Source organism: Acipenser ruthenus, chromosome 3 (assembly GCF_902713425.1).
Source record: "Acipenser ruthenus chromosome 3, fAciRut3.2 maternal haplotype, whole genome shotgun sequence".
NCBI classification, from domain to species: Eukaryota; Metazoa; Chordata; class Actinopteri; order Acipenseriformes; family Acipenseridae; genus Acipenser; species Acipenser ruthenus.
In genome coordinates this window covers 96,121,513-96,355,760 of record NC_081191.1, presented here as the reverse complement: position 1 = coordinate 96,355,760, position 234,248 = coordinate 96,121,513, and the positions used below count along the sequence as shown (strand labels likewise).

The 234,248-nt window shown below is 38.0% G+C and overlaps 2 protein-coding genes across 12 annotated transcripts; one reads left to right on the top strand and one right to left on the bottom strand.

Annotated features, from left to right (window-relative positions):
• Nucleotides 1–24,745: 24,745 nt before the first annotated feature.
• On the top strand, nt 24,746–224,027 carry LOC117394241 (disco-interacting protein 2 homolog C-like). 11 transcript variants are annotated; one of them, XM_033992336.3, is made up of 40 exons: nt 24,747–25,144; nt 138,789–138,860; nt 141,041–141,151; nt 143,840–143,965; nt 145,279–145,488; nt 146,468–146,590; nt 155,883–156,014; nt 158,139–158,258; nt 159,707–159,904; nt 164,401–164,492; nt 171,454–171,564; nt 174,287–174,322; nt 177,693–177,816; nt 178,344–178,453; nt 181,069–181,171; nt 181,589–181,653; nt 182,088–182,181; nt 182,857–182,976; nt 184,111–184,225; nt 184,606–184,745; nt 185,504–185,640; nt 186,285–186,493; nt 187,394–187,508; nt 187,830–188,031; nt 188,489–188,589; nt 194,937–195,017; nt 195,845–195,968; nt 197,344–197,465; nt 198,228–198,339; nt 198,920–199,029; nt 202,453–202,583; nt 203,824–203,992; nt 205,044–205,214; nt 209,439–209,468; nt 214,336–214,397; nt 217,477–217,534; nt 220,079–220,153; nt 221,317–221,491; nt 222,739–222,862; nt 223,520–224,027. In XM_033992336.3, the coding sequence occupies exons 1-40, from the start codon at nt 25,066–25,068 to the stop codon at nt 223,770–223,772; spliced, it is 4,842 nt and encodes a 1,613-aa protein (XP_033848227.2). In that variant the 5' UTR covers nt 24,747–25,065; the 3' UTR covers nt 223,773–224,027. The 11 variants fall into 11 exon arrangements, with proteins under 11 accessions (XP_033848236.2, XP_033848227.2, XP_033848226.2 ...); XM_033992335.3 differs by having other exon boundaries at nt 188,489–188,598; XM_033992345.3 differs by lacking the exon at nt 146,468–146,590 and having other exon boundaries at nt 24,746–25,144; nt 188,489–188,598.
• Nucleotides 54,914–58,647, bottom strand: LOC131728105 (uncharacterized). Its single transcript, XM_059019289.1, has 3 exons — nt 58,228–58,647; nt 57,355–57,561; nt 54,914–56,836 (listed from the first exon to the last, which is right to left on the bottom strand). Exons 1-3 carry the CDS (start codon nt 58,645–58,647, stop codon nt 54,914–54,916), a joined length of 2,550 nt encoding a protein of 849 aa, XP_058875272.1.
• Nucleotides 224,028–234,248: the final 10,221 nt, after the last annotated feature.

The following is a 234,248-nucleotide window of genomic DNA, read 5'->3' as shown; positions in this document are numbered from 1 at the left end:
GGATTCTAATAAGATGAATGTTACCTATAGCTTACAACATTTAAAAAAACGTGTGGTACCCAGAATGCATCTACCTATTTCTTGAATTGCTTCCTTTTTTCTACATTTTTAAACTACACAGTTCAGTCGGTCCAGTGCATTGCACTGTTAAAAGTACATCCCATGACTGCTTTATTTCTAAATCTAAATTACACACACAGGATAGTCAATGTACACACCTCCAGACTAACTGATAAAAACACTGAAATCTCATTTGCAAGCTGAACTGTCTTTGAAGTTCAATTAATAGTCATCTCTAAGCATGTAGCATCGAAGTACTGCCCTTTTAATAAAGTAGGGACAGCCTTTCTAACATTGTTTTGAGTTAAGAATTGGAAATATTTTACCAGACGTGAAAGTCATATTACAGTTAAATAAGAATACCATAATGGTTGGATTGGCTGAGTGAGGAGGGGTAGCCATAAAACGAAACATTAATATAGTATGTATTTAAAAAATAAACTTCAATGAAGTATGCTTCTTGGTAAAATGACATGAAGTTTGTTGTAAACCCATGTCATAATAAAAAAGGCCCGGGTTAAGTGTGTTTAAGTATAATTACTTTTTATATTATGCATTGGATGACCTCTAAAAGAGACTTTATCCATGGTGGCTATTTTCAAGGGCTGTGTGCATCTTTAATGACAGAATGATGTTCATATACATTAAGATGGCAAATACAGCACACTAATGTGCAAATGACAAACTGCTAGTCCAAACCCACGATTATATGTCGCAAATGAAAGAGCTCCTTGTGATATGTGAGAAATATATATATATATATATATATATATATATATATATATATATATATATATATATATATATATATATATATATATATGCACATACAGAATCAACACAGCAGCTCTTGTGTCTCTAAGGGTCGATTGCAGCGTACCAGTGACTTAGTCAGCATCAAGTGGACTAAAAAGCAGTGTAGCATGTCCTGCAGATCTGTACTAAGTTAGTTCTGTTTGCAGTGTACCAAACAGCAAGTGGTTTAGCTAGTCTGAACAAGTGGAACAAGTTAACCAGACAATGAGGACAAACCCATAAGCCTCTACAAGTGCGGATGGAAGTTCACAATTTATGGTGTAAAGACAAACTCAGATCTATTGTACATCGGCATTAGGAACATTTGATTAAAACATTGAGGATATTGAAAGCACTGGAAAAAAAGTCAGAAATCTGAAAAAAGCAAATACAGTAATACATATAGGCCTATTAATGATAAGTGTTTTTATTAGGCTACATTAGGCATGATTTGGACAAACATTTAAAATACATATACATAATCTATATCGATAGGCCTAATTGTACTTGTCTTTTTTGTGCACATTCCACACTAGCGGATCATACTTGCATTTTAACTTGCCGGTACCCTAGTGCTGCATTGACACTGAACGTTAAGTTCTACATTTGTTGTTTATATAATACTAATTATACATGTGACGTTAGTCGGTTAAACTGAATACATAAAACGTGCATTTTTTTTAATTATTATTTAAATATAGGAGTATCTTATTGTGTGGCACTATTACAATTTTTGCAACATTTTTATGAATAAAACAAAACCAGTTTCTTCAGAATATTTTGTTCCTCAAAAAGTATGACTAAAGTTAAGGTTTACAATTTTAGAAAAGCAAACTATGAAGGTATGAAAAAGAGTAACAGAAGTAGATTGGAGTAAAATAGAGAAAACAGACACAGAAAAAGGATGGCTGTTTTTTAAAAATGTAGTGCTAGAGGAGCAAAGCAATTACATCCCAAAAGTAGACCAATCTAAATCTAAAACAAAATGGTTTAACAGATCAATTAAAAAAAAAAAAAATCAGAGAAAAATGGCGCTTTACAGAGCGTTTTAAAAGGGACCAAAAACAAAGTACACAGAAAGAATACTTAGCAAGTCAAAAAGGAAGTTAGAAAGGCAAGAGAGAGATAGAAATGAATATTGTTAAGGGGGCTAAAACCAATTCCAAAATGTTTTTTCCAATATTATAACAGCAAGAGAACATTCAAAGAAGAGGTAAAAATCAAAGATGAAGAAAAAAAAATAGCAAATATATTAAATGATTACTTTTCATAAGTTTTTACAAAGGAGGATATGGACAACATGCCCCACCTGTTCCTGTCCAGTTTTATATAACTAGCAATAACCAAGGCAGAAGTGTTAAAGGGACTAGGAGCTCTTAAAATAAACAAATCCCCTGGGCCGGATGAGATCCTCCCAATAGTACTCAATGAAATGAAAGAAGTTATTTACAAACCGCTAAGCCTGACTTCTATTATATGTAAACTTATGGAAACTATAATAAGATCCAAAATGGAAAATTACCTATATGGTAACAATATCCTGGGAGACAGTCAGCATGGTTTTAGGAAAGGGAGATCGTGTCTAACTAACCTGCTTGATTATTTTGAGGATGCAACATCAACAATGGATAATTGCAAAGCATATGACATGGTTTATTTAGATTTCCAGAAAGCTTTTGACAAAGTCCTGCATAAAGGATTAATTCTCAAACTGAACGCAGTAGGGATTCAAGGACACGGATTAGGGAGTGGTTAACATGTAGAAAACAGAAAGTACTGATTAGAGGAGAAACCTCAAAATGGACTGAGGTAACCAGGGGAGTACCACAGGGATCAGTATTAGGTCATCTGCTATTCCTAATCTACATTAATGATTTAGATTCTGGTATAGTAAGCAAACTTGTTAAATTTGCAGATGACACAAAAATAGGAGAAGTGGCAAACACTGTTGCAGCAGCAAAGGTCATTCAAAATGATCTAGACAGCATTCAGAACAGGACAGACACATTGCAAATTACATTTAATAGAGAAAAGTGTAAGGTACTGCACGCAGGCAATAAAAATGTGCATTATAAATATCATATGGGAGATACTGAAATTGAAGAAGGAATCTATGAAAAAGACCTAGGAGTAATGTTGTTGAAGCTGACACCCTGGGATCCTTCAAGAAGCTGCTTGATGAGATTCTGGGATCAATAAACTACTAACAACCAAACAAGCAAGATGGGCCGAATGGCCTCCTTTCGTTTGTAAGCTTTTTTATGTTCATAATAAATGAGAAGAAAGGAAAAAGGTTCCACATATTTAAATTATACTATAGGCTACATTTTCAGACTACCTAGAAAATGTGTAATTGCTTAATATTGTTTATCAACGATACAAGGTAATGATATAATATATGACGTGCAATTGTCAATTTTATATAATAATTTAAAATATTGTATATAGTTCTGTATTCTGTTACATTGTGGTGATGTCTTTCACTTGAGACACTGGGTTATGCGGGTCTACTGTACCGTGCACTGAGCATGAAGTGCTTCATGAGACTGCATCAGCGAGCAAACCTTAATGAACAAAATGCTTCAAAAGGCGTAACTTTTCATTTTAATAATTTTCAGACGTCATTTCAGAGAATAATGGAGCTGTCTTTGTTTTAAAATGTGCTGTATAAACGTAGGACGACCAAGCGTTAGTCTTATACTTCATAGTACTAAATTAGTCCACCTGAACAGGATCATCTCACATCGGATTAGGTATGCTGCTGCAGTCGGGTTCTTGTGTTTAGTCTGATTTAGCGGATGATCCACCTGTGGTGATTATCATCTGGTACACTGCAATCGGGATTAACAAGTGTACTAACTTTAGTCCAAGCAAGTGGACTAAACCTGATAATCCACTAGTTAGATGCATCAAGTGACTAATTTTGGTACGCTACAATCGACCCAGATGTTTGACAGCAAAAAGTAAACCAAACAGATTATGCGCGTGCGCACACAGTGATGTCTACGGAAAGCCGTCTTGGACAGAAATGCGTTGTTCTGCTTTAGAGCGAGCCAGAATCTCATGGGAAATTTTGAAATGCCTCGCTTAAACAGTGCCCAACTTTCTGAAAATGTTGCGTCGTGATTTTTATATAGACTGTATATATTATATATATATTTTGTTGCGACTTTCTGTTACGTGTAATGTAATAAACGTGAGGTTTTTCCCCTTTCACTTTACATCGCGTTCCCTGGCTCTGCACTTTCAGTTGTCATCCAAGGGAGGGATACATTTATCCACCAATAAAAGATTTGAATGAACAACTATTTCTTCAGGAAATTTTAAACATATTTAAAATTATAAATGTATGCTGCATCATTTTTACGCAAACTGACTTCAAAAAAATCAGTAGCACATTGTATTAACGTGATTTAAAAAAAGAAAAGAAAAAAGAAAAAAAGGGGTGGAGTTTAGTTTCACTGGAGCCGGGATCATAAAGTTTGGCTGTATAACGTGGATCAGGCTCGGATTCCACTCCCCCGTCATTGTCTTCCAACAGTAGTGCTGTATGCACAGTAGCAAGGCAAATTAACCAATAAAAATCAACTACGTCAACAGCAGTGGGTGTCTTTGTTTTTATTATCATCGGAAGTGCATACTATACTACTTGTCATGAGTGTGTTTTAACATTGTTTTAGTTGCTGTAACGTAGGTAGTTTATGTTATTGCCTTTTGATACCGTTATCTTATCCATAAAAAAATAACTGCATTTATCCTGAATGATGGCAGATTTGGCAAATGTGTGATTCCTAAAGATTTTTTAGCAGTTGATTCGGTATAATAAATAAGTAGCTTAGTGATTCTCTTAACTGTTTAAATTGTGTACTACAGATGGATCAAGGTTTGCCATGATATTTTGTTTGTGTATTTTATCCCCCACCCACTGGAAGTTTGACTATCGCACCCTGCTGTAAGGTCTTGCTGTAAAGGCACACACAGGGCCATGGCCACGCCCCTGTCCTACTGCTATGCCATCTCTGCCTGCGTACAGAGCAAATAATGGCAAAAAAATGGGATTTTCACATATTTCAAACCTAAAATGTTATTACATCTTAATCCAAGTCCTAATAATAAACAAAGATAACCTGATACTTTTTCAACATTTATTTATCCACAAATGAGTCAACATTCAATATCCATGTGTGAAAAAGTATGTGAACCTTTAGATTCAGTAACTGGTGGCACCCCCTTGAGCAGCAATGACTTCAACTAAGCGTTTCCTGTAACTGTTGGTCAGTCTCTCACATCGGTTTTTGAGGAATTTTGGCCCATTCCTCCTTACAGAACTGCTTCAACTCAGTGACATTTGAGGGCTTCCTTGCATGGACAGCTTGCTTCAGGTCCTGCCACAACATTTTGATGGGGTTTAGGTCCAGACTGACTAGGCCACTCTAAAACGCAGAATTTCTTCTTCAGCAGCCATTCTTTTGTAGATCTGCTTGTATGTTTAGGATCATTGTCTTGCTGCATGACCCACTTTCGGTTCAGCTTCAGCTCAGTGACGGATGGTCTGACATTCTCCTCTAGAATCTTCTGATACAATGCAGAATTCATGGTTGTGTCAATGATGGCAAGCCATCCAGGTCCTGAGGCAGCAAAGCAGCCCCAAACCATCACACTCCCACCACCATGCTTGACGGTTGGGATGAGGTTCTTCTGGTCAAACGCAGTGTTTGGTTTTCCCCAACGTTTTTCATTGAGGCCAAAAAGTTCTACCTTTGACCTGTCTGTCCAGAGAACATTCTTCCAGAAGTCTTGTGGATCATCTATGTGCTTTTTGGCGAACTTCAGAAGGGCAGCAATGTTCTTTTTAGAGAGCAGTGGTTTCATCCTGGATATCGTTCCATGAACACCATTCTTGTTCAGTCTTTTTCTGATAGTTGAGTCGTGAACACTCGCATTAGCCAAGGCAATAGTGGCCTGCAGATCCTTGGATGTTACTCTGGGGTTCTTTGTGACTTCCATGACGATTTTCTGGTTTGTTCTTGGAGAGATTTTGGTAGGACGACCGCTCCTGGGTAGAGTGACTGTGAGCATCAATAACTGTTTTTCTGATGTCCTCAGAGATTTCTATTATTATTATTATTATTATTATTATTATTATTATTATTATTTGTTTATTTAGCAGACGCCTTTATCCAAGGCGACTTACAGAGACTAGGGGGTGTGAACTATGCATCAGCTCCAGAGTCACTTACAACTATGTCTCACCCGAAAGACGGAGCACAAGGAGGTTAAGTGATTTGTAACCTCCTGGTTACAAGCCCTTTTCTTTAACCACTGGACTACACAGCCTCCACACTTGTATGGTGAAGACCAAACTCACAAGGTTTCTGATCTTTATATAGGGTGGGGCCTCCCAAACTCACCCCTGAAGATCTACCTAATTATTTAAACACCTGATTCTAATGATCCCCTTAATTAAAGTATTTTTCCTTTATCCTTTTATTCGACTGTGGCCAGGACCACGATCCATGAATACGCACCGCTTATTAAATAACTGTCAAATGTTTATAACAAACACGATTCACAGAAATACTGTATCGCATTTTAGAACTCGAGTGTCGTTCTCCGTTGCCAAGGTGCCCGTATGAATGACAGGTTACTTCTATTGATTCAGGTGAGCAGGTAAATCCGGATTCCTTTAGTTTCCAGACACATGCAATCTCTCTCAGGTACTTCGGAAATCAAGACAGGATTAGCACTTGGATGGCTGAAATTTTATTTCCAGTATTTTTTTTTTTTTTTTTTTAACAATCAAAAATACACAAAAGATTTGCTCAGTAAAGGAGGTGGGTTTCTTCAAAATGGGAAAACAAGAGAACAGCACAAAACTTTCAGGTAAGGTAGAATTATTTATAATTGCAAAAGCTGGATGTGCAACAGTGAATGTTAAACTGTGATACTGGATCTTTAAACTAAATCTCAAGTATGCCTTTTAATTCACCTGTCCTAGGATGCAGGTATATGTACAACAATGAAATTAATTGAAATTAAAATGACAAGATAATATGGATTTAATAATAATTATCACGACTGAACTTTATTTACAATGCTAACCTGCCAGCTGTACACTAACATTCAGTTCGTCTAACAGGCTTTAAAATAAAGTGCCAGTTAAAATGATTGCACCACACTTAGTATAATTACTGTGTATTTTGTAGGGGAAAACCTGCAGGTCATTGTTTTATTAACCACGGTCAAATAAATCAGTTCTTTAAAATTACTATTTTATTTATTTACCAAACCATGAGGAAATGAATGTGCCTTTTGTACTTTATGACTCACACTCGCCCCCTGGTGGTTTTCTGTAAATGTTGTCGCAATTTACAAGTAATTGATTGCACTTTAGATTATGTTTGTAGTTTTTACATACCTTTTGTCCAGCGTTGACTATCCTGACTATTTTTATTTAAACAAGGACCAGGAGTCACACATGGGGATTTGATAAAGGGGCATTCAGAACAGAAAATAGGAGACACTTTTTTACACAGAGAATTGTGAGGGTCTGGAACCAACTCCCCTGTAATGTTGTTGAAGCTGACACCCTGGGATCCTTCAAGAACCTGCTTGATGAGATTCTGGGATCAATAATCGTAACTCTTTAAGGACACAGACGTGAGAAAGGGCTTGTGTATCTCTCTGGAGGCAGCACCCTGATGGAAGGAGGTGTTTCTCACTTTTCCACATGTGGGAGCATCTTGAACCCTGCAGAGACATGCAACTTACTGGAGAAGCAGTGTTTGAAGTCTCCTGTCCCACCCATGTATAGCAGGCACTTCAGATCATAAATACCTGTCGGGATTCAAATCCACACTAGAGTGTTGCTCCTTCCATTTGAATGTGAACTGGGAGTCATTGTAGTCACTCCAGCCAAGTTAGTATAAAAGTATGGAGGAAACCTTACTGTGACGACCTACGGCACGATCTATGGAAAATCTCCCCAGCACCGCTGTAGGTGCGGTAACGGATACCTCAGTTGAAATCCTGCGTCAACAAATATTTGTGACAAATCCCCCAAATAACCACCAGGTGGCGCAGTTTTCTTTAAAAAAAAAAAAAATAAAAATAAAAAAAAAATCCCTGGCTGGACACCAGAGGGCATCGTTTCAAATGATGTAGCACTGTATCATGTTCACAGTAAGAACCTAACTCTTCAATCCAATCCAATATATTGTCCAAAAGTCATGTTCTTCTTGATCTCCTTTGGTGAAACTTTGTTTTATTTCTGTTGATACTAGTCCCTGGTAATAAGTTGGAGGGGGTGAGAAAGTGCCCCAACTGTGTATTGTTTAATATTACATTTATCCCCTTTATGCTAACCTTTACACCCAGGAACTCGAGCGCGGATGTCAGCGAGCTACCAGCCTCTGGAGGATAAAGGCCAGCCTTGTAGGAGTGTCTGAGTTCACAGGGTGCCTGGCCAGTAGGGTCCGCTGTAGCGCGATGAGAAGCAGTCCCTGCTGGTTTTCCCTCCCTGATCCGCAGGAGCGCCAGACCCAATGTGACGCTCCCTCCCGAATCCCCAGTAGAAAAGCGATTTCGCACAGCCAGGACACAAACCTGTGCTGCCCTGACTGTATGACTCACACGGCACATCACAAAGGGGAGCCACTCGGAGACCTACCTCCTTTGTACTAACTTGACCACAACAGTACCATCATAGATGCCCAAGGTAAGCAAGTTGTGCTTCAAGAAATAACAAATGGATACAATGCATTCCCTAATTCAACCCAATTCCCTACAAGAGTTTCATGAACAAACAGTACATCTTCATTTACTACAGTATGTTCCCTTCGGTCACAATTTTAGTATTTTAATTTTTAGAAAATTTAAAAACAGTTTGTGTGAACTCTATGGAGTTAGAGAAGTTGCCCAGCCAAAACTTTGAAAAAAAAACATTTTGCATTATAAAATAGATACACAGATAGGAAACTTATCATGGTGCAATTATACATGCAGTCACAGAAGGATATACGTTTGACAAGAAGAGGATTTCTTCCACTCTACACTGCCGATCTCTCTCAGTTATTCCACACATATTAAAATCAAGTTTTGTTTGTGATGTTAGAGTGTTCAGAGCTGTCTAGAAACCCAACTGAAGCAGAACAAGTGGGAGAGCCCTGACAATACCCTAGATTTGCTTCTGTTCTGTAAAGGCAGCCACAGTAGTTTTCCTACATCCTTTTTTTCTAACTTTGCTGGCATGACTACTGTAGCTCCCAAAACCTGGTTCATGAATGATGCATCATTTTATTTATTTTATGGGGGGACAATAAAACAGTAGGTTTCAGGTGTGTAGGTGTTATGCACGGCCTGTTATCGCTTTCTAAAAGGTTGCTATTGATTTTCCTTTGGTACCAGTGTCTGGTAACCAAATGAGCTCATGGCTTTTCCTCCCAACAATGACAGGTGCAGGACTGTTTCCTGCACCAAACAGCATTTATACTTCTGTCAGGGTTTTTTATAGGGGAATGTTTTGATATATCTTGCAAGTCATACGTTTCCCATTATTTTAAGGAACTACCAAAGCCAATATTCTCACTGAGCACTATTAGGATTGGATGCTGTCCTTTTGCGGTGGTGTGGCAAAGTGGTTAAGTGGATACAGGTGCTGGAGTTATGCAGTGCGTTAATGAAGCAGACAGATGTTTAGAATCCAGTTTGGAAAAGGTTTTATTGTTGTTTTCTTTTATATCCAGGTCTGGTGACCAAACAATAATCCCCCGGCAATACACAACAATGTGTGCTGCACGGGGTAAATAACAATGGGGTTGCAGTCCCAAATAATAAACACAATATATAGCCGCCCCACAATATACCAACATGGTCACCAGTCCTGGGTGCGTGCAGTAGTGCTCGTGGTGGGTGATTATGCAATGGAGTTCCTCTCCCTTTCAAGCTGGCCGACTTCCCTTGAATCCTGGGAAAGAACTGTCAGCCCAGCCCGTCCAGTGAACTCTGTTCTCGCTGCTTAACACCCTCACAGGTCAGGAGGGAGATTTACTACCAGGAATCATTGTATTTCTGTCACAGGTGGACAGAGTAAGAAAAGGTGAAACTCAAGCATCAGTTTCAAAAGACATAAATGTTGCAGAATCTACATTGCGTGGATGGCTAAAAGATGACAAAAAAAGAGGTTTTCTTGATAAGATTTCCATTGCTTATATATCTTCTCATGACATATGTTACAGTCAAACACACATCAAAATGCATCATCTCTGAGATTCGTACATCAATTCATTATGCAACTATAGCACATAACACTCTCTGCTAGGGAAGGCTAGGGATATAGGCCTGTCTGGTAAGGAACTGTTACTGCTTGCTGTTTATATCATCAAATCAAATCTGCCTGAGACAAATAGAGCGAATACAATTTAGTGAATTGCCTTTTTTATCACCTGACATTGATATGTGTAAGTTATTGAGAGCCAGCAATAAGCTGATGAAAATCAAGCTTGTGTAACAGGCAGTGTTGTGTGAAACACTGCTAAGATTCTGTCCCCTGTCGGTGAGATGAGGTTAAAAGCTCTAAAAAAAGACCCCACAGATGCAGACAAGCCTGGCTCTTCTGCACTCGTGCAAGGGCTCCTCTCGGTTACACTTGTTCAAGCAGCTAGTGTGTGACGAAGAGAAATCTGAAAGGCATATTGTTCTTTATTTTCCAGTATGGGTCTGTAACGCTCCACAGACACAGCTGCTGATTCGTCCACTGTCTATGTAGGGTTAACATAAAACACTCAAACACACTTATAAAGGTTTAACACACTGGGTAAAATTAGCACTGGGTAATTCTGCAGTTTTCCCTTACTTTCCCCATGGTTATAATATGCATTTACCACAATTTACTATGGTGTGCCATGTACAATGCTTACCTATGCTTCACCGTGCTTTCACTGTGTTTTATTACACTCTGCTGTGTTTATACTGTGATAAACGTTTATAAAGCGATGGTTACACGTGGCCCCCTCCACACCCCCCACTGCACTCTGGAGTAAGAAACAAAACATTTCCCTATATTTATACAGGCTTTGGAGTTTGTAAATACCAGCCTGTATTTGACTTGCTATGAAGGCGTCATTTTAAGTGTTGTCAGTTTAGATTAGTGCACTTCTGTCTGTGCCAGAAGGTCCTGAGTTCAGATCCTGTTTGGGAGTGAGCGGGATGTGTGTCATCTGATGTTGTTGAAGTGTCTCTCTGATAAAGTATTGACTGGTTTGGGAAAGTCCACAACCCTGTAACTCTTAGAGACTGATCCTTGTGCCTCTGCCAAGGTATCCACTTTACCATTCTCATATAGAGCCGTGGCCTCCTATTAGACAAGGCTTCCCAGCTTTGATATATTAAAACTCTGCGGCTGCAAAGGGAGGTTCCCTTTCATGCTCTAACTCTGCAAGCACACAGCAGGTTTTATGTGCAGTAAGTATTTCCAAATATAGTCACGTTAGCTACCCTGTGTCGGAGTGACTCGGCCCGAGTTAATAAGAATGGAGAGAAGCTACTGTGACTCGATTAGTGGAAAAAGGATTTTCTGGCAAATCTTGGGTGCTGCCACAGCTTTGCCAAATGTTGGACTGACATTTTTCTTGTGTATTGAATACATCTGAACAATCTGACATTATTTTAATACATTAAAGAAAGTAAATTGAAATGGATATTCCTAAAACTGCCCTGCATATCGAAGCATGAGAAGCCAGAACGCCTTTCAGTGAGTGCATAGACCCCAAGCTTCATCAGCTGGAATGCTGGTCCAGACTATTTGTGAGGGGAGGGGAGGGGAGGGGAGGGGTATGCCCCCTTCCTCAAGAAAACGCTGAACAATCTGACATCAATTATTAAATCAATAAAAGAAAAAGAAAGCAACAACATTGGTTAATTTAAAATGATATAATTTTCAACTTGAATTAAGAACCCATCAATGAATGGAGTGTACATAAAATCAGATGCTGATACTGACAAACTTCAGTTACATCACCCAAACAGTTTAATTTACTTTCTGCATTCACATGCATCGGATGTTCCCTATTTGTTTGATTTTGAGGGCTGTGTTTAATGTCGATTTGTGGATCAGACACATGAAATGTGGGTCACTTGGGTGGCCTTAATTGCAAAAAAATAAAACAAATTGAAGTTACTCTCTATTAGCTGCAGATGATGCATTTTAATGAATCATAGTGACACTGTAGATAACCAAATAATTCCACTCATCTTCCCAATTGTGCACATAGGTCTAAAATGTGCAGTTTTGAAATAAGCATGTGTTATATCAAACATGTATTTTAATTTAAAAACAGACATCTGGTACTACACTAAGTTCTCAGTTTGCTTGTCTTGCCTACCAGGAAGTCAGTTACTGCTTTATTTCCTAAGTCCTTTCACCCCAGCAGTGTCTTGAGTGTGTGTTAATGGCTGAAAGCATGTCAGTCAATAGGGAAAGCACATGATTGATTATTGCTAGGAAAGAAGCCAGTGAAGGGGTGGGGACAGTTTCACCCTATAGGTAAAATTATCCAGGAAGGGTAACACCGTCTAAAAACGTCCCTGTCTTTCAAATAGATTTCTTGAAGGTAGTGTCATACCAGATATCATGTTTAATAAATCTGTTTGATAAAACTTGTGCTTCTTCCAAAACTGCACATGTGGGACCTAAACAATGAATAGACCAATATAATGAAATGCTGTTAGCTACTATTACTTTAAAGACCAAAAAACAAGCATGCAATCACAATATCTGAGAAATTCTCTTTCTCCTTACAAATGTAACAAGGCAGAGGCTGGGCATGAACCAGCAACCCTGCGCACCGCAAGCGAGCATCTTAACCACAATGCAAAAAAGCAAAGCTCGTCTGCATTCATGATGTTAGAGCTTTTAACATCATCTCATCTCACCGACAGGGGACAGGACAGACTCAGTAACGGCAGCGTATCACACAACACTGCCTGTTACACAAACGCTCCTGGTTGAAAAACTAAGAAATATATTTCCAGGTGATTGCCATGGAGTGAATACAGATATGTTTAAAATGTATTGCAAGATTTAGTGACCCTGACTGTGCTGTTCACACTCCAACCCCCTGGGAGCAGTACCTAATCACATTGTATTTAAACATGAAAACCCCTAATAAGAACTACTGTCAGTTGCAGTTTAGTGATTGGGTGGTTCTTCAACGTGCTATAGCCTGGATATAGGCTGCATTGTCTGCATGCTGAGGAACCATAACCTGCAGGCGTAGCTGATTGAACCGTTACATTGTTTCTGTACGAAGCACAGGTTCCCATTATGCACCTTGAAAACAAGAAGCCATGGGTAAAAGCGGACCCTGAATGTAATACGAGTACCATGGCTGTTATTAAAAAAAAAAAAAAAAAACTGTGACTGTATCCTTTTCCACATTCATGATTTAGCAGAACAGAACACTTTTTTTATGCACGCTATTGAAAAAGCAACAGGCTTATGAATAGTGCCATGTGGAGTAGATCTGGTTACTCGGTTTTCTGCTGCATCGATGCAGCAGATGGTCTAGCATTTTTTCTTGCATCACAGACATATGGGTGTTGAACCAAGCACCCAAGACACAGTATACAGTACAGGGCTGGCATTAAGTAACCTGGGGTATATCCACACATGCTGTGGCTTATCTAGGCGATGTAGAGTGCCATGTGAAGAGCCCTGTGCTGCTCCTTCCCAGAATGCTTTGTTGCAGTGCAGTCGAGAGTTCACCTCTAATTATGTACACCGGAACTGACCAATGGCTGAAGTTAATAGAGGGATATTAAACAAAATGAAACGAGTTGGATTGACCTCTGTTTGAGAGCCCCTGCTGTTGCCCCATGAGGTAAAATTGCCCATTTGAAAATATTCGATATACACATAGTCACATCAGAAATATATTAAACAAACCTTATTTGGGGCTTGGCAAATGTCATGAGAAAGGAATTGAGAGAGGTGAAACAAGGTTGATCACAGTTCAAGCTCCACACAGAAAAATGCATGGTGATGTTTATACAGTACCGCAATAACATTACTACATGCACCCTAAACACATCTTATTGCTCACTAATATTAATATACTCCTTGTCACCTTCTGTGTTAAAAACGCAACACATTACAGCTCTACTGTCTTAAAGGACCAGTGAGGAATTCCATTCTATATTAAACCCAGGATTGATACATTACTAATGCCTTCTAACTGCCCTTCTTTTACTAAGTACTCTAAGCTCTACAAGTCTGCAAAGTCTAAAAGTGGCTCCTCTTATTGAGGTTTGTATGGGTCCTACAAGTTTTAAATATAAGCCTCTTCTGTGTTCCAGGGCCAGCTATACGAGGGATGGATAAAACCCTTGTATTACAAATATACTTTTGGTAATAATGATAATAAATAAACAATAAAGGCAATTCTTCCAGCAAAGCTTTGAGAGCTTGTTGTCCCTACTAAGTTTATCACTTCTGATCCCAGAGCCTCTGTGAAAGCCATCCGTCATTGACAGCTTTGCTTGGTTAAGTGCACATATTCTCAGCTTGGAAAGGAAATGAGCCATGTAATACTATAATGCACACCGTGAATGCCAGTTCTAATGTCTAAATGATGCTAAATGTCATTACACAGGATGTAGCCCATTTAAAAGGCTCAGGACAACATGAAGAGGCCAGATCCTTAGTACATGGAAAATCCACACTGCCCCTGTGCACAACCTTCTCACAGCCTGTATTCAGTGCAGGAAAATGCATTTTTCTTTCAGCCAATCAGACCACATGTTTTGTGGTCTGTACGCAACAACACATTGCAACAAACACTATTCTCATGACTTGAACTGTTCCATAATGCGGTTCTGTCATAAATATCGGTACGGCTGACGTCACCTGCTTGGAAAAAACCTCTTGGAACGCTCTTCAATGCAAAACCAATTCAAAACAATGATATCCGATAGCATACCTCATGCACTAACAGTACCATCAATACCTAAGTGGTTTGAAAACTGAGTAAAGTGAGTGTGAGTTGGTGCTTTTTCCCATATACATTTACAGGCAATAGGATTTTAATCCATGTTGTTACAATACTCTCAGGATAGAATTTCCACCCTCAACACTTAAACAATTGAATCTACTTAATGAAGCAGTTCACACTATTCACATTCACTTTACATAGTGATTAACATTAACATGAATTCATTTGTGGTTTAGAGGTGAGTTAAAAAAACCTGACCTGTTCTGGAATTAAGGGACCAGGTGGCAACCCTAGTTACAGGTCCCCAAGAAGTTTCAAATTCTTATTTTAATTAGATGCAATGAGTGATGTATTTTTTCATTACAGGGAAGCTTGCACAGGTGTTAACGGTGAGACTAATAAGCAAATTAGTCTCCTACGTTTAGTCTCAGATTGATGATGCCAAAAGCCCTGGTGGGAAACAAAAATGAATTGTTTACACCCTGTTTAGTCATTTTAACCTTTAACATAGGAAGGCAAGCATCTGTGTGTGGGTTATAGTGACACTCGCTCACGTTGTCTTCTGTTATTTTCCTATACCCCATAGCTGTCTTTGATCACAGGGCATACACTGTCTGAGCATGTGAAGTACTTGGTTAGCTCAGGCACAGGAACATTATTACCAGTAATGCTAACAATGGTTTCGGAACAAAGTATTGCATAGTCTTCCTGACACAGTAGCACATTGGTACCATGTGGTACTGTCGTGGATTACCTGTGTGAATTGGATTGGTTTATACACTACAGTGTGATACCTTTGGTATATCAAAACATGAAAGTGTTAGCACTGCTTTAAGATTATATTAATGGCTCATGTCATTGTGACTACTCCTGTACCACCACTACCCTAGAAGGGTCATTGCAAGGGTGCTCTGAAACAGTGGGGGGTTCCCATTGATGAACATTGTGAATGCAGCCAGATACAGACGATGGGACACCTACTACAGTGCCCGCTGATGCCTACGCCTTGCTCAAGGACAGACCTGGTAGAATCCTCTGACACTGGCCAATGATGTGTCCAACATTAGGCTGCAAAAATCTGTGAAGACTCAAAGAAGACGACTACCCTAGAAGCATGAAATTGGGTGCCCATCTTATGTCAGCGTGCACGATATCCCAGGCTGCATGTAACAGGATGAAGGCTAGTTGCGGACCAGTAACCCTGCACACCACAAGCAAGCGTCTTAATCATCAGGCTCATCTGCATTCGTGGTGATGGAGCTTTTAACCTCATCTCATCTCACTGACAGGACAGAACCCATAACAGCAGTGGATCACAAGTTACATACAGCTGCAAACCAAGGAGTCTGCTACTGATTAGATTAACAACTCAGTTGCATGTAGGAGTAGCTTAATAACTGTTTTAAGTATTGTTAGTTTCACAGACCTTATCTAAGATAACATTAGGCAGTCCAAGACTGGTGCTGTGAATCAACCGGTTAATTTGATTTCATTCCTTTGAGAGAAAATAGAGCAAACTTTGTACTTCAGATGTGGATCTACTTCCTCTTATCTGAAACATAATATTAAAAAAGTATTACAATGGAGGTTAACAGGATTCCACCTTTAATTTCCAGTTTAATATTTCAAAACCAAAGTTTCCCTTAAGGTCACTACACGGTGCTAATTACTATAGCAATTTTACCAGTCCTTTTTTTTTAATAATTTTTGAAACCTACAATATATCAGGTAACTTCAAAGTATCCTTTCTTTTAGTGAACTTCTTTTGCAAAGAATGACCCTGTTTAATCCTCCACATGCCATCGGAAATCACGTTGGAACCTCATGGGACTCCTAGGTCCCGGTCTGAGGCAGTGTAGAAATATATGTAAAAATGTTACTAATATTTTTGTCTTGTTCTCATGTATACTCAATAAAGTAGTTTATTCTTCAGTTCAGGACTGAACGGGTTAAAACAACAATAATGTATCATGTGTTATATGAACCCAGTCCATTTTCTATCACAATTTTGCAAAGCCATGTGTTCTGTTAAGCCGCTCCAGAGTGCCCCTTTTATATAAATATATAAAACCTAATTGTTAAACTTTATTAAATAATGGGGGGAAGACCCATCCTCCCTGACTGTATTACTGGCTTCATACATATCACTGTAAAAATAGACTTTACAAGGACTACATTCAATGAAATGATTCAACCCTGCTTCAAGAAGCAAGTTATTTCTGAGCTTTGTGGCGTATTTCAAGGAAATTTCCAGACAAAGAAGATCATGCCCCTGTAGTAGCAGTCGAGAAGTCCTTAATTGACAACACTGACATTTTGTCTGAATTATGTTAAAGAATATCTAGCTTCAAATGTATTTTAATTGATTCGTTTATATTTGTATTACCTTTGTTGGGCGAATGCAAGGATTCTGAGCGGTTTGGAGTTCTGATGCTCCTGTGTTGACTTCTCATGATGTTTCTCTATATCTGTCTATATCTGGCTCTGAACTTGCTTTTAGCTTACCTGGAAAACCCAAACTGCCAGCACTTTCTCATTCCATTCAAGTAAATATATGTCTCTCCCTTGTCTTATGTGAACAAATATATAATCTACAGCTATGGCCAAAAAGTTTTGTATCATCCTATAGAATTAACAAATTTACCTGTATAAAGTTGAATGATACCTGCTGAATAATGTTACGTTAACATATTGAATTACATACTGATTTGTAGTTTTTCATATACTTAACAAAAAACAGACACAAAGGTGATCAGTGATAATCAGATCAGGGCAGACTAGCTCTGAAGCTGGAGGGCTTGTCAGAGTGTGTCTGTTCCAGGGGAAGCTGCCTCTGCACTAAAGAATGCAACATGTTGGTTCATTAGGTATCGGCAAACAATAAAGGTGTGCAAAAGTGCTTAGTGCATCTCCTGCCTGTGTGATATCAGGCAGCAGTGTGGAGTAGTGGTTAGGGCTCTGGACTCTTGACTGGAGGGGTGTGGGTTCAAACCCAGGTGGGGGACACTACTGCTGTACCCTTGAGCAAGGTACTTTACCTAGATTGCTCCAGTAAAAACTCAACTGTATAAATGAGTAATTGTATGTAAAAATAATGTGATTTCTTGTAACAATTGTAAGTCGTCCTGGATAAGGGCGTCTGCTGAGAAATAAATAATAAAATAATAATAATATCTACTTGCCTGTGCGATATCTACTTGCCTGTGTGATATCTACTTGCCTGTGTAACAGCCCATCTCCTGTAGGCTCGGAACAGCCCATCTGCTTCTCATTTTTCTACCAAGTTTGTGATCATCTCAGGAAATTACAATGGGGTCCATTTTAATGATTTAAACTGGATTTTAAAACCACCTAAAATGTACATCGTACTTAGTAAATCCATGTGTAAATCCATTACAATGTTATTATGCATAGTTACCCCTAATACTATGCATATAACCCTAATCTGATACAATTGTGTACTTATATAGTGTGCAAAAAGATTCACATATTAAGTACATTGTACCTATGCATAATAACATTGTAATTATGTGTAAATACACGTGTATTTGCTAAGTAACTATTAACACAGTAATTACACAACAGCCATTTATTATGTATTATTCAATAATGTTAACGTATTGCAGCCCTAGTAGAAAAACACCAGCAGGGTTAGGTGTTACAAGGCAGCAGTATTTAAATCTGCTACTGTAATTAAAATAGATCCCTTCTCTTATCTGTGTGTGCTGAAAAAATCTCATAAGAAGGGTAATAAAAGCAATATTCAAGTGTGACGGAGTACGCGTTACCAAGGAGACCAGAAACGCTACAGTTCAAGCTCTCACGCGCATTTATTTACATTTACAAATACCAACAACATAAAAACAACAAACCGCAAAACCAGCACCGTTCCTTCACCATGACTATTCTATTAACACCCGTGATCACCCTTTAAATACACCTGTGGCTGGAGCATGAATGAATCATTTCATTATTTATTCAATTGACCGCTCCAGCCACATCCCCACATGTTTTTGCAGGGAGGATTTTAACCCCCTCCCTGCCACCCAATATCCCCTCCCCTCCCCTCCCCTCCCCCCTGCACCCACCTCCCTCCACCTCCCCCTACACACACTCTGTCACATCAAGTAAAATAAATACCAGCTATGTTCATAATAATTGGATTTTTTTGTTATGTGAAATCGTTTGGTGTTTATTCAAAACATCTCGACCACTTATCATCCCTTACGGTGTCTGAAGGGGCTTGTCTTCTTTGATGGGTGCATCCTCCTCACAAAGTATCTCTCGGGGCAGAGTGATCTCTGGGGTGCCAGCAATGTGGTTTCTGATCTCCTCGGTCCTGCTGTCAGCCTTGTATGCCACAAGAATCAAACACTGAACAAGGAACTGACATGTTAGATTTGAATTCTTGTTTTTGATGGATCACTGTTTGTATACATGCTTGCTGTAAGGGTGCTGTTAAATATGACAGCTGCTTGAGTATTGCAGGGTTTATGCACAGTGGGTTTCCATAGCAGTTCATTCTTTACAGAGTGTAACATTGTCCTCACTCATGGTATCTAGAGCCAGGTGATGGTTTGAATACAACCCAGTGCTATTCGTATTGTATTACTGGAAACGGCTATGAACACACTTGTATGTTATTCATTTTAATACAATATTAATATACTACAGTATAGTATGCTGTACTGTTGATATAAATAAGGTCATGAACTATTTATACTCAAGAGTAATTAACATGGTGATCCTGGACTCAGTAAGCTAATAGGATTAATATGTTGTTGTAGTTCAACACGTATGATTCTAAAAACTTGAATGCTTATTTGTATCATGTACAACAGTATGTCATTAACACCTACAAATGAGAAAGAAAAGAGCTTCTAAATGTAAAATGTACCACTATGGGAAGTCTGTGCAGGATTCCAGATTTTATATTTTAGGAGATATGAAAGGCCATTCAGAATGCCCTTAATTTAATTGTATACTACAAATTGATTACACAAGCTTGGAAAATGCAGTGAACTATTGAGATGTTTTCAGTATTTACAGCTGCAGATGGATTCATTATGATAATATTATCACGCCTGTAACTGTTTTCCATCTGTTATTAAAACATGATGTGACTTGCGTCTCTCTTGATAGTATCCGTCTCATCCTGCAGTCTTCTGTTGTCAGTTCTACTGCATGGACATGTCATGTGAATTTGTGCAAGTCGGATTCCTAATACATATGCAGGGGTTCATTTTGTAAGCAAAAAGGTACTGAATCTTATAATTAAGGAAGAGGGACCTTGATTTGCATGCTGACTTCTATTATATGTAAACTTATGGAAACTATAATAAGATCCAAAATGGAAAATTACCTATATGGTAACAGTATCCTGGGAGACAGTCAGCATGGCTTTAGGAAATGCAGATCGTGTCTAACTAACCTGCTTGGTTTTTTTGAGGATGCAACATCGACAATGGATAATTGCAAAGCATATGACATGGTTTATTTAGATTTCCAGAAAGCTTTTGGAGAGTCCTGCATAAAAGATTAATTCTCAAACTGAGCGCAGTAGGAATTCAAGGAAATGCATGCACATGGATTAGGGAGTGGTTAACATGTAGAAAACAGAAAGTACTGATTAGAGGAGAAACCTCAAAATGGAGCGAGGTAACCAGTGGAGTACCACAGGGATCAGTATTAGATCCTCTGCTCTTCCTATTCTATATGAATGACTTAGATTCTGGTATAGTAAGCAAACTTGTTACATATGCAGATTACACAAAAATAGGAGGAGTGGCAAACACTGTTGCAGCAGCAAAGGTTATTCAAAATGATCAAGACAGCATTCAGAACTGGGCAGACACATGACAAATGACATTTAATAGAGAAAAGTGTATGATACTGCACGCAGGCAATAAAAATGCACATTATAAATACCATATGAGAGATACTGCAATTGAAGAAGGAACCTATGAAAAACATCTAGCAGTTTATGTTGACTCAGAAATGTCTTCATTTAGACAATGTGGGGAAGCTATAAAAAAGGCCAATAAAATGCTCGGATATATAGTTAAAAGTGTTGAATTTAAATCACGGGAAGTAATGTTAAAACTGTACAATGCATTAGTAAAACCTCATCTAGAATATTGTGTTCAGTTCTGGTCACCTCACTACAAAAAGGATATTGCTGCTCTAGAAAGAGTGCAAAGAAGAGCAACCAGAATTATCATGGGTTTAAAAGGCATGTCATATGCAGACAGGCTAAATAATTGAATCTATTCAATCTTGAACAAAGAAGACTACGCAGCAATCTGATTCAAGCATTCAAAATCCTAAAAGGTATTTGCAGCAAAAAAAATTGTTTTCATACGGTTCATCATTTGCAAACTTGTATAATTCTCGCCTGTCAGACACAAATGTACTGGATCTGGGATCCAGGGCAATCTGGCTCACATTAACCCATGTAAATATCTATTAGGGGTGTGCAACTACTCATATTTTCCGAGTAATTCCCTGTAAGAGGTTTTAAGTTGCTTTAATTAAATGGTATTTCATTTATTGTATTAAATTAACGTTGCAATAAGCATTTTACAGAAATTTAAAAATATATATTTTAAATTATGTCTAAAAGTAGAAAAACACACCAATAGGCTATTGAGTTCATCCCAGAAGACACTGCTGCATGTGACACCAGGCAGACCGTATCCTAGCAACCTGAGAAGCCACTGTCTGTAAATGTTAGCTTGGAGGAATGCTCTAGTGAGAATAATAGGTGCATCTACTGACTTTTATTGGGGTGCACTGCTACTACCTGACCAGAAAGAATAAAGATGCTAATTCCGGGACTGAAGCCAAAAATGTAAACACACCACCAAGCTTTGGAGTTACCTGTAGCAGTTTATAATGAAAGTATTATTTCAAGTGATCTGTGAAGATATGAAACAGTACAGCAAGCTTCAGTACATCTTACAGGTATTGTCATTAATTACGGAATATGGATGTGATACTGGCTGTTTAATAGACGAACCATGATATATGTGGCGTAACAGGGAGTGACAGGGTACTCCCCGTCCCTGTGCGTACTCTATGTTTTGTGTTATTTTGTATCTGTATTTGTTGTATTATTATTATTTAAAGGTACGGTCTTGTGTTTGAACGTTGTTTTGTTGTTAATTATTTTACAGCATGGATGGGGTTAAAATTCCCCATCCATGCTAAACTCATGCAGAATGTGACCGTCTCCAGATTGATCCATTTATTAGTAATCTGGAGATGGTCACATGTATAAAAAGCTGCAGCTTTGGCTGAACGCGGTTAGTTTCAGAGACGAGAGACGAGAGACGAGAGACGAGAGATAAAAAGAATAAATCTAGGAAACAATTGCTACCCATGCTGTTTGTTCCGTGTCTGTATTGTTTGTCTGTTTTGGCCACCGTGCCGTTTTGTTTTGTTTAAGTGTCCTGCATTTCCTGGTCTGACGTCACCCGCAAGCCATCTTGCCACACAGAGTTACAACATTGTTAACATCCTGACAACTTTTTACACTTACAACTTTAAAGTCTGTTTCAAATCTCTTTTCAAAACGGCTGCTCTAGTGCACTGATAGTGTATGGATTATTGACCACATTGTCAAACAGGTAACACAGCAAGAACAATCCATGATGTGGTATGGAACTGAAAAGCCACAGCACTTGTTAAGTGTTTTTTTTTTTTGTAATTGCTCTTCCTGTAGTGATTTGAGGGCAGATCTCAAACCCCAGTGCACAAGAGCATTTTGAAAAGAGCTTTGAAACAGAATTTAAAGTTATATGTGTAAAAAGTTGTCAGGATGTTAACAATGAAAATTTCCAGAAACGTAAATAGAATTTTAATAAAAAGCTAAATTGTTTGGGGATGAAAGTGTTCCATTTAATTAGAAAGAAAGTCCTCAGAGTCCCCCCATTGAATTCATATTTTATTTTACTTGAACACATTAACAATCTTGGTTTCGGGTGTGGTTTGTGCAAATGATACCAGATAACACAGATTTAGAAAACTGAACCGCACACAAAAGACACCCCACATACTGTAACTGCGATCTAGGGTCAAATTCGCACTTGCCCCCCTTTTTCTAATAAATACACCCTGGTTTTGTATGAACCCTGTCTTTGTAATAATTCAGGTTACATGCAAAAATACAATTAGCAGCACTGACAGACTTGAGCACTCCGAACATGACAGCTAGACACAGGGGTGCTGGAACTAGGGGGTGCTGGGGGTGTGGGCAGCACCCCCTGGCTTTACATGGCTTCCATCATATACAAGGGTTACAGTTTTGTTCAATGGCTTTCAGCACCCCCACTTTAAAAATTGTTCCAGTGCCAGTGGCTAGACAAGCAAATGACTACTGGATCACATCACTTTGCCAGGCAGTAGTTATAAAAGGATTTAGAGATAGCTTGTAATTGCCTTATTTTTCTGGCAAGGGAGTTCAGGCTGCAGGGCACTGAATAGTTATTTCAAATCCTCACCATAAAAAATGTTTTTGGGAACTGTAGTGTAGACAATACGGAGTGGCAGAGGTGCTGCGGGTTAATTCACACAATACAAGGGGTGATTCCGGAATCTTGGGAAGGAAGGGGGAATTCCAGAGAAAAGAACTGCATTGGGAGTGGGAGCCGGGCTATTGCCGACCTGTACACGAAGCGTAGTCATGCTTTAAATAATCCTTTACATAAATGTTGCCAGTTTAGATTTGAATGCTGTCTGCTGAATCCACTGCACCATCAGGGCTGCTACAGGCAGCACAAAAGGCAAGACACTGGATATCTGTTGAGAAGGGGTTCATCTTAAACATGTTATTATCTCTTCTCGTAAGGTCCTGCAGACCCATGCAGGCGTCTGCAGGGGAGAGGGTGCTGAAAGCTTGCTGCTTGAGGAGTCTTGGTAGACAGTTCAGTCGCTCCACAGCAATCAGAACAGGAGGTTCAGGGGTCAAGGGAACTTTCACAAAGAGGTTAACCCTAAAATGGCACATCTTTTTTTTATGATTCATTTTTATATCATAGGTTAATAAAGGTTACAGCAAAAATTATGTCTGAAAAAAAAAAAAGATAACAGTCATTGTTTTGACGGCTTAACCTTTTCTTCCTTAAAACCAGTGTCAACAAGTTCTCCCTTTAAAAACAACAGCGATTCATAATTGAATTACACTGAAGACTTTTTTTCTGCCACAGTTGCATACTGCAGATGGGACGGGACGGGATAAATTTGGACAGGACACGATGGGACAGGATTGGAAATGATTACTCTTTCATGGGATGGCATGGGACAGTAACATTTTTGACAGGACAGGATGGGACAGGACTGAAGTTTCATTCCTGTGTCACTCTCTACCCGACAGCTGCTCCCCCTATTAACTGACCCGCTTTCCGCCAGTAACATGCTTTGACCCAGACACTGCGGAGGTGAAATGACAGGGGAAGTGCAAGTGTAAAAGATTTCATGTCGTGTAAACTGAAAGCTTTCTGATGTAGTGCCAGTACAAGAGATCATGTTTTACAATGGAAATTAAACCTAGCTAATAGAAGTACAAAACAGGATTTTGTCCGCCTCAGTTTAAAGTGTCGGGGCACAGCTGTTTCTGTATTGCTTGAGATCACAACCCCTAAAAAATCATTGGAAAAACGGTCTGTAGCAGATCAGTAATACAAAATAATTGGTCCCACAATTCTAGGATCTAATCCTCAATATTCACGTTCCCAGTCATTGAAAAATAATGATCCTTTACTAAATCATAAGTACAGTCAATAATTAATACTAAAAAGAAACAATGGTATATACTAGCATAAATTGCGTTTGTAAACAAAATTAAATAAATACTGTACATTCATACCGGTATATTATACTGCAGGACAGAGGTTACGGATAATTAGCGCCCTCTTCTGGCTCTAACCGGTGCTTTTTTTCCCATTGGGATCACGTGAGTCTGACAGAGGCAGAAGCAGCAACAGCGAGTCTCTCCTCCGCACTGACAGCCAGATTTACACTCGCATTCAGATACCGTTTATACCGAGCCACACAGTCATGGCGGGGCTTTATTGAGGGAGAACTCAACAGCAACACCGTTCATACCAGCTGCGTTCTGCTGCTTCGTCCGCTAGCGTATGCGTTGCTGCTTCGCTGCGGAAAGAGGACTGAATTAAGACTTGGATAAAAAAAAAAGCAATAGAGGCTTAGCAAAGCAGAAAGAATGGCCGACCGTGATACCCTGCCCCTTCCTTTGGAGGTGAGAGCCAGACTCGCCGAGCTGGAGCTGGAGTTATCCGAAGGTAAACGATTTTATCTGGAATTATCTTCTCTTGCTCTTTTCTATCCCCGTTATTTAATTGTCACCCCGCACGGCTCTTGAAACCAATCTAGCAATCTTCATGTTTTTTTTTTTTTTCCTGTGTATGAAAGAATGTAGCAACTAAACACGAAAGGAATTAACGATGTGTCCAATTCGGGTACATCATGTTTGCTACATTACTGCATCTGAGAGGGCACCCTATAGACTACTGTTATTAACAAGACTGTGTGTTTTTTTATTTGACCTTGGAAGTGCAGTATTAAGACGTTTTGATTCCCTATTGGAATTCACTTAGACCAACTGCTTCATGCAATCGCGAATTGATGATGGCATTAACAGGATAATGTTACAATTTGCATTTGTGAGCCCTAATAGGTCATTTTGTGACCCAATCTATTTAGTTTTATGCTTGTGTGTGTGTATATATATATATATATATATGTGTGTATATATATATATATATATATATATATATATATATATATATATATATATATATATATATAATTTGAATGCCAGATTGACCGCGCTTATCCTTGGAAGGTCTTATTATGGAAAAACGCAGCAGTGTGAATTTGATATAGAGAGAAAATAAAAAAAAAAGAGCCTGCCTTTTCTCTACAGTGTTGCTATTGCTTATTTGAATACAATCTTAACAAATATACCACCGCAAAGTGGGTGTTTAGTTTGACGGGCATGTCATTATTTTTTGTTGGTAGTGTCTTTTATCATATGTGGGGGCGTGAGGAATTATCCGCTGCTTGTGGGCTGAATGAAATGAGCCATTTATGGAAAAAGGGTACATTTGTTGCTCTCAGTTATTCAAATCCATTTGGAATATGGCATTGTCAGTATGTTAGTGATACCGTTCTTTCGCGTTTCTATACATTACAGTGAAACGATTGTGCCTTTTAAAAAACAAAACAAAAAAAACATTATTATGCACTCTGGAATGAAAATACATTAGTTCTCCGGGCTGGAGAATATTTAAATATAAGGAAGATTCTGTTTAATAAATGGGTTTCATATTGTATCTGACATTTGATTAAAACATACACATATGCTTGTGTTTTGTACGTTTAAGTGCATAATGTTTTTGTACGTTTTTAAGACGTGTCATTGATTTATATCGTGTATCTATTTGCTTTTTTGTTTTTGTTTTTGGAAAAACAGTTGCGTTTTCAAATGTCGTTTGTGATAGTATGAAAGCGCTGGCTCGTGACGGTTTTTTCTTTTCTTTTTGGGGGGGGGGGGGGTTATGGTATCTATGTACAACTTGTTGCAATATAAACTGCTGAGAGGGACTGTGATATTTGACAGTTGTTTATGGTTATCGTCATATTGAAATGCTGTTTAAAACACTCTATTAAACATTTCCAAGCAATAAATCACGCGCCCTTCTGATGAAAATCGGAACCTTGATAAACAGCACATTATTTAGGACTGCTTGCTTTCTTTGGTAACGGTCTCCGAGGTTGTTTGTCTTGTAATTCGAGATTGTATTGGGTGTTAAAATCAATCAGTATGTAACTTACTCCGAAACTAATACGTTTAACCATATTTTAAGGAACGGCTAGAGACAGGTGCTGTTGAAAGTACAGTTTCCTGATTCTCCATTGGATAAACATTCAGATCAACAATACATGTATAGCTGAGCAGGCTTCTACCAGGTCTTATAGTATGGTTGCTAAGCACCTGGTAGTCTCATGAGTGAGAAAGTGGAAGCCTCCCTGAATCAAAAGTACAGTTCATTTGGTGCTAGGCAAGATATTACTTCATTTGTTGATTCTTCAGACAGTTCTGCTTTCTTCTAGCCACTGTAAATGACATGAGGGTTTACCAGGGGGTTTCTGTTGTATGGATGAGTAGCAACACACAATGAGAGACATCAGCCAAGCATACTTGTTTGACAAAGGCTTGCAAAAAACTGCTTCCTTTTATTGTGTGCTTTTTAAAAAATGCTAACACTCACACATCAGCCCTACACAGTAGCACAGAGATGGAAATAAGACTGCCATTGCATAGCAGTCACTCAGCCATTAATATTTGACTTTGTCTAAATAAGATCAGGAGAGGTTATTTCCATTCCTGCTAGAAGACCCCTAGAAAAAAAATCTTGCCTTGTTCAAACAGACAAAACACAGATTTAAAAAATAAAGAATAAAATGTAAAGGCTTGGTGGTCCAATGGCTAAAGAAAAGGGCTTGATAACAGGAGGTTCCCAGTTCAAATCCTGGTTCGGCCAATGACTCCCTGTGTGTGACCCTGAGCAAGTCACTTAACCTCCTTGTGCTCCGTCTTTCAGATGAGACGTAAAACCGAGGTCCTATTGTAAGTGACTGCAGCCGTTGATGATGCATAGTTCACCCCTAGTCTCTGTAAGTATCTGTTAAATGACTAATGAATGATGGTCAGTACTTTGAGTGTAAAGTTCAGAACTGTCTTACTGAACTACTTTACCAGATCACTAAAGACTGGCGAAAGACTGACCTGTTGAACATTGTTGCTTCAGTACATCGCTCTTGTACTGTTGTTTAAATATTCAACTTAAATGAAACTCGTCTAGCTGCATTTTAAAATCTATACCAATGTGAGAACATGAATTCACTAAACAGATTTCCTGATTCCATATTTCCAGATCTAGTCGATTTACCGTTTAAGTCATGCATCCTTCCTTTCTTTATTATCAGTCATTAGCAAGGAAATTAAAAATTAAACAAATTGGCACTGATCTTCTAGCCAGCTGTGTTCTTTTTTAAATTTTAGCGATAGACAGAATCTTGTAGACGTTGGTGTTCCCCCCCCTGCTATTATAAGAAAAGGAAATGAAATTAAATAAATCCCTGCTAGCTGTGCTGGCAGCTCCCCTGTAAGTCAGATGTAGCTTACTGTGACTAAGCCTGTCTCTGTCCATACTATTAAGTCTTTAATGAATTCCATCAGTGACATTTCTCAAAGTGTGTGTCCCCATTGCAGATGAAATTCATTAAAATAATCTCAAGTTAGTGGGTGTTCTAATATGGGCTGCTGCTGCTGCTGTGCCTGACTGTACAGTTTAATGATATCTTTCCCTTTTTTTCACAATACCCTAATTGCCTGTGTTATTAACACATAATCACAGATGCGTCTGGCTTTGGTGCTCAGTTTATTGGTAATGCTGGGGTAGATTCTAAGGATTGGGTTAACGTTTTAAAAGTGATCACAAACCTAGCCCAGTATTTTTCATCTTGATTTTTAAAGGCTAAATCTTCAAAACCATTTATTTTCATTGTGGTCATTAGAAACAGCTTTTACTTGTCAACTTGAAAAAATAAGTACTTGTTGCTTATGCAGTTCCATCTCCAATTTTAAAACTGCTGCCATTATGCAGCATTTTTTTATTTTCTCTGGCGGGCTACAACTGATATGCAGCCGTGCCTGATCAAGGCACTCAGACTTGGCTCTTGTTAGGATTCTGGGCAGACTGGCAGTGCACTGAATCCAACTTGGTCACAAGATACAGAGGTTTCAGATCAATTGGATGTTGAGACTCTGCAATGTATTTTTTTTTTTAAATTTAATCGTTACCAATTATTTTTATTATTTTCTCCCCAATTTGGAAATGGCCAATTATTTTTAGGCTCAGCTCACCGCTACCACCCCTGCGCTGACTCGGGAGGGCAAAGACGAACACACGCTTTCCTCCGAAGTGTGCCGTCAGCCGACCACTTTTTTTCACACTACAGACTCATCATGCAGCCACCCAAGAACTACAGCGTCGGAGGACAACGCAGCTCATGGGCAGCTTACAGGCAAGCCTGCAGGCGCCCGGCCAGACTACAGGGGTCACTGGTGTGCGGTGAGCCGAGTACACCCTAGCCGACCTAGCCCTTCCTCCCCTCGGGCGGCGCTCGGCCAATTGAGCGCCGCCCCCTGGAAGCTCCCGTCCTCGGTCAGCAAAGGAATAGCCTTGACTCGAACTCACGACGTCCAGACTATAGAGCGCATTCTGCACTCCACGTGGAGCGCCTTTATTGGATGCGCCACTCGGGAGTCCCCTGCAATGTATTTGTTATTGTCTGAATGATAATGGCATGTCCCATTGTCATCATCCTATAGTGGATGCCCCCTCTAAGCTAACAGGTCTTTTGAATCTTGAATGTTTCACTGTAATAATTTCTTCATTTCTAGCATACTAAAGCAATCCAGTGCACCCACACCCTGCTCTAAAAACTCTTTACCTAGACTGTACTCTGCACTGCATTGCATATCGATGCTTGATGCACATGAGAGTCACTCTATATATAATAGAAATTGCACAGGGACAAACATTCGAATAGCCAAACAAACACTGCTTAAACTGGATTCAGTGACAAAACTGTAGCCCACCAACTCTACAATAAACATATTTGTGTAACAGAATTTCTAAATGGCTGTATTAAAAAGACATTATGCAAAGGACACCATAAATTAGGTGTGAAATCAAAAACACACATTGTGAGACTGTGTAGACAGGAGTTTCTCTCCTGTCTTTTAATAGGTAGTTTGTTGGGGTAACCCAGCAGATGCTGGGCTTTCAGTGCAGATACTGGAAATAAGAACATAAGAAAGGTTACAAACAAGAGGAGGCCATTCGGCCCATCTTGTTCGTTTGGTTGTTAGTAGCTTATTGATCCTACAATCTCATCAATCAGCTTCGTGAAGGATCCCAGCTGTGTCAGCTTCAACAACATTACTGGGGAGTTGGTTCCAGACTCCCACAATTCTCTGTGTAAATAAGTGCCTCCTATTTTCTCTTCTGAATGCCCCTTTATCTAATCTCCATTTGTGACCCTTGGTCCTTGTTTCTTTTTTCAGGTCAAAAAAGTCCCCTGAGTCGACATTAGGCCACGTTACTTTTTTGGCTTTTCTCGAGACATCTGTTTCTTGTGAAATAAACGTGGACATGGTGCCTTTTTGTGTTTACATGTAAAGCCTCATTTCCTTTGGAATGCCTACTTTTCCCCGAACACTATGCAAATGAAGGAGAGGGGGAGGGGTCAGATTTAAATTAGCCATGCTGACGGCCCACTTAGATTCGCGTGCTGTTAACCGTGAAAGTCCCCAAAATACTAGAATGTCATCGTGTGTGATGTAAATGGTTATTAAAGATCTGGTTTGCTGATGGATAGTGCCTGCTTTTTTCATACTATGTTTTAGTGTTGTCGCCCACACTGCTTTTCACATATCATCTCTGTGTGTGTGTGTGTGTGTGTGTGGCCAGTTTATTAATAATAAACTGGGCCAAATCAAAGTGGTCATTTAACAGGCGTTTGAGCTATTGCAAAGGAGGGGGCGGATACTACTGAAGTGTACTGAAGTGAACCACGAGTTTGTTCCCCAAATTATTACAGCCTGCTGTGTCCTGCACAGTCTGTGCCAGGATCATAAGGAGGTGTTCAGGCAAGCAGAGGAGGAACAGCTACCTCAGCCTCCAGCAAGAATTGTAAAACAGTGATATGAAGAGGGTCCTGCTATTAGAGAGGCACGGCTATCTTTATTTTTGTAACCCGACAGTGTACTTTTATTTTGTATCACATTTTTGTTTCATTTGCGTATTTTGTATCTCTTTATACCAAATATAGCATCCTCGTTTGCTCTGTACTTGTATGACTGTTTCTGCTTAATAAAGAATTGGAATATTGAGTAGTATTGTTGATTCCCAAGAAATAAGTCGTGAAAGTTCCACAGCACATTTTATTTTGAGAGGGGGTAAACAACGTTCACGTTGTGCATTTTATCAAGCTGCTTCATCATATCCTCTTCCCATATCGATATTAACACCTGAGCCTCTTCATCGCTCCAATGGACATAAGTGGAGGATGGACACAGGGTTAGCGCAGACATAAGTAACTAGGAGAAATTGCATGGGAGTATAGTTATACACATTTAAACCTAGTACTTAGTAGTACTTTACAATAAAGACGTTTTGACAGTTGTTTGGAAAGCTGTTTGCAAGTGTATTCTGAAGTACTGTACAGTAGCTGTAACCACCTGAATTCACAAGCCAACGATGCAGTTTATTAAACATTTTTAGTAATAGTTTTAAACAAAAATACTGCATCTGTATGATACTTTACAAACACATTTAGATCCGTGTATGATTGGCATTATGTAAAGTTCTAGGGAAGACAGGTAAAATACTGACAATACTGAGACTGTTTGTTTTTTGGGACACTTTAACAAGCTTTCCCTGCCAAGTTTCACGTGTATTGTTGATTCACATGAAATAATCACACATATAAACTGGCTTATTGTCAATTACCTTTTAGAATTTTGAATGCTTGAATCAGATCGCAGCATAGTCTCTTTGTTCAAGACTGAATAGATTCAATTATTTTAGCCTCTCTGCATATGACATGCCTTTTAAACCAGGAATAATTCTGGTTGCTCTTCTTTGCACTCTTTCTAGAGCAGCAATATCCTTTTTGTAGCAAGATGACCAGAACTGAACACAATATTCTAGTCTTACTAATGCATTGTAAAAGTTTTAACATTGCTTCTCTTGATTTAAATTCAACACTTTTAACTAGTCAGCCAGGCTGCACAGGTGTGGTTTAGAGTTCTTTTGAGAGCATTCAAGTTCTTGTAATTGTCTAACAGTAATTATTGGTGTATTGATGGAGCCGTGAATGAGTTGCAGTGAGGGGTAGGCCTAAGTGACGTTGTATGAATCCACAGGGGGGACCTTTGAAAACAACTGTCTGCCATTGATTATTTTACAGTTGACTCTGGGATTTGGTTAAAATGAACGTAAATCATTTAAAACCAAAAGGTTGTAAAGAACAGAGCTTCCATTTAATGATTGTTTTCAGTTTTGAATGCAACCCCCATGTCAGTTATCACCTTGTTTAGCGCTTTTAATTGGGTGGATTGATTGATTGATTGATTCATTCATTCATTCACCAGTAGACCCTCCAGAAGGCTTCTCCATTCTAGTAAAACTAATGTCATGTTTATTTGCTATTACTAGGCATGATAACCTTGCAGTGTTTGTTTAAACTGGGCAATGTGCACTTATTGTATTTACAGTTACTGTGTACGCAATGCTATGTGAATTACTGATATATGTTGATTATGCAAGGATTTTTAATTGCTGTATATTTTTGCCCATAATGCATACCTCCACCTATCTAAAATCTGGAAGTTTGCAAATGAATGAGGATTGCTATCAGAATAACATTATCTTCATATCTCAAAGTGAATGCCCCTGACATTGGAACCTAAAGTGTCATCCTTTAAGTCAGCCCTGATGACTCTCAAAGCAGCCCCACTGAGATGGTTTCTGTCATCTTTAAACTGTTCAACTGCAGTCAGCTAATGCTTTTATCATGTAGCAGTTTCTAAAGCAGACGATGGCTAGGAGAGCTGTAAACTTATGTTGTAGAGCATCATTTAGAAACCTCAAAAATGTTTGGGCTACACAGTCCTGCCTTGCATTAGTTTAAGCTTTCCTCCATGGAGACCAAAAAACCCTGGTCTTTATATAACAGGATTCAAATTACTAATTTGTTTATTAACCTGCCGTGACATACTGTAGTTTCTGTACAAGCTTGTCCTTCATTTCTTTCCAATGGAATGCAAAGGCCTGTTATAAACAAGCTGGAGGTCTGTTCATTTCCTTGAGGTTATTTTGTTAAAATCATTGCGGTTAGTTCTACCATTGTGATGTCCACATTTGTACTGGAAAAATAAATATTCTTTCATCTTTTAGTGCTTTTGACCAAATGCCATTACATCGTTCCTAAATACAGGATGCACTTGCCTATGCGAACCACATTCTATAACACGATGAAGACAGTTGGGAAGCGATGTGTGAATTTGTTTAGCTTTTGCATACACCTATCGCCCCAAACACAAAGCTAGCTCTCATCTGTAGCAGTCAATACATAAGAGAGGCGTAGGTCAAACAAGTCATAAATATAATGTGTTAGTGCCTACTGTACCAACATATGGTAGCATTTATGACAAGTTTTAAATCTTTTTTTGGGAATATGCACACATTCCTTTTGTAACAGATCTGTTTTATAGTTTATAAGAACTGAATTGGAATCCCAATGTATTTAGATAACTGTAGGGAGAAGCTGTGAAACTTAACTGCTAAAAATACAAGATTTTATTTAAAAACAATTAATCTTTGAATATAACAATATTTATATATTTTCGGTCTGTTTATTTTCCCATAGTGTATTTTGTCTTTTATATTCACACCCTGTAATAAAAACATGACTGTCGTTCTTGTGGAAGTACTCTGATGAATCATTTCCCCTTCTGCGTCTTGCTGAAGTCAGAGTCCAAGCCCACATTCATATGGTCAGCAACAAAAGCCGAGTGAGGCACTTCACGTTGATTCTAAACACAAGCCAAGCATTCTAGAGTTGTACCTTTCACCAAGGAGAGCGTGATGCCATCCGGTCATCTGTAATCATTATCCCCCAATCTGTTCAGGACCTGCATGTGAATGTTAGTGCTGCCAAAGCCTCATAGGGAGGTGTGTTATTTATGGGCTGGTCAGCATAGCTAGGACAGCAACATTGTATTTCTATATTGCACCTCCACTTCTCGTTCTTCGGTGCATGTTGTATGGGGTAGGAACTGTGGAATGAAATCACTATGTGGTGTTTTGCAACACTCTGCTACATTGACAACAGCTCCACTGTACAACTGGCACACCAAAATATGTTTATTGCAGAGTTGGTGGGCTACAGTTTTTATTAACAGAGCCATGCATGTGTAAATACAGCCATTCTTAAATACACATCTGCACCAATAAAACCCACTTTAATTGGTGAAGGAACAGTAAATAAAACCATTCTTGCCAACTTCTGGAGCAATTGCTTGTTTCAGCTGTTTCTGCTCTTATTCAAGGAAGAATACATGTGTGTGAACTAGGGGTTTGCTTCTTATCTATTTATCAGAGCTCTTAAACTATTGCTATATTTACAGTGTGTGTTTTCTACAGAACATTTAAATTGCATGAGGTAATACCGAGCATTTAAATTGCATGAGGTAATGCAGTTTTGAATATAGCTAAAATAATGAATTATGTAGGTGCTTCCTTTGCAGTGTTTTTCTTTATGATCAGTAACAGAACAAATCATGGCACTCGCAAACCAGTGGGCAATGTAAACAAGCTGGCCCATCAGCAAGGCTGTCAAATAGGTATCCACTAAAGAACCGGAAGAATTGTGATGGTGACAAACAAAAGGTTAATAATAATAATTTAAAAACAAATCTGAATTTGTTGTGGTCAGTTGAAATGTGACAGTGGGTTGGTAGGCACTGGAATTCTTCTTTGTGTGGTTGTGGGGGTGTGTGTTTGTGTATCTGCTTTTAACAAGGGGATCCAGGAAACCCACCCCAGGTGGAGTTACTTAACACAAAGATCAGAAGGAAGTGATTCTGGGACTCGAAAATGATTTGATGTTTTAGGATTCCCTGGTTGTTTGACGTCTGATCTCCACACAGGCTAGTTGAGATTTGATTCATTAAGAAGCTGTTAAGGATGTTTATAATATGTGGAGAACTAATATCAGGAAGGTCTTAAAATGCAGAGGCCATCCTTGGTGTTCTAAATCCTGAAAATGCTTTGGCATTTCTTTCCCGGCATTCTGCTTTTAGCTTCAGTAATAGAAAGGTAAACTACTGTGGAGCTTGCAAGATTTATTATACTGTGAACTAAACATCAAGAGACAGAACTATAGGCATAGTGTCTGTATATTACAAATACATCTGTAATTCTTCATGATAAAATAATCATACATAATGGTGGTGTTCAAACTCTATTTGGGAAAGAGATACTGGTCAGCTTCTTAAAGGTCATGTGACAGTGACTTCATCTTGTTAATTCGTTCCATATGTCCTGTCATGTGTCCTGTAGGGTTTTTTAAATCGCATTGCTTCCAAAACTGCTTCCATGACCTAAGACTCATGAATAGAACTGATTCTACTTGACTTTAATACAGAACTTGATGGAAGTCCTGTGAATGGACTAATAACCTAATTACTACATAGCTAACCTTAAAAATCAAGCATACAATGAGTAAGTGTGTTGCATTCAGATACTGTAGTTTAGTGCTACTGCTTATTGTAGTACAATTTAGTACGTGGTGTTGGGGCTATCAGTATTCATGAGATACGCCTCCTTTTTTTTCCCGACTTCTCTCGGCTCCTATCGGTCTCACTCGGCCATTGAGTGGTTTTCTCGGCTTTTTCCGGAGAAAAAGCGACTATAGACCTGTTTTGCTGATGTTTCACGAGCAACGGTGTCTAAGGTGATGTCGGCTTGGAACTCGGAGGGAAAGACATCATCAGCAAAAGGCAACAGTGGGCGGAAGCGCATACTCCAGGTTTGTGATATCCGTGCATTAATTCAAAGTTCAAGGCAAAACAGGCGAGCAACTGCAGATCAATTGACTGCAAATTTCAAACTGGGGCGCGAGCAGCCAGTTTCAAACGCCTTGGGTCACTGGGGTAAAGTAAGGCCTACACAACGTATTCTTTACTTCTGGGATATTTTTCTACTGTAATGTGTTACACATTGTAACGTCTTGCTGTAAAATAAAGGCGCGTGCACACAGGGGCCACGCCCCCCTGCCCCTGCTGCTATGCTGTCTCTGCCTGCATTCTGATCAATATAATGGCTTGTATTACTTTTTGAAAACGAACGAATATTTAAATTATGAAAATGCTGTGTTCTTCCTAGCACTAGTATATAGTAGGGGTGTGCCGATACCCATATTTTCTGAGTAATTACCTTTGAAAAATTAGAAGTTGTTGGGTATTAATTCAATAGAATAAAATGTGTTAATTACTCAACACTAAACAATGCAGTCCCTTGATTTCCCTTGTTTGCACAATTATTGAGTACCAATCAATACCAATCTGGCAGTGTGTGACAGGGCCTTACGTCACGTGCGTCGATAGCCGCTGTTTACAAAACAGAGAGACAACTGGGGGTGGAGTTGAAACGCCGGCACAGGCGCGCAGGATTTATTAATGCAAACAGAAATGAAAGTAAAGGTGGTCATGTGACGTTACCAGCCATGGTAACGCACAGAGGACACATACAGCAAGCTGTACAAAAGGCAAAATAAAATACAGTACAAAAAGAGGGCGAGCGCTAGCCTTTAAAACGAGGCGTCCCGCTCCAGGAACCGGCTACACTACGTAACCCTCGCTATACATCACATGGGATCACAATCCCCTAACTAACCTACTCATGAGCCGGTATTCATACAACGACTCGTGCTGCTTCATACGGCCTTGGCTGGTTATTGCCTTCACAAGCACCGCTTGCAGTCTCAGGGTTGCGTAGCTGTCGTTCCTGCAGCGCGGACCCTCTCCTCCCGAGTATACGCCGCTCCCCTCTGGCATGGCATTGCAGTCGCCTCGAACCATCTCCCGCGGATGCTTTTGAACTGACGGACACTCGATCAAGACCCGCCCAACTGCTGATTGAGGTCCAGCACAGCCAATCACTTACTGCCCTTCCCCTCAACCAAGCCTAGCAGGCAGCAAGTCTCAATCGAGCGCCCGTCTGTAAAACAATAATTCAATTAAACAAATCAACTCCACAACAACACACAACAAACCCATTTCCCCATACAAATTGTACCAACTCTAAACACACGTTCAGGGCAATCGCCCTGCTACATAGTGTTATTCAATATAGAACCTGTCCTGATCTAACGAACTAAAATTAATTTATATTTCCTGAGAGTATTTGTCTTACCTTTTATTTTATACTTTTGATATAAATTTGTTTGTATTGTACTTTTCTTTAGAAAGGTGTCATCTCTGCTGTGAATTGTGGGATTGTAGTCCTGCACAAGATATCATCTCTGATTTAAATATGCCAAAAAAAATACAGAACCCCAATTTCACAGCAGTAGCTCTTGAGTTCAGTTTAAGGAAAGGTTGCATTTACATGATGAATCATTTGTATTTGCTGGTTTTGCAACATATTTTCACTAGTTTTACTGCCTCGGTACGACAGTACAGCAGCAAAAATGTCAGCGCCCAGGATGAGAGGAACATTGGCTTCCAATCGGCTTAAAACACTCAATACAGAAGTTAATTGCCATTGATTGGTACTCAGTTGTAAATGTGGTGGAAGGTCCGTTTTTCTTGTTTTGAAATCATTACGTTAATGAATGGATTGATTTAATTTGCCGATAAATACCCCTTAAAGTAGTTTCTCGGAAAACACAAGTATTGGCACACCCTTAGTATAGGGTTTCCAATGCCGCAGAACATTCAAATGCTACATTCTAGTAATGACAGCTGCTATGAAGGACTGACTTTTTAATACTGATGGTACAAAAAAGAAACTAGACCTTAAAAAGAAATCGAAAAGCATTAAAGATGTAATGAGCAGCAAAAGAAAGAAAGAGAAAGAAATAAAAAGGTGGAACTCCTGCCCTTGCAGCAAGGGAGACATCTTTTGTTTCAATTGAATGTGTAAAAAAATAAATTAAAAAAAAATCTGTATGTACACGAAATATAAGATGTGTAAATAAATACAAATATATGGCATGTCTCCAATTTACTAAGCATAAGATAAGCTTATGACAAACCTTTTTGTTTTTGTGAAGAGTTTGCCCTACTGCCCATGTAACCGTAGCAAGAACAAAGCCAACTTGTCAGTTTTGTTATATTAAGGCCACTGTACATTGTTAGACAGCTGGCTAATAAAACCACACAGAGCTGCAGTTTACTTTTTGAATTCAAATCTATAGAATGTTCACTGAACAGCCGTGCCCTGTCTGTGGATGATCAGGCCAACCGCCAAGTGGAAGGATCCTCTGCTCTGTGTGTACAGTGTGCCAGATGGTAGCTTTACATATGTAAATAGTACTGACTGCAGAAAATAAAAGCTTGACTGTTGAACACAGTACCTTGAAAGGCACAGGTTCTGTTAAACCCTTTGTGTTTAGGCTGTCCTTGTTAAGATTTAGGTGCAAGGATTATAATGGGTTGTCCTGAAACAGTGTAATGGTGCCAGTGTACCATATTATTTTTGCATTTCTGTTTGTTGTGTGAATCATTCAAATAAAAATAAATGCTTTTTTTTTTGCTTTCAGAATTTGATGGCGCTGTCTGGTCTGTTCTGAAATTAAAAAATCTGTCTGGGTTAAATTGTCTTTCTAGTTTAAATGTGGTTAAAGTGGGATTCTTGGAAACGACTCTAAAATATAAATTCATAATAGGGGCATTCCACATTATTTGTATGTCTGCAACACTGTTCTGCTCTACCATCATTTTAAAAGTTTACCACAGTAATTTTGCAGTTTTCCCAAAGCTGTTGCCATAGTTCTTTAATATGCTTTACCATACTGTGCCTCTCGGGGCTTTACAATTGTATGCTTTTACTATTGTAAACTTTGATAAGGGATTTAACACAAAATATATACTCACGTTTGCTCTAAATCACACAGTATGAACATCCGCTGAAGTGCATTTCTCTGCGTCCGGGAATATTCCAATACCAAGACATTCAAAGAATACAGACTTGTACAAAGTGCTCTGCTTTGCACGCAGACATGTACTCTAAAAGTACTTCAAAACATTAAAACCGTGACAGTTAAATGTGGAAATTAAAAAAGCAGTCCAAGTCTTCACATTCAACCACCTCTTCACATTCAACCATCTCAGCTCTTGTACAGAAAATATAAATATTGAAATAGTTACCAGAACTGAAGTGCAGTAAAACTCAAAACCATATTGACACCTAAATGTTAAAACCTGAAATCTAAGCTATTCAAAGGTGACGGGTGTTGGCTTCACTTTTTAAATGAAAACAGTTGTTGCAGGGGACCACCCTGCTATTTAGCAGTAGCACAGTCACGAAAGGGACTAATACCCCTTCTCCACTGGCACGTCCGAACCATGAGGGCTCGGTACAGTACAGGTGCTTCTCCACTGGCACATCCGACTGGTGAGGGCTCGGTACGGTACGGGTACAGGTGCTTCTCCACTGGCACATCCGACCCTTGAGGGCTCGGTACGGTACGGGTACGGGTGCTTCTCCACTGGCACATCCGGCCCTTGAGGGCTCGGTACGGTACGGGTACAGGTGCTTCTCCACTGGCACATCCGACTGGTGAGGGCTCGGTACGGTACGGGTACAGGTGCTTCTCCACTGGCACATCCGACCCTTGAGGGCTCGGTACGGTACGGGTACGGGTGCTTCTCCACTGGCACATCCGACCCTTGAGGGCTCGGTACGGTACGGGTACAGGTGCTTCTCCACTGGCACATCCGACCCGTGAGGGCTCGGTACGGTACGGGTACGGGTGCTTCTCCACTGGCACATCCGACCCGTGAGGGCTCGGTACGGTACGGGTACAGGTGCTTCTTCACTGGCACATCCGACCCTTGAGGGCTCGGTATGGTACGGGTACGGGTGCTTCTCCACTGGCACATCCGACCCGTGAGGGCTCGGTACGGTACAGGTGCTTCTCCACTGGCACATCCGACCCGTGAGGGCTCGGTACGGTACGAGTGCTTCTCCACTGGCACATCCGACCCGTGAGGGCTCGGTACGGTACGAGTGCTTCTCCACTGGCACATCTGACCCGCGAGGGCTCGGTACAGTACGGGTGCTTCTCCACTGGCACATCCGACCCGCGAGGGCTCGGTACGGTACGGGTGCTTCTCCACTGGCACAGCCGACCCGCGAGGGCTCGGTATGGTACGGGTGCTTCTCCACTGGCACATCTGACCCGTGAGGGCTCGGTATGGTACGGGTGCTTCTCCACTGGCACATCCGAACCATGAAACTCCAGCCTCACAAGACATCTAAATCTGGCTGCAAGCCGAGCCAGAGGTGGGGTTAAGGATTTTTGTCATTACGTTGCATCAGTCAGTACAGAAAGAAAGTACAGAAAGAAAAATCAACAAACATGGCGGGCAGTGAGTGGTACGAGAGAAAAGTATATCCTTGGGACACTGAGGAAGTGCAGGCTCTAGTTTCTCTGTGGACAGATAGAGGTGTCCACAGAGAAATTCTGATGATTTGAAGCAAATGGACATAAACCACAGGTACGGTACACTTAACTCACACACTCAAAATCACAATTCTACCAGATTTGTTATCCTTGACCTTTATTGTATTCATATAAAGAAAAAAGAAAAGAAAAAAGAAAACAATTCTAAACTTATTTTACAAAAATATAGTCAAACAAAATACCGTACAGCTGTACCATACATAAAACTACGGCTCTCGTTGCACTCGTGCAGCTTTTTTTTAAGCACCCAAACAAAAAACAACTAGAAAAAAAACAACAGCTATACTTAAACGAGATATCTTTGGCAAATCATATTTTTAAAACATTTTTTTCCTCCTTCAACAGAACAAATTGAACTTTAGTAAGTCGATGTAATCAGTACAATGTGTGGATTATAAAGACATTCCTAAATATATTTACAAAATATAGCGATACAAGATACAGCTGTACCGTTGGTCTATTATTTTTGAACACCATTTGTTTGCGCATCTTTTGGCAAACCTGAGTTCATTAATAAAAATACTTAATATCAACTGTCTTTCGTTGCGTGTGATGTCAGTAGCATGGTGCGACTATGCAGTGGAAAACCCAGGCTCCACTTAACCGCACCGTGAGTGCTCGGTACGGCCCCGGCGCGGCTCGGTTGCACAGTGGAAAAGAGGCGTAAGTCTGGGAAACCATTTCAGAAATGTTTGATGGGCCCGACCTGCTGCCAGGTTCACCTAGACACCATGCCTTGTTTTCCTCTTGTTTTCTGAGAGTCCTTTGAAAGCAGTGATGGTAAAGCATGAAAGCACAATCCCCTTGGGTCTTTTTAAACTCTCCGAGTGTGATCACGGTGTGCTTAAAAGCAAAGTAAGAACACATCATAGGCTCGTAAACAATGGATTCTTTAAATCTGTCATTTGAGTCAATATCAACCACTGTGTGGAGCCCCTAGAGTTTTGGTGAAGCACAATGAAAGTGTATTTTTCAACTGCTGTTTATGTGATTTGGCCAATCATTGTGTGATAACATTGATTCATTACTGGGTGTGTGCCAAGCTTTACGATTAAAGTAATCATCCGCGCATCCTTTCTCGGCCCATTGTATACCGGCTGTAATTTATTTAAATTGATGTTTAACTTGTTGTGACCTAGCTGACAAAACATACAGTTGTGTTTTTTTTTTTTAAGTAAGAAGCCTGCACAAAAATAAACCTGTCTAATTAAATAAAATTAAATTATAAACACACCTTCTGTTAATGTTTAAAATAATGATCCAAAATCTAATTTTATACTCTGCACGTCTATATTTAGTGTAACAAATAGCAGCTGAAGCCGTTTCAGACTTTACTATGTCCTCAGTTAGCTACTCCTAGGCCTATGGCTTGTGTACTGATCTTCAGAAATGAATAAATAAGTAGAAACCAGAAAATAAAAAATAAAATCTTTACTGTATTGTGTGAAACAGAAATCTCTGTATTTAGATGTATTTTCAGGGTTATGTGAATGTGAGCTGCTGTGTCTACTGTACATTAATGGATGAACTGGGTCTTTCTTGCTTAGTTGTTGTATTCATATTATTTAATCAAAGCAAACAGTTGAAATCAATCAAATCGGAATGAGCAGCTCTTGTATAAAGAGCCTCAGGATCCCAGATACCCACCCTGATCATTATCTGCTTGCAGTCTTAATGTAGTCATTGGCGTGATCAATAGATTTGAATCTCTCTCTGTTTACACACTTTCTATATATAGCCTTTAGCAGCTGCAAGCAATAGGAAGTTAAGTAAGGTGTACAATGTGTGATGAGAAATCGTCTTTGATAGGCTTATGACAAAATAGAAAATAAGGGCCTGCTTGTTTTTATGGCCAATTTGGCCGCAGCAGTTTAATGAAATGCAGGGCGGAGATTAGCTTTCAGTCAAGTTCTGCTTATTAATGAGAAATGCAGCCAGTGTTCCTGACAGCAATGTGGAGATCAACAGGGCAAGACTACCCAATGCACAGATGGAGGCTGGGGTATAAACCTGGGACCTTGCACCAGACAGCCCAGCATCTGAAGAACGATAAAAAAAAACAAAAAAAAAAACAACCTCCAGATTCATTTGGATGAGCTGAAGTATTGCCTTGTGTGCTTCCTTCATTTTCACCATAGGGGTCAGTGTTATGCGAAAGCTTACAGCATCTCTTTATCATCATACCCTCATCCCTGCTTCCCACATCAGGTGACAGGTTGGGGTGTCCATGTCCGTTTCTGACACCAATTAAGCAGACACCTGTCTTAAGCAGCCACAAATATTGGGTGTCTTTGGCGACAGCTTAATCTAGATTTCTGTCTTCTAACTGCACTTATTTCTCCACAGGAGTGATGTCCTGGCATATAAGCCTAGACTCAAAATGGTACATACTGTCGGTCTTCACAAAGTACTAGTTTGATTAAGACTAATGTTTAAACAATCTTTTTAATGTTTGAGTTTCGTCTTGAAACCCTGAAATGGCTCAGGGCTGCCCTGATGTTTCCATGTAGCAGCCGGCTAATGATTGGTTACAGTAAATTCTGCATGTCTGCAGGGAGAGTCTGCTTATACCCTAAGTGCTCACAAGGACAGAACCACGCAAAAGTACAGCTGACCTACATTAACCCTTTGACTATAAAAACGTGGCAGTTAAATCTGTATATTCCTTTTAAATCTGTTTTCTGAGGGGTTACTTTAAATGTCACCAGAAAAAAAAATGTCTGCCATATTAATTTCAAGTTTTAATGTAAATATTTAGGAAAAGCTGCATATTAATTGTGGAGTGTTGCATTGCTCTGAATTACAGTACAAAGAAGCCTTTTTTGTGGTCTTGAGAATTGATAATGGTAAATAAGGGATGTTGACATTACCTTCAGTTCAGTATAGTTACATTAATCAACTAATTTTGACAGTTGATGTTTATTCTGTGAAACCTGTTTTCTGCATGTGTTGTTTTTTTTTATTATCAAAGTATATATAAAAAAGAATCACCCCTCGTATCATGGATTTATTAAACTTTCAATGTTACTGTACTAAAAGTTGAAGTCCTTAGAGAAATGTTTAAGTGAATTATTTTTTTTTTTGTACTCTCTCATTGAGAATTTGTTGTGGTACATCATTCACAGAATATGGCACGTCTCTATTTTGGTCAAAGGATTTTACAAGAAACATATATATATATATATATATATATATATATATATACAGTATATAGTGTGTGTGTGTGTGTGTGTGTATGTGTGTGTATATATATATATATATAAATAAATATAAATATAAATATAAATATAAATAATCTTTCTTATTTGTAGCCATTCCTGGGTCGAAACACGCTAGATTGTGAGCGAGTGCCCGGTTAAATTTATTTGGCAGTTTCTCGAGATGGCTTTTGAGCTACTACAAAGCCAGCACGCATTGAGACCTCCTGAATGTCTTTATCTGTCGTGACAGTGCAGGTAGCTTGTAATAATAAATAAATAATAATAGGAATTACTGCCGACTCCAATCACACCTGTGCCTCCAGTCACAGTGCAGCACTGGCTGCAAGTCACACCTGTGCCTCCAGTCACAGTGCAGCACTGGCTGCAAGTCACAGCTGTGCCTCCAGTCACAGTGCAGCACTGGCTGCAAGTCACAGCTGTGCCTCCAGTCACAGTGCAGCACTGGCTGCAAGTCACAGCTGTGCCTCCAGTCACAGTGCAGCACTGGCTGCAAGTCACAGCTGTGCCTCCAGTCACAGTGCAGCACTGGCTGCAAGTCACACCTGTGCCTCCAGTCACAGTGCAGCACTGGCTGCAAGTCACAGCTGTGCCTCCAGTCACAGTGCAGCACTGGCTGCAAGTCACAGCTGTGCCTCCAGTCACAGTGCAGCACTGGCTGCAAGTCACACCTGTGCCTCCAGTCACAGTGCAGCACTGGCTGCAAGTCACACCTGCCCCTCCAACCCAGAAGAACACGTACTATACGCTGCATGTCTATTGATAGTGTTGCCCGTTAGTATTTCTAAGGGCTCCCACAAGGATTGAGTGCTTAAGGAGAGTCATTAAACTGGTAAGTGGGATATGAAGCTCAAACTGAATGGAAACAGTGGGTGTGGAGAGAAAAGAAAATGGACCACCAGGGATCTGATCAAAATGTTTTATTCATCTTATGAGTGAAACCTGAAAATCCTTGTTATTTTGAGTTTCCGGGTTTCTTGCAGTACTTGTAAGCAACAACATCGTTTAGCATCAAATCGATTTTAGATGAAAGCTAAACATAGATTACTGTCTTTTTATTTGCATGTATATATTGTTTTGAGCTACAGTACTGATATGCAAACTTTTAGACGGTACTGGGGAAGCATTGCTTTAACATCAGTTTACAACCAGGAGAAAGCGTTTCATATTCTGACTGTACAATTAGAACAGGCCGCAAGTATAAGGTACCATACTGACCAGGTACCATAAATACTGTGATACACTGACACACCCTAGCAGTGTCAGTGCTGTGCTATTTAAGATGCTTGTTTTCAAGACTTAACATGTGATGAAATGGACTTGGACTCATGGCTTTCTTTGTTAATGTCTTTTTTTTCATTATAAAGACATTTGAATTATGCTAAACAGCATAGCATGAATGATCTTCGTTCAGGGTTTGACATATCATTTTACAAAGGAGTAGTGTTGAAAAAATCTGATATTTGTTTTGTCTGCACCCCCCCCGATGAATAACCTCAGCGCTTTGCTTTGCATGGCTTTCCTGCCTTCAGTTAGAATCTCTTGAAGACCAGTTGCAGTGTTGTTCAGAAAAACCAGAGTGACCTTTACCATGGCAGCGAACGGCATGTAAAAATAAATAAATAAAAGTGAGCGGGAGGGAGGGTGAAGAGACTTTTTGTAACTCATTTTACTGATCTTGCTTTGCACACAGTACTTGTTTTGATTTGCAATTGCAAGTAAAGTATTATTTCTACTAGAGTATGTGGACCATCATATCCCCTAACCAGAAGCTGTTCGTTTGCAATGCAGCAGAGGCACTACTTTGACTGGAGGGTTCTCCTGTACTAACAGGGCTTAAATCTGGGAGCTGTGGGTCGCCAAAATTGGTCAAATATTAATTTGCATTCGCCATTGACGACTGTGGGAGTGGGCAGGTCAGATACAAAGTAAGTTAGTTTAATATTATTAGTTTAGTTTAATTTAATTTTTTTTCCCCCTGCATAATATTATTAAGCACTATATATATATATATTTTTTTTTTTCTCAAAATGTTTACCTCAATATTCCACGTGTTTTTTATTTGAATACCATGCGAGGTTAGACCTAAGGGTGTTCAATTCCAAAGTTTTTGGAGTAGATTCCAGAATCTTTTCTTAATTTGAGAATTGATAGGAATCGATTACCAAAGCCATTCCTGTTGATTCCGATTCCAATAAATAAAAAGATAAAGAAACTCCCACATACTGCTGTGTAAACAAGCATATTTATTGCATCACAAAACTATTTACAATTTGGTCTGCTTTTTTAATTTAAAACAAATAAATGAAACAAAACAAAATTGGAAAAAAACCCAACAGAAATAAAACAACCAAAAAAGCTGTCACTTTGGCAGGTTATGGTGTAAAAACATTGAAAAATAAATAAATCCAAGTCCTTTCTAATACTGTATACACAGACTTTACCTGACAGCTGAGAGCCAGCAGATGTTCTAAAGGAAATATCACTGTGACATCACTTCCTCTAAGCAGCAAACTAATCCCAGGTACCTCCAACCATAGAAATGTAAACTTCAATTAAACCAAAAGCGATGGGGAGTAATAGAGCACTCCACTCAAGTGTTCGTTGAGAATTGTTATGCATGCATTTCATGCAGGAGTTACTGCTGTGACTGTGAAAGTGCTTTTCATATATTTTATAAAGGCTTTGCTGTGTTTGTTTGCACAGATGTACCTTTTACAACAGCATGCACAGGCATTTTAAAAGATTGCTGTCCACTGTGTTGTCATATGACTTGCATGGCCTCAAAGTACCAGTACAATCTGCTTCATTACAGTATGCCAGCCTGAATTAAACTCTTAAAGGAAAAAATCCAACCCAAAATCCAAACTTCACCCATCAGTAAATGCAAGCTGAGAACATGCTTTCTTCAGTAACAGTGATTCGGCACAAAAATAAAAGTGAGCTCTTTATCTTTAACTGCTTGAATGACATTGACCTTAATTGGTGCTTTTTTCCTGATGTGTCTCCCTGTACACAGATAAAAAAAAAAATGGCAGCTAGTTTTTCCGCGTTAAAATTGTTTGTTAACTAGACAGTTTTCATAAGCTTATACAAATCATGCTAGGCCATACCTAAAATCCATGTAATCACTATATAATTATGTGACAGGGCACTGGAAGTTAACAGCATTCTGATTGCTCTATTGCTGACAGTATAAAGACCTCTTGAAAATGTACACAATAACAATGATGTTGCTAGTTGGATTACTTATTTACAACCCGTGAAAGTGCTGTGTTCATAACACTGGAAGGGCATGCTGCGTATCAGAAAACACATCTCAGATTGGATGCTCTGATAAGGATTAACTGGAATTGCACAATGACCCCAATTGCTGATGTCGCGGTCTATGGAAAGGAAGCAGGACCAATGTCTTAAAGATGAGGAAGTAATACAGTAACCCTCAGAAAATGATTGTGCTTTCCTGCTGCAGTGCAGTTGTTAATGCAGAGCCCAGGTTAAGTAATAGGAAAGAGAGACACCTGGTTTCCTGACTCAGGAAGTCTTTGCGGTTTCATGATTAGTGCAGTAAAATTTGTATGTGGTAGGTTTAAAAAAAAATAAGGGGTGGGGGGCAGTCACATATTCCTCCAGAATATTTAAACACCTTGCAGATCGTTGCATATTGACAAGCCCTGTATAGCTGATAATGTGTTTCATCAGATTAAACCAAGGAAAGGTAGTGTAGATGCTCAAAGTTATTGTTATTGTAGTTATAGATCTTAAAAACAAGCCTTTAGCTTGTCATCCCTAAATCAACTGTCCTTTTCATGTCCAGATAGCAACAGTTTTCCAGTGCCATTTGTCTCCTTGTATTATATTTCTTTAAAGGAATGCAGTCATGTGACCGTTCTTCCGTTGGCTAAGGATTGTATAATTACAACCATGAACAGTATAGCCTGTGTACTGTGCTTACTTGACCATGGCATATATTATTCATGATGGCATTTTATCATGCCACATTTCATTCCATTAGCATTAATGGAAAGGTGACCTTTTGAAGATGATCTTTCTCCATTTTATTTATTTATTTTTTATTTCCATTTAAGATTCACAAAGTAGTGAAGTAGTTGGCCTTGACCTATTTACAAAATTTACATTCCATTTACTCTAGTGTTTGGAAGCCTGGGTAAACAAAAAAGTAAATACAAATAAAAACATGTTGGGATAGAAAAATGTATTTGGACAACAGAATAAAGAAACACAAGAGCTACGTCGACATAGGGTAAAAGGGCTTAACCCATTGAGTGCCATTGCCCTCATTTGAGGACAGGCTACTTTGACATTTGTCTGAGCTTTTTAAACTGCCATCTACCTGTTATTTTAATTTGACTTTGCTGAGCAAGTTATTTGAAATGCTAGCCAAGGGAATGCTACAATGGGGTTGTTAGCTATTTTAAAAAAAAACAAAAAAAACATAATGGATCTTGTATTTGTATTTGAGGAATAACCTTATGTTCCTCAAATGCAAATGTTTAATAAATATAGAAACTGCATATATAAGGGTAACTGGCATATATAAGAGCTCTGCTAGAAGCTACACAGCTCATTTAATTATTGAGTTATGCTGGCCTGAAGCACATGCAAAGCATCTTGGGTGCATTGGTGTAGATGACAATGCAGCCTATTCACAGTCGATTTAATGGGAGTATTCGTCAAAAGACAAAAGATGGAAAATCCATATTCTTCAGATTATGAGCGTTTTCAATTTATTTCCAGTGCCTTGCAGGGCCTCCATTTTGAAATAAAAACAAATGTTGGACTACAGTATAATGTTGATATACAGTTACAGTATGTGTTTGCTTTAAAAAGAAAAGGCTGTTCTAATTGTATTGCTGCAGCATCTTATATTTACATTATCATTTCATCTCAAATACAAGAAGTATAATTTCTTAAAAACAAAAGAAAAAAATAAGAAAATACTTGACCTCATTTTTTTTTTTGATAATTGGGCAGTACTATGTTAGTATGTTATGTACATAAATACCATTTCAGTAGTACTGTTTTATATTGTTTGGTTGTGTATTTGTGAGCTTGCTTGAGTGCATTTCCTTTCTCAGTGTATCTCAGCAGAATAAAGCGAAGGAGCTAGTTTTTTTTATAAGCATCCAATAAACTTCCTTTAAGAATAGGGTAAGCCCTGCTGATATTATTAGAAGTACCTAGCATGGTTAACATAGGGAGTCAGTCAGGAAATGGAAAATCCTGCTCTATGTACTGTAATGTTCAGATAAAAGAATATATTTATGATTTTAAATTAGATGAGCAGCACTGCCTCCCCCTTAAGCAATATCACCTACATGTTGCCTTTCTTGTGCAGCAGAAGTCAGGAGTAATTTGGGTAATGCTGTTGTCTTCATGTTGCTTTGTGACATGTGTCACCAGGACTGTCAAATATGGCATGCTCTCTGTGGTTAGGAGTGCATTCATTATTTATGGTGGCCCCTTTTTTATACGTGTTGCAGATATATACATTACCCCCCCCCCCCCCCCCCCCCCCCAAGTCTTTATCGCTTTTAGTTATTGAGGTATATACCAGCATGGTTAGCACCCTCCCTCAATATCTTCCAAGCAGTTACACTGGAGAGCTAATCTTATGAAGAATCTTTAGATTTTTTTAAAAACAATTCTGCAATGTATTCCCTTATCCTCAATACAATACTTATGTGGCTAAATTGCCGATAGACGGACCAGCCTTATTTCCATTGGGAAGATGCAGTGTATTTGCAGCTCTGGAAAACAGAGTCACAAAGGGTTACACTATAACATTGAGATTGAAGAAAAGGGATTATGCACAAAAATGTATGTAGCACAGTCAGTCAATTTTCTCTTGTTACATTGTAATCAGAGAGAGAGAGAGAGGGGGGGGGGGGGGGGGGCTGGTTTGTGATAAAATAATCTATCTGTAAAATGTCAATTTTCCCTTGGCTCGGATGCAATATTGTCAGCGTCCTGTGGCTGAATAGTGTAAAATCAAGGTGAACAGCTTTGTGTGACTGCAGAACAAAAAGAGATGAAGGTCCCACAGTTTTTCAAAGCTTGATAATGTACATGAACATGAATGACCATTCTCTCAAAATGTTTAGGGGTTGGATCAATTAGTTTCCAGCCTAATGGTCTTCTAATACATGGCTGGACAGTTAAACATTTAAAGCAATTTTTGGGAGTGCCTCGAGACCAGAGTCATTGATTTAGTGTTAATTTATTTTTTCAACCAGAGATACATTTCAAATGATATGAGCTGCAGTTCTGTTCATTACAGCAAGCCTGAAGCATGGGCATATCAGAGCATGTAGCCACGGGGTGATGCACAGTCCATAGAGGAACTGTGACAGAGCCTCATCAGTTGCACACAGTTCAGCCTTTGTTTTAGCATGGTGGTAAAAGCTTGCGCAAAGCCTTGGAGTCACCCAGTTTAGCCTGACTTTCGCCAGGTCTGCCAATCTGGAGAACATCGATTCACTGGGCTGACAGCCTTGATTAGCTGAACTGAACAGTATAATCAAGAAATGGGAGGCAGTGAGAGGCAGACAAAAAGAAAACTGCCTTTATCGATTACCACAGTATAATAAGTCATCTGTGTGTTGTAGAAGAATGTTGTATTATGAAGAACAAATTAAAAAAAACAAAATGAAAGCCCTGACCATTTATTATTAATGAAATAATGTCAGTACTGGGGACTGGTTTAGCCCAGGGGGATTGTCCAAAGCACAGTGACGTCAATACATTAGGTACTTGCAACACCTTTATACCCAAGAATAAGACTACACCTGGACAAACTGACACTGCCTGCTCTCATGAGAAAAACAGGGACTGCGCTGAGCATTGCTGGACTTAAAAATGCACTCTATTTTTTTATCATTTATAGCAACGTTTTCTGTTTGAATACTCTGTATGTAGACATTACGATAACAGTGAACCTGGTTCCCATGGTAACATGCCTGTATTAGAGCAAATGCCACAGAGAATGCCCAGTAAAAGATCCGTGGTGCCCAGCTGTCACTGGGATTGTTTTGTGTTGGCAAAAAAAAAACCCTTGACAGAAGCTAGCATTTTACATTTCCCACTATGAGGTCCTATTTAGCAGTGGTGGTCCGTTTCCAAACCAGTGAATCATAAAACACTCTTTGCAGATCTGAACCTTAAGTAATCCTCTCTTTATCAATTAACCATAGGAGCTCAAGTTCCTAAGCATGCTGATCACTGTCAGGACCATTTCCTCAAACAAATTCTTCTCTTATGAGCTTCATTGTGTGGGACAATGTCTGCACTCTCTGTGTAAGGGCCTTTGAAACGCATGTTAAACGCACCATGCTGATGGCTTTAACAGTGATTTATGAACATTTCTCCAGGAAGCCCATGACTATCTGTGAAAATGGATTAGCTGCTACAAAAAAATGTGTGTGTGTGATTATTTATATATATATATATATATATATATATATATATATATATATATATATATATATATATAATCACACACACACACACATTTTTTGAAGGCTGTATTTGCATCCTGAGCCATTCGAGAAAAAAGGCATAATACCACAGTAGTGACGTCAAAAAGTGATAATTCCTCTACAGGAAAATATTGGAAACGGGTTTGTTTTGTGTGCTTTTTGCTGCCTGCCTGTCTTCTGTATGTGCCCTCTGTGCGTTACCATCGTTGGTAGCGTCACATGACTCGTTTTGTTTACTTTGTTTTGTCTTTCATCTCCAACTCCCATGTTCTCTGTCTTGCAATGCGACAAGTCCCTTGTCGCAAAACCGTTTAAATGTTGATCAATGTGAAGGAATCTTCATATTGATGTTCAATTCAAATTTGCTGTTTTGTCATTATTCTAATACAGAAAAATGCTAAACCCTATTATAGTGAACACCCTGATATAACGAACATTTCTCCAGGTCCCAGGGGGGTTCGTTATAGTGAAGTTAGCACATACATACTGTAAGGCAGCGGGATGTGTGAGACAGCAGTGAGGGAGTTAAAACCTCCCGGAAGAGTAAAACACGCTTTTTTGTTTATTGTTTAATTTAGTTTTGTTAATTGTTTTATTGTGTATTATCCCCTGCACCCAGGGGTGATTAAAAATTAGAACCGGGTGCAGGGTATTTAAGACGTGCAGCCAGTCTGCACAGGGCTGCTGTGTGGAAAGCCCACTTGGAAGTGTGTGCAAGCGTACGAGAGAGAAAAGTATTGCTGGTAAACCTGTTGGTGGTGTGAAACCTGTGTTTATTTTGTTTTCTTGTTTGTCAGGTAAACGGCTTAGCCGTCCTGCGAGTCAGCCAGGGACCTGCCGTTTAGTTAGTGCTCGAAGAGGAGCTCGGTGTTTATTTTGTGTTTGTTTTGTTTTGTGTTTTATTAAAAAATTAGCGCAACCGTGCTTGAAATTCCATTTCTGTGTTCTGGGTCGTGTTTTTAAAGGGGCAACGAACCCGAGTGGGTTTGATCATTTCACAATACATACAAACAAACAAACAAACAAACAATTGGGAGTTATTGTTAATCAGTTTTCATGCAAGTTGTTTTTTCCTTAACTGCTACAGAACATCCCTGTATTCAAAAGGGGATTTCAAAGGTTGTTGAATTCTAGATTCTGATAATACCATCACTTGTAAATGTGTTTGTATTTTTATATAGAAGTATTGATCTGTTTTTACACACAGAGAACACAGTACTGGTCTGAAGTGTTCACTTGCAGATCGCTGCACTTCGAAATCTCCACTGCTTGTCAATCCAGTGCCCTGTGACACCCAAGAAATTAGCAACAGGAGTCCAAAAATCACCATGTCAAGCTCACAAACTGCTTTTTCAAGTTTGTTTTCAATTCTCATTCTCTCTTCACAGAACAGCTGTTTAATATGCAGTGTTACTGTATTTCTCATGGGAAGTCTGTATTCATTTGAACCAAAAGCGATTTGAAGTTCTTTATCTAACCCATCATCTTCAACTATGTTGATTGGTCGACTACTGGATGCAATCCACATTGCAAGAGAATTTGTTAAGGATTTTTGTTTTGACGTACTCACTGTTTTCTCAGTGAAGCACACGATAGGGACACTTGTTGGAAACAGAACAAGTTCAAGGCAGCTTTTCCACAGTGGCTTTTCATTTGCCTGGTTTGTTTTAAAAAGAAATTCAGACCAATTCTGGGAAGTCTTCTACCAGTCAGCGTAATATGTGACTTGCCTTGCTGCCAAAGCCACGTCTGCTCACACATTCCAGCCATGACAATTGCTGCATAGGCATTTGTGCTCTCGCTCTGTGTGTGAAGGTCACACATTTTGTGCATTGAATGGTCAGAATTTAAATTTAAATATGCATGCCACTTTTGTCATTTGGAATAGTGCTTTTAAATTCTTCTTCACCCCCAGCCTCCCCTGAGTCAGACCAGGAGCTCACAGACTAACCACACCACTACAGTATTGGAACAATGTAGTCTGCAACCCAGCCATTTTATTGCATTGTGTTTTCAGCAGTTTACAGTGACTGTACTAGTTTTAAATATGTTCAAATACTTCTTTCTTTTTCTTTGTCTTTGTGTGTGTGTGTGTGTGTGTGTGTGTGTGTGTGTGTGTGTGATATATAAATGTATGTATATATGCTTTTATTTATTTATTTATTTATTTATTTACTTATTTACTGTGCTTGTAAAAGTTCCTTTGCCCTATTATGTTCATTTGAAATGGACTGATTATCCCTTTTATAACGTGAGCTGTCTTGGCATGGCTGTACACTCGCTGGTGCAGAAACAGAGGATGGCTTTTCGGACTAGATATAATCATCATGCCCAAAGTTAGAGGCAGATCTTACTTGTTTTTTATTTTTTTGTACCACCCTAATGGGTATGTTACAGCAAGCATATTACACAAGGCTGGACAACTTTAAGAACACGTGTCATAACAATGTCAATAGGGTGTGTGAAAGTCCTCTATGTGTTGTCAGGTCAACACTCATTCAAAGTGCCTACAGGGTGTTTTGAAGAAATATTTCACCATGGTTACAACCTGTATGCTGGGTTGGAAATTGCAGTAAATTCTGGTCTGTGAAATAACCAGCAAAGCATAACTTTTCCATGAGACACATCAGTGATTTTTTGCAGCCTAGGACATGGAAGCCGCTCACTGCACTACCAAAAGTGATTTCTTGAGATTCTTGTAAGAAGAAGAATTCTCTTGTAACAAGAAAAAATGCTGAGTTATACCAGCTGCACAATAAAAAAAATCTTAATTTCTCTTGGTGTAAGAATTCTACTAAAAGTGATTTCTTGAGATTCTTATAAGAAGAAGAATTCTCTTGTAACAAGAAAAAATGCTGAGTTATACCAACTGCACAATAAAAAAAATCTTGATTTCTCTTGGTGTAAGAATTCTACCAAAAGTGATTTCTTGAGATTCTTGTAAGAAGAAGAATTCTCTTGTAACAAGAAAAAAATACCTATTTTTGCCAGTTAACACATTTTTTTCTTGTTGTAAGAAACTGAACTTAATTACAGCAGTCATTTCTTACAACAAGAAACATTTAACTTAACATTAAATAAAGCTGGAAAACAGTACCTTCATTTCCAGGTTATACATCAAACTGAATAATTTTATGTGCAAATGTCGAGGCGTTAAAAATTAAAGGAATGCATTTTAGTTAAGTTAGTGAGTTAGTTAAGTGAAACAGAAAAAAACAGATAAACACTGGTTCAAAAACCATTTATTTTTAACTTTTAAAACACAACAAATAGCCATGTGCACAGAGCAAAACATACAAATAAGAAGTTTAAAGGTACATAAATGTGAGAAATCCCCCTAAAGCAGACAAATGTTTAAAGCAAAACAAATCAGATCAATGTTTTAACAGAGTCTACGGCCATTGTCCTTGCCCCCTCCCTGGCACCATGGATCTGGAGAGCTCCACATGTATAAGAAAGGCACCTATCCAATGAGGCCAGGGAAAGGAATATGGAGGCTACCAACAGAGCGCCACCATTCATTTGGCCGCCGTGAGACCTGCCGAACAAATCCGTTTCTTTTGTATAGATGAGTCATCATCTAACAATAACACTGAGAGAGAAAGGGATTTCTCTATCAAGAATAGTAGAAAAAGTAGCAGAAACCTGCTCCAAAATATAGCCTCAGGACACTCCCATAACACATGTAGAAAGGTGCCCATGAAACCCTAGGGACACAGCTCACACAAAGGGGAATGGGTAAATGTTATTGTAATAGAACGCAGAGATGGCCAGATGCTACCCCCAAGCACTTCAACTGTTTGACGATCGGTACATTTAAAGGTATATCGTACTCTATCATTGGATTATATAAAGACATTTTATAGTTTTATAGTTTTTTGAAACAGAGTGTTTGCATCGTCTTGCATGGAAGAAATAAACGTATGTAAATTAAAAAATACATAAAAATGTCTGATATACTGTAGTACCAACACATGCTAATGGAACATAATGGAACACAGTTTTACTTTAACGCCCATTCAGTTATTTTGCCTATCAAATCGTAATGTATGGGAATTAGCATTTCATTTTTAACACAGCATATGTTGTACACACTGTGGTCCAATAACTGATTTGCAGAAACAACCTCAAACGCACTTGGAAGGTCAGGATTCTCTACAACATAGCATTGCCTTTCTTCATCAAATGAAACTGTGTCATACAACTGTAATGCAAAATATATATGTGAATTTGTAATCCAAATATACCTTATCTTTCCAAACAAAGGTAGAAAATTACATTCTGGTGACGTGCCACTAGTTACAATAGCCTTTTCACAACAATACTTAACCCCATTAATTTTAACCCAATTAGCAGTATAAATTGTGTCACTGTTTTCAATGTTAAATGCTGTCATTCTTTCTTCTGCCAAATTTCTTTCTTCGCCATTTACCACTTTGCAACTACCAACTTCTCTTTCATTTGAAAATAAGGGGTGCTGTTTTGAAAGACTTTCACGCAGCTCTTTCTTCTGGTTACGTTCTGCCAAAGATTTACATATATTAATATGATTTTGTTGTTTTGCAAGACGTTTAAAGTAAGAATGTTTGCCTTCAAATCGCATACACCAAACATGAACTAGAGGACCAAATTCAGATATCAGCTTTGGAATATGAAGAAGATAATGTTGTTTTGGTATAATACTTAGATGAGGGAACAGCTGTTTAAAATGTTTAAGATGCTCTTTAATTAACACACGAAGACATGCTAATGTTGTGACACACACACATGGACTGAAAGCAATATGGGTTATTTCCACAAGTTCCTTTATGAATGTATAGTGTGGATCATCAGAAATACAAAGCTCGTTTAATATAAGTAATAAATGTTTCAGTAAAGTCCACATTTCATCTGCATTTTGTTTAAGCTTGTTATCCTCACTGTCTAAGCAATTTGATTGAAGCATTTGTGGTTTGCTTTTCATGCATGCGTAACCATAATCAAAATGTTTAACTTTTAAATTAAACTCATCTAACCTAAATTTTGCAGCATTATGTATCCAAAACTTTAAACATTCTTTTACTTCATATTGTGCAACACCCTCAAGAATAACATGCATGATATCTTCAGGAAGCATTGATGTAACATTAAAATAAGGGAAATTTGTTAATTCACTTCTTCGATTGATGCCATATACTGTACGCAAAACATTTCTCAGATCATCTGTTGCTGCACGTTCTATCTCAGCTATTCTAACTTCATGCATTTCACGGCAATATGTAACAAAATCAGAATCTATAAAGTGGTTTTGCATCCTATCAAAAGTACATTCACAGTGCCTGCATTTCTGAAATGCAAAGCCAACTCCTTCCTTAAATCCACCCACTTCATGAGCAGCCAACGTATCTCCACTAAAGGAAATAGCTGCACCATGGACAACTCTACCATGCATTTCAACTCCATTTGAAAGTTCTGTCAGATTTGCTTGGATTTCTTTTAAAACTCTGTCAATGCCATATTTCTTTTTATCTTGTGATTTTATAATAGCCAATAATCGTATTGCCTCCAATTTAGATCTGTATCTTACATTAATGTTTCCTAGAGTGTAATAAAACATTCCGAGCTTGTGCTTACCAGCTTTATTTCCAATTGGATTGTCAACTTCAGCTTCATCATAATATAGCAATATTTGTAAACCTGTTTGATGTTCCACAAAAAGGGGATGAGATCTGAATATATGCCCATCACACATATTACTAAGCACAGACGGATCAGCATATAGTGGAGGGGACAAAATCATGTCGCAGATTGGCTTACTAGATAAAAGTTGTTTTAAACTGTCCAACAGTGAAATGTAAATGAATGTGTCATCCACCATGGTCATCTGCCTTTTGTGGTTTTTCTTCTTATGTCCAATTCTGTGCCCTAGAACTACTTCTTTGGGTTCCTTCAAATGCAAAATACAAAGAAACCAAATCACTATTGTATTATATGTATATGTATATATGTGTGTGTGTGTGTGTGTGTGTGTGACTGCATTTGTATGGGGTGCCATGTGTAAAAAAAAAAAAAAAAAAGTTCATATTTTAACTTTTTTCCAGATTTAACCTTAAATATTTAACTAAATGTTACATATTTGTAGAGAATTCACAATTAGTTAAATATTTATTTGTAAATGGTTACTGGTAAATAAAAATACCATACTTTTTGCCAGCTGTTACAACATTATGTAAGTAACACAAGTTTTAATTGTATTTGAAATAATAACAGACTAACATTGCATTTAAAATATACTTTATTAGTGTTAAAGAACACAAATACATTTTTTTTAAAGAATAAACTTTCAAATGTGGAAAATAAATATTTTAGATAAATAAATATTTTTGTTGTACTAAAATGCACTACCAATTGATTAAACTTTTAAAATGATGCATGCATTTTAAGAAAGATCTGTACTTTACTTACAACATAACTGAAGTGGTTTCTAGCATATCTGTCAAGCTTAAATCGTGTATTAATGCCATCAAAAACGTCTTCCTTCATTAGATCGTCACCAATGAAACTGGGATCTATGTCCTGCTCCTGAAGTTGATTGCGTACACCTTCTAAAATTCTTCTACGGTAGTTTTCCATCAGCCCTTCTGTTGCATGGACAACGGAATCCACAGTTTTCTAAATAACACAAGCGTTACATTGTATAATTACAGTTTATTTAACCAGGTACTGTATTACATTTCCACAACTTTCGCTCAGCTTCACACTCTAAATTAGATAATTTGGGGTGTATATCGAATTCGACAATAAACATAAACTCTACAATTACCTTTTGTTATATAATTCCCTCTACAATGCATAATAATAATAATAATAATAATAATAATAATAATAATAATAATAATAATATGCAGTTTTAACTAGCTCTGCTTTATAAATTGGCCAGAAAAAAAAGCATTCAAAATATAATCTTCTGATGGATATCATTCATGAGTTTTGCCAAACAAAGAATGCATAGGCCTACATTAAATAATAATAATAATAATAATAATAATAATAATAATAATAATAATAATAATACGGTTAAACTACAAACAGATCTTCCAAGTACCACAAAGCATAAGGGTGATACACTACATTAGACAGTGTATCAGTAGGTGTAACATTTACCGACATCAGATCAGTAATCGGCTAGTATGTAACTTTTTTAAAAACTTTGGCAAAGGGTTCACTGATATTACAGCTGACGCAATATATCATTGCAAGGAAATGCATTTCATTCATAAGTTTGTGTAAGTAGCTAACAGTCAAAACAAACAAAACAATAACAATGAAAAGTCTTACCTGTGTTAGTAAATTCTGTTCCTTTAACGAGAGCACATACAAAGCTGCAGACTCCTTTCTTCGTCCATTTCTTGTCGTGGGATCATCGACTACGACTGGACCACTAATAGTAGCATTGATATTAACGTACTCATCGGCCGTGGTCGTAATTTCCCTATCTCCCTCTGTACTTGTGCCTTGGCAATCAGTAGTCGGTGGTGGTCCCCCTGTTCGGTACAACTGGGCATGACATTTAGTTACATGCCTGTAAAAGCTGTCATACTTATCGTACGTTTTGGGGCATTGGTTTATATTACAGGTAATATGAAAATTTGGTTCATTTGAGTGTATATTATTTATATGACCCAATAGCACTTTCAGTGTCAAAGCAATGAAAATATGACAAATTAAACATCGCCAAGTCAGTCGATGGTTTTCCATTTTGCCTCTTGAAGAAGTGTCGTGAGGGATGCTCGGGACAGGTTCACGCGCATACTTCTAAGCGCGCCAAGCACGAGCAAGAATTCTGAAGAGGAGACGTTTAGTTTTTTTTGACAAAAGCAAAGGTAACCAACGAAGATGGTTGACCCACGATCAGCGGTTAAGAGAATGTCGACTGATACTCTTCAAAACTGGGTTACTCAAACTGCTGTCAATATTTCTCTCCCAAAAAACGAAGACGACCCTAGGGTAATTGCAGACCTTATTGGGGGTAAGTAACTTCCAACGCATGCTTGAATTAGCTTTCGAAAAATTTACTGCACACAGATAATTAACGTTAGCACATACACTTGAAGATCACCCTTAGGCATAGTTGGGTTTAGATATTATGTTATTTATGTTATTTAAGCGTTAATGAGAAGGGGTAAGGGCATCTGCAAAGAAAATAAATACTATTACTACTACTAAATAATAATAATAATAATAATAATAATAATGAGAAGCGGGGAGATCCTTACTGACAAGAAGCCTGTATGTGACAGGCATAAGCTATCTGAGGGCATTTGGACTGACACATTAACACTATAATAAACCTATTTCGTGAAAACAGTACGAGCGTTATTATTGTTGTGAGTTAACTAAATATACTTACAAATAGTGTATTTGGGTGCTGTGTCATTACACAGGGTACATATTGGAACATCCAGTTCAAACTCAGAATTCCATAACGACATGTAAGGTCTACACAGTACTCTTTACAATACTTAATACTTAAACTTATTACTTTACAACACTTACTGAAACTTAATACTTTACAACTGACATATATGTGGTAGGCATACATTTTAGGATTAATATGCATCTTAAGCTTTGTTTAGTACTGTACTCAAGTTTAAAAATAATGATTGTTTATTTTATAATGCATTGAAATCCTTTGTTTCAGCTGCTGAGATTGATGGGTCAGATTTTGTATCACTAAATGAACCTGAAATAGCAGATTTAATTCCAGTTAAAACTCCAAGATTCTTCCACCTCAGAAAATATCTGCGTACACTACTGAATTACTTGGTAAGATATATTTGTAAAAATGCTAATTTATGCAACATGATATTATGTTTTAAAATATAATAAATTAAAGGTATGTTTATTGAATATAAGTGTTTTTTTGTTTGTTTGTTTTTGTTTTTTAAGAATCCCACTCAAAATAACACACCTTTAGGATCAACATCAAAGAAACAAGAAATAACCAAAGATGGGCCCTGCTTATCATCAGCTGCGTACACCTTGACTGAAATCACAGTGGCTGAAAAAGTTAAGAAGCCACAGTGTTTTGCACAGACTGCAGTTCAACCTTATTATCCCGTTCTATGGTTACCTGCACTGGAAGAAAAGCAAAGGGAACTAATAAGAGAAAAAGACATTGTTTATGGGTGTGTGCAACAAGTTGCAAACATGTTTCACATTGCAAGAGCCATCAATCTGAAGAATACCCCATCAAACTATTATTAAAATTATTGCATAATTTATATAGAGTAGTTTGTACTGATATTGATGTGTTTTAACTCTTCATATACTGTTGTTGCATGTTAATATTATTGATTATATTTTGTTTGCAACTGTATTTGTCTTACCAGTAACACAAACAACCGCAGCACAGCTTCAGAAAAAGCTTAAAGATGAGCTGTTAAGGAAAAGTCCCCGTTATGAGGTTGTTAAGCAACTTCTTGACCTTGACTTTCCTGAATGGAAACACTTTATAAAGACTGTCAAAGGAGATGTTAGGCTCATATTGGAAAAGTATAGCTGCTTTCATCAACAAGATTGCATTTTAAAAGATACATAGTATATATATATATATATATATATATATATATATATATATATATATATATATATATATATATATAATCTACTCCTACTCTGACTGTGTATCGTGTGCTGGATTTTGCACTTGATTTTAGTTAAATTTGCTCTTATAGGACTAAAGGTATTGTATATTGTACTTGCTTTTATTGTACTATGCTTATTGTAATATATATCTTGTGACTGTAACAGTAAGGTGCCCTAGATAGGGACATAACAATATTTAGGCAATAATGCTTTTTTAAGAGTTACTTGGAAATGTATAACAGCTGGTTAACTTAATAAATGGTTAGAATATGTAATAACATCAATATGCATTCTTCCAGTTGCAGGATGAGATGAGCAGACATCTGCAAAAATCATTGGAAGGGTTAAAAGCAAAATGGGAACTTGAGGTCAACATTATCTTGAAGTACGGAGAAGAGAAAAAGCTTTTGAACATTAGCCTTGCATGGTCACTTGGTGAGTGCAGTAAGCACTTTACTATACTATACATTACTATATACATTACTATACATTCTTGGAGAAAAATTAATACCACATTTAAAACGTATTGTTATTAGTCCTATTATAGATTCAATAGTATTAAGGATATAGATAATATGTTGCGTCTCTTATTGCATAAAATAAGCCTTAAGATGATTTAACTTTGCGGTCTGCTCACACAAACTGCATGAGAAGACATATCTTATACTGTACACCCCAAATATAAAATATTAACTTAGGTTATTTCAATAAAGATATTTTTGTTCTTTACTTTAGAGAAGAAGACAAGTGAGGCTCTACAAATCCTGCCAGATCTCTTTGCTGCAGGAAAATCTGCACCAACTGGCTTAAAAAAGAGTGAGATGCTACTGCAGTTTGTGGACGTATGTACATACAGGTTCCTTATATTACACGTGGAAGAAAGTATTGTGTCATAATGCAGAATAATTGTTTATCCAATTAAACCACTTCCAAAAAGTAAACTACAAAAGTAATTTGAAAAGTTTTGAGTCTTATATAGAAGAAATCACCAGAGACCATCAGCACCTGTTAGTGCTTCACAGAATGGAAGACTGGTCCCTAAGGTTCTTAGAGCAATACTAAAATTTTAGGACCCACATCCTATACAGAGTATAGATTTAGGCTGAAATTAGTTTAAAACACGTCACTTTCCAACTTGTGTTTTGTTGTTGTTTTAATATGGTGAATTATTATTTATTTATTTAGGACCTGGAAAAAAAGGAAGAGGCCATGCAGAAAAGCAAAAAGAGGGAAGTCTGGCTGTTGGGTGTGCCATCACACAGAAAATGTTTTGTTTTAATTAAAGGGCAGCCCCTTTGTGAACTAAATTCAATGGTAGAGGCATTTTTCACTTTGCTTAGTGCCAGCTACACATTTTCAGTCTGCTACCATGAGTGTGTAGGACCAGCAATGATGTGGTTGGAGTCAGCATTCCTTGGAGATGAGAGGGTAAACACCAAGGACATGACCTCATGCAAGAAGTCAATTCAAAGTTATTTAGATTTCAAGGAAAAGCTCACAAGTCCATGTTGCAGTTTCTGGTAAGGGGGGTTATACAGTATCATTTATAATTATACTTAAGCGATACAGCCCTCTGACGCAGTCTTTAACGTTTGATAGGTGACCACGACTGGAGTTATGCGTCCTGATCCAAAGGCGAGGGCGCTAACGAAAGACAAGGCCATCTGTCAAATGTAAGAGCCCGCATAGAGAGATTTTCAGACAATGGCTAATGGACATCACAAAAACATATCTGTCCAACATAATTGCATGTTTCACTGCATGTTTTTTACTGTATGTTCAAATGTATTATTTTTATATTGGGTTTAAAAGAGTAGAAAAATATGTTAAATCAGTTTGATTATAATATATTAGCATGTAGATTGTAGTATTTTTACAAATGAGGTTTTAATTTAATTGTATGTAAGGTACAAAATATTTATGCAGGTTTTGCATATTGCATGATTTGTTTGTATTTATTAAAGCTATTAAAACAAAATGTGTATTTTAAATTAGTAAAAAATAGTTATGTTTATATTTATTAAAAACATCGAAAATGTTTATTTTGATGGATCAATAAATGGAAACTTAAATTTAATACAATACCCCATTGTTGTTATTTTTGGTTTATTTTGTTTTGCTTTTATCCATATTAATAAATATCTTACTTTGATTTTAGTCTTTTCCATTTAGTTAAGAAAGTCTTTTAAAAATAAGAATACATTCTTGAGTTAAGAGGGCATTCTTTTTCAGAAAAAAACCCTTTTTTCAAGAAATTGTTCTCTTGAGAGAAGAAAACAAATCTCTTGTTTCAAGAAATCAGGTAATGTGTTTCATTAGAACAATTACTTAACACAAGAAATAACTTCTTGTTTCAAGAAATTGTTCTCTTGAGAGAAGAAAACAATCTCTTGTTTCAAGAAATCAGGTATTTTGTTTCATTAGAACAATTACTTAACACAAGAAATAACTTCTTGTTTCAAGAAATTGTTCTCTTGAGAGAAGAAAACAATCTCTTGTTTCAAGAAATCAGGTATTTTGTTTCATTAGAACAATTACTTAACACAAGAAATAACTTCTTGTTTCAAGAAATTGTTCTCTTGAGAGAAGAAAACAATCTCTTGTTTCAAGAAATCAGGTAATTTGTTTCATTAGAACAATTACTTAACACAAGAAATAACTTCTTGTTTCAAGAAATTGTTCTCTTGAGAGAAGAAAACAATCTCTTGTTTCAAGAAATCAGGTAATTTGTTTCATTAGAACAATTACTTAACACAAGAAATAACTTCTTGTTTCAAGTAAATTTTGTCTTGAATTGACATAACCATGGGATGTGAATACATTTCTTGAGGCAAGAGAAATTCACCAAGAAAAAATTTCTTGGCCCACGGATCTTCAGGGAAGAAATTTTGTCTTAACAGAAGAAAAAAACCTCTTGTGATAAGAAATGACTTTTGGCAGTGTGTAAGCAGGTTTTCAGGTCTGCTTCCTTGTTCATTGTGACTAAGGCTGACTTGCAGCAGGGAAATGTACAAAGTATGTGTTTGGGAGGCCTCTTGCACGTGGCTGGTTTTTCTAATTTAGTGTCCAACCCGACCTCTGTGGTTTATTGGGCAGTGATGACATCACTGCTCAATAAAACTGAAAGCACAATTTCACATTATTCAGAAGTCTGCTCGGCAGGAGAATGAATCAACACCTTCAGTTCTGGTTGTGAAACTGAGTAAAATGTGCTTCTGCAATAAAATGTTATTACTGTGTGCAATGCTATACAAAACACTTCCAGCAATGAGGAATTCTGCCTATTGTATACAGACTTCCCTTTTTTAATAATCCGGCTTATAAATAGAGTTTACTGGATCTGAGCATGAGCAGTGTGATTGGTGATGGGATAAAGAATGGTTTTGGTTTCATCCTTTTCATCTGGGTTGTCTGCTGATAGTCTGCTCTTTGTGTTCTGCATCGTGACTGCCACTAAGGTTAACATTTCACATGTTAATGTGTTTGTAGCACTTTAGATTGAATGTGCGTGTTGTGATATACATGTAGCGACATAATAAAAAGCTTATACAGTGCCTTGCATAAGAATTCACCCCCCTTGGACTTTTCCACATTTTGTAGTGCTACAACCAGGAATTAAAATGGATTTAATTGGGATTTTGACCATTTGATTTACACAACATACTTAACACTTTGAAGGTGCAAAGTATTTTTTATTGTGACACAAAAGTTAATTAAACAAAAAAAGAAGACATTTGTTGGTTGCATAAGTATTCACCCCCCCCGAGTCAATACTTGGTAGAAGCACCTTTGGCAGCAATTACAGCTGTGAGTCTTTTTGGGTAAGTCTCTACCAGCTTTGCACATCTGGATCCTGCAATTTTTGCCCATTCTTCTTGGAAAAATTGCTCAAGCTCTGTCAAGTTGGATGGGGACCGTTGGTGAACAGCAATTTTCAAGTCTTGCCACAGATTCTCAATCAGATTGAGGTCTGGGCTTTGACTGGGCCATTCTAAGACATTCAGGTTCTTGTTTTTAAACCACTCCAGTGTAGCTTTGGCTGTGTGTTTAGGGTCATTGTCCTGCTGGAAGGTGAACCTCCGCCCCAGTCCCAGGTCTCTTGCAGACTGAAACAGGTTTTCCTCTAGAATTTCCCTGTATTTGGCTCCATCCATCTTGCCCTCAATCCTGACCAGTTTCCCAGTCCCTGCCGATGAAAAGCATCCCCATAACATGATGCTGCCACCACCATGCTTCACCGTGGGGATGGTGTTCTCAGGTTGATGAGCAGTGTTGGCTTTGCGCCACACATAGAGTTTTGCGCTAAGGCCAAAAAGTTCAGTTTTGGTCTCATCAGACCAGAGAACCTTTTTCCACATGTTTGCTGTGTCTCCCACATGCCTTTTGGCAAAATCCAAACGGGATTTGATATGGGTTTTTTTCAGCAATGGCTTTCTTCTCGCCACTCTTCCATAAAGCCCAGCTTTGTGGCGCGTCCAGGTTATAGTTGTCCCATGGACGGTTTCTCCCATCTCAGCTGTGGATCTCTCCAGCTCCTTCAGAGTTACCATTGGCCTCTTGGTTGCTTCTCTGACTAATGCCCTCCTTACCTGGTTTTTGGTGGACGGCCTTCTCTAGGCAGAGTCGCGGTTGTGCCATATTCTTTCCATTTTTTAGTAATGGATTTAACAATGCTCCGGGGGATGTTCAAAATTTGGGATATTTTTTTATAACCCAACCCTGATTGGTGCTTCTCCAGAACTTTATCCCGGACTTGTTTTGATAGCTCCTTGGTCTTCATGATGCTGTTTGTTTAGATATGCTCTCTAACAAACTCTGGGGCCTTCCAGAAACAGGTGTATTTAATCTGAGATCATGTGACACTTTAATTGCACACAGGTGGACTCCATTCAACTAATTATGTGACTTCTGAAGGCAATTGGTTGCACCAGAGCTTATTTAGGGGTGTCACAGCAAAGGGGGTGAATACTTATGCAATCAAGACTTTTCCGTTTTTTATTTGTAAATAATTTTGAAAAATATGTAGATTTTTTTCCCCACTTCGACATTATGGACTATTTTGTGTAGATCAGTGACAAAAAATCCTAATTAAATCCATTTTAATTCCAGGTTGTAACACTACAAAATGTGGAAAAGTCCAAGGGGGGTGAATACTTATGCAAGGCACTGAATTTGTGTGGTAGTGTATACAATTACTATTGTTGTGAATATTTGTAAGGCTTGATAAAGTATGGATTTCAAGAAGAATTTAATTTTAAAGTCATTCAGATGACTATTGAAACATTTTATCAGCTTAGGGTTGAGATGATGCTTTAGCTTTGTGATAGAACGTTAAAGGTTTTTATCACAAAAAGCAGTCGCATTTTATGTGTGTGTGTTGGGGGTGGGGGCTTTGGTAATATTATTATTATTATTATTTATTTCTTAGCAGACGCCCTTATCCAGGGTGACTTACAATTGTTACAAGATACCACATTATTTGTACATACAATTACCCATTTATACAGTTGGGTTTTTACTGGAGCAATCTAGGTAAAGTACCTTGCTCAAGGATACAACAGCAGTGTCCCCACCAGGGATTGAACCCACGATCCTCCGGTCAAGAGTCCAGAGCCCTAACCACTACTCCACACTGCTGCCCTAATACATGGATAACATTTAGTGGTACCACTGGGACATTTTTTTTATTCAATTTGTTTATTTTTAGGAGGGATGATTTTATATATTCAGGAATACTAAGATATTAACTGTAAGCAAGCGATCTGAATGGGGCAAGACAGGCAACAAATGTCTCGTCCTCTAGCACCCCCAACCAGCACGGATGTTTCATTCTGTACCCTCTTTTTTTATTTATTTTTGGTTAGCTAATTGGAGTATGCAGTGCCTAAGGAAATATGGTATCATTATTACAATGACATTATTTTGACAGAAAGAAAAGTGGAATGTTTTTATATTGCTTCCTTCTGACATTGCAGACTTTTTCAGCAAACCCATATTTTTATGTAAACCCCTCATTGGACAGTTTTTGTTTAATTGAGGTATTGTCTTCTGACTAGCAAGGTTATATAAACCTTGTATGCAAAACATGTCCATTACGTTGCCATTGACCTCAGACCCAATATGCCTCCATATTGAGGTAATGTGTATCTTGTTATGTTTCTGCTGGGTAGAGACAGTACAATAGAGCTATTTCTTGATTAAGTTGTATTCTGTTATTTGTTCAGTGAAGTTCCATTGCAGGTGTTGTCAACTAACCTCTTGGTATATTATTTATTTATTTATTTTTTTACTTTTTTTAACTATGATTTTACAAAGAGCTCAGTCTGATGTGCAGCCCCCTTTTACATTTTGCCCCAAGAACTCACATTTCTAGTTTTTCATGGTCTGTCAGGAGTGTTTTTTTCACTTTGCAATTGAGGAAAATAAACCCTCTGTGACCATCACTGGAAGTTATAGAAGCATGCTATAGAACACAAAATATTGAGCAGATGATAGCTAATATATAATTAGTAACACAGTGGTTGATATGTAAAGGCTGCAAGACTGTATCATTGTCAGTAGGCTATCACACTAAAACAACCTTTCAAGACACATTTTAGATAGATTTCTCTGTAGCTTTGAAATATAAAAAAAATCCTCAACTTTGACCCTGTATGGTGTGGATGCTCGGTACTTTTAGCCTCATGTTTATATGAATCAAACTGTGTGTTATACTATACATGTTTTATATAATCTCTGGTGGTCTCTGACCAGCTGTTTTCCACTCTCAGGCAGTGCTTGGATGTATTGTATTTCATATTTTTTTGAAGAAGTCTTAAGTGTGCAAGTGGTTTTAAGTGCCTTGTTCTATTCCTTTGATATGTGTGCTTCTAAGAAGTGTATTACATTATAAGAACATTTAGTGCATTCAATTAGATTTGTATTGCAGATCTACAGTACAATTATGTTGCATCTGATGTTCTGAGCTGCAATTACAAGAATTCTTTATTTATTTTTTTCGTCATTTTAACTTTTACCATCTTTGAAAAAGCTATAATTTCATTGTGGTGCTTCCCTAGCTGGGGATATAGTGGAGAGGCTATACATCCATACAAAATAATTATATATGGAAGAATTATTTCTGTGTCCATCTGTCTGTATCACACTTTTATTTTAAATCATTTGTGACATTGTGTGTGTGTGTAATTTAGAATGTCCAATTGTGTTCCGTCACTGCAGCAATTCTCCACACAGCCCAGGAGTACTGAAGGTTCGGTGCTTTACTGAGGGAATCTGAATTTGGCAGGATAGGGAGTTATCTGTCCGACTGTCTGTGTCAGAATCACATTTTTATATGAGAATACAGTAGGTGTAGGGCACGGTGATCTTCTTTCGTGTTACAGATATTTCTAATTTTGGCGGGGACACAAACCCACTTGTTTAAAAAGCTTTTATTTTTATGTTTGCATGAAAACTATTGTAAAAGACCTTAGAGATGTTTCATCTTCTCATTTAAGCTGTCTTGGGGGACACAGCTAGTATTTAGTACCTGCAAAATAAATACGCACTTTATTCATTTATTCCATCCAGGCGTATTCCTATCTGATCAGTATTCAAGATGCCAATTACTTTGAGTGACAGTTTGATTCCAGTTTGCTCCACTGAGGGTTGCTGTTCGTCTACGGATAAGTGTTCTCCTGAATTACTTTTAAATACTGTTTTTTCTTAATTTTTTTCTAATTATTATTGGGAAGTGGCAATATTTATTATTTGTGTGCCAGTAGATCCTTCCACGAAAAACCAATATGTCAAAAAATATTTTGTAATATCTTTACTGGTACTTGCTGGAAACGGTGAAGTCTTGACTGACAGTAGCCAACCATGCGAGCAATTATTTGCAGTTTATAAATAGAAACCAATGAACCTTGCACTGTTTGTCTGTGCAGAAGGTTTGGACAACTGCTAATGTCTGTATGCTGCTTGGTAGCATAGTTCAGACAAGATTGACCCATAAAGCAAAGAAATCATCTCAAACTCTTGTTACTGCTCATCTGTGTTCACTACAGTTTTTGAATATTCTTTTTTTTTTAAACCAGATCATATGATTTAAGGCCTCTTAAGCATGCTCAGGTAGTTGGTTTCTGATTTTTGTAACATTTAATATGAGATTTTCTCTATTGAAGGAACAGTAGTGTAACAGTAAATAGACAGAACTAAATGCTGTGAAAATGTGGCCCAAGGTTTTGTACTGTTGGTTGGTGCAAAAGGGTGAGCAGATGGCGTATAAGGTTAATACCATTTACTTTAGACAAACTTGATTCCAGCCTCTATAGCACAGCGGACAGTCATATGATCTCTGAACCCCGAGACCACAGTAACGTCCTCCTATCGTATATTATAGATAATGACGTTCCTTCATGGCAGTCCCTCCCAGACAGACCCAGAACAGAAGCGGTGTACATAACGCAGTTGTTTTTGTTGTTAAATTCCAGGAAAGTCCAAAGCACTTCAGACATAATAGCTGTAAGTAGATGATGATCTCAGGTTTTTGTTCACTTGGAAGACTTATCTCTTGCACCCTTTAGTTATTGTGTCACATACCGCATAGATGTTTTTTTTTTTTTTTAATTAATTGTGCGAAAGTGACGCTGAAGGTAAAGACTTCAAAGCAAAGATATGTACAGTAGCATCTGCTTGCATAACCTTCCGTCAGACTGTTAGGCTGAGCAACAAGACACCTGACAGCATCTCTGCTGTCCTGGAATTGAAGATACCTGTCATCCATCTGCCTGCAGGGACATCTGAAAGACTGGATTGATCTCCCACAATCCCAGCGGCTGGAAAGGAACCTGCGGATTGCATAAGTGGTGGTGGCTGTATCCAGAACTGCAAGCTGGATATCGATGGTCACCATGGTAACAGCTTTGACAAATGCACACATTCCTTGTTTTAGCAAAGGTCACTTCACTCCTCTGGTACCTTAAAATCAACAGTATCTCTGACCCTGTAATCCTCTGAATTGAAAGAAGTCCTTGGCTAAACATGGTCTCTTGGAAAAAAAAAAATCCACACGCACAACTGGTGCTACAGACTTACTGTAACTAGAGAGAAAGCTTGGTTTAGGTAGGCCTCTGGTGGTGTAAACCGCTACAGTCTGTAAGGGAATGGTGGTGTTTTTGTCAGCTACAAATACGCCTTCATATTGAATTCAATTTCTCTCTCTTTGTTTTTTTTATAACAACATTGTTACATCAGTTGAAATCACATTTTTCATTTACTGGTTTGAAAAATCTCTGTCTCTGCTCTAATCACAGTGAGTGGCACATTGATGAATGTAAGCTTTAAGCACGTAGCATTTTTCATTTGTTGTCTGGTGTTTTGAGACAGTCTTAAGAAGGTTAAGAAATGTGTTTGAACAGCACATATTTAAGCACAGCAGTGAACAACCAGATCGACCATACACAGTACAGTACATACATAAGTATACTGTTTTTGCAGTTTAATTTATTATTATTATTATTATTATTATTATTATTATTATTATTATTATTATTATTAGTCTCCCAGTATCCCTGCCTTATGTTAGCGATCAGATTATTATTATTTTTTTTTGTTCCATTCCCTACAGGTAGTTTTAGATGGGGGGTGGGGGGGAGTTTTTTCCCTCTTGAAAACTGCTTGCCACTTACTGTACGTAACACTGTGAGACAGACATGCTTCACAGTGAAAGGCTTTGAAAGACATATTCAAGCTCCATTAAAGTACATCTCAGGTGGCAGACACATTTTTGTTACTGATACTGCTTTGCTGGAAATGCCCACAGTGTAATATTTGACATTTTTCTTTCTTTTTTAACATTGAATCAAGCCTAACATGTTCTATTTAAAGCAGCCCTTTTGTTTGTTTCTAGTGTTTAATACCGGGTGTAGCAATACAAATCGGATTTCATGAAGGTGGTTGCTAGGCAACTTCCCACTCTTCTCCTAGGATTATAAAGCCGCTGTTCCTCTCCAAGAAGATTGTATGTCAAGTCCTGTGCTGCTTGTGAAATGGCCTCTACCTCAAGCATGATGTACCGTTTTATTAATATTTCACTGAAGCCTTTACTTTTAGTAAGGAAGTACTTTACTCCTTGTCCCTGATGAAAGGCGGTGACTCTGCTACAGACATATACAGTACTGATGTGCGTACCAGCATGATTCTTCCAGGAACCCTGTGGTGTGTGGTGTGTTCTGTATGCACCCACTAACTCACAGGTATCGATTCTTGACTAGAACCACCTTTATTTCCAGGTCAAACTTCAAACTTCCATCATTTCCTCCTCTCTACAGACAGTATTTTTTTTTTTTTTTATTTTGGAAAAGACTAATATGGATAGATTTATAGTTCACATAAAGAGATATGCTCCACTTTTTTTTTTTTTTTTTAGATAAATAAAATATTTTTTGCAAAGCCAGCTCTAGTTGTTAGTCATTTTGGTTATGCTGGTAACTGTTGGAATAGTATGCCTTTTTTTCAAGTTCAGATGTTTGGACAGTGTTTTAATATCTAAACCCTATGCTGCCCAGTGTCCAATATATTTGATATTGAGAAAATAGGCATTAAATAAGTATGGGAACATACCCAGGGCAGGAAAGATAACTGCTTCCTCCTACATGCACATTTTTCTTGTGTTTTTCATGTATTCTTTTTTAAACAGAAGCGGTGCAAAAGTTGCTTTGGAGCTCAGCAACACCGGCTCGACATGCTTCTACTAGAAAGACATTTAAACAACATTAATTGCAAACTAATTGAAGTCATCTGCACGTACACTGTTCCTGTGTTGATGCCTGTGGTTAGCTTTCTTTAAACTCCTAATAGGAAAGTTCACTACAGGCATCTGTGCAATGCTGATAAATATCGTTGCTTTTATGTTGGTAAATCATTTCCCACTGTGAGTGATTTAAATCAAAATTTGAAAAAAAAACAAACAAAAAAAAAAAAAATCCAAAAAGTGCTTATGTTCTCAGAACAAATGCTTTCACAGTAACACTTATATATATATATATATATATATATATATATATATATATATATATATATATATATATATTAGCTCAAAAGAGCCAGCTGCCCAACGTTTCGATATGTTTTACATATCTTCCTCAAGGGAGCCTGTGTTTGAATCAAAACATTGGAGGTATTTATAGGTTTTTGACAGCATGACAACTACTTGTTATTGTTTAGATTCAAATCCATGATGTAATGATGTTCTATATATTGTGACATAATTTTTACTTCTATCTTTAAATCGGTATTTATTCTAATTAACATTATTTTATATAAACTTATATTGTTATTATCATGCAATGCTGGCTCTGAGGATCTGTCTTGATTTGGCCTCCCCAGCGCATCAGCATGCACAACTTTTGAATGAATTTATTTTATTTAATTATTTATTTATTTAGATGTTATATATTTATTGGAGTTAATTAGTTCATTCTTTTCTGTTGAGTCCTGCTGGCCAAATCATGTTCAGTCTATTTATCCATTACATTTTTTTTTATTCTTCTACATGTCGCATTTGTCTAATTGTAGCTGTTCTAATACTACAAACTTTACATCATTTATGTCATGTCCTTGACTGGTGAAGTGCTGTATTATTGGTTCATTTATATATTTTATTCAAAATAAAATAAATAAATAAATAAATAAATATATATATATACAGTACTGTGCAAAAGTTTTAGGCAGGTGTGAAAAAATGCTGTAAAGTAAGAATGCTTTCAAAAATAGACATGTTAATAGATTATATTTATCAATTAACTAAATGCAAAGTGAGTGAACAGAAGAAAAATCTACATCAAATCCATATTTGGTGTGACCACCCTTTGCCTTCAAAACAGCATCAATTCTTCTAGGTACACTTGCACAAAGTCAGGGATTTTGTAGGCATATAGTCAGGTGTATGATTAAACAATTATACCAAACAGGTGCTAATGATCATCAATTCAATATCTAGGTTGAAACACAATCACTAACTGAAACAGAAACAGCTGTGTAGGAGGAATAAAACTGGGTGAGGAACAGCCAAACTCAGCTAACAAGGTGAGGTTGCTGAAGACAGTTTACTGTCAAAAGTCATACACCAAGGCAAGACTGAGCACAGCAACAAGACACAAGGTAGTTATACTGCATCAGCAAGGTCTCTCCCAGGCAGAAATTTCAAGGCAGACAGGGGTTTCCAGATGTGCTGTCCAAGCTCTTTTGAAGAAGCACAAAGAAACGGGCAACGTTGAGGACCGTAGACGCAGTGGTTGGCCAAGGAAACTTACTGCAGCAGATGAAAGACACATCATGCTTACTTCCCTTCACAATCGGAAGATGTCCACCAGTGCCATCAGCTCAGAATTGGCAGAAAACAGTGGGACCCTGGTACACCCATCTACTGTCCGGAGAAGTCTGGTCAGAATTGGCCTTCATGGAAGACTTGCGGCCAAAAAGCCATACCTCCGACGTGGAAACAAGGCCAAGCGACTCAACTATGCACGAAAACACAGGAACTGGGGTGCAGAAAAATGGCAGCAGGTGCTCTGGACTGATGAGTCAAAATGTGAAATATTTGGCTGTAGCAGAAGGCAATTTGTTCGCCGAAGGGCTGGAGAGCGGTACACGAATGAGTGTCTGCAGGCAACAGTGAAGCATGGTGGAGGTTCCTTGCAAGTTTGGGGCTGCATTTCTGCAAATGGAGTTGGGGATTTGGTCAGAATGGTCTCCTCAATGCTGAGAATGCTTATCCATCATGCAATACCATCAGGGAGGCATCTGATTGGCCCCAAATTTATTCTGCAGCATGACAACGACCCGAAACATACAGCGAAAGTCATTAAGAACTATCTTCAGCGTAAAGAAGAACAAGGAGTCCTGGAAGTGATGGTATGGCCCCCACAGAGCCCTGATCTCAACATCATCGAGTCTGCCTGGGATTACATGAAGAGAGAGAAGCAACTGAGGCTGCCTAAATCCACAGAAGAACTGTGGTTAGTTCTCCAAGATGTTTGGGCCAACCTACCTGCCGAGTTCCTTCAAAAACTGTGTGCAAGTGTACCTAGAAGAATTGATGCTGTTTTGAAGGCAAAGGGTAGTCACACCAAATATTGATTTGATGTAGATTTTTCTTCTGTTCACTCACTTTGCATTTTGTTAATTGATAAATATAAACTAATAACATGTCTATTTTTGAAAGCATTCTTACTTTACAGCATTTTTTCACACCTGCCTAAAACTTTTGCACAGTACTGTGTGTGTGTATATATATATATATATATATATATATATATATATATATATATATATATATATATATATATATATATTATATATATAGTCATTAGCAAGTAGTTATTATAATAATAATAATAATATATTTATTTTTATATAGTGCCTTTCATAGTGGACCACGGTCACAAAGCGCTTTACAGAGGTAGGCTGTGAACTGTGCATTATATGCAGATGGAGCACAATGAGGTTAAGTGACTTGCTCAGGGTCACACAGTGAGTCAGTCCATGGCAGAGGTGGGATTTGAACCGATGAACTTCTGGTTACAAGCCCTGATCTTTAACCACTGGACCACACTGCCTCCTTATGAAATGTGAAGTGGCTTTTTAAAGGCCATTCCAGCTATAGTGGATGTGCCCATACCTTATATGTCACACTTATTTACAGATATGTGATAAAACCTGGTCTTCTTTACCACAAGTTGAGTGATGTCTTGAATATCTTTCTTATCAATTGAGCTTGCAGTATTTCTTCTTGACTGATGCACACCTCTGGTTAGGTTATCAAACAGTGAAGGACAAAAATGTCAATGAAAGCAGCTGAACAGTGTTACCTGCAGTGCTGTCATGAACCAGTTCATTGAAACAAATACATTATAAAAAGTACATACAGACAAGATATGAATGAGTTACTTTGATGTAATAGCTTCTTTTTCATTTCATTTCCTTGGACCGTGCTACTGTGTATATTTAAAGTTTTTTTTAATTATTTTTTATTACAGTGCTTGATGCTTCGTGATCAATGTGCCTGATTTATATTTATATATTTTTTTATTGTACTGTTTTATGTATGTTCAAACATTAACTCCATCTTGCTAACCTTATTTACTGGTTGTTAAGCAGTTTTCTGCATTAATCAGGCATACATTTGTTAAATATACATTAATTAAAATGTAGGGAAATGCATCTTCACCACCATTGCCATTTGATCTTACATAGCTTAAACAACAGCTGCCACAAGTCTGTCGATTTTAATATATATATTTAACCGCACAGTACTGGAAGAAAACAAAACAAAAAGCACGCCTCCAGTGATTCAGCGTGTCAGCAGTGATTCATTCAGCTTGTTTTTTTTTTCAGTTTTAGTTGCCAAGTGAATAGAATTCAAATGCAAAACGTGAATCTTGACACCTGCAATTATGGTGGTGACATTTCTGTTGGCGTGAAACTGGGCTATTAGCAGACAGAGCCATGTGTTTTCAGTGAGTTGGTTGGGTGAAGTACTCATTCTGTGAATAGGGATGTAATTATAGCACACTGATAGCATAGCCTGTGAGTTCCATCTCCAGTTAGTTACCAAGTTTATGCCACATAAAGAGGGAAATTATAGAGTTCAAACCAGATATTAAAATAAATAAATACCCTCCAAAACAAATTTGTATGACACATAAAACCCAACAACATTATACGGTATTGTACTGAGGTCACACAATCTGTTTGACAGGCTACTCGAGAACATTTGTTATAAGACTCGTCTTCAAAATCAAGCAACATAAGCTGTTTTATGTATTTGGAGTTTGTAAGTTATAAGTGGTCTCCTAACATTCTATTGTGACCCATGTGTAGGGCTGTTTTTTTTCGGGTTTTATTTTTAGTCACGCGATGTCCCTTTCAAATTATATTGAGCCGATTCTGTTTCTTCATTAAACTCTTGGAAAAGCGTTGATTGTGAAACAAGATCACTTTAGTTTTTTCTCCCATAACTTGAATGAGATGATGATTCTGTTTCATTGATAAAAAAAGGCAGCTCCTTATTTAATGCAAACTGAACACAAAAAACGAGTTCAGTTAAATGGCTTTTCCTAGATTAAAAATGTTAATGGCTCGTTGCAAAAATGTTCTAACCTGTTTTGGCAATCGGCTTCCTCTTAATTATGGTTTAATTAGATCAATTTAACTTCACTCGCTGTTTTGCGTTTGGTTTGAATTAAAAATAAGGAGCTACATTTTTTATACATTATCAATGAAACAGAATCATAGTCTCAATCAAGTTACGAGAGAAAAAAACTAAAGTGAACTTGTTGGAAAGCCCCTGCCATTGCGTTCATGTGTCTCTCTCACGATTACAGAGTGTTACACCGTAAATAATTACACTGTAAGACTTCTAACGCACAGCTGTGTGAGCTCATGTTAGGTTCCTTAGTGTGAGCTAAGACGCATTTATCGGTAATAGAAATCAAACAGACCAGTGTGTACATACCGGTAAGTGAATTATGCTGGGAGTCTCAATACGTTTCTGCGATGGGTAAACAGTGAACTGATTCTTATGTGTGATCGTAATAAAGAGGAAATGCTATATTAATCTGTCATAACACTCTTAGTATGAAAAGCAGCTGTAACTTGCTGATCAACACTGAATCATTTGAATGGGATCCATATTGACGAAACTAGGGTTGCCACCTGTCCCTGTTTTCCTGGATCGTCCCGATTTTGAGTAAGGTGTCCCGGGATTTCAATATGCCTTCCCTGGATGCTAAAAGATCCTGATTTTTAATCTTATCCCATTTTTTTAATCATACGCTTCCACATCCAAGTTAATATATCAAGATAATATTACTGCAATAGACACAATATTAACTGGTTGTCAGTATTAATAGTAATGTTATCAATGTCACCTTTCATCAATCAGAAAAACAAAACTATTATAAACAAGATTTGTTTTCTTTTTCAAGTTTATTGATCTGATCAGCAATGATACTCCACTAGTGGCTGGAGTTGGGCTATGTATGACGTTGCAGTAAAATGGTAGAGGCTGCAGTGCTGCTTCTCCCATTCTACTTCAGCCATGTCAAGGTCGAAAGCTGTGTTTATGAGAATTTACTGGATATTAAATGCTGTCTGAAGTCACTGTATTCTAGGCTTTAAATCTGAAGCTTCATTATAGACACTCCCATATGGAGAGCAGGGATTTAAGGGCTGAACTACTGACCATGGTATGGGAAAAAAAGAAGAAATCACTGTCCCGGGCTTCACATATATCAATATATATTAATATATCAGCTGGACCTTCGTTTCCATGCATTCCTCATTAGGCATGAAGAGCCATACAACTGGCTTTTGTTAGGAAAGCTAAACCAGAATCAATATTAGTAGTTTATCATACCAACTGCTATTGGATGTCATTTATTGAGCTGTTTTAAAAATTTACTGTAAGAAGACAGAATACCTTTAATGCTTCCCATTAAGGCAATAAGCACTGCGGTAAAGGTTCTGAGTTGCGTTGCGTGCATCTTAAAAATAAATTCAGTAATTACAAAAATATTCATTGGTATTATTTTTCATTCAGAATGAGGTTTATTTGGATTCAGCACAATGACCGATACAGGAAAATGTACTTGTTAACCAATTATTATTATTATTATTATTATTATTATTATTATTATTATTATTATTAAAAGTATAAAAAGGTTAAATACAGTGGGACCTTTTTATAGCAGAAAGTGCCTCTCCTTATAATCTAAAGGCAGACATTGATCACTCTTTAGGAGGGCCAAACAATTTGTACAGTGTGAAAATATTGTCTGCTGGTAAAATGAATATATTCAGGGGAACTGAGCATGTTTAATTGAGATTGTGCATGGGTTTGTATTCTACATCGTCACTGTGTGTGTCATCCATTGTTTTATTGTTGGGATTGCTTTATGCACCACTTGCAGCTCTTCTTATTGATCTGCTTTAGAAGAAAGGACTAAAATAAATGGCTTTCTAATTTCCAGGCCAGCATAATCAATGTGTACATTACAACCTTGTTTCTATTTCTCATCTGAAGCTGAAATTCCCCTAAATACCCAAGTCATATTTCCCATCTTTGGAACCCCCTTGCTCTCTCCACATGAATACACACATTGGTAGAAACACATATACTATCTCCCCCTCTTCCCAGATAGCTCAGTATAAAAGCACATACTGGATCATTTTAGTTTATTTACTGTTTATTTCACTGCAGTGATAGTCATTGATTCTTCTGTGGTTTCAAACCAGCTTAGAAATCCTTCTTTATGTGCAGCACTTTACAGTTTGTATTGTTGCTGTTCCTCCCATAATAAAGTAATTCATGCTATTTTAGATTGACAATAAAAATAATTTCCCCTCTTGTATAATATTGCTAATGTGTGGTTAAATCCATTTCTCTTCACTTCAGAAGAATGTTTGGAAAGCCAATTTGCAGTAAGCTAATCTGTCCAAAGATGGCATTTTAAAAAGACAATTAAATATTCATTTCAATAGACGCTGGTTTGTGGCATTTTTATTTGTTTGTACAGCTCTTTCCACTGGCTTGTAAAATGTGCACAGTATGTGCTTTGTGAGCAGCATTTCAATATGCACTGTTAGCTCAGGGAGGCTGAGTAAGAAGACATGTTCTGATCATGTGAGATGGCTTTGCTAGGAACTTGGAGTACAGAGCCAGCACTTTCCTTGTCTCCTGGGATACTTTAATCATGCTCTGTAATGTACATCACTCCATCTCCAAAGAGGCATTTCCACCGGCCTGCTAAAAACATTTAGAAACAAGCAAATGTGTTGGAGAGAATAACAAAAAAGTGCCTCTTCCATGAGAAAGAAACACTTGCATGACAAATCTGGGAGGCGTGCATGCTGAATAAATCAAAAGCAATCTCCAGCAATCATCCATATATATATATATATATATATATATATATATATATATATATATAATATTAAACTTAACAAAAGGATATCAAGATACAGCCATGCTGCTTTAATATAAATCAAGCTTGTGCAGTGAATATAAAAAGTACAACTATTACCTGGGAATTCTTAAGAATACTAATACTAGGGTTCAGAGTTCCAATTCCATTCCAGCAAGTTCCGAATACAATTTCATTCTGGTTCCATTTGTTGCACTGTAGCATCCAGGTACCTACCCTCCTGTTTAGCATTTGATTAGGAGAGTGACTGCCTTCTAGCATCCCTATCTAGCTGTCTGCTACTGATGAGACAGTATTCAGAGGCACAAGCTGTGTTAAAACCTGCAGCTATTTTAGCTTGCTTTTCCCAATAGGAATCGCTTGTTGAGTCAAGACGATTTCTTTGATGGCGCCAGGGGTCCTGTATTGAGGGGAAAAAACAACTAAAAAGATGAACAAAACAAAAACAGTGTAGACATGAAAGCCCCCCTATTGCATGTTGCTTGTTGTGCAGCAAAGCCTCTTGTTCATAAGCTGGGTGGTTCAAACATCAGGATTCAGGATTGTTGTAATCATTCCTCTGTGAAGTATACAGTACTATGTGTAAGACAATGGTGCCAACTCAATGATTATAAACATCTGCAAAAATATGTACACAAAGGCTGGCGATAAAATAATAAAAATTGCATTTTGCCTGCACTGTTACAGTAAGAGATGTTTACATACTCTGCACAGTTCAAAATATTGCATTGGATCTGAAACATCTGCTAGTAGTTTTGAGAGTGCGTTTCAAAATTTAAATTACATGACATTTATTCTTCTGGGTTTAACATACAATTGACTTTTAGTTAATGGGAAAATATGTATACAGCACATAAACAAATAAAGCTTAAAAGAAATGTCATGCAGCAACTGTTTCTGTGAGCTTCTAACATGTTTCATATTTGATGTCATTCTTTCCCATTAGTAAACTAGCAAGTAATCTGTTTTTAAACTTGGCTTTCTTGCAGGTTTTTATAATGTGCCCTTTTCAGAAAGTTTCAACTCCTGAGTTAGTGTTTTTTTTTTTGTAATAATAAAATGTAGTTTGTATTCATTCACAAAACTGTACTCGACTGTAGTTGATTTCTTTAATGAAAACCAAACCTTTGAAAAAAATTAATTCTGGAAGTAGTGCGTCAGTAGCAAAACCTGTATGGATAGGGACAAATGTTTCATGTTTTGAAATTTGCTTTCAAAATTCCTGTAAAATGTGTCATAGTCTAAAGAGTCAGGGCCCTAGTGTTTCTTCCTTTTATATCTAGATATTTTCATTTCATTTTAAACCTTGGCAGCACAGCTGGTGATTTTTATTTATTAAATGTTTATCATTTTGTTTGGTTCCCATACTATATATAAATCTGCACAGGAGCCTCACCTGACCTTCAGTGTAGCCTAAAGCATGTGCTTCTACTCGCTGCTTAAATCCGGGTTACAAATGATGCATTAATAAATTAACCAGAAGAGAGAATCCTTAAAACCAGCCCTTGTTTGTTTAAATCACAAACTACATACAGTACCTGGATTTACATGCTATGGAATTCAGGCAATGCTTTCGTATAAATAAAGATAATTGAGTTCTGTCAGATACTACCTTCATCGGTGGAGTTGTGATGTAAGTGTTGCAATTCTTGAAAAAAAAAAAATGTCAGCGCTAGTTTCTATGTCTCACAATTAAGTGATCAGCATGGCAGATGTGGCACAGACACAGCAATATGCATACTCGAGTGTGACGTGCTGAATGCAGCTTCTGAAAAGAAAATACTGTAGTAGTGACTTTATTCACGGCAATGATTTTTCCTTGTGTCATGTCATCTAATGTGATATTCTTAATTACATTTGTATTTTTTATTATCTGTTGTTGAGTCACAGATGTGGCCTGGGTTAACCAGTTTCTAAAACCAACTTGATGTTTGAACATAACTACAGAATACGTGCTTGTCGGCCTCTTCAGAGCTCTTATAGTCGTTTATTGAGCCGGATGAGCTTTATGTAGTGCTGGCGAGGGAAGTTCCCATTCATTCAATGCAGCTGCAGTATAATTGTCCATACATCTCTCTCTACAAGATGCATTTTTCATATGTGGACTCTTCTTGGAATGCTTGTTAAAGTATCCTAAGTTTAACCCAGATGCAGTCCTCTTACGACTGTGGCATATGTTCCCTGTAAACCCTGAGAGTATTGTTTTCATTTGCTGCTTGCTGCTTTAACCTGCACTATTGAATGTGAATTCTAGTGCCATTCTGCTGGTAGTGAGCTTGCAGGGCAGATTTATGAAGCTTTTGTTACTAGTATTGCAACATATAGACAGTGTCGCGTGGTATGGAAGTTACTTCATTAAATTATAATAAAGTATAATAAGGTCCTACCGTATGCATAAGAAAAAAGCTCTGAAATAAAGACTACATCACTTTAATACATTGAAATGAATGAAATCGCAGCAAATACTATGACACATAGGGCCCTATGTATGTAAAGTGATATTTCACTGAACATTAGAGTACTTTGACACAAGGTATAATGTACAGCATTAAAATAATGATAAATATTCCTGTCTTAACTTGTGAAATACAGCAATTATGTGTATCATTCTAACTGGTGTTATTGCCCTAAATATTGTTGAGCTTGATAGCTTTATCCTAGAATTGGAGCTTTTTCTTTAGTTAGAGGTTTATCCTGAGCACACTGAACAAATTGCATTATTTTGTGATGTAGTCATCTGCAGACCCTGGGATTACGCATGCAGGAGACGCAGGTTTGCATTATTTCGTGATGTAATCGTCTGCAGACCCTGGGATTACGCATGCAGGAGACGCAGGTTTGCATTATTTTGTAATGTAATCATCTGCAGACCCTGGGATTACGCATGCAGGAGACGCAGGTTTGCATTATTTCGTAATGTAATCATCTGCAGACCCTGGGATTACGCATGCAGGAGACGCAGGTTTGCATTATTTCGTGATGTAATCGTCTGCAGACCCTGGGATTACGCATGCAGGAGACGCAGGTTTGCATTATTTTGTGATGTAATCGTCTGCAGACCCTGGGATTACGCATGCAGGAGACGCAGGTTTGCATTATTTCGTGATGTAATCGTCTGCAGACCCTGGGATTACGCATACAGGAGACGCCGGTTTGTCAGTGGAGGGAGGCAAAGCGATGAAGACAGAATTGCTTCACTAGACTAGATCAAAACAAACTAATTACATATTGTACTGTATAGTGCTACAGGTCAGCGAAAGAAAAATCACTTCTCACCAGGCTGAGAGGGGGATGTCATCTCTACTGTAGCTGACGGACTGATTTCAATTCTAAGCACAGTTGCCACTATAATATTATTATTATTATTATTATTATTATTATTATTATTATTATTATTATTATTATTATTATTATTATTATTATTTAGTAGTAGTAGTAGTAGTAGTAGTAGTAGTAGTAGTATAATAATAATAATAATAATAAAAATAATAATAATAATAATATTTGGCAGTAATATGACTATTTCACTTTTGAGAGTTCTTATAGTGGTTACCTTGCTGTATTGAGTTGCTTGGGCAATAATGAGAACATATTAACAAAATCAAGTTGGTGATGAGCACCAGTTCAAATACACAACAGGTCAACAGGTGTTTAATACTGAAAACAGCCGCTGCTCAAATCTTTGCAGTCCCCCGTATACCTGGACATTGGACTGCTTGTTTTTACAGTGTCTGTGCTCTCCAGCTCCCATCTGTCCATAGTTACTTAAAACAGTTAATGGAAGTACTTTGTACTCATTATCTGATGCATCTGATTTAAAAAAAACCAAAGAAAACACAAAACCCTGAAAGGACTCGTTTTGATAAGGCACGAGTCTGCTTTTAATTATACAACAAAAGAACAACACTGTTCCTTCATGGGACTGACATACTGCTCACTAACAGCGAAATAGTCTCAAGCATGTGATTCACTCTGTGTTGAATTCTCAATACTGTAACAGTAGTTTACAAAACGTTACCTTTTTTACTGTAGCCCTTTTACACCTCCTTCTTTATCCACCACTTGTTTTTTATCATGGATGTATGGATGTGTATGGATGTATGTACTACTGTATAGCACACTTTTAACCATCAGATAGGATAAATATGCAACCTCTTGATGTAATAGTAAAGGCTGCCTTTACAGCAAATATTAATGCACATAAACCAGTTGCAGAATGAGAAGCTGAAGCTGCGTTTTGATATTTAATAAAGAAGTCTAAGTACTGTGAATTGAAATAGTAGTTACTTGGTAAATACATGTGTACTTACACATAATTTTTAATGTTGTTTTGCATAGTTACAATGAACTTAATGTTTAACTACACAATTGTATCAGAAAGGGTTAGGGTTCTATTGCGCAAAAAGTCACACTAAGTACATTGTAACTGCATAATAACATTGTAATTATGTAAGTACACATGTATTTACTATGTAACTACTATGTAAATACACATTAATTTAGAGGCACTTGATGTAAACTTTAGATACCTACAGTATGCACACACAAACAACCTGAATGCAGATATAGTGTTGACAGTAAGCTGCCTTTCTTTTTAGAAATTAAATGGAGGACATGATTTACTGATTTCTGATAGGTTGCTTGAGCACATAGAGATGAAGTGGGAGATGATGGCAGAGAGGGTGTTCCGTTGGGATCTTTATTGACTGTGGCTGGAAAGGGAATCACCGAGTGACCTAGATAGACTGTTTTTATTGTGGCATGTGACTGTGGAGCTCTTCCTGGCAGAGCAATACTGCACAAAGACCCTTTTCAGCTCCAGGCAAATGAAAGGGGAGGAAACAGCTGCTTTGGCTTCATCTCATTCAGGTCAGAACTTTGACTTGGTATGCAGTCATTGATGGCATAGAAAAATAACTTATTACATATGAAGGGTCTCCCACAAAAAACAAGAGCTCACAGTCATACATGCTGTATTACTTATCCCAGCCTCCTCAGTTTGTGATAGTTCAAATAAGCCTTTATATACATGGCAAGTTCAACTTCAAGTGATATTATTAGGTGGCAGTTCAGTTTGAAAAACTTTTTTTTAAAACATCATAATAAAGTTGACTGTGTATTGCACATGTTCGATTTTATAACATTATTGTTAAACCCCTGCTTGTATGTTTTGGCACAGATACCTGTAAATTGTTTTTGACCCTGGGTTGAGCTTCTCTGGGATCCTAGGTTTAGGACACTAGACTCTTTGAATGAATGTTTAAATGAACACGCCTTGGGGATGTTGTGCAAAGGAAATCAATCCTATATATGCCGTACTAACTCCACAGAACTGCTGGTTCCCTCTTGTGGCCTGCAATGTATATATTTTTTATTCTTGTAGCAAACATGAGTAGATTTGATAACATTTTACTTTGGCTTTTGCCTGCTGTCACAACACAATGCTAAATGGTTTATATTCCATATGGGTACAGAAATACTGTCTTCTCAGTAAAAGGTGTTCAGTGATTGAGTTGACTTTGGCTCCATGCTAAATCAACCATTCTCAAATCAACAAGATAGCCCTGTATCTATACAGAAAAAACTATGTTTTTTCTAGCCTTTAACACTGCAGTAAGCATTATTTAATTAGTCTGCAGAGTTCTCTTTGGTTTGATGAGACGCAACATAGAAGTTAATTAGGAGAGATTTAACCCCTTCTCTAATTAAGCCTCAGCTTGTTGTCTTGGAGACCATTACAGTGCACAGGGTTTTTGAGGAAAGCTGATTTTGATCTGCAGTGTTACATCCAGAATGTCATCCTTTGTAAAGTCTGCTGCATTATACATATAAGAAAGTAATATTTAAATATATATGAATGTCCTGCTATTTTAGCATCTAACTGTATTCCAGTAATTTACAATGATCCTGAAGTGCAACAGCAATAAATAATGTATTATGTATATACAGCAGTCACAAGCATGCAGGTTCTGGTTTTAATTAGGATTTAAATACGTTTATTCCTTTTTCCTTTTGATTTCACAGTTGAAAATCTCCCCTGACTCTTGCTGTTCAGTGAACAGCCCGGCTCCTGTAAGTGCATTGTTCAAAACGCTGTTCTCTTTCAGCTTCTTGAAAATGAACGCACAATGACCTGACTTCCCTTCACAGATTTATTAACTGAAAGCGACTGATTTCAGTTAATAAATACTGTGCTTCCGGTTTCAGCTGGAATCCTGGAAACATGCGCATGCTTCTGTCCCTTCAGTGGCTGTCCGTGTGGAGCAGGAATGTTTATAACATTGTGTAAATGTCCTCACCTTCCACTCCTTTTCATGACTGGCAGGTGATGACCTGGCCCGTCCCATAAATAGGCATTAATAAAAGGAACAGACAGTGCATCCTGTTTTTCATTATGACTGCAGGATCTGTAAGCCCAGTGTTCTTGACATAGCTCTCTTACTGATTTGCACTGTCCACTTAAAACCAACGTGTTTACAATCACAGTAATAGCTTTACTCATGCAGCTCATTTGTTTGTCTTTGTGATTTGTCTTTTAAATCTGGCTGACCCTGCTGAAATGCATCTGTCTCGCAAAGGGACACGAAATCAAGTTATTTATTTATATCAGTATTTTCCAATTTGGAGATGAAGAGCTAGATAAAGTAGTGACGTCATTAGCTGAATAGCATGTTGCTGTCAACGACTGTATGTCTATTCAATCAAGGGTTTACTGAACACTACCTATAGTGGTCAGATTCTATCATATCCTATCCAGATACAGTGAGGTGGCCCCTGTGTTGTGTTTAGGTGGGGATTGGGCAGGGGAATTTCCTATCCCTTATTTTCTTTTATTATTTTTGTTTTTAAGTGAATTGGATTTAGCAGACTACCTAGAACTGCTTTGTGAAACTAGCCCTGAGCACCCTGATTGATTGGCCAGTAACCACGTGTTCAATTAAGCAAACTAACTAACTAATTGATTCACCTATAAGACAGGAAATAATAAAAAGGCTCCAGTCAGCCCAGTGTAGGGGGAGAAATGATGACATACATGAGTAGGGTTACAATATGACTCCATGTTCACTGGGATAATTTGGGACAGTTCAGTCTTTTCAGCTCACATTGCAATGCATTCGGGTACATTTTACCTGTCTCAGGTACCTTCCACTTGTTTCTTTTCTTTGAGAAGCAGGACTACACTTACCAGAAACCATTGCGATGTGAGTTTAAAAGCCTAAACTGGACCCGTGAACATGGAGTCATATGGTTATACGACTCATGAGGCGTGTTACTGGGGCCCTGAGCTACTAAGGAACTACGCTATGTTGTTAAAAGACCTTTGATTTTTAAGCTGAATTCTACTTCTTGTTTACTACGTTTAACTGTTTGACCTCTTCAGTACTGAAATGTGTTCAAGAGCGAATGTGACACCCATTACATGGTAGCAGTACATATGTAAGATTACTGGAGATATTTAGTCCACTCTGTGACCAGTCAGGTAATTACCATAACCAAAAATACAGCTGCTGTATAATGAAAGAAAGTTGTTATAAAAAGTAACCCGATTTGAGCTAGATGTATTGTTTTAGTAGTGTTGTATTAGTTACAACCAGGAGCATTTTTATAGTGCTGTGTTTATTCAACAAATGCTGTCAGCTGCGTTTCGATTTTCTGGTTTAAAGATTGTCCCATTCTTTCATTTTCTTTTCTGGGGCGTTTTAATAATAATAAAAGATTATTGGATTTCAATTTCCAATTTGCAGCTTCTTTTTGTTGACTCACTGTATTGAGGAGTTCTTTCTGGGAAAGGCATTGGCCCTTATAATAATCGTTGCCAGCATTTTATACACTTAACAAAATAAGGGTTCAGCATTACCTTTTCCCAGGCTTGTTATATAATGTGCTTCTTTGGGGGGTGACTCTTAAATGGCACTGGCAGGAGAGACATTGCATTGATCACGCTACAGAATGCATGTACAGTACTGAGAGCCATACTGTATGCATTCTAAAATGTCAAGCGTTTCAGAAGTAGGTGTTCAAAGCCCTGCATCACCTAAACTTGCTACAGACAGGCCAGAATGTACTCATGGACAAATGCATTGGAATCATCATGCTGGGTCAATCTTGAATGTTTTGGAATTGAAAGCGTAACTGCAATTGCTTGGTAGAATTTAGGAATATAACTACGCATTCTGATTTAATCATTGATAACTACTTTGGTACTGAACACAGGGTCTGACCCACAGTCTATTGAGCTATTCTTTACCCAAGATGTTCCTGCCATGGAATAGTTCTGGCTGACTGCCATGGAGTTCTGACAGCTTAAATATGAGGCAAAGCTGTATACTCTCATCAGTCAGCACAGTATTGCACACAATTAAAGAATGGGTTTCCTTATCATCAGTCAGCACAGTATTGCACACAATTAAAGAATGGGTTTCCTTATCTCGTCAACACCAAAGCACATCTAACCCTTTCTCTCTTTATTAACGGATGTAAGCATTGCCACTGTAAGCTAGCAACACACGATGATGAACCCTGACGTGCTAGGATGAGTTTACTCATGCACTTGTACTAGCTGGGCAATACAGCCCATAAGGACTGGCTCTGGTCAGTGTTTTCTTTTAGGAAGTGTGCATACTGTACGTTACAGGGACTAAAATTTCACTCCCACAGCAAATCCGTTTTTGGCTTTCCTATGAGAGTATAGAAGTTGTCTATTTAGTTGCAGCGTCCCACAACAAATTAAACACTTTTAACGCACTTCATCAAAACACAGACCTGGTAGCATTAGCTGTAGAGACATGAGCTTCCTGCCCCTTTGAAACACTGAATAGTTGATATATTCTGATTCTAACAGCCTGAGATTTAGAATTGTATCTAGCAAGACTTGGAATGGCTTAAACTGCAGTTGATTTCTTTAGTTTTATTGCTGGACAGTTTTTTGCTCAAGGGAAGAGCATCTAAATGCCATATCAGCTTTAAGGTTACTGTAGGTCACTACATTGGGAACCAAAAAACCTGGAATGCGGTGGATCAAAACCATTCTGAAATAAAATACTTTGAATTCCTTTTATTTATTTCCGACCACACATTTTTTCTTTGTGTGGAAAGCCTCTGCCATGCAGCTCTGGATACAAGGCTTCCATTCTGTACACCCTGACTGAGTATCCTCTGGTGACCCAAGCAGCTGAAACCTGGAAGAAAGCTTTTAACTTTTCCTCCCTTGTTGTTGTTGTTGTTGTTGTTGTTGTTGTTGTTGTTGTTGTTGTTGTTGTTGTTGTTGTTGTTGTTGTTGTTGTTGTTGTTGTTGTTGTTGTTGTTGTTGTTGTTGTTGTTGTTGTTGTTGTTGTTGTTGTTGTTGTTGTTGTTGTTGTTGTTGTTGTTGTTGTTGTTGTTGTTGTTGTTGTTGTTAGCAGTGTTCCTCCTTCTCAATCTAATTCACCTGAACAGTCAAAACTGGAAACTGAAGCTTGTTAGCCCTGCCATATCCGTTTCACGTCTGACTGGCAATGCCAGGAGACAGTCAGGCTAATTTTATGATTGACAACATGCAGGTGGCAGGTACACAATTCATTTGAACTCTGTTAACTCACCCAGTGATCGGTGTTTGGTATAGCTGGCCATATTCTACAAGCATCAGTCAGTTTCGCCCTATTTCCCTATTAAACATAGAAGGCAAGATTTTGTTCAGCATTATTGCTCAGAGATTGTCAGCTTATCTATTAAAGAACTGCTTCATTGACACTTCAGTACAAAAAGCGGGCATTCCAGGTTTCCCAAGATGCTTAGAACATATCAGTGTGATCTGGCAACAAATTCAATCGGCTAAAAAGGAGAGGAAGGCGATCTATGTGACATTCCTGGATTTGGCTAATGCATATGGTTCAATGCCACATGAACTTCATTGAGCAGCATTTGATTTTTTCAGTGTACTGATGACAATAACAAATTTAGTGAAAGCCTGCTTTGGAGATTTGCAATTTAGTTTTTCAACTTCAGAATTCAGCACTACATGGCAATGCCTAGAAGTTGGAATAATGGCAGGATGCACCATTTCTCCACTGGCTTTTACCATGGCAATGGAAGTAGTTATTAGGGCATCAAATGAGAGTGCTTGGCTTCTGGAATGTGACTACCACTAATTTGAGCATACATGGATGACATGACAACCATGACTACAACAGTAGCCTGCACTAATCGGTTATTGGACAGATTAACCAATAACATTGAATGGGCACAAATGCAATTCAAGCCCACTAAATCAAGGAGCATCTCTATAATTAAAGGTAAAGTAGTAGATAAAATGTTCTACGTTAATAGTGAGGCAATACCAACAGTGTCTGAGAAGCCAGTGAAACGTCTTGGGAGATGGTATGACGGGGATCTAAAGGACACAGTTCGTATGGGAGAAATTAGACAACAAGCAGTGGAAGTGAAGAGCATAGACAGCAGCGCTTTACCAGGCAAACTAAAACTGGTGCTTTCAGTTTGGTCTACTGCCGAGGCTGCTGTGGCCACTGACTGTGTACGAGGTTTCTTTGACAACAGTAGAGAAGCTGGAATCAGTTCATATGTCAGGAAATGGTTGGGAGTTCCACGCTGCCTCAGCAGAGTGGGACTTAATGGTAAAGGAGTACTGCAGCTACCAGTCTCCGCTCTAACCGAGGAGTTTAAGTGCTCCAAGGTCCGACTGGAAATGACATTAGTAGCGTCACGTGACAAATGCGTAAGGGAGGCAGCACCTGTGTTGAAAACTGGAAGAAAGTGGGCAGCAAAGAAAGCCGTGGAAGATGCAAAGGCTGCCGTTCGAATCGGTGATATCATGGGGCAAGTTCAGCATGGAAGAGGGGGTCTTGGTCTCAGTTCAGCTCCTACATGGCACAAGGCAACCCCAGCTCAACGGAGGAAGCTGGTAGTCAACGAGGTGCAGAAGCAGGAGGAGAGGATGAGGTGCTTAACAGCCATTTCCCAGGCCAAGCAAGGAGAATGGATGAAATGGGAGAGAGGAACAACGCAAGATGAAATGGGAGAGTGTGGAACAACGCAAGATCAGCTGGCAAGATCTATGGACAATGGAACAGAGCAGGATCAGTTTCCTCATCAGGTCAACATATGATGTTGTCCCATCACCACAGAACCTAAACCTCTGGGTAGGAGAGGATCCCTCATGTCCTTTGTGTCCATCACCTGCAACATTAAGGCACATTTTGACAGGATGTAAGGTGGCTCTTAGCCAAGGACGGTTTACTTAGCGTCATGACCAGGTGCTGCGATGTTTGTCCTTGGCATTGGAAGTCAAGTGTAACATGACCAATAAGTTGCCACCAGTTCCATCAAAACATTACACACAAAAGACAACATTCCTCTGCCCAGGAGAGCAACCACCAAGAAAAGGTGTTAAAACCAGTCCTCGCCCAGGACAACTGGAAGCTGCTAGAGATTGGAAAATGCTAGCAGATGTTGGTCAACGGCTTATTTTTCCACCTGAGATTTGCCACCACCAACCTTCGATCAGATATTGTCTTGTGGTCTGGATCAGCATGCCTTGCTCACCTGATAGAGTTAACAGTGCCATGGGAGAATGCTGTAGATGAGGCGTATGAGAGGAAGAAACTTTGGGTTGCTCAACTAGCTGCTGAAGCGGAACAGCGAGGATGGTGAAGTCCGGGTTTACCCAGTTGAGGTGGGTTTGTCGAGGATTTGTGACTCTACAATCTGGTTTCTCAGAGAGATCGGATTCAGTGGCCAAGAGTTCCATCGCACCATGAAGAACTTATCTGAAGCAGCAGAGAGGAGCAGCAACTGGCTGTGGTTGAGACGGAAAGATTCTGGTTGGGGATCTCAAGCACAATAGAAAGAAATGCTGATGTATGGGTAAGTAAGCTGGGTTGAGTTGAGTGGGGGACGGAGGGGGGTGATGCCGGGACTCCATAATCACTGTCGAGCCCTCTTGAGGTGTCGTGGGCTAGTTGATGAAACACAGAGGATGGAAGGTGCCCACTTGAAGACCCCAGAGATGTACCCTATTTCGCTCAATCCAGATGGTTGTCATGCTGATGCGCTGGGAAGACCACACCATGGTTGATCCCCGGAGCCAGCATCGCAGCCGTTGTGTGTGCTGATGTACTGGGGAGGCAAAATAAGCTGATCCCTGGAGCCAGCATTACACTTCAGCCATCAACACCAGGCAGAAGGATATCTACATCATCATATGGAAGGAAATGCACATGTGTTTACTGTAAAGCTACGTCTTAGTTGGTGCTTGACTTGGTGAGAGCAGAGTTCAAATCGGCATGAAGTTTTAACATCTACTCTCATGTAATGGAAATCATGATCTTAATTGAGCAACAGGAGTCTATCAACCAGTTATTCAAGTTCAGCCCCTATATTACATCTTAAAACAAAGACTACAGTTGTGAAGAATTACTGCAGATAGCTTATTTTATGAATGCATCTATTTTAAAAAGAACTCCACGATAACAATTATTGTGTTTTAAATTAAACATTAGTTGTAAAACAGTAAACAATCAGCTTGTGAAATCACTTAGGAAAAATTGTTAACAAACAATTGTATAAATTCACCAGGCTGTCTGTTTGTATAATTATTGGTATTATAATGTTGTCATTGCTGTTAAGTTTGATAGGAATTTATTGGACTGCATACCTCTTGGTATGCTAGTGGTTACATTTATATCATTTATGGTTGTTGTTTAGATTAGACAAATCTAGAAGAGAAGAGACCTTTATTTTGTTGTTTGACTACAATCTGTGACAAAAAAACCATACCCTTTTTTCCTGTTTTTAAAAGTTTGCATTTTAATTGGACTTCTTTCTCATCACTAAGTGATGCAGTAGTGTGCCACATGCCACAGTTAGTAAGAGCATGCTCGAAGCAAAGTGATATTTTTAGAACACAGAAAGGACCTGCAAAAAATGTGCCATACTTAAATAATCTTGCTCAGACCCACAGTCTTGCAATTAGGTAAAACACAGCTTTGAATAATAATGTTGAAATGAAATTTTACTTAAGGTCACAAAACAAACGTAAACCTCACATTTAGTGGATTTACTGCAATTAAAGAAAATTAAATGTGACAGTATAAAGTACGGTTCTGGCTTGAAAAAAGAAACAAGGACCAGGGGTCACAAATGGAGATTAGATAAAGGGGCATGCAGAACAGAAAATAGGAGGCACTTTTTTACACAGAGAATTGTGAGGGTCTGGAACCAACATCCCAGTAATGTTATTGAAGCTTTTTCTTCTTTTAATTAATTTTTTTTAAGATTATTGAATTATTAAAGCTTGGAAGCTGAGCTTGTTTAAAATATTGCTACAGTTATGTACCAAACATTTGCCTGTAATTATGGAACCTACTGTACCTTGGCTTCCAGGAACAGATAACAGTTGATTTGGTATTCTGCTAAAAGTTTATAGAATTAAAAATGAAAAAATAGGTTGACATTTAAACCAACCCAGCTTACCTCTTACATCAATACTTTTGTGTTTTTGTTTTTTGAAAGCTGCTGTTAAAACATGCTTTAAGATGACAGTTCATCCCCTAAATGAAAAAAAAATAATCAAACAGGCATTTTTACCACCATCAGAGGCTTTCTCACCATATTGGGGCATGAGTTACACAGTTCTCCTTTGGAATTCACACAACAACTGCCCTGGCACCATATTTTCAATCAGTTTGATCCAGTTCAGCAGGAATGACCCAGCCACAACTGAAGACAGAAAAAGATGCAGCAAATCGACTGAGGTGCTAGAATTGACCAACAGAACCAGGATTGTAGAATTTAAATTGGGTAACAGTGCCTTGTTTTCTCTGAGAATGACTCCTAATCTACCATTGGAAATGCTGATATTCCTGTTTTTCTTCCTGGAGCTCCGCACTGCCTGTGGCTGAATTCAACAGAACACAGTGTGGCCTGATGGGTAATGTGCCTGGCTTGCAGTCATCTCAGTGTTCTGTTTTCTAGGGCTGTTTAAAATACTATTTACATCTAGGTTGATTAATGGGCCTTCAAAAGTTTTCAAAGACTGTAATCAATGAAAAAAATATGTTAACGTTTTTAATTTCTAATTTAATTCCTGTGAGTTGTATGTGTACCGCTATGGCCAACACTTACATCACCCTATAGAATTAACTAACTAATTTCAAAATCGAACATGAAATACTGTGCGGCTATTATGGTTTCTGGTAGAATTTTGCGATATCATTTTGTAGTTTCTTTGATTACATGATGTTAAACACAGAATATCTAAATTATGTTCATATATATTTTTTATTTTAAATGGTCCCAATCCTAAAATTCTAGGTGATGCAAAACTTTTGGCCACAGCTGTAGGTACTGTATGTCAAGAGTAAAAGTATTCACACTTGAGCTATTTTAGCTGTCCACTGAAAACTGAACCTAAACTCTCAAATGTCATCCAGAACATTAATTCAGTATTCAATTAATTTGCTTTTTTTTCATTCAACAAATTATTGTAGTGCATTCTGTATTGCTTAATGTGGGGAGCGCTTTTAGCAATTATTATTATTATTATTATTATTATTATTTATTTCTTAGCAGACGCCCTTATCCAGGGCGACTTACAATCGCAAGCAAATACAAATACATTCAAGTGTTACAATACAAGTAATAGTGTAATAGTGCCTGGATTGTTCTCCTTCTATCTGAATTTTGCACAGCCAGTATATGTAAACGCTAGAGATTAGGTTACTGGGAGCCCAGACTCAGAAAAATAGAAGTATGAAACATGTTTTTAAACTAGAAATGCACTTGATTACTACTGATGAATTGCATACAATTATAAGAGCCAGATAAGAAATCAAACTTTAAACTATTGACACTCAGTAAATGTGTTCTCTACAATATTCTAATTCAGTTTTTCATATTGGTAAAATCTCATGGCTTTAACATAAAGTAGCAATTAGGGTTAAGGACACACTCCACATGAAAGGGAAATAAAAAAATTAGACATGCCATCTGCCATCTAAAGAGGAGTTGTTTATATGACAGTTAAACGCAATGCTGTTTACGAACATCTTCCTTTTCGTAATGCTTTCTCGTGTGTTAATATGTGCAGTTGCAAATTGCCTTGCAGCAGTTTAATCAATTAGGTGTTGCAGTAAAATGCATTTTCCTAAAGCTGTTTTGTTGTATCCAGTTAAAATAATTTAACAGCAGTGAGGAATTCCACTGCATTGTGTCTGTCGCAGACAGGACTTTAAGAGAACTTTTCTTATAATCCTAATTATTTTACCTTATTATTCAAGACAGATTCTGTAACAAATAACTATTGCCTTCACTAAATCGAAGGCACAATTTATTGAGTGTACAATAATAATCTTGGGGTACACAGAGGTGCCCTGTCTGCCCTTATGTCCCAATCACACCAAGATGTCAGTAATCATGTGCAAGTCTTACTGCATGATTTAAACTCCATAGGCTGACATGCTGTAGGCCCCTCAGGACTCGCAGATTAACGCTTGCTGATTCTCTTTTTTTTTTCTCTCAATAGCATGTGGGCATCTGGGCAGCTTTCACTCAATGAATCCTGCCAGTCAATGCTTGCCCTTGGCATCTGTCGAGACTTGGGACACAGGAATGTGCTTGTCATCCAACCTTATTTTGGAAGAAATACTAGAATATTTTATCATATGAGAGTGCAGTGGCTGATGGCTATTAATGCTTTCATTAAAGATTATTTGATTTACAAGAGCCTACAAATTTAAAATCCATATTACATTGTACATTGTCGTACTAAATTAACAGAAGTGTGATAAATTTGGTTAAATATAGCAGGTATTTAATAAGCCATGATTTTTGTATTGAAAGTTTTCAAAGCTGGCATACTCTACGGAATAAATTGGAGCAGCAAGTTAACCATGCATGCTTATTTAAAAAATGCTCAAGCACATTGCTTGGGTGGGAAGTGGGGGCATAGTTTAAGGCCTTTGGAATTTGGCACAAAGTGTCATGGAATTTTCTGTTCAAGAAGCAGATGGAATGTTGGTTCAGTGTTTCATTTAAAGGCTGGCATTCCAGCAACAGTGTCTCCTTCCTGACATACAAATGCTATTGTTATACTGGTGGTGTTGGTTACTCGGGTCCTGGTTACTTGAACCCTTGACCTTGTGTCACAAAGGTAAGTGTGAGACTGACAGAGCCATCATGTGGTAGCCTTCGTACATGCCATTGACTACTGGGAAATATCAATGGAACAAGTGACTTCTAGTGACTACTTCTTCTGTAGTTATTTTTTTAGAATGTGTGCTGTATTAAAGTGCCTTACTTTAACTTGTTAACTCTCTAATGTTAACCAGGGTAAATAATTAAATCATCTTGTAATAATTAACTTCAATTCACATAGCTGAGAGGCACAGTATTCCTTGCTTTTTTCATTTTAAAAGAACGAGTAAGAATCTACAATTTAGAATATTTACCACATATTCATTTTTAGTTTTTTGTTGTTGGTTTTCCTTTTATAACGTGTGCTACACACCTAAGATGCAACATAAACTAAAATAAATAATTATATCCCTTGCATTGACATGGAAATAATCATTTAAAAAAACAAACCCTGTCTTTGTTTCAAATACATTTGTGTAATTGAAGTGGGAGCCTGAATTATTGCTAGAAAAACAGGGTCACAGAGTCATCCAGAGCCACTGACATTGAATGCATGCTGGCAACCCAGGCATTAGAAATATGCACCTGCAGCTGCTGAATCCCAGCCATGCCTACAGTTCTGTATTTCAGTAAACAACTCTTGGACACATTGAGCTGTATCGCAGCTGCCAGCAGAGGGCTGAATGTGCTTTGCATAATCTAAAAGCAGCTAAAGATAATTAACAAATGTAAAACATGTATTTAATTATGCCAAGGGGTTTACTGTGTATTTGTGTACATGATATAAAGTGACTTTGCCACAGAAATGGTGAATTCAACATCTATTGTCTACTAAAGGGAAGGGAAGCGTACCTGCTAGTGTTCAGTTGGATGAGGCGTTTAAAAGCCAAGGTCCTCTCCAATACTCACAGCAGGTGTTGCAAATGAACAGACAGGCTGGATTCCCAATAGTGCACTACCCAATAATGTTTAACTCTCTGACGCCCATCCGCTGCAACAAGTTCTAGTTGATAGACATGGTATCGTGGTGCTGTCCATTTAATGTGGCAGTACCCGATGCAACCTGAAAAGCTATTCAAAGTGTGAAAGCAGTCTGAATCAATACTAGCTTTAGACATGCAGTACCTTCATTTTAACATTCATATGCACATCTGATACAGCCACACGTAGCACTGTTGTTTATACAACAAAAGCTTGGGCTTTTAACTGTTGAGGTATAAGCGGATTCCAGGCTTCAGTGTCATACTATTGAAAAACTAACTATTCTCAGTAAAATCTTAAAATCTCAGTCTACTCTGGTGTCTGGCAGCTTTTGCGTTTTACTTCCCAGGCTGCAGCAGTCATATTTGTGTTTTACAGTGTTGCAGAAATCTGCAAATCTAGGATGTGAGCTTATTGGGCCAAGACAGCTGAAATGGACAGGATTTTGTTTTATTTTGTTCTATAAACAAACATTGAAAGCTGTTCATGAAGTGCTGCATGTACTGTCCATTTAACCCCCCCCAGATAGCTGTTTTAGTTATGACAGCATGCAGTACAATCCCGATCACCGCTCGCATCCAGTTCAAGACTCTTGTACTAGCCTACAGATGCCTTGACCAGACTGCACCCAGCTACCTCCAGACCCTCATCTCTCCCTACACACCCACTCGACCTCTCCGCTCCTCCTGCACTAGAAGACTGGCTCTACCTCATTTACACTCCCCTGCCTCCAGAGCCCGCTCCTTCTCCACCCTCGCTCCGCAGTGGTGGAATGACCTTCCTACAGATGTCAGGACTGCCCAGTCCCTGACCACATTCCGGCGCCTCCTTAAGACTCACCTCTTCAGACAGCACCTGTAGAACTCCTCTGTTTTTCCCCTGGGACACTTATCACCCTTCCTTAAATGCGCTTTACTTGCTCTTATCTGCCTGCTATTTTACTGCATTTAATCCTGTACTTCAGACTACTGTAATCTGCCAGGTGTTTAATCTGTAGTATTTTGTATTTAATCATATCCTGATGTAACTATCACTGACACTGTTATCTGCTGTATTATTGAATTGTATTTTGTCATACTTGTACTTGCTTGAACCAAAGTCATTGTATTTATCTTGCTCTTAATTGTATTATTACTTGTACCGTGATACTTGAAATGTATTTGCTTACGATTGTAAGTCGCCCTGGATAAGGGTGTCTGCTAAGAAATAAATAATAATAATAATAATAAAGTACAGCCCTGGCAGAGTTTGCAGATTGTGTTTTTGTAAAAACTTGGTACAGGGGCCATGTACAGTACTTGGTGCTGAGTAAATGTTTAAACAAGGAAGGTTTGAAAAAACATCCCAGCATCTTTTGAAGAAAATTGGAGAAGTATAGATTGAAAGAAACAAGATAATTTTCTTTCAGACGAGGACACTGAAGGAAAGTCACGTTTGGTGCAGGAGAACATCTTTCTGCAATGTCTTCATGAAAGCACACATTGTTTCTCTCTTCCTCCCATCCAGTCTTGCCAGGAGAAACACCACACTAGGCGCCTGTGCTTAGAAATCTTGTCAAAGAAGAGAGCCTGGGGTTTCCAATGCAGAGGTCAACCAGAGGATGCCAACATCACGCCTTGTGTTTAGTAATTACAATCTAAATGGATAACGGTCACCAGTTCACTTTACAGACCTGTTATCTGAGAGTCTCATCAGAAACCGTCCATGAATCGTTTATTGAGGAACACACTTCAACAAAGTTACCTTTTCAAGACCTGATAGTAATTAATACCAGCAAGTGTTACAAAAATGATTTCATGAATTGAGTATTAACACCAGGGAGTTAGTTTATGGCTCACTCACATCACGGTTATCAGTTTGAGACTTTGTTTGTACAGTTTCAGCTCCCCAATATTATGAGCAGGATTGAGGGATTCGCTGATTCATTCTAGTGAAAGCCAAGTTAGGGTGCGCGGAGAATGCAAGAGGCTTGCTGACAGCTGCTACTGGCTGGAATCTGCTGATTACAATTCTGAAGGCTTGTCATGTGCTGAGATAACAATTCAGACAAACCATCAGCTAATGCCGAGACTCCTATTTCCAACAGCACAGCATAAACCGAATGCATTACCCTACAAACATCATCGTAGGTCAAAATCAGCTGCTTAGTGGAAGCAAAATATGGTGAGAATGCAACAGTTTTAATATTGGACTTTTTTTTTTTTTTTACTTCTGCAGTAAACTGCATTTTACAATTAATCATAAAGTCAAGCACTGTCAAACAGCACTGATTAGTATGGCAAGCTACCCACAACAAAGTAATTTAAGAGTAATTTTGCTGGTAGAAATGTCTAATTTGTTCTTGTAACACAAGGTTTATTATATATCAAAAACATGGAGCCATATCAAAGTAATTTCTGTACCTCTGTAGTCCATCATGGCCCATTAAGTTGTATAACTTCTATCCATGCATCCATTGTAATGCATGTATCTCATAATATTGTATTAGATAGCTAAAGTTAGTCCAAGTTTCTTCAAACTTTTTCTAACCACAGTTATTATCTTTCATGAGGTGGCTGTGTGGTCCAGTGGTTAAAGAAAAGGGCTTTCGGGTGAGACGTAGTTGTAAGTGACTCTGCAGCTGATGCATAGTTCACACACCCTAGCCTCTGTAAGTCGCCTTGGATAAAGGCGTCTGCTCAATAAATAAATAAAATAAATACATGTTTTACACAATGCAATCATATACATGATAGCTTCTTTTATTTGATACGGTGGTTGTATTTTGTTTAAAATGCCGTCCCCCAGCACTAAATGCTTAAACCCTTGCTGCTCTGCTGTATGTTTATGCTCTGGCTAAGTGTGTTTTAATAAAGAGAAAATTCCAGGCAGTCTAGTGCAGAGACTCCAGGTAAAGACTAAACAGCAGAGGCTGAGTCACTGGTCGGGCATTTTTAAGTAACGGTTTTCAAGCAACATGTAGAATACAAGCACCTCTCCGTGTATGCCGTTGACCTGTCAAATTCTCAATGTAGTGCCATCTGCTGGATTTACGATGTGCTGTTCACTTTTTTTATGCTGTTCATATGGTCAGATAAAGGTTTACATTCAACGTGACACTGACCTTTCACACCTGACACCCAGATGAAATCCCACCAGGGTGGCTTTAGAAGGTATTTTCCACTGGATGGCAAGGTTCTGTCTTGATAATCCATGAACATAACGCTGTAACACATGGCATTTGAGCTGATGCTGACAGCTTGAATCCATGCTTATGTATGTGAAGGGCAGTGTTGTGTGATACACTGCCATTATAGATTCTGTTCCCAGTCGTTGAGATGAGAAGAGCCCGACTTGCTTGCGGAGCGCGGGGTTCCCGTATCTCGTAGATTTGGCTGCAGCTGATCATGGAGGTTAAAGGGGGAAGAGTGTAATGGGCAGTGTTGTGTGATAAGTGTCTGTGAAAAACATATACTGTGTGTGTGTGTATATATATATATATATATATATATATATATATATATATATATATATATATATATATATATATATATATATATATATATATAAAACATACTTAGGAAGTCGTCGTCTAAAAAAAACTTTATGTTTAGAATTCTCCCTGAAGCAACTCATGTGTGCTAGATCCGTCCCTTCAATGGGAAGTACAGCATGAAAAAATAGTGCAAGATATGTTCGGCAATGTTTTTAGAGGCAATTAAAAAAAAACATTAAAAATCAAATACATGTTTAACATTATAGGTGCCTCTTTCCTGTAGGAAAATGTGAGCAATATAAAGTGGTGCTAATGCATATTCTATTCAGGAATGTACTGGAATTCTTTTGGTAGCTGTATGTACTTGAAGCGTGATTTGGGTGCTTTCCATGCATTTAGTGCAGATCAAAGAGTAGGGCATACATAACAAGGCATGTACAGCATACAGTAGTCATTCAGCTCCAGCATTTTTTACTGTGGAGCTGGTTATGTTCTGGGAAGATTTTGGAACCTGCTGTACAAATGTAACCTTGAACTTCACTTTGCAGTGTTATAGCTGCTGTTTAACTTCTGACCAATATCACTTAGCATTCAGGAGCTGTAGCACCAGCTTTAGCATTTTGTTTTTTTATGTGGTAATGTATTAATGCTGCCAATGTCGTACTGTTTGTTGCACATTTTAAAATGGACCACCCCTCAATATAAAGCAAAATCTGTTTGTGTCTGTCACTGTGGATAAAAATGTTTTTTCGGCATGTTTAATTGATGGCTGCTTAAAAAAAAACTCATGCTTCATCCTGAAAATGAAGGATTCACCCCAATGTTAATAATGTGACTATTGCCACATATGCATGTGTATTTGTGTGTGTGTATATATATATATATATATATATATATATATATATATATATATATATATATATATATATATATATAAAATGTATGTATGTATTATAAAAAAATGCTGTATATGGTGAAATCCAGGCATCTTTGATATGCCTTGAAAGTCACAAATAAAGTGAATCCTCAATACCTGTTCTTCAGAGCAAGCATATTTTGTGGTTTTCTTAACCTGTTGTTTAATCATCTCCAGTGAAGCAGCCCCTGGGAGGATCTGCATTGCCATCTTGTATTAGTGTGCCAGGACTGCCGTTACGTGCCTTTAGCTTGACAAGCAACAGCATGCTGTGTCTGCAGCCTGCTGTATGCATCTCTGTAATCAATCGCTCACGCACACACACACACATGCAGTACATCTCTCTCTCTCTATTTCTGTCTCACTTTATATTTGAAGATATTTTAGCAGGTTGTATCCACCAACATTTTATTTAAAAGTAGTTTTCATTGATAATCTTGAATTATTGAAAATAACTGATGTGTAGGGAGAGTTATATTTAATACTGTAACCGTCTGTCGATCAATAGCTAATGGTCGTTCCAGGTTCTTGCAGAACTAACTGTCTGTTCTCTTCTGTACTCAGAACTGCATGGTCACGTGTTTTTTGGCCAATATCGATCAGGTTAAATGTTCAGGCAGAGATAAAATAATTCTACTGTAATCATTTAATTATTGATTTTGTATAGTCTTCATTCGTATTATCTTCTAAATATTGCACCATCATCTCAAATTTCTCTCAACACTTCTAGAAGGTGTCCCTTTTGCTGTTTAAATTGATTAATAATACAATACAACTGAAAACTGTTGGCTCCAATACCACCTAACTGAAAGTTAGCATGTTTAAAAACAGTGGATTATTCCACTTATTCAACAGCTTATATTCTTGATCTTGCTGACGGGACAGTTTGCTGAAATTCCATTCCTCTCTTTTCTTCAGAATTTTTCTTAATATCAAAGTGCTGATGCTGCAATTCTGAAGATGATTCGGTACATGACCCAAAAGAAAAGATTGACAACCAGAAAAATCAAACACATCAAAAACAACACTCCTTAACCCTTTCCTGCCTTATCTTAGCGTCGTACGTTAACATACAGCATGCTGTTGGAAATCACGTTGGAACCTCACGGGACTCTTGGGTCCCAGTCTGAGGTAGTGAATAAATAAATGCTGTCCTGTTTTCATGTATACTCAATAAAGGAATTACTTCTTCAGCTTGACAAAAATAATTCAGGACTGAAAGGGTTAAGCACTTTTTTTTTTGTTTTTTGTTGTGCATATATGCAGATATTTTCCTCATATCAGCTGGTCTCATGTGAACTATGTATTGCACCTCATTTATTCCAAGCACAGGTCATATTTAAACCAGTTTGCACCTCTTTTATTCCAAGCACAAGTGATATTTAAACCAGTTTATTTTTTAGATGGCGAATATAAGGATACATGGTTCTCAATGAACTGACCTAGGAAGTGTGTCACTTAGTCATCACTCAGCCTGCTGATACACCTAATGAAGCTGCTGTACGATATTTTAGCGTGAAGGTTTTGCGTGGCCTCAAAGCATTGACACATCTGGCTGGAGTATATACCCTGTACAGTACCTTGTTTGTTACAGCAGGCATTTGCTTTTTGCAGTGTAGTAGTTAACAGTATGTGCTATTGTAGTGTAGCCCTTTTCCTTTAAAGATTGCCCTGGACAAAAAAAAATAGAGAATCGCCTTTAACGCTTTAATGCCCATTTTCTATATCACATCTGATACGATGCTTAGCTACCCCTCTATATTATTATTGAACCCTGTAATGTCCATTTCTGTATCCCCTCTGATAAGATGCTTAGCCACCACTCTCTAATTATTATTTTTAAAATCCAGATTCACAAGCCAGAATTTTTCATATGCAGAACATTGTGGTGTTGGACAGGAAAAAAAAAAAAAAAAGTGTTGTGATTTGTGCAGGAAACTGATTCAAGTTACAGAAATAAAGTAGCTTTTCTCATTTCAATAATGCTGCGGCATAACAGGGTTACAGTACATAGCTCACTGTGTATTGTTTGAGCAGAAAAAGTTGTGACCAGTGTTGAAGGTTTTTGAGATTTGGGGCTAGTGTAGCACACCTGAGACTGTCGACAGGTTAAGCTTCTTGTGACGAGCAACAATCAGTCATGCCCCGCATTTGACAGGAGCTGTGCTTCCCAGTGGTGGTTTTCAGTGAATGGTTTCCATTCCAGGAGCGCCAGGGAGACTGGCTTGATGGATATGTAGGTGTAGCCAGTGTGTTCATGGAAGAGTCTGTTTCGCCCGCTATCACACCTCTTGTGAAGTCATTGAGATCCATCTGGCTTTGATCTTGATTGTTGCTGAGTAGTTGCACATGCATTGCAGATGAGTTAGAATTCTTATTGTATTTACTTTCATCCAGTGTGTTTGCCAGGCATTGTACTGTAGTTATTCCACTACAGCTGTAATACTTACTTGTTAAATGATTACATTCTTTAGTACCTGTCAGGGGGTTAATTAGTTAAGGCTCCCCATCCTTGCCCTAGTCTAGCGCAAGGGTGTCATTGCTTTATTTTCCTGCTGCCTTCAATATTAAATACCAGGCTGCTATTCACTAATGCAGCATTGTCAGGACAAGTGTCAGTACGGTTGCAAATTGTACATGTAGCACTTTGTCTTGTTAGTGACAGCTAAACATTCATTGTAAAGTAATACATTATAAAATCATGAGTCATAAAAACAGCAGTTACTGTTACTCAGAATAAATGGCAAGGTAATGGGTTGCCCATTCATTTCTAATAACTGCATTGAAAAGGTGAGATGGAGTGTCTGAATAACATGTAATGTGTAAGTAAAGAGTAAACATTCATCTTGGCTTAAGAGCCATGCTGTTTCACTGGGATGGGTCAGCAGCTAATGTCTCTACTACAGGCAGGTCATGAAGTAGAGTTCACATACTGTAAGGAAGAATAGTACATAGACATCAATCAGTTGTATTTTAGTGTAAAATTGAACATGGAATGTGGGTCCCGTCAGCTGTAAGTAGCATGCACAGTTTGTCAAATGTAATCCAGTGTTTGTGTGTTTTAGGAATACAGAGTAATAAAAATGATAGCTTTGATGGAGCACCATTTATGGGAGGATTAGGAATGCCTGATGAACCATCTCCACGCAGTGGAAGAGGGGCATGATCAATAATCATAATTAAGTTGCAGTGGCTCTCAAGGCAGCAATGCGTTTAATGTAAAGCATTCTTCCTGCTGCTGCTCTTCTTTTTAGTCCATAAGATACTGTATGCTTCAGAATGAATTGGCAAACAGAATTGTCAGCAGCAGGCAAAGCTGATTATTTATATATATATATATATATATATATATATATATATATATATATATACAGTGCCTTGCATAAGTATTCACCCCCTTGGACTTTTCCACATTTTGTAGTGTTACAACCTGGAATTAAAATGGATTTAATCAGGATTTTTTGTCACTGATCTACACAAAATAGTCCATAATGTTGAAGTGGGGAAAAAAAGCTACATATTTTTCAAAATTATTTACAAATAAAAAAACTGATAAGTCTTGATTGCATAAGTATTCACCCCCTTTGCTGTGACAGCCCTAAATAAGCTCTGGTGAAACCAATTGCCTTCAGAAGTCACATAATTAGTTGAATTAAGTCCACCTGTGTGCAATTAAAGTGTCACATGGTCTCAGATTAAATACACCTATTTCTGGAAGGCCCCAGAGTTTGTTTTTGATGTATTTGATCGGTTTTATTTGTATTCATTTAGCCGCGTTTTTTTTTTTTTTTTTCCCCAAAGATTCACCTTATTAAACACTACTTTCACTTTCAGTGTTGGTAGCAATTTATCAGAGGATTTAATAACCACATTATCAGCATGCAGTGTAATATCTGATGAGAAACGCGCATTAGGGGGCAGACAGGTGTCATCATTAAACAGAAGAAATCATTCAGGTTCCAGGATTGAGCATTCAGGCATGACTGGGTTAGAGACATATTCAAATGAAAAACTAATGTGTAAACCAAATATTTTTCTTTTATCTTATTTATACTATCCACACCATTACTGATCCCCCCTTTCTTGTGTTGAATTTTTGTTTGTTTGCTGTTTTATATACTTTAAATTGAGATATTCAGACATTGAAATGCAGCACTATAGAATGCAGTTTTCTGCTGTATAAGAGGCCTGTTGTCGAAAGCAGCAGAATAAGCCACCTACAAGAGAGTCCCTGATATAATTGAGGTTATGAAAAGTAGTGGTAACCGTAGGAAGGTGCTGTAGATTTATCAGCAAGCAAATACAATAGGTACATTGCTATCTCCTCTGTAATGTCATCTCCATCAGCAGTAACATGATTGATACATAGAGCAGAGGTTGTACCAGGAGGTTATGCATTTGATCCCTTGCTGGTGTTAATTCAGCTTACAGGAGTGTGTAGGATTGTAAGCTGTGTGGTATTCCGGAGAGTAGCCTGCTTACTCTGAAAGAAGCATTCCTGTGGGGAACAGAGTCAGGCTCTTAGCCCCCTGCCTTCAGAATTCTCACCTTAGGATTCAGCATGCAGTTCCACCCAGAGCTGCCTGCTTGCCTCTAAATCAGCCAGGGCCATCAGGAAATCTGGTGGCGGTATCCGCTGTGACTCGGTATTCGTAGCATATAGGCTTGTAGTTTCCTGCCCTTTTTTGACCATTAAAATGTGATACCAAAAAATCATGTTGAGCAACCGAGGTGTTTTAGTCAGTGTTGGTGGCGGTGTGTAAAGAATATTGAAAATAGAAAGGCTGGAATTAAAGAAATGAGCAATTCATAAATAACTTCCACACCTAAGAAAATAAGGTTGCACTGATACAGGTTTTCAGTTAACTCTTTCAACTCTGCGGACCTGAATAAAAAGGTTTGGGAAAGAGAACACAATTCATAACTACATACTTCTGTTATTGTATATGTATCCTGCGCTATTATCTTTCTGTAAAGTTATCTAGTGCTGAAATGTAGTAAAAACTAAACAGAAACACATTGAATAAACCCAGATCATTATTGTTTTTTGTGGAAACCAATCTTTTATATGCTGAATGTGTTAAAGAAACTAATACATCAAATAACCTTGCTCTTAACTGCAGTAAATCTTCACAGTACACTTTGTGTAAAATGCAATTAAAGTTTGCAGCTACCAGTAGTAAGTCTGTCTGTATTTCAAGTAATGTGTCATTTGGTTCAAGTACGAGAATCTTAAACTGTAATCATTTAGATAAAGTAACTTGACAACAGTAACATCCGAGGGTTGTTTTTTTTGAAAAGTTCAGCTTCATAATAGATTGTGTTTGCAGCTTCTCTGCCATAATGTTTGAGGATATGAAAGTGTTTACTTAAGTGGAGGATTGTTGCCAAGCGCCAGTGGAATGTTGGCATGCCACCTTTATGGAGCTAGCGTTCAGTACTGCTGGCAGTGGTACTGGAGTACATGGCTGTAACTTTCCTGAGGGTTCAGTCAATCTTCTTACTTGAAGTTGGCCTAAGCCAAGCTGGCCAAGCGGTCTTTGTGTGTGTGTGTGTGTGTGTGTGTGTGTGTGATATCTATATCTGTCTGTCTATCTATCTATCAGTTGGTTGGGTGTTCCTTGTATGGTATTTTTAAAATGAAATTTCATGTTGAATGTTCCCTTTTAACATATTGAAGTACATTTTGAACTTAAAAAAATTGAAACAAAAACAGCCATTTTTTCCTTTGTTGTTGAGGGTCGAAATTATAGGTTGTGCTATGAATGTGGTGTCAGGTGTTTTCAATTTACTGTAAAGCTTTTACCATCATAAGCTAAATACATTAACATGTACTGTAAAGAGAAAAACTCTGTCAACTTCTGATCTCAATCATTAGACTGACGACAGTCTCCCCCTGCCAAGTTTGCAGTGTATGCCAGCCTTGGGTTGTAATATGCCCCCAAGCCTTTGCTTCCTAACTCAACCACAGTTTTACCTTAAAAGTTATGGGACATGTTACAGTAAAATAAATAAAATAATATGTATGTTGCAGTAATTTGAAACTACTTGATAGTATTTTTATTGGAACTTTTAGTTATCTTCGGATTTTATAACTTGGAAGTTGATCATCTTTGCAATGTGTTTGCCTTTGATTTTTATTTTTATTTATTTATTTTTAAACCTGTAAAAGTATGTCTAAAGCTGTCTAATTTAAAGACATATTTACAGTATTTGTAAAAGTTCCAAAAATCTTTCCCTAATGTCAGAGTTTCACTGTGGCATACTGTATACAGAAATGAATTTGAGAGAAGCAATTGCAAGCACTCAGATCTGTTACTACAGTTTCAACCACACCTACTCATTTTAAAGATGGGATTATGCTAAAAGCTTTGGTAACCCAACACTACTTCACATACTGTAGTCCAGATCGATCTGTACTCAGTGGTTGATTTATCATTCGGAAACTTTTAAAGATTGACCATACATTTAAATGTGTTCCATTTACATGTAACCACTGCAGTTATGGTTTGAAACAGTTTTCCCATTAATCTGCATTTTTTGGTATTTGTAATACAATGATTGTTAAAACTAATACACTTTCAGACACTTTTATTCCATTTTTTTTTTTGGGGGGGGGGGGGGTGAAACTGCCTAACACATGGTCATGGTTGATTTAATGGGGTGTCCCAGGGGTGGGTACTCCCTATAGTTTTTACTGTTGTGTCTATGGACAGCATGGATGTAGCTAGTTCTCAACTGGGACTAAGTTTTCGTTCTTGGTTGATGTAAGAACAGGAAAGGGTGGAAAAGGGACATGTCGATGAGTCTGTGCTGTGGGCTTGAACGGTGGAGGCGCCTGTGCATCTGTGACTGCTGTGCCTATTGAGGCTTGCTTAGCATAAGCTCTGTTTAGGTTCGGTGAAGCCGGCTTCACCATACCCTTTTCACAGGATGCACCATCAATGCGTCATTTGTTTTCTCTAAACATTACATTTTATGTTTCCTGCAGATAAATGCAGTGCAGTAATTGCTACACTTAGTAATTGCTACACTAATGCTCTTTGTAATACCCTATGTACGAATATGCTGTCTTCCCACAATTACATCATAATCAGCTGTCTGTGAAAAAGTCTCACATTTAGTCTGCAGGGAAGCCCAATAAACTATAGTGTAGATTTCCTGTGAGCTGTGGCCCGTGACGCACACTCCTATATTTCAAGAGAACTGGATTATAAGGCATCATGGTTTTTAACATTTGGACAAGTTGTTATCAAAAGGAATTGAAGACGAGTCGTTGATTTTGTGTTTAACTGGCCGCCTGTGATCGCTGGTGTTAAGGCTCTTGGTAAATAAGTGTCCTGCAGTGTCTGCAATGTTTAGAATAGGTCGTTCTGGGTGCCATTGTTTTTTCTCTCCACTGCACTGTGAGTAGACTATATAGTTTGAGGAAAGGTTTTTGATTTCTTCCCGTAGAGACCAGCTACCAACATTCTTCATAAATATTTGAGAAGCATCTCTGGGAGTTTCCATGCATAGGTCAGAGCTATAGATTTCTTAAGTGCTATGTGAAAATTAAATTGATTTGCTTGATACAGTGAAAAGCTAAGAAGGTAATTTGAAAAAACACTCGTCTTTGACAACGTTGACATTTATCAATCCCTTACTTGTTTGTCTTTTCAAGTATCCCACAAAGAAACATTGCATTGACTATAACTAGATATATTCAGTGTAGGCAACATATACAGCGATATTATAAACTCAATTTAGATCTTTTATTTAACATCATGTAATTAAAGAAACTACAAAATTATATGGCAAAAGTCTACCGGAAGCCATAATAGTAGTGCAGTATTTCATGTTAGATTTCAATATAACAATTTTTTCAATTTTTTTCAGTTTTTCATTAAGTATATGGGAAAACTATAAAGCAGTATGTAATTCAATATGTTAGCCTAAGATTATTCAGCAGGTTTCATTCTATAGGGTGATGCAAAACTTTTGGCCATAGCTGTTACTTCAAGTTAAAATAGAACTGTTCTTATATAAGAGAGTGTAGCTATTTTTAAAACGAAAATTGCCTCCAGTTTCTAGGAACAAGTTGGCACAAATGTAAGAAGACATCACATGCTGAATATCTACTCTAATAGTCAGCATAAACTTTCCATTAAACCATGTGTCCGCTTCCTGCATTGTAATATTTAACTGACATTAGAATAATTATAGTGGGAAAATCTACTGCAAGTGCAGCCTTTATTAAATGCATAGTAGCATATAACTGAACTACTTTCACTGGATTAAATTTGTTCATGTGCTATTGATGCAACCACTTACAGGGTAAAGAAATCATTTTCATGTCTGGGGCCATGGGAGAGATGTTCATTTTTTTTATAATCCTGTTTGTAATCTGTCATTGTCAATTGTCATTATTAGTATCAGAGGACAAGCAGCATGGGTTGTGGTAATGCAGCAAGCAGCGAGTCAACACTTTACTCGCTCACACAAACCCTCCTAACGCATGATATCTAGTTCAAAGACATGCTATCAAGGGCGAGGCAACGTGACATTTTTAGAGTTTACAGTGCAGCTGGTTGAATCACTTTGCCTGGAAAGGCTAGGCCACCTGTACTGTACTGTACTGTAATTCTGACACAAATCTACACGCAATCAAGTTTGGCCCATTTCCCCAGCAATAAACTCCTTGAGCCCCCAGTATTGGTTGGCTGTCTTGCTTGAGATCCTGCCAGATCTGCCTGAATGGGTAACCTGAGCAGGAGCGCGGTGTTGTGGGTCATGGTCAAAGAGGAACAGCCGTCTGCCCACTGGGTCAGATGCTTGCATTCGGTAACATACTGCAAGATGTCCTATATGCAGCAGTCCATTGTCTATTGGCTATTCACTAACAAAGTCCAGTTCTCCAAAATCCTTGGAGCACACACAGCCACCAAGGAGGCCATTAGACGCTGAGCACTCATCCATGTAGGAGTCCAGTGGACACTATTATATCTCTTTTATATAGAACGTGGGTCTGATCATACCATGCGCGTTAAAGAATGTGCATGTGAGCTTTGGTGAATAAGACTACTTAAGATCCACGTTGTTATTGAACCTCCAGATCTGCCTTGGACTGCCTTGAATTGTCATTGACTGTAGCATGTCAGTGTGTGTCTTGAATTGTCTTTTACTGCAGCATGTCAGTGTGTGTCTTTTTTGCCTTGCATTTATTTATTTTTCACTTCAGATTTACAATCTGGTGACAACAACTGTGCACCTTTCATGTGCCAGATTTATTCTGCACAGTTCTGGAAACTGATGCTTAATTTAGCGGAACTATTTGTACTGTTGCAGCAGACTTTCTATAATAAATCTTTCTTAGGTGTCGCTCGTGAAAATACGGTGTGAATTTATTCTGTTTTCCTGTAGGAATTGCTCTATTCAGTATTCACACCGCCTTGTATACTGTGCCTATCAGGCTAGATAGTCTGGGTAGATACCCAGACTTCCACCATGCCCCTATTCTGGATGCTGGCACAGTGACGCTTTATAACTCATCCCCCTCTGTATTTATCCATGGTGTATTGAATTACAGTGCACCTCCTCTCTGAAGTTCGCACTGCATGATGTGCAGAGGCTCAGCTTACGGATTGGCAGGTCTGTCAAATTCTCTGTCGGCAAAATGCGGCGGGCGTTCCTGGATTACAGTTCAGGTCACACATGATACAGAAAAAAAAACCTGAACACCCCAGGGAATTGTTTTAAATGCAAATATCACACACAATCAAATAATACATATTTAAAACTGAATACAACATTTCAGTATTAGTACCCAGCTAACATTCAAATTACTGTAGGTCTACACACTCAAAAAAAAAAAAAAAAAACGAAATGGAAGTAATTGCCAAACCCCGCCCTCCTTTTAAAGAAACTCTCGCATGAAGTACTCGAGTAATGACTTTTTTTTTTTTGAGTACTCAGCTATTCAAACTCCTCCTCCCTAATAACACACATCTCGTGTATGACGTGCACACTAGTCAGGTTAGGTACTGTTGTTATGAATGGTCTCTGTGCACTTGTATCATTGCTATGTTGTTGCTTTGAATATGGGCTTAGTGAAAATCATTAAACCAAGGTTTTAAAATCTGTCTTGTCGTGGTGTGTTTTTGTGTGTGTTTTTTTTTTAATATATAAACGATTGGACAAAGAAATTTAAAAGTCTAAAACTTTTTCTAAATAAAAACAAAATGTAGGAAATACACTGCACTTTAAGTATTTGCTATTCAGCTGAATCATGTATTTGAAGTATAAGCTCAGTGTTTTGTATGGTTTTTCTGTGCGCCAGCCTGCTAGCCCTGGGAGCTCCTCAGAAATATCTGTCTTGCATCATCTTCCCAAGGGGGGCAGTCGCTGCTTCTGCAAGGTAGGTAGGATTTATCCACTCCTACTTGATCAAGTGAGTCATTTTTTCTTTCCTATTTCCCCAAGATCCAAGTAAATTTAAATCATCATCACATTTGTTAACACCTAGGAGATTGTTTTGTGGGTCCCTGCTGAATCTTAAATCGACTCTTTGGAACAGAAACGCAGGAGGCACAGATCAATCAGTTATTCCTTTGCAGCACACTGATTTAATTGCAGAGCTTGTGCAAATAGCGAAATGTGCCTGCCGCGCATACTGTAGTGCTGTTTGAAATGCTAGATACAGCTAACAGTCGTAAGCATTGTTCTGTTGACTGTAATTGAGAATCGTAAATGGAGGGTAGTTGTGTGCAGAAATAAATACGTTCTGCATAAACCACTTTTTACAGTCACAGTTATGGGTGAGAGTTGATTTACTCTTCCTGTAAATCACACTTTTTAATTAAGCATCCCCATAAGATGAGCTTGTATGAGTGTGCCAACCCTCCACTGCACCTACTACTGCTGAAAACCATTTAGAGTGGCTTCAATTATGCAGTGTTGTGGAAACACTGCAGGTAAAATCTATTGGCACCTAGGATGGGTGCCAGATTGGAGTCATGTGACTTAGGTTTCCTAATGCTTTGAGATATTGACTCTGTAATTGGTACACATGTATTTTGTGATTCCCTAGATCAAGTTAAAATGAGGGTGTCATACAAAAATAATGTACCTTTTCCTTGAGTTGCAAAATCGACTTAAAACATTGAGGAAGAAACTGTGGTCTATTTTTTTTTTTAAAGCTTGGGGAATACAAAGTCTGCAAGGTGGCTTTTCTTCCCTGGGAAGAATTCAATAATACAGTCATTTTCCGCAGCTCATTTGACAGTCCAAACAGCATATCCCTAATCCACAGTGTGCTATAATTCCATGTCTATTTAAAGCAAAATGCTGCTTTTCTATTTTGAATTGCTAAAAAGTGGTATAGATTTATACAGTGCATCTTAAAGGATGCAGCAAGATATTGCATGGTGAATGTATGGCACAAACAACAGCTTACATGATATTTTCTGTTATTCAGATGAGTGCAGTAAACATTTAGTCACAGAACATTAGTTTTATCACCATAGTAACATGGATTTCAGGCTTGTAGTACTAACCACAGTGTAATCACTAAATGTGCTCATGTGTGTATATATCAGTGTTTTCAGAAAATTGAGACTTTTTGGCTTTTTCTTTCATTTCTTTTTTCAATGCAGTGTCTAGTGTTTGGTCCCAAAATGCTTTACTACCCCTAGAGTACATGGAACTGAAGTTGCCAAGCTCCCACCAAATTTGTGTTGCTATGACAACAAGATAAACATTGTGGTCCCTCAAGAAATGTCAACTTGGTCACGCAAAAATGTTTTAAAAAAATGTAAATGCAAATTATTATTCAAACCATTTTTATAGTGTTTGTGAAGACTTTACCATCTGATCTTGTTAATGATGCAACAAAATATTATATTTTTTTCTATTTTCTGCCTAGGAATGTACACAATTAAATGGAGACAAGTACAATACATTGGTATTTTTTGTTTCATTTTACAAAAATAATATATTTTTTAAAAATAATATATGTTTTTTAAAACTATGCTACTGATGATCTTTAGTATAGGAGGCTGTGTGGTCCAGTGGTTAAAGAAAAGGGCTTGTAACCAGGAGGTCCCCGGTTCAAATCCCACCTCAGCCACTGACTCATTGTGTGACCCTGAGCAAGTCACTTCACCTCCTTGTGCTCCGTCTTTCGGGTGAGACGTAGTTGTAAGTGACTCTGCAGCTGATGCATAGTTCACACACCCTAGTCTCTGTAAGTCGCCTTGAATAAAGGCGTCTGCTAAATAAACAAATAATAATAATAGTGGATAAACATAACATTGAACAATTAAAAAAAAAATGTTGAGCAGTTTTATTTTTATTTTGCAATTTAATCTTGTGGCACCGTGACCAAATTGACAAGAATATGAATTGACTAGTGACTAGTATTCTTTGAAATTGTTTAATGATTTTTAAATCAACAATATAGAATTAAAAAAACATGAAAATATGTATTTATCAAATAGAATATTTTTAAAATGTAACAGTATGAACAAGTGCAATATTTCAACAAAAGGAAAATAAAACATCATCAAGTGTAATATGACAATCTAATACATACTGATATTTTATCAAAAACAAAACTGTTAACAATAATTACACAAAGCAAAACATAATTTAAAATGTATTATTTAAAATGAACGTTAAAATATTATAGGGTAATAACTTTCATAATGTAATAAAACTTATTAATGTGGACTCACGAGTGGCACATCCAGTAAGGGTGCTCCACGTGTGGACGTCTGGACGTCGCGAGTTCAAGTCCAGGCTATTCCTTTGCCGACCGAGGATGGGGAGCTTTCAGGGGGCGGCTCTCAATTGGCCGAGTATCCCGCCCGGGGGGACGGAGGGTGGGTTAGGTTGGCCAGGGTGTCCTCGGCTCACCACGCACTAGCAACCCCTGTAGTCTGGCCGGGCGCCTGCGGGCTTGCCTGTAAGCTGCCCGAGAGCTGCGTTGTCCTCTGACGCTGTAGCTCTTGGGTGGCTGCATGGTGAGTCCGCAGTGTGAAAAAAAGCGGTTGGCTGACCGAGTCAAAACAAAGAAAACGTGGCTATTCGGGTCTAAAATTCCAACTGCATAAAAGTAAGCAGCAGGTTGAAGCGAGGTGGCTGTGCTGGATCGTTTTAGTACTGATTTAACTTGCAGACAGGAATACTTTTTGTCTGGGCTGACTTTCCAGTTTGGTTTCTGAAAGCTGTTTATTTTACATTCTGTTCAGCAGCCTCTGTGGTAGTCTTTTGTTTAATATTATGATATGCAAAACAATTAGTAAATTGATCCTTGTGACAGGGTCTTACGTCACGTGCGTGGATAGCCGCTGTTTACAAAGTACAGAGAGGCAATGGGGGTGGAGTTGAAACGCCAGCACAGAAGCGCAGCATTTATTAATACAAACAGAAAATAAAGTAAAGGTGGTCGTGTGACGTTACCAGCCATGGTAACGCACAGAGCACACATACAGCAAGCTGTACAAAAGGCAAAATAAAACACAGTACAAAAACTACAAATAAAAGGTGCCCCAGAGGGCGAGTGCTAGCCTTAAAACGAGGCGACCCGCTCCAGGAATCGGCTACACTGCGCAACCCTCGCTATATTTCACATGGGATCACTATCCCCTAACTAACCTACTCATGAGCCGGTATTCATACAGCGACGCCTGCTGTTTCATACGGCCTTGGCTGGGCATTGCCTTCACAAGCACTGCTTGCAGTCTCAGGGTTGCGTAGCTGTCGTTCCTACAGAGCGGACCCTCTCCTCCCGAGTATACGCCGCTCTCCTCTGGCATGGCATTGCAGTCGCCCCGAGCCATCTCCCGCGGATGTTTTTAAACCGACGGACACTCGATCAAGAGCTGCCCACCTGCTGATTGAGGTCCAGCACAGCCAATCACTTGCTGCCCTTCCCCTCAACCAAGCCTAGCAGGCAGCAAGTCTCAATCGAGCGCCCGTCTGTAAAACAATAATTCAGTCAAACTCCAAAACAATAAACCCATTTCCCCATACAAATTATACCAACACTAAATACACACGTGCAGGGCAATCGCCCTGCTACAATCCTACTTTAAAGTATAAACATTTAATTAAATGTCAATTTAGGATTTAATTGTAAAAAAAATACTTAAATGCTGAGGACAGCAAAAGTCCCGATTTTCTGAAATCACTGATATATGTGTGTGTGTGTGTGTGTGTGTGTGTGTGTGTGTGTGTGTGTGTGTGTGTGTATCATGCAATGCTGGCTCTGAGGATCAGTCTTGATTTGCCCTCCCCAGCGCATCAGCATGCACAACTTTTGAATGAATTTTGTTTATTTATTTATTTCAATGTTATATATTTATTGAAGTTAATTAGTTCATTCTTTTCTGTTGAGTCCCGCTGGCATAACCGTGTTCATTTATCCATTTACTTTATTTTATTCTTCTTTTGGTATTAGTTTTTTAGTGGATATGTGGTGTTTTTATGTTTAATTATATTTTTACTTTTGTCCATGTATTTACACACTTTACATGTACTAGTGCAAGTATTCGTAGAACCTATTTTGTCAATTATTATTTTATGTTTACTGTGAACTAAAATATCACCTAAATCAGGTTCACTTTTGAATGCTACAACTGGTACCTTAAATATTTTTTCAATTTTTCTGAATTATGTAGAATCCGCAAGTGTTTCCAAACGATCTTAGAAATATTGGGCAAAAGTTTAGAGTAAGTCATTACTAATGTGACTCTCTTGACCTTTTAATCTCAATTTTTATAATCTAGTAGATCTCTTTTTAGTTTATCCACTTTTCTTAACTCCGTCTATAATTTCTTTGTATCCTCTTTTTTTAAGATTTATTTTTCATACATTTCTTTGTTTTACATAATCACTTTCTTTTGAGCATATTTTTCATATTCTTATTCCTAGAGCCTTTGGGATTGCCCTTATAGTGTGTATTGGATGTGCAGAGGACATGTGTAAATACTGGTGCATGTCAGTAGGTTTACAGAAGAGGTCAGTCTCAATTGAACCTTCTTCAAGTTTAACTGTGGTGTCTAAAAATTATATTTATTTTCTTGTCCATCGAAGGTCCACCTTAATATTACTGTGTATTTCATTTGCCATTTTATGAAACTGGAAAAGAGATTCTTCTCCATGTGTCCAAACCCCAAAAATATCATCTACAAACCGAATGTATTCTAAAGGTTCTCTTTCCGATTTTCTAAGTAATTGTTCTTCCCATTTCCCCATGTATGTACTGGCAAAATGCATTCCTAATTTAGATCCTATTGCTGTACCATCATTTTGTTTGTAATTTTTATTAACAGATGTAAAATAACTGTTTTCTAAAACTATGTTGATCATGTTCAGTACCTCTGCTGTTGGTATTGATTTATCTAGTCTATTATCTAGTGCTTTTTGACAAGCTTCTAAAGTTTCTTTACGAGGGACACTTGGGTACAAGGATTTTACATCCATGCAAAATAAAAGTGTATTCTCTGGAAGGTTGTGCTTTAGTGATTCAAGTCTTTTTAAAAAAGGTGTATCCTTAACATAGCTTGGTAATTTCTCAACGTGTGACCTAAGTTATCTGCTATTTTAGCTATTATGTGTGTTGGATTATCAATCGTGCTGACTATCATTTGCATAGGGTGATTTTCTTTGTGCATTTTAAGATTTCCTCTTGCTAGGCCTGTTCTTGCACAAAATTGTTTTGTCGCAACACTTTCTCATATGATGTTGTAGACATAGCAGTGTGAGGGACAACACTGCGAGGGACAACACTGCAGCTTGATTTCTTCACAGGTACAAATGCGATAGTCTAGAATCAAGCTTGGTGCCATTAGAGGCAACTGGAGCTTCCTCTTAGGGTGTAATTACAATTGGTTTGTTAGTGATGAATTTCTTGACAAAAGGACTGAGTTTGGTTTGTTTGTTTCAGTGCAATGTGAAAGCACAGTCAGTTCAGAAAAATGTTGAAGTGAACCAGCAAATAGAACTGAGTCCTTTTGAAGTGAACCGAGTTCTTTTGCACTGAGGTGCACATGTGAGTACAAAAGGAACTGAGCTCTCCTCCAGAGATCATTTCCAAGTGAACTCAGTTTGGTTAGTTTAGAAATGAACCACATGTGAACAAACCTCAATCCTGCCCTGTACTTCCTGTGCCAGTCTCAAACCCTCTCAGTCAGAGACTGACAATTGTGATTGGATTTTGTGATGTGGACTCGTTTCTATTGTGATGTGAGCGAGGCAGAGTTAAATCAAGGCTTCCAGAAGTACAGAGACCAGGCTTCGTGCTCCTTGGGTATTTACTGAGTACTTATATAAGACCTTGTTGCATCTTCAAATGCGTTAAATACTTACTCCCTCCCATTAGCATGGCAGATTTAGTACAAGTGGTGTGAACGGCTCTTGACCTAGCCTCCATTTTACATGTGTTATTACAGCTTGATTAAGGTGCATGTTTGATTACTGTTTTTATACTATGCACAATATGTAGCACCATTGTGTTGTTGCTATGAGAAAAAATAGAAAATGTAATCCTGCAGCAATACGATGCTTGAACACTGGCAAAAAAGATGCAATCTTTCTGTCTAGTGCTTGTCTGATTTTTTAATTAGTAGTTTGTTTTGTTACCTAGTATTCTGAATGTGGCTCTAAATGTCTGGAAGCATAACTTATTGATAAATTCAACTTCAATTCTTCATAATTCGAGTTATTGATTGTTAAGGCAATACTGCCGTTGATCAAACATGTGCAAAATGAAGACAGGTGTAAATCACACAAGGAACTCTCCCGCCGCTGTTTACTGAAGGACTTTTAAGACACTCCCTTACCCCCCATCTGCATACCAACAGCACTCATTTTTGTTGCAGATTTTCTGCAGGGAATAAAACCATTCTAATGGTATAACACTAGTGAAAAACAACTTCATTTCAGGAAGGAGAAGTCAAATTGCTGGAGCTTCTTGCTAGTTTCATACAGTGCCATTTATTTTATTCCTCTACATATTTTTCTCTTGCCTGGGATATTACTATCGGACAGGTTATTTGTATCACATACACTGGGTTTCAAATGTCACCTCTACACCTTTTCAGGTTGATGTTCAAGCTTGTTTTCTGCTGTATGATTGGGGTTCATGTGAAAGCCCTGGAATTGACCTTTGTGAGTGACGGTTAGACTTATTGTTCTATAGATGTGGTCTCTGAATAAAGCTTTTGTAACCCACCTAGTGTCAGGGGTAAGTATATAAGCCCTTACACTGCGTGTCATTAACACTGGGCGTTTTATAATAAATCATCTTTGTTTAATTTTAATAGGGTTTTGAATTATATTTGCCATTTGTCTGAATTAAGTGACTGCAAGCTAATTAGTGCATTTTTCCAGCCAATTCTATGTTATGCTTATTGAGTAACTGACACATCTGCAGCGGTTTAAAAAAAAGGTAATGCCAAGTTTGCAATCACGGTATACTCGTCCTAAAGCAACCATTATTCCTGCAGTGCAATGCCCCACTCCAGGGTGTTCAAATATGGTCCACTTGGCTTCACCTCGTGACGAACAACACCCCTAGGCGTGCAGATATTAAACCGTGTTTGAACACCCTGTTGTGTTTTACTGCTGTCTTGTAGACCAAGGTGAAGATTCTTGCTTTTGGATAAAGTTTCCTGTTGTATTGTTGGCAGTAAAGAACTGGTGCTGGTGCTTACTAATGGAAGCTCATTAATAAAGATACTAATAAAACAATGCAGAAAGGTAAGGAGGCAGATGCTGCATATTTAAGAAATGGAATGGCAAACTATATACATAAGGTGATGGTTTGGAAAATAACATTTTACAACCTTTTGTCAAGTTATTACTTTTGTTGGTCAAATCAATACTGGTATTTAATGTGTTTTTTTTATTGGATCCTATAGGTTTTAATAATACAGTAGAATGCCAGAGTTATGAACACCAGAGTTATGAACTGGCCAGTCTGCTGAACACCCACTTTCAACCAGAAGTATGCAATCACTCAACCATAAGTGCAATGCAACTGCATAGGCGCTCCTATAAGTGGCATGCTGGTCACAGAGAAGGCACAATTATTGAACCAACAAATGTATCCAGAAAGGTGAGGCAGATTTCAAATCAAGTATGGGCAATTTTACTAGGAACATTTTAGTTTTAAACAAAACACAGTTTTTTTTTTTCAAGCCAAAGGAGGCAAGCTGCACAAATGCATTTTGTTTAAAACAAGCACAACGTTAACCCAGGTTTTCATGGACATTTAAATCTGTGTTTTTGCTACAGTTACGATTTAAATGGTAATTTAAATGTAGCCTTTTTTCCATTTATAGTACTGTTTTAAATACTTTAGAACCACAACGATATGAGTATTATATTACTGTACTGTTTCCATGTATTATTTGCCAGATTGAGGGTATAGATAGCAGGTGTCCACATTTAATAAAACCAATGAAAATTCAGTTTTCAGAGTTGTGAACATTTCAGACTCCATTCCCAAGGTGTTCGTAACTCTGAGGTTCTACTGTAACTTGTTTTTCACTGGAATAACCAAAGGCGTCATGTTTTCAAGATATCAACCTCTTGGCTAGCGATGTAAACTGTTTATACATTAAAGCACAGGTGCTCGGCATTGTTTCTGAGATGTGTACAGATTTAAATGATGTACTTTGGCAGAGCATATGACGTTTTGGAGCAGATTTGCCAGCAACTGTCACGCTAAATGTTTTGAATAGTTCTCTATAATTTGTAATTGTAACATTTAAATTAAGCACCCAGATAGAATACTGAATCCTGAACAATGACATCATTCGAGTGGCACGCGCTAATTATCTTGCATATTGTATCACTACTTTGATTGACTGCACATATTGTTCCTGTTTGGGTGTATCCTGGCGATGCAGAAAGATAATAATATTTAATCCCTATTCATAAGCATGTCCTGTGGTAACAGCTAATTTCTTTGGAGGCATTGTTGAAGGATATGTACGCCTGTCCATCCATGTCACAATTGAGAGCTGCTTCTCCAGTTGATGCTACCGTACTAACCTACTTGTTCAATAGGCTAAGCCAATGAAATATGGAGCTCATGTATATGTAAACCTTTCTTTAACCCTTTCAGTTCTGAATTACTGGAGATTTAAGTGCAGAATAAATACTTTTATTGAGTGTGCATGAGAATGTTTTTACATATATTTATACATACCTCAGAATGGGACCTAGGAGCCCCGTGAGGTTCCAACATGATTCATCATCTAAGTAATTGAAGAGCTGTTTGCTGCTTAATTGAGGTTTCAATATTATAATAATCAGTTCTTCCATAATCTTGAATGTTCTGTAAATTGGTTTTACATTTCTCAAGGGTAGCTTGAGCAGCTGTGACACATGTGGTCAACTCTGCTGTCACTCATTTCTTGTCTCTGGGAGTTGCAACTTAATAAACAAAAAAATGCAATTATAAACATATTAATATATTTAAGAATAGTGTCAGTCCACCACATGCTTTCCTTTAAGATGATTGGTACTGACCACCTTGACCTTTAAGTAAGCAGATGGCTTGAGATAATTTGACATTCTATTAAATGTAAAGATTCATGTTGCTTTGCAGGGGACTTATTTTTTTAAAGGTAATACCTGGCTCCCAAAGATAGATGTTTTATATTGTTGTTATTGATTTAGACATTTTCTAATAGCAAGTGGGGGAGGACGATCAGGAAAAAATGAAGAATCGCAAGAAAGGAGTCTTTCTTACAACGTGCACATTTAACTTGGTTTTAATATATTGCATTACCCTCATTTTTATTTGTATGTGACCTAAAGGCTTGAGAAAAAAAAGTGTATTTATTGGATCAGGAAGACCAGAAAGCCAACATAAACAAATATGTTAATTTTTTTTTTTAATTTACTAAATGACATTTTTTTTTTTCACAAATATGAACACCATTTCAGGAACAACAGGCAATATTTAAATAAATATTGATTACATTACCCGGGGGGGGGGGGGGGGGGCTGTTATACGCATCATACACATCGGAGGGGTCATACACAAAAAACACTCTGTCATATAAGACGTATCCCCTCAACTCAACACCACACGACAAGCATGACAGTAAACATAGACACAATGAAGCGTTCTTACCTTTGTATACCGGAAAATCAGTGATCAGCAGATGTGTCAGCCGCACAAACAGCACAGCGTGTGGTTTTCACTAACTCTACTGTGCAGAATAAATTTATCTTTTTCTATGTGTAAATATCGGGACTTAATTCCTATGCATCGGGATGCGGGACATTTGCTGGGAAATCAGGACTGCCGCAACCATATTGGGACTGTTGGCATGTATGGTATCTCACTCTTATGCCTGCATGTATTTGGAGACCCTCTTATTACACTGTGATTAAATCCTCTTGCTAGTTGTTCTATACTGTTTTTTGTACACACCGCTGATATTTTTTCATCATACTGATGGTTTAATTTTGAATTCAGTTTACAGCTGCGGCAGGTGATTTATATTATTGACATACTTGTTCACAGTGTGTGATTCAAGTTCTCAAGAGCTTGATTTGTGAGGTTAACTTATCATTCATTTAACCTCAATGAGCATGGTGCACTGTTGTTTTTAATACTTTTCTCAGATAACATGAATGGCAATTTTAATGAAGTATTTTTCACCAAAATGTAGCAGGACTGTATGGTATAAAGTAAATAAGAAAAGAATTTAGAGACCTAGAAATACTGCGTTTTACATGAAAGTGACTATAAATTAAATATGTAGGTAGTAGACCACTGTTAGTTTACTGTGTGTGTGTGTGTATATGGCTAGTTATAGAAGAAAGTTGCATGAGGTTACATCACGAACAGTACTTTGGCTTCATCATGTCACTTTAAGGGTGTGTTGCATACTTTGTTTTAAATTATACACTGTAAAAGGACATTTTCCATTAGATGCCGTCAGCCTTATCTCAGAAATATCCCTGTCCTCCAGACCACAAGACCACCAAAAGAACCCCACTTCATATTTTATAAAAATGAGAATGTTTAATTCATGCAGATGATACTTTAGTCAGATCTATTTTAACACACAAGAAAAGATTAGCTAATGTGTGCATTCTGTGATCATCCATTTGCAGTTGGAGCCGTTTCCAAGTATTCTCAGTTTTGATAAGGAAGATGGCACAAAGAAGCATGCTGAGCATGTCAAATACATAAAAAGATGGTTCTATTATTATTATTATTTTATTTCTTAGGAGACTTACAATTGTTACAAGATATCACATTATACATTATTTCACATTATACAGATATCACATTATTTTATTTTTTTTACATACAATTACACATTTATACAGTTGGGTTTTTACTGGAGCAATCTAGGTAAAGCACCTTGCTCAAGGTTACAGCAGCAGTATCCCCCACCTGGGAATGAACCGACGAGCCTCCGGTCAAGAGTCCACAGCCCTAACCACTACTCCACACTGCTGTTTAAATACTGAACGTTTAAATACTGAACCTTTGCCCATACACTAAATAGTTTTTCTTTGTTTGGGTCCACAGGGCAATACAACTTACTGTATTTTCACACATTGTTATTAGAACAATATTTTTTGTTTTACAAAACTTGATTTCCTGCTGTCTACCAGATTAAAAGATCAGCAGACTGACAAGTATTACATTGATCTGCCTTTGATGTGCAGGGACATGTATGTGCAGAATTTAAGACTGTATATAAACATGCTGTTCTCAAAACACAGTTGAGAAATCTTGTATGTGGGCGAGAGAATTCTATCACGCCCTGGTACAGCCCCTGTGTAGCTTCCCAGATATGCAAGATGGACTGGAATTTTTGACAAATCCTAACAGGAATTTTTATTTATTTTTTCATACAATTATAATTACTTGCTTTAAATGACTGAAATCAGACAGATTGAAAACACGTAATAATACTGCCACCCACTGACTCGTCATTTTACAAAGCATGTTTATTTAGTTAATAAAAGATTTCGAATGTGAGAATGAATTACCGTAATAAAGGATGTGTCGGAACACTGAATGCAGTTATCCAGTAGCAGCTCTGAATTCTTAGTATGTTTCCTAATGTTTCCTAATGTGCTGGATTAAATACTCCTTAGTGTATTTTAAGAACATAAGAACATAAGAAAGTTTACAAACGAGAGGAGGCCATTCAGCCCATCTTGCTCGTTTGGTTGTTAGTAGCTTATTGATCCCAGAATCTCATCAAGCAGCTTCTTGAAGGATCCCAGGGTGTCAGCTTCAACAACATTACTGGGGAGTTGGTTCCAGACCCTCACAATTCTCTGTGTAAAAAAGTGCCTCCTATTTTCTGTTCTGAATGCCCCTTTATCTAATCTCCATTTATGACCCCTGGACCTTTTTTCATTTTTTTAAGTCAAAGAAGTCCCCCAGGTTGACATTGTCTATACCTTTTAGGATTTTGAATGTTTGAATCAGATCGCCGCGTAGTCTTCTTTGTTCAAGACTGAATAGATTCAATTCTTTTAGCCTGTCTGCATACGACATGCCTTTTAAACCCGGGATAATTCTGGTTGCTCTTCTTTGCACTCTTTCCAGAGCAGCAATATCCTTTTTGTAACGAGGTGACCAGAACTGAACACAATATTCTAGGTGAGGTCTTACTAATGCATTGTAGAGTTTTAACATTACTTCCCTTGATTTAAATTCAACACTTCTCACAATATATCCGAGCATCTTGTTAGCCTTTTTTATAGCTTCCCCACATTGTCTAGATGAAGACATTTCTGAGTCAACATAAACTCCTAGGTCTTTTTCATAGTTCCCTTCTTCAATTTCACTATCTCCCATATGATATTTATAATGCACATTTGTATTGCCTGCGTGCAATACTTTACACTTTTCTCTATTAAATGTCATTTGCCATGTGTCTGCCCAATTCTGAATGCTGTCTAGATCATTTTGAATGACCTTTGCTGCTGCAACAGTGTTTGCCACTCCTCCTATTTTTGTGTGGTCTCCAAATTTAACAAGTTTTCTTACTATACAAGAATCTAAATCATTAATGTAGATTAGGAATAGCAGAGGACCTAATACTGATCCCTGTGGTACACCACTGGTTACCTCGCTCCATTTTGAGGTTTCTCCTCTAATCAGTACTTTCTGTTTTCTACATGTTAACCACTCCCTAATCCATGTGCATGCATTTCCTTGAATCCCTAATCCATATGCATGCATTTCCTTGAATCCCTACTGCGTTCAGTTTGAGAATTTCTGGAAATCTAAATAAACCATGTCGTGTGCTTTGCAATTATCCATTGTCAATGTTGCATCCTCAAAAAAATCAAGCGGGTTAGTTAGACACGATCTCCCTTTCCTAAAACCGTGCTGACTGTCTCCCAGGATATTGTTACCATATAGGTAATTTTTCATTTTAGGTCTTATTATACTGTAGTTTCAATAAGTTTACATATAATAGAAGTCAGGCTTGTTGGTCTGTAGTTGCCTGGTTCGGTTTTGTCTCCCTTTTTGTGGATCGTGTTACATTTGCAATTTTCCAGTCTGTCGGTAAAACCCCTTTGTCAAGAGACTGTTGCATGATGTGTGGTCCAGTGGTTAAAGAAAAGGGCTTGTAACCAGAAGGTCTCCGGTTCAAATCTCACCTCAGCCACTGACTAATTGTGTGACCCTGAGCAAGTCACTTAACCTCCTTGTGCTCTGTCTTTCGGGTGAGATGTAATTGTAAGTGACTCTGCAGTCACACACCCTAGTCTCTGTAAGTCGCCTTGGATAAAGGCGTCTGCTAAATAAACAAATAATAATAAAATAATAATGATATTGGTTAGCGGTTTGTAAATAACTTCTTTCATTTCTTTGAGTACTATTGGGAGGATCTCATCTGACCCAGGGTATTTGTTTATTTTAAGAGCTCCTAGCCCCTTTAACACTTCTGCCTCTGTTATGCTAAAGTTATTTAAAATTGGATAGGAACAGGTCGACATGTGGGGCATGTTGTCCATGTACTCCATTGTAAAAACCTGTGAAAAGTAATCTTTTAATATATTTGCTTTTTTTTTTTTTTTTTTTTCATCTATGATTTTGCCATTTGTGTCTCTTAGACATTTAACATCCTCTTTGAATGTTCTCTTGCTGTTGTAATATTGGAAAAACATTTTGGAATTGGTTTTAGCCCCCTTAGCAGTATTGATTTATATCTTCCTTTTTGAATTGTGTTTGCAGTTCCAAGTACTCTTTCTGTGTTCTTTGTTTTTGGTCCCTTTTAAACGCTCTGTAAAGTGCCTTTTTTCGCTGAATGGTCCAGTGGTTAAAGAAAAGGGCTTGTAACCAGGAGGTCCCCGGTTCAAATCCCTCCTCGGCCACTGACTCATTGTGTGACCCTGAGCAAGTCACTTAATCTCCTTGTGCTCTGTCTTTCGGGTGAGACGTAATTGGAAGTGACTCTGCAGCTGATGTATAGTTCACACACCCTAGTCTCCGTAAGTCGCCTTGGATAAAGGCGTCTGCTAAATAAACAAATAATAAATATATTTTTTTAATTGATCTTTTAAACCATTTTGGCCATTTTGTTTTAGATTTCGATTTGTCTACTTTTGGGATCTAATTGTTTTGCGCCTCTAGTACTACATTTTTAAAAAACAGCCATCCTTTTTCTGTGGATGTTTTCTCTATTTTACTCCAGTCTACTTCTGTTAGTCTCTGATTCATACCTTCATTGTTTACTTTTCTAACATTGTAAACCTTAGCTTTAGTCATTACTTTTTGGTTTTTAAAAATCACTTCAAATGAGACCATGTTGTGGTCTGAGTTTGCCAATGGCTCTCTGACCTCTGTTTTAGTTATTCTGTCTTCGTTATTTGAAAAGACTAAATCAAGGCATGCCTCCCCTCTAGTCGGTGCCTTGACAAATTGCGTTAGGAAGCAGTCTTGCTGTGCGGCAGGTAGTGTCGGAGTTTGCCTTGGGGTTGGATGGAACTATTTAACAAACATGACTTTGGAACACAAAAATAATGTCAATGGCTAGCCTACATCTAGGCGTTAGTACTGTATAATAGTAGACAAATGTATTCGTTGTGTCAGACTACTTATATGAAAGTGTATCTACAAATCAAGTGCTGTCTGTCCTTTTTGTCCTTTTGACAGATTGTCTGTCTTTACTAGCGATGATAGTTTTTTGCCACTAATACTACTAATCTGTCTCTGTGTTTGTGTGTGAGGGAAGATGGAAACCTCCCACCAGGAAAAAGCAATTCATATTTCATCTTTGTCCTTTGTCGCTTCAGCATCTGCCATAATTTTGATCCAGTAGTTGTACAGCTATGGCCAAAAGTTTTGTATCACCCTATGAATTAACAATTATTGCTTCATAAAGTTGAATGAAACCTGCTGAATAATGTTACCTTTACATATTAAATGACATACTGCTTTGCAGTTGTCCATATACCTAATGAAAAACTGACAAAAATGTAAATTACATTTTGAAATCTAAAGTGAAATACTATACTACTATTGTGGATTCCAGTAGAACTTTGCAATATCATTTTGTAGTTTATTTTGTTAAATAAAATATCTAAATTATGTTCATAAAATTCAAGGTGATGCACAACTTTTGGCCGTAGCTGTACTGATAGTAAGATTGTCAATAGAACTTCACCAACTACAGTGTCACATTGTATGCTATATACCAGCAATTCTAGTTGTTGTGGTGTTTTTTTGCAGTATGATGAGGACATGATGTTTTGTTTGTGTGATTTAAATTCCTTAAGTAGGTGCTGCATCAAAGTTAGAACTATGTTGTGCGTGGAGGGAGGATGATCAATTTGCCCTTTATGAAACTTAATTAATCATTTTCAGTGTAGGCGTATTTCATGTATAATGTCTGTTGATTTTATACACCAATGTAAACCATTATTTTAATTGGAATTTGGTGCAAACACCTGTGAGTCTAGTTCTCAGCTTGTTTGTGTTCAAGGCTTGTTGTCACTCTCCTGGCCGGAATGATCTGATCACAGTTACAGATTGCCAGTAAATTGTTAGGGATTGCCAACTCTCCTTGACAGCAGTATTAGTGGTATTAGAAAGCAAAAACCTTGACCCCTTTAAAGATAACAGAGAAGTGTTTGTGCATGGCAGTGCAATTGCAATTCCTGAAGTGTTAAGGCTTGAGACTGCCAGGCTTACAGTCACTCAGACTCCAGTCCTCTCCCCTTCTCCAGGTTACAGCACTCTTCAGGTCTGGACAGAACAGCTTTTAAGAACCACCTCAATTCCCTTAAGATAATACTAGCCAACAAGATTGCTATTGATTTTGTTTTGACAGCCCTACAGAGCTTATGAGAGTGGTTTCCCAAGCCAAATGCACATATTACATGTGTGAAGTTTGATATTATATTAAACCACCCCAAAATATATATATTTTTGTAGTAAAACAATGGTTTTGTTTTATGTAACTTCAGACTGCTTTTGAAATGCATTAGCCTTTTTAATATACAGAAGCACAGTCATGACAATACAGCAATAGCTTCAGCATAGCACCACCTGTATTGTGTGTGTGTGTGTGTGTATATATTTTTTAATTTACCATCATGCAGCATGGTCACACTGTATTGTAATTGCTGCATTGCAAATCAGCTGTAGGCAGTAATTGTAGCAGGACAGTGCTTGAGGGTTCTCTGTGTATAAGGGTTTGGGTATCAGAGTTATCTTACAAGATGAGATTTTTAATGTTCTTAAATTTCCAGTAAGTGAACGTCTCAGACTCCAGGGAGCAGCTGATTCTGTCAAGAAAAGGGATGAAAAAAAAGAAACCCTGTTCTAAATCTAATGTCGAGTCTTTGGATCACAGATCACAACCTTTTTGAAAGAACTGGAAGGGCAGGTGTAGCTCTGACGGGTAGAGCATTTCTATAACCTACTCCTCCTTCACCACACTCAGGTCTGTTTCCAACACCACTGCCTGGCTGAAATCTGTCGAGTGTACATTGTGAGTCTGTATTGTTGCAACGTTTCTGATTCCTGCCAACTGACATCTTATTTGTTCTGCAGCTAGTGCCCAGAGCTACAATACAGAATTAGATCAGATTTAATGAGGGTTTCCTGCCTTGCTGATAAAAATGTACTTGTTCATTTGCCATATTCTGACCAACATTTTGTTAAGCCATCCATTGTTAGTACATGTGTGGTGATTATTATTATTATTATTATTATTATTATTATTATTATTATTATTATTATTATTATTAATTTTTACACAAAACAAATGGATACTTTTTAAATAAATATAGCCTTAATTGTGTTATACACAGTACCTGATACTGTAATATACCTCAATATTGTCTGCTTACAGTTAATCTACATGAGTATTGCAGAAAGAAAGGAACATCATCTTCGGTGGTGAAAATGAGCTTTAGGCCATGTTTCTACCACATGGTTTGATGTTGTCTCGAATTCTAGGCGATGAGGTATGAACAGCTCTATAGGTACTACCTTACTAAATACTTTGGATCCAAGTTGTCAAGCTTAAAAAACATCCTGCCTTCTGTTTTGCAAGACAAGCCAACCCCAAACAACAGCAGAGATAACCAACTGATTCTGGTCTATATACATTTAAATGTGGACATTTAAAAATGATCTGGGTCAAGCATTTTCTTGGTGGCACATAATAAATTAACCCCATTCACTAGTTTGTTACATGGTACGGAATTCATTTTTTTAAATAACTTTTTTTTTTTTTTTTTGCTAGCAAATTCTGTGTGATAAGTAACAAAAAATAAGCAATAGGATGAAACATGTACAGCAGTTTACTTGGCACTGTATCCCTCACTGTACTAAGCGGGTGCTCAGTGGGCAAGGGGTATACTGTGTCAGTGCTGTAAAGCCACGTAGTTAAACTCTTTAGCTTGTTGCTGTATCTCATCCTGTAGCTGTAGAATAATAAATTGCATGTGACATGCAGTGTTCCGTCAGCGCAGATATTTTTTTCCATTTAAAAGCCTATTATTTGGCCTTAAGCATATTTATTCTGTAGTTGACCTCTGGAAAGTAGGCAGTGAATTCTCGCACACATTCAACCTCGGGATGAATAATACCCCTGCAAGGCCAGGCTCTAGGAGTAACCTGTAATTACTCAGCTAGTGATGAGCCTGTAGAAGTGTGGTGGGCAGAATGAATGAAGAGCTGTTACTTACAGAAGCAACACAAGGAAAGCTGCCATTTAAGTAAATTGTCACACAACTTTGTTCCCCTGTATTTTTTTTATCTAAAAGTATAATAACATGGCTTGCTTTTCCTGGCAGGTTTCAGTTACCTAAAAATAACACTTCAGAACTCATTTATACAAACATACATTAAGGCCACTGCGAACTGAGGAAGCTAAAATATGCAAATGTAATTGTCTTAAAAATAATCACAGAGGATGTGTCAATTAGAGAACATTATTGAGGAAGTGAAGTACTAATTGACTGCAAATAAAAAAAAAAAAAAAGTTTTACAATAAAGCAACACTTGTTTTCTGCCTTAGCCATTTGATGTGTTCACATGTGATCTGGGCCCCATTTCTGTTCCATGTTTTAGCTGTACAGTACTTGGGTGTGAGTAGATGAGCCCAGTGCTTTGAGGAGAATTTCAGAGGCTCTCTGCACAAGAAAGGGAGCATGCATAATTAAAGAGTTCTGTTTTTAAACAGATTATCCATTAGGGAAACAGGAGATTAGTTGATATTTGAATATACCTGATATAGGAGCTCCTCATTTCCTAACATAAGTATAAAGCCCTTAGAGCAGGGGTGTCCAAACTTTTTGCATTGAGGGCCAGATTGACTAACATGCAATGGGCAGCGAGCCACAGCTATATAACCTATATTACATAGTGTACACATGTTATATATACATTGTTATCAAACTTAGATACAGTAAACTATGCTAAAGTTACATAAGTATTACTCTCCAGCAAGTGGTTGCTTACGATGTTTTAATGTGAGCTGTGCAACTGAGTCTTGGACTTGAGTATCTGGGTCTGGTGTGAGATTTGTGGCTTCAAGTCAGTATGTCCCAGAGATGGGCATCGGTTAGACTTGATCTCAGGCGATTCTTGTTTATGTTCATTATAGAAAACAGCTATATGTTGAACCAAACAAACTCATCATTTTTTTGCGTGTGGAAATGGGTATTGAGTGCATTTAGTTGCGCAGTGATATCAACTAAAAAGCCAAGGTCTGCTAACCATGGAGGATCCGTGAGGTCATTAAGAGGCTCTTCTTTTTTTCGTAAGAACTGCTCGATTTCTGATCTGAGTGAAAAAAAAAAAGTTTCAATACTGAACCTCCACTAAGCCAGCGTACATCGGAATGATACATTACGTCACCATATTCAGCTTCCACTTCAGTGAGGAAATTCCTAAATTGCCTATGATTGAGTGCTTGTGACTGAATAAAATTGATTGTCTTTACAAATGTAGTCATTACGTTTCCCAATTTGATCATTCTTGCATGCAGGACTTCCTGATGAATGATGCAATGCAGTATAACAGCATGACCACCGGCTTCTAAGACTGTGTTGCAAATGATCGCTGCCGTCGCATGTCTCTCACCAATCATTGCTGGGGCACCGTCTGTTGTTGCACCGCATAACTTCTCCCACGGCAAATCAAACTTTTGAAGCGTAGCTGACACTGCTTCGAACAGATCGGACCCCCTTGTTGTTCCACAAAGGCTCTGGAGATCAAGGAGCTCTTCGGTGACGCTGAAATTGTCATCAACCCCCCGTAAAAATATAAGAAGCTGAGCAGTAGCAGTGGTGTCCGTGCTCTCCTCACAACCAATTGAATAAAAGTCAAAACAATGCCCCTTTTCAGACAACTGCTCCTGTATGTTACTTGCCAAATCCACTATCCTCCGTACCACTGTATTCCTTACTAGACTGACATTTTAGAAACTCTTGTTTCTTTTCCGGACATACAATATCCACTATTTTATAGACACACCTTCATAAAATCACCTTCAGTGAAAGGTTTTCCATGCTGTGTAATCAGTTGTGCCACTTCATAGCTAGCTTGAGTAGCTTTCTCTTGAGTTTCAGAAACTCGAAAAAAATAAACGTTGCTGTGCTGACAAATTTTACTCTAACTCCTTTGCCTTTTGTATCCTCTCTGTTCCAGTGTACTTCTTATACTGACAGCACGGGTGGTTGAGGAAGTTGGTCTGAGGGGAACTACTTCATGATTATTCTTCCTTAAATTAATTTATTTTCTTTTTTTGTCTGTTAATTCCTATTAGACTGTCTTCTGCGATCACTCAATATGGTTTGGTTTTATGTGTAGGAGAGTGCCGCTTTTAATGGTTAAATTGCATTGCACCGGGGGCCAGATGAAGACAGCCCTGCCTTAGAGTTATTTTTTTGTTTGCTGTAACTTGTTAGTTTTACACTAAAACAAACCCACAGAGCTTCAGGTTAGTATATAAATAATGTATTCCAGTAAAATGTGCTTGTTATGAATTCTTGTTCATCTTTTGGGCAGTTAAGAACATTAGTCACCACTATATATATTTTGCTGTTGGCTTATGGTGAGGGCATCACATGTTACTGCTGTGCAAGTGGAATGGAATATTCCACTGTAAGGAATTGCTGTCTCTGACTGCTACATCTGATAGGCTTGTAGTGCAGAATGCCTTATGGTAAAGACAACCAATATTTGTAATTTAAAAAACAAACAAGTGTTTGTCCTAGCCCATTTTGTACCACCATGCTGTGTCATGGAGTTGTTTAAAACAAGGGTGTGGGTCTACTACCAGGAATCTCATAACTTTATTAGAACAAGTTGGTTGCTCATTTCCAGTGCACATTTTTTAAGCAGTTTTGCTAAGCGCATACAGTGTTGTCTCTGAGCCAGTAATACAGTAAGCACATCAAGTCGAGGCACAGTACTGTTATGCAAAGGAGATGAGCTTGAGTAACTGTCTGGCTGGCTCGCAGGTCCCACGTTTCACCCTCTGGAATGCTGGTCCAGGCGATTTGCTGCGGATGAGCAGGGTATCCCCCTGCCGCGAGAACATTTTGGACAACGATTAATCTGACCTAAACTATTACATTCAATTTCGAATCAATAAAAGAAAACAACAACATTTCGTTAATTTAAAATGATATAATTTATAACTTGAATTAAGAACCCACCAATGAATAGAGTGTACCAGTGTTGATTATGACAAACTTGAGGTCCCCCCATCGCCCAAACCGTGATCTGATGTACACGATATATTTTGTATGTTGTACAGTGACTGTCGCACGTCTGTGGATTTTAATGTCAGTTTACGGGCCTGACCCCTGAAATGTGGGTCACCGGGTGGTCTGTGGCTGTTGGTTGGTTGTATAATAGCTAGAACCCCCCAATCCCCCCTCCCCCGTTTATTTGGGCCTACATGTATAAAGCTTACCTGTTTCTGTGCACAGTAATTAAGTTGTCAAGCTTTGACCCTCTCGTCTGTTTTGGGACACAGTTATCTTAACCTTGTCACACCAAGCAAGCCCAAGTTCACAGCTCTCTGAATGACCTTTGTGTCTTCTTTTTAACCTCGCCATGTTGTAAATCATAGTCGCCACCTACCAGAGCTGCCCCGCTGCCTGTCTGTCTGGAGAGTGTTGTTTTGGGAGGGGTTGGTATAAAAAGTTGACTTTGTGGAGGTCCTGTCTGAAGACGGGTGTATCAGAACTATGGAAGCATCTGTTTCTGATCATAATCATTCCTGCTAAATCAGACACATGGATCATAATTGTATTATTTTTTTTGTTTTCAATGTTAAAGGGAGCATCTTGATATACAGGGGCTGGTTTTTCAAAACTTGTAATCTGGATAACCGTGATCCGGAATTTGTAATCTAGATCACAAAGTATAGGATTGCAAAATCTGGATTACTGTTGTCCAGATTACACTGTTATCCAGATTACACTGTTATGCAGATTACATGTTTTGAAAAATCGTCCACTACTGATATAACATGCATACAGTACCTCTAAGTATTGGACATTTATGTTGAAAGGTAGTGTATTCACTATTTACCAATAAACATCAATTACAACCTCAAACATCACTATGTGTCAACTAGGAGCACTGCAAAAGAACTATCTGCAATTCCAAATAAGATCGTCTAACCATTAGCTAGAATATCAGTGCCCTGCCACTGCAGGGAGGTATATTTGGAAGAGTTGGACAGCAACTGTAAATAGTTGGCTTTAATAGATGGCACACGTGTCCTTGGGCCAGCAAGGCAGTCCAGTGTGTGAGAGTACTAGTACAGTAAAGGTGCAATCATTTCCACATTGTGCTCTTAATGATGAGCTGTTGTTTTGCATGGAGAGTGCTGTTCATTGCACTTACACTTTGATTCATTGTCTTGATATTTTGTACACATATGCATTCAGTGATTCTCTCAATAGTTCCAATACAGGCAGTGACAGATTTGAATCATTGACAACATAACAAAAGACAAACTGATATTGTCTGTAAGAATGTGAATATTCTTGGATTAGCACATAATCCAGGTGGAAGCAATGCAAAGAGGGGAGAAGGGCAGACGGTGCTTTTAAAGTACCAAAATGGAAATTGCACCTTTTTTATTTATTACATTTCTAATGGCACCGGTCCTAAAACAAACTCACAAGAGCAGGAATTGCAGCCCCCAATTCTATTTACTTTACAATAACCTACAACGCCAATCAAGCTATTACATAAACATTCCATTGTGAGGAAACATTCCCCTGGCTACACATTGCTGTGTCGGAATTGTGTTCAAGGCATGTCAGAATTGTAGCACTGGCACACGATCACTCGACCATGGAAGCGAAATGCGTAAGAGAAAGCATAGTTTTTAAAAATGTCATGCAGCAGCTTGAAATAGTTTCTTGCCTAAATAGTTTGTCTCGACATTTGATCATTGTCTTCCAATTCTACTTGGATGGTTGTTTATTTTAAATATTTGGTTTTATTGGCTTCACCAAGTCTGTTATACACTAAAAGGTTCTACCTTGCACCAAACTGGACACCTGGGGCCATATTTTCAAAGTGTTCACTCCAGTCAATCCATTAATTCCTTTTTTTTTTTTTTTAACGATGAATATTCAACAATAATGTACAAAACTGAGAAGAAAACAAAACAACCGAAGAGGGCTTAAAGGCCTATTTCCTGTGCATTACTTACATAATTGATACAAGTTTTGTAGCGGCAATAAGTGTTTTTCTGCTTTCAGAATATAGTTGATTAAAGACTGGAGTAAATTCTTTGAACGTATGGCTGTGGTGCTGTGGAGTGGCAGGAGTATATCATGATTGAATCATGTGTCTTTGTGTTTATGATGAAATAAAGAAGTTTTCTATGGAAGTTGCAGTCCACGATTAACCAACCGCCTGATAAAATGATTGATTACCAACTGCCTCTGACAGCTTCCAGCAAGAGATGCAATCTAATCTACAGTTTTTAAATCTAAAATAGACAGGTTGTGAATAACAATATGGGGTTCAAAACAGTCCTTTGTGTTCAATGACATACTGTACTGTAGTAATATCATGAATACTGCATTATTAATAACCAAATTGAATTTTTAACATAGCTGATTTAGGTTTATCTTTCAGAGCACAGGCAACAATTACTAAGAGTACACCTCAGTGTAGTTAGGCAGTGTTACTGTCTTGGTACATTAAATGAACATGCTGTCTTCTGTGTTTTCTAATTTAGAAATTGTTATAGGTCATTTGGATTGTCTGTTTTTTATATTGTATTTGAATAAAATCGATGGTCCCACTGAGACTGCAGTCTCCTGTTGGATATGTATTTATAGATTGTTTTGAGCAGTACTTTTCTCCCACCTTTTCTTTCCCACCTTGAAGACTGAACTCAAGAGTGCTCATTACTCTAAAGATTGTTTTTGAGAGTTGAGGGTGTAGAACTCGGTTGTACACGCTGCAAAAGCAAGCTGCTGGAAGAATTACTGTTTTGCTTTGAAGTGTTGGAGGACAGAAATGACTCATTCTCTTTATTGATGAAGGGCTTTCTTTATCTACATCGTAAATGCCAAGCAACCAATATAGATACAGAATTCTGCTTAAAAATAGTGAACAGTGGTTCTTAACAATGCAGAACATTCCACTGTAAAGTTTGGTGTGAATCTACTAGTCAGCCCTCAGATATCTGTTACCCAGATACACGTTTTACCGCCCTTGTATCTAGAATAAAATCAGTCCCCAGTCTATATATGTAACAAATTAACTTACCCGTCACACGCGATTCCCCTACTCAGTCACCCGTCTTCTGATGCAAAGCCCATCTCTTCATCACAGCCCATGTCTTAAAAATAAATAAATAAATAAATAAATAAATAAAATTCTCTTTAATGCCAAATCAGTCTGTCTTGTATTGTGCAGTTACATAGCGTTTCCTCCAGTTTCACCTGACGAAAATGCAGCCAAAACAAAGCGAACGAGTCAAGCTTGGGTAATTTAACAGTTAATCATTAAACAGTTTTAGATATTGTGATCTATTTTTTTTTTAAAAATCTGATTTTTTGTTGCTTTTGTGCATTTTCATTTGCAGTGAACTGTAACATTAGGGCCTTATCGAGCACGATATTCTGCAATTTTGAATACTGACTTTGGATACTGTTTGAATTCTGGAAACTTGTTGTATTTTTTTTTTTTTATCTTTTGGTTTTGCTAAATTGCATTGCCTTTTATGTTTTATGCAGTTCTGTGCATGGATAACATTTAGATTTAATTTTGCTGTTAGGTTGTTAAAGGGAAATTTGAAATACCTTTACAATACATATGGATTTAAAAGTATGTACTGTATTACAGTTAACATGTTGTGTCTTTAGTTTTGGCAAGTGATATTTTCAGAATCATATCGTCCTGAATTAAAATACTACTTCTGTTAAAAATATAGTACTTTACCAATACAGTACATCTAAGTGGAAGCCTACTTATTTTAAAACACAGTCCTTTCAGATATTTATTTTTGATACTTTTAGTTTTTCAAGGAACACAAAAATGATACAAGGGTTGGAATGGGCCAAAATGAAATAATCAGATATGCGTCACACGCGTTTAACTGTCACTGAAGTCAAAATTCTATATATGTTGGTCGGATATGTGAGTGCTGACTAATTGATCATTTAATGGGTTTACTGTCGCATTGTGATTTTTTTGTTTAGTTTTTTGTTCTTCCCTTGTTATTATTATTATTTATTTCTTAGCAGACGCCCTTATCCAGGGCGACTTACAATCGTAAGCAAATACATTTCAAGTGTTACAATACAAGTAATTTGTATCTTATTGTATCCTTGTATCTGTGTCCTTCAGCCTCTCAGGCATATTCACTTCCTAATGTAAAAGGAAAGTTTTCAGGGTTGAGCATGTCTATTTCTCAGCTAGCAGTCATCGAATCCCTCTTTCACAAGCTTCAGCCCACAATCTTAAATCATACGTTCTTGAATGCTATAAAAATGTTTAGAGCACTTCAGTGGGGACTGATTGTGTGATGTCTCTACGACATTCTTTCATAGTTTAACCTTTAGACTCTCCAGTTGTTTTTAACACTAAGACCAAACTAAGCACTCTCCCCCTGTTACTTACACCCAAAGGGGGTTCATGAGTCACATTTGAAATCTGTTTTAGCCCAGGGAGTAGAGTACATCAGAAATTAAACCTGGGATATCCTTTTTTTCCCCACAACCCACATTGTATTATCTAGCATTTTCAGCATGGTCTCATGTGGTGGGAACACTCTGAAACAGAGCAGACCATATGGGGCCCTTTTCTTTTAACATGATGGGAATCTGTTTTTTCCCACTTCACTGCCCTGCCTACCTAGTTCGGAAGTAACTAGTCCTCAGCATATTTTAAATATTCATATGTTTATAAATCCCTGTTGCGTTTGAACATCTTCTGTCACGTCAGGGATTGAGAGCTCCTGCTGTACAGAGTAATTAGTACCATGCGGGCCTGCCTCTCCTTTTCAGATTGTGTGGACTCAGGATCCCCCCTGGCGAATCTATATAACCATGGAAATAGCTAATGTGGTTGGGATGCCTGATGGTGCATGTGTTTAGCGTTGTAAATGTATTTCACTTGCATGCATCATTTATTTTTGCATCAGGGTTTCCATTTCTTTGGGAATTTGTTTATTTGTTGTAGAGTAGTCAGGATTTTATATATATATATATATATATATATAACCATTGGAAACTATTACAACCCCCCTATCCTTCCCTTTAGCTTGGAACAGACTGCCTCTATATTTTTGCAGTGGGTCATTGTAAATTTGAACAGTTTATTGTAGCAACACTGTACAGCTGTGGTCAAAAGTGTTGCATCACCTAGAATTTTAGGATTGGAACATCATTAGAAACTATAAATATATGAACATAATTTTAGATCTTTTATTTAACATCATGTAATCAAAGAAACTACAAAATGATATAGAAAAAGTCTCCCAGAAGCCATAATAGTAGTACAGTATTTCATGTTGAATTTCAAAATGTCACATTATTTTATTTGTGTCAGTTTTTCTTTAATTATGTGGACAACTACAAAACGGTATGGGTTTCATTTGACTTTATGAAGCAAAATTTGTTAATTCTATAGGGTGATGCAAAACTTTTGGCCATACAGTAGCTGTAAGCCTGATTTTACAAACTTAAGATGCTCTGCAGCAACAGGGACTGTTGAACACTGCAAGGCTGGGTTCCGTCACAAGTGAAATGGGTTTTGTGGCTTCAGATTAGCCCCCAGGGGACATTAGTCCACATAACAAATCCACCACAGAATTCAGCACAATGGGTAGTCAGGAGGTGTTCACAGGCCTACAAAGTATGCTGCTATGGAGCCTGTCAGCAACGTGCCCCTCAAATGAGCGTCCGTAAGAAACCACTTACTGGAAGGGCATGGAGGAATGGAATGTTGTTGCATTTTTTAAATGGCTACAGGCTTTTTATGTTTCTAGGTACATATTGTACGTAAATGTAACAAATACAGTCCTCTGCCATAGAGCCAACGAGAATTACAGTACATTGTTGTTTTTTTCTGCTGGGTCTAAATACTGTATAAGTTGACCCAGTTTTTGTATCTGAAAGTAAAAGACTCTTTTGCCTACTATAGATAGATAAATAGATAGATAGAGATTTCATACTGTCATGGTTTATAGTCCAGGCTTATCAAGTTGCCCTGCTGTGCATTTCTTCATGCTCTGAAAAGTGCATTCGCCACTTCATCTATTTGAAAGAGATTTGTATTTGTCATGTTAATCAAGGTAACAGCGATACTAGATATGAAGATTGGATACTGTTTTTGAGATTTAACTATGATATAAAATCACTAGCGTTTGAGACCTCAGAAGGTGAAACATCCTCTATAACTGATACTGTGCTGTTTTACTGTTACTGCCAGTTACTTTGTGTGGCAGCTGCTGCCTTTCACTTTTCAGCATCCCATTCAGTTACCATAGGAATGGATTTTTGTTGTGCATACGATCAGAATTGCATTGTTCCAAAAGTTGGACAATTCTTCTGATATTCAAATGTAAAGAAAAACACCTGTTTCTTTAAATTCTGACTGAGGAACACAAGTCCACTCTTTCAGGAACATATTTTAATATAAGATGGATATTATTTGTCTATAGACATTTTCCCAAATAAGGGCCTTTAGAAAACGTGTTTTTTTAAATGTATCAACCCTTGCACATTTTAAAAGTTTGTAGCTGCATGTTTGTGTATGTGTAATAAATCCTCTCCTCTTCTGCATGACATTATGTATGTATGTGTGTATGTATGTACTGTATGTTTCCCATCTTGTTCATGCAAGTTTTCTGTCCTTGATCTAAATGCTTTTGCCTAAATTACCAATCGTTCGTTCTTACAAACATCCTAATTGTATCGGTATGAGAAGCAGTTTTGATATGGACATCCAGTAAATCCAATGCTGCATCTGCCTCCTCTTGACAAAACCATGATGTAATCAAACTATTGTCCTGCTTACAGGCAGGTGAAGCCCTGACCTCTGCCCTCTGCCCTGTGCCTGCTGCCCTCTGCCTGATGCCTTCTATCCTCGATCAACTTGCTATAGAATTATTTCTTTTTCAACAACTTTGTTTGAACCTTGGAAAGAAGGACCTTTTTGGACCAAGACAAATATGTTTGACAGAACAATGGAAATGTCTCGGGTTCAGGCTCCAAATTCCAGCACCCTATTGAACCTTCCAACAGGACTTATTTTTGTACCCTACTTGGAGCTATTCTGTATTACAATATTATGTATTTGTCATGTTCACATTTAGATGTCAAACTTTTCTTCGCCCTCTTTAATTAACAGTGAAATGATGAGACACTGGCAGCTAATGCTTCTGACAGCCATTACTCATGTGGCTGTGTCCCATAAAATCGTTGCTGATGCATAGAACTCAAGCTGTGTGCTTTTTTTATTTTTTATTTTTTTTATAAAAGCTGGTGGCTAATAGCCAAAATATAAGGCAGACTGTCCATTTGTCTGCCTGCTTCCCTCCGGTATTTTTTTTTAACCTGTTGCAGCAAATCCGAATAGGTTTTGTTCAGCAGAAAAAAAAAAAAAAAGTGAGAGAGAGACCAGCATAAAGCTTTAAAAACATAGACCTTTCTAACCCTGTTGTATGTTCTGATCTGTTGATGAGACAGATTGTGACACACACAGTACTAATGGACGAACAGCAAACAACCACTGTGCAGTTTGTCTGTTTGCATCCTTTCACTAACATCGGTTTCCTTTCTTTGGCAGGCGACATCACACAGAAAGGCTATGAAAAGAAGAGGTCAAAATTAATTGGGGCCTACCTTCCACAACCACCAGGTAAAGTAGAAGGCAGCTCTGTAGTGGCCTTCAAGCCTGTGGAATGTGTATTTGAACCTGAAAGAGAGAGAGGTCCGTGTTTGCATGTATGCAGTAGTAGGCAGGGTTGGCTCGAAAAAAGCATTTCAGAGCATGGATGAATTGTCGCCTCTTACAACATATTGCCCTTTTCAAATCATTACTTTATTTAAGAGGTTTCAAGACTGGGGAGGAGGAAAAAATGCTTATGAAATATTCACTAACTAAGCATAACTCTTGACTGTATGCATTTGTAATTTTTACCCATTATTTGTCCTCTGAGAAAGAAGCACTGGCCTGAAAAGAGGGGAAAAGGACATAATAAATGCTATGAAATTGCTGTTTCTTTTTCATACCATACCATAAAACCTCTGTGTGTTAAAAAAAAGTCTGTAATTTGATGCATTAAAGTGTAATGTGATGCACATGTGCTACAGTGATCATTAAAGAAAGGTTTTACTGCATTGGGTGCAGTGTTGTGCACAGCCCAGTTTGAATTCTAGTTTTGTGGAGCGTAGCTGGGTAGAATGTCCACTGCAAGAGCCTCCACAGTGGGGGAGCAAAGCATGTCTTTTCAGAGAATCGTTGCGTTTTCTGACAGTTAGAGGGAACAATGTCCCTCTATATATTGAAATGCCTGAAAAGCCCACAATGCATAGCTCCCAACGTATTGTTCAAGTGGTATCAGGTGTGTCTTGTCCAGTGTTGAATGTCTCTGTGCTTCTGTTGCTTGTCCCTATATGTTGTGCATGTCTGCATGACTTATCTGTCATCACCCACCTGTGGTTCTGTGCCATTCCAAGAACTGTCTTGAGGGCCAAAGCAGCCACTGTGTTAAGGGATGAATTGGTTGGACAGGTGCCCACTGTCATGCCCTTTGTGAAGTCACTCGGTTCCTTCTGTTGCTGAATAGTTGCACTTGAAAAACTCTTGAAAAGCATATCTAGGTTTAGTGGATCACATGGAGTGTCATGTGACCACATACATTTGTATACATTGCAGATGAGGGCGTTTTCTAATATAACGTATTTTCTAAGAGTCTTTTGGCCAATAAATGTATAACGAGATGGTTCAGCTGCAGGTTTGTTTTATGTTGTGTATGCTTGACCATGTTTTGTCAAATGGTATTATTTCAGAAGGGGGTTTTGCCTCTTCATTTAACCAAAACACTTGTTTGCTGTACATTTTGCTGCACTCTTTTTTACTAGTTGTTTAACCAGCTTAAACATGACACACTTGCTGGGGTGATACCGTATTAAATCGAATATGAAAGTACGGTGCCAGCAACAGTGTAACTGGCATTTCCTGAGCTTGATCTAACACCACTCTGCTTTGGGGAGATAAACTCTGACATACACATCCAATGAACATTTGTCAGAAATCAAATGGCTTTGGTCAGCTGCTTCCAGCCATGTACAGCCCAGGTTTCGTTTTCAGTCATTCCTTTTCACTGCCTTAGATATGGAAGTGAACAAACTTTTTTTATGTGATTACAATATACATGAATTCTGTTGGTTGTTTATGGCTGTCTGTGAAATTGGTAGCCTTATATTGGCATACAGTGATAATAACACTAATGTTGTGAGCTCATGTCCATGGGGGTCAGAAAATAATTAATGGGGAGACTAGTTACTTTGTTAAGGTGGTCGTTGGTAACCAATGGGCCATACAATAGAGGTGTCTGGTGCTGATGATAATAGCCTGAAGAGTGTTGTTGGATTAATGTACAGACTACAAGACTTCAATACACTTTTAAAGGTTACAGTTCACAATGTTATTAACAGCATGTACCACTTATTCTGGGGGCATTTAGATGCTTGTTATAAGAGTATTAGACTAGCATTGTGTTCCTTTGATCTGCTATAGAGGTTTAAGCATGCTTGTTAAATGTCTTGGTGTGATTGGGAATGAAAAGCCGTGCAAGGTGTGTGATTAAATGTGCAGCTAGAGCAGAGCAAAAGATTAATAGAAATGATGTTTAATGGATTGGTAAAAGCTGTGTAGTGGCACAAATAAAGATTATGGTTGGTGACGTGGAATGTGTTGACGTGTTTATGTGTTCAATGTGTTCTCTTTTCACAGACAGAAAAATGGATGAATGCTAACCCGTGCACAGTAAGGGGTTAAATGTCTGATCTGCTTCTTGTTTTTGTTGTTTTCAGGGGGGGATCCATCACTGCCTCAAGAACGCCGCACCCCAGTTACTCCGTCCTCCTCCTCCCGATACCACCGCCGCAGGTCCTCAGGCTCCCGGGATGAGCGCTACAGATCAGGTGCGCTCTGGAAAATAAAATAAAAAAATAAAAAAACATCCTATATCTTTACTTGTTTCTAAGTTCCTTTTAAAACATAAGTAATTTGTTCTGTCTTGGAGTGTGGATACACTGCCGTTGAGGATTGTGTCCTGTTCCCCGTCAGTGAGATGAGATGAGGTTAAAAGCTCTAAAACCACGAATGCAGAGGAGCCTGGCTGTTTTGCATTGTGGTTTAGATGCTTGCTTGCGGTGTGCAGAGTCACCAGGTCACACCCAGCCTCTGTCCTGCTTGGCTGCAGCTGATCGCTGAGATTGAAGGGAGAAAGAGTGTAACGGTGTTGTGTGATACACTGCCGTTACAGATTCTGTCCCTTGTCGGTGAGATGAGATGAGATGAGGTTAAAAGCACTGATGCAGACGAGCCCTGTGGGGTCGCTCAGGAGTTCTAATTTCCTATCTGACATCTCTATTTAAATAATTCGCTATTTTGAATGGCTCAGATTGCTGTTTTTAGGCACAGGGCAGTGCCTGCTGATTTCTACTGATCAGGATTATACCTAATTTCAGCTGTTGTAGAAAACAAGGTAATTGTTTCCAGCTGTGTGTTTTTTTTTTTTTTGACAAGTGTGAATGTAATAGGTTTTTAAAATTATATACAACTGTATGAAGTGATTTTTTTTTTTTTTTAAATACTTCAGTCTTACAGTTGTTGCTCATTTGAATTTCTTTGTTTTTGGGTGTAATTTTCTTTAAAAACAAGCACGTATTGTAATTTCAGTATTAGAGCTATTAATAATAAAAGGTAGATTACCATGCCCTGTATTGCCTGTAAGCACATATAAAATGTAAGTTTTATATTTGTAAATGACAGATGCCATATGGACAGAGAGACAGACAGAAAGTGCCCCCATATACCCCAACATTCCGATACTGTTTTCTTGTTAAGTTTGTAGCATGTTCAATCAGAATAGGATATGCTTTTCTCTAGCTACATGTAAAAATGTAAGTGTTAGAAACACAAACACAGAGTGACGGACAGATAAACAGCCTTCTCTTACCCAGAGATTATGATGCCTTCACCAAAAGTTATTCTAGGCGGCTGCGATGTGGTGGTGCATCATTCTGTGTAAAGATAGCTGTCTTGATTCTGCTGCCGCACCCCTAGTTCCAGTGCCCCTGCATTACGGTATGCAAATTAGTGTTAAAATTATATCCCCAGGTGACAAAATGTATTCATTTCTTTTTGTCGGCTCATCTCGTCTCCCACGTGCTGATAATCATGTTCCCAAATCTTCACCTTTTATACGTTGTACTGTGTCCCCTGCTATGACACTGCAAAGTGTCCTAAATATTAAATCTATAATTCTGTTCTTCTTCTCTTGACTCGCATGCAGTTTTCATTTAAGATATAGTGTTTTTCACATTTCCATTTTACTTAATGTTTTCAAGCCATTCAATCTGACATGACATAGCCCTTAGATTATGCAACCGGGGGTAACTTTTTTTGTTCACAAAAACTTCTGTTTCTAGTTTTAACACTGTTTGTTTCCAAGTGGATGTGAAACAAACATGTATAACTGTACCTGGCATCCGCTTTGTGTGTGATGGTTCAGCAACCTGTAAGTGAACATTTTCTAATGTTCCTGAAACAAAATTACTTTTTTCTTTTTTTTTAAAGAGAAAAATATATTTGAATGATGTCAATAGAACGCACGGTGACGGAACCCTACTCCATGTCTTTTAATGCAGTTTGATTTCAGGCCCTTGGCTAAAGCAGTTCCTCTACATTAGATAATATAGGGGCTTGCTGGCAGCCTCACCACCAGCAGTAATGACTATTGTTGTGAACAACGTACTAGTGGCCCCTCCCACATCATTCTTCAATCCCTACAGGGGTGTCGTGTTGTGTTCAATGTACAATATTTAATGAAAAGCTAGAGAACAAAATCCCTGGTCATCCAAAGAAGGCAGGATCTCCTGCATGTGCACACAAACTGTTTCATACCAAGTAAAGAGATGAAGCAGGGAAAAATAGAATACAATGACGCTGGCTGTTGTCTTTTCACCATGGTTAATAAAAAAAATGAATTTAATAAAAAGAAAAGATTTTGCCAAAACCACAGAACACCAACAGGTGGTATCTTTTGAAGCCTGCTTTGTAATAGCGGTCACAAACCATAATTGTGGGTTTCTTTTACTGTCATTTCACTTGTTACTTGCCAGCCAAAATAAATACATAAAATAAGGGATAAAGGAATAGCATTGTCTTTCTGTTATCAATTATAATCTACAAGCTGTTTTATTACATTTGTAGCAGATGCAGGATTAACATCCTTTGAGCAAGTCTGCATTGTACTATATGCTGTAATCCTCAGTTTATACACTCTATGTGAACAAAATGGGACTTCATACATAAGGGCTGGAAAATATTAAAACATGCTTCAGAGTTCCATGATGTTTTAAATACTAAAAAATACACAAAACACATGCTAGGTCGTTAGCCAAGGTTTAGGACACTCTAATTCACTTCAGCGCAATGTACATTCAAACAGGAAAAATCAAATTACCATAATTGGTTACGTACAGTAACATATTTGGGCATCAAAATAGGATTTTCAAGACACATTGTACAAACTGTTGCCTTGTTCTGCCCTGTCTGTAGTAAATGTTTTGTTGTAACAGTTGTTTTTGTTTTGTTTTGTATAGATGTACATACAGAGGCAGTGCAGGCGGCCCTGGCTAAACACAAAGAGCGGAAGATGGCAGTGCCCATGCCCTCAAAGCGCCGCTCCCTGGTGGTGCAAACTTCAATGGATGCCTACACACCCCCAGGTGAGGAACAAATACCCAGCCCAGGTAATGCAATAGCTGCAACTACCTAGCCCAGGTAATACAATAGCTGCAGATACCCAGCCCAGATAATACAATAGCTGCATATACCCAGCCCAGATAATACAATAACTGCAACTACCCAGCCCAAATAATACAATAGCTGCAAATATCCAGCCAAGGTAATGCAATCGCTGCAGATACCCAGCCCAGATAATACAATAGCTGCAACTACCCAGCCAAGGTAATGAAATCGCTGCAGATACCCAGCCCAGGTAATGCAATAGCTGCAGATAACCAGCCCAGGTAATGCAATAGCTGCAGATAACCAGCCCAGGTAATGCAGTCACTGCCAGTAGTATTGTTTTGAGTGTGGAACTCATTAAAGTGGCAACACAGCAGTGATCTTACGCTGGTGTAATTGCATTTGCTGAATGTCATAACATTTACCCTGCACTAGAATACAGTATAAAGATTAATAATGGGGATGCTGTGCACTGCAGGGTGCGTTGACAAATCTACCAATTTCATGTTCTCTCTTTAACTCCTTCTGAACTAAATAACTATGCAGAAAGGTTAACTTATGATAACTAAGAAAATAGCTGTAGTGTTTTATACTGAAAAAGAACAGTACAAGTTGCCTATATTAGACTTGTATGAGGCTGGCCTGTTGTTTTCTTTCCAATTTGAATGCAATGTCCTGAAATGATCAGAGAGACTGTACTCGGAATGTTTGACACACTAGCAGAAGATGGGACAAAATAGCTGTGCTTCCCTTTTCACTGTAAAGTAACTTTATTAGGTTCTAACAGCTCATGTGAAGTGTTTTTCATATGCCTGTTGTCAGGATGTGAAGCACACCAAGTGTTTCAATATTCTATTGCAACATGAATATATCAGGCTTAAACATTAACCCCATTCGAAGTCAGTATTTCAGTTGAAGCTAGGTAGGCTGCATGGACTTCATAATAACAAAGCGGTTTTGTCCTTCCTTCATAGACAAAGAAGTGTGGCAGCCAGTGAAACTTTAACATGCAAAATGCATGCAAACCAGTCTGAATCCCACCCAGCCCCACAGTGCAGTACTTTACTGATTGCCATCGACTTCACACAGCAGAAACAGACCGCACTGCAGACTGACAGTTTCCTGATTTTGCATTCTACTTCAATGTATGCTAATCACACCTGTTTATGAAAAAAAAGAAAACTGCCACTCCCTCTCTCTTTTGTTGCAGTGCGGTGTCGCTGTGGCTGTACTGTTTTTGAAGGTGCAGCAGGTGTCATGATTTTAACCAGGTATTTCTATTCCCTCCTAGACACCTCCTCGGGCTCAGAGGGAGAGGGCTCTGGGCAGGGAGATTCCCAGGGGACGCCCACCTCCAGCCAAGGCAGCATTAATATGGAGCACTGGATCAGCCGGGCCATCCATGGATCCACCACCTCTTCCACTACCTCCTCCTCCTCCACGCAGAGTGGAGGCAGCGGGGCAGCCAGGCTCACGGACCTCACGGCTCAGACGCATATTGGTGAGCACTGGAACACCTGGCTGTTTGTACTGTAAACATTACAAAAACCTGTTCTGTGACCTAATCTATTGCTTTTGTTTTTAGGTTTGTTTTTTGATGTTTGTTTTTCCCCCAGGGACCTATTGCAAATAATATCCCTGTAACCAAATATATCTTCCATACTAATATATAAAATGGAAATATGTAGACATTTGTATTTTAATTGACTGCTGTTGCTGCTACACTGAATACGGGTTGGTGCAAAAATGATCTATCAAAGTATCTTCAAAAAATGTTTAAAGTAACAAAAAAAAAACACCTTCCTGTAATGTTCAACAGAAGCTTTTAACTCCTGCATTGCCAAACATTACTGGTTGCAGGTTTATAAAATGATATATTATTTTTAGTATAACATTGATTTTGTAGGGTGCAGAAACCACCAGGAGTCTATGGAGACATTTAGACAAACCAATGAATAAATACATATATAAATAAATAACAAATGAATAAATACATCCATACATAAATAAATAACACATGAATAAATACATACATACATACATAACAGCTACTGCAGGAGTTAGCAGGCAGGGCTACATTTTCCTGCAGGATTATTCAGCTATACTCTCATCTAGACATAGTTGTATGGTGCCTGTATACGTTAGAACATTGTCTTAAGGGTTTGTGCTGTTTGTAGGCAAATTCAAAAACGGAAAAGGGGTCTAATTATGTGTGGGTACACACATTTACCAAGTAACTACTATGTAAATACACAGTAATTAGAGACACTTAATGTAAGGTGTTACCAAACTTGTCAATTTTTGTATTTGTTATTCCCTATTATATACCAATTATAGCAATGATTTTTTGTTTCGAGATGCTGCCGTACACAGCTAACATTCTGTGTCCAAACTGGCATCTTGCCTTGTCCCCTCTCCCCCCTCCAGTAAGCTTAGCAGGTGTGGTAGGATCTAAGGTTCTGGTTTTCCCTCACATCCAGGGCCAATTGCTCACCTTTCACTGAAGAGAAAAAGTAAGACTGGCACAGTTGAGAATGGAAATTCATTGCGTCGGTCCTGCGAATTTGGATCTGAACTCACCTGGCAACCCTTGGAAACAGAGGGTCAGTATACTAGCGCGTCAAGCGTGCCCATCAGTCAGCCTGAATATCAGTGTGTGATTCATACAGTATGTGCCCCTAACATTGTAACACAGAAAATACTGCAATCAATACATGCCTATATATATATATATATATATATATATATATATATATATATATATATATATATATATATATATAACTAATGCATAAATATGCATAGGGTGTTTGTTTAATGTCCAGTTCTATGTCTGTGTGTAAAAAGTACAAAATTAAAAATAACGACAACCCGATAGCAAAATACTGCCATACAATTGCCATGCATACAGTACAGTATAAAATATACACATTCCAGATTAAATCTGTTTTTCATTAAACATCATAGAACAATCTGAGCTTATGATTTGAAAATGATCAAGTAATCAAGGGTTTAACTGCTACACTAAAATGTAATTTTTGGCATAGCAGGACAGAGTCTAGCTACCAGATGATCTCCTAACAGAGGTCTGTTGTTAGAGGCTCTTGCCATTTGTCCAAATTTGTGCAGTAGATTTCACATATACTTAGGGCTAGTGTTTGGATAATCTTCTTATGTAAAGATATTAATACTTTGGTAAAATGCTTTTCAACTGTTTTATATTGTGCATATTTTACAATATCAGACATTTCGCTTAGTCAGGTTTTAGAATAACAAGTCTTTTAAATGTGCATCTGTACAGTATGTCACTCCATTCTGTTAAAGGGCATGTTCATTACATTCGGAAGATCACATTTTTATTTGATGTAACAGATATAAAATAAGGGATCTTCTTCCTTCTATGCAGTCTATGTTTACATCATGCTGTTTTGTAACCAGTGCCTCATACATGTAATATGAAGGCGTCCACTTCTGCTGTATTGGTAGTGACAAGTCTGATGCTTTTACCAAAGTCCTGAGTATTCCCAGTGCAGGTTAGGGGTGGGTATTTCATTCTAAAACGTGTAACATTTTAAAAGGATATTTCGTAAAGCATAACCTGATAATTAAGAATTTAACCTTGAACTTTTTTCATTTGCAATTCTTCCAATACACTGGCAATGTGTAATTTCTTTATGAAAACTTAAATGATTTAAAGATGAATGAGTACGCTTACCTCCTGTGTGATTTAATCTGAATAATATTGAAGGAAATTACCTACATTACTCATACATAAGTGGTGGGTGTGAGATTTCCTGGGTTATTTGGATACCGTTGTATTATTAATAGGTTAGTCTTTTTCTTAAAAATAATGTCAGTCTTCAGGTAATTTTCAATTAAAAGAGTTTAATTCAGGAAGAAAGCAAATCCAAAGACAATACAGAACGTAATCACATGCAGAAGCTGCAGGTCTCGACAGGTACAAGTTACAGACATTAATATACAGGGCACATCCCACAGGTAGTGGAAATCTCCTGCTTTCACCAATGAACAGAGCTCGCCCCTCATTATTGGAGGCATGCCAGCCGGCGCCCCATGATGGCACCTTATGGCTGAAATTTTGTTGATTTTTAGAACCAGTTTTATTTGGGTTGATTGTGGATCGCACCTATACTCAAAATCCACTTTTTAAGTAGAAAAAACATAAGCAAGGGTCATCCACCCGAGGTCACAACTGCTCTCTGAGAATCATGAAATACCAGTTTCTTATCTTCTTCAGTAATGGATCCACCTCAGGCTGGGTGCAAATTTACATAGCTACAAGGACAGGGCAGTGCTAGCAGTAGTTTAAAAAAACTGAACTACTACAATAAACACAGGAAAATCACACAATGTTCAGACAGTTTCTCACTTCTTTACCATTTAAAAGGGCACATACAATTACTAAAATGTATATAAAACCTTACACAATACTATAATTCTCTTTTTACTGTTATTGCACATTTGTATTTTTAGCGAAACAAGGATTCATACAGTACGTTATCTTCAAAGGGTCACATGATTAAAGGAGTACGAAACACTGCACATGGGAGTGAGGCTTTTGACCAGACCCTGATGTCCAGAGTAATTGTTACTGACCAGCCAAGCACTTTTACACCTTGGCTTTCCCTTCTTGCTGTATTAACTCCTGATCGGGTGTCTTGAATCACTTCACAGACTGTATTATCAACAACATCACATTTGGTGGCCTTTCGGCTCTAGTTGCTGTGTGGTCAGTTTACAATATACAGTACAGTATGTGTCTCAGGATCACAGAGCCACTCTGGCCACTGGTGCTCACTCACCTGTCGCTGCTCTCAGACGGAATATTAATGGCTTCACTTAATTCAGTTTTAGACTGCATTTAATAATTAACATGATGCTCTAGCTTACTTAGGATATTATGAGAGTCAAGAAATTAAATACAATAAAATAGATACCATAGTTAATAAACAAATAGATAATTTAATTCAGCAGTTTTAGCAAACAGCTTGCAATGCTGCATATAACAAATATAAAGATGTACAGAGTAAAATTATAATGTATTCATTTTTTTATTTTTTTTTAAAGATCCTCATGGTATATTTTGCTGACACAGTAGTGAATGTTGTTTTAAGGTTTTTCTTTTTTATAAATTATTTTTATTGGTCAGTTATACAAGATGATACTGGTTTTATATGACAGTCTCAGCTGTTCTCTAGAACACAGGAGTCAGAAAACAGCTTGGCGTGGGTGGAAGGCAAATGTCCTTGGTCTGACATTCTTAGTCATGCTCTGAAGTCACTGCAGTCTGCAGAAATCGTGGTCAACCAGTCGGTACTTTCACACCCTGGCATGAGAATGATTTTCAAACAGGAAAGCTTTCTTTCAAGACATTTAAACATGTGTTGCTTTTATAGTATCTAAACAATTTGTTTCTGTATGTTTGTTTTTTTTCACAAAGTGTGGCTTTGTATTATATAATGTGCTCTAACAGAAAGCCTGTTGGGTTTTCTTCTGAAAAGACTGACACAGATTGTATCGTGTGACTGCTGTACCATTTAATACAGAAGCAGCTAACACTTTGAATATCTCCACTGCACTGTATTTACACATGTAGTTACCTTGTAATTGCAAAAACACAATCACATGTGTAAATACAGGACAATTTCAGAATCCTTTTTTTCAATTTGTAATTAAGCAAGCTTTTGCATTGTAACGTCACAAACTGTAATTACAGTGTTATAAGGGTATAGTTGCATTGTAGCTGGAGACTTTAAAATAGTTGAGGGGATCTTTTAAATGAGCATTAAAAACCCATTAGATGTAATAATACAGAAGTAACTGTTTTGATTTACTGGACTAAGTTAAATATGGTATCTTGGAATGCTTTTAATTGGCTCAAAAAAAGAAAGGATTATATGTAGTGTGCTGGTACCGAAGCACCAGCTTAATGAAACTCGCTATGTTGCAGTGACAGAGACTAGCTGCTGGAATCAAGAATCGTTCATCCACTTGCCGTTAAGCCCTTGGACTTTTGTAAATATGTCTGTGACTATATGGTATTGCACTGCTAGTTGCGTGGAGCCAGGAGAGGGCTTCATTGAAATGCTTCTCGCCCACCATTCCCAAATTGCATTTGGAATGGTTTTTCATGCCTGAAATGGTAATCCAAGTGAAATCAACTGAAAAATGGCAGACAGCTTGTGACAGCACACACGCAGATAAAAACAACAATCAAGACTGATGACGGTACACGGAAAGCATTTTAAACAAGAGAGATGCGCAGATGATCATGCTTTACTGAGCAAACTTACTGTATGCTGTAAAATACGTTTGCTGCGTCAGAATGTGTCTGGGTAATAAAAAAAGTAAATCAAGTGTTTAATAAGAATACTATTACATTCCCTTTTTTCAACATACTTTAAGTGCTGGTAACTGAAATATATAAATATTCAATGGCAAAAACTTCGTTAAAGTAACGTTAAGGTTTGTTTGCAAATGTCCAAAAGGTTAGGAAATTGCAAGTTAAGGCAGCCACACAACCTTAACTCTGCACCCTTATGTGTATGTTTCCTGTCACACTTGACATACCTTGCAATTTCCTAACCTTTTGAACATTGGCAAACAAACCTTAACGTTACTTTAACGAAGTTTTTGCCATTGAATTTCCATAGTTTTGCAGAAGGCATCTTGGAAAATCAAACAACCAACAAGAAGTATGTAAAGATTTTTTTTAAAAGCCAGGTTTATTGAGGCAAAATCAAATGTTGTTAATCCCTGCCCCTGAGGCTAGAGGAAGGGGGAAAGCAAGGACTGTAACTGAGGCTGGAGAGGTGGGGACAGCAATAGCTGCCTTGGAGGCTGAAGAGGTGGGGACAGCAATGGCTGCCCTGGAGGCTACAGAGGTGGGGACAGCAAGGACTGTACCTGAGGCTGAGGACGTGGAAGAAGCAATGGCTGTACCGAGGCTGGAGAGGTGGGGAAAGCAATGGCTGTACCTGAGGCTGGAGAGGTGGGGACAGCAACCGCTGCCTTGGAGGCTGAAGAGGTGGAAGCAGCAACGGCTGTACGTGAGGCTGGAGAGGTGGAGAAAGCAACGGCTCTGTACCTGAGGCTGGAGAGGTGGGGACAGCAACAGCTGTTCCTGAGGCTGGAGAGGTGGGGACAGCAACCGCTGCCTTGGAGGCTGAAGAGGTGGAAGCAGCAACGGCTGTACGTGAGGCTGGAGAGGTGGGGAAAGCAATGGCTGTACCTGAGGCTGGAGAGGTGGGGACAGCAACCGCTGCCTTGGAGGCTGAAGAGGTGGAAGCAGCAACGGCTGTACGTGAGGCTGGAGAGGTGGGGAAAGCAATGGCTGTACCTGAGGCTGGAGAGGTGGAGAAAGCAACGGCTCTGTACCTGAGGCTGGAGAGGTGGGGAAAGCAATGGCTGTACCTGAGGCTGGAGAGGTGGGGACAGCAACCGCTGCCTTGGAGGCTGAAGAGGTGGAAGCAGCAACGGCTGTACGTGAGGGTGGGGAAAGCAACAGCTCTGTACCTGAGGCTGGAGAGGTGGGGACAGCAACGGCTCTGTACCTGAGGCTGGAGAGGTGGGGACAGCAACGGCTCTGTACCCGAGGCTGGAGAGGTGGGGACAGCAACGGCTTTGTACCCGAGGCTGGAGAGGTGGGGACAGCAACGGCTGCCAGAGAGGCTGCAGATATGGCGACAGCAAGGACTGTACCTGAGGTTGGAGAGGTGGGGACAGCAATGGCTCTCTCTGAGGCTGGAAAGGTCGGGAAAGCAAGGGCTGTACCTGAGGCTGAAGTGCTGGTGACATTATTTGAACAGTACTGCCGGGAAGCAGTTATTCTTCATGTTGTGTGGCTCTGTCCACTCTCTCTAGAAAGATCATGTAAGAATCCTGCAGGTTTTTAGACAGAAAGATGCGTTGTGTGCAATTTAAGGTCTTGATGCCATATTGGATTTAACGTTGCTTCATGTCATTTCTTACCTGAATTAGATAGGAGATATTTGGACCAACCACCAAAGGAAAAAAAGGTTTCTGAAATGTAATAAATATAATTCTGTATAGTGATTTGGGTATCTGAAAATGTATATAATAATCTGTGATTTACTAAGAGTATTTATTAAAAATGAAACAATAACAATAACAGGTTACATGCATTTCTAAATTGAATTGCCCAAAAGTTTACTCGAAATGTAATAAATAGAATTCTGTATAGTTGTACTTTACTGTACTGTCTTGATGAGTTTTACACATAAACAATTGCAATACGAATATTACTACAGTTGTATTGTCACTATTAATAATATACTGTATTGTAATGTGTTTTTTTTTTTTTTTTTTTTTACCGGCTTTAGACTCCTCGATGCGAGTAGTAATAATTTATTTATGTTCTCAATTCATGTCAATTGATTATCATCATCAGCCATATCTTATACTTTCTAAAAATTATATTATATATATATATTATTATAATAGTTTTTACCCACCTGTCAGTAAATTACTTCGCATTGTGAAGAAGTTAACAAACATTCAGTAGCAGTTGAAGAACAACTTCGTGGACCAGCGTGCGCTGTTAATTTAAAAAATCTCAAACGTCCTTTGGCAGCGATATACAGTAAACAAATAGCAGAAAGTGTTGTATGTGCTTAAATATGGAATATATAACACGCATACATATAATAGTATGCATTTGTATTCTCACTTTTTTTTTTTAGAACCTACGCTATACAAGGTCATAACCATTTACAGTATTGCGTTTACAAATATTGACAGACTTCTGTATTTACTTCTGTATTTAGTATGTATTTATTTGATGTGAATCAATGTGTTCCTCGACGAACAAGAGTTTTGTTCAAGCCGGGCCATGTAAAGCTGTCAGTCAGATCATTAGTTTAACAAAGCAACTTTGATAGAAACACATAATCACAAACACAATAACAACGATCTTCAATAAACAAAAAAGCATTGGAGTTTAAAATAGGAGGTGTCATAACAAATACATTGTAGTCTTTATTAGTTTTTATCCATTTGGTAGACGTTATCGGAGGCTTACATTTTATTATTTAACTAGTGCTTAATTTGTGCCAGGGCTCTCCAGGGCTGAGCCACGGCACCTCTTTCCCCCTTTAGTTATGAAAGTTTTTTGTTTTTTTTTTCGCTGGTGAGCAACAATACAACCCAGCTAACAGGGTAATACTGTAAAGTGGCACTGCATTCTCTGTTTCACGTGTTCGTTTCTCTGACCACTGACGCTGTGTGTGTGTGCGTGGAATGGAACACGGACAGTTTCGATGAACTCCCGACTGTATCATAAAGTGAGGGGGGAGGAGAAAAACGTATTTCCTAAATGAACAAATTATTATTAGTTTCCCCAGTACTGAAGGCACAAACACTAATTATTATCTCTGATTACCAGTTTTATCCAGACAGAAACACAGATCTGACCCGTGTGTGCTGAACTATAGGCTATTCAATGTCTTCCCTGTTCAGTGAAATGGAACGGTCGAAAGCAACGTCAGACCGTTATCATTTTTGGTAAAACCAGGACTCCCCGAAAATATAAATACCCCGTTGCACATCTACACTCCCGGGACTATGTGTATGCCAAGTGTGGTTCCTTAATTAGCAGTACTTTTTGAGATACAGGTGTATATAAAAGCGTCTTAATTTTTCTTTTTTTTTAAACAGCTGTTTTTATCGCCACGCTCTATTTCAAAAAGTATTTCACCAAATGCTACCCCGTTCACAGGGTTTGTTGAGCCTGTCAAACCGACCACACACACCGATTTTCATGCATATCGATGGGGATTTACCCCCCCCCCCTTTTGAGCTGGTTGTAAAATCGACTTTAAACAGAACTTTCGTTCAAACCTTAAGTATTATAATTTGATGGGTTTCTTCCAGGTGTTCCCAAGTCATTGGAAAGTGCAGGGCTGTCAGATAAGACTTGCTTTTCATACCTGTGCTGTCTGACTTGTCTCCCCGGGGATATTGCTAGCTACCCAGGCTTTATAAACTAGTCCTCACATCCAGCATTATGTAAAACAAATATTGTTTGCATATTGATCATTTTGTCACACATAAGCATGTAAGAACTCAAATTATTTATCGCTGCCCTGATATCCTTAAGACTGAAAGTAAAAAACATCCTACAAAAACACACTTAATACATAGAAAAAACAGGAGTTGTCTTTGGTACAAGGTCATTCTAAAATGATACCCACCAATCTCAGTGGGTTTGCTTGCACCCTCTACAAGACTATTTTACTTTTTGGGTGCAGGAGCAGTCCAGTGCACACATTCTTGAGTTCAAGTCCTGGATATAAAAAGCATCTCAACTTGGTGGAACTTTACTGTATACTACACTCCTTTATAACACTGTGTTTAGGAGCCACAGTTATAAGACAGCTCAATTTGCTGTTGTGCAATGGCATTATTGGGCAAATGGTAAAGTTGTTATGCTTAAGGGCATTATAATGTACATTTGGTAGATAATGTAAATTCAGTAGATAATTCTGTAAGCAAAAATCTAAACGATTTTGGTCTTGAACATAAACCCTATTTTTGTAGCCTATTGCAATTAGGTTTTAATTATTTATTTATTTATTTATTTATTTTATTTTATTTATTTATTTATTTAACATTAAGAATATTTAAATTTAGAATGCAGTGGTATTGATTGTATGATCTACTGTTTTGTTGAATCTTGCCTTACAACAAGTTATCTTTATTTTTCAGTGAGTTACATTCCAGTAAAATGCACTGTAAAGATGATATACAGTAAACTCTGAATCTATAAGTGGAGTATACAAATAAGAGCTATGAATACAAGCTCTTGTAACAAATTATTTCCAGATGTACCTGTCTGGTCAAATAGTGAAGTAGACCAGCGTTTGAATGTCTTTTTTAGTGTTGAGGAAGAGGTGTTGAAATGTTTTACTGTAAAGAGTTTGGGTATTGAGTGTGGTGAGGGGTGAGAAGAAAGGCTGTGGGACTAAATAAACAGAGACAGGTACAAAATAAACATATTAGAGGTATTGGACTGCATATACAATAATACAGGTGTGCTCAAGGCGCTGCTCCATTTCTGAAATTGTTTGAACAGGCCTTATGTGGGCGTGGTGAACAGGTGACACACCCACATAAGGCTGAACTGATGCCTGAGACTGATGTCTTTAATGTATATATTCTGCTGTTTCCATTGTGATTGAAGAACAGGTTACATTTAAATAGCTTTCCTATGCAATCACACAACATGGGTAAAGCGGTGATGATGAGGTCTTTATGTGCTGCCTAGAGAAAGTGTCCTCATGAGACATAACTGATCATTAAGTGAGCCTAAACAGATGCCCCATTAAAAGGGACACTAAACATGAAGCTTGCCTCTAAACATGAAACATATCAAGCTTGCCTCATCTGTGCATTTTTCTTTGTAAATGGAACACGCCTTTTATATTTGGTTCCCTTTCCAAACCTTTGCCGAGCATAACTTTCATAACAGAGTCATCATTCCCACTTTTTTGTTTTTGTTTTATTGTTGATTGAACGTCTCTGGGTGACACTAAGGAGTAAATCTGTCTGTGGTATCCTGGACTACTGAAAATCTTGTAGTGGATGAAGAAGATTTTTGGCGGAATTCCATCAATCTAATACAATATTCTCTGTTATAATCAGACGGATGCATGCAAGCTCCCCTGAAATATACAATTAAAATGTGCACGCTTTCCTGGGAATGCCCAATAGATACAATTAAATCCCCACCAAGAGTGAGTAGTAGTAGTAGTAGTAGCAGTAGTAGTACAGCAAGTAGTTCTCATGAAATGTCAGACTAGGCATAGATATTGAGGGCCATGTTAATGAGTGGATTTCATGTGACTTTGTATCTAGAAAACCACTGTGCCCCCCCAGATGTCACCACTTACACCTCGGAACACTCCATACAGGTGGAGAGACCACAGGGCTCCACATCAAGATCTGTGCCCAAGTACGGCAATGCAGAGCTCATGGAGACCGGAGACGGTAAGCAAAGAGAAAAGGAAAAACTGTGCTGCATCACAGCATTGGATCCAACCGTAGAGTGCCATTTCAATGTGGGCATGGCAAAATAAACAAGGTAACATTTTACATGGTCTCTAATTACTGTGTAGTTACTCAGTAATAATGTTAATATGCATAGTTACAATGTACTTAATGTGTAGATCTTTGTACACTAACCCTTTTCTGATACAATTGTGTATTTACATATATCCTACAAAAATATGTACACGTTAAGCACATTTTAACTATGCATAATAACATTGTAATTGTGTAAGTACTCGTGTATTTACTAAGTAACTACTATGTCAGTGCACAGTGATTGGAGACTTCCTGTAAAGTGTTACCAATCTTACCTGTTGTGCCATTCAGTGTGTATAAACAAATATCATCATTTTAAAAAGTGAGATCTCATACTGTGCCTTCGCTTAAAGAAAGTTCCCAGATTGCTTTGCGCTCAGCTAGTGACGGTTTCACTTCCTAGTTCATTTCACCTCCGCTATGTCTGCAAAGCATGTCAAACAATATGGAAAGCGTTGACTGAAAGGAGGAGTTGAAGGAATGTGGGAGAGAGCACTATCTCCCACTTCTGTTATGATGAGATATGACTTATTTAATTTAGTAACAACTCAAATTATGCTTTAGTCAAGTGATTACATCTATTTCAGATGTTCCTGTTAGTCTTACATTACATGTATTTTCACGCTGCATGCCCTTCAAACTGGGAAAGATAAAGGGGCTCTCAGCACAGGTTAAGAGGGAAAGTGAGGAAAACCCAGTCTGTTTCTCATTGGATTGTCCAAGGAAGCACAAGACTACCTAAAAGTAAGATTTCCAAATGGAGATTTCTTTAAACTAGCCTAGTACCAGCTTTCGTGTTTTTTTTTAAATGTATAAAAGGAAATGTTTGTAGTAACATGTTTCTTTTAAAACACATTTGAGACCAATATAACAAAGGGCATGACAGGTAAGATTGATATAAATATTCTGTTAACCACAAGCACTTTAGCAGTCAACAACAATATAGATCCTTACCCCAGCTAAGGGACTTGTAGGGATACTAAGTGTACTAGCAATTCAATTAACATTAAGATCAAAGTCCCTCAAGCTTATCGGAATTGTATTTGAAATGTAGATTTGTTGATTTAAGATATATCACACTGAGAATCTGTATCTAGAAAAAGAGACCCTTTGCAAATCGAATAAACGTAAACACAGTATAAAAATTTGTCTGGATGGAAGGCAAGAATGATGTCCATTCAAGCCTTGTGTAACACAGTTTAATTGGGCCTACAGGAATCGGAGGTCTTTGCAGACATTTGTATTTCAAGATGATGACGTGCCACCATGATTTGCGCATTGTCCAAAGAAGTGATGCAAGACTAGCTCTCTTTATATGCACACGTGGTAATCTGCATTATTACCTAAATAAATATTTGCAGTGGAGGGCTTGAGTGTAACTTGGTTGTGCACGCCAAGGTTATGAATTTACAATGTATGTACGTAACATACATATCTCCTGTTTCTCCTGTTGCTACTGACCGTCTTCATTGTCCACCCATGTGTTTTTCCTTGTTTGAGATGCTTGTCAAGCACATGTTTTAGAACTCCTAGACAACAGCCCTTTAATTTAAGATCAGTTTTTCAACACCTGGCCTTTTAATGCATGCTGCCATATGGATCAAACAGAAAAATGAAACCAGTTTCCACAGAATTATGCAGTGTGTTACACAAGATGAAACATTAATATGCCAAACCAATTAAAGATAAGGTAATTTGCATAGTCTTAGGTCAAGTACACAAGCGTTTTGGTTAATGCCTTAATTTAGCATCATGTGCATTTACACTAACTTTGATAATCACAGAGTTAGAGAGAACATCAGGTGCTTGTTTGGTTCAGTTTTCTGCAGAGTTTTCTTACGTTTTCCATAAAGACTCCACTCTGTTTAATGTTTTTACTTTGAGATTCTTTTTTCCAGAGGTTGACAGTGAAAGGAATGTAAAGCAGCCCTGACAGTCTGAAGTCAGGCCATTGTGTTTCTTTCCTTTACATCATGAGGCTCAAGGCTGGGAGCTGTGCTTATCTATGTATTGATCTCTGTTCTGCAGGTGTGCCGGTCAGCAGCAGAGTATCAGCTAAGATCCAGCAGCTTGTTAATACCCTGAAGAGGCCCAAACGACCACCTTTAAGAGAGTTCTTTGTCGATGATTTTGAAGAACTGCTGGAAGGTAAGAATTTTGTATGCTTTACCGTGCCTGTAACAGGGGAGGTCTGTCCTGACTATCTGGCATATGCGTGGTTCTGCAGGAAGAGGGCAGCAGTCTCGTAAGATCCGCCTGTCAGTCATGGTGATGACACGGAGAGGTGGGGAAGAGGGTGTGTTGGATTTCCCTCTCTGTGAGTCGCTGAGAGGCGGGCCTTGGGGGATTGCTCGGCCCATAAGAACTGCGCTTGGTTGTGCAATCGGGAGGCCGGAGAGAGGATACCCAGTGACGCTGGTGGAAGACGTCAGTGTAAACAAAGAGCAGGCAAGCATGGCTGAGTGAGACAGCCTGCCTTAAAAGAAGAAATAATTACGCACCCGAGGGGACGTGTGTAGGTATACGGGGAACTCTGGCCACCCCAGTGTATAGGAAATAGCTGAGCATAGGTCGGAGGCCCGTACGGACTGGCATAGCGGCAGTGGGGGCACTGCGTAAGCAGCACTTTTGTTTTGTAGTTTTATTACTGTGTTTTATTTTCCCTTTTTCTTTTGCCTTTTGTTTTCATTATTATTTTTGAGCACTTGTATGTGCACTGGACTGTATACCAGTATTGTTAACCCCGTGGTCCTGTTTATTGTTGCCAGTATTCAGGCGACAGACAACAGCGCCCTCTGCGGGTAAAAATAAATCGGTGCACCTGAGCAGCGTTACAAAACCTGTCTCCAGTGTGTGTCAGTGAATTGCCCACCACCCTTCCACAGTGCCATAGAATTGCTCATTCTGGTGTGCATTCATTCATCAAGGTCAAGGAGGAGCTCAAGAGAAGGAGACAATATATTTATGATTAATAAACATCATGTTGAGTCTGAAATGTTTGAAAGGTCCAGCTGCACAGTAAATAAACAAAGCAGAGTGGTAATTGTGTTGTTTGTTTACTGGTTTATACATTTCTTAATTTTCTTTAATAAGCAACTGTTTAAATATTGTATGGGGGGGTGGTGGTGCTTTGTCCAAAGAGTATGCAATTTGCAACTGGGATGAGTGCAATGGTAATGATTTGTAATGTAGTCTATTCCCTGTGCCCCACCAAAATCATTTTAAAACCATGAGAGGCTTTTTAGTGGAGTAAAATGTGTTTTATTTATTTCAGAGGTCAGTATTGCATTACAGTGTGTGTGTTTGTGTGTGTGTGTGTGTGCGTGCGTATATAGATAGATAGATAGATAGATAGATAGATATTATTTGTGAAGCTCTTTTATATAAAATCTGTATTAGTCCATTACAAGTCGGAAAGCCTATGGTCTGTATAAGTCAATATGAGCTTCAGTGGTTCAGTGTGCACAGCCCGGAGCGGAAACATAGTCACTCGGCTGTAGAACATGAGGCCAGATATGTACATCAAGGCATGCATTTATCATTGCAGTGATCAGATGGGTTTCAGCGCTGTTACACAATGTTCCTTCTTTCTGCAGTACTACAGCCAGACCCAAACCAGCCCAAACCCGAAGGAGCCCAGATGCTGCCGATGCGAGGGGAGCAGTTGGGGGTGGTGACTAACTGGCCTCCGTCTCTAGAAGCAGCCCTGCAGAGATGGGGGACCATCTCTCCCAAAGCACCCTGCTTGACCACAATGGACACTAATGGAAAGCCACTATATATCCTCACTTACGGTGAGTGCTTCTTTACCGCTTTGGTTTACTGGGTACTGGTGCTTTTTGTTGTTATTGGTCTGTTTATTTAAGATAATTGTACCCCTTTTGATTTGCACTGCTGATGGTGGCTAAACGTGTTTTATGATCAGTTATTTTTTTTTTTAATTGTGCTGAAGGACAATCATAAAAACTGTATTTCCTTGAGTTGTCAGATTAGGTAGATGCATGCGATATTGTGCTCTGATTATATACAGAAGATAAATAATCTTCAAAAGTCAGCTATGCCTTTAGTGCCTTGTAATGCAACTCCATCACGACTTTGCATGGTTAGGTACTGTGTAGAACAAATGTTCCTGAATCTTCTCCAAACTTCTATCTCCGTATTGCATTTGACTATACTTAACAAAATATTGATTTTTTTTACATGAATTTGCAAGTATTGTTTTACACGGACATGATGATATGTGTGTGCACCAGTTTAGGCTCTATTTTGTCTATGCACAGACACTTTATAGACCGTTTTTAAGCCAGCCACGAAAAAAAAAAGAAATCAAGATCAAGCTTTCACATGTTACTTCTAATTGAGTAATTATAGCCTTGATAATAGGTTCTAAACCTCCAAGAACTAAAGTGTTGTGTAAATTCCTGTGCAATTTAAACATGCTGTGAGCATGCAGGGGTGGAGACAGAGTGGTGGTTTTTTGTTTTGTTTTTGTCAGGTATTAATATTTTTTGTTATTGGACTCTGCTATTAAAACCGATTTATATCCCAAAGCGGCCGCAGCACATACAAACTGGGAATCAATTGCTGTATTGATAGCTGCTTTCAGATTAGGACTTCTTCATAGTACACATCACACTACAGGCAGGGGTTCATTTGTAAACAAAAAGGTACCAGATCTTATAATTAATTTTACCTTTTTTGTTTCTAGACCTAATCTGCAGTAGCTCCCATATATGCTTCAAGTGCTTATCTGCTTGTGGATCAGGTTTTCGTGCTTTATTGTTGGTGTCGGACGTGGCATGCCCACCTTTGCCTAGCCATGGTTTTTAAAATAATCTTCAGGTTTGAACAATACCAGTGGCTAATCTGAGGAACAGGAGCGACGGCACAGTTTTTTGACATTTCGCCTTTTGGGGTGTAAAAATACTAGTAATGCCGCATCCTAAAATATATCATTATGGTGTGGTTTCATCATTCAGTTCATGGTAAAGGAAAGCATTTTATTTTACATGTTATGTGTATAGAGTTTCTTTTTGCAACATTTTTTTTCCATACGGTTCATCATTTGCAAACTGTACAATGCACACCTGTCGGACAAAAAGGGACCGGATCTGGTCAGATCAGGTAATTTCTACAAAATGAGAAACAGACACCTTGAGTGTGCTTATAATTGTTTGGTTCTAATTGTGTAACATTAACAGACATTTTACCTTTTTTTAAAAAAATAGTGAAAATATATAGCGCAACATTTTTGTAAAGTTTCGTTCAAAAAGGCAAAAAATGACCGTTATTGCACACCGCCTTTATGATTTGGTAACATGACATCAACATGTGTCTTCATATTGTACAGCCTTCAATTTATGCCTCTCTATTTCTTTATCACTACTTTTCCAGGGAGCACCCACAACCATCTAGAATAAGATGAACGTTTTGCAGAAAGGCACTGTTGAGTTATTTTGCCTAAGAATAGCCACAAACTGACAGATCCAAGGTGACTTGCCATGAATTTAATTTTAGTTAAATAATAATTGCAATAGATGGATGGTAGTGGCTATTAGCCCCTGTTTTGATCTGCCTTGAGTTCTAGCACTCAGGCTGTGAGTCATCAATTTGATCTGGTTTCTAATTACAGTGATGAACTTGGTATGGTTGCACTGAGGAGCTTCAAGAATAGATGTTCTGGTTAATACATCTTGCAAGTCAGCTTTGATGTATGTGATGAAAATAGTGTTCAGCATTTATAAGAACCACTAGGTGTGCAGATGGACAGGTTCAACTTCAAAAAAGAAATTACAAATAAGTGGCATTCAGCCTGCAAACGTGACAGATTTATTTGTGTAGAAATTAGCCAACCGGTAAAGTTGTGACAAGTAAATCCCTGCCCCAAACACGTCCTATGCATCAAGGCACTTTTCAAAAGTTTCATAAGAGGAAACAGTCTTCAGACGCTGCTTTGTAGTAATGTAAGAATGTGTGATTGGGAATGCAGTTGGGGATTCTTAAATCAAAGAGTGTGTGTTATTTCTGCCTTGCGATGTTAAATGTTGTCAGGGGGATGAGTCTTGCATTTAAAACACATGGGTACAGTTGCCACGGTAATGTGTTTGTTTCCCCAGGTCATGCTGCCTTTGATTTCTTCTGGTCTGGGTCGATTCAAAGACATGCACTAGAGATGAAAGGACAGTGCATCCACAAAGTCTCAATTCAGATTTAACCAATTAGCTAAGCCTCTCAAGCGAGTGAATATTTCAGAAAATGTATTAACTTTGTTTTATTTCAATGACAATAATATACTGTAGAAGCAGCTACTGTACTGTATATGGCCTACCAGGCTTAATGCTTGCGTCACTGTGTGTGTCTTGCTTAGTGTAATCAGCACTGGATTCTTTGCAGCAGTCTCTTGGGATATGAGCATGAAGATGTGGTAAGATATCAGAGTTGCTTTGCTAAATAGTGGTGTGCAGTGATGGCAGTATCTTTCTGAAAAGAGTTCTCTTGCAATCTCAAGCACTTCTTTGTTACCCTCTTCACATTAACAAATAAATCTAAAGTTTAATCGAGCATGTCAAATCATGGCTGTTTTTTCCCCCCCTTATGAAGCTTCATGATTCTCTCCCTGAGGACGTTTTACTTTGTTTTTGCTTCATTAGGACATGAACAAATTAAAATAATAGAAATGCAGTGATATCGAATAAGAGGAAATGCTTTTTTTGTCAATTGAGAAATACTTAGAGTTGCCATTTTAAGTTACATCACATTTACAGCTGTCATGTTAAGTAAATACCATTATTGCCACTAATATAACAGTTATATTCATTTAAAGAGACATGGCTATGTGTACTTAATTCTTGATTTATATAAAATATTAAATAGAGGGTTTTTTTTATATGTCAAATCGGCATACATTTTTAACATTGACCTACATTCATCTGGATATAACTCAAATAAGTACCACATGGTTGAGGATAATGAATATGGGTAATACAGAACTCATGGAGGTATGGCTATGTTTCTCATGTTGCCCTCTCTGAATTAAGAGTTGATGTTGAAGCTCTAATGACCTTAGTGACCTTACGGCTTAACATTTAAAATTAAACACAGTAGTTGCCTCGTTTAGGAGCTGGACTCGAGTTAAATTGGCTTAATGAAATCTTTTAAAATGAGCTATAACCATGTTAATGGTGTGCTGATTTGACCCTGTAAGATCATTTCTATGCCAGACTATTGGCTCTTGACATTTTCTAAACAGAGCTGCATTTTCATTGCGTGTGTGCTGTACAGGGAGCTGGTTCTGTTCACAGTGATTCATTTGGCATTTATAGCAATCGGATTCCTTGTTTTCATGAGTTTCCATTCTTTCATCCTCAATTGCCATAATGAATTATGGGTTTGTGTCCTTTGTTCACAGTCCAGTATCTGTTTATCCTGTCCTCAAATTGTTTCCTTGGCTACAAATGCCATTTTAATTAAAATGCCGTATGTGCCATGAAAGCGTTTCCTATGGAACACACTGTATGATTACAGTAAAAGGCTTATTATATAAAAAAAATGCTGACTTCGTTTATATATCTTCTGCGCTTTCTCAGAGTTCTGAAGCACTTCATTTTGAATTCAGCCCTGTTAATTCATGTGGATTTATTTGCTTGTATTCATTACATGTTCCTTTTGTAACAAATGATGCTGCTCACATGTGTAAAGCATGCATTCACACATCCCACAATCCCCTGGTGGTCAAGTAAGAGGGTATGAATTAGTGAAGAATTAACAGTGAATTCATTAGGAATGGCTAGAGGGGAAAGGGGAACCAGATTGTTTTTCAATCGTGATGAATTAACAGGGCTGAATTCAAAACAACTTCTGAACTTGAAGGAAGTGCGTAAGATATATTTAATGTAAAGAGGGTACATTTTTTATTTAAAAAAATATATTTTTAAATTTTGCAGTGTTTTTCTGGTACTAAACATGCCCTGAAGCTTAAAGATACATTTTTGGTTCCTTAATTGAGTTGTGTGTGTGTGTGTGTGTGGAAGAAACCTGAATTGGTTGTGTGAAGACGTTTCATTTACTGGCATCTTTCTCATTCTAGTTCAGTGGATCACATGTACTCAAATGAAGGTTATGCATCACAAATTGGAAACTAAACTGCAATGAGCTTGCAATGAAACTTTCTGTTTTTCATTGCCAGGTCTGCATCAGGGGAATTGAGGAGATGAGTCATTGTTTTGTGTTGGTAAGTATTGATGCGTAGGATCCTGTAATAATAACGCACATTCTTTTGTTCTTTGAACAGGAAAACTGTGGACCCGGAGTATGAAGGTGGCCTATAATATTTTACATAAACTGGGATCAAAGCAGGAGCCAATGGTCAGACCTGGTGACCGGGTGAGTGAGATTACTGTGCTATTGGAACAACAGGAAGGTCTGCATTAAACTACCCCTTCTTTTTAATGAATACTGGGCAGGATTCCCCCTTGCCCGCATTAACCTTGTAATGCCCATTTCTGTATCACATGTGATATGATGCTTAGCCACCACTTTAATTATTATTTTTGAAGTCCAGAATTTTTCATATGCAGTACATTGTGTTGCCGGACAGGGACAAACGGAATCTAGTTACATAAATAAAGTATCTGTTCTCATTCACATTACAGGGTTAATTGCGTTGAGCGTACCCATTTCATTTGACTTCTACATCTTTAGCTACCTAGGTTTGTGTCACCCAAAACTCTTCAAATTCAAAAAGCATTCAGCTTTATGTATTTATTTATTTGTCATAGTCAGGTGTTGTACAGTACATGTGTTTATATTCAACCCCAAACTAGTAGTCCTCATTTAGTTTCCCTTCATATTATCACTGAAGAATAATGGCATTGCTGTGCACAACAAGGCCCCTCTATATCCTCCTGGGGGGGTTCAGGGTACCAAGCCTACTGCAGGCTGCTAGGAGCTATTATGAGAGTCTCCCGGGAGGTAAGTGCCCTCTTCATGGCATGTGGAAATGGCTTTTTATCGAGCACTAATGAGACCAGAGTCTTTCTAAACTGGTTCTTCTGTGTTCGATCCCAACACAACCCGCAATCTGATTGCAAACCCACAGCCCTTGGGTATAGATAGACTATAGTGACCCCCCATCTCTGCTCAGAAATGATGATATAGATGGGAAAAGAAATAGGATTCCAGAAATCTGTCTGATCCAAATTATAATAAGAAGAGATTTTGAAAAAGAAGCTGTCTCTGAACCCACTCTAGGGAATCAAAGAAAAGAGCCAAAGGGATAACACAAGCCTACCTTTTCATTCTTTTAAAAATGTTAAAATAACAGACAGGAAATAAGAAAAGTCTTTGGTATTGAATTCTTTTGACAATGGCTCATCATCAGCCATAAAAATCACCAAAAATGTTGTGATGTAGAAGATTTGATTTACAGCTATGGCCAAAAGTTAAGCATCACCCTATAGAGTTAACTTTTGCTCCATAAAGTCGAATAAAACCTGCTGAATAATATTATGTTAACATACTGAATTATATACTGCTTTGTAGTTTTCCATAGTACTTCACGAAAGACTGACAAAAATTGAAAAATATGCCATTTCAAAATCAGACTTGAAATACTGTACTACTATTATGACTTGCAATGACATTTTGTAGTTTCTTTGATTACCTGATGCTAATAAAATATCTAAATTATGTTCATGTAGTTTTTTTTTCTTATATATATATTTTATCTTAAAATTCTAGGTGTTGCAAAACATATGACCACAGCTAGTGCTGCTCTATATTATACCTTTATTTCAACTGCAAATCCTTTCTAGTTATTTTTCTTAAACATATATAAGCACCCATTTAAAAACAAAGGGGTGTTGGCTTATTGCTCAAGCGTGTGATATAAAAGATGTCCCAGTGTTTTAGTTTTTGTTTTAGCTTTTAGTTCAGAATGGCGTTTTATATCCCTAATACTGTTTTCAGTTACAAGGTGCTTTATAAGTAGAAATGCTGTCTGTATTACAAACGGTAACTGGGGGAAAGAAAGGTGGCTCGTTTTTTGTTTTGCTTCTTGGGCTTTTTGTGGAGTTTAAAGAATTTGTAACCATTTACCACTGCAAGAAGTAGCATAAATGTACCTGTTTGATCCTGTGTAGAAGGGAATAGTAAGCTAGTTATGTTACAATTTTGTCAGAAATATATATTTATATATTTAGCTTTATGGCTTTCTAGGTGAAACTCAGGTGGAAAGCAAATCCAGCCTGTAATGGATATGAAAAGCCAGGATTGTTTCCTTATGGTGAAAGGCTAGAATGAAAGGAATCCCCTTGCTTTCCAGACCCACACTCAGTACAGTTTAGGAAGTCTCGCAAATTTAAATATCAATAAAAAGCCATATGTTTAGCAGAGCATTATGCTTTTATGTGCTTTTGTGTACTGAAGGTCAATCTTGGCTGCTCAATCATTCTGCCAATATTCATCCCTTTGGGATCCTCCTGTCTGCATTGTATCTACTGTATAGGAATGCGTGCTATTCAGAGTCCTCAGCTGAGCCAAATTGGAAACTTTATGTTTCATATGATCTTGTTCAAGGTTCATGCGCATCATACCACATCCTTTCACAATCCAGATAAGTTGTGGTTTAGGATCATTACCTCCGCAGTGAGCAAAGTGCATCTGAATGCAAGGTTAGAGGTCATCACTGTTGCAAACTAGTCTCAATCTGGTTGTTATTTAGCTGATCTGAAGAGCATGCTTGTCCTAATCATTCCCAGCAAGTGAAATGGCACAGTTTAACACAAAACTAAATACCTGAGGTTAGAGAAGAGTTCGCAAGGATGAGATTCACTGTTGTGCTTTGCAACAGGTAAATAAAATGCTGTCTTATGCTCATCAAAAGAATTGTTTCGATGTCTTTTGAATGTGGTTCAGTCTGGTTTGGAGATCAGTCAACAGAGCTGTTGCAGCTTCATACCAGTCTGAGCTGCTTTGTAAAGATAAGAATGGTAGATTGGATCAGCTGTTATCTGAAAGGGAAAAGGATGTATGAAGTGAGGTTGTGTGACCTATAGAGATGCATGGTTATGTATACAAATTCAGATAACCTAAAGCAATTACATTTTTTTCCATTATATTTTCTTTATAAAATACATTTCCCCAAACAGTTATGCTTTTCCTTTTATGAAAATCTTCTGAGTTACAGGGGGAAATTAATCACAATTTGGAATCTTTTTTTTTGTTAAAAAAAAAAAAAAAAGTTCAAAGCAGATGTTTAAAATGACACAAATAAAATGTTATTGTTTTAGGGCTATTGGCTATCAAGAACCAATGCCACATGGCAGTAGACTTAAATCAGCAGTAATAATGTTGGGCAGGAGCCACAGTTTAAAATAAAAATAATAATAATAATAATATGAAGAGTTTGGTTCCAAAACGTGCTAAATACCAATTCTGGGTTTTTCAAGTTACCACCCACCAAAGTTTGTTGATAGGCAGCTCTGATTAACATAATCGGTTCGGTTTTGCCGCAAAACCCGACATTATCTATTTTTTTGGAAGAGATAAAACATGCTTCTTTCCAAAACTCGACATGCGCCATTCACACTTTTCATCCGACCATGATATATCCGCTCAGCCAATTAGAATCACAAACAAGTCCAATATGACACCAATATTGCCTGCATGTCAATTTCACAGCGAGTAAAATGGAAGATTTTGAACAACACTGTGAAGTGCAGCCTGCTCACTGTGGAGCACCCCAACAAAGTGCTTGACTGTAACAACATTGTGAAGTGCAGCTTGCTCACCGTGGAGCACCCCAACAAAGTGCTTGACTGTAACAACACTGTGAAGTGCAGCCTGCTCACCGTGGAGCACCCCAACAAAGTGCTTGACTGTAACAACATTGTGAAGTGCAGCCTGCTCACCGTGGAGCACCCCAACAAAGTGCTTAACCGTGACAACATTGTGAAGTGCAGCCTGCTCACAGTGGAGCACCCCAACAAAGTGCTTGACTGTAACAACATTGTGAAGTGCAGCTTGCTCACCGTGGAGCACCCCAACAAAGTGCTTGACCGTAACAACATTGTGAAGTGCAGCCTGCTCACCGTGGAGCACCCCAACAAAGTGCTTGACCGTAACAACATTGTGAAGTGCAGCTTCCTCACCGTGGAGCACCCCAACAAAGTGCTTGACTGTAACAACATTGTGAAGTGCAGCTTGCTCACCGTGGAGCACCCCAACAAAGTGCTTGACTGTAACAACATTGTGAAGTGCAGCTTGCTCACCGTGGAGCACCCCAACAAAGTGCTTGACTGTAACAACATTGTGAAGTGCAGCTTGCTCACCGTGGAGCACCCCAACAAAGTGCTTAACCGTGACAACATTGTGAAGTGCAGCCTGCTCACCGTGGAGCACCCCAACAAAGTGCTTGTCTGCAGAAATACGTTCATCGGTGTGCTAGGTGAGTGAGCTTGTTTTTGTTTTTTTTTTATTTTATTTATTTATTTTTTTTGCGACTGAATGGCCATTACACCTGTGTTAAAAAAAAAAGGATCTAGGATTTGGGTACCATTATGAGATATGCATAATACTTATGCTCTGATGAATAAGTTGATGTACACAAATAGTGATTAAAAATTCATTATCATTTAAACTCTTTGTGTACATCAATGTAGTTATTAAAAGGGTGTTAAAAGGGAAGAGAAAAATTACAGGCACTTTTCATATATCACCGTATTTGTAGAAACTCCAGTAGTTTCCCTTTAAATGTGACTGAAAGTTTTATATTGTTTTTTAGCCGTGAACTTTTCATTTGTGGTTTTTTTTTATAGGTATCAGCAAGGACCGTGTGTCGTGTGTTGTCCAGTACTATGCTGAACATGCTGCTCCTCGAACAGAAAACAGAGATGAAGCCTGAAAAAGGGAAGAGTATAAAGAAAAAAAGGAAATTATATTGCAGCACATCCAGTCATTCAGTTGCAGGGCAAGCCACTATCACAGCGTGGGGAACCCGGTCGAAAATATTTGCCCAGTGATCTGAGTATCAAAAAAAAAAATGCACCAGCTTTTCCTTGAGCAAAACCATGCTTAAGTCAGCTACTCGCTATACTACAGTGTCTTTTGCTACAAATTTAACCTGGGCTTTGGTCACCCTGCCAAAGATTGATGTTCCACCTGCCAGTTACAAGCTAAAGATGAAGAATCAAAACCTTACCGCTGAGGAGAGACAAACAGAAACTGTCAATGTCATCCTCCACAGTTGAAAAGCTAGGGCTTTTTATGACCTGATGAATACTGTTGATAATTCAATCACTTTGTGCTTCGACATGATGCAGAATTTGAGTCTGCCAAAATCGCCAATAGGGCTATTACTCAAGGCAGTTGTACCTGCAACTATTTGGTGTTGTGGTTCACCATGGAAAAGACAGCCACCAAACTAAGGATGACTTAGGATCTGCATGTCCTGGCTTGAAAACCAAAATAAAAAGGACAGCAATATGGTTGCGTCAGTTTTAGACCACTGTCTCTGTCGTCAGCTAAATGGCAAAATCAGATGTACAGACATACAGACAGACAGACAAGTTACGGTTGTTCAGCGATTCATGCTTTGGACAAAATAAAAACATGAACATGTTGTCAATGTTGTTTGCCCTTCACCGTCAGGCTTTTCAAAACCTGAACATTCAATCCACATTTCCCATCAGGGGTCACAGTTTTCTACCTGCTGATCGAGTGTTTGGCAGAATTGAACAGGATCTCAAGAAGACTGAGACCATTCTTTTGCCAAAGGAGAACTGCTTTGTCCTTTGATGCCTCGGCTTACCGCGCACCAGCAACCCCTCTAGTCTGGCCGGGTGCCTGCAGGCTTGCCTGTAAGCTGCCCAGAGCTGCGTTGCCCTCCGACGCTGTATCTCTGAGGCGGCTGCACGGTGAGTCTGCAGAGTGTAAAGAAGCTGACGGCACACACTTCGGAGGGCAGCATGTGTTCATCTTCGCCCCTCCCGAGTCAGCGCAGGAGTGGTAGCGGTGAGCTGAGCCCAAAAAGTAATTGGGCATTTCAAATTGGGGAGAAAATAATAAAAACTAATTGGCAACGACTAAATTATTTAAAAAAAAAAAAGAAAATAAGCCATTTAAAACAAAACAGATTTTCATAGATTAATTTACAGTGTATAACTAATGTAACATTCATAGGCTGCACTTTCTTCAATGTAGGGAACATCTTGTTGTTTGCTGGTTTCTGTCATGGTATATACTCTGCATCCGGGGGAGCAAAATCATGTTCTTACAAACTTGCAACTGTTAAGACTAGTAGACTCATAAAGAAATACATTAAACTGAACAATGGAAACAAATGCGTGTTTGCCTTGGGATTCTATACTCCGATACGACCATAGTTAGTTCAGTGATTGTTGTGCTGTAATCCTGTCTGTATGTTTGACCTCTTAATCTGGCAATGACTGTGTGCGTGTCTAGGCTGTGTAACAATCTACCCAAATAGAATTGAAATGGAGTAATAAGATTTGAACTCAAGTGTTGTTGTAAAAGGCTAATTTATAAAATGAATGCAACATACTGCTTTCTATTTTTAACTTAATTTATAGAAACACTTTACAAAGATGCTCTCAGGTGGATCTTTTGTGTTTGCTTAAGTTGTAAACTACTAAGTACTAAAAACTACTGCTGGCTTTTTATATTAGTTGATTTTTCTAATTTTAAAAATAAACTGTTTTTGTCTTTTAATTCCAATTGATATGTACAATCTAGTGTTTTACTGTAGGTTTTTAAATGTTACTATTAAAACCACATTTTGTGTCTTTTTTGAAATTTTTGTTTTATTAGATTTTTGCATTAGACTGTTTTTAATTTTAATGGACTAATTTGGCGCTATAGAAATGTGTATTGTAAAGAGTTTTCGCTAGTTGTGGAAAGAATATCACTTGGTTAAAGTAAAGATAATGTATACTTTTTTTTGCTTTTGCTTTTAATTTAGATGGTGTTTAATCTCGCTTGTTTCAATCACATGGTGCCATAAGTAAAAAAAATAAATAAAAAAAATAATCTATATGTATTATAAACACCATTTGGAAAAGAAATATGTCTCTATGTATTTATTTTTGTTTTGCACCTTGAGTTATTGCAGAGTTTGAAGATCTGTAACCATTTACCTCTGCAAGTCCTAGCAGGTGCATACTTGTTTGATCCTGTGTATTGCTGAAAGCAGAGGACCCATCAAGAATATACCATGGTTAACATAAATCACTGCATGCTATTTGTGTTTAAAACGGAACTTGATTTTGGGAGAATTACTGGTAATACTCAAATCTCTCTGTTGTGTTTTTTATCATTGTTGTTTTAGGTAGCTCTTGTGTTTCCCAACAATGACCCTGCTGCCTTCATGGTGGCATTTTATGGCTGCTTACTGGCAGAAGTTGTTCCAGTGCCCATTGAAGTGCCACTTACGAGAAAGGTAAGAAACCCAGTACATAAACTCTGCTCTCCTTAGAAGCACAGCACATTCACAGCCAGCACAGGGAGAACACTCCAAGACTGTGTCAGGCCCTGTGTTTGTGAAGCACTACCAAAACCAGTGCTCATTTTTCTTGGCATTTCCATACCAATAGATATGAAAACCTGACTGGGTCATAAGAAAGATAGATTGAGGATGAAACCATGTCTTAATGAAGCAGCAAGGCCTGTGTGACCCTGTTTGGTTTTGGCTTTGGTCTCTCCATCCCTTTTCAGAATGCAAACAGATGTGTCTTTATTTGTGGGGTAAAGGGTTTTTCTTCAAAAAAGTCTGTTCCGCAATTAATCATCAGTTGTATCTTTACATCACCTGTAAAAACGGATGTAAGCTGCCACAAAATAAAAGAAAGCAGAGGATAGATTTGCAGATTTTATGTGTTTGTAATGGTTACCAAGGCAACAACCTATTGTCGAGTCCTGATTATGAACACTTAAGAAAAAATTGCTTTTGTAATTCTATTCAGGTACTCCAAAGAAACATTTAAATCAGATAAATAAATGAAACACACTGTTAGCTAAAAGCTGCCGCCCTGCTCCTTCTATTTATTTTTTTGTGAACAGTTCCCACAGTAGTTTCATTGAGGACAATTGCAGTACAGGTATTATATTTGGTGAGTGCAATACAAAGTTAGCTTCCATCCCTTGACTCTTAGTTATGTGTAAACCTGTTTGACTGCTATCAACATGTTTTTGTTATGTTTAAATAAAACTCAAACAAATAGATAACACAAAAAAGGGAGATAGATACCGGCACAGTTCTTTTTTTTTTTTACTGTTGCGTACTACTGTTGATAAGCAGGATTTAAAATGTAGGTTTATCTGATGACTGCTGCAGCTTATAAAATGCTACAGACTGTGTCTGCCTTTATATACTGTATGCATTAATACATAGCGAGTGGGATATTTTGGAGAGTGATTCAAGAAAATGTTCTCTGTAATTAAATTGATACAATCAGGATTAAAAATACATATATATTCCCCACATTTTTACAATACATTCACAAATTTGTATAGCTGGACATTCATCAGATAGAAAGTCACGTTGTACGGTGGGATTTGGAAGTTGAACAAACGTACTGATGGGGCAACAGACACTATTACACCAGAGCAGGAATAAATGGGACCTGCAGTGCTTACTTCATACCTGTAGTTTTACATACATGGGATCACAAGCACATGAATAGATTTACATAGAAACAAAGCAGTGTGGTTACAGGTACCATGGCATCAAAAGCCTACAAGTACCTCCACTGTTGATTTTCAAACAGAGTTTCCCTTGACAAAGGTATGATAAACATACCAAAATGTTGGGAAGTCGGCTTTTTTTAGCTAAAATTTATATATAAAATATGTGTACGAGTTGATGGCCACCTCTAAGTTTATTTCTTGGTGGTAATCACAGCTACACAAGGATTACTGTAGCAGGGAGATTCCTAACATTGGAGATCAATTTTCCCCCTCCTTGTGAACAGTCAATTCATATGAACTGGCCAGCCTTCCTTATCGTGGCATGCTCTGTCTGTTTACATGATGCTGTCGCCAACAAACCAAGCCATGTACTGGATTTACAGTAAATACTTCCAGGCCATGGGTATCCCCTCTTTACTGTTTCATTGTGTAGTCAAAGATACAAATTGGCTCCGTCCTTCAATTCTTCCTGGCTTGCTCCCCCTATACTACAAAGACAAACCCACACAAGCATGCTCAAAGAGACAACATCCCCGATTATTTGCAAAACATCAGATATTTAAATTCTCCTCATAGTGGTTTAATTACTGTTTTAAGAAAATGAATTGAAATAAAACAAATTCAAATTCAAATGTATTTATTTAACCAGGATAGAATCCTTGAGATATATACGCAGTGTGGAGTAGTAGTTAGGGCTCTGGACTCTTGACCGGAGGGTTGTGGGTTCAATCCCAGGTGTGGGACACTGCTGCTGTACCCTTGAGCAAGGTACTTTAACTAGATTGCTCCAGTAAAAACCCAGCTGTATAAATGGGTAATTGTATGTCGAAATAATGTGTAAAAAATAATGTAATTGTATGTAAAAAATGTGATATCTGGTAACAATTGTAAGTCACCCTGGATTAGCGTGTCTGCTAAGAAATTAATAATAATAATAATAATAATAATAATAATAATAATAATAATAATAATAAAAATAATAATAATAATAATCTAATTTAACAAGGCGGTCCTGGCAAAAAATAACATCATAAAATCAGTGACAAGAGACAAATCATTACATGGAAAAAACAATTACAAAACAATCATAAAAACAGTAATACAAAATAAATGCATAGAAAAGTAAAACACTTCTAATTTACATGACCCAGTAGATAAGTTAGTGTATGGAAAACAATGAAGAAACTAGAATAAAAGGATGACTGATTTTAATATCTCAGCAATTCTAAGCAGTTTCAGCATTTAAAAAATACTGAGTTCAGCTGACACTAAAATGTCATATTCTTCTGTCTTCAAATCGGAAGACAATTGGCATACTGTAGAATAATCCACTGTGAATATACTGAATGTGTATTGTATGCAAATGTATGGAAAATGTATATGCAACACTGCGCTAAAGCATGTGCTAAATGGGGATACTAATAAATACAGGTTGCACTATACAGAAAATAAAATGTTTAATTTAAACTTTACAGAGACCGACACCTGCTGGGGAAGTCAGAATGATACAGGTACACTCTTCCACGTGCTATGGGTTTTTAACAGAAAGATAAAAAAAAAATACATTTTGGAGTCCAAAATCTAAACCTGTCTTACATGATCTGATAGCAATTTACTTTCAGCTGCTATTCTTAAGCCGAGAGAACACAAAGCCACTTTGTGGATTGGAACTTGGTTTCTGGAGACTAGGTTTCAGGCCACTGCATGGCACACCAGGGGAGACTTGGGGTTTGATGCAGCAAAGCTGCCTCAGACTAGGTCTCCCAGTCTCCTGGAACCAGGTTTCAAACCACTGTTCCTGAAATAGTGGTTCTGTGTCCCCTCAGCTTTAAAAATACAAAATAACTTAATAAAAAAACTAAATAAAATAAAAAATTGTCAATATGTTACTAAGAAGTTTGTATTGTAACCTCACTTTGTGTTTATTGACCAGGATGAAACCACATGTAATACAAGAGAATTTTAAAAGACTTTCCAGCAGGTGTGATCATATCTATGAGATGTATGATGAGCATTTATCCCTCAAAATATTTTCTTCCTTTTTTTTTTTTTTTTGTTTAATTCTGGACGTTTTTAGGGTACCAGTTACCCTAATAGTGATTACTTTTGATTTGCACCTTTAACTTAGATATTAGTTATCACAACTCTTGGTGTTACATCATTGAAACATTTTGAAATGTACATTTGAATGTTTGTTACCATATCTGTATGCTCATATACTGTATGTTTGGGAACTTTGCATCTTCTAAATATCAGTAAGCCAGAGTACAATATTGAATACACTTCAAGAGCAGGGTAGAATAGACAGTAAATCACTTTAAAGTGAAAGATAGTATTTAAAGGTGTTGTAAGAAGTTGAACAACATAATATGGATTGGATCAAGTAATGAAAACATTGTTTTTGGCTCAATTGTTAAAATATAATATGCAGAGCTGTCCCTAGATGTCAGGAAAGAAGCGTGCAGAAGTTGGGGTTTTCAGACAGTCCCATACTGTGCAAGGTGTGGCTGATGGGATATGTTATAAATGTGTGCCGTCTCCTGCTGTATGTGAGGTTTATGTTTATGTAGCTCTCATCATCTATACTGCAAGAGCTGGTATCCTGCAACAGGTGATGCGTCACTAATATTTCAGCTGAACCTTTAAGATTTCTTGGCACTGCTTTTCAGGAAGAGAAAGGCAGAGGTACTGTACAGCATAACTTGACACTCAATCAGCCAATTTAACCAGAGGAAGTGACGCAGAGTCTGAGATCATCCAGCAAGCTGTGTTTTTTATGAGCTGGGAATGCTGGAACCACAGCTTTGTTTTTCTTACTTATTTGGTAGTACATAAAATGGTCTGTTGTTTGCCAGAAACAGTTTTCCTACCTTAATCCGTGATGTCATCGGTCTTTATACGAGATGGTGGTGCTGCGGAGTGACTCAGAGGAAACAAACATGTGACTGTTCCAGCAGTTTGTTACCGATGTGGCTTTGTGCAGTGTGTCGGTAATATACTGAAACTGCTGCAGTACCACTTTCATGTCTCATTGTTCACTGCTTTGTGTTACACAGAAGCCTCTCTGTTTCTCAATATGGCTATGTCACATTGCTTTGGGTGGACTTCATTTCGCTGTACGCCTTGTGCCTACTTAAATCATACACGATCTGCGATGTTCTCACAAAACGTGTTTTTTTTTAGTTTTTTCCAACGTGTGTTTGAGTCTAATACATTCTATTGCAGCTATGGCCCAAATGTTTGCATCACCTAGAATTTTAGGATTGAAATTAATAAACTACAAAATGATATTACAAAAGTCTACCAGAAGCCATAATGGTAGTACAGTAAGTATTTCACATTAGATTTTGAAATGTCACATTTTTCAATTTGTCAATTTTTCATTAAGTATATAGAAAACTACAAAGTGGTATGCAATTCAATATGTTAACGTAACATTGTTCAGCAGATTTCATTCCATTTTATGAAGCAAAATGTGTTAATTCTATATTGCGGGTGGTGCAAAACTTGTGGCTATAGCTGTTCTTTGTAATATATAAACTGTACTGCTCAAAAGTATTCATTTAAAAGTTGAAATAAACTATGAAGAATAATTTACACTCCAAATTTGACATATAATTGCCCACTGATTAAGTGTAACCCACAACACCTTATTAACCTTGACAATATTAAGTCTCATACAGTATAATAGCAGAACTGTGTTCATGAAGAAAGATGGCCGTGTATCATTTTTAATTTGACTTGGCCTTTTCAGCGCTTGAAACCGTTTATTCACAGTGAGGCATGATCCTGGCAAGATAAAAAAATAATGTTGATTCTATAAGCATGACTCCGTCTGGCTACCACATGTCGCTCTTGATTGGATTGAGATTGACACATTCCTTTAGGCTGCTGTTCTCTGCTTTTGTCCTCATTCTAAAAACATTGATTTTCTTATTCAGGACTGCATTCAGGGCTTTCATTCATTGAAATGCCAGCCGTTTCATTTTTGTATTGCACCTGTTAATCCATCCTGTTTTGTGTTTATTTTCTTTTATTAGATGAAGTGCAATTGCATAATTCACAGCATTTATATAAACAACTATATTGGGCATTGATATCTCAGCAGGCATTTCTTAATACCAGTAACTAAAAGAAGAATCAAATTTGAACTGAGTGCACTACAGCTCCCTTGCCTTGTGTCTGTAGTCGTGACAGTATGTGATGAATGCTATGAAATGCACAGTTACCAAAAAAAAAATTACAATAAATATAAGCAGTTGATAACAGCAAAAGGACCTTTAATCACACTGCGTTCCGCCTGTCACTGAATATTACATTTTAAAATGTGAATCAGCTTTTTTTGGCACAGAAGAAAGGACTGCAGATCAAGAAAAAAATAAACAAATAAACAGAATTTGAGGTTGAAATTCATAAATTCATCCATTTTGATTATTTCTTGGAACTGTGGACTCCCACGCCAGAGGCATTTGTGCTAAATTATTCCTTGACCGTTTGGCTGGTTAAATATTCATACCCTGACTCCAAAATAGCATTTTTTTTAATGGAATATTGAGTGATTGATATGATGTGAGATGGCTGAGCAAAGAGAGAAAGAAATGATACATATATTAAAAAGTGATGAGAAGTTTGCAGGTTAGCTCTTACAAAAGCAGCAGAGTGACAGACATCCTTTTCACAGTAAGTCCTGTAGAATAAAAAATAATGATAATCTACTGTAGTCCATACGAGACCAGCTTTTTTTTTTTTAATGCTACAGGGTATTCTATTATTTTAGTCACATCCTCTGTTATGATGTAATGGGTTTGCCTTGTTTTTATTGAATCTGTGTCTTTATTATAGGAGATGCATAACACTGAAGCATGTTTCGATCTCTTCTAGGATGCGGGGAGCCAGCAGATTGGTTTTCTGTTGGGAAGCTGTGGAGTCACTGTAGCCTTGACTAGTGATGCTTGCCATAAAGGACTGCCTAAGAGCCAGACGGGGGAGATACCACAGTTTAAAGGTAATATGAAGAAACCTCCATACAAAGAGCTTCCCATCATTCAGGCCATTCTCTGTAACTCACTGGTAAGCTGTGGAAGCAGTTGATTTCTCATACGTCTTTACTTTCATGGCTTAATCTACTGTAAGGTTGGTTTTCTGAATAAAAAAACACCCCCTATTTCAGACACCAGCAGTTATTTGAAATCCTTCCTAAGTGTCTCCCCAGTTGAACAGTATGCATCTATTTTAGTCCTTCGTTTCTTTGGCCCTTTCAGTTTAAACATTGTTTAAAAACACAAATTTTTTTGCCATCCTTTTTGTTTGGCCATCCTTCTTCACTGAGACTGTTGGACAGGTAAGGACACGCCATTTTCATTCTAAACGGGGACACTGTCTTGCAGAGAGATGGTTGGAGAATTGTGGGCCGACGTGAAGGAGATGACTGCTGGTGTAGTGCGGCACATTCACCAGATATTTGTAGGTGGTGTACGAGTGTTTCATTCACGCAAGATGTTAAGGAGCGCATCTGTTTGTCTTTGTTCCCAGGGTGGCCAAAGCTGCTGTGGTTTGTCACAGAATCAAAACACTTGTCCAAGCCTCCCCGAGACTGGTTCCCACATATCAAGGATGCAAATAATGACACTGCCTACATTGAGGTGAGAGGAGCTGACATAATATTAAGACTAAAAGCATTTCTTTATATATCTTATAATGTATCTCTTTTTTTTAAATGTATATATATTTTTTTTAATGTAAAGGTGCTTTGGGATTTGTTTTAATGAAAGGTGCTATACAAAATAAATGTATTATTATTATTATTATTGTTATTATTATTATCTTCTGTGAGGGAATACAGTGGTGTAGTTGATAGTCACGATGAATGCTACAGTCTTTTCATGGTGCACATTTTCATCACCTTTCCTAGAAGATCAAACCTAACAATTGACTCATACTTTATTATCACAAATAAAAGTGCATTCGCTCTTTGTGCTGAAGGAAGCCTGTTCTCAGATAAGCAGATATTTACACATTAGATGCCTGGTACACATTTGCATATACAGTAGTAGGCAAGTACATACCAGATTAATAAAATAATACAGTAGGAGAGAACACCAGCAGGATTGCTGTACAGTTTAAAAGCAGCTGTATTAAGGTCAGCTCCTGTTTAGCTCTTCCAACTTGTTGTGTAATTAAGGTGTTATATTAAATATTGACTGATGTTTTGTTATTTTGTTTCTTACATAAAATAAATATAACCAAGCGCTTGGTTTGAACCGAGCTTATATTTTAGGAGCAGCAAGCTGATATTTGAGGTGACTGTTTCACCATCTCATACCACCATGTAACTATTCTAAAAGTCATGTTACTGGATGTTTGCTGCAGAATGATACATATTTATAATGTCATATGTATGTATCCGTTTAGTAATAACTAAATTATGTGTGTTTTAATTGGGTGCAGAATTCATTCATTGACAGAAAAGTAATGTAGTGGGTGAATCTAAAACTGCGGCAATGCTTGGTCTTTTGATAGCCTGTTCCAAACGAGATCCCATTTTCATGGATGTGTAATAGTAAATGAACAGGCTCCACCAGCTCAGTTATATGCAGCTTCCCCCACCCCCAGTGTTCCTAACATATCAAGTTTCATAAAATCGAGGGCCATTGTTCCTGGAATCTACTCTGTCCAAATTAGGCTTGAGTTTCCTCCTTTATTATTATTATTATTTATTTCTTAGCAGACGCCCTTATCCAGGACGACTTACAATCGTAAGCAAATACATTTCAAGTGTTACAATACAAGTAATACAATAAGAGCAAGAAATACAATAACTTTTGTTCAAGCAAAGTACAAGTGTGACAAACCACAATTCAATAATACAGCATCCTACATCCTTATTTGCCCACTTCAAAAAAAAATGTCTGCTCACAAAAATAACTGCCTATGATGCTGTCCATTGCAAGGCACTAGTCCATAGCTATGTATGCTCTGCCAGAACGCTAGTTCAGGGTACTCCCATTGTATTTGCATTTGTTATAGAAGGGTTCAGGGTAAGGTTTCAGAAGTCGTGGGAGGGCTAATACCTTGTCCTGTACGGGATGGCTACCGTGCATGGCAGCAGTTCTTGAAAGAAGCAGACATTGCATTTTGAAACTGTTCTCACATTAATAATACTACAGTATGACTTTTTGCTTTGTATTCATATATTTCCTGATTCTAGATTTAGATACAGTATTTATATCACTGTTAGAAATAAAATGTGTATTTCAGTATAGGGGGACGCACCAGACCAAAGTCACTTTAAAGGGGGTCCTAACCAAACAAACTTTGAGAACCACTGATGCAGTATTGCATAGGGAGCTGTATGATACAAGTGGATACCCACGCCACCAGAGATCAGAGTAGCTGCCCACTAGCAGGCTTTCTGGCCACGATGACCATAAATGCGGTGAAAATCAATTTAATAGCACCCTATAGTATACATTTTAAAATAAAGTGTTCATTTAGAATAACTACAAAGTATAACTAATCATAATGTGGTGTCATTTTCATCTGTTACAATCTATCTGATACAATGAAATGACAGTAATGGCACCCCTGCCCTTCCTTTAATTCTCACTGGTGCCTTGACGGCACACCTCACCACATTCCCGTTAATAGTTTTTACACTACTGCATACAATGTGTTTACAAGCAATAATGTGTGATGTCTAATGTGCATGTTAAAGAGTAAAAAGCTTCAGATGTCACCTGACATCATGTTTCCCTTGCCTTTTTGTGATGCTTGTAATTGTTGTATGGCTCTGGGTTCTGTTGATCCAATATTGAGTTATTATCTATTGAGTTATCACAGTGTTTCTCTGTATGTGTCTTTACCTGTTTGTGAGCTTGTCTGGTACATTCTAACTGAACAGACTTTCTAATTCCACTCAAATCAAATTACCTTTTACCTTGGCTGGTCTCCCTCTCTTTACATATTGAGTAGGCTGGGCCAGCAGAGTTGAAAGGCCACGTTTTCAAAAGGTATGAATGAAATGAGGAAGTCTGTCCAGTGCTAGGCAGTTAGAACTCTCCAGACAAGCTCAAAACAAGTTCAAGGCCAGGTAAAGGCAGATGTAGAGAACATTATAATTACTAAATATCGGAGAACGCCCAAACCAGTCACGCTGATTGCAAAACATCATAAATAATAAAACTGAACAAATAAATAATAAAATGAGATTTGAAGGTACTGTTTTAAGACGTGAAAGCCTTTATCCATGATTTAATAGTACAAGACCTGTAAAGATGGAAGCGTGCTGGGAGTGACTGTGACGAGAACTGCACTGCTGACTCATTGTCAGGCGCTGACCCAGGCCTGTGGATACACAGAAGGTGGGTTCTGGGTTATTCTTTGCAAGTTAGTGTTGTCTTGAGTATGATTGATTGATTTGTGATTTATTTCTGTCTAGTTATCTGAAAACTTAATGTTACTGATGTCCAGAACTATTTATACTAGAGAGCTGTTATTCTTTCATTGTGAAATGTATTTTACAAGGACCCCCGTGAAAATGGCTAGTCTGGTGTATTCTATTTTTTACACTACATGTATTCAATATATTAATATTACTAGTATTATTAGTATTATTTTTTTCTTATGGTCACATTTTAAATGCAATAATTTCTTAACAGAGATTTCAATCTTACAACATTCCTTTTCTGTGTGTCACATAACAGATGCATTTTTACAACTAAACAAAAATGTGTTTAGTTACAAAACAAAAAATGTGGTTTTTTTTTTGTGTTTAACAGCTGAGACCATTGTGAATGTTTTAGACTTTAAGAAGGATGTTGGACTCTGGCACGGCATTCTCACGGTAAGCTAAATTTACTGCAAAGAATATTATTATTATTATTATTATTATTATTATTATTATTATTATTATTGGATTTTCCAGCAATTTCTCAGAGGAAAGTGTTTAGGGAGGGTAATTGTAGGAGACGCCCTATTTTGTTCCAACGCTCACCCAACCACATCTAGCAATCAATGCATTTCAGCACTCTTTTTCAGTGTACAGTATCCATCACAGGGACATGTTTGCGAGTATAAGCTCTGGTTAGCCACACTCCATCAATATACACTTGTGTAATGATATTATAATGTGACAGTTAATACCTTTGTAGGAGTCATGTTTTAATACAACCTTTATGATCCTTGACCCATTGTGTAATAAAGCTGTATATGTTACAGCTAATAAATGTAATGAAATTACAACGAATTGTCTCCAATTGATCCTTTGCCCCTTTTCAGAGTGTGATGAACATGATGCACGTTATCAGTATCCCGTATTCCCTTATGAAAGTCAACCCTCTTTCCTGGATACAGAAAGTGTGCCAGTACAAAGGTATGCAATTCTTTTGTTAATTTCTATGAAAATAAATGTTCTATTGTTTTAACAGTTTGAGGTTTTTTAAAAAGTTGGCATTGTGTTGGAAAATAAACGTGTCAGGGTTTGCGGACAGTACATTGTGTAACATACAGAGCACTAATAGTTAGAAACAATACCATCAGTGCCTGGAGCTGAGATGGTGTTCATATTGTCAGCCAATCAGCCTAAAGGAGTAAAGTTCAAGGTGTTTTAATTGTTCAATTTAACTGTTTTACAAGTATTGTACTCTTCTTCTTTTTCTTCAGTTAACACATGACACAACACATGTCATCCCAGTATCATTTTCTGATGCAGTCTTCAGGCTATTGTATTTTGTCAATTGATTATTTATATCATCTACATTTTCACAGTAATTATCTATTGTTGGTTTGGCTTTGATTATTATTTATCGTGATTACTTAATTTTTATTTGGGGGGGTGGGGGGGATCAAATCACCCCACTTAAAAAATGCAGCTATTAGAATTGGTGAAATAGTTTAAAAATGGTTTCTAGGATTAAAAAAATAAAGAGTACATGTACTTAAACATATTAGAAAAGTATTTCTGAAAATGTATAACGTTTACCTTTTAATGAAAACCAACGCAAGGGAAAATGAAACGGCCTAATTGTACCTCCATCTCTGCTTTTAGCAAAAGTGTCATGTGTGAAATCGAGAGACATGCACTGGGCCCTGGTGGCACACCGAGACCAGAGGGATGTGAACCTGAGCTCCTTGCGGATGTTAATAGTGGCTGATGGATCCAACCCTTGTGAGTTGCTGATAATCTGGAAAAAAGAACAAATGAAAGTTACTGTATAGTTTTTACTTGACTGCTGTATTTTCTGTGACTTTTCCATTTCCAGATGATTAACACCACATCCCTGAAATATTGCTTTCAAATTCACTTCACAGTCAATTTTCATTATGGAAATCATCCAGTAAAAATTGACTGTTTTGAAGGACAGTATTGTTTTTAAACTCTGGTCATATCAATGATGGAGACTGCTGGCTTTGACATAACTTACATGTAGCTGTATTCAGTTACTCTCTTGGTGGCATTTGATGACTGGTTGAAACACCTAACCAATGAAGCATTTCTGTTTTGACACTGTTATTGCTGAAGTGGAGGTATAATAAATATAGCATGTCTGTGATTGTTTGAGGGGATAGATGAGACAAGATGATGCATCACACAGAATACGTGTCCTTTATTATTCATTTCTTAGCAGACGCCCTTATCCAGGGTAACTTACAATTGTTACAAGATATCACATTATACATTATTTCACATTATACAGTTATCACATTATTTTTACATACAATTGCCCATTTATACAGTTGGGTTTTTACTGGAGCAATCTAGGTAAAGTACCTTGTTCAAGGGTACAACAGCAGTGTCCCCCACTGGGGATTGAACCCACAACCCTCCGGTCAAGAGTCCAGTGCCCTAACCACTACTCCACACTACTGCTTTAAGGGTGTGATTACAAGCACAGCGTCAAATACTGCAAGTATATAGTATTTGTAGTGGAAACAAAAGCAGTGCACTATAAAGCTACTTGAAATCATTAGAGGTTTTTGCCACAAGTTTAGCACCCATTACAGTCAGATTTTTTTCACAAGAAAACATAGTTGACTTGGATAGAAGATACTAAGATCATCAGTATTGCCTTCATGGTTATGTACCCAGTATAAAAATTGTTTGTTTGTAATTGAATAAATCGCTGACTTCTGAGCAGGTTACCATTTTTAAATCTAGTTCACTTTATGTTCATATATTGCTTGAATATTGTTAGCACAAAATAAGAGAGATATACAATAGTGATGGAGTAACATAAATCTATTTTATTATGGATGTTAACGGACTCTTTCAAGTCAATCCCCTTCTTCTTCTTTGCCTCAGGGTCAATTTCTTCCTGCGATGCATTCCTCAATGTCTTCCAGAGTAAGGGGCTGCGTCCGGAGGTCATCTGTCCATGTGCCAGCTCTCCAGAGGCTCTCACTGTGGCTATTCGAAAGTATGGGAGCAGAGGGGAGGAGGGAGGAGGGAGGAGGGAGGAGGGAGGGGGGGGGGGGTATAAATATATGACATTATTTTAAATAATTATACCACTCTGTAATCTTCCCAGTTTCTTCTGAGAGGGGGTGATTGCTTGAGGTTTAGAAAGTTGTTCTATAATTGCTTTAAAGAAAATGTTGGTGACATTGTAGATTTTCTTCCTTTTTGTTTCCTTCTGCGATGCACTGATAAGGCTTTTAGATTAACACAATGAGATCTAACTGCAGATTGTGCAGTATTAGTACAAGAGCTGGGAGCACTGTGGATTTTCATTCTGTGTGTGTGAGTTCCCTTTTGATTAAAACAGTATAATCTGGAAACTGTGTGTGTGTTTTGCAGGCCAACAGATGACAGTAATCAGCCTCCTGGCAGGGGAGTCCTCTCTATGCAGGGACTGAGCTATGGGGTGATCAGGGTGGACTCTGAAGAAAAGCTGTCTGTTCTGACAGTGCAGGATGTTGGCACAGTCATGCCAGGAGGTAAGTGGATGGAAATTTTCTTCTCAGCTTTCTAAGATTTTCAGGCATTGTAATAACCATGTAACAATGTATTCTATACAACTGTTTTTATTTATTACATGCATGGAACTGCATGATTTTGTCTGTTATGTACAGTGTAGTGCATGCAGTTTAATTACACAGATATAAATGGGCAGAACAGTCACTCTCCTGTAAAGTACAATGCTGGCATAACATCTGTGGGTTTGGGGAATGTGCTGTAGCCTTACAGCACAGGGTTCTGAATTTTGGCACTGGCACAGAATATGTCATGGGGACATGATGCAATAATTGCTGTTAAAGCCCATACAGTGTGTGCATAGCAGATGGTTCATTGACTAAGAGCAACATTAAAGCCTTGTCTTTGAGGCATTAACATATCACTCAGTGTTAAATAAGCATGTGATGTGGGTTTCATTATAGCTCCCCCCTACATGCTGTATTCTATGTTCCTTATTATTTATCTTGTCAGTTGTATGCATGGACAATGGACACAAGTCAAAAAGAATATTCACATATATTACAGGCCTTATCGTTTGGATCTTGTTATAAATAGATCCATTCTGTTTAAAAGATGCTCAGTCACTTGACCCCCAGTCCATGTGCAGTGAATGGGAAGGTTTCAGTTAATTCTGCAGTAGTGGTTGCACAAATGGAGCAAACTAATTTACCCTCAGCGGTTTCCTTTCCTTTCCAAAGGATTTAATACTTTGTTACTAAATGCTGTGTGATGTTTCCAGGGCTCATGTGTGTGGTGAAGCCGGATGGGGTCCCTCAGATATGCAGAACGGATGAAATCGGAGAGCTCTGTGTGTGCTCCATTGCTACGGGTACATCCTACTACGGCCTTTCAGGCATGACCAAGAACACCTTTGAGGTGAGGAAACCTCCATTTACTTTCCGTTTGGGGATTCAAGATGGACATGAATTGAGCTGGCGTGCATGGCAACAGAGATGGTATTGCACGTGACAAGGATTTGCTTTCTGTCAACGCGTCTTTAGATTTTAAATAGGAAATGAACTGGCTTATTAAAAAACAAAAAGGAGAATCGCTTTTATTAAAGATGTAAAACTCAACATACTCCTAGATGGTACATTTAATCTTCTCTAAATGGTAAGGAGCTCTCACGCATTAACACTTGGGCATAATTAGATTACTGGGGTAATTTCTGCGTTAATTGCACAGGAAAAAAACATTCAGCAGTGTGTTATACAGTTTCATATATTATCAAAAATACGAGATGTTATAGAAACAAAAAAATATATTCTATACGTCACTGAATTTGTTTTAATGATGATGATTACTTGCTAGTCCATGTGGTGGCAATGAAGTCAATATATATGTGTGCCTGCATACAATTTCAGACTGTGATTTTATGATTTCTTCAATCTTTTCCTTTACATAACTCCTGACTGAAGCCACATTATAACTAATTTTATGTTTTCAAGCTGACTGGCTGATGATAAAGCATGCATTGCAGGCAGGTGTGGCTATATATTGTGTTCTTTGTTCTCTGGTAGGTATTCCCAATGTGTAGCTCTGGAGCGCCAGTCAGTGAATACCCGTTCGCCAGGACTGGGTTACTAGGGTTCATAGGCCCGGGGGGGCTGGTATTTATCGCTGGGAAAATGGACGGGCTGATGGTGGTCAGTGGCCGCAGACACAACGCTGACGACATTGTAGCGACGGCGCTTGCTGTGGAGCCCATGAAATTTGTCTACAGGGGAAGGTTTGTTTCCAGTGTAAAAACCAGAATAAGAAATAAATGTGGCCTGTATTCATTTACTCAACAACTGTGCTAACACAGAACAATGAATAACAGCCATTTTCAATTGTCAAGTAAAGAACCGATGAAATATACCCAGGAAACATCCCGAGCATTGAATAAGCCTATAAATACTAACGGCTGGCTTCACAGATGCCAGCACTAGTCTTGGACGTACCTTGTGATACCTGTAGGTAAGGTAATCCAAGACTAGTGCTGGTCTGTGTCTCTGAAACCCATTGGGCTGCTATTACAGTATATGGTCACAGTGTGGAGGAATTTTAATAATCTTACTCATTAGTCTACAATAATATAATGCATGAGTAGTACCTATGATTGAAGCAAGGCCCATAGCAACAACAAAAAATACTGTCAGAACTGTGAAGGATCACTTACGCAATCACTTGCTTCCTCAAGCCTTCTGTTAAAATAGCACAAGCTACTACTAAAACCACTTCAAATGTTTATTTTTTATTATTATTCATTTTACATCTTTGACAAACGTCTCTTTTTCTGTTTAGTTTGTTAAAAAAAATCAAAGCATTTTTTTTTATATATAGAGTAAAATCTATCTATGTTTATAAAAGGAAAAGAACGCAGCCTGCAGAATTATTCCCCCTTAGGTTCCGTGACGTTTCATAAATATAAATGTCACAGAACACATTGATGGAATGTTGTCCTTGTGATTGATTGCACCCCATGTATTATTCTCAATACGGCACCCCAATGTCTCAAACATCAGACTTGCCTTTTTTTACTTGTGTATTGTGTGTTGAAATAAATTGCAATCTTGTTATAAGACCAATAGTCATGTTTTTCACTGCTGTAGAATCTCCTCCCATTTTAGTTTTGTTTTGCTTACAGGATAGCTGTGTTCTCCATCAGTGTCCTTCACGATGAAAGGGTAGTGATTGTTGCCGAGCAGAGGCCTGACTCCACAGAGGAGGACAGTTTCCAGTGGATGAGCAGGGTGTTACAGGTGAGCAAGTAACACCTCTGACTCATCCTTTAATCTCATCCCTGCTAATCAGGGTCTGTGAAAACAGCACGATGACTTACAATACAAGGTGGTTATGTAAATCCTATGCAAGTAAGAGCCATATTTCAGGGGAGTCCAGTTGGCCTTTCCACTTCTGGTCACTGTTCCAACCCTGTTCTAATCCACTCAGACCCTGAAATAGTTAATTATATCACTGTACCTCTTAAACCTGGAGTGGAATAGCTCTCCAGGACCAGGATTGGACACCCCTGCCATATTTGATAAAAAATGTACACTTTTTTTGCTTGTTTTCCATTTCAGGCAATAGACAGCATTCACCAAGTAGGGGTCTACTGCTTGGCCCTCGTTCCAGCCAATACCCTCCCAAAAACTCCTCTTGGTGGGATTCACCTGTCTGAAACAAAACAGCTGTTCTTGGAAGGCTCTTTACACCCTTGCAATGTGCTGATGTGTCCACACACCTGTGTAACAAATCTGCCCAAGCCAAGGCAAAAGCAGCCAGGTACACAACAGTCTATGTGGAGCTCTTTTAAAGGGAAGGAAATTGGCCTTCCTGATAATACTCCTGGCTACTGACAACGAGCCCTGTTCACAAAGCTGTTTTTATGGATAACTATTGATGAGACTGTTCTAGCCATTTTCAACAACATTCTAGAGCGGTTTCTTGAATATCAAACTTTATTTTTTCATAACACAGACACAAAAAATTCTTTAAGTAATTTGTGAGTTAATGTTTTTTTGCCGGTAGGGTCCAACAGTACTAAAGTAAATGCCTGGAGTATTATAAAGTAGAGCGGATCACCTCTAACTCTACAATGTTTCTTCACACTATCTAATACAGTGAATCCAGTTAAATCCAGTCTGTGGCCTCTTGTCTCACAGTTAAAACCGTACCTACCAGTAGCACTCTCATCCAGTGAGGCACTGTGGTCCTGATGGTTTACCTGTCCCTGTTCCAGAGATCGGGCCTGCCTCTGTGATGGTGGGGAACCTGGTGTCTGGGAAGCGGATCGCTCAGGCCAGTGGACGAGATCTAGGACAGATTGAAGACAATGACCAGGCAAGAAAGGTGTGTGTGTGTGTGTGTGTGTGTGTGTTACACAGGGTCTGAACCAAGGGCTTGATTTTCAGAACTCCCAAACAAATGTAAACATTGTGCAATGAGTACTGCATGATCACCCATTCCCATGTTTGATTGTACTTGCCGTGCCAATCAAATTGTTGCAATAGTTTTTTGAGCGAGGGATGAGAAAGCTTGCGTCATACTCTCTTTGCTTTTATTTCACATAAGAGTCTTTGTTTAACAGGTTCTATAGTTCAAGAGTATAAATGTCTTGTTTTGTTGCATGTGGTTTGGGTTTGGTTATGTACAGCTGCATGGTGAGTAGCGCTGTGTTCCACATGGCCGAATCTGTTAAACATTCCCATAAGGAGATTGATTATTTCTTTCTTTCTTTCTTTCATTCTCACTGAGTATCATGTCAGTTCAGTGGTCTATATTCAGAGTTCCTGGTTTTACTGTAGGTGATAACTAGGGGTGAGACCGAATAGTCGAACATTCGACTATTCGATAACGATGGCACCTATCGACAAGTGAATCCAACATTCGAAAGTTAAAAAAAAAAATGTATATATTGATTTTATTTTAAAGCCTGTACTGCTGATTGGCTCTCTATGTAGCGGTAATGAAGATTGACTGGAGGGTGGGATTTGTTATTTCTTGTCTGTGATTGGCTAAACTAGAACGTACCTCGGCTAACGATGGCTTCCTCACAGAAAAGTTCTGCATGGAAATACTTTGACAAAGTGAATGAAAACACTGTTAAGTGTAAAATATGTGCAGTGCAATTAAACTACCACAAATCTACAACTGGTATGTTAACCCACCTAAAAGCCAAACACCCTTCTGCGACGCTAGCAACGACAGAAAAGGAAAGAGGACTGCAACAAACCGCCATTGCGTCCTTTGCGGTGAGGCCTCGTCAGTGTGACAACGTACGTTCTGAAAAAACATCAGCCCTTATTGCTAATATGGTGGCAAAGGATATGCTTCCCATACGTTTTGTTGAAGGTGAGGGATTTCGGGAGTTGATGAAATTTGTGGAACCTGAATACACAGTCCATGCACGAAAAACCCTGCACTAAAACAATTACCACTCGACTCGAAAAAAATGCATGCCGATTCAGCAGCGTCTGTCCGCAGAAACTTGTCAAAGGCTGAGAAGGTGGTGATTACTACAGATGCGTGGACTGCACCGAATACCGAGTCGTACGTCATAATAACCTGTCATTTCATTGAGGATTGGGAAATGAAAAACGTAGTTCTACAGACTCGCGCCACGCCAGAGAGGCATACAGCAGAGAATCTCGCAAATGTGTTAAACACCGCTGTAGACCATTCGGGTTTAAGGGGGGAAATCACTGCCTGTGTTCACGACAATGCCAGCAACATCATCTTCGGAGTTTGTTGAATGGGACTCGAATTTGTGGTTTGCACACACTCTGCAGCTCGCCTTCAACGATGGCTTTAAACTTGGTGCCATACATAATATAGTCGGTGCGGCCAGCCGTTTTGTGTCACATTTTTATCACAGTGCAATAGCTACTCAGGCTCTAAAGTTGAAACAAAAACAACAAACTCTGCCTGAGCACCGTCTGCTGCAGTATTGCCGGACCTGATGGATATGCTGATTTTTTTAAACAAGAATAAATGAACATGATAATAATAATGGACGTTGCTAGCCTAACTATTCCTAAAGTTTTTGTTAGGATTTTTTTTTGCTTCCATGGAAGGCTAGTGCGTTAATGCCACTCAGGCCTTTTTGTTCATTCATTCATTCATTTATTAATATTATTAAGCCAGCTACATACATACATACATAGCAAGCTATTGCCTATACAGGCTATTTATTTTTTATTCACTGGAACTCGAACGCACAGGTATGTTGCCGATTTGATTTAACGTAGACCGGTAGTCTGCATGTTGTGTGTGGTTTGAAAACGTGGGAAAAGTAAATCGTTTAGTTAAGTGGATTGTATAAATTAGCTAGCTAGATAGACTAATGCATTTTGTATTTCGCTGTTATGACCGGAAAACATTATTGCCACAAGGATGCTAATTTTAAGGCATTTGCCTCGCAGCTCACATTGCTAAACTATTATTGAATGAAAATTAAATTAATAATTGAATAAAAATTATACAGGAGACGCCAATATTTTATAAGCAAGCGTTATTTATTTATTTTTTTTAATTGTCACAACCTTTATAGTTCATTTGAAATTGTAATTAACGGAAAAGCTTGTGACAATATCGGTAAAAAAAATAACACTTGCTTGCGAAATACGAGAGTCTCACACGAGAGTTGACAGGTATGCTTATGTTATTGCTGCTGTTATGGCATTTCTGTATGTTTCCTAATAGGAAGGTGATTTTTTACATAGCCTAATGTTTATTTAACAAAGTTGTGCGGGGGGGGGGGGGGCGACTATTCGATTAGTCGACCAGCTGTGGAATTATCGATAGTCAAAATATTTGTCGTGCACATCCCTAGTGATAACCAGTAAACAAAACACAAATAATGAAAAGAGGGTTTATTAAGTAAGCATAGAAAGAAGCACTGCTGTGCTTGTTTGAGTTCATGGGGCAGCTGACTGTATTTCTACGAGTCGCATACTAAAATGTTCATATGGCTGAGAGCCGCAAGACACATACTGTAAAACATGAAATGCTTGCGAGCAAGACATTTTAAATACTAGCATTGTTTTACTTTTTTTTTTTTTTAATAATTCTCTTCAACATTATAATGGAATCTTGCACTTACTCTGTGCAGTTATCTCTTGATGGCATCAAAATACACCAGAACAAGGAAGAATATTGCCGAGCCTTTCAGTTTCTGTGTAATTTTATTGTACTGTAGTGTATTAAACGGTACAATAAAGTGTACAGTGTATTAAACTTGAAATGTAACACTGGTGTTTTTTCATTGTTTATACTCTATGTTTTACGCACTTTAAATAAAATATATTGTTATTATGAAGCAAAATACAATAACTGCCCTGATTTCACCAAAAACACCACATAAAAAGACACATTTTTGTAAGGATTCATTTTGACAAACTCTTCCCTTGAAGATCTGAATGCTCGTTTTAAAAAAAAAAAAAAAAGTTTTTTTTTGTATTAAATACTTCTGAGAGCTTTGTGGATGGCAAATGCGCTGTATTTATTTTGAAAGGGATTGCAGTACGTGCGCACGATGAGACGTAAGATATGTAACTATAATATTAATTTTACACCTTCAATTTAAACATCATTCTCTAGTCTAGCTCCAACACTTGTATAAAAAGATTCATTCATCTGAATAAGGGCACATTTGGCACGAGCGATAGTCCATACAAAACTCGCTTGAGTCGTTACATCAGCTTCTTTACTAAACGCCGAAAGGAGCATCTGCCCACTGCTGAGGCATGCTTTTAAAGAGGCTATGTACAAACGACAGTGTGTAAGCGATTTGTTGCAGATGAGACACAGAGGTTTACCCCTGCTTTCAGTGAAAGCAAACCTCTTCCTCTCATTCTGGCTTAAACACTCATGCTTTTTATTATTACTTGTGGATGGCACGCTCATTGCCATTGTCGTCACGAAACGAACAAGCACTTAATTCAAAATTATAAAATAAACTTTCAACGGCACATCCGTTTTTCACTCGAGGTGATCGAAATATGCATGCGTGTCAAAGGTCATCAAGTGACCACATGTCCTTGCAGTGAACATGCAGGCTCAAAGAAACTGAAGAGAAATAATAGACTTGTGTTTATTTTAAAGTTTTCTCTTCTCTTCGTTTTTGTTTATTATTCTTTCTTCAGTTCATTCGAGCCACAAAGCGTGCATCATTCTGCATGTCACCAGGAGCTGCACTTGAACTGCCTGTGAGCCACAGTTTGGCCACCCCTGTACTATACTGTTGAGTTTAAACTTTGACAGCCTTAGAAACAGGAATGTCATTGGGTATATTCTCTTTGCATCTTTCAATTGCACATGTGTACAGTGATGCTTAAAACATATTGTGCTCTGCATAACTTCATAGTACCAATCTCCATTGTGCAAATCATGTTGTCTTTGCAAAGCATCCTTTACACATGTACATATGTTTGGAAATCAGGTCTTACAGTATGTGTGCGTGGATTTTCTTATTCTTCTTGTTTTTTAATGTATTAACAGTTAAATGTATGCAGTGGTTTTAAAATTGTTTTGAGCATGTGCTATTAAATTGAGCATGCTGTACCACACTATAAAGTTATAATTGAATGTAAAACAGTATTCTCATTAGACATGAAATTTTATGAAAATACATGCTTTAAAACTAATTGCAAACTTAATACTGATCCACAAAAAGGGAGACAAAACCGAACTGGTAACTACAGACCAATAAGCCTGACTTCTATTATATGTAAATTTATGGAAACTATAATAAGATCCAAAATGGACAATTACCTATATGGTAACAGTATCCTGGGAGACAGTCAGCATGGTTTTAGGAAAGGGAGATCATGTCTAACTAACCTGTTTGATTTTTTTGAGGATGCAACATCGACAATGGATAATTGCAAAGATTAATTCTCAAACTGAACGCAGTAGGGATTCAAGGAAATGCATGCACATGGATTAGGGAGTGGTTAACATGTAGAAAACAGAAAGTACTGATTAGAGGAGAAACCTCAAAATGGAACGAGGTAACCAATGGAGTACCACAGGGATCTTCCTAATCTACATTAATGACTTGGATTCTGGTATAGTAAGCAAACTTTGCAGACGACACAAAAATAGGAGGAATGGCAAACACCGTTGCAGCAGCAAAGGTCATTCAAAATGATCTAGACAGCATTCAGAAATGGGCAGACACATGAGCAAATTACATTTAAAATAGGCACACAGGCAATAAAATGTCCATTATAAATACCATATGGGAGATACTGAAAATGAAGAAGGGATCTATGAAAAAGATCTAGGAGTTTATGTTGACTCAGAAATGTCTTCATCTAGACAATGTGGGGAAGCTATAAAAAAGGCCAACAAGGTGCTTGGATATATTGTGAAAAGTGTTGAATTTAAATCAAGGGAAGTAATGTTAAAACTTTACAATGTATTAGTAAGACCTCAACTAGAATATTGTGTTCAATTCTGGTCACCTCGTTACAAAAAAGATATTGCTGCTCACAGTGCAAAGAAGAGCGACCAGAATTATTCTGTTTTTAAAACATGTCAGATGCAGACAGTATTGAACAGTAGACTACACAGCAATCTGATTCAAGCATTCAAAATTCTAAAAGGTATTGACAATGTCGACCCAGGGGACTTTTTCGACCTGAAAAAAGAAACAAGGACCGGGGGTCATAAATGGAGATTAGATAAATGGAAATTCAGAACAGAAAATAGGAGGCACTTTTTTACAAAGAGAATTCTGGATCCAACTCCCCAGTAATGCTGTTTAAACTGACACCCTGTTGAAGCTGCTTGATGAGATTCTGGGATTACTAAGCTACTAACAACCAAACGAGCAAGATGGGCCGAATGGCCTCCTCTCGTTTGTAACCTTTCTTATGTTCTTATGTTATAATTGATGTGGTAATCCAGCATTACCACATCAATTAGGGGTGTAACTGTACTGTAACTACACATCTCTGAAGTGAGGTGTGTATGACCACTAGGGGTGTAACTGTACACATTCTGCCCCCCTTGTCACCGTGCCACAGAAACTCTAGCTTCACATCCCTAGTGGTTTTTTCAAACCAAGAAAATGTTACTAGAATAGCAGGCATGATTAAGAGTGGGCTAAACATAAACAGCAACAGCACAGAGAATTAAAGATATTGGGCATACTTATATATGCAGTTTTAACCAGGGAGGAGATTCTTTTAGCAGAATCAGTGCCAGGAACTATTCAACATTTAGATTTCAGACAAACGGTATTTTGTTGCTTCTGGTGGATATTTTTTACAAATGCTTTTTATTCTGTTTATCTAGACCAAAAATAACATATTAAAATAATAAATTAATAATAATTAAATATTTTTTTAATAATAATAATAATAATATTATTATTATTATTATTATTATTATTATTATTATTATTATTATTATTATTATTATTATTATTATTAATACAATAGCCTCTCTGTGCCTCTTTCAATGCTTCAATCTAACAGTTTAAAATACCATTGGTCAGTTTGAAAGTCTACATAAATGAATGCGGCTCCAGTTATGACACAAAGACTAAAGTGCTTCTGATTGTAGTCCTGTATCTTGTGCTCTAACTCTGTGTTCTGTTTTTAAGGGCTTCTTGCAGAAGAAGCCACTGTGTTTTTCATCTGGTCATACCTTTTTATTTGTCCTTGTATTTCTTTTTGTAGTTCCTCTTCCTCTCCGAAGTGTTACAGTGGCGAGCTCAGACCACTCCCGACCATACACTCTACACACTCCTCAGCTCACGGGTAAGGCTCACACCACTCCTGACCATACACTCTACACACTCCTCAGCTCACGGGTAAGGCTCACACCACTCCTGACCATACACTCTACACACTCCTCAGCTCACGGGTAAGGCTCACACCACTCCTGACCATACACTCTACACACTCCTCAGCTCACGGGTAAGGCTCACACCACTCCTGACCATACACTCTACACACTCCTCAGCTCACGGGTAAGGCTCACACCACTCCTGACCATACACTTTACACACTCCTCAGCTCACGGGTAAGGCTCACACCACTCCTGACCATACACTCTACACACTCCTCAGCTCACGGGTAAGCCTCCCGAATGTGAGCTGTTACAGTCCAATGTGCAGAAGGAGAGATTCATCACCTTTACCATGCCATAAACCACAGTGTGTGTAATCCCAGAAAGAAGATTATTCTGTATAAACTGTGCTTTTCAAGAAATCCATCTCCAGGCCTTATGCTACTGTTTGAATATGACTCAGCCAGGGATTTCTTTTTAATATTTCAGGGGTATTTTCAGACCAAATTCATGCAAATGTCGTTTAATCTCAAAGGCCCTGCATAATATTGGATTTTTTTTTTTTAATCTATAAAATCAATTGAATCAGTGTATGCCAGATTTACACAGTATTTACCATCATGCTACATACTATTGTTTTTTTTTGTTTTGTTTTGTTTTGTTTTGTTTTGTAAAATAAAATGAAAATACTACAGAATTAGCAAGAAACATTTAGGAACAGGTCTTTGCAGTAATCGAGGGTCTTGTTAGTGACACACGTTTATTTGATTGTATTTTGTAACATTTCTGTGTTCAGGGGACAATAGCCAGCTCCCTGACTTGCCTTCAGCTGCACAAGAGAGCAGAGAAGATTGCAGCGATGCTGGGGGAGAGGGGCCACCTGCAAGACGGAGACCACGTGGCTCTGGTGTACCCTCCAGGTAGGTTGCCTTGGATTTAACTGCTGATTTTTATACAGCAACACACTATAACATTTTCAGAACTGTTTTCTCATTGTCATATTGTACTGAAATGAACAAACTAAATGGGGATGGGGGAGGTTTGTTTAGAAAATTCATATTTGAAACACAACAAACTGCCTTCACATCGATATGAACTGCCAAACGAACCCCGTCGTGTGAATGGGCTCTATTATTCCCAATACATTGAGCGCTGTTTGTCTCTTTGTATATCCAGCTGCTTCTCTGTGCGTTATATATTTTTTTTAATGATTTGTTCTAAGTAAAATGGTGCACCCCGGTTTGTTTGTTTGTTTGTTTGTTTGTTTTTTTACATTTCCGACAGCTTTGTAACTGTATTGACAGCAGTGACAACAGTCTGTGATTCCGGTCATTTGGTTTACCGAGAGTAGTCCTGTCTTAATATTTCAGGACTGAGGTATTTTAAAACTTGCTCAACTGGCAGAAAATTATTACATCTGTTTTTAGAGCAGTCTTTGCTTGTAATCTCAGGTGTATAACTAGCCTCCCATGGTGGATTAGTTCTCATACTTCACTTTCCCCTAAATATATCCTTTAATTATTCCACATTGCCATATTGTGTTATATATGTATGGCTATTTTGTTATTGTGTTTATCATTATCAATAATAATTATAATAATAATAATAAAAAAATCTGTAGATCATTGGAATAAGCACGCATGTCTGTGTCAATCACTTAAAAATAAAAATAATGTTCTTGATTACCTCAATACCTTTTTTTATTATTTTGTGTTCACTGCAGGTTCCATAATTTAAGTTATATAGGAAGCGGTTGCTTAAAGGTATATGGAATGTGTTGCGCTACAGGAAGTGGCTGAAACTGGGACTTTTTTAAGATTTTGAGAAACATGTTGGGACACCGGGACCTCTGATGGAAAACCGAGACTGTCCTCGCTAAGCCGGGACGTCTGGTCACGCTATATATAATAGCATATTGGATTGCCTCTGATAAATTCAGTGCTACTGTTAAGTCAGTGTGTTGAGTGTTTTGTCATATTGCTTCACAGGACGGGGGGCTATATATTTTCTTCAGGGAAGAAGTTCCAAGGATGACTTAGTCAGAAATTCCATCAGCTTTTCCCAGCTAAAGAAGCATTCAAAGAGCCATGTATCCACAGTGACTAGAGTCAGCCAAGCATGACCACTACTGACAAGAGGATTGCCTGAAAAAATCATTCAATTTACAGGCTTAAAGCTACTCACTCATTTAACCACCTCATTATTTCTCCACAGCAGCTCCTCGCCTGGCACAGGGTTTGATTAATCGCGAACGCTGGTTAAGAATGAGAAATTTATTTTGTGTCCTTCATGCAGGAATAGACCTGATTGCAGCATTTTACGGATGTCTGTATGCAGGCTGTGTGCCAATAACAGTGCGTCCTCCACATCCACAGAACATAGCCACTACGCTGCCCACTGTAAAGATGATTGTAGAGGTTAGTCAATAATCTGCCATGGTAACGGATGGTGCTGGCTAATGTTTTTGGCTAGATGTCTGATAATGTTAAATTGTATTAAATATGACTGAAATATGTTTGTGGTGTTGTTGTAAGTTCAGTTAATCTTACTCAAGCATGTTTTCTGGAGGCATTATTTATGGAAAATTGTTTTTATTATTGCTGCTGTTGTGTATAAAATGTGTTTGTTATAAAGCTAAAGAAAATTAACATATGTACTGTCTTTCACTCATTAACTCGATCAGAAAAAGAAATTGCATCAAACTTTGCACTTGCTTTAAGTTTGTGCCCTTCCAGATTCACCAATACAGAATATCCAATACAAAAATGAGCTTTGCTACATTTATGTTGTGGAAGGCTTTGCACTATTCTGCTGGGTAGGAGTTACAATGAAAGTTGTTAAAATAACAGAATTTGTACCACATGTTATTTAAAAATGCAAGATTTGTTTCCTGGTAAGACACCAGAACTATGCATTTGTATCACTTTTATACTTTAAAAGATTATAAATTGTAAAACTACCTACCCACCTTACAATCTGTATAATATGGACAATCGACTAATATGGACTGTGTATGTTTGACACCACCTTCCATTGTTTTGCAACTCTAATTGCTTTAGTTCAGCCTTAAGGCTTGCGGTTCGTTAGTCTATTGTGTTCAAACACTGGCTTGCAGGAAGACAGTAACTGGTATTCAGTGATAATAATTGAAAATGCAGCTGATCTAGTTGTCCTTGCAGGTCAGCCGGTCAGCCTGTATAATGACATCGCAGGTAATATGTAAACTGCTGAGGTCAAAGGAAGCATCGGCCGCAGTAGATGTGAGAACATGGCCCCCTGTCCTGGATACAGGTAATGGGTTTAAAACTACCTTGCAAAGCATCACTAACACTGTGTCTATTCCACTATACCACTGCAGGAGTTTATCAAGAAGTGTTCACTGACACAGATTTGGAGCTTCTTGCACTGTGATACTATTCAAGTTAAATATAGAAGAGGAAAGTATTTGTTACTTATGTAAGCACTGTTAATATTTGGACTGCCTCGTTGAAGCCCTGACACCTGAGGTAGGCATTGTTTGAAATGTCTTCTACTGAATACCTCCTTTTTTATTGTGTTTAAACCAATGTCTGATTTGGGTAGCGAAAAATTAACTCTTTTCAATGCCCTACTAGACAATGAATAGGATATTGGTCAGATTTGGGGAGGGACTACATCATGTCCCCCAATGATAAAAACTGGTGATACAGTATGGAGGACCCGGTTCATCTGTACTGTAGTGTTGCATGTACCTGATGGATGCAGGGGATGATGGCCAGCTGCTTTTTTCAGGGTCCTGTATGTTACTAACATACTTGTTACTCGTGATAATTTGATATGGAATTAATTGGAGTCAATAGTGTGTGTGCATTTAGGATGCTTCCCGTTTCAGATGATTTGCCAAAGAAACGACCTCCCCAAGTCTACAAGCCCTCGGACCCGGACACATTGGCCTATCTGGATTTCAGTGTGTCCACAACAGGAATGCTTGCAGGAGTGAAGGTAGGGGCCTCGTCTTATTGCTGAGCCATTTATATTAGTTCCACTTCTTGGAACAGGTGCTGCTACTGTGGTGTGCTTTTGTTTTTTCATCTGTGTGTTGTGTGTACTGTAGGTGAACCACTTGTCCTATCTCTCCATAGTAACAGCAATAAAAAAAACAGCTCACTGTACCGTACGCTTTGTCTGTCTGCCTGCGTGCACAACCATAGTGTCTCTTATTGACTGCATTGTGCAGTGCTGCTCAGTATTGATCATGAATTAATGATGTTCAATTGTCTTTCTTTTTGGGGCTGTAGCCCCCAAAATCTATTGGTATCTCTAGAGCACCAATCCCTATACATGATCCCTTTACCATCTGCAAAAGATCTTTACTGTACATTGTGGCTGAAAAAAATATCACCCTCTCAACAGGGTAACATAAATATTTGTTATAGAAGATATAAGATCAGCTTGCAAGGTGATATTGTATCAACTTCCAAAAAAGCTGGACCAATGCAAGTGCCTGGTATGATAACTTTCTAATATTCAGTAGCCTGACAGGTGTAAATTACTTAACAAAGCTTGTTGGGTTAGCAGAACAATATATTTTAACCCTTTGCGGTCCTATGTTGAACCTGGTCCGACATTGCAATTATTCCTATCCGGTCCAATGTCGGACCTGTCCGACATCATCAAAAAGATGCAAAAAACGGCTCCAGAAAAAGCCGAGAAAACCATTCAATGGCCGAGTGGGAGCGACAGCAGCCGAGACAAGCCCAAAAAAAATAAAAAAAATAAAAAGGTGCATCTCATGCATAGTCATACTTGTCCCTGGCATCAGATAACGGCGGCCATAAGGAAACAAGCCGGCTGTAACTGCATCAGCGCTCAGAGAATATCACGGACATTTGCAGAGTTTTTTTGAGATGTTATTGTAATAAAATAATGACTTGGATCGCATTATTGAGGAGTTTGGTGATAAAACGAGTGATCACGAGGTGATTGATCGGTATGTACAACTATTATTATTTATTTATTTATTTATTTATTTATTTATTTATTAGCATGTGTGAAAGCTATAGCGAACGAAAGGGTGGGGCGGGGCTGGAGATGCCTAGTGAGTGCTTTGTTGATATGCAGGGCCATTTAAACCCGTTTGACTGAAAAAAATTACTTTTAAACAGCGCGCCTAAAATTAACTGCGCGTGTGAAAATTAATTAGACCTGGCGTGCCTGACGCGCAATTAATAAATGGACCGCAATGGGTTAATAAAGATTTTGTGGCTTTGGTTTTCAGCCTTGTCTCCTGCTGATCGTGGGACCTTGTGCTATTTGTTCCTCTGAAAGTGAATCTTGTTATCTATCAAAGACAAACAGCTACCTGTTTGTGCTGTATTTATTTCCTAATGAACTGGCCTGGCTATCCAGGCTGCTTCATAATGCATCTAGTAACACTGTCAGCTAAAGTCATCTCTCTCTGCATTTTAAGTGTTTTCTAAATTTAAACAAGAACAGTTGTGAAACAACAAAAAAGCAGCCCATTTTTTTTGCTGACTCATATACAAAACCCATGGTTATTAGTCTGGCATGATTGTTCAATTTGATAGGAAATCTGCAGCGCACAAAACTAAATCCGAAATACTGGGTGCAGGTTACAGCAATTGCTTAACCAACCACATTCCCAAATACAATCATTATGTTGTATAATAGGCTTCTGTTGTTTAAAAATGAGAAAAGTTTCGTCAGCAGATGATTAGCACTCAATTGTGTCAATGAATAGAAACCAGCCTGCATGCTAACATTTTTTTCTTTTTAAGCAAATTAGAATCTGCAAACTGACACACAATATAAAAGTCTTCCTTGTTTATCGTGATTACTGCAATAATTACTTGGGTGCAATCTGTAGAAGCACAATATCCAGCAGAGACGCAATGCGCTGAGCTCAGACTGTGTGTGTTTTTCTTTTCCCTTGTTTTTTGCATTAGGTGATTTGTTTTATTTTTAACAACTGAATATTTGGAAAATGAAACCACTTGAATTGATTTTGACAGTTCAGATTTTACACTTATAGTATGTGTGTGTATGTATAGTAGTTGGGAGCCATAGAGACCGTGCTATTTGTGTTCCGCCTTATAACAAGAATACTAGTGTTAATGTAATGACGTTATGGGGCAAATGGGAGCCGTGACCGTACCACCTTATAACCTGTTCCGCAGTATAAAGGGCCGTCTTATAAACGGGGAGCACAGTTTCTATCTATCTATCGATCTATCTATCTATCTATCAGATATTTTAAGTAATAAAAACCAGTAAGTATAATTAATTAATTCATTATAAATGTATTCATTTAGTTGTTTTACCCCGGAAAGCTGTTGTGAAACTGGATAATTATTTCAACATGGTCCCATGCTGAGACACAGACCAAACAATCAGTTTGCAAGATAATAACGTTTATCAATGTGGATGAATCATGGACATAATATTATCAAAGCCTGCACTCGTTTTATTCATCACTGTTTCCTCCTTTTACTAAGTGGATAGACTAGATCATAGCATTATTTAAAAAACAATAAACAGTCAGCCCCCTACAGAATGGAAGCATGTTGAATGGCCTTGATGACGAGTACCTTCTTGGGGTCCAGAATACTTGAGCTGCTCTTACTTGAGTTACTGTTCCTCGGGGTAGGACTGGAAGGTCTCGAACCACTGCACTTGTCAAGTCCACTTTTCATTTTCATACAATAAAAGCAGCACAATAGTAGCACTGTTTCCAAAATGTTTCCAGAAATTGCTTGAGGCGCATGTGTACAGCACAGCAGAAGTTACAGGCAATTGCAGAGGATTTCATATCATTTTTTTGTTGTTGTTGTTCTTTGAAAGCATGGGTTTGTTAAAATCTGTCTGAATGTAAAGAAAAACAAAACAAAACCAAAATAAAAACATTACCATATCAAAAGAAATATATATATATATTCAATTATTACAACAACAATATGAAATACCCCACCCTCTCCAAAATTGAAAATAATTCTATTTAATCAATTTTTGTACACACATTTTGATTCAGTGTTCTGAAGTTATGGATGAAACAGAAGAGATTTGGCTGTGGAAACCCTAGCTGTATCAGACAAGAATGGAACAAATTTATTAAGATCTTTTAGCGCAGGGGACACTGCTCAGGGATAGAAATAGGACTCCCATTGCACAGCAGTTTGAGCCATTCCTGGTTTTGCTGTGAGTTTGATAAGACACACCTGATGTTGTACCTTTACACTGGAGCCAATCAAGCTTGTAATAAAACCTGGCGTGGTTGCCGCTGCTATGCAATCGGAGTCTTATTTGCATCCCTGACCGCTTAGGAATATTCTATTCTGTGGTGCACATGAGAATAGCACAATTGCTAAAGAGTGTTTCTTTGTTTGCATTTTTTTTTTTTTTTTGTAGATGTCTCACACAGCCACCAGTGCCTTTTGCCGCTCAATCAAGCTGCAGTGTGAGCTTTATCCATCTCGAGAGGTGGCCATCTGCCTAGACCCTTACTGTGGGCTTGGGTTTGTTCTGTGGTGCCTATGCAGGTAACATTGTGCTTTCCATTGCTGTGAAAGACAACTGGTGCACTTTTAAAGGCATGCAGTGAGACGCCTTGTCGTTCCACAGTGTAGAATCATGGACTTGACTGCAAGCTGCTTCTTCATGCTGTTATCCTCATTTTAATACATACGGTAGGATGCTTTCTTGCTAGTTAAGTTAATGCTGGACATAGTCTGTTGTACCATCTCTCCATTTGCATTATAAACAGAAAGTATACTTACATTTCCAAAGTTAAACTTGTTTTGTTAATTTTTTTTTTTTTTGTTTTCTTCTACTATTGTATCCTGTGATTTATTTCTGCATAATAATTATTAAAGTTTTCTTTGTGATGTCTATATTTTAATATATACTGAATTTCTTGAATCCTTTTATTTTACAGTTATGGCTGTTCAAAAAATATAATATTAATTTTAGCAAGCTGGAGATCAAAAGCAACAATAAAAGAATACATGGCTGTTAGGCACCATTGATCACTTGCAGGTTATATACTTAGAGGTTAACAAATATTTTATGAGAAAAAAATATATATATAGCTTTGAAACTGAATACTATTGACAAACATTTTAAAGAAAAATAATACTTCTAAAATCTATGTTTATCTATGTGGGAGAGCTCAGGCACATTCAGTTGGCTGCTGTTAATCTCATTAGCTGGACTGAGTAAGGAGACCTGTTGGACAGAAATATGCATTTATCAGTGTTGGCACAGTCAGCTACCTGTCGGAATCAAAACTAATTGATTGTGATTGATTAAGCAAGTTGAATTAATCCTGATTGAGCTGCATTTCACACGAATGTCACAAGCACTGCACTAAAGGGCTGTCGGTCTCTGAGTCGCACCATATCCTAGTGCCTTGTCTGACTTTTCATTGGTATAATGAGGATCAAGTCAAAACTTTGTGTTGTCTGGATACATTTCAACACAACGGTACTAATTAATTAAATATAACTCGGATGGCTGACAATGTTACCATACTGTTTTCTGTACCACAAAGGATGTCCTCTTGTTTATAGAGGGTTAATATTACTAAATTAATGGGAATTTATTTAAATCTCATTGTAGCAGCAAAAAATAAAAATAAATAAGTATATCCAGCTTTGGTTAGTGTGTGTGTGTGTGTGTGTGCGTGCATGTGTATATATAAGAATAACTATTCTTGCGAATTGAGTTTTGTCAGCATGTACTGTATGTGGTTGACCTGTTTTTATTTATTTTTCTTTGCAGTGTATATTCAGGGCATCAGTCAATCTTGATTCCGCCTTCAGAGCTGGAGATAAACCCTGCACTGTGGCTTCTTGCAGTCAGTCAGTACAAAGTGCGAGACACCTTCTGTTCATACTCTGTGATGGAACTGTGCACCAAGGGACTTGGGCTGCAAACAGAATCGCTCAAGGTAACACATACCAGAATTACTGTTTAACCTCAAATACTTTTTATGGTTATAACAATTGTTATAGTTTTAGCTGAGACAACTAATGCATACAGTGCAATGCATTAATTTGATGGACAGCAGTAACAGTGCTGCATGGAAGTTCAGTTATTTGTTAATAAACAGTTGATAGACATGCAATAGGGTCTGTAACAATATGAAAAGATATTTGTGTTATTGCTTATTATTCAGAAACCTGTCACTGTTTTCTATGGCATTCAGCAGCTCTGTTATTTCTCAAAAACAGAGCTGCAAAAATTAAGGCTGATAGACAGTAATTAATGACCTATGTTCAAAACCCACTGCTTATCAAGTAAACACTTCACCAGGGTACTGGAGCTCTGCTCTCAAAAAGTGAACTGGTTCAGTGAGCTGCAATGATTATTTCAATGAGTACAAACAAAGAGAAAGAAAGAAAGAACTTTAAAAAGTGTTTGCGTATCGACCTCCGTTCTCTGGCTTTATTGACTTCAGAGTGCCATGGTTACCTAACACACCACAGCAACGACATTAACCTCAGTGTTTACACAGCTGTCTTTTTTACTGTATGTCTTAAATCTTTGTTGGAGCAGGAAACTACCAATATAAGGAAGTTACATTTTGGTATCCCCTTTCCTGAGTTTGTTTAAAATGTGCATGAGATTGTATGACAAGTTGTTATTTGACATACAGCACTGTGGATACACTGACATATTTGTCGATGGTATTTTTTTAAGGAAACATTCCCACTTCCATTACCAATCCTAAAACTAATAAAGACAACTTACAGTACAAGCCCTTAACTTATTTAATTGTCTGGGTTGTTTATTTACAGTAACTAAGGGATGTGTATTGGACTTCACCAGATGAAAGCACTTGTCAAAACTTTTGTCTACAGTATTTGACTTGTGCAAGTTCTAATATTTGTGTCGCCTATTTTTTTGATTAAACACTGACCTGCTTTCAAGCCTTGAGGGATCTTTTTCTGAGGGAGAAAGTGGAAATGGAATTATTAAATGTACCTTTTCCCTCCCAGTCAAGGGGACTGGACCTGTCGCGTGTGCGGACGTGCGTTGTTGTAGCAGAGGAGCGGCCCAGAATATCTCTCACCCAGTCCTTCTCCAAGCTCTTCAAGGACCTCGGACTCCACCCCCGAGCTGTGAGCACGTCTTTCGGCTGCAGGGTCAACCTGGCAATTTGTTTACAGGTGAGCAATCGGCATTCTTTCTTCCACAATTTTGCCAGCAGCATCTATTGTATAAATGGATGCCTGTTTGTCTTTACGTTCTACTCGCCTGGATTCTTAGATCCTTTAAGTAGATATTATTTTAATGTTGGGAAATGCATGAGGAGGCATGCTTCTTTAGGTTCTGTTGTAAAAGATTGGGCATTCGTTTTACTCGATCAATGTGACTTTTTTTTTATTTATTTATTTATTTATTTATTTATTTATTTATTTATTTATTTTTTAACTGTTGTGCTGCCAGTGAGAGAAGCTTGCATGAAAGACAGACATGGGGAGGTATTTACCCTATATTTCTAAGGAATGTGAAGATGTATATGGGGCTTGGATTAATGGACAACATTACTGATTCATGGGTGACATGCTCATTAATGAATAGATATTTTATATATATATATATATATATATATATATATATATATATATATATATATATATACACAGTGCCTTGCGAAAGTATTCGGCCCCCTTGAACTTTGCGACCTTTTGCCACATTTCAGGCTTCAAACATAAAGATATGAAACTGTAATTTTTTGTGAAGAATCAACAACAAGTGGGACACAATCATGAAGTGGAACGAAATTTATTGGATATTTCAAACTTTTTTAACAAATAAAAAACTGAAAAATTGGGCGTGCAAAATTATTCAGCCCCTTTACTTTCAGTGCAGCAAACTCTCTCCAGAAGTTCAGTGAGGATCTCTGAATGATCCAATGTTGACCTAAATGACTAATGATGATAAATAGAATCCACCTGTGTGTAATCAAGTCTCCGTATAAATGCACCTGCACTGTGATAGTCTCAGAGGTCCGTTTAAAGCGCAGAGAGCATCATGAAGAACAAGGAACACACCAGGCAGGTCCGAGATACTGTTGTGGAGAAGTTTAAAGCCGGATTTGGATACAAAAAGATTTCCCAAGCTTTAAACATCCCAAGGAGCACTGTGCAAGCGATAATATTGAAATGGAAGGAGTATCAGACCACTGCAAATCTACCAAGACCTGGCCGTCCCTCTAAACTTTCAGCTCATACAAGGAGAAGACTGATCAGAGATGCAGCCAAGAGGCCCATGATCACTCTGGATGAACTGCAGAGATCTACAGCTGAGGTGGGAGACTCTGTCCATAGGACAACAATCAGTCGTATACTGCACAAATCTGGCCTTTATGGAAGAGTGGCAAGAAGAAAGCCATTTCTTAAAGATATCCATAAAAAGTGTCGTTTACAGTTTGCCACAAGCCACCTGGGAGACACACCAAACATGTGGAAGAAGGTGCTCTGGTCAGATGAAACCAAAATCGAACTATTTGGCAACAATGCAAAACGTTATGTTTGGCGTAAAAGCAACACAGCTCATCACCCTGAACACACCATCCCCACTGTCAAACATGGTGGTGGCAGCATCATGGTTTGGGCCTGCTTTTCTTCAGCAGGGACAGGGAAGATGGTTAAAATTGATGGGAAGATGGATGGAGCCAAATACAGGACCATTCTGGAAGAAAACCTGATGGAGTCTGCGAAAGACCTGAGACTGGGACGGAGATTTGTCTTCCAACAAGACAATGATCCAAAACATAAAGCAAAATCTACAATGGAATGGTTCACAAATAAACATATCCAGGTGTTAGAATGGCCAAGTCAAAGTCCAGACCTGAATCCAATCGAGAATCTGTGGAAAGAACTGAAAACTGCTGTTCACAAATGCTCTCCATCCAACCTCACTGAGCTCGAGCTGTTTTGCAAGGAGGAATGGGCAAAAATTTCATTCTCTCGATGTGCAAAACTGATAGAGACATACCCCAAGCGACTTACAGCTGTAATCGCAGCAAAAGGTGGCGCTACAAAGTATTAACTTAAGGGGGCTGAATAATTTTGCACGCACAATTTTTCAGTTTTTTATTTGTTAAAAAAGTTTGAAATATCCAATAAATTTCGTTCCACTTCATGATTGTGTCCCACTTGTTGTTGATTCTTCACAAAAAATTACAGTTTCATATCTTTATGTTTGAAGCCTGAAATGTGGCAAAAGGTCGCAAAGTTCAAGGGGGCCGAATATTTTCGCAAGGCACTGTATATATATATATATATATATATATATATATGTATTTGGTACAGTATTCACCTGCTGGTCTTGTCATATTTCTAGGATAATGACACTTGGACGGTAGGCCTAAATGGGTTAATACCAGATTATTGTGAACTGTCTCCTCCTGTTTATACTGTCCGCTTTTCAATTTTCATACAGCAAAAAAGCAATTTGAGATATAATCAGAGGGTTAATGTTTTTTTCCCCTGATTGCTGGTATACAATCTTCCATTTAGACCCAGTTCATTGTAAATATCAGTGGAAGAAGATTCAACCTTTTTTTTGTCGTTGCCAATGGGGGGTAGTGTTTGTTATATACCAGTATTGCAGCTGTTGAATGCTTGGAAATGCGAAACTTTGATGATAATGGTAGTAGTAATTACTGTCATGGGCCAATAAAACAAAAGCAAAGTTACGGTTCATTAAGATTCTCGTTTTGCAAATGAACTATGGGGACGGTACTAAATTTCCTCAAGGCTTTCAATCTATATTTGAGTAAAGTAAACGACCCCGTCGCATTGTTTGTTTCTTATGAATTTAACCACCTCTTGCATACACAGCTGTGCTGTATGAATGTCCGCTTGTGGAGCTGAGAGCAGAGGACTTGCTGTTGGGATAGAATTGGAAAAGAGGTTTTATTCATGTGGCAAGCCACTGGTAGAAATAAGTCACTGACAAAATAAAAACTAGAATTTATTTGGGATAACCCTTTTGCAGGAAGGAAAGTGCAGATAAGCCAAAGCTATTTAAAGCTGCAAGCCGTGTAAAGCTCATTGCTGGGCTTGGTAAAGCTTTGCAATGTCAGAAACATTATGAAAACCCATTAGCTGGGTTTAGAATAATTAGGGTTTTTAGCTGATGGTCTGATCAAAGTGTAGTTACTTGTTCTGGATATATTGGTATCCAAATTCTATTGTTCTTCTCAGGAGGACTTTGCTGAAGTATTTCCGCTCTTGATTCTGTTGCTTCGACTCTTGTAAACAGCAGGTTTTTCTGATTGGCTTTTAATTAACTGGCTGCAGCTGTGCAAAGTAAACAGCTTTTTTGTTTATTTTGTTGATTGAAATTATTGTTAGATGATTTCTGTTAATCAGTCCTTTAATTGAGGTCTTAATGTCCCTAAAGGATGCATGCATCGTACTGTATAACTATTTATTAACCAACACTGAAGTAACCCTTGAAGCTCGTCTCAAATGCGCATTAAAAAAGAACACAGTACTGGATTAATAGCCGGAGAACATCCTGTTTGTTGCTAGCTCCCTTGTACCATTTGTGATTGCAATAGCATTATTACATACAATCTCCTTTCTGTTAACAATTAATCAACTCATCAAATGTCCTCACTTTCAAAGAGATTTCACTTTTTTCCCACTACCCAGCTTCTCCTCCAAGAAACCCATCTTGCTCAGTTGTTTTTCTTATTGATTAAATGCCTCTCTCTCATCCTGGAGACAACAGCTTCATGGTTAAAGTTTATTTGCACAGAAGTTGATTTCCGGAAGGCGGGTCCCATGTGTTACGCAGTGAAATTAATTAAAACTCATCAGTGACCCAGGACATATCAATACATTTTGAATCATCACTAACAGAGGCTCTAATCTGCAATTAAAGGCTGTAAAATTGTAATAATAATAATAATAATAATAATAATAATAATAATAATAATAATAATAATAATAATAATAAAATCAATTTTATTACAGGGATAATAAAAAAAATCAAAGTAATTATAAAGAAATATATGCCAGTACGATGGTACGCTTGTTTGTGAAGTCCTGTGGTAACCACTCGATAGTGTATGTGCGCACAGATATCTGTCCATGACTCTTATTTACAGTAGTTGATTTACTAAAGTGTTATTAGCACCAGCTGTTTGTTCATTAGTACGTAACAGCAGCAGTAGAGTGTTTATCTATCTTTATTTATTTTACATTTTTTGTATTTGACATTTTTTTGTTTTCTTTTTTCTTTGTTTTTGATTCCCCACTTATTGCATATCTCCTTACTCCCCATCCCCATTTCTCATCTTTCCTTCTGTCTTTGTGTTTTCCCTTCTCTCCTCCTACTCCTCCTCCTCCCCCATCCTCTTCCTGCTGCTGTAGCCTCACAGGCTGGGGAAGCTGGCCGAGCAGGTAGGGGATTTTCACGTTCCCTCATTACCCACCTATCAGCTTCCAACAGTGGGACAGACTAGAATGTGAGCCTGGAGAATAGGAGTCTTTAAAGAGCACTCACCTTTTAAAACCGTGTTGGTTCAGGATTTGCAGTTTCAAGACTTCACCTCATTATAATAAATACATGTTTCCATTTGCATTACGCGTATGTGACCACAAGTCACTGGTTCCAAATCCCATCAACAGTCCAGGTTTTCTTTAGTATCTTTTAGTCCTAATAAAAAACCTTACATTTCCCTTTTGGACGTGAATCTATTCTCCATTACCAGTGGCGATGGCTTCTGGTGGGCATTCTGCTCCTAATTGTTTAATAACTAAGTTCTTTCAATATCTTACCACACAAGCAATACATCATCATGTTTCATGTGGTGTTCACTTTATTTTCACTTTTACTTGCGTGGAGCCACTTTTTCCTGCCGTAATGCTATACAGTCAGTTCTGTTGTGTTTGAGGTATAGTTGTGTAGTACTTGCAACGCTATGATTGGATAAATCATCTTCACCTGTGTTAAAGTGAAAAAAAAAACAGATCAGCACAATAAAAACATATTGATTATTCTCATTGGAGGCAAGCCATTGTTATCATTTTTTAAAGCCTTGGTTTCTCATCGGTAAAGGTGTGTGATCTTTGGAACATATCTCTGATGCTAAAATGGCAGTACTTGTGCAGGGTACAATAAGAATATATTAATATTTGTTTTATGTTAAATTCGAGTTGAGAACCTGATCCATTAACCTTAAATAATAATATATAATTTACTACATCATTTCAGCAGCTGCAAGTGCTGGAAAACAGTGCAGATATGAAATGAATATTTAGGTCCTGTTTTTAAAAACAAAACCTGCATCGTTTTTGGTTCCTGTAGACTGGAGTGGGGAGCCACTTGTATAAGTATTAATTAAAACCATTGGAGTGTAGCCAATTCACCTTTACTTGTTTTAATGTGATGATTTTCCTTGGTGAGGTTCTAGAGATGTATTTTGTATTTTTCTGGTATTGTTTTTTAACTCTGTGACCCGCTCTAGTCTGTTACCCTGCTGAGTTTGTCACCCCTGGTTTTACAATAGAAGTACAGTGGTGGTGGTGGTTTTCTTCTTCTTGGGAACCTGTTTGTTAGGCAGAGTCTGATCTGCATGTTTAACTTTTTTCTGGTGGTGGGGTTCTACCAAATGAAGCTTTTAATACTTTTTTTGTGGATTTGCTTAAGTGTGCTGGCACAACTGCTAGTAGTAAGGGCTTTGTGTGTGTGTTTTTTTAAAATTTTGGCACTAACCTCTTACTACCCAAATCAATTAATATTTGGTTATCAAAGATACCCTGCAACTTCATGCACAACCCAACTTCCTAACTGTTCATGTTCATGGGACTACATTTGCTCATCTATAATCCTGCCCGATTAGGTATTTTTCTGGCCCTGCTTTGCATTTTAGAAGGTTGGGGGCTTGTATCCAGAAAAGGTTGACATTTTTTTTTAAACACTGTACCGAACTTTGCCAAGCCCACAAATTCTGAAGAGGGAAGGGAAAATAGGGATAGCATATTGCAGTAGTTGGTTAAGTACTGAAATGTCTAATAATGTGGCCACAGCCTCCAAACCAATACAAAAATGTGTTTGACTGATTTCTATATCACCCACCACACAAGAAGGGAGAAGGTCTATTCCTGAAGTAAGGATCTGAATGAACAACTTTGATTAATAAATCATAATACTATACTGCACTACACCCATTTGTTACTGTGAGTAGTGTAAAGCTGAGGGAACACAAAGCCACTTTGGGGAGACTTTGATACAGCAAAGTTGCCTCAAACATGGTCTCCCGGTTACTGTTCCTGGAAAAGTGAATTTGTGTTCCCTCAGCTTTAGAAAGCACCCTTAAGACCTATGAGGGGAATCGTGTTTACCTTCCTACTGTACGTGGCACCTTCTTCCACCCTCGATGATGTCATGCTTTCTGCACAGTGTTTGAAAAAAGGCTGGTTTTGCTGCTGCTTCTTGTGCTGCATGCTTAGCAGAAAAATCATGGCTCAGTTTTTGATTTGCTTTTTGGTTTGGTGCAAAGGCTACTTGTTCAGATCAGGTTTGCCACTTTCTTTGCAATACTTTCTCAAGAGTTATGTTTGTTTTGCTTTTAAAATCAATAGCGTTGTATAAAGCCTACTGCAGGTTCCAGATACTATGAAAACAGAAGGAGCTAGGGTTGGGGTCAATTCACATTTTTTCCCAATTTCCATTCCCTTTTAATCAATTCCCATTCACATTCCAAGTTGTTCAAATGCACTGTTTGAAGGACCTGGAATTGGAATTAGAATTGGGACTGTTTTAAAAGAGAATTGGAAAGGGAATTGACCCCAACCCTGGAAGGTGCATAGGCTTCCACATAACTGTTCATTATAGGTTAAAGTAGCTTCAAATGACAATGGGGCTTTTCAGTTTCCCTTACCTTTGTATGTCATTCTTAGTGCCATTGCTCAAATATAATTAGGGCTTCTGATTTTCGGTTTTAACCGATAAAACACCCCCGATACAAAAATAATTAAAACGGTGGATCGCCAATAAACACCGGGAAACACCGTAAAAACTGTGGAAATGGTTAATCTATTCACATTGACTTTACCCTTTTCACATTTAAAAAATAAAACCTACTACGAAAATAATAATAAATACATTTCCCTGTGCTGCTGGGCAATGTCCCTCCTTCCTGACTTGTATCTATCATTGATTAGTTCTGAATACTTTAAACCCGCCCCAACTACTGAGTGACAGCACATTCCTACATTTCTATTGGTGACTGTTTGCAAGATTTAAAACGAGATTACAATCAGGATGGAGGCTTGTTAGCGGGATTTAAAACTGAATTACAGTTAAGATACGGAGGATTTAAAACAGAATTGTGGCGATATGTACAAAAATGCCTACACACAAAAACCCCAGAAGAATGTGCCCGTGACCACGGGGATTTCGTTGTTGAAGACAGCAAAGGAAAGAAGGTACAACTTAAGTGTGCAAGTACTGTCGAGTTACTATACACACACACAAAAAAAAACGCTCAAGCATTTTGGAAAGTAACCAAAAACACTAATTTCATACAGTATATCAAAAACGAAAGCCCCGAAAAAAAACGATTTACATAAAACTTAAAAAAGCTAAAAATAAGCACGGAAAAATACAATTAATAAAACCCAAAAAACAGAAGCCCTAAATATAATATTACCACAGCTGTGGGAATGTCTTGTTCAGGGTTGGTGTCAATTCCTATTTTTCAATTCCAATTCCTTTTTATAATCAATTTCCAGTTCCAGTTCTAAATTTCTTTTAACCAATTCCAACACAACGTTGATCAAAATTGCAATTAGCAGTACAGTAGTCTCCGGCTAAGAGAACACCCCTCGGGAAGCAAGCAAAGTGTTCTTACAGTCGAAGTGTTCTCTAAGACGGAGTTAGCCACCAGACACAATATGAATCAATCAATAAATAAATATGTATTACTTGTCATAAACTGAATAAGTAAAAGAAAAGGCAAGTGTATGTTAATAAATTATAATAATAAAGTAACAGACAAACTAAGGTTAATAAACAAACTGTCAAACTAAATTAACACAGCACCCCTACACACGTTAAAAAATGCACATTATTTAACAGAATAGTGAAGCACCTCACCAGAACGGGAAACGCCAAATTGCTCAGCGACTTGTGTCTGATTTCAGGTTTTTTTCAGGAGCTCAAACAATTTCAAGTTTTTGTAGCAAGAGAAACAGCGGTGCATTTCGCCGCTTTGTTTACATGCCATTTTGTAGCAATGAGGTGCACTCGTGGAAATCAGAATACACGAGTCAATGATATGATGGCAATTCTGGAAAGATTTAATAAACCAATCAGTGTGCCTCAAGACACTCTCGTGATGACAAGTAGCTTTTGAAAAGACTGAATAAACCATTTAAATTTAAGTCTGATGATGAGTTGTCATGTTACAAAACAGAACTGTATACGTTGTGAATGAATCGTGACGTTCCTGTTCCTTTAGCCGGAGAGTTTTCAATGGGAAAAATCAGTTTCACCATTTAGGCGAAGTGTTCTCTTTGGAGATGTTCCTATACGCAGAGACTACTGTATTCTGTTAAAATGAGCTTCCCACAGTGGCAACAAATTACTTAATTGAAGTCACTGTCAGTCAGCCTGTTCTTGTTCCTTGTGGAGTTCCTGTTGGAGTTACTTGTTCCGATAAGTGACGCAGTTATCACAATGGCTACAGGTGGCGTCCCTTTGGTTTGATGGTGTTTTTGTTTTATTTTATTTTTTAAATGTGTAGCCTGTGCAGTTTCTTTTTTCAGGTTTATTTGAGTAATACACTACATTCATATCATCTCATTTATATTCCAGTGCTTGTTGGTCTTATTATATCTTACACAAGGATAAGTAGCAGAATCTTTAGAGCAACACTGCTGAGGTGTCAGGGGACCCTGCTGGCAGCCATGGAGATGCTGCTTACTACATCTTTGTCAATAACTGGAACAAGGAACTCCAAGAGAATCTATAAGCACAGGCAACTTCAATAAGCAGACATACCTTTAAAAACTGTGCTTTCCCAGTGCATATGAAAACTGTATATAAAACACTATGTGAGCAGTAGAATTCAGAACTGCTCAGAATGATTGCGAATATCATACAAAGTTAAGGGGAAACATTCATTGAAGCTGCATACTCTTTAGGAATTACATTTCTTGTTTCTTTTTAACACTAATAAAATGTAGCAGTTTAATGTGCTGTTATCAAAACTGGCTGGTACTGTGCAGCATCATCCTAATGTATTATTATTTATGGTTTAAGGGGACTTCAGGACCTGACCCGACCACTGTGTTTGTTGATATGAGAGCGTTGAGACACGACCGGTAAGTGGATTCCTGTTTCGACCTTAATGTGCTGATATTTTACGGGAATGTAAAAGTCTGCAATGGTTCTTGGTAAAAGTCACATCACAGCTACAGTTATACAGCTACACCTCATTATATAATTATACAACATGATTCACAATTCCGATCTATATGAAGCATTCTGAAATGTGTTCCTGTCTACAATGTATGGAATGATTGGAAGCATTAGTGTAAGTTCTTATGTATAAGGTTTTCTTGTGTGACAGACTCAACATAACAAAAAGCCAGAACATATAAGAATATAAGAGAACATAAGAAAATGTACGACCGAGAGCAAGCCATTCAGCCCAGGTAAGCTTGTCCGCTTCCTAGTATCTGATCGATCTCAAAACTTTGTCAAGTTGGGTCTTAAAGGATCCATGTGATTCTGCTTCAGCAATGATTAGAGAGGGATGTGTTGTAGTTTAAACGTTTGCTGCATTAAATGTACTTGTTGGATTAGGCCATACAGTACCTGTGTTTCATCTGTGCATTTATATTTCATCAAAAGCTGCAAACAATCTGCTCAAATCTACGTTGACATTAACATGTTATATTAATGTCGCCTTGTCAGGAGGAAATCGGATTCCAAGGTATATTTTCCTCAATAAACAAAAAGAAAAGACATATTTCTACGACCCAGGTTTTTTATATTGCTCACTGAAGGAAGTGTGTGGGCTGCAATTCACAAAGCAATTTGGTCCAGCGGACTGAAAATAGATCAATAAACAAACCAGACAGACATGGGAGGTAAAAGAACAATAACAAATCGATGAGGCCAACCAAGCAGTGGGGGGGTTGATGTTATGTTGCATTTGTGCATTAGTGTGTGGGAGGAGGCTAAGAGGTTTTTGCACATCAAAGAAAATAAAGATTAATTTAAACTGGGAATATTCTCAGTTCTCTGAATTTAACTGCTGATATAGCATACTGTAGTTTTTCATAATTGTTGCTACCTGCTACCGAGCAACATTATAGTCTGAAGAAAGGACAGGTTAAGGTGAATTTGAAGGTGTTTCTCTCACTCTCCTCCTTTTCTCCCTCATTTTATTGTCAGTGAAAATGCTGTACAAACACAGTTTACACATTAAAAGTGAAACACATAAGCTGAATAGCCAGCTGTTACTTTCCATCTGGGTGAATAGAGTAATATAGGCGTACATTATATGCTGTTTCAGTTTTGTGCTATTTGGTTTGCCGGTGGCAAATTTAATAATTTTCAGCAAGGATATCAGGATTTCTGATATTCAGTGGTTTATCCTATTAAACACGATGGGAAAAATCACCCCACTCCCTTCAACCACTGAACTGAACTAATTGATAACCTTTAGACTTAATTGTGGCAGTGTTTTCTTTTTTTAATTCTAAAACTTATTCATTCTTCCCCTTGTTAGTGTTTCAGGCTGTAAATGTATTGCCCTGGAGCCATGGATTTTATTTGACAAATAGAAGGGTCAATCCCTTGGTGGTATTTCAGTCTCCCACTGGCTAGATCAATACAATTGACCTGATCATTATTTTAAAGAAACCTTCAGAACATACTGTACAGCAAACGATCTAGAGGCGGGAATTTTTCTTCTTCTGTATCTCCTCCAAATACCCAGTGTCAGTCAGCCATTTTAGATGTGACTTCATTATGTTGTATAGTATCAACCAATTGAAATGAATATTCATTCATTTTTACTCAAATGTTATTATATTCTAAAAACTGGAGCTTAAAAAGTGCACTACTTAGATTTTAGATTTGTTCCTACTTAATACAGTACATGTCTTTTATTTTTATTTAACTGCTGAGCACTGTTGATAAATCCTACTAATGGATCATCACGGTCTGTTAGTCATGTAGATGTATCAGATTAGTTAGCTGTCAGTCAACAAATAATGCCTGTTTTTTTACATTAATCTTATTGTATTTGTGTTTGTAATAAGTGGTTCAGTTATTGTATTTGTGTGTGTAATAAGTGGTTCAGTTATTGTTTGCTTCATTCCGAGTCATTGTGTGGGTTTGTTGATTGGCTAACACTGCTTGATGTCTTGATTTGAAAAGAAGAAAGATGATGTGCCATTTTGAAATGTCATGAACTCTCATATTTCCCATATGCACATTTTAATGCTTTCTTTGGGAAATGTGAATGGATTGGATACAGGTGATATGTAAAGTGAAAGTTTTTAATTAAATCCTAACTTAAAGAAATCCTTATTTCAGTAATATGGTCCACTGAGGCTGAAATATGATTAATGATGCTGGGGTTGAAATTAAACTTCATTAGCCATTTTAATGAATGGGGGTTGCTGGCGATACGTGCTGTGCTGATTCTGCATTAAGGGCAATTTGCTAGACAGGATCTGCAAAATAAACTATGGATTTTCAATGGGCTGCTTGGTTTTCAGGGCACTGTTTTAAGGAGTGTCTGGGGAGTTTCAGACTGTGAGCACTGCGGGATGTGAATCGAATATGGATCTTTACTTGGAAGTGCAAGACATGAGCTTCCAGTTCTGCTGCTCAGTTGAAATTTTCATGACAGTACAAACACTGTAAGCTCAGCCGTGGTGCATTGTGACTCCTCTTTCATGAATGCAGTTTGTCACGAATATCCGTCATTTCTGCAGAGTATTACAATATTTAAATATACAAAAAAGCACTGTAAATAAAAGAAACATGCACACAGTTGTTAAAATGTGTTTCATATACTGTACCTGCTATTATTGTTTGCTGTAAGATTTGTTGTTTTCAGAATTGGCTCTTATACAGGATACTGTTCTAATGCCACTGTATACACTGAAGAAAACCTAGCTGAACCCTTATCAGCACTCGTCTTGATGTCCCACCAGTGGGCTACCAGTATGTAGCTGCCCTGGTGTCCACCCACCCTTGTACAGAACCATTGCCTATAGTAAAGAACCTGATCATTAAAAAATATATATTTGAATTGTGTTGTCTCGGTGTCAAAAACTATTATGCTGCTCAGTCAACAACAACAAAGCCTGCAGTCCCCAGTATCTTTATAATTAATAGATTCATTTCATATAACCCCTTTTCTTTTTTTTTTTCTTGCAGGGTTCGTTTGGTAGAAAGGGGGTCTCCTCACAGTTTGCCACTGATGGAATCAGGCAAAGTAAGTACAAGAAACAGCTTTGTGAATGAATGAGCACACGTGGCTCTGAAAATTAAATTTTTAGTCGTATATTTTTGTGTAGATTTTAAATTATTTAAAGTTCTGGCTATTTCTACTACAAAGATAAAATACACCACACACAGTTATGGTAAATAATGTGTTATAAAAATGCACTATGTTTCTCTTTAATATCTATAGAACTACTGGAGTTCTACACATACCTAGAACTATCCTGATGTAACTACCACTATTTAATCATATCCTGATGTAACTATCACTATTATCTGCTGTATTATTGAATTGTGGTTTGTCACACTTGTACTTTGCTTGAACAAAAGTTATTGTATTTCTTGCTCTTATTGTATTACTTGTATTGTAACACTTGAAATGTATTTGCTTACGATTGTAAGTCGCCATGGATAAGGGCATCTGCTAAGAAATAAAATTAAAAAAAAAAAACTACCATGAGCAGTCAATTTGACAGCCGCATTTAAAAACAACATACAGTGCCTTGAAAAAGTCTTCACACCCTTGAACATTTTTCACATTCTACTGCCTAAAAAAATACAATTCAAAATGCATTAAAGTAGGAGTTTGTTTCACTGATCTACACAACATCATCTACACTTTCAACGTGAAAGAACAATTATAGAAATATTCAAAAAGTAATTAAAAATAAAAAAAGTCTTGTTTGCATAAGTCTTCACACCCCTTGAGTCAATACTTGGTGCAAGCCCCTTTTGCAGCAATAACAGCCATGAGTCGTTTTGGATAAGTGTTTACCAACTTAGCACAGCGGGATGGTGCAGTTTTTGCCCATTCTTCTTGGCAGAATAGCTCAAACTCTTTCAAGTTGGCTGGGGATCGTTTGTGGACTGCAGTCTTCAAGTCTTGCCACAGATTTTCTATAGGATACAGGTCTGAGCTTTGACTAGGCCACTCAAGGACAGTCACTTTCTTCTTGCTGAGCCACTCCATTGTTGCTTTTGCTTTGTGCTTAGGATCATTGTCCTGCTGAAAGGTGAATCTTCTCCCCAGTCCCAGGTCTCTGGCAGACTGGAACAGGTTTTCCTCCAGGATCTGCCTGTACTCTGCACCATCCATCTTTCCCTCGATCTTCACAAGCCTCCCTGTCCCCGCTGCTACAAAGCATCCCCAAAACATAATGCTGCCACCACCATGCTTTACTGTAGGGATGGTGTTAGCAGGGTGATGTCCTGTGTTTGGTTTACGTCACACATATCACTTAGCATTCAGACCAAAATGTTCCACTTTGGTCTCATCAGACCACAAAACTTTCTCCCACATGCGTGCAGTGTCCCCTAAGTGTTTCTTTGCAAAAGCTATGCGGCACATCATATGGCTTTTTTTCAGCAGTGGCTTCCTTCTTGCCACCCTCCCATACAGGCCATGTTTGTGGAGTCCTCTTGAAATTGTTGAACAGTCAACATTTTTCCCAATCCCAGCCAGAGACCTCTGTAGTTCTTTTAAAGTAATCTTAGGCCTCACAGTGACCTCCCTCAGCAGTTTCCTTAAGCCATGGCTACTGACTTTGGAGGGACGGCTTGATCGAGGTAGTGTCTTGGTGGTGCCAAACTGTTTCCGCTTTACAGTGATGGAACTGACAGTGCCCCAAGGGATATTCAAAGACATTGAAAGTTTCTTATAGCCGTCCCCAATCTGTACCTTTAAATAACTTTATCCCAGAGTTCTTTTGGCAGCTCCTTGTTCGGCATGTTTTGCCATTTGCTTCAAATTCACTTCATACAACAGAAACAGCTTGATTCTTCATCCAGGAGTATTCGAATCATTTGAACTACTGTGATTAGATGGGCTCAATTTAACTTATTATGTGCCTTGTTAAGGTAATTTGTTGTACCTGAGCTAATTTGGGTTTGCTATGACAAGGGTGTGAAGACTTATGCAATCAAGACTTTTTTTGGTTTTTTATTTTTAATTACTTTTTGAATATTCCTATAATTGTTCTTTCATGTTGAAAGTGTAGATGTTGTGTAGATCAGTGAAACAAACTCCTACTTTAATGCATTTTGAATTGTATTTTTTAGGCAGTAGAATGTGAAAAATGTTCAAGGGTGTGAAGTGTTTTTCAAGGCACTGTAAATATTACAAACAGTTGCATATAAGTTGTACTTTTATTCAAGCATGTCATATAAAACATCTGCAGAACCGAAACATTTTAAAAAATAAACATTTGAACAGAAATAAGTGTGTATATACAGGCATAGTATTTATAAATGAAACTACAACCGAAACGTAATCCTCAGATTGCAAACACTCCTCAATACAGAGTTGTGCGAGACTGTAGAGTGAATTTAGAGCATAGATCAAGTTTAGACCGTGGCAAACAGTAACAAGACTAAGGTTAAATCACGTTGTACAGCCACTTCGAGTAATGAGTGTGACCCCTCCCCTTCCCCCATTACTAAACACAGCTTTGTAAAAAAAGAAAAATCATTATATAAATGCACCATCTCTTTTAACAGTGGAATGTGAAAGCTAATTGCAGTTCTTGTGTTTCTGCAGATCCTGCCTGGGGTTCGAATCATCATTGCCAATCCTGAAACTAAGGGGCCCCTGGGAGACTCGCACCTCGGGGAGGTGAGTTCAGAAATGCATCACAATCTCTGAACTGCTCAAGAAAAGAAATAATGATGCTAAATGTAGAAGCAGTCCATTGCAGTAACTAGTGGCTTCCCCCATGTCGTTCAAAGATGTAATAAAGCTGCCAGTGTTACACTCTATAAGGGTGGTGAAGCTCTGTCTAGCCTGTAAATACTTTAGTGAAGTACTGATTAAGGACTTTTGGCAGCAAGGGTATGAACAGAAACACACAGATTTAATTTGACAGTATTTGTAACGACACTTCCTAAAGTGCTTGATGTAGAAAGTTGATGCAACATTGCTAATTTAGATGGGCTCTTGTCGCTGCATTTTTAGCCATTTATGACTTGCTGGAGTTGTAGTTAATCCTGCAAATGAGCTATTCCCTGTAATAAAACCATACGTTTCACCTTTCCCTACTTACTTTATCAGATGTATTGCATAACATATAATAATACATGGAGAGGTTGTTTCCTGTAATTACAGCTTGGCCCAAGCAAAGTTGTAATTCAGCATTTTAATGTAAGCAGTGTGGAGTAATGGTTAGGGCTCTGGACTCTTGACCAGAGGGTCGTAGGTTCAATCCCAGGTGGGGGACACTGCTGCTGTACCCTTGAGCAAGGTACTTTACCTAGATTGCTCCAGTAAAAACCCAACTGTATAAATGGGTAATTGTATGTAAAAAATAATGTAATTGTATGTAAAAATAATGTGATATCTTGTAACAATTGTAAGTCGCCCTGGATAAGGGCGTCTGCTAAGAAATAAATAATAATAATAATAATAATAATAGTAATAATAATAATAATAATAATAATAATAATAATAATAATAATAATAATAATAATAATGTCATCATGTCATAATTCCCCTCTTCACTTATTCCTCAAATTGTCCTTACTTACTGTGCCTCCCAGCTCAATCTATTCACAAAAGTCAATACAGCTCTTGTCATTTTTCCTTCATTATGTAGAGTAAAACCCAGGTATTATAAACAGAAAATAACAGATGAGCTGAAGGTTTACAAAGCAATACTTTTACCTCAAGGTCCCCTTGATACAGACCATCTATTACTGTTCCCTGCTTGCAACGCAGCAACGCTTGCTTTCCTTTCAGCTTATAGCTTATAACGTGTTTTTATTTTCCACCCCCCTCAACAGATCTGGGTTCACAGCGCTCATAATTCCAGTGGCTATTTCACAATCTATGGAGAGGAATCTCTGCAGTCTGATCATTTCAATTCACACCTGAGCTTTGGAGATACACAAACAATCTGGGCCCGGACTGGGTACTTGGGCTTCTTGAGGAGAACAGATCTTACAGATGCAAGTGGAGGTGAGGCTGTTTTTTTCTCACATACTGCACCTAAAACCTTATCTTGAGTTTCTGCCACACCTCTCTTCTCTGGTCAGCATGGTCCAAGAGCCCCGTCCTTCAAATGAAGAGTAAAACCACACACCCTGTCTGCACTTGAAATATCGAGGTGCTGTTGAGGAGCTGTGGGATGGAATAGAATTGCACAGTTTTAAAACGGGATGATCCAATGCAGAAGTGTTTAAATACAATAATAACACCAGACTGTGTGGATCAGACGAATGAGAGTCCTTTAGACTTGCATGGCAGCGTGATTGTTTCAGAATTACTGGAAAGCTCTGTATTTTTATATTTTAAATCCACCCTCCTTCCACCCTTAGACAGGCACCAGAAAACTCAATACAGTTCAAGTGGTGGTAGAACAGAAGAATTGGCATTGGGAGCACCAGTTATAAAGCAGTACATCTTACCACTGGGATGTTTTACCCTCGAAATTGGCCCCAGTAGTGTAGCTACGAACTTAAACATAAAAAGCAAAGGGTGTACAATGTACCCAACAAAGTCATTCGTGAAACGGGCCACATTTTCAATACAGCACTTTGTTGGAAAAAATGACAATATTCCTATTCTTTCTTATAACGGAATATCTAAATGACTATCAGACAAGATCAGGAAAAGGAAACCAGTGCATATGTTTTGTCTTCTTTATTTGATGATTTGGAAATGTATTTACTGTAATATGGTAGTACTAAAATGATACACTTTTTTCAGCTAATTCAAAGAACATTTTATATTTGAATATTTGTTTGAATTTTGAAAGAATATTCCCACATACATACACATCCGGAACAGTATTTCGCTATACTCGGCAATGCCCAGACCTATGGATATTACGAAGTGTTTAGTGTCTTCTTTTTAACTGGAACAGCGTAGCAGCTTTCTGGTATCGTGCGTGTATAGTAATAAATATTAGTAAGGAGCCAGCGGCCTGGGGGTTGTCTGTTTAGGGTTGTAATAATATAAATATTAGTAAGGAGCCAGCGGCCTGGGGGTTGTCTGTTTAGGGTTGTAATAATATAAATATTAGTAAGGAGCCAGCGGCCTGGGGGTTGTCTGTTTAGGGTTGTAATAATATAAATATTAGTAAGGAGCCAGCGGCCTGGGGGTTGTCTGTTTAGGGTTATAATAATACTAGACACACCTGTGTAGTAAAACAGGGGTGCTCTTATTAAAGCCTTGCAGTTCAGTTTGTTCCCATTGAATTCCAGAGAGACACGATGCCCTTTATGTTGTGGGTGCGCTGGACGAAGCCATGGAGCTGAGAGGAATGAGGTACCATCCCATTGACATTGAGACGTCAGTGATCAGGACACACAAAAGCATCACAGAATGGTAAACTCTCCACTGCACAGGAGGGCCAGTGATTTTCTATGTTTTTTGTAAAGCAATTTTCTACTGAAGGTGTCATTAACAATTGTATTTGCTCATGGTTTGCAGATAGCTACTGTAACTTCAGTTCTGCAAAAACATTTGTTTTCAGTTGTGATAGAAGGCAATATAACTTCACTTATTGCTTTAACCCATTTCATGCCATTATCTTCATTTGAGGACAGGCTACTTCGTAATTTTTTGGAGCGTTTTTAAGTGGCGTGAATATCCTTTAACTATGTTGTTATTATAACTTACTCTAATTCTGTTAACTGCAAAAGTCTAACTGCAACTGTTAATTCTGAAAATATAGCCCTTCAGATGATTTTATGATGCCTCAATATAAAAATAGAAACTGAAGCCAAAAATGTATACATTTCTTGGTATTTTCCTCCCCACGTGACAATAATTTTCTATGTGCTGTGCTTCATAACCGGCGTGAAATTACGCTGATCTGATTACTGGAACACATCTAACTGTCCTCAGACTAGGACACAGCAGTTTGTAGCCAAAATGAAAGGATTTCAAAAAGAATTATGTGAAGAAATATTGAATCTGGTTCTTAATGCATTACCACCGTCTGGCCCCTGTAACCCACTTGTTCTCCTGCATCTCTTTCAGTGCGGTGTTTACGTGGACTAACTTGCTGGTGGTGGTCGTGGAACTGGACGGCTCAGAGCAAGAGGCCTTGGACCTGGTTCCTTTGGTCACCAATGTGGTCCTGGAGGAACATTACCTTATTGTGGGGGTAGTGGTGGTGGTGGACATCGGAGTGATCCCTATTAACTCTCGTGGAGAGAAGCAGCGGATGCACCTGCGGGATGGGTTCCTGGCAGACCAGCTAGATCCGATTTATGTGGCCTACAACATGTAGCCTTCTGCATTAAGGCTTTTATTGACTATACAATATGTACATACAAAAAAGTGGTGTCTGCTACAGTAAGAAAAAAAGAGGACGACGACGTATAAAAACTGAACTGTTTTGTGTTATTACAAATTTAAAGATGCACTCCAGATTGGCAAGAGCCATGTGAGATGTACATTTTTGCCACTAAATTTTAAACACAAGGACAATGGAACCCTCACGGTTTTTATTTAGGGAAGAATAAAAAGACCCTGCTGTTAGAAAGTATCTCTTGCTTATTTTGGATGATACTGCTTTTTAAGTAAGTGTGGCTTTATATTTTTTATGTTACATATGCTGAAGTCGCTCATTTTTTTAAAATCTGCCCTCTGAGAGGTACAGTACAGTAAGGGGGGTATTTCTAAATATTTACATACTGTGGCAAAATAGCTTTTTTGTGTTTTTTTTTTTTTTTGTTGACTGTTTTTAAAATATAAAATGAAAATATAGACCTGTTAATGATGTAGGACATCTCACTTTTGTCCTTAAACCACAGTGTATGAAGGTACAAAGTGTTGAGTTTTTTTTTTAATTCAATTTGATTTGTTTGTTTGTTACCCTGCTTTAACACTGTGTGTATTTCAGTCACAGCTTGTTGGAGAAAGCTTTGACAGCACCTCTGCCTTTGTAATGCTAAAACAATGAAAACACGTGTCTCCATGTGTTTAATATCATTGTACTAAAAAGTGAAAGAAAAGACACTAAGCTACTTCATATCATGTAATTATGTACAAAAACTGTTTTAATTTATTTTGTTCTTTAGAAGTATATGAGAGAGGCATTCGACAATGTTTTGCTCTTGAAATATTTGCTAATATAAAACAAAGTGTAGTATTATCTTGAGGGAATAGTATCACATCAAGTATATACAAATATATATAAATATATACATATAATTATATATATTTAAACAAACAAACAAAAAGTCCTAGGATTCACCAATGAAAAACGTTTGAAATGCATTACTTCTCACTTGCATGCTTTTTGTTTGGAAGACACACACACGTTTGCAGGCTGTTCGCAGTGTCCCCAGTCCAGAGTCCTCTCATCAGAAGATACCAGCAACTCATATATCTAGCTGTGGTGACTACTTTTAATGTATACATGATAGGTTGAATGATAGGATGGACATTAGCAGCACAATGTGTTGTGAATATAAAAGGTTTTAATTCTAAAACATATTATATGTAGTCACTATTCCAACTTCTTTTTAATCCAATGTCTGAGCAATCTGTCGCAACCTGTAAGTAAATTGAATTAATCTAGAAGTACATTATTTTTTTTCCTTTCCAGAAAAAAATTGAGAAACACAAATAAGGTAGCAGTTTAAAAAAAATAAAATAAAAAAAACCTTTCCCGTGTAACAGTATAATGCGCTGGTACAAAATGAAATACCAAACGTTTATTGAACATGCATAACACATTAAGTACACAAAGGCTGCAGTGAGGGCATTTTCAAATTATGTTTAATTAAGTATGAATTAAACATGGGTCAAGAGAACCATCAATATATATGATTCATGTTATTACAATGTCTCAAGGATCCCTGGCTTTATTCTATATCTTTTAATTAAGAACCATTTCCTTATCTGCAGGATACAATACAAAGGATCCATTTGCCATCAGTGAGTCGCTATGTGGTTAGCAAGATCAACCACTTTTAATTGCTGAGGTTAGAAGACTTTGAGGGCAAAATGTTGCTTATTGGGACACAAACTAATGTTATGTAAACAATATGTGTCTATTTTGTAGCCGTTCATGCTGCATGTATAATGTAATTACGCTAGAGGGCTGCTATAACACACACACACACACACACACACACACACACACACATATATATATATATATATATATATATATATATATATATATATATATATATATATATATATATATATATATATATATATATATATAAATAATTAAAAGGCTATCTAATCCATTGATGGTACTACAGTACAATGATATTTCGTCATCTACAGTACACCACAAAGATTCAATGACAGACTACACTGAAGGGAACTTCTATTTGATTTTTGCTTTTTCATTAATATTTAAGGGAAATTGGTTAATTCATTAAGGTTTTGAGTGAAAAAAAATAACACTGTATTATATTAGACAAATAAAAATGACAAACTATCTAATAGAGGGATGACAATTCCAATTTAAAGAAAAAGCAGTTTAAATATGAAATATTTTAGAAAATGGAAATGACAAAGTTCTGTGTGCGCATCATTTGGATTTTCATTGGGAGTTTCGGACTCCCTGTTTCATAGGGTCTGCATGGTGTCTGTAAATATTGTTGGTTACTGGAAACACACATTTTATTTTGTATGGTGTAGGTGTGTTTTGAAATGTCTGTTTTGTACACATAATTAAAAGTATTAAAAGTCACTTTTAGAAGCCTGTCTGGCAGAGATAACAGTTGCCTAAAATAACTTATGAAGGTGCAATAACATGTTGGTAAAGCGATCCCCCTTTTGTCTGAAGCTTACATTATTTTAATGGTTCACAATCCACTGATTAAACCTGCTTCCTACACTATGGGGTACATTGTTGTTCAGCACCATGAAAGCTGCATTGTGGCAACTGCCTGTCAACTCACCCTATTAAACTTGCTTCCTGTGCCTCCATCCACAGCGTTGTCACAATGCAGAGCTCACAGTTTGAGATGCTCCAGTGGAGAAGCGAACGCTTCAGTTGACATGGATTGGTCAGTTTTCTTCTATGCTTGAAAGTGTCACCTGTATGAAATACTTTCTAGAATGTCAGCTATGTCTGGTTGTAATTGGTCAATGATACTATGGAGTAAACTTCAGTAGATTAGTGTTAACAGGACTGGCAGCTGCTAAAGCTTAGTTCTGAATATATCATTCTGTACGTCAGTGTTTGCAGCTTAACGTTCTAAAACACTGCAATCAAAGAGCTGCTCTACTGAATTCCAGCGATCCGAGGTTATCGGGGAATCAAAGAGCTGCTTTACTGAATTCCAGTGATCCAAGGTTATCGGGGAATCAAAGAGCTGCTTTACTGAATTCCAGTGATCCAAGGTTATCGGGGAATCAAAGAGCTGCTTTACTGAATTCCAGCGATCCGAGGTTATCGGGGAATCAAAGAGCTGCTTTACTGAATTCCAGTGATCCAAGGTTATCGGGGAATCAAAGAGCTGCTTTACTGAATTCCAGTGATCCAAGGTTATCGGGGAATCAAAGAGCTGCTTTACTGAATTCCAGTGATCCAAGGTTATCGGGGAATCTCTTCTGCAACCTGTCATTTTTGTGGTGTTAAAATTCTGTAACATTAATTATTTATAGTGAATTCCTTTTTCTTGTCTCGTCGCAAAAAAAAAAAAAAAAAGTGGAAGGATCAACTATTACAAGTGCAGGTGCTTAGCAATAAAGGATTGTCCTGTATTAGAATTTGTACTGTAGATAAACCATGCATCAGAATGCAAAAGATGTTTATCGTGTTGTGACTTAGTGCTTTTGAAGTTAGGATAAAAAATAAAAAATAAAGTTCAGACTAATTCACATGTACCAAAAAAAAAAAAAAACAAACTAGAAGGTACAATACACTGCAGTCATACAACCACAAAACAACTGAAAACAGGAACAGTCTCCTCACGGTGCTTGTTATTATTATTATTATTATTATTATTATTATTATTATTATTATTGTTATATATAATCCTGCTTGACACTTTACCCAAGGAAGGGTTGGTCCCTTTTATCAGTTGAATGTTAGCAGCGTTATTTCATTGAGTCTGGTGACTGGTTAAGGACGTTTCATGTACCCAGCCAATCACAATTAAGATATTTTTTCTGCGCCAAAAGGATAGCACCCTTTCTTGTATGTTAACCCACCAGTACGCTTTGTACATCTGTGATAACGCCTGTTTTATATTCAAATGAACAAAATAAAAGCTTTTATTTTTGTTGCTCTGAAAATCCTCCCTTTCTTGCTCTCATTCATTGAAACGTGAAGGTAAGTATTCTAACCACTAGGAAAGTGCTGCTGTAAATGCTTAGTTTATCAAGTTAGTGGCTAGGGTGCAATTCATTTCCAAGTCTGAAGTCAGGTTAAAATAATTAAGGCCATTTTTATTTTACTTTGGTGTCTCTGTAAAGAAAAGAGTCTTCCCAAAATGAATTGCTGCTCACAATGAGGTCTACATTCTTTTCCAGTGTGGGAAATAACTTCTGCATACACAGAAATGGGATAAATGTGTGATGTTGTAGATTAAGTTATTTCCAAAAAACTAAATCCTAATTGCTGGATGAGATTAAGAAACATCATTTAACATCCAGTATCTATCGATCTTTTGTGAGAATTGCATTACATGTAATTTATGATGGTCATATAGTCTGTGCATGTCCCATGCTTATATGTGTTGGGCTATATATATATAATTTGATTTGTTATGTTATACTTTTTACGACATTTTGTATACAAACAGCCTAGAATATGAAGCACAGTTACGGGATAGAAATGCAATCGAGACATGTATCGTGTCCTCAGCCATGTGTTGTGCCATACTTGTATCTGTTTCTGCTGCAGGGATGCACATTCCCAGCTGGTAAAAACAAAATCACCATGGACAGCTGAATCTGCACCCAAAGCAATGATTCCAGTCACTTTGCTCTCCAGATCCATGGCCTTAGTCCCTCAAAGGTTTAAGTAGGATCTGAAATATTTTCTCCCGTATTTTCTTGATTTTGTTATAAACAAAGGTACAGTATTGTGCGTTGATCAGAATGTACCATGCATGACACCTTACTGTATATTGCAGAAGATTGTATGACTGAGCGCTTGATGAGGACTTTTACTATAGAGGTAAGTAAAGCACTAAATCTAAAATACGTATGATGTAAGCATCCAGCCCTACACAGCAGGTGAAGACCATGGATTCAATGTACAGAATATTTCCATCCCTTTTTAAAAGCAGAAAGACAAATGAAGGAAGGGAACAGCTTTGTCAATGGTCCTCTTCAGTTTCATGGATGTTTTATTGACCTCAATGGTTTTGATCCTAAGTGTGGGCTTCAGAATAGGAGTCATGCTCCAGGTAGAAATGCATTCTAGATAAGCTGCTCGTTGTTTGAACACAACACATTGGGAGTTAAATGGAAAAGGACAAGCCACAGATGTAAATGGAACAGTACAAGTAATAGGATTTTAGAAACATGTTTTACAAATAGTGCACAAAACTAATTACTAACATCTTTACACATAGTTGCAGTCGAGTAAGAAGATGAATCACCCTCATCCTTTCTCTGTGGAGCAATGTGTGAATGCTGGTGTACTCTGTGCGTGTATGTATGCATGCATGCATGTATGTATTTATGTGTCTGTCTGTCTGCCTGCCTGCCTTGGCCCAAGTCTCTCTCTAAAGTTTTCAATGTATGGAACTTGTATACAGTTGACAATGAATTATCCAAACCCCCTCTGCTCTTGCAATACATATTGTATTGTGATAATGAGGCTCCCTTGGCTATCCCTATACAATACCGTACAATAAAACATGCTGTGTTTGGATACTCCAAAGCTTTAGGCACAGATCCTGTGTTGTCATCCAATAGCACTGCTGGTTTTCCATGTCTGCTCCTGGTCCCTCTCTTAGGTCATACCCCAGTCACTCGACTCACTAACTTCTGAGCTATAAAGTGAATAACACAAGCAGATGTGCTTCAGTTCATGAACATGTAAAAGAAGCACTGCACTGTAGTTTATTTTTACTGTATTTAATTTATTGCATATGTTAACTGGGATAGGACTATGTAAATGATGCAAAACCCAATAGTAGGTACAGGTCCTAATAAGGTAGCCAGGCAGTGTATAATGCAGTAACACCAAAGGGGTTAGTTTAGTTTTTGGCCCAAGCTGTAAGTGGAAAATAGCTTTTAATTAGAAAATAAAAACCACACACACCCATTTACATGCATGTCCTTAAAAGTTCAAATGTGGTTAAGGATTAGGGAATACAATATGTAATCCTTTGCTGCCCAGTCTCCAATATATTTGACATTGAGAAAATAGGAATTAACTGGGCAATAAAGGGTACTATAGTATTCAAATTTCAATGTATTTAAAGGGTAATAAGTGATGGCCTTTAGGCGTATGTCAGGGGATGAGATCCGGGGCTCCACCCTTCTTTCCTTGTCAATCTTCTCCTATTTCCTATTTAAGTCTTAATCTCATACAGGTTACCTAGGGACTGAATGGTTCTCTTGCGAATGCCCCCCCCCCCCGAAATTCAGATTCTTTCTCCCCACCTCAAACCTACAGCTCTTCTGTAACTGTATCCCATCGTCACAGCTGCTCACATCTGGGGCCACCGATGGTCAAGAAAATCTATCACGTTCTTTAGCGACAATAAATCTAGTCCATATCATCAATAAAGGAAGAGCTTCCTCTCCCGTTATAACGCAGTTACTACGTCACCTCATTTGGATTTCAGTGTCTTAATTTCTTCATTCAAGCCCATTACATTCCCGGTTCACATAATAATGCAGCTGATGCTCTTTCTTGCCTACAGATCGCCAGTTTCAGCAGTTGTTTCCCACAGCATCTCCAGCACCTCTCCAAGTTCTGCAATACCAGCACCTAGTATTCCTGTGAGCTCTCCTGTGTTCAACCTTCTCAATCTGCTAGAAACTACATGTCCGCTGCCCTAGCTCCATCAACAAGATCATCACACTCTACAGGCTGGTCTTCTTTCTCCTCCTTCTGTGCAACAAACAAACAAAAAAACAAATTCAGCCAGTTCCATTTATCAAGACTGGATCCTAGCCTTTATGGTCCACACAAGACATTCTACACCTCTCTGCTTCCACAATCAAATCTTACATCTCCGGAAATTCAGTTCCATTACCGTCTCATAGTGTCCTCTCCGATTCTTCTGGCCATTCCAGCAATCCGCTTGACGCTCCATGGCATATCTGAGAGCTCCCCTCCTACTTCCCCATCTCGACTTCCTACATCTTCAGATCATATCAATCTTGCGAAAAGGCTGTTTCAAGCCCTTCAACAATCTCCTCATGGAAGTCATGTGCTTAACTGCTTTCTTTGGATTCCTCAGATGCTCCGAATATACAGTCCCATCCCTTTCCAGCTTCCCTTCTCTTGGCATCTGTTCCAACGACATCTCCTTAGTTCCAGATTCTCATTTCCTAATTATGCTCCACATCTCTAAAACAGATCAACTTTGTCAGGGTCAATTTATACAGCTGTCAAAGATTAATTCTCCATTATGTCCCTTTACCTCCATGTCTAGGTACATCTACAGCAAGAAGCCTTTCCTCATGTCGGATCCACTGTTCACCAGCTCCTCCCCTGCAGTAGTTACAAGACATTGGTTCTCAACTCAGTTTGCCTCCCCCATCTCCAAAGCAGGCCTTTCTCCTCAGTTCTACACTCCTCACTCCTTTGGAATAGCAGCAAAACCCAACATCAATCCGCATCTAATTAAGAGCCTAGAGCGCTGGTCCTCCTCTGCAGTAGAATCATACATACGCACATCTGTTTCCGATACAGCTGCAGCTCACAAAAAAATTGTTCACATGCCTGGAGTGGGGGCTACCTGATCTGCCGGGTCCACCAGAGGTTTTCCCCCCAAATAGGAGGGGGGTTCCTCTCCACTGTGCGGCAAGTAAACACATAATTCTACGCTAACCATTCTTTTGTCCAAAAAAAAACTCAAAAAACTAATCCATCTAGTACATATTTTTCCCCTCCTTTCATAAATGTTATGCATTGGCACTTGAACTATTGTTTCTCCCACCGGTGTGGGGTTATGCGGGGAGCCGAGGGTCCAACCTTTGGGGGGGTAAATGAGGCTCACTTCCCCGGCCACTATGGCCACCGCCATCCGTGCCTCCGCTGAGGGGGTGTTCTCACCACGTGAGTCAGAGGGCACCCCCGGCCACACACTCCATCCTTTAGCAGCTCCTGCTCTTTATCTTAATCAAATTGAGACTGGGCTCTATTTCCAGCTCCTTATTCTATCATTCCTTTTCTAGGTTCTTCAGCGTAAGAGCCTATTCCTCTACATGACTGCCGCTTCGCAGAGCCTGTGGTGGGCTCCACCGAGCCAATCTATCTGATGTGTTTTCTGGTTCCCGAAGCTGCTGAATAGCCTGCCTTCGAGGCCGCTCTCTCTCCTCTGGCCAAGAAGGCTCCCGCCGGTCGGGAACCTCTTTCCTTCCCTATCCCGTCCCCCGAGGCCACTCCTCAAACTACCTCTCCAAGTTACAACCTTTCACTCCAGCCCCGGCTCTCGCCCTGTGAAATGAAGCTTAAACAAAACAATGCTACAAGTCATTAGTACAGTGTTACCACTTGCAAGCCGATTCTCATTATGCTACCTGAATGTATTTTTTAGTTTAAAGGACTTGCAGTAAATGTCCCTTTGAACTGGGCAAAGCCCATGTACCCTTCCACATTACTGTAGATCCACTCTCTGTACAGGCATTAGGATCCCTACAGTCACCACTTTAAGTACAATGTGAAGCAATGGGAGTTTCACCAAAGTGACAAAAAGGATGACTGTATCTACAGGAACATGGGTCCTAACAAAAAAAGGTGTTAAGCTAAGCTAAGTTATTACTCTATTTTACATGGATTACGTAACTCGCCTGCTTTTTGTTTTGTTGAATTTGTTTATTTTATTTTTTTTTATTTTTTTATTTGACTCTTGTAGTGTTCAGTGTGAGCCTCAGTGACTCTGATTTATAATGCTTACCTGTTGCAGAACGTCTGTGATTCAAAAAATGAGAACGAGCTTTACCTGAATCAACTATCACTATCGGAGCAAGACCATTTTAAACATGCGACAACTCCAGAACATCAAGTGCTTATTTAAAATACTGTACGTGAATAAGTGACTTTAAAACACACTACCAAGTGCCACCATGTGTTTAAGGTACATTTATTGTTCCATGTTAGCACATAGGATGACATTATTTATTTATATATATATATATATATATATATATATATATATATATATATATATAGCTGAAGCATCTTACAAAAATGCCAAAATAAGCATATAAAACTGACAGCCACAATAAATGTATACATATAAACAGATATAGCTTAACTTGTTGAAGTTATTTTCGTTAGACCCTCAACAAAAAAAAATACACCTTACAGCCTTTTTTTTTAACCATATTGTTTTATATTGCATCATTTCAAGAAGTGCAACCATGTCATTAAAACGTGAAAGTCAGAAAACACGCATCTTATTTTCATGCAGATACCAGCAAAAAATATTACAGACTGGAATGATTATACACCAAAAATATTTCCACTTAAGAAAATATCCCAGTTGTTCGTTATCGGGATGGACTGATATAAAATATTCCATTGTGTTTTAATTCTTTCATGTAACTTTACATACATGTTCTTCTACTGAGGACTCTGCAACTTGCAATCTGAGTAAAAATTGGTTTAAATGCAATGTTTGTGTATGTGCTTTCAAGAAACAGTTGTAAAAAGTCAAGCTCTGTTATACTTTTATATAAGATAAGATTTTAAAATGTTTAATTGAAATAGTTATCTAGAACATGTTTAATTACAATTGGGGGTCTGAATTCAATCAGAATTATGGGGGTGCCACAGCTATTATAAATTATAGCTACAGTATGGCGTCGCCATACACTTTGATTGAATCCAGGCCTGCACTGTAATATTGAAAATACAAGATCAAAGTGATTATATGCTTACTATTAACATGTAGTGCTGTGGATAATTATTTTAGAGGAGGCTGTGTGGTCCAGTGGTTAAAGAAAAGGGGCTTGTAACCAGGAGGTCCCTGGTTCAAATCCCACCTCAGCCACTGACTCACTGTGTGACCCTGAGCAAGTCACTTAACCTCCTTGTGCTCCGTCTTTCGGGTGAGACGTAGTTGTAAGCGACTCTGCAGCTGATGCATAGTTCACACACCCTAGTCTCTGTAAGTCGCCTTGGATAAAGGCATCTGCTAAATAAATAAATAAATAAATAATAATAATAATAATTGACAGGGGTAGCTATCAGCATGGTCTCTCATAGCTGGCAGTGTCTTAACAGAGAGATAGCAGGCTAGTTTCCTGTATCAAAAACATCAGCTGTGACTATTATTATTATTATTATTATTATTATTATTATTATTATTATTATTATTATTATTATTATTATTATTATTATTATTATTATTATTATTTTTAAATCTAATCCACAAAGGGTTCTGGTTTTACAGTTTTTGTTTGATTTCTACCTCCCTCTTGAACACAATGTCACCCAAACTGTTGTCAAAAAGCATACAGCAGGGGTTATGTTCTTCACTAATTATCAGGATACTTTTTTGACAGATGATGTAGTCCAGGTGGTTCCTGCTGTATTATCATGTGTTATATTTGTACAGTGTGAAGTGAGGCTGCGCTGGTTCAGTACGGTTCTTCT

What these genes read in the sequence shown, in the direction of transcription:
- LOC117394241 (XM_033992335.3), top strand. Translation starts at nt 25,066, where the DNA reads ATGGCCGACCGTGATACCCTGCCCCTTCCTTTGGAGGTGAGAGCCAGA. An exon ending in GCTCATGGAGACCGGAGACG is followed by an intron (nt 156,015 to 158,138) that starts GTAAGCAAAGAG and finishes TCTGTTCTGCAG; the next exon opens with GTGTGCCGGTCAGCAGCAGA. An exon ending in ACTATATATCCTCACTTACG is followed by an intron (nt 159,905 to 164,400) that starts GTGAGTGCTTCT and finishes TTCTTTGAACAG; the next exon opens with GAAAACTGTGGACCCGGAGT.
- LOC131728105 (XM_059019289.1), bottom strand. Translation starts at nt 58,647, where the DNA reads ATGGAAAACCATCGACTGACTTGGCGATGTTTAATTTGTCATATTTTC. An exon ending in AACAGAATTTACTAACACAG is followed by an intron (nt 57,562 to 58,227) that starts GTAAGACTTTTC and finishes TGTGTTATTTAG; the next exon opens with AAAACTGTGGATTCCGTTGT. An exon ending in GAAACCACTTCAGTTATGTT is followed by an intron (nt 56,837 to 57,354) that starts GTAAGTAAAGTA and finishes TTGCATTTGAAG; the next exon opens with GAACCCAAAGAAGTAGTTCT.